This window comes from Urocampus carinirostris, chromosome 14, assembly GCF_059441175.1.
Source record: "Urocampus carinirostris isolate Australia breed hairy pipefish chromosome 14, RoL_Ucar_1.0, whole genome shotgun sequence".
NCBI classification, from domain to species: domain Eukaryota; kingdom Metazoa; phylum Chordata; class Actinopteri; order Syngnathiformes; family Syngnathidae; genus Urocampus; species Urocampus carinirostris.
The window spans coordinates 28,911,043-29,199,400 of NC_142362.1; the positions used below are offsets into that span (position 1 = coordinate 28,911,043).

The 288,358-nt window shown below is 40.2% G+C and overlaps 7 protein-coding genes and 2 pseudogenes across 10 annotated transcripts; 2 read left to right on the forward strand and 7 right to left on the reverse strand.

Moving 5' to 3' along the window:
• Nucleotides 1-5,494: 5,494 nt before the first annotated feature.
• Nucleotides 5,495-39,526, reverse strand: gpr156 (G protein-coupled receptor 156). Of its 2 annotated transcripts, none has more exons than XM_088352802.1 (10): nucleotides 39,377-39,526; nucleotides 24,967-25,119; nucleotides 23,323-23,450; nucleotides 19,922-20,057; nucleotides 17,457-17,567; nucleotides 17,245-17,370; nucleotides 14,602-14,697; nucleotides 13,797-14,033; nucleotides 7,979-8,137; nucleotides 5,495-7,575 (listed from the first exon to the last, which is right to left on the reverse strand). In XM_088352802.1, exons 2-10 carry the CDS (start codon nucleotides 25,081-25,083, stop codon nucleotides 6,409-6,411), a joined length of 2,277 nt encoding a protein of 758 aa, XP_088208928.1. In that variant the 5' UTR covers nucleotides 25,084-25,119; nucleotides 39,377-39,526; the 3' UTR covers nucleotides 5,495-6,408. The 2 variants fall into 2 exon arrangements, with proteins under 2 accessions (XP_088208928.1, XP_088208929.1); XM_088352803.1 differs by lacking the exon at nucleotides 39,377-39,526 and adding an exon at nucleotides 31,405-31,423.
• Nucleotides 39,527-54,617: 15,091 nt separating this feature from the next.
• Nucleotides 54,618-64,753, reverse strand: lrrc58b (leucine rich repeat containing 58b). Its single transcript, XM_088352594.1, has 4 exons — nucleotides 63,573-64,753; nucleotides 57,219-57,347; nucleotides 56,867-57,144; nucleotides 54,618-55,490 (listed from the first exon to the last, which is right to left on the reverse strand). Exons 1-4 carry the CDS (start codon nucleotides 64,028-64,030, stop codon nucleotides 55,294-55,296), a joined length of 1,062 nt encoding a protein of 353 aa, XP_088208720.1. The 5' UTR covers nucleotides 64,031-64,753; the 3' UTR covers nucleotides 54,618-55,293.
• Nucleotides 64,754-66,174: 1,421 nt separating this feature from the next.
• On the reverse strand, nucleotides 66,175-107,582 carry LOC148353126 (follistatin-related protein 1-like). The gene is made up of 11 exons (XM_088352264.1): nucleotides 107,435-107,582; nucleotides 107,260-107,316; nucleotides 88,996-89,097; nucleotides 88,790-88,919; nucleotides 85,698-85,730; nucleotides 85,424-85,554; nucleotides 76,072-76,193; nucleotides 75,738-75,850; nucleotides 69,769-69,879; nucleotides 69,602-69,690; nucleotides 66,175-68,799 (listed from the first exon to the last, which is right to left on the reverse strand). The coding sequence occupies exons 2-11, from the start codon at nucleotides 107,314-107,316 to the stop codon at nucleotides 68,758-68,760; spliced, it is 930 nt and encodes a 309-aa protein (XP_088208390.1). The 5' UTR covers nucleotides 107,435-107,582; the 3' UTR covers nucleotides 66,175-68,757.
• An 8,286-nt stretch (nucleotides 107,583-115,868) lies between these two features.
• LOC148353127 (gap junction alpha-8 protein-like) lies at nucleotides 115,869-120,129 on the reverse strand. Its single transcript, XM_088352324.1, has one exon. The coding sequence runs from the start codon at nucleotides 120,124-120,126 to the stop codon at nucleotides 118,858-118,860; it is 1,269 nt and encodes a 422-aa protein (XP_088208450.1). The 5' UTR covers nucleotides 120,127-120,129; the 3' UTR covers nucleotides 115,869-118,857.
• A 2,942-nt stretch (nucleotides 120,130-123,071) lies between these two features.
• On the reverse strand, nucleotides 123,072-123,228 carry LOC148353128 (U2 spliceosomal RNA; annotated as a pseudogene).
• Nucleotides 123,229-123,484: 256 nt separating this feature from the next.
• LOC148353129 (U2 spliceosomal RNA) lies at nucleotides 123,485-123,616 on the reverse strand (annotated as a pseudogene).
• Nucleotides 123,617-153,910: 30,294 nt separating this feature from the next.
• Nucleotides 153,911-176,347, forward strand: LOC148353130 (gap junction alpha-5 protein-like). 2 transcript variants are annotated; one of them, XM_088352746.1, is made up of 2 exons: nucleotides 153,911-154,013; nucleotides 172,526-176,347. In XM_088352746.1, the coding sequence occupies exon 2, from the start codon at nucleotides 172,553-172,555 to the stop codon at nucleotides 173,633-173,635; it is 1,083 nt and encodes a 360-aa protein (XP_088208872.1). In that variant the 5' UTR covers nucleotides 153,911-154,013; nucleotides 172,526-172,552; the 3' UTR covers nucleotides 173,636-176,347. The 2 variants fall into 2 exon arrangements, with proteins under 2 accessions (XP_088208872.1, XP_088208873.1); XM_088352747.1 differs by lacking the exon at nucleotides 153,911-154,013 and adding an exon at nucleotides 166,122-166,214.
• Nucleotides 176,348-178,552: 2,205 nt separating this feature from the next.
• Nucleotides 178,553-196,201, forward strand: acp6 (acid phosphatase 6, lysophosphatidic). 2 transcript variants are annotated; one of them, XM_088352756.1, is made up of 11 exons: nucleotides 178,553-178,692; nucleotides 186,551-186,746; nucleotides 187,838-187,966; nucleotides 188,055-188,185; nucleotides 189,956-190,035; nucleotides 190,105-190,192; nucleotides 190,263-190,395; nucleotides 191,711-191,811; nucleotides 191,894-191,986; nucleotides 194,528-194,693; nucleotides 195,903-196,201. In XM_088352756.1, exons 2-11 carry the CDS (start codon nucleotides 186,558-186,560, stop codon nucleotides 196,035-196,037), a joined length of 1,245 nt encoding a protein of 414 aa, XP_088208882.1. In that variant the 5' UTR covers nucleotides 178,553-178,692; nucleotides 186,551-186,557; the 3' UTR covers nucleotides 196,038-196,201. The 2 variants fall into 2 exon arrangements, with proteins under 2 accessions (XP_088208882.1, XP_088208881.1); XM_088352755.1 differs by having other exon boundaries at nucleotides 178,557-178,692; nucleotides 186,548-186,746.
• A 1,217-nt stretch (nucleotides 196,202-197,418) lies between these two features.
• Nucleotides 197,419-262,093, reverse strand: bcl9 (BCL9 transcription coactivator). The gene is made up of 10 exons (XM_088352695.1): nucleotides 261,460-262,093; nucleotides 247,191-247,388; nucleotides 218,782-219,239; nucleotides 213,416-213,729; nucleotides 209,672-209,779; nucleotides 209,377-209,563; nucleotides 208,267-208,363; nucleotides 206,022-208,176; nucleotides 202,432-202,704; nucleotides 197,419-201,403 (listed from the first exon to the last, which is right to left on the reverse strand). The coding sequence occupies exons 3-10, from the start codon at nucleotides 219,060-219,062 to the stop codon at nucleotides 200,364-200,366; spliced, it is 4,455 nt and encodes a 1,484-aa protein (XP_088208821.1). The 5' UTR covers nucleotides 219,063-219,239; nucleotides 247,191-247,388; nucleotides 261,460-262,093; the 3' UTR covers nucleotides 197,419-200,363.
• Between the last annotated feature and the right edge of the window lie 26,265 nt (nucleotides 262,094-288,358).

Genomic DNA, 288,358 nt, shown 5'->3' on the forward strand with positions numbered 1-288,358 from the left:
AAAGAGTGACGTTCTCACACAAGCTTTTATTTTACGGGAAATGGGGAGTTAGGCAGCGGTCTGTCGTGGAAAGACAGGAAGCCAGAGACCGACGAGATCGACATCACTTGCCCGAGCAGATATCGGACAGATGGGGTTGATACCGGACAGGACGGGACAGACAGGATTGATATAGAAACAGTATATTGAAAATAAACAGGACAAACTATACGGGAACGAAAACTGGAGAGAATAATAAACAGGACAAAAATAGACGGGAACAAAACTGGAAACCGATATTAAATAGGACAAAATAAACAGGACAGGACAGGAAATACCAACAGGCAACAGGAACGAGTCAGAACCCACGACTTGCGGGGCGGAGGTCCGTTGACGGACTGACAAACGGAGACTAAGAACAATGAACCAAAATAGAAGGAAAGCCAATTTGTCAACGAGCCGCAGCTGGCGCCACACTGGCGGGCCAATTGGGCGCCCTGGCAACCGTGACAGAATTGAAGTTACGAGAATTTCCAGACAGCACTAGAAACCAGGACTTTAAAGTCATTTTAGTATCAACTAATTTATCTTATTATTGTATATTTATGTTTGATTGCAGTTCACATTTTACATGTGAAGCCAGAAGATGACATTTACAGCTATTTAGCTTTAACTTGGATGCTTTTGGGTCGATGTGAAAAAATAAAGTGGTTTTCAGTTATTTTGTCGTTCGAGTTACGAGCGATTCTAAATACGAGCATGGTCCAGGAAGAAATGAATCCCGTCTGTAGAGGTATCACTTTATAACAGTATAAAACTAACATGTAGTTAGTAACCAGGCATCAGTTGCTATAGTTGCGATACCAAACTTGCTCTAAGTTTACAGTACTCTCGATTGTGGCAGGTACAGGAATTGCTTCTTCATAGTGTTTATTTAGAAATCAGGATTTAGAACTATATTACATAATAATTTCTAATCATTGCGTGTAATTTAAAGGAAAAATCTTGTTTTTAAAAAACAGAAATTTATGGGTCTGTGTGAAAATCTTTTTTTATTTAGCAGTGGTTATGTAACGATAATGACAATATCACAATATCAACATTTAAAAATTCCCATATTATATCGACATTACCATGAATTGATGTTTATTTATCAAAAGTTGATGCTGTACTCAATTTGTGCCATTTTAGCACCCTCTAGTGGATCTACGAATACTAACTTTATCCAGGAGTCGTTGACACTGTCCTAGGTTGTGACTCAAATAAATAAAATGTTCGCAACTTAATCCAAACACTACAGTGAACGACACATAGCGTAAAACCTTTCATTGCTCATCCAAAAGTACACATGAGATCATAATACGTCTTTTCAAAAAAGTACTTTATAGTACTCCATAATTTTGAAGGCCCTACATGTTTGGCGCCAGCTAAGGCCCGTTGCCTGATTGGCTTCCCTCTTATTTAAGCTCAGTGCCCTCACTCACCCTTTGTCAGTCCGTTAACGAACCTCTGCACCCGCAAGACGTGTGTTTTGACTCTGTCTGGTATCCTGCTTGTGTATCCTGTCCGGTATCAATCCCTTCTATCTTGTCCTGTTTGATATCTGACTCCTGTCTCCAGTGTCTGGTGTCGATCCCATCTGTCTCGTCCTGTCTGATATCTGACTCCAATCTCCATTATCGGGTATCGATCCCGTCCTATCTCGTCCTGTTTGATATCGGACTCCAGTCTTTAGTGTCTGGTTTCGATCCTGTCTGTCTCGTCCTGTCTGATATCTTGCTACAATCTCCGGTATCCGGTATCGATCCCGCCTGTCTCAACCTGTCTGATATCTTGCACCAGTCTCCAGTATTGGGTATCGATCCCGTCTGTCTTGTCCTGTCTGATATCTGTTTCCTGTATCCGGTATTGATCCCGTTTCTCTCTCCCTGTTTCATATCTGACTTCTTTCTTCAGTATCTGGTATCGATCCCGAATGTCCCGTCCTGTCCGGTATCAATCTTGTCCAACTGGTATCTGGTATTGACCCCGTCGTTCCGGTATTTGCTTGTGTACCTGGGATCGGTCCTGTCCGGTATCGACCCCATCTGTCCGGTATCTGGTATCAATCCTGTCTGTCCCGTCTTGTCCTGTATCGACCCCATCGGTCCGGTATCTGCTCCTGTATCTGGTCTCGACCCCGTCGGTCCGGTATCTGCTTGTTGATCTGGTATTGATCTCGTCGGCATCTGGCTTCCTGATTTTCCACGCCGGACTTCTGTCTTACTTCTTCCAACCAACGATCGCCGAATCACTGGCATTTGTGTTAACGTGCATGACTGCCGGATTCCGGTTAAATAAAGCTTGTATGAAAACGTTACGCATCTGGGTCCTCCTCCAGTTGTGGTTCAGGAAAAGTGCATCTAAGGGCAATTTATTTTTACTACTTCACTGCCATTGTCTGCTATATACAGTAAGTCATATTCCTATTTTCTTTTAACTGGAATGGTTGTGAATGAGCACTTTCCATATTATGTTTTTTTTTTTTTTAAATAAAATATATTTCCCACAGTATTTGTCCTCCTCGTGATAGTAATGAAGTGCATTAAGTTGATTTTTTTCTATTACACTAAGAGACATCAATACAAAAAATGCCACATGGCTAATATTACTGGAACATAAGGAAGTTAGACGGCGATTTTCCAAGAGGAGGCGACCAACAACTTGGAGTAAGCCTGGCCATTAATGAAAAATATGATTGTTAGAGGTTTTTACACTGAAACCAGTGTTCTCCTTTACTAAATATCTCAACATTGGGATGTTCTTATGGGTGGGTTTAATTCCAGATGGCCTCAGAAAGAGGAAGTCTATGATTGATGTAGGGCAGTTAGTTAAAAACCGCCACTAGACGATGCACTTTCACTGTCTATTGTTTTAGGGTTTTTCAGGTGAAGCAGGTGGATTTTGTCTTTGCAGACACCCCTTATCTCGCCTTTGTTTTCCCGTGGCCCCATATTCGTGCCAGTGTTTATTCGAAGCGGTTTGTTAAGGAGAGGATTTTTGCATTTGTTCTCTATGTGAAATATAATTTTAACATGCTTTGTATGGGATTTGTGTTATTATGTAGTGCTGTTAGGCCATGTTCACAAGATTTTTGTGAAGTTTTGCACGTTAGGCGTTATATTTTGTAGACCTGTGAACCTAAAGCTGTATTTGTTTATTTTTTGCGCCATTATTATTCATACTTGTAAAAGGTTTATTTTGGTTTCTTAAGGAATTCAAGGTAAATGTCTCAGCCACATTAGACCCCTGTGCTCACCATCATCGACCTAAAACAAAACAAAGACTTTTAATGCGCAACAGGGCTACATCTATAGTGCTGTGAACTGGATGTGGTGTTTCCGAGACATCCTAACCAAAAGAAAGAAAAGAGTTCTACTTTTGAAATATATCAAAGTATTTGTTTTGTGTGGGCGGCACGGCGGTTAGTGCGCAACCCAACGGTCTAGAGGTTCAGGGTTCAGGTCCGGCTACCGAAGCCTTCCTGTGTGGAGTCTGCATGTTCTCCCCGTGCTTGTGAGGATTTCATACGGGCACTCCGGTTTCCTCCCACATACCAAAGACATGGATGTCATGTTAATTGGCCGGTCCAAATTGTCCCTAGGTGTGAATGACAGTGAGTTGTCTGACTCTGTGTGCCCTGCGACTGGCTGGCAACCAGTTCAGGGTGTCCCTGCCCAATTCCTGAAGATACTTGGGATGAGCTCCGGCAACCCCCGCGACCGTAGTGAGGACAAGATGTGCAGATAAGTGATGGATCGATGTTTGTTTAATGGATTTGTTGGTGACGCTGACTGCAGCTGAAAAGACCGTCTGACCCCGCCTCAGCCTCTTCTCTACTCTCAGAAGGCTGGATTGGAAAGTATTCCTGATTGAGGACGATAGCAAGTACATCCTTGGCAAGCAGTCAGGTGTGGTCATTAACGTGAGTTTTTCTGACACATTTGCAGCCCAAGATACTTGAAGAACAGGGACAAAGTCAATCCTCGAATCAAACACCCCAAACCCATTGCTTCTACCTTTCAACAACTGCACCAGGAACAGGATCATCCACCTAGCCACCAATTGGCTGTATGTCATCCACACCCATTCCGAAGCCCAGGCAATTCTCAAGGGGTCTTTCTTGCAGTGCTCCACCTATGCCGCCATTAGATAATCCAATGGCCTTGCCAGTTTCCCCAAACAGGAGCTGATTCTGTTCTCTTACCTGAGGTCGTTGTTAATGTCCCTACATTGACACACCTGCTGTAAGTAGACATCAGTTTTGGTGATACAGTGGAACCTTGGTTTTCGAACGCCTCTCAGTTCGAACAAATCGGACTCTGACCAAAAATTTAGAGAAATTCTTGCTTCGCTGTTCGGTCCAAAAATCGGAGTTCGAACGCCGGTAATGCGTGAGTGCGTACTTTAGGGTGCGATGCTGAGCGGCCTACGGGTGTAGTTCGCTCTTTTCGTGACCAACTGTTGTCGCGTGCGGACGTGCTTCGTTTTGCTTTCGCTTTTAATATAGGTGTACGAAGTGTTTTAACCCCTAATTATGCCTCCGAAAAAAATCAGTGCAAGCAGCAAAGTTGCTACAGGTAAAAAAAGAAAAGTAGTGCGTAAAACTATTGCCGATCTTGCCTGCGCCTTCTGCTGACCACCACAAAGGTAAGAAATCCTATTCATAATTCTTTTCTTTATCCTTTTTATTTTTATTTTTACACGTTCATGTTAGCGTAAACTTTCGTACGGAAGATTACGATAACGCGAACGTACGATTAGCCTGGGTTAGCTTTAAGTTTACGTTAAACATTCAGTAAATATTCAGGGTGTTGGAACGGAGCCCAACATTGAGGGTGTTGGAACGGAGGCCCCTTTCACTTGTTGTGGAGACCCGGGTGCTAAATGACTTGTAAACGACCTGATTTTTTTATTTTTACACGTTCATGTTAGCGTAATCTTTCGTACGGAAGATTACGATAACGCGGACGTACGATTAGCCTGGGTTAGCCTTATGTTTACGTTAAACATTAAAGGTAAACATTCAGGGTGTTTTCTCTCTCTCATTCTCTTTCTCTTCCCCCTCTTTTCTCTCTCTCTCGCTCTCTTTCTTTTTCTTCTACCCCATTTCTCCTTCTCTTTCTCTATTCCTCTCCCTCTCTCTCTCTTTCTCTTTTTTTCTTTCTCTCTAATCTACTAGTTTGGCCTCTGAGAGAATGTTTGTTCTATCGTGTGGCCCCCAAGTTAAAATGAGTTTGACACCTCTGCACTACACAATACAGTGACACCAAGTGGATTAAAACGATTTACATTATTTTCAATGGGAAAAATTATTTCGGTGATCGAACAAATCGGTTTTCGAACAGGGTTCTGGAACGGATTATGGTCGAGAACCGAGGTTCCACTGTAGTTTAATTTTCCCTTATTGGCAGTACAACACAAGATTGCACAACTTTTTTCATCATTGTGATTGTTTAAACAGGCAACATTCATGAAGATTTGATGTCTAAATTTTAATGTCCTACCCTGAGATGGTTTCTTGCTCTAGGCTACATAAAGTAAACTGGCATTTTTTAAGTTTCATAATCTTGTACATTTCTAAAAAGCAATGTGGACAAAATGACATACATTTTAATATATGCTGAACACTTTTTAAAATTGATTGATTGTATTATGGCGGCACAGCGGCTGGGTGGTTAACGTGCAGCCCCAATGTACGAAGGTCCAAGGTTCAAATCTAGCTGCTGCCCCTCCGTGCGGGGTTTGCATGTTCTCCCTTGTGCCTGCGTGGGTTTTCTCTGGCTGCTCTGGTTTCCTCACACATTCCAAAATGTCAGGTTGATTGGCCAGTCCAAATTGTCCCTAGTTGTGACCAAGCGAGTGAATGGTTGTACAGTGTGTCTCTGTGTGCTCAGCGACTGGTGGGCCACCAGTTCAGAATGTCCCCAACCCACTGCCCAAAGATAGCTGGGATGGGCTCCATCAACCCCTGTGAACCTTAGTGCAGATTGGTTGCACAGAAAATAGATGGATGGATGATTGTGTTATGTTGTTGTTTTTTTAAACGACTTGTAACCATGGGTGTCAATAGCAATGCAGGATAACTTTTAGATTTACTGTACATAGAACTACACACTAGAAAAATGGTATGTGGTAGAACATTTTTTTACTTTTTGAAAGCAAAATAAGTATATATTATTGGCTCTGGGAATTGTCAGTGAATTGTCTAGGCCTCTATTAGAAACACTAAGCTTGAAAAGGTAGTACCAATAAAACATAGCAACGGCTGGTAAACTAGCATATATTTTAAACATTTCTGTCTTTAAAATGACATAAAATCTGATGACCTTGAATGTTATGCTTACAGTATGTTATGCTCAGTAATCTACAGGCAATCATTTTTGGTCCTTACACAAATGTAGGCTTAAGGTCCTCCTTGAAGACTACCGGATGTGCAGGATTGTAGAACTTGTAACCGTCGAACTCACTGTCTGACGAGTCTGAAGAGTCCGAGGACAACAGCGAGCCTCTTTCCAAGCATGAGTCACAATACGGTCTGTGGTAGAAGCAGTAGTCCGTGGAGCTGCTTGAGTCCGAATCCCAGTATCGGTGGGGGTCCCGTTTGTGTTGGGCACCAATCTCTTTGCTGTTGCACACCACCTCAATGTCAGATCTATCGTCGTGGCTGGGAGTATCTCCATCAACTTCCTCATCTTGTAAGTCACTGTTGGAAACTTGGACAGAGGGACCGTCAACTGTGATGACCCCATTTCGGGGAACTTCTTCCAGGTGATTCTTTTGATTATGACAGCTGTCCCTCATGCGCCTCTCGGCGTGACGACAAGGGGGCGTCATAACGCGTCGGCGTGAGCGGAATGGTGGGCGACGTTTCCTCATGGCGTAAGGGGAGATGCTGGGATATCGAAAAACTAAACGAGGCTTTGGAGAGCAGGGTGTTCGAAGAGATATTGGTGAAAATGAGGAGACTTCTGTGTGTCTATGATAAGGGCTTCTTGAAGATTTGAGAACTGTTTCCAAGACTGTGTCCACACTAAGTTCTTGAAGGATCTCTTGCAACTTCTCACTACTTACGAAACCAGATGGTTTGGAATTTGGTCCCAAAGGAGATGCAGGTCCATTATTTAAAGTTTCAACCTCAAAGGGGTTCAATAGTCTGGGAGATTGTATTGAGGTAACAAACTGAGCTGTCTCATCTGCTGTCCGAAGGAATCCAGAAAACTGGAGTGGTTCCTGTACAGTGGACTCGCGTGGGTCTGCATCTAACGTACAGGAAGGTGCAGGTGAGGTAGGCGTAGGGGTTACTGTACAAGCTACTGGGGGATGATCGTAAGATCCTGGACCACCTGGTGATGAGGGTAGGGGCAACAAAGGGGCATGTCTTGACTTGCCGTCACATTGGGGTAGAGAAGCTGGAAGTTCTGTGGTCTGACTGTGGGACGACTGGAGGTTGTCTGCCTCGTGCTCCACTGATGTTTGGCTGGCAGACACCAGACGCAGAAGTTTGTCTTTGGCGTTGCTCACCTGCTCTTGCAGGCTGTCAATCACAGCGTCCTTCTGGGAAATAATTATAACATCCACTTTTACAAGTCATACTTTGCTACAGACTATAAAGGTTTTTGTTCACTGTTTTTCTAAAACTTGCAATCTTAAGGGTTACAGGTTAGCTGGGGCCAAGTCCAGCTGACTTTGGGTGAGAGGTGGTAAATTCCTCACAAATCCAATTAATGCTATCACTTGCAGAGTAATATCATTATGTTTAGGGATAGGCAAGTATGGGTACTAGGTAGCAGTGCCGATACCACCCTTTTTCGAGCTATCAGTACCAGGAGAAAAACGTAAAATATAAACTCCACACAGGAAGATATAAAGAATAGAGTGGATTTCATCAAACCCAGGAAGCAAATCCGTTCCTCACTATTTCACCCCTCGCCATCAGAATCTAGGCATGTTCAATTACCTCGTTGAGAAGCTTCTTCATAGAGTTGTTCTCTCCAAGGAGGAAGTAGACGTCTTCCTGGCTGTAGACCGAGGGTTGGCTCTTTGTGGGGCTGCTGAAGTACTTTGCCATCTGACTTGGGTTGTTGTGATCTTCCTCAAAATGCCTCCATTCGTTCAGCTGGTCATATGGGCCGTGGAAAAGGAAGTAAAGAATTAAAATTGTCTTTATTGTTACTAATAGCAATTTATTGTTATTGATAACATTGTTTGTGTGAAGAATGGATGGCCACAAAATTTCAATGTATTATTTTCAGCCTTTTAATATATATATGTTTTCTTGAAAGATTATTAGAGTGTAGGTTGCAATTTCCACCACAAGAGAGAGTATTTCCCCTTTGAATGGTATGCTGTGTTAGGCTCATATCCTGAGCTGCCATTGCAAAGGTACAACATGACTTCTGTCTCTTTTTTTTTCCTGTAAAAAGAGGGTTAGTAAAGTGTTACACGGCTGCAATTCGGGTATAATAACTGTTAAAATCTCTCTAAGTGTATAGATTAAGTTTTGAACGTTGAAATCGCGAGGTGAACAATGTGAAGTTTTACATAAAATTATTTTTGTTTTCCTTGTAGAAAATTAAAGAGCCAGTCCAGCTATTATTTCGTTATGTTTTTGTATAGCTCCCAGGCATTTTTTTTAATTAATTTATTTATTTCAGACTATAATGTTTGAATAGCTGCAAGAAGTGAATTAAAGTTTAAGTTTAATATGAGGACTGTCTATGTGTTTTGAAATTAAAAAAATAAATGAAAAGGAGTCCTAAAAGAGAATTACAATCATCTTTTCAAGTAACTTTTCTTTTTTCTTCGGCGGATAATCATTCTCATTGAATGTGTTTTTCCTCATTTTACTGTATTTTTCTCCAATTATTGCAACCCGACACTGCAAAATGTCCAGTTACATTCGAAGAAAATAATGTAGTTGTCAGGGAGGACCAGAACAGAGCAGGAGACCCCAGAGCGTTCGTTACAAGTCTTTTAATTGGGGAAGCGTACAGGGTTAGCGGGAGACGCGATGACCGTCGAACGTCAGCAGCAACGCCGTGAAGACAGCTTCGGGACACGTAGCCAATCGTAGCGTGGGACGGAAGCAGGTCGAGTTTACCGGGACTGAAGAGAAGATCGTAGCGTGGAACAGAAGCAGGTCGGATCGGAGGCATGCAGAATCAGGTAAACAAGTAAAAAGACACAGGAAAATCAGGCGAGTCAAACGGGGTAAAAAGTAATCCTCCGACAAAGAGTTCTCCGCGTAACGCGTTTAAAAAGGGAGCATTAACCAATCAGGAAGCACATTCCAGCGCGCCACATGATTACCCCAGGTGGCTCCACTTGGGTAATCATGACAGTAGTAAGTTAAAAACTTCAGAAAAAATGTAGAAACATGAATAATAATAGTTGGAGAAAGGATATATGAATGGACAAATGGATGAGGAAAAATATTATAACTATATCTTCTGCCAATCACTATGGTAGCACACCTTGATTGAGTTATTTAAAGGGACATTGTGTATTATTTAGCGGCTCCTAGTTGTTAAAAAAAGCTTCACTTATTGAAAAAAAAAACTATTTATTTAAATAACAAGCAAACATACATCATGTGTCATCTAAACATGCTTTTTGTAATACACATAGGTCAAAGGTTTGTACTTATTTTACATAACAAATGGCTCACCTAAGGGGGGCTGACATGATTGTCCGCCATCTTGCTGCTAAGGGTAAAAAAAAAACGTGAAAAAGGCTAGAAAGAAAAGAAAAAATTTGCTTTTTGGTCGTTTTGAGTCACTTTAGTTTGTATTCCTCCCTGTACTTTTCCAACTCTTGTTTTTAGTTGCACTACACCAGAGGTGTCAGACAGGCGGCCCGCCGGCCGGATTTGGCCCTCTAAGGCAGGGGTCGGGAACCTATGGCTCGGGAGCCATATATGGCTCTTTTGATGACGGCATCTGGCTCTCTGAAAATTTCTGAACGAAACAAATCAATCAATAATTTTACTAATAATGTTACTTCAGCAAAATAAATAATAATAAAGTCAGAAAAAAACATGTCAAAAAAAAAATAAATAAATACACACATTTTAATTTATATATATTTTCACCTGCAACTTTTCGTTCAGGCACGCAGCTAAGAGCCAATCTGTTCTCCGGTGAGCGGGAGGGTCCGCTACCCGGAAAGTCTAATTTTAATGGATAATTTACAACAATCTGCACAAGTCATTTTGAAGCAAAGAAGTAATATTTCCTCGTTTTTGGTTAGCTTTTTTTATGCAGAGTGAACCCTTCTAATCAAGAAGATGACGAAAAGGAAAAAAGATGAAGATTACCGTACGTTTCAGCAGGAATGGACAGAGCAATTTGCCTTTATTGAGAGAGCAGGTTGTGCAGTGTGTCTTATATGCAATGATAAAATTTATTCGATGAAACGGTCAAATATAAAGAGATACTTCGACACACGCCATGCCACATTTTCAGCGAAATATCCAGTGGGAGACAACAGAAAGAAGGCCTGTCAAGAACTACTTTCCACAGTCCAGGCTAGTCAGCAGCAGCTCCGTGTATGGGCCAAACAAGGTGATTTTAACTCTGCTAGCTTTGCTGGTTCTTTAGCAATTGTGAGGAGCGGGAGGCCGTTTACAGATGGCGATTATGCCAAATCATTCATGCTTTATGTGGCCAACGAGCTTTTTGACGACGTTAAGGATAAAGATAAAATAATCAAACGGTTAAAAGATATGCCGCTTTCAGCAAGAACTGTGCTGTGATGTCGAATCAAGTGGAGATAAAATCAAGTGAATGACATAAATGCAGCGGAGTTTTTTTCCCTCGCTTTGGATGAATCAACAGATGTCAGTCATTTATCCCAGTTCAGTATTATTGCACGCTATGTTGACGGTGACTCGCTGCGTGAGGAAAGTCTTGCCGTTTTGCCACTAAAAGGGACAACGAGAGGAGAGAATTTATTCAAGTCTTTCATGGAGTTTGCAAATGAAAAGAATCTACCAATGGATAAACTTATTTCTGTGTGTACCGATGGTGCTCCGTGCATGGTGGGGAAAAACAGAGGATTTGTAGCGCTGCTTCGTGAGCAGAACAGACCCATCCTCAGCTTCCACTGTATTCTACATCAGGAGGCACTTGCTGTATTGACCATGTTTGGATCTACTTAAACATGCAAACAGTCGTTCTCACACCTAAAACACATCAAAACCAACCTGCGATCACGTTTAAAAGATGGAAGCCTAAACGCCTGCATGAAGCTGAACCTCACCACCTATCAACCGGACTACGAAGCCATCAGCAAAACCATGCAACACCAAAAGTCGCATTAATAGTAAGTCAGAAGTACTTTTCTTATTAATAAATACCTTTAATTTTATTTTGAACAACATGTTATAACAGAGTCTTATTATAATATATATATTGTTGGTCTTCTTCGATTTAGATAAGAAATTGCTGACCTGAGGGCCTCAGACAGCAGTGAACAAGCAGAGCGGGCAAGTAAACATGGACAGATATGAATAAAACCTCAGCCTGCAGACCAGTTGATTGTTATAATTATAAATAATTGTTAGTTTTTGTTATTAACTTACAATGTTGTTCAAAATAAATTCTGTCTTATTATACTATAAACTCGTTGATTTTCCTCTTCCATTTAGCTGTTTTTGGTATTAAAATATACATATGGCTCTCCTAGGATTAGATTTTAAAATTTGTTTTTTTTTCGGCTCTTTCAGCAAAAAAGGTTCCCAACCCCTGCTCTAAGGGATTGAATCCGGCCTGCAAGACAACACTCAGGGAAGCACAAAAGAAAAACAAGCAGCAGGTTGAAATACGTCCATGTGATGTCGCCAAAGCCAGGTGCCTCTCACAAACGCTGTACCTGTATTTCTCTCTTTCTCCCTTTTTCTCTCTATCTCTCTTACTCCTCATTTCTCTTACTCTCTCTCTCTTCCTCCCCATTTTTCTCTCTCTCTCTCTCTCTCTCTCTCTTTCTCCCCCTTTCTCTCTCTCTTTCTTTTTCTCTTTCTTTCTCCTTCTCCCCTTTTCTCCGTCTCTCTCTCTATTCCTTTCCCTCTCTCTCTCTTTCTCTCTCTCTCTATCTCTCTCTCTTTTTTTCTTTCTCTCTAATCTACTAGTTTGGCCCCTGAGAGAATGTTTGTTCTATCTTGTGGCCCCCGAGTTAAAATGAGTTTGACACCTCTGCACTACACAATACAGTGACACCAAGTGGTCAAATTATACACAGTGTTCTGTTAAGATTAATACAAGTATTTCATATACTGGTAGGTCTGTTTGAAAGGTATCGAGGGCCATCTATTGGGACAAGGTAAGGGGAGGAGTAGCAGTTGGATCCTTGATTATTCAGAGCGAAAATCTCATCGCCAAAATATTTCCTTCTCCTTCCGAAACATTCCTTAAGACTAAAGTAAAAGACACCAGATGACACACAGTGGCTCATAAAGCTGTCTTCTGTGTTTGACTCACCCTTCTGTAATAGCCAGTGGTGGGTCTTGCATTTCACACCCAAGCCTTCAGTAGTTCTACATCTGAATCAATCCAACCTTAACTATTTTACAGCTATGAAACATTTACTGCAGTTGCAGCTGCGACACATATAAAAAGCATCAATAATAACCTCTTGAAAACTGCAAAATTATTAAGGAATACAGCCACATTTTACTCATGAAACATTGTTCGTATTTGTGCACAAAATCCAACCTTTTTTCTTTCCTCAAGATTTAAATTTTTCCACCATACAGATCATCTGTGTTTCAGCTCCACCAAGAAGGTATTTTCTACTACCCTCGAAGCTAATGCTGAAAGTCCAGCTTGTCCAGTCGTATTTCTGGTATAGGTTTTTACATGATTTAGGGCTGAAAATGTCTGTTTGACAGAAGCAATGGACACAGGGATATTTGTTTTTCACATTTTTGCCGTGATACTTCTGGTACCACCCTAGAGGCAATAATATTTTCCAAGGCCCGCTTGCAGGTGCAGCCTCGCCAACTCAAAATCTGATTGGCTAAACCAACAGCTTCATTATCACTTATGTTACACATTATTTAAATTAATATTTTAAATGTTATAATGTCTTTATTATCATTTTTTTAGAAAAAGTGCAAACATGTTCAATGCCGCCTTTGGATCAGGCCGTGAAAATATTGTCAGACAATGAACCGGTCCCTGGTAGAAAAATGGTTGCTGACCGTTGGTTTTGTGCAACTGAAAATGAGTGCTAAAAAGCACAAGAAATAATCCAAACTATGGAGTTTCAAGGTGACTGAAAACCATTTTACTTCTCATGTGTTTGCCCAGCTTTTTTTTTGTCGGTATTCGTAGCACCAAGATGGCAGAAAATTATGTCAGCTCCCTTTAGATAAGGGTCATGTTATATAAATTAAATTCTAATTTCTCACCCTACAAGTATTTTTAAAAAATGCAATAGTTTTTGTATTGTGGCTTATTATCTAAATCACTTGTTCTTGACTGGTCTGACTTGGTCAGCAACCCACTTTTGGGTCCGACCCACCAGTTGAGAAACACTGATCTAAATAAATATTGTTGTTCTTGTTTTTGTTTTTTCAAATAATCACATTTCTAACCACTAGAAGGTGCTAGATAATAGACAATATGCCTTTTAATACTAACAAGCTCTGCAAAGCTACATTGGGTTTTGAAGTGCTGCCTTCACAAGTGAAAATGCTTTATAGGCGCTCAATCAATTCCCCATACCCTGGGTTTACTTACAATCCCCAAAAACGAGTTTTTGCTTTAGCTTCTTACCTGGGGCACAAAGATCATGCAGTTGGTAGCCAGCGTGCAGATGAAAATGGCACCGGCCACGGCGCCGTAGACCACGTTGGGCCAAGCCGGCATAAAAACGGACACGGGAACGGCCACGCCGGCGCAGACGGTGACCAAAGTGACGGCACTGAGGATTGTGGGAGATTGGTTGACCGGAGGGTGACTAACATTACTGGTCAGGCCGGCCAAATATGTGCCGTAAAGCAGGAGACACCCCTGAAGGGAACAAGGACAAGCTGTGTTACGGTTTCGATAACACAAGTAAGGTTGAACTACAAGGGGAAAATCTAACTTAATGATAATATTACTATAACAAACAACTCTAATCTTAACACCTTATTAAGGGCAAAAGTAGGATTTTCTTCTTCGTGTCACGATCTGCACTCAGGTTCCCGTTTCTCTGTAGGTTCCCTCTTTATCTCTAGCTCCACGCTCTCATCTCTCTCTCAACCTTACCTTATTTCTATTTCAATTGTAACCGCAGTCCCCCCCCCCTCCCCTCAGAGCTGTTGTCACTTGTCTTGATTACCCCAAAGGTTTTACTCCTATCACATCTCGTCTTCTTACCTTTATTAGTACTCTGTCCTCTTGGTTCTTTGCTAGTTCGCTTATAATGCGATAAACGAAGGGGTTACTGTCAAAATAATGTATTGTGTTTTCCTGCAGCCCTCCCACAAGACTATACAACTACTCTTCAGGATGGAAACCAAACTTAATGTTAAATCCAATAAGCCCCTCACATGATTACTTAGTCATATGTGAACAGAGGTGGGATATGACGAACCTTTTTCAAAAACATGATAATAATCCACAGATCTGAATATATGGAAGAGCAAGACTCCAGCTGAGACAAAGAATAGAAGATGTCCTTCTCCACCATCTGAAATGAAAAAAAAAAAACAACAACAATTCACATAAAAACAAAAAGCACATCGACCATTACTTTTGATTAACACAACATTTTTAAACTTACCGTATTTTCTGGGCCATAAGGCACACCTAAAAATCCTGCTAGAAATTCAAACTGTGCCTTATAATTGAGTGTCCCTAATAAAAAATACGGTGAATTAAATAGGAAATCCATAGTTACAACTAAATTATACGGCATACGGTAACTGTTTTTTCCTTTGGGCAATATATAGAGTGGTCTTCGAGTGCCCTCGGGTGGTTAACCTGTCAATTGTTTATTGCTAAAAGAAAACAAGAGAGAAGCGCAGAACTTCTACGGCCTCTCAGATGCCAACTTTTGAACGGTCATTGCAAACGTTTTTTTTGTTCCTTTCAACAATAATTATGCATAATCTTGTATGAATTGTTGTTCTCCTGTTTTATCGTAGCTTTAAAGAGGCACGTCAAACATAGAGCCAAAGTCAGTTTGACATCCCTGGCTTAGAATGTATCTGGATAGTGAGCAATCTAATGGGACTTCTTTGCACTTTTTAGTTTTAAGGCGACCTTATAAGAGTAGTTGTTTGAGGCCATTGTCTGAATAAACGGCAACTACAGAAAATAAGTCTGGTTATTCGGGACGTCGATCACTAAATGTCTGACTGGCGTAATGAGGACAGCACAGTAACCATTAAAGCAATGTTTTTCAACCTTTTTAACACAAGGCACACTTATTTTCATGAGAACAATTTGAGGCGCACCATCCGTAAAAAATGTTTAAAGATGAATTGCCAGCACCAGTTTCCTGTTGTTGATTTTTTGCTTAAATTATCATGTTGCCAAAATGACAATATAAAGTATAGGTAATACCTGGTATGAGCACTTTGGTACACTAAAAGTACTAACTGTTAACATTAACATTTTTATCATCATTTTTGGTCACCGTGGGTCAGGAGGTAAACCAATTTATTCATACTGGTTAATAATTTTGCTGTGATTTGGGATTGTATTTTATGTTTCATCTGTTTTCAAGTTTAGCTATATTTTATGCAGTTTTCCTCATGTTGAGGGTTTTGAGTTTTTCGTTGCTCTCATGTAGGTTTTAGATCAGGGGATTGTGTAATAATAGTCTGTGATTTGCAATAATCTGTGGTCTGTGCAGCCCTTTGAGACTCTTTGTGATTAAGGGTGTCACAAATAAACATGACTTGACTTGACTTTTTTGGAAAAAAAAGGGGGAAAAAGATTTTCTATTAATACAAAATATCATCATTAGCTGAACCGCTTATCCTCAGTAGGGTCGCAGAGGTGCGGGAGCCCACCTGAAATGCATGTCTTTGGAATGAGGGAGGAAACCGGAGTGCCCGGAGGAAACCCACGCAAGCACGGGGAGAACATACAAACTCTGCACAGGAAGTCCGGTAGCTGAATTTGAACCCACACAGGAGGTTCCCAAGACCTTAGAACTGTGCCGCACATGCACTAACCACTGCGCCGTTAATACAAAATATGATTTTATAAATTCTAACCTTTTTTCAAAATTTTTTGTGGGATTATAAAGATATTTAAATTAAGATTTTTACTTTATTAAATTTATTTAATTATATTCTGTTGGTTAATACAGTGTTTTTCAACCCTTTTTGAACCAAGGTACACTTTTATTTATAAAAAAGTTCTGAGGCACACCTTCCGTCGAAAATGTTTGAAAAGGAAGTTATGTCAAATATTTCACTGTACTACCTCATAAGCAGATAATTAGAATATAAAAGGAAGAAAATAATACTTAAAATCAAAAAGAATGATGTGCTTTATTTATGTTAATTTTTTTACAGTGCAATATTAAACCGCTTTGTTGAACAAATTAAGTTATTAAATATAGTGTGCTACCTCATGAGCAGATAATTAGTATATAAAAAGTATATAAAAATCTACTGCCACCTACTGATATGGATGACTATTACAGTTCCTTGTATGAAGATTGCAAAAATACTGGCCTGATTTTTTGGAAAGATAAAATCGGGCATATTCCAGCGGCACACTAGATAAGGTCTCTCACGGCACACTAGTGTGCCCCGGCACACTGGCTGAAAAACAATGGGTTAGTAGATATTTGTACCGGTTCCGTCTCATGTTCAGAGAATTACTTAAGAAAAGGAGGGAAAGTAAATACTGCCACCTACCGGTACGGATGAATGTTACAGCAGGACGATCAATGGCAGAAAGCTATGTTTTATTTAAATACTAATAAAATACAAATGAATTAATAAAATTGGGCAATTTCCCGTGGCACACTAGACAAGGTCTCGTTGCACACAGCGCATTAATGAATGAATGAATTAATTTTAGTGGTGAAACCAGTTGTCATAATGTTACTCTATGTTCCAAAAAATCAATAATTTAAATGTATCTGTTTATCATGCAACCCTTGCTCTAACTGTAGTTTTAATTATATGCGCCTTATAGTCCAGTGCGCATTATATCACAAAAGACTTTTTGGAGGGGTTGAGCGTCTTATAATCGGGTGCAGAAAATTTGGTACCTTGACAACGGCGGCTATCGTTCGAGAACAGCGTATAGGATCTGAGAGATTCCAGGCAGTCAGGATCAGCATGTCCACCAGAATCAAGACAGTCACCATGGCCATGAGCTGAATGTCTCTAATTATCTGATGTTAAAAAATTGAAAAAGGAAATTAGTTGCGACAATGCAATTTCTCATCTGCTGATGGTTAAAGGGATCAGCTATACCAACCACTCTCTTGTCAGGCACCCTTTGGGTGAAAACTCTGTACAGCCGCCATGTTTTCCCTAAAATTGGTCCAAACACCATGGTGCTGCCAAGACACAAGGTCCAAACTCGAGCCTGTGGGATATCAGTATGGCGTCATCATGGAAAAAAAGAAAATATGGCTGTGTAAGTTGTCACTTTAAGATGCCTTGGAGACTTCCCACTTTACTTAATTAATTTTTACGGACGACGGAACGCACATGATTAAAAGCTGCAAGCGCAAATTTAAGAAATAAACTATCATGTTTACTCATTGTATTGGTTATCTTATTGGTTCCTCCTCCTATTTAAGCTCAGTGTTCTCACTCGCCATTGGTCAGTCCATCAGCGAACTTCTTTTTTCACAAGGCAAGCATTTTTGACTCTGACTCCCGTCAGTCCCGTTTCCTCACCCGTTTTCTACTCGTCTGTTCCTGATTGCCTCGTTTGTCTCTTGCTACGACCCGTTTTTTTACCCCGACCACATTCTGATCTCTCGTCCCGGCTAACGACCTGTTTTTTCCCGTCTAACCACGCTATGATCTCCCGCTCCGGAAGATCCACTTCCGCATTCAGAACATGCTCTGATCCCGTGAGCGGCTTGCTTTCCACGTCCAGCGAGCACCGGATCGCTGGTGCTGATTTTCCTCTATATCTCAATAAACTTGTGAGTAACGTTACGCATCTGGGTCCTCCTTCTGTTCTGGTCTTGACAGAAACTCAACTTTGTTTTTGTACAAGCCGCACCAGATTTTAAGCCGCACGCTTAAACAGCCATAAACATGAACTCATTCACATAAACTTCTTACATTTTGATCAAATCCACAGGGAAATGTCCAGAACAGAAAAGTAACACATTGTGCCACGATTAAGACACTTGTTTGGGGTCTGTAGCCCCCTTTAAAAAACAAGTTGAAAATAAATAAAAGGCATGACAGCGAGTGCCCATAGCCAGTCTTTCGTCATTACTCTCTGCAGGCAGGGCATGCACGCCAGCGTAGACGACAGACAGAACTTGCGATTATCATAGCAATCGTTAGCAAAACATTGCTTGTAATTGGACAACCAAATCTCTCCATTTCTTCCTTTGATTCCACCAGTGACGGTGTGATTCACAAAAGACAAAAAACCCGAGTTTTGTTTCTGTTTCTCTTTGTAGTTTTAGAAAGTTGCCTTGATGCACTAAGAAAACATTTCTCATGGTAACAGATTCAGGAGCTAGAGTTCTTGCTGATGATATGAGTGGAGAGGTGTTGTGAAAGGATAGTGTGAAGTTTAGTTGCGTTCTAGGGGATGAACAGGGCACCTGTAGGATGCGGCAGGGGTAAACCAGTGAAAGCTGTTGGCCACTGCTGTTGAACAGAAGAGTGTGTTGTGTCACCCGAGTGACATAGATAGATAGATAGATACTTTGTTCATCCCCGAAGGGAAATTCACATTTCCAGCAGCATCCCTGAGCTGAGAACAATCGAGAACAATCGAAAATAACACGGGAGCTGCTGGAGTGGCTGCCATTCGTGACGGCGCCGGAAGAAAAGATTCAATTTGAATCATGTACAAACAAACAAACAATTGAATCATGTACAAACAAACAAACAAACAAAATATTCATGTTTCAATAAGTGGAGTGTTAATAATGGCCTGCTTTCTTGTGTCCCATATCATCTGGAGGGACAAAAGCATGACCAACTTGGGTGCCGAGGTGCTTAACTTGTTTGGGTGTTTGGGCTGGCCATGGTCCAAAAAAATTGTGTGTGTTTTTTGTTACTTTTTCCTTTCTTTCTTTTTGTGTATGTGTTCGTCTTGCTGTCGGTCACCCCTCTCGAGGGATATGACCAGCGTAGGTAGGTAGATAGATAGATAGATAGATAGATAGATAGATAGATGACACGAAGCAGCAGATGGCTTGACGTTGTCAAATTTTAGTCTAAAAACAAAGACTGAATATATTTATTTTGTATTCCCTTTATTTCAAAGGCTAAGTTCTTTCTTCTCCCGCAAAATTCCTCGATCCCTTGGAAGTCTCGGTGTTCCGAGTGGCGAGCTACCCCAGACCAAGAATCCAACAAGGATCTGATTCATCATAGAGCTGTACATCAAGGTCGCGGTAGGTATGGGATTATTTCTTTGATCTCATGTGTACTGTGAACTCATGAACTTTGAGAAACCAGCAGTACCCAAGTCCACTGTAAACATCATCACAGTTGGTCAGGAAATGACCAATTACAGCTCCCGTTTTCTAAACAGGGCCGTGATTGGTCCTTTTCAGTGGCTTGAGCAACTGTGATGTCATTTTCAGTGGCGTGCAAGTCACCAAGGGGGCACCCATTAAACAGATAATACAGGTGGATTTTACTGGTCTTTTGAGGATAATAATGATGGTAATAAAAATAGAAGAATAGATATTTTGGACATTTTCTCAGATATGCGATGTACAGTACATTACTTACGTGAAGTAATGCTATAGACACTTCCATCTGTGTGTGGGGTCGTGCGTCTACAGCAAACAGGAAACCGCTGCTGTAGGTGAGGACACTTCCGAAGAGACTCAGGACGTTTAGGTTGGGACTGGACATTTTCACTATCCTTGTGGGAAAGAAGGTTTGGATTGGGAATGACAAAGAGTTATAAAATGTTTTTTTAAAAATTGTATTATTGTGTTTGCTAATAGCTGTTTGAATCACAGCTAAAGGGACAGTACGCATTATTTGTCCACTAGATGCTGCTGTACTGTGTAGTGCAACCAAAAATGTGTGATAAAAAGCACAAGGAAGAATACAAACTACATAGACTGCAAGTGACCAAAACACACCATATAACTTATCTTTTTTCCCCCAGTTTTCTGATGTTGTTGGGTCCCCGTAGCAATAAAATGGTGGACAAATATGTCTATCTTTCGGTTATCTAAGTCTAATCTAAATCTAATATAAATTGATCCATCTAATCTATCTAACTACTTCATAAGTCCTGATTTGTGTGTGTGCATGTGTTTGTGTGTGACTTATAGACTCCAAAACGGCTAAGCAGATTTTTGTGAAAATTTACACAGTTGTACTTTAGGCTTCTGTTTGTGTCTTTAGCTTTTATGTCAAGCCCCCTCTTTATAAATGCCAACAAAATCGATAAATGTCTGCTTTTGAGAGGTCTCTAACGTCCTCTGTCGGCCAAATTGAGTACTGCAGCTCCTGACCACCAACGATCCCAAGCGGCCATATTAAATTTTGCTTTTGTAGAATAAATGCAAATGTCTTGACCTACGATTACTTAAAAACGTACTTGTGCTTACTATTGAACTAAATATTGTTTTAATTTTAATGAACGAAGTATCTTTTACCACGAAGAGGCAGTTAATGATACACAATATCCCAAAATTTTCTTCTCATGTAAACTTGAAAATGTAATATAAAGAAAAATCATCAGCACTCGTTTGAAGAAACACAGCATTCAGCTCCTTATTTAAAAGAAAACAACAAAAATGGCCTCAGCTGTATTGAGGGCCAAAAACTATCAAACCCAACACAAATTAAAGTGAAACTAAACATGTATATAAAAACTTAATTACAAAAAATGAATTTAAAAAAATAGAAAATATTTGAAAATACAAATAAATAAGATATGCATACATACATACTTGAATTAAAGTAAAAAAATAATTAAAATACAAACACAAGGTTCTAAAAGCAATTCCAACTTCAGCTTCAAAGTACTGCCTTGTAAATATTTTTGCCTATTTATCCTGACATTTGTTTTATCTTATTTTTTTCTTTTAAATATTACGTTTTTTTTCCTGGAGTGTCCTATCTAATCTTGTTGTAAACCTGTGGTCAGCAACCATTTCTGTACAAAGGACCGGCTTAATGTCTGTCAATATTGTCTTTGCCAGGCCTACTAATAGAACTGAATAATAATATTAATAAATAAAATATATTTTGAGAAAAAAAAACACTGTGATATCACTAGACCACTAGGTATCTGACATGGAAAAGGCAGTAAATTTGATCTCATTATTACACTGTTTTTACTCACAGTACTACGTTGTCTCGCCTTTTTAATCGTAACGTGATTGGTCTATCGTTGTACAACCTTGTTTCGGCTGAACTCATTCCCCTAATGCTCCATTACGGTGGTGTTGAACAACGTTGTAATGGATCATTATGGGAATGACTGCAGCCAAAACAACGTGGTACGACGATTGACCAAATCATTGGGGCCTTTAAAACTAAAAGGTAGAACAAGGTGGTACTCTGAGTAAAAATAGTGAGATGAGATCAAATCGAATGCCCTTTCTTATGTCATCAACGGCGCTCCTACTGCCACGACTCAAGCTCGATTCCCATTGCATCCCATGACGAGCAAATGTGGTTCGCTGTCTTTGTCGATAAAAACCTCCTAAATTTTGAGTTTTTTAGGTAAAACAAATGCTTGTATGCATATACTTTTCTTTTGTTTTCTTTCAGGAATGCCAACCACGGTTGTAAAGAATATTCACTTGAAGACAATAGAGAAAATTCTAATTCTAATAAAATGTTACGAATAAATACATACATAATTTAATGTAGAGATAACATATAATACAAAACTACAGTTAACTCATTCAATGCCATATTAACTCATTCTCAAATTGGAGGAGCATCCACTTTTTGCCATGTTGCCTACATTTTGAAGGCCTACAATTCTTTGTAGCTATATAGGCGTAGGACATAGAGCTAGCTAGAAAGCTTGAACTTTCACCTTTAATTAAAAAACCGTATGTGTCGAGCTTTTACCATTGTTTAGTAAAAAACAGTTGAACATTCGTAAGTTTCTGAGCACTCGTTTCCAAGAATACTTCTGAGAAAAACGGCTTTTCTGGAAGGATGCATTTCAAGCAGAACTTTTCACTTTGCTTTTGTGATCCCTCTAATATCTAACATAAACACAAGGGCACTTTGCTTGCAAAATAAAATTGCATTGCAAGAACTCTAAACTGATGCATGAATGATGCATGAACCTTTCGGTAAAGTGATCACATGATTTCAGTCACCATGGCGATCGCGTTCCTGCCGATGAGCGCGAAACGTCATCCCTCTCTGACTATACGATGATGATGAAATATTGTCATATTTTTTTTGAAAGAAAGAGTCAACTGACTAAAAACTCACCTTTTCAGACTTGCCTATTCTTGACCATATTTCCTCACACACCGCTCTGTTTTATCTACAATGTGTTTTATTGGCTATTTATTACTTGCTTGTTTTACTCTTGTTTTATTTTTCCTTTGTTGTTGTGTCCTACTCATCTGTACAGCTCGTTGGGTGTCCTGAAAGGAGCTTCAAAATACAATGTTTTATTATTATTATTTTTATGACTCGGTGGCCTTGGGGGTATGGCGCCCGCCCCGAGACTGGGAGGTTGTGGTTCAAGCCTAGGCCGACTCATACCTAAGACTTAAAAATTGGTACCCGTTGCCTCCCTGCTTGGCGTCAGCATTAGGGGTTGGAATTGGGTGGTTTGGTCACCTAATGACTCCCAACACCTCAGTTGGGTTGAGCGAGGGGGCTGGGAATCCCCACCTCTAAATTAATCTCCCAAAAAAAGAGTCAGAAATGACTCTAGCCACCTCCCACTAGGGGGATATGGCTGTGGTATATATATATATATATATATATATATATATATATATATATATATATGATTTGACATACGGAAATTATTCCCAAAGGCTTGATACTTACTGATGAGCAGTGCCAAACCCTTTGTAATCATTTTTAAGGATAAAACAATACAAAAAATTCTTTTTTTTGCTTCTGAAAACATAATTATACGTTATGTCATTGAATGATAATAATTGAAAAGATTCCGTGCTGCACACCTGTTGTTTTTAAAGCGCAGGGTGAAGAGTAAGAAGCCGAAGGCTAGCAGGATTCCACAGGAAAGAAACGTCCACATCACGGCGCTCAACACCGGAGACAAAGAACGTTTCGGAAGCTCCACAGATGTCTAAGAAAATAAAAGGTTTTATTTTGCACCACGTTTTGTTGGTATTGTTCCAAAATGGACCACATTTTATTATTATGGTGTTTTTCAACTGAGATTGTTTCCTCAGAAATAATTGGTCAGACAAAAAAGTAAGCAGAAAAAAGTTGATTTGAACCTTAAAGGCAGGTTTGGGCTAAAAAAAATGGCAGAGGGCTGGGACCAAGAGAAAAAAATGTATTGGATTTTTTTATATATGCCAATACCGAGTCTCTTATCATTTTTTGCATTGCATTGCAATCCTAAACAGCTTCATCAAGCCAATGATATTTACATATATTTGCCTTTACTACCTCATGAGCAGATAAGTGTTACAGTTATCGCTTCCTATCTCGCAGTTTACTTAAAGCAGTTTTGTTACTTCGTGGATTTTTATTGTGCATTGTTTTCTGCATTCTGATTGGCTAAACAAAGGAAGATGCTTTCTTTTTCTTTTTTTTTTTTATTTTTTTTTTTTTTGTATATCACGGTACATTTATTTTTGTCATGATCTTGTAATTAAATACAGTGTGTAAGTGCAAATAGTTGAGAGTCCAGGATCTGGAAAACTACACATTAGAGTAGATGTGTAGATGCTTTCTATTGCCAACAAATTTGGACTTTTTCACACGCTAAACTTGCTCTGGAGCCACATGTGGTTCTTTGGCGATCCATGGTAAACATTTCTGTAATAGATAAGTATATGGTTTCTGTAGGACAGAAACGGAAAAGATGTGCAGTTTACCATAACCTCAATTTGAAGTATCATGTAAAGTAAAATGGATTGAGTCCTTAATCCATACAGTTGTACAATTAAAATACGAAGATTAAAATTAAAATTATAATCTGACAGTAAAGAAGTTATTTGTAAATAAAATTAAAATACAGAAGTGCAGTATTTTAATTGTTAAACAAATACGTGAGTCTGTAAATTGGGTTTGTTTTTAAGTAAAAAATAGATAATCAAAAAAGCAATTAAAACTTTGCAGGTTTTGTCTATCTCTGGACGATTTTGGAACAGAATCCACGTGAAAAACAAGGCATTACTGTATATGAAGAGAAAAAAATTGTAATCTGCTGCCACCTAATGATATGGATGAATGTTACTGTTATTCGATTGGTCACTGTAAGGAAACAAAGATACTCAACAGTGTCATGCCTTTTCACAAAGATCAAAAATGGCAATTTCCTGCGGTACACTAAACATGGTCTCATGTCAAACTAGAGCAACTCTCAAGCTATTAAGATCTTTGAATAGTAATTCTAGTAATTCTAGTAATCATCGCAAAAAGCTTTTCAAAATTTGCCACTGGATGACAATGAAGTACTACCTTTGTCAAAATAAAGATCCTCAAATCAGTCTAACATAGTTTAATGGTATCAAGTTACAACAGAAATGAAATGTTTTAAATAGTTGTGGAAAAAATCTTTCAAACAAGCTTCTGTATGACATGTGCCGAATTCAAAGGGTGAAAATGAATAGACTCCATTGACTCCATACCCTACTGAGGCTGCAGAGTTTGTGCAACAACTCCATGCTGTCCTGCCTTTGGAGCCCCGAGTGGCTGAGGCAGAGTGGGGAGTCACAGCGGGAGCTGCAGTTCCACTCTGGATCCATGGTTGACCTCAGTCAGTCCACATTCATGTGCACATTCTGAGGAGGGAAATAGAGAGGGGGGTAGTCACTTGCTGTATTTATAGTCTTATATCAAGGTTATACAATACAACTTTTTTATATGCTAGAATTTACATATTTCTTTCTTGCTCTGCCAATCCAATGATGAATAATAAGTCAAGTTATGTCATGTTTATTTGTATAACCCTTAATCACAAGAAGTCTCAAAAGGCGGTACAGACTATGTTTACACTATCCCTTGATCTAAAACCTACACGAGGGCAAGGAAAAACTAAAAACTTACATCGATCCTCTTCACTTAATGTGCAGTTGTCTTAATACTGCATATATAGTCATAATTGTTTTACATCTCCAGTCATCCACTCTGCTACAAGCACCCCTAGGGCATCATGTTAATCTGTTAATAAACAATGGGGTAGACTGCTGGAAGTGTGAATTTCCCTAAGGGGATGAATAAAGTATCTATCTATCTATCTATCTATCTATCTATCTATCTATCTATCTATCTATCTATCTATCTATCTATCTATCTATCTATCTATCTATCTATCTATCTATCTATCTATCTATCTATCTATCTATCTATCTATCTATCTATCTATCTATCTATCTATCTATCTATCTATCTATCTATCTCTCTATCTATCTATCTCTCTATCTATCTATCTCTCTATCTATCTATCTATCTATCTATCTATCTATCTATCTATCTATCTATCTATCTATCTATCTATCTATCTATCTATCTATCTATCTATCTATCTATATCCTTTGCATTTATTTCAATCATTTTAAATGCTCGTTGGGCAGAAGGAGCGGGAAACCCTCGCGAACGAATCGTGGTCGTAGATCGGAAGAAAGTCGGGCAGCCGGGATGGGAGACGGAGCGTGGTCGGAGATCGGAAACGTCGGGTAGCCGGGACGGGAGACAGAGCTTGGTTGGAGATCGGAACAAGTCGGGTAGCCGTGACGGGAAACGGAGCGTGGTCGGAGATCGGAACAAGTCAGGTAGCCGGGGATGATCAAGAAGCCAGGGACAGGGAATCGATACAGGAAACAGGGGAAGAAATCAAGCAGGATACAGGACAGGACAGGACAGGACTGACGGGAGCCGGAGTCAAAAAGGGCTTGCCTTGCATGTGCTGAGGTTCGCTGACGGACTGACAAGGAGTGAACAAAAATGAGTTGCTTAAATAGGAGAGGACTAATTTGGGAACAAGTGGCAGCTGGGGCTGAACGAGTGAGCGCAGGTGAGGGCAGTTGACAAATCATGACAAATGCACCTTGTGATTATCCATGTAGTAGATATACTTATTTGTAAATTTATCTCTTCTTTTATTCACTCGTCGCTACAATATATCAATCGTTTCTTGTACATGATTCAATTGTTTGTTTGTTTGTACATGATTCAAATTGAATCGTTTCTCCGGCGCCGTCACGAATGGCAGCCACTCCAGCAGCTCCCGTGTTATTTTCGATTGTTCTCAGTTATTTTCGATTGTTCTCAGCTTAGGGATGCTGCTGGAAAAGTGAATTTCCCTTCGGGGATGAATAAAGTATCTATCTATCTATCTATCTATCTATCTATGTATTTGGCCATTATACAGTCTCTACAATTTTTAAGCGGTGTTCTGATTGGTTGTTGGGACGGAGACCTTGAGTCTTACCAAACAACCTGCAGGACTGGTGTGAAGCTGGTGCCTTGGGAATTTTCCACTTGCTTTTGTGTTTCACCCTTTTGGTATCCTGTATAAATGATTGTCAGCTATTTTGATAGAGAACTCCTGAAACTATAACGGCATTGTTCTATACTTACAAGCCCAGAATGTTTGGTTTAATTTATTTTATCGCGGTAAAAACCTCAAACTGCTCACTCCAGCGCTTGTTTTAACCAGTCTCTTCTCTCAACACGGATGGGCTCTTTCAAACGTCATTAATGTCATTCAATTACTGTCCACACACAATTATCATAGTTTTGGCACTGCGCTTGTATACATAACACAATGTACTTTGCACTCTGTTACTACTGCAACAGTACACCATACTGGACTGCCAAATTTCACTTTTAAAAATAATCCCTTCTATTCTCATCGTAAATTGAGCGCATGCTAACGGCAAAGCTGTAATTTTCTTTTCAGACACACAGAAAACGCAGGAGTTACGCACGGAGTGAGCAACGTCAGCTGGTCTCTGCCTGCCGGCGCTTTCACCCGCCTATCCACTGTGACTCAGGCGGGCCGTTTACCTGAGAAACATGATGCTTCAGGCATCTGCTCATTGTCTGAGTTTACGGTGTCTACGCAATTACGGAACAGTTGAAGATCCCGCAAAGCTGTGCCAAAGCCTGCAAAGTCGTAATTGCATCTGGATTGCATCCGCTATGCGAAGCGATTTTAAGCCTGGGTTGTTGCTTGAGATCACAGATTCCTTGCGATTTTTGGAAATGAAATGTATATTAGGGATGGGCGGAATGATCCAAATATTGATAAATAGACCCCTCGCTACTTCGCGCTTCGGTTATCGCCGGTTTACTGCTTCGCAGATTTTTACCTGAATTGTCTTTATTGTCATTGATATCAATGCATTGTGAATTGTGTTCTGAGCAAACAGCACACAGCAAATGCAATCACAGGGGCAGGTTAGAAAAGGTGTGTTGGGTGGGCAGGCGTGTGCGCGACTGTAATAGCCCGGTGGATGCTGTCAGTCAAAGAGCAGGGCGGGCACATTAGTCAATGGGTCTATCCAAAAAATGGCAAAAGCTAGCTTTTAGCAGATTGTTTCATTGAAAAGGAATTCATTAAATAAATGTGACTCTAAGAAAAGTCAGAAGAGCGCAAAAAAATGGTGATCACCAGCCCGGGTGCTCTGTGGATTATTATCGGGTTCGGGAAGCGACTGAGGTGGCATAAGAAGAGAAGGCAATAGCAAGGCTGCAATCCAGCCTACTGTTACAGTTAGGGTACTAAACAATGCTGACAAGCCACCCCTGTATCTCACCAACACCAGATCCATTACACATGACCTGGAGTTACTACTGGTGGATACTGCTTTATTTATTCGGGACTGTTGAATTTTAATCATCACTGGGACCTAGCTCAACGTGAAAATATCCGATGCAGCGTGCAGCTAGCCAGTTACTCTCTAAATAGCTTTTTTACACTGAGAGAAGAAGCCCTGCACTTTCCTTGTACTTGTGTATAACGACAATAAAAACCATTCATTCAACTGCAATTCTGTGTTTTTATTTGTAGATCTACAGTTATTATTTTGTAAGTCATATACTCTCAGTCGGTAAGGGCGTCGTCTTGAGGTAAGGTTGACCCAGTAACTGCGATAACCAAGGCATTACGGTATATATAAAATGACAATTGTGATTAAAATGTGTCAAGAATAATTGACTGCGTTGATTGTCTTTGAAGCTCATTTTTGAACAAAGCGCGTACGCGCTTTGTATCAAACTTCTATCAGAAACATATACGACTAGATGCGTAGCTCACAGTGACCTACTTCCACAAAATGAACGTTGTTGAGAGAACAATGCAGTAGCATGGCTGGGAAACGTCTGCAGTTCCTGTTCGTGTCTCTTCGTCACTTATCCAAGTTTAGCTAGCACCTCTGACACTTCCTGCAGGAAAGCCCCCCAGCTCGAAAGTAGCATTTCCGCCCCGATTTTCCAAAAGTTCACTTCGTGTCCGTGGATGGGTCAACAAAGGTGGACTGATATTCAACAAGGGGGGTTTTCTGGTCATTGTTTCAACATTCCTTGAAAGCCTTGCATTTTACACGGCTACCTGATTAAAACGTGGACATGGAAGTAGTTGTATAGCTTTATCTTTCACTTAGTCTCACTTCCTTTTTGTATATTTGTTTAAGTTGATTATACCTGGATCCAAACAGCCTAACGATCACAGCAAATTTGATCATCCAATTCTCTGGGATTTAATCAACACAAGGCGCAATTATGTCTCTGAAAGGTGTGTTAGGGCTCGGTCACACAGCCTTTTGCGTCTGTATCGCGGGTAAAATTTTGCAATTTTTTTTGCCCGCGGTAGAAAATGCGCAAAATTGGCCAACCCGCTGTTCATCCGTGGTATGCCCGCAAAACAGATGCCGGCGACTGTTCCGCTTCCTCATCGCGTCAGTTCCACGTCATTTCCGCGTGTGGACCACGGATATAAAATCTGCCTAGCCGGGCTGTAGAAATCATAACCGCTCAAGACACAGTCCCGTGAAGATAAAGATTTCAAGCTATGGCAGTGAAGAAGAAGCCAATATGTTATTATTGTAATAGTTTTTCATTTTTATTTTATTATCTTGTTATGAAATGAAAAGAAATGTCAAGAAATAAAAATGGATTGAGACGAGGTCACTACGGTGACCCATGTTCACCCCTTGACGTCTCGAGCACAACTGACGTGTGCTCGGCAAATCGCGCTGTATATACGCGGAGAAAGGCGTTTGACCGTCACACGCGTTACACACGCTAATTCACGTGATAACACCGCGATACAGGCGCAGAACAAACGTGCCATGACCGTGCTCCACCCGCGATTACCCGCTAAAATTTCGCGTCCTACCCGCGTGTAACCACGCCCTGGCCGCGGCCGTAGCACGTCGTTCCGCGTCTGTACCGCGTCATTACTTCGTGTGTACCACGTGTGCCGCCCGCGGTTACCCGTGGTGTAAAGTTTTGAGCAGCGCAAAACTTTTTCGCGCGGCCAACTGCGTGTGAATTTCGTGCCGCGTGTAAAGCACTGCTGTATCTCGTCTGTATGGCGATCTCAAAGCGTCCAACAGCGTCTGCTTCACGGGCAGAAATTTCTGGCCGTGATTCAGCCTCGATACGCCCGTGAAAGGCTGTGTGACCTTAGGAGTTGAGGTGGGTAGATTGATCCAAATATCGATATTATCGATAATAACTACGTAGTCCTTGGATCAAATTGATACTTTTATACTGGGATGGATACTTTGCTCTTCCACCGGTTTTTTTCAAAGCGTCTCTGCATAGATAGCGCTCTCTACCAGCGTCCTTTGCAACTCTCTACATGTATGCCTGAGTGAGTGACTTGAAGGCACACTATGACTATTTGACTAGCCTGTTTCCGTTTCTGGCCACTGGCTGGCTTACTGCATCCAGCCTACCAGTCAGAAAAGTGGGTGACTCCGAGTTTTGAACAGCCAGATGTATCCGCCAACCGCATTTTCTGTCAGAAGCTAAAAACAGGCAAAGCGGCGTGGACCTTGTTTTTTACGGACAATGCCAGGTGTAATTTGCGTGGTCAAGCAGTCTGCTCCTGTAGCAACACCACAAATGTACATAAACACATGAAAAAAGCTCACCCTTCAGAGAGCAATGAGCTGCCACCAAAATTGTAAACATGTTACTGTTCCATGCATGCAAACCTTTTGACAATAAAAAGTAAATAGTTTTATTGCGCACTCTAATTTTTGCGTGAAAACACAAATCGTCTCCATAAAAATAGAAAAAACATGCATATGTTTAAACCAGGAGTGGCAAACTTTTATCAAAACGGAAATGTAATGTGATCATTACCGCTGTTTATCCACACACAGAGACTTAGTCTCGCTTCTAAATAAAGCAGCCTTAGACCAAAACAACAGTCTCAAGTCAAATTTTTGGGTTGTTTGAATTTGAGAAAGTGGAAGATTTTTCTGAAAATAATTTAAGAAAAATTGGTAGTTGCTTTAGGGGTAGAAAGGTAATAGTCTAACATGTAAAGTAATTGTTTTTATTGATATGCTGTTCCTGAACAAAACTCAGATGAACCAAAAAGGCTTCTCACAGACTTTGTTTTTGCAATGGAAGATTTTTGGTTGTTTTCTTGACATTGTAATACAGTATTCGTATTTTTGTTACATTGCCGCTTTTCTGGGTTTGACTCTCTTTGCTTTTGTTCTGAAACAGGTGTAAAAGTAATGTTTATGTTTTTGTACAGTACTAGTAAAATAGTTATTTGACAATATTTAATTATGTTAGTGCCTAAAAATGTGTTTGCTGTGTATATAGTATTTATAAACTAAGTGAAGGGACCTATTTTTCAATAATCCAAGCAAAAATTATTCTTATCGGATCGGTATCGGATCCGTACCAATGATACCATACCCAACATTACTTGGATCAGGTCGATGGCAAAATTCCCAGTATCGTCCACCCCTTGTTAAGAGTATGTTAGAGTCCTTTGAAATGCTGAACCTCGCTTGAGTATTTACAAACACAAATCTTCATGTTTAAATTCTCGTTTCGGAAAATCAGTTACAGTCGTAATGGGTTGTGTACTCAACTGATAAACACGAACAGCAAAGCATAGGATATCTCGAGCGACAATCGCGAGGCTCTTTCCCCTCGGGTGACAAGACAGAGATAAAATCCTTTGCTATCCTTCCAGTTGACGTCATCGGCACAAAATATGTGGCTCCGGTTGAAGTCATTGGCCGGGCCCAACTCACTGTTGACCACAGAAATAAGAAGTTTCTTTTGAGAATATCAAACAGTGTCTTGCAAAAGTAGTGGCCCCCAAGAAACGTTTTCTAAGAATCAATGTGAGACACAATCGGGAAAAGAAACCAAATGTATTCAACATTTTACATTGTGTTAAACAATAAAAAAGCAATGCAGAAATATTAGCCGCCTTTCAATGCATAGTTTGTACAACTTGCTTTTGCTGCAATCGCAGCCACAAGTCTTTTTGGGTATGTCTCTATGAATTTTGCACTTCTTGAAACCAAAATATATGCCCATTCTTCTTTACAAAACAGTTCAAGTTCCTCAAGGTGATCGTTTGTGCACAGCATTTTTCAGATTTTTCCACAAATGCTCTTTAGGATTGAGGTCTGGACTGTGGTTTGGCCATTCTAACACATTTGTATTGTTAGTTTTAAACAATACCATTGTAGATTTTTTTTCTTTATGTTTATGGTAGTTCAACCTGCGCCCGATTCTCAGGTCTATTGCAGACTACTATTTTCTGCCAGAATCTGTATTTGGCTCCATCCATATTCTTATCAACTCTAACAATCTTCCTAGTCACTGCTGAAGAAAAGCAACCCCAGAGCATGAGGCTGCCACCACCATGTTTGACAGTAGGAACGTCTTTCAGGGTGATGTTGGTGTTACATTTACGCCAAACGTAAAGCTTTGCACTCCGTCCAAAACATTCAATTTTGGTCTCATCTGACCAGAGCACCTTATTCCACATTTTATTTGGTCTCCCATGTGGCTTCACGCCCCTTAATATAGTATTATTTCAGAAAGGGATTTCTTCTTGCCATTTTTCCATAAATGTATTAAGAGTATTAGTTGTGTTATGCACAGACTGTTACACCTCAGCTATGTATGCCTGAAGGTCATCTGATGGGATCATAGGTCTCCTGGTTGCTTCTCTGATTAGTTTTAAACTTTTCCACAACTTTGTCCTGAACCTGCCTTGTGTGTTCTGCAGTTTTCATAATCCTGTCTGTCTGCAGTGTTTACTTTCACAGACCTCTTAAGCCATCACAGAGCAGGTGTATTTAAACTGAGACTTAATGACACACAATTGGTCATTATTAGTCACTCATGTCGACATTATACAACTCAGAAGTCTTCAGGGAACTTCTAGCATCATTCATTGAAGGGCTTGTATTGTCAATATACTTTTCAGTTTTCTGTTGTAAATATTATCTAAAATGTTGAAATGATTTGATTTCACTTCACAATTATGTCTTACATATTGTGGATTCTTAGAAAATTGTTTGAAGCCTGAAATGTGGTAATATGATAAAAAAAGGTTCTTGGTAGGGCAAACATTTTTGCTAGGCACAGTATGTCAAACTGTGGGCCACATATCACCCCTGAGATGGTTTTTAATGGCCTCTAAGATAAACTTGATTTACTATTGTATCATACATCAGGAGTTGTTATGTATGTGTTATACTACATGTTACTTCTCCTTGCATTTTATTTTATTGTAGTTTAGTAAATATGAAATATGAAATGTTCATTAAAAAATCTTATCAAAGAAATTTGTTTTTATGTTTGTTTTAAATCCAATATTATCGACTACCTAATCATATTGGAATATACGCATTGTTTTAACATTTTTGAGATTCGATCAGTCCGACCCTTGGCTTGTGGCTTAGTCTTTTATTCCATGAAACCCTGGTTTCAGGACTCATCCCAGCAATCAATTTACCTTCCTCTGCGGCCAAAATGGTTCATTTTTTAAATAAACAATCGAACAATGTGAGTTTAAGCTCCCTATCAATATTATTTTCAAACGCTGTACTTCGAAGTCGCCATCTCCTTTGCTGGCATTCCCTCACCACCGCTAACGAGAGTGCAACCTAATCGTTTTTCACATAATTAAAAAAACGTACTCTCGTCATCGGCTCAAGTTAGTGTGAAGTTCTGGTTTAACTTTTAAGACAAAAAGTGCTAAAATTGCTCAAGCAGATCAAGAAAGAACAATTACTTGAAATTGCAACCAATTTGGAAGCAAATGCAGTCCAATTCATGGGATGTTCGGGTAAACAAAAAATGAGAATGTATTTAGTACCCTTTATGGTTCGTTTTGAACGTCTCTCAAGTAGAGCGTGGGCAATACTTGGAATTTCAGTATCAATCCGATCCAAGTAAATATGGGGTAGTATTGATCAATATCGATCGGATACTTTTGGCCCAGACATGTCATAGCCAGCTAGTTTATAATTACAATAAACACGGCACAAATATTGTCGGCACTAAATAAATTTCATTTTTTTAAATTAAAAAACTACAATACAAACTTTAACGATATACAAAATTGAATGAAATATTTTTTTAAACTATTTTAGAACAAAATCCAAAAGAGTTTAACCAAAAAGCATCAATGTACGTAAACACAAACGAATTTACAGTTTTTTGTTCCAACAACAGTAAGATTTTTGGTTGCTTACTGTTGCTCTCTGACGGGGAGATTCTTGTATGTGTTTAGGTAAAATTGTGGTGTTGCCACAGCAGCAGAGCACTTTACCACACTATTTACCCTTGGCATTATCTATTTTGTAGTTGAGAAAAAAAGACCACACCGCGCTCAGCTTCCTGTTTCCTCTGTCATTTTTAGCTTCTGACAGGGGTGAGCACACAGATTTGGCCCTCTGTCCTACTTAGCAGACAGAATGTAGTAACAGGCCAGGTAGAAAGAGTTGCTAAAAGTGGGCCTGTCAGTCACACACTCAGACTTAAACTAAAATAGTTGCAGAGGGCTTTGAGTGAGAGAGAGAGAGAGAGAGAGAGAGAGAGAGAAAGAGAGAGAGAGAGAGAGAAAGAGAGAGAGAGAGAGAGAGAGAGAGAGAGAGAGAGAGAGAGAGAGAGAGAGAGAGAGAGAGAGAGAGAGAGAGAGAGAGAGGAGCTGTGCTATCTACATATACAAGCTGCACTTTCAGGGCATTGGTGGAGGAATATTGATACCAGGACAATAGTATCGATCGGATGTAATTAACTGCATAGTATAGATAAGGTGTTTCCACAGTGCAGTAATTAGCACATTTGCCTAACAAGTGAACAGTCCCCGGTTCGAGACCGGTTGGAAATATTTGTTGGCCTGGAGAGAGATGAGCAAAACCAGGTTGATCTTGCCCAAGACACACCACAGGAAATGGTGCCTCTACAACCCGTGCAGTTAAGAGATCCTAACCAGAGTATACATAATATAGATATTCGGATCAATCCGCCCATCCCTACTTTCCAGCGCTATTGTAAACAAGGTTGCAACCCAAACCTCTGCAACCATTTTAAAAAACTAAGTCAAAATCATGCTACCTATGAAAGAGTGACTTTCAACATTTATGATTGTTAGCAACTAAATAAAATATCGCGAGCAGATCAGGAAGGAAACATCACTCCAAACACACTGCACACTGCAACATAATCACTGAGGATTATATTTCAGAGATATCCAGAAGCCAACCATCGCTGTGAGGAAGAGGGGGGCGGGGGGACAATTGCCCCATGATGACATTGAGACTGAGCTCCTCTTCCAAAGCAACAGTATCAAGTCCTGTTTCGATGTTATAATTGCCCCACTTTCAGGATTAAGATGATCTGTGGCCGCTGGTTTTGTGTAAATCCGGCCAATATTGAAGCATTCCACCTTGCCCAAGTTCTGAGTTTAAACTCTAAGCTGAGTCAGAATGCAATTTAGCCAGGATAATCTCCGGGCGCTTGGTGGTGCGTTTTGCGCCCAGTTGGGGGTGAATGGCTAAGTGAAATTCAGTCGAGGAGTCAACTGGGAAACGCCTTGCAAAAGTATTGGTCCCCCAACCCAAGAACTTTTTGACGTAATGCCATGTTTCAGGCTTCAAACTCATAGATAGAAAAACTCAAAATATTTTCTAAGAATCAACAGCATGTGAGACACAAAATTGAAAAGTATTATAATGTACATGATATTGGCTACCTTTTAGTAAATACAGGATCTGTTGTTATTATACAAAATCATGCATGGACTTGCCAGAAAATCCTGTTCTACTAGCGATCCCAAGAGCCAAGAAGAGAACCACAGGTTCGGGCCCCGATGTTGTGGAATGCTCTGCCCCCTGAGATTCAATCTGCAACCTCAGTGGTACTGTTTAAATCTAAGCTTGAAAACAAACTTCTATTCTATAGCTTATGAATGGCCTGTATTTCAACTCGACAATATCTGTGTATTATTTGTTCTTGCAACATCAGTTGCAGCCTGGTCATCCTGGAAAGGGAATTACCTCAAATGTGGTCCCTTCTCAAAGTTTCTTCATTTTCGTTATGTTGAGGTTTTTGAGTTTTTCCTTGCCCTCCTATAGGTTTTAGATCAGGGGATGGTGTAATAATAGGCTGTAGTTTGCAACAATCTGTTGTCTGTGCGGCTCTTTGAGACTCCTTGTGATTAAGGGCTATACAAATAAACGTGACTTGACTTGACTACTATTTTTGCTGTGATCTCAGCCACAGGTCGTTTTGGGTATGTCTATAAGTTTTGCACATCACTAAAATATTTGCCTTTTCTTTCTTACAAAATAGCCAGTTCCTTGAGGTTTGATTGTGATCAGTCGTGCACATAACTTTTCAGATCGTTCCTCAAATAGTCTCGAGGATTGAGGTTTGGACTTTGGTTTGGCCATTCTAACACTTGATATTGTAGATTTTGATTCATGTTTTTAGTAGTTGTCCTGTTGAAAGGTAAACTTTATGATATTATTGCTCGCACAGTAGTATGGGAAATGTGTAACTGTTGAGAAATATTGTATTTCATTCCTGATTTGGATTTTGTCAGTCTTTATAATGTTGTCTGTTCTCCAGTGTCCTATCATAGAGCGGGTGCATTTAAACTAAGATGTAGTGACACACGGTCGGTCATTGTTAGTCATTCAGCAGTCATCAGGGAACTTCTGGAGTCAGTTGGCTGAGTTAAGAGAACAGGGTCCCAATATTTTTCAATACCTACTTTTTAGTTTTAATGTTGTAAATAATTGTGTTCCATTTTGTGATTGTGTCTCATATGTTGTGGAATCTTGGAAAATATTTATAATTTTTTAACTCAAAAGTTTGAAGCCTGAAATGTAGCAATTTGGCAGAAAGTACTTGAGAAGAAATACTTTTGCTTGGCACTGGATGGAATTGACGTATTGAAAATCCTGGCTCATTATTAAATGTTTCAGTCCATTGTCTCTAATTTGCCGTCGCACTGTTCTCAGGGTGACCTTAGTCTCTTCTCGGATATGACTTGATGGCGACAAGGGGTGCTTTGGTTGTTGTTATAGTGTCAAGTGAAGTTTGTTTGCTTGATGATCAAGACCAAATGAGGAATGTCAAAAGAGGCTTCGAACAGAAGATGTTGGATCTCAATCTTGAAGTTACAGTACTTCCTGTTTTTCACAGGTAATGGGTTCTTTTTGAAACCCAAGAAAAATCCCTGACAAAGGAACCTTTTTTTTACATTTATTAAACAAAACCTGGTGAGACTACTAGGCTTTTTATTTTTATTCGAGCAGTAGGTACATTTTTTTATTACTACTGTAAATTTACACCTTATTGTTTGTACAGTAAAAAATCATTTAAGTAATTTCACCTACAACATTATTAAGTATAATCAAAAGCAAGCACTTTGCACAATTGCTTTAATGAGGATTTTGTCACGGTTGCCATGGCGCCCGATTGGCCCTGCCCGTGTGGCGCCAGCTCGTTGACAGATCGGCTTTCCTGCTATTTGAACCCAGTCCTGTCTCTCTACTTTTGTCAGTCTGTCTGCGAATCTCCGTGTATACTAGGCAAGCCTTTTTCGACCCTGACTCCCACCTGTCCCGTTTTTGCTTCCGTCTGTCTCCGGCTACGACCCGTTTTGATCCTGACCACGTCTGCTCTCCCGTCCTGGCTTACGACCTCTTTTTGCCCCCGTCTACATCTACTCTCCCGTTCTGGCTTACGACCCGTGTCCGACCCCGACCATGCCTTGCTTTCCCAGTCCCGGCTACCGGCCCGTTTTTCCGTCCCTGACAACGCCATCGCTCACTACGGACGATCCACTTCCGTGTTCGGATCTCAATCCGAGTACGAGAACGACTTGCTTCCCGCGTCCAACGAACACCGGATCGTGGGCGCAGCCCTTCCTATTTCTTTCAATAAAACTTGTGAGAAACGTAACGCAATTGGGTCCTGTTTCCATTCTGGTCCTGACAGATTTAAGTTTTAAGTTTGTCAGTTTTAATTTGACCTGTGGCCATTATTAATTTATTTTATTGGATATGATGAATTTATTTACAATAAATAACCTTAAATCAAATGCAAAAACGAAAGAAATGCCTTTAATATGTCACAGAAAGACATCAAGTCATGATCACAAAGTATTTTTTTCAACAAATAATGAAAACAATAAATTATGCAGTGCATCATGTGTTACTACAAATTCCGGAGCAAACTCGTTTTTCCCCACCGATTCGGGACCTAGTATCCATATTGTCACAAAAACCCTGAACAGATGATGAAGGTGCTGTAGATGGGTCAGATCACGAGGCTTCTCCTGCTACTTGTAACCATAGAAACCGGTTTCATGAGGACAAGCGAACGTTACATACAAATGGATTTGAAAGGGATGGGCACGTCAGGCTGTACTTGCCCAAGACACACCACCTACGACACTGGCAGTTAAGATATCTGTGAGCCGTGGTAGAGCCCCGGCCGAGTCATTCCTAAGACTTAAAAAGTGGTCGGCGGCGCCCTCTGTTGGCTGCGGCTGCATCGGCTCGCTACAACGGGTCAGGTGCAATCGACATTTCGTTCTGTGTACATTGTTACACAGAATGACAATACAAGGAAATTATTATTATTATTATTATTAGATAGATAATATATTAAAAACTGAAACCAAAGAACGAACCTTTTTTTACAAGCTCAAACACTTGTTTAACAAATAACTACTGGACAGTAATAAGCGGGGAGAATTTTTACCCAACAATGCAATTCCGTAAGGTTGCAAAACCATGAAAAGTAAACCACGTTATAGCGGTGACTGTATTAGTTATTTAGATATCCTCAGGCATTCTTTTATTGTTTCAGTTCAATTGTACACAATAACAATACTCATTGTTTTTGGCCCAGTGCAAAAACAAAACAAAAAAATATTTCCAAACAAGCTTCTCGCTAAACTCTTCCTCAAGTGTGACTGCATTGTGTGTGTTCTGTTGCCCCCTGGTGGCCAAAGATGCACACTAAAAGGGGCAGCACAATGTGCATTACATTGATATAAATTGCTGTAGTTCACAAGACAAACCCATGGCCCGCGGGCCAAAAAGTAGAAATATGTTAAATCATTCAATCAATTATTCAAATAGGTGTATGCATGCTATTTTTGTCACTTTCCAGTCTGCCTGAGTCGTCCTGAGGTAATTGAAGTGTAGTGTAAATGAATTCAGTTGTTGTTTTACTTTTTTGTTTTTATAAATACAGGGTTAATAAACACTGCAACAGATGACATCTTTGTGAAACCCTAAACAAATTTTGAAGAAATAAAATCCTTCAATTATCGTTTTCTAAAGGAATATTACATCCCTAAATCACAATGTAATAGTGGGCCTGCTAAAAGACAGCCTGCCCCGTGATAGCATTTGCTGTGTGTTGTCTGTTGCATAACACAACCAACAAAACATTTTAGTTTCTATGCTGGCAGCTTATAATGGTTACATTCCCAAACTAAATTTTTCATGAGTGTGTGCTTAGAAGACAAAAAAGCCAGTAAAGAAAAACTGCAGGAGTAGAATAACTAACCTTAGGATGATACCGACGTCTGGTCCAGTTTGGGCTTGCGTGGCACATGTTTCTGCCGCGATTAGTCGAAGAAGCGACAGGTAACATGGTTTTATAGATCCTCACACTTGGTCGGAATCCCAATGCTTCCTAGAACCTCCTGTAAGGAAAACTTCTGCACACTGAGAGTCGGTGCAGAGGGAGGCGTGTATTTGTGTGTCACAGGAAGGGTGTGTGCATGCATGTGGGAGTGTGTCTTTGCCTTTGTTATTTTGTGGGATCCAGCACCTGACAACACAGTAACGGTGTGGGGGCTCCAAAAATTGTGGGAAACCAAAACCTGGTCCCCTCAATTTTGATTGTTGTTTTAGTCCAAAAATGACCTAAGAAGTGTCCTTGCTTAGTTTTAGGGGTCGTCCCACATTGGCCTATGACCAACTTGTTTGTGTTTACAGTTTACAGTCAAGGGTTCTTTCTGCACTCTTCACTTTTACTTTATTTTAATTCATTGATTTTATTATGTTTTATCTGTGGTTTTAATGCATTTTAAAAACCACATTTAAAATTTTCAATGTCTTTTTTTTCTCTAATTGTGTGTTTTTAACCTGTCTCTTTGCCATTTCTGTAAAGCACTTTGAATTGCCTTGTGTATGAATTGTGCTATACAAATAAACTTGCCTTGCCTTGCCTTGCTTATTACTTCTATTATTACAATTAATGGGGGGCAGAACCATTTGCAAAACGTAAAAATCCCAAAGTAGAGACCCTCCTGCAAGAAAGCCCTCACTGGAATGAAATAAATACTATATATCTACAAATAAAATCACAGAACTCAGAATTGCAGTTCAATGAATGGTCTTTTTTGTCCTTATACAAAAGTACAACGAAATTGAAGGGCTTCTCATTTCAGCGTGATGAAGCAATTTGGAGGGCCGCTGGACTAGCTGCATGCCAACATCGGGTATCCTCAAACTGAGCCAGGTCTCTGTGACGGTTGAAATACATTTGTCCCAAATGTAGCGATTTCCCACAAGTTTACAAATTTTATGGGTAATAAATCTGGCGTTAGTGGGATACAGGCTTGGCAGGGTAGCTTGTGGGAGTTGTTATGTAGTCTAGCCACAGAAGCCAGACTTTCGGCACCGCCATTGCCTTCTCTCCTGTCGCTTAACGGACCTGATAACAATCCCCAGAGCACCCTCTGAGGTTGATCGTTTTTTTGCGCTCTTAAGCAGGATTTCTACAGTACAGCTGTTAGGTGCTTGTTGTTCCCCCTGCTAACAATAACGTGTTTCCCTGTGTTCCTGTCCGTCCAGACCTTCTGGCAGCCAGGGCATGGAAGGCTTCAGACATTCTGATATAAAGTACCAGTGGGTTAGTGCGTCAAACTCAAATTATCTAAGCTTATTCGCTGTTCAATAGAATTGGTCTTGGTGTGATTTCAAGGTCTCATTAAGCAGATCATTTCATTTCATTTATGTCTTTCCTCAGAGTCCGAATTAATTGATGAATTGCTTTTAAATGTAACAAGTGGCTGAAATACTAGCTGCAGTTGGTTTTGGTGGATGGACCCATTGACTTGTGCGCCCGCCCTGCTGTTTGACTGACAGCATACACCAACCCCTCACAATCGGGCATTGTCACACCTACCCAACACACACACAAGCTGCACTCGTGATAGCGTTTGCAGTGTGCTGTCTGTTGCAGAACACAATGCACAATACATTGATATCAATGACAATAATAACAATTAATTTCAAAATCCAGTAAACCAGCGATAACCGAAGCGCGAAGTACCAAGGTGTCTCTGTAAGTGTGTGTCCTCTCTGCTAGCCGTTTTGGCACTTAAACACACTTGGAGTTTCAAACGCACTCTGTTCCCTACAATGCAAAAAATACAAGAACACATACAGTGGAACCTCGGTTTTTGAACTCCTCTCAGTTCGAACAAATCGGTCCTTGACCAAAAATTTCGAGAAATTCTTGCTTCGCTTTTCGTTCCAAAAATCGGAGTTCGAACGCCGGTACGCTAGGGTGCGATGCTGAGCGGCGTACGGGTGTAGATTGCCCCCACCCCTCGTGAAGAACTGTTATGACGTGCGCGCGCACTTCTTTTTGCTTTCGCTTTAGATATCGGTGAACGGAGTGTTTTAGCCCCTAATTATGCCTCCGAAGAAGGTCGGTGCAAGCAGCAAAGTTGCTACAGGTGAAATAAGAAGGGTAGTGCGTACAACTATTGCATTTAAGAAAGAAATAATAGCAAAATATGAAGAAGGTGTGAGAGTTTCCCTTCTTTCGAGGGAATAGAGCATGGCTTCTGCAGACCTTCACAAAGGTAAGAAATCCTATTCATAATTCTTTTCTTTATTCTTTAACCGCTCACCACTTTTTGTGTGCTAAATGACGTGTAAACGACCTGATTTTTTTAGTTGTACACGTTCATGTTAACGTAATCTTTCGTACGAAAAATTCCTTGGTAAAATGTCAGAACATTCGTACGAAAGATTACGCTAACGCGAACCTACGATTAGCCTGGGTTAGCTTCATGTTTACGTTCATGTTCAATATTCAGGGTGTTGGAACGGATTAAAACGATTTAACATTACTTTTAATGGGAAAAACGATTATCCGTGATCGACCAAATCGGTTTTTGAACAGGGTTCTGGAACGGATTATCGCCGAGAACCGAGGTTCCACTGTACATACATACATACATACGCATAACTGTTGTCAGACATTTGGTTTTATGTTTTTTCTTCATGAGTTTTCCGAAGTTAAAATTTCTCCAACTAACTACAACTAAAATTAAAAGTCATATCTGAACATATTTGCTCAACTTATTGTGATTAAAATGCAGTTTGAGACACCAAGATATTAAATCACTTATCAAAAGAAACTTTAGCTTGAACTTGATATGAGAGCACAGGGAAAATGTTCTGACATTTTACCAAGGAATTTTTGTTGACAGACATATTATGTAACATATTATGGATACATTTCTCCCTGTCTTGGTTGCCATGGCGCCCAATTGGCCCCTCCTGTGTGGCGCCAGCTGCAGCTTGTTGACAAATTGGCTCCCTGTCAAGTAGTTAAATTCTGTCCTGCCAGTCCCCTTTTGTCGGTCCGTCTGTGAATCTCTGTTTTTACACGGCAAGCCCTTTTTTGCCTATCCCGTGTTTTTGCCCCTGCTTGTCTCCAGCTACGATCTGTTTGATCTCGACCACGTCTGCGCTCCCGTCCCGAATTACGACGTGTTTTGATCTCGACTACGTCTGTTCTCCTTTCCCGAATAACGACCAGTTTTTTATCTTGACCACGTCTACTCTCTTCTCCTGGCTTTCGATATGTTTCCGATCCCGATCACGTTTTTGCTCTTCTATCCTACGGGCTACGGACCTGTTTTTTCCGTTCCCGACACCGCCATCGCTCGCCACGGAAGTCCCACTTCCGCGTTCAGAGCGATCTGCTCCCCTCAACCAGCAATCACTGGATCGTGTATGCACTCCTTTCCCTTCTTCCCAATAAAACTAAGAGAAACGTTACACGAGTGGGTCCTGTTACCGTTCTGGTCCTGACACTCCCATCTTTCACATCTCTAATGAAATAAAATACTGACTTTACTACTGTGAAGCAGTAAAGACCGTGCTTGCTGCACTTGACACCCGACCAAACCACCATGAAGAAAGGAGTCTTTCAAGCTTTGGTGTTTATAATTATACTTGCTCTCACATGTAACGACTATACTCACATACAGACACAGTCATACCCATGCATCAACACTACTAAACTCTCATTCACAGGGCTATAACCTCTCACATTTACTACTATATTCTCATAGACACACTACTTTACCCTCTCACACATACTACAATACTCTCATACACACACAACTATATGATTTAACTCACTCCACTATTCACTTAATCACACACTATACGCTCCCCCACACACCATGATATCCTTGTAGACAAAATACTATACTCTCTCACACATATTACTATACTTTCGTACGAACAATACTATACTCTCTCACACATACGACTATATTGGGAGCAACTCCGGTTTAACTTCAAACTCTACACACAGATCATTGTATATCGCCTTGATTACCAAAACTACTCAAAGTACATAAAAACACTGCGATTTGAGGTAATCAATACACTAGATGGGGGGAAAAACCTAATAGCAATTCTAACAGGGTGTGGGAAAGAATAATACTGTGTGAGAGAGAGTATAATAGTGTGTGTGAGAGTCTATAATATGTGTGTTTGGGAGAATAGTAGTGTGTACGTGAGTGTGTAATTGTATGTGTGTGTGAAAACATTGTAAACTGTGTATGAGTGTATCAGAATAGTCAGTGGTTGTGCATGTGTATGACTGTATCTGTATGAGAGTATAGCCGCGCATATGTTAGAGTATGATGTATGTTAGAGAAAGCATAATTTCACTTTTTTAAAAATGTGAAAGCATTGTAAAGTGTGTATGAGAGTATAATAGAATGAGTCAGAGGATAGTAGTGTTTATGAGAGAGTATAGTAGTGGTTGTGCATGTGTATGACTGTATCTGTGTGAGAGTATAGTCGCGAATGTGTGAGAGTGTGATGAAAAAGCCTAATTGTACTTCTTTAACGGGCTCTCATAGTGTATATACATGGCTCTTCCTCTCACATATCCTCCAACATTGGGGTGTAAACCGATGGCCAATTTGGTCCAGAAGGGTTGTGACAGAGTCCTCCGGGAAAGGGTGGCACGTGTGAAATTCCACAATGAAAAAAAATACAGTTTGGGTAATGGAAAGCGTTAAAGGTAGACGCAAACCATGGGAATGCGTTGTCTGATGTGTCGTCAGAATGTTTGGATGCATCAAGGTGTTATTTATTTGTCAGGAAGATTTACGAGGCTGGCACACAAACAAATTGTTCGAGTGAAAGTATTTCTTCTGTACGCTTTGTAATGGCGATGATAACACAATAACGGTGGGATGTCGACGAAAAAAGATGCAAAGGCGCTTGGGTCATCGGGGCACCACTTCCTGGGGTGTGACTTGGGCAAGTACAGTCCGGTACCGCACATCCCGCTCTAGGCCGTTTTTGGGGGGGAGTCGGTGTTTTCTCGCCCACATGAAACACTGGTATCCATGACTGCACCGCAAATATACACTTTATATGAATACTACAATTCCTGATGAGGGTGTGTCAAAAAAAAAAGCAGCTGGGTAAGACACATGTTGAAAACATTAACACATTTCAAAAACCAGACAGACAGACTGACAGGAAAAAAAACAGGCAGGCAGGCAGACAGACACAAAAACAGACATACAGACAAAGAAACAAACAGACAGACACACACACACAGGCACAGACAGAGACAGGCAGAGAGCGATAGATAGATAGATAGATAGATAGATAGATAGATAGATAGATAGATAGATAGATAGATAGATAGATAGATAGATAGATAGATAGATAGATAGATAGATAGATAGATAGATAGATAGATAGATAGATAGATAGATAGATAGATAGATAGATAGATAGATAGACAGGCAGGCAGGCAGACAGTGAGAGATGGTGGGATTGATGGACGGATCGATAGAAGAATGGAGGGATAGATAAAGAGAAAAGAAGAGAAAGACAGACCGACAGACAGACTGACTGACATCTGATCAGATGACACTGTGCTCACTTAGCGTTGAGGAATAAAAGCATCTCTGTTACATATCCCTTGATATCATGTTTAAGGTGAACCTTTGAGGGGTCGCGTTGCTGCTGTTGCTACTTGGGACCTACTATCGGATAACGAACAGCTTAAATATTTCAGTCAGTGCACAGAGCACAAGTCAGTAGCAAGGTTAATTATTGACAGGATACTGTGTTCGTCAACAACAACTTATTTAAATACCCTCGAGTGCTCAGACAGCTTCTTTGGGCATTTTTCACATCTGGGGTAACCTACCTGACTGCCTGTGAAAGATGGTGGTCATATCTAAACTCCTTTCCTATTTTTGGGGTGAAAGGGCACACAAATAAACAAACAGACCAAACAAAAAATTGACATACTGTACATATCCAAAATGAAAACATAATAAGCCCCCTCACTTTGCTTGAGGGTGATAAACACTAGAAAGGATCTAGGTCGGGGCCCTCAAACTCATTTAACCCCACGGCCGCCAGAGTCAGGGTCTTGGTAAGTTGGGGCCAACCGCGTTTTCCACAAGAAAAAACAATGGTCACAAAATAAAATCTAAAAATATAATACAGGAATAATTCATATAAAAATGATACATCATGGGCAGCACGGCCGTGCAGTGGTTAGCGCGTGGGTGGCACAGTTCTGGGGTCATGAGATCGAACCTTCCTGTGTGGAGTTTGTATGTTCTCCCAAAAAACATGCATGTATGGTTAATTGGCCGGTCTGAATTGTCCCTAGGTATCAATGAGCAATTGAGTTGTCTGTCTCCATGTGCCATGCGACTGGTTGGCAACCAGTTCAGGGTGTCCCCTGGCCACTGCCTGAAAATAGCTGGGATGGGCTCCAGCACCCCTGCAACCCTACTGAGAATAAGCGGTGCAGATAATGAATGGATGGATGATACATCATTTATTAATAATTAAATTAATTATCCGGGTGGGCTGTACTTACATTAAACTTTCATATCATGGGGTGGGCTTCAATCTATCATCCCATCTATTCAATCTATCACCCCCAATCTAACTGATTAATATTATCTGTACAGCCAATGTTATAGTTTTCCAGTTGTGTTATCGCTGTAAGGCGGCACCACCATTTCCTGCTGTGGAATAATCAGCAAGAGACAATGTTAGCAGGCAGCATTTCCACATAGTGCAGATGCCCACACCAAAGTATAATACAAAGTCTTTCATGTTGTCCAATGTGGGAAGTGTGTTGACTTAAGTGCATTGTGACATTCTACTTCCACAAGGATAATTTATAAGGAGACCTCCAGAATCATATGATGTCAGACAGGGATCGAACAAAGATAAGACTGTCTGTCTGGTACTCCATACTTCCGAAGCACCCGCCACAAGACTCCCTGATGAACACGGTCCAATACCTTCTTCAAGTCCGCAAAACAAATGTAGAATGGATGGGAAAACTCACCATACTATGCACCCTGAAGAGGGTGTAAGCTGGTCCACTGTTCCACTGCTGGACGAAAACCTTAATGCTACCTTTTTCTGCCTATAATTACGGGTCCCCAAAAAAGTAAGTGATGAAGGTAAGATAAACTGGAAAAAAGTGACACGACAATCCAGTCTAAGAAAAAAAATAATGGCAAAATACGAAAATGGTGTTTGAGGGCCATTGAAACATTGCTGGACGGTACAGTAAATAGGTTTAAAAATTCTGTTTTTAGCTTTTTACCAGTATATTAATCTTTGTTATCTACATAATTTAATAATGATCTTTGTTTAGGTAAACATTATATTAATATTTTGAATTCAGGATGTGGCTGTTTTAGGGGGTCTCTTATATGCAATGTAGGCTTACATGCCAGTATATACAATACTTGAAGTTGTTTTGCTGGTCATTTTGTTTTGGAAGAAAGGTGAACAGATTCTTCTATATCTGCTTTAATTTATTAATATTTGTTGGTAATGCATCAACCATTGCAGGATGGACATCTGGGAAGGGGTCTTACCTCATGTGTGATCCCTTCTCCAGGTTTCTTCATTTTCCTCATGTTAAGGTTTTTAAGTTTTTCCTTGCCCTCATGTAGGTTTTAGATCAGGGGATGGTGTAATAATAGTCTGTAGTTTGCAATAGTCTGTGCCCTTTGAGACTCCTTGTGACTAAGAGCTATACAAATAAACCTGACTTGACAAGACTTTAAAGTGCACAATCCGTTCATTCGATAAATTGGAAAAGTGGGATTTTTTTCTTGATTGAAGTTGCAGCTTGTCATTGGGGTGGGTCCTCAAGTCAGACCAGTTGAGAAGCACTGTTCTATAGGGTCCCTGCATATGTATGTAAGGGGGGCCTGCACACACAATTGAAGGATTATCAAAGTAACTGTAAAGTCTTAAATGTTCTACAGTAAGCCAGACAGGATTTTGGCTGGCCGTCATGTGTAAAGGCTCAGCTGAGCATACGCACTGCACGTTCCAACGCGTGTCATGTGCGAGGCCTTTGTGTCCTTTTCATATAACAGACGTTTTCATCAACTAGATGATCAATTGATACATGTATGGACAGTGTTAGGACTAATGCGTTACAAAGCATTTAGTATTCTGAAATTCAATTTTGTAACTTTGCTGTTGTTGCTACATGTGCGTAACTGCATTATTCCGCTACTCAGTAAATGCAATGTCCTCTAATAAAAACCACCATCATTTACGCGTGGGAACATGCAACCCTTGATACATCAGCAACACTGTGTGGGGTAAGCATGTTTATATTTACTTACTAAGTACAACTGAATACTGAAGATCCTCTTTTCAAATTTTTCACCTCCTTAAACCAATTAAAAACAATCCTGGAAGAGAAACTGCTGGTGTCCTTCTACAGAGGCACAGGTGACAGCCACATCCAGCCCTCAAGGTTTTCCTTGGCCCCTGAGATGATCTTGATTTATTATTGTGTCATTCACCAGGATTTGTTGTGTATTGGTTTCAAATGTATGTTAATTCCCCTTGCACTTTTTTTTGTTTAGTAAATGTTAGAACATTTCAAATATTTTTGTATGCCCACTTTTGCTAAAATATCAGCAATAGGCTACTGAGTGTGCCTGAATAATAGCGGCTTCTTTCATTGAATGTAATGTAATCAGGATTTCTAGATCAATTTGTCATTTGTGACTATTGTTAAAGAAAGTTTACTTAGATTATTGATTTACTTATCTGATCATATTGGAATATATTTGTTGGCTTTTCAGTAGGTTCAATTGGATCAGTGATTCTCAACTGGTGGGGCAGAACCAAAAAGTGGGTCACAGACTATTTTTCAGTGGGCCGCGGGCTTTTGCCTTGGCAAAATAATGCAAAGGAGAAATAAAACAGAGGGTCAATTACATTCCTTAACCGCGGATAGCGATAATGCCCTGCTCAATCTCTTCTTCCCATTCAGTCTATCAACACAGTTTCAATTGTGTTTGAGAGGGACCACATCTTGTTTTATTATGACCATCAACACAGTTTCAATTGTGTTTGAGAGGGACCACATCTTGTTTTATTATGACCTTGTTGGTTCATTTCCTCTTTCTGGGTCCACAAGTCAGACCAGTTGAGAACCACTCCACTAGAATATACACATCAGTAATCGATTAAGCTACAATCAGAGGGCTGGACATTTTTTTTATTTGGCCCTTCCATCCATTTGACTTTAAAACCCTGGCCTCGGCAATGAAAATATTATCAGACATTGAACCGGTCTGTGGCAGCAAGGCGGTTGAGTGGTTAGTGCGTCTGCGGCAGTTATGAGGTCATGAGATTGAATCCAGCTACCAGCCTTCCTGTGCAGAGTTTGCATGTTCTCCCCCATCCTTGCTTGGGTTTCCTCCGGGCACTGCGGTTTCCTCCCACATTCCAAAAACATGCGTGTCAAGTGAATTGGCCGGTACAAATAGTCCATAGTGTGAATGAGCAAGGGAGTGAGTTGTCTGTGTCTGTGCGACTGGCTGGCAACCAGTTCAGGGTGTCCCCTGCCCATTGCCTGAAGATAGCTGGGAGGGGCTCCCCAGCGACCCTACTGAGGATAAGCGGTGCAGATAATGAATGAACCGGTCTGTGATACAGAAATGGTTGTAAACGTGTTTTCACTGGGTGCTTAGCTTTTTACAAACTCGTACTTCAAACAGTGCATGTAGGAAAACACAAAACACATTATATGTTCCAAAGACAGCATATAAACAGTTTGTCAATTAATGAGAAAATGTCATTGACATTAAAGAAATCGTGCCATGGTCTGTTACAGAGTCACAAAAATTGCCTGCCATTGATTCATTTAAATTCATAACATTATGCAGAATTAAAATCCAGTACACTCTTTAGTGAAAAAGCTTTTATTGTTAGCGCATTCATATACAATTTTTAAATACATTAGGATTAAGTGCAAGCTAACTTTCACTATTATTAAATATGTTGTTTTAATTTCATTTTTTTTTTTTAAAAAGAGATTGGTAGAAAAACAGTTATTAGTACACAATTCTGTGATAATACAAAGAAATTGTTGTAATCTTGTCACATTTCAGGGCGCACATTTTACATTCCTAGTTTTAAGCAGACATTATTAAGACGCTATTAATATTGTCACTTAGTTGCCAATGTAACATTCCCACGTCGAATCAGCGAGTGGTGGAATTTTGTTAAAAAAAAAAAGTTACAGAAATACAACACAGATTTCAAGGTAGAAATTATGACTGTGATAGTGTGAAGTTTGTTTGCAGATGTATAAAAACATCCCTGAAGAAAAACAGTTTGAGTTATTGATGCGAGTTCCTCAAGTTTGCCTGGGTTAAATCCAGTATTGAATTTATGAGAGTCAAAAAATAAAAGGCACTTCATATGCAAAGTTAATAAGTGAACAGTGCAATAATGTTAGATTTTTAAATGAAAACAAACAAAAAGATTATGAATTGGTTGTGGGCAGTGCATGAGTGCACATCAAGTGTAAAACTATGTGACACTATTATGTAACAAAGGGGCGAATGTAAATAACGTATACACCAATAAAATCAACTGTACTCTGTGAAGATTCAGAGACACTTTTGAGTGACAGTGTGGTTGATTTACTGGATTTATTTGTGTACAATGCACACTTTTTGACCTAAAAGAATAACTCAAAGTTTGGGTTGTGCGTTATACGCGTTTACCAGTATAATAGTATAGCATACTAACGCATTAAGTAATGATTGATCAGTCGAAAAATATCGCAGACCACAATCGCTATACATTGGATGCAACGGGAATCGAACCCGGGTTGCAGCAATAAGAGCGCTGACTCCTAACCACGAGCCCAACAGTGACATAGAAGACACACTGAAAATGAATTACATTTTAACTCATCATTAAACTATTTTTATCCACAGTACCAGAGCTGAATGTTTGAAAATGAAAAACAAAATCATCGTGAGAAATAAAAACGCTAAAGGGCCCGACAGGGAAAATAACTCTTTAGTGTATCTGTTAATGAAATCGAACTTTGGAAGACATTTAATGAATACCTTAATAAATGAATAAATTTCGTGTTGTATTGTGTTCATAGTTTACGTTGTCAATAAATGACTTTAATCATGACTGCGCGTATTTAACGTGTCATTTTCCATGCTTAGCTTGAGCTGAGAAAAAGTGAAACTAAATATTATTCCGATTTTTAATCAAAAATCAAGGGTGCGCGTTGTACACCAATAAATACAGATGGCAGTGGTGACTTCAAGCAAGTGCCTTTCATGTGAAGTCTGGAAACAGATGTGAACTCCAGCAAACTGCAAATTCCTAAAGTTTTCTCAGAAGCAAATAAAGGATCTATACAATTTTATCTCCACTGAAGCTAGTTTAACAAACCGTTTACAATCAATGTCCATCCATCCATCCATTGTCTTCCGCTTATCCGAGGTCGGGTCGCGGGGGCAGCAGCGTTAAAAGGGAAGCCCAGACGTCCCTATCCCCAGCCACTTCCTCCAGCTCATCCAACGGGACCCCGAGGCGTTCCCAAGCCAGCCGAGAGACATAGTCTCTCCAACGTGTCCTGGGCCGCCCCCGGGGCCTCCTGCCGGTGGGACATGCCCGGAACACCTCCCGAGGGAGGCGTCCAGGAGGCATCCTTATTAGATGCCCGAGCCACCTCAACTGGCTCCTCTCAACGCGGAGGAGCAGTGGCTCTACTCCGAGTCCCTCCCGGATGACTGAGCTTCTCACCCTATCTCTAAGGGAGAACCCAGCCACCCTGCGGAGGAAACTCATTTCGGCCGCTTGTATCCGGGATCGAGTTCTTTCGGTCATGACCCAAAGTTCATGACCATAGGTGAGGGTAGGAACGTAGATCGACCGGTAGATCGAGAGCTTTGCCTTTCGGCTCAGCTCCCTCTTCACCACGACAGACCGGTACAGGGTCCGAATGACGGCAGACGCTGCACCGACCCGTCTGTCGATCTCCCGTTCCATCCTACCCTCACTCGTGAACAAGACCCCAAGATACTTGAACTCCTCCACTTGGGGCAAGACCTCCTCCCCGACACGGAGGGAGCATACCACCCTTTTCCGACTGAGAACCATGGCCTCGGACTTGGAGGTGCTGATCCCCATCCCGGCCGCTTCACACTCGGTTGCGAATCGCTCCAGCGAGAGCTGAAGATCACGGGCTGAGGAAGCCAACAGCACCACGTCATCTGCAAATAGCAGTGACGCAATGCTGAGGCCCCCAAACCGGACTCCATCCCCGCCAAGGCTGCGCCTAGAAATTCTGTCCATAAAAGTTATGAACAGAATCGGTGACAAAGGGCAGCCCTGGCGGAGCCCAACCCTCACCGGGAACGAATCCGACTTATTGCCGGCAATGCGGACCAGACTCTGGCACCGGGCATACAGGGACCGCACAGCCCGGATAAGACTGTGCGGTACCCCATACTCCCGAAGCACCCCCCACAGGGCCTCCCGAGGAACACGGTCGAATGCCTTCTCCAAGTCCACAAAACACATGTAGACCGGACAGGCAAACTCCCATGCACCCTCAAAGACCCTGAAGAGTGTATAGAGCTGGTCCAGTGTTCCACAGCCAGGACGAAAACCACACTGTTCCTCCTGAATCCGAGATTCGACTTCCTGGCGGACCCTCCTCTCCAGTACCCCTGAATAGACCTTACCAGGGAGGCTGAGAAGTGTGATTCCCCTGTAGTTGGAACACACTCTCCGGTCCCCCTTCTTAAAGACGGGAACCACCACCCCAGTCTGCCAGTCCAGAGGCACTGTCCCCGATGTCCACGCGATGTTGCAGAGGCGCGTCAACCATGACACGCCCACAACATCCAGAGCCTTAATGAAGTCTGGGCGGATCTCATCGACCCCCGGGGCCCTGCCACCGAGGAGTTTTTTGACAACCTCGGTGACTTCAACCCCAGTGATACGAGAGCCCAACCCAGAGTCCTCAGGCTCTGCTTCCCCAGAGGAACACGTGCCGGTGGAATTGAGGAGGTCTTCGAAGTACTCCGCCCACCGATTCACAACGTCCCGGGTCGAGGTCAGCAGCGCCCCATCGGCACTATACACAGTGTCGATGGCACACCGCTTCCTCCCCCTAAGACGTCGGATGGTGGACCAGAATTTCCTCGAAGCCGTTCGGAAGTCGGCTTCCATGGCCTCGCCAAACTCCTCCCATGCCCGAGTTTTTGCCTCGGCAACCGCCAAAGCCGCATTCCGCTTGGCCAGCCGATACCTGCCAGCTGCTTCCAGAGTCCCACAGGCCAGGAAGGCCCGATAAGACTCCTTCTTCAGCTTGACGGCATCCCTCACCGCCGGTGACCACCAACGGGTCTGAGGGTTGCCACCGCGGCAGGCACCGACTACCTTGCGACCACAGCTCCGATCAGCCGCCTCGACAATGGAGGCGCGGAACATGGTCCACTCGGACTCAATGTCCCCCGCCTCCCTCGGGACATGGGCGAAGTTCTGCCGGAGGTGTGAATTGAAACTTCTTCTGACAGGAGATTCTGCCAGCCGTTCCCAACAGACCCTCACAACACGCTTGGGTCTGCCGGGTCGGGCCGGCATCTTCCCCCACCATCGAAGCCAACTCACCACCTGGTGGTGATCAGTTGACAGCTCCGCCCCTCTCTTCACCCGAGTGTCCAGAACATGCGGCCGCAGGTCCGACGAAACGATGACAAAGTCGATCATCGAACTACGGCCTAGGGTGTCCTGGTGCCAAGTGCACATATGGACACCCTTATGTCTGAAAATGGTGTTCATTATGGACAGACCATGACGAGCACAGAAGTCCAATAACGAAACACCACTCGGGTTCAGGTCAGGGGGGCCGTTCTTCCCAATCACGCCCCTCCAGGTCTCACTGTCATTGCCCACGTGAGCGTTGAAGTCTCCCAGCAGTACGAGGGAGTCCCCAGGGGGAGCGCTCTCAAGCACACCCTCTAAGGACCCCAAGAAGGGTGGGTACTCCGAACTGCTATTTGGTGCATAAGCACAAATAACAGTCAGGACCCGTCCCCCCACCCGAAAGCGGAGGGAGGCTACCCTCTCGTCTACCGGTACCCCAACGTACAGGCGCCGAGCCGTGGAGCAATTAATATGCCCACACCGGCTCTGCGCCTCTCACCACGGGCAACTCCAGAGTGGAAGAGAGTCCAACCCCTCTCGAGAGGACTGGTACCAGAGCCCAAGCCGTGCGTAAAGGTGAGTCCGACTATATCTAGTCGGAATTTCTCAACCTCACGCACCAACTCGGGCTCCTTCCCTGCCAGAGAGGTAACGTTCCATGTCCCAAAAGCCAGTTTCTGTAGCCGGGGATCGTCGCGCCAAGGACTGGTACCAGAGCCCAAGCCGTGCGTAGAGGTGAGTCCGACTATATCTAGTCGGAATTTCTCAACCTCACGCACCAACTCGGGCTCCTTCCCTGCCAGAGAGGTAACGTTCCATGTCCCAAAAGCCAGTTTCTGTAGCCGGGGATCGTCGCGCCAAGGACCCCTCCCTTGGCTGCTACCCAGCTCTCTGCGCACCCGACCCCTTTGGCCCCTCCTACAGGTGGTGAGCCCATGGGAAGAGGGTCCCACGTCGTCCCTTCGGGCTGTGCCCGGCCGGCCCCCGTGGGTAAGGGTCCGGCCACCAGGCGCTCGCCAGCGGACCCCACCTCCAGGCCTGGCTCCAGAAGGGGGCCCCGGTAACCCGCGTCCGGGCGAGGGAAATCGAGGACCAAAGTTTTCTCTCATCATTAGGGGTCTTCTGATCTGCGTTTTGTCTGGCCACTCACCTAGGACCTGTTTGCCATGGGTGACCCTATCAGGGGCTTAAAGCCCCCGACAACATAGCTCCTAGGATCATTGGGACACACAAACTCCTCCACCACGATAAGGTAGCAGATCAAGGAGGAGTACCTACAATCAATGTGTTATTTGTATATCCAAATGATGTGTCCCATAGTACCGTATTTTCCGGATTGTAAGGCGGACCTGAAAACCCCAGATTGGGACGAAATTTGAAAGTGCGCCCCTAATCATTGCAGAAAATGGTGGATACAATTGGAATGTTTGTGCTACTCCACGAGGTATACGGTATTCTGCTGTATTTGAGCAATAGTTAGGCGATAATCATTGCTTTCCCAAACTATAATAAATGTATAAAACGGGATTCCAACTAGTGTCGTGGCCCTGAAAGCGCTAACACTTGACACTATACCACCAGTGGTGCATATAAATACGAAAAGGCATTAGTCCTCATCTCACGATCACACCATTCTTACTTATGGTTGCAGACAAACACAGATATACATTCTGCATTCTGATTCCGATTCTCATTCCCGTTGCAAACAATCTTTTGCTATTTTAATCAGCGACTTTTATGGACTGATCAATCGTTGCATTATTATATGCCTTATACAAGAATAAACACGGTAGCTTTTATGTTGTCTCAATCTCATGTTTAAAAAAATGACACAAACGACCATTTTGGGGGGGTGCGCCTTATAATCTAATCTATAGTGTGGAAAATACGGTGTAGGTTTTAGTTCAGGAGATAGTGTAATAGTAGTATGTACAGGCCTTTGAGACTTCTTGTGATGGGGCTATACAAATAAACATGACGATATGGTAACGGATGAGATGCACATACTGCAATATTTTGTCCGCTAACCATCAGAGAACTGTTCCCATTTTCGAAGACAACTCATGAAATACCTCTTAAAAACCTGAAACGGAGATAACGATTGTGCGTATTGGCGTACAAGTGGAGCTGCGTCGGAATGATGCTAATGTCTTAACCCAGCAGGACTCTCTGGAGGCGGTCGGCAGCCACGCCGTGCTCGTCCTCAGACTCTGCGTCGCTTTGCGGGTTGGAGCTGCAGGGTGAAGTGGTACACTCGGGCGAGCAAAGGTAGTGCATGAGCGGCAGTCGGTACTTGCCGCAAAAGTCCACAAACTTGATGTGACGCACGCACGAGTCAAAGTAGACGCCTGTGGAAAGAGAAACTCATGATCATATCTCCTTTTCGCCCCACCATGCAAAAATAAAGAGAACACAAAAAGTCTATACAACAACGTTCAAATGCTTGTGAAGTAGGGAAAAAAAAAAATCAAAATCTTTTCACCATAAGAGTAATCCTTTGCTTTCGATAAGCGGATTTTCACCGCGCATTGTGTTCTGCAGCAGACAACACACAGCAAATGCTATCACAGGGGCAGGTGGTGTGTGTATGCTTGGTGGAAGGGCTCATACACCTATTTCATGGCCAAATCCAAGCACTTTTTAAGGACTTTCAAGGCCAATTGTTCAATTTCTCCAGTGCTGTGAAAGGAAATACGGTGTGAATCATGTATATTGCAGATACACAAATATATCTGTGATTTGCAGATGAGATTTTTAATATTGCGTGTGTATTGATCAAGACGTATGACTTTTTTTAGAGCTTGAGTAAATCGTACGTATATTTGTGGGTCTGAACAATACGTGTGTAAATACTTTTGAGACCAAATGCTGGCAGTAATATGTAGCTTACATTTTCAGTTGCAGGAAGGTCTTCAAATTACAATTTATTGCTGGGAAACGCTACCTTTATTTTTTTGCATGACCCATAATAAATGTCAATAATTAATACGAAGTCCTTGCACTAATACACATTTCACAGCGCCCTGTTTAGGTGCAGCATGCACTTGTCCTGTCGGGCACGACCTGTAGGCGGCAATGGCACTACATAGGACAATACGAACTAATAGCAGCTGCCGTTAATCACGAGGGGAAAAAAACTTCATGGCAAAGAGAAGCCAGGAGAAAGCAGTGTCGATGTCATTTTTATGCACACTTGTTGAGAAATTAGTCAAGAATTTCAAACATTTACAAGTACTTCAAACCAAAATTGAAGCACTTTTCAGGCCTTGAAAACACATTAGAATTCAAGCATTTTGAATGATTTCAAACACCTGTTAGCTAGTTAGCTTGGCGAATTTTCTAGTACCTAACGTTTCAAAATAAATTGCATCTCATGCAAATGTAGGGCAAATGATGAATTATCCATCATACCGATAGAAACAAAGAAACACAGAGACGATCATGATGTCACTGAACCTCCTCCTCCCTGCGTCCCCCATTTCTTCTACTTATTGTGTTATGCCCCAAACAGCTTTGCTAGGAGTGAGATCAAAATGACGCCGTGGCAAAAAAACATGGCTCTTTGAACTCAAGTTGGGCATTGTTAACTCAAACTTAATAGATAAACTATTTAACTTTCAATTTTTAAAGGACGCCTCAAACGATGCACCCCAGGTTTAAATTATGATTTCATGAATGAATTCAATTCTAAGGAAAAAATGAGAGAAAACAAATCTAAACTGACCGGCACATTTTGGGTTGGGGCACTTGCTGGCCAGGTCCAGGTACTTGAAAAGGTGGGAGGGCAAGTCTGGCGCCGAATAGGGGATGTTCCTGCTCTTGATGGTGCGACCGGCCAGTTCCAGCAAAGAGGGTGGATCATACATCAGCTCCTTGACAAAACGTACCACCAGCGGGTTCCCGCGGAGGCTGAGCTCCTGCAGATTCACCAGGTTCAAAATCTCCCGGGGCAGGTAGGTCAAGAGATTGTTGTGGAGACTCAGCGATCGCAACGAATGAAGCCTGCAGACGCACAAAAAAGTGGCGATGGGGGGTCGGTTCCTGGATGAGATGGCGGTGACAACGTCTTTACCTACCGTGTGAGCTGCGGCGGGACGCTTTGGATGCGATTGTCACACAGCACCAAGTAGCTCAGGTACGGCAGGTTGGCAACCTCTGCAGGAATAGCTGTGATGAAGTTTCCGCCTAGATACAGCAACTCCAGACTGCAAAGGTGGAGTAGAAGAAAACGAGACATTATGAGATAACATTATGAATCATTCATTTATACAGAACATTTATCCTGTTTTTGGAACAACTGTATTTTATCAAAGTTAGGCTGCAACAATGAGTCAACGTTGTTGACAAAAATGGATTACAGAAATAGTCGTTTATAGTTGCCAGACACTTCTTTCCAACAGACTGATGCATCTCCACATGAATATAATCCCTACAGAGAGCCATTCATGCGCAATGGCATATTTGTCTTGAGTAGTAAAAAGAACGTACAGAAATGGCGGTGTCAACATCAAGTAAAGGTACCAAAACTTCTAAAGTTTGGGATCAGTTTAGCCTGGATACGGCAAGCAAACAAACTACTTGCAAAATTTGTAAAAGCAGACCTTGCAAATCAGTATATTGGTGATGCGTAAACATTTAAAGAGAAAACTCAGACAGATGAACGAAACGGAGTCTGAATGACTTACGTAAGTTTCAAGTAACATTCAAGCCAATACCCTTTTGATGACAAGCATTGTATATTTTATACCCGTAGATTTCGCTATAAGATAAAGCTTGATGTTGCATGACACAGGTATTTGAAATTGAAAGCATGCAGTTTGCAGAACAAATGCCAGTTGTTAAAATTGTTTGATTTCAAAGTGTTGAGAATTGTTAAGGTATTTTGTTACAGACTGCTATTTACCACTGAATGCACTTCACAAACACTTATTCGTTTTATTTACTGTTCTCCTGCTTCTAATAAGACTATTTTTGGTTTACAGGGATAAAACATGTTTACTTTTTACTTTTATTTGACTGTCCCCCAAAAAATGGAAAGATGTTAACTTATGGATTTAGGTCTCTACTGGCCGAGCACTGTGGCTAATTGGATGGTGGTTATCTTTTGCCACATAATTTAATCAACTTCATCTAAATTGAAGAAGAAAAAAAATAATAATTATCACAATATTGGAACAATTGTTTTACTAGTCGACTAGTAAAATAGTGGTTAGTTCAGCCCTACTTTCAAGTGACCTTGTTAACCAGATGGGCCTGACTTCAAAACTCAAAAACACCAGGGGGAGCGAAAAGTGAAAATGTTGAGGCTTGTGTCGAAGAAATGAAAAAAAAAGAGTTATCCATATTGTGCAACAGCCTTTTCTTAGGGCAAAGAAAGAGCACTTTTCCCTTTGCTAACGCTAATTATGAAGTAATGTTAAGGGTGGTTACGAGTGATCAAATGATAAGACCTCGGTCATATCTTTTACTGTGAACTAGGTCATGGAAGTGGATCATTAAGGACTCCTAGATTATAAAAAAAGCCTCTCACAAAACTAAGTGTTCAAGTCATGCGGTGAATTGAAAAATAAAACGGAATGGCATCACAGAGGAGTGAACAACATTGTATATGTTTAAACTTTTAAAAAACACTTCTCCATCACATGAAAAAATATATGAGCCTTTGCAGTATAAAAAGCTCTTTTCATCTGCCCATGACTTCATTTTAAGATAAATTGAGAGGCAAACATGAGAGGACCCACAGAAGTGATAAAACAATGCATTAACAAAAATGAGGTAACTTTTAAAAGGATTGCTAATAATCCAGTACAGTAGACATTAAGGAGAGAATAACGAGGAAAAACAAGCGTTGTAAGTGAAACTCAGTTCGCAAATAGGTCATGAGTAAGACCACATACTTCTATTTCTTCTTTCTCTCACATTCCAGCAGTTGAATACAACAATACTGCCTTTTGCAAATCACTACCAGTACTACAAAAAATGTTACTATAAGTGCGTACGTGTTCTGTGCTAAGTGTATCACACAAAGAGCCGTAAGAATGCAGGTTTAGATATGGACATACGTGGAAATTATCACACTGTCAGCATTAGTTAGGAAATTCGGAAAAGGAAGTGTGTCAATGAGCTAGGCCTTTTGTTTTGTAACATCAGTTTTGCCGTTACATAAAAATGACATGTAATACGTTGGCATCAGCAGGAGTAGAGTCAGATGATTACCAAATCTTACTGGAAAAAAAAAAAAAAAAAAAAGAGCCACCAGGCAAGGTCTTAAAGAAAAAAAAAATGGGAAGAAGTGTGATGTTCAGATTGGGTTTATAGTGAACATGAAAATGTTGATAAGAACTTGCAAAAGCTAGCTTCTAAACTATTTCCCAACTGTTTATTTTAGCGCCGTAGATTTACCACATGGGTGGATGGACTTCTTTCATACTTGCTCGATGAGAGCATTTTATGCAAGGCGCATGTGCAAGAAACACTGAATAGTTTTCGGCGGTATTAATGTTGATGATTTCATAAACTTCAATTCTAGAACCAACATTCAATATCCAATATTAGATCCAGTAATCAAAAACTTTTTAAGAAAATTAAGCAACACGTTTGTACATATTACAATAAAAAACGTATTGAACAGAATATTGCCAAAGCGTAAGAAAATAAACTGGCATTGTTAATGTATTTATTGAACAGCAATACTGCATAATATGAGTAAATTTAAACAGACATTCTTATTTCATGTATTAATATTTGTGTTTCTGTTTAATTATCCAAAATAGGTTTATGCAGAGTATTTTAGAATGCTGGATATTGAACAACCATTTTCAACCGTCTTCATTGTTTATATTTGTTTGGAAAGCTCTAAAGTTGGATCGCGGACAATCAATCCATCCATTATCTGCACCGCTTATCCTCATTAGGGTCGCAGGGTTCCTGGAGCCCATCCCAGCCAACCTCGGGTAGTGGGCAGGGGACCCATTGAACTGGTTACCAACCAGTCGCAGGGCACACAGGGACAGACAATTCACTCGCTCAGTCATTCCTCTAGACAATTTGAACCAGCCAATTAACCTGACATAAATGTTTTTCGAATGTGGGAGGAAACTAGAGTGCCCGGAGGAAACCCACGCAAGCACGGGGAGAACATGCAAACTCCACACAGGAGGTTCGATAGAATGACCTCAGAACTGTGCCGCACACGCGCTAACCACTGCGCCGCTGTGCTGCTCGCGGACAATCCAAGTGCGGTAAATCATTTTTCCCACCCTCGTAAAATTGAGTCTTGGAGACACTAAGCAAAATATAATAACTAATGCTGCCAAAAAAAAAAAATCAAAAAGAAATAGCTTTTCCCCTCCAAAAGTCATTGACGATCCAATGCAAAATGGCTATCTACCACTTTAAGATAAACTTTTTGATCAATCCTTCCTACCTACTGGAGAATATATTTTACATTAGTTATTGTTTACACAGTAGAGCTAAATTTTTTGTATGACGTCAGTTTAATGCTCTGGGGCCATTCTATGTCAAATCACCGATATTTACCAACAATTACAAAATAATTTTAAACTGTTTATAACCAGTGGGAATGATGCATATTGATTAATAGCAATGGGAAAACAAGTGCCTGGAAGAAAGACGGCTGTCTATTGTTTTAAATAATGGAGCCTGTTGTAAGCGGTTGCCAGATGGGCTAGTTGGTTATGTATAACGAGTGTCAGTGCTGTGCAAAAAAATATTGGGGTAAAAATAGTTGTGTCCCCCCTTTTTTTGATTGATGTTTTTGATTTGTTGTTGTTTTTTTGGGCCCAATGTCTTAACATTTTGTGTTGCCAACCTCTGAAAAGACTCGTTTTACATGCTTTTCCCCCCCCGGTTTTTGCAGGTGATTTGGTACGGGAATTACCATGGAATGCATTTGTGTCAAACTCACGGCCAGCATACATTTATATTCGGCCTGTAAAATAATATTACATACGTCTGGTATAATGGCCTTACTGATAACGCTCAAAACTACATATCCCATAATCCAGCGCTTCAGCTCTCTTTCCCCTGCAAGATTTCACGTAAACGCTCCAGCTCCAATTTAGTTAGCTAGAACCTGACGAGGGCAGCCACTTTTAAAACTATCTACTGACAAACGTGTCGGCGAGTTGAGAAACAAGACTGGAAGGTGCAATGACAGTGAGTCTTTAGTGTCAAGAAGCGGAGATGTGATGCCAAGGGACGATCTTATATATATTACGATGTAACAATAGGGCTAAATTGAGAAAAGCAGGGTGACTATATGTTGCATTGGATTACGCAATGGTTAACCACTGACAATGGCGAAGAAAAAAATGATTCTGAAAACAGAACCTTTCAAAACCGATGGGAGGCTGAACATATGTCTACTGACACTGCCGGTAAACCTGTGTGTCTTCTTGTGGAGCTCATGTGGCAGTCATTAATGACTAATGTAAAACAGCACTACGAGACAAACATCAGGATAAGATGAAAAACATGAATGCCGAGCAGAAGATACAGAAAGTTGAAGAGTTAAAGAATATGAACATCTAGTAGATTTTTTTTTTACCAAAACTGTCTGTTTTGAATTCATCCATCCAGCCATTATCTGCACTGCTTATCCTCAGTAGGGTCGCTGGGGTTCTGGAGCCCATCCCAGCTATCTTCGGGCAGTGGGCAGGGGACACCCTGAGCTGGTTGCCAGCCAGTCGCAGGGCACACAGGGACAGACAATTCGGTCACTCATTCACACCTAGGGACAATTTGGACCGGCCAATTAACCCACACATGCATGTTGTTGGAATGTGGGAGGAAACCCACACGAGCACGGGGAGAACATGCAAACTCCACACAGGAAGGATCCATCTCATGACCTCAGAACTGTGCCGCACACTTGCTAACCACTGCTTGCCCCGTTTTGAATTCATATATTTGTTAAAAGCACAAATGTTATTTTCATATTTTGAATTTGTATGTTTCACTCAAGGCTAACACATCAACCTTCCTTTTAGTCATCTTCCTTCCCATCTCCTCTTTCTTCCACTCAGTTGCTTTACTTCCACTGCAGGAAAGAGGTCTAAATGGAAGCTAGAGCTCTTAGTGGTGATAGGAAGGAGTGGAGAGGTGTTGTGAAAGCATAGTGGGATTGTGGACGCGTTCTTAATGATGGGCTGGGCACCCGTATGATGCGGCAGGGGTAAACCAGTGAAAGCTGTCGGGCCCTTCGGTTGAACAAAAGAGTGTGTTGTGTCACCCTGACCCGAGTGTCATGGCTGCTTTCTGGTGTCCCATTTCATCTGGAGGGACGAAAGCATGACCAACTTAGGTGCCGAGGTGCCTAACTTGTTTGGGTGTTAGGGCAATTGGGTTGACCATGGTCCAAAAAATTTTGTGTGTGTGTTTTTGTTTATTTTCCACTTTTATTTTTTTTGTTATTGTATGCGTTTGTCTTGCTGTCGGTCACCCCTCTTGAGGGATATGACCAAGGTAGATAGATGGATAGAACTTGTATCGTTTTGACAGGAGATGTTTCAATGGAGAGCAAAGTATTTTAAGTTATTATTTAATGTTTTTGTTGAATGAGATTCCTGTTTGTAAATCATATTCATGTTATAAATACATCAAATTTTAGCGTATTTTATAAATGTTAATCCTATTCCGCCCACAAGCAAAGTCATACATGTTCCCTTACAAATATTGTTCTACGGCGCACACAATTTGAAATGATCGAAAAATGTTTAATATACGCGGAAAACGTTTAAGTTGACAGGTATGTTTTTTATCTGACCTATGCATTTGGATGTTGATGTCTGTGTATTTTTGCATTTGCAACACCCATTGCTGCCTGGTCATCCAGGAAGGGAGATAACTTCATGAGCAGTCCCTTCTCCAAGTTTCGTCATGCCTAGTTTTCCTAGCCCTCATATAGGTTTTAGATCAGGGGTGGGTGTAATAAGTAAATAAGGCCCTCTGTGCAATTGAGATGGACATCCGTGATGCAATGCAATGCTTAAATTACCGTAACACTGCCTTGATAGTGTCCATTTTTTGGCCATTGCCCCACAAAAACAAACATAAAAACATGTTTTTTTGCAGAAACGCCGAAGCCCCCACTGAACCCGATATAACAAAAGAACATGCACCCACACACGTTGCAGTTGAACTACTAACCAATTGTCCTGACACGGAAACAAACGAATGGCGGGTTCAAAGGGCGATGCTTTCAATGCAGACGACCTCCGTAACCCCATCCAGCCATTGCGATCGTTTGATAGCAAAAATCTGACGTAACCTCGCGTGACCCGAGAACGTAGCTTCACTAGCGCAGGCCTCGATCATCCAAAAAGACAAAAAAAAAATCACATCGACAAATACATGCCCGACATGTGTGACGCAACGTTGCGATCATGACAACATCCGTATCGCCCTACCTGGTTAAATTCTCAATCTCAGCGGGAATACTTTTCAGGTTATTTCCTCCGAGTGACAGTGACTGCAGACGCCGGAGTTTAGTGCACTGCAGCGGGATCTCCTTGAAGCAGTTCCCGCTTAAGTTCAGAACCTCCAGCTGCATAGAAGCGAACCCTTTCGGCAAGGAGAACTCGTCCAGGCGGTTGTTCTTAGCTATGAGTGTCCTGAGCTTAGTTAGCAGCGTAACGTCCTCGCTGATGGCCGCCAGTCTGTTGTTGCTTATGTCCAGCAATTGGAGTTCGGAGAAGTGGCACACCGACGAGGGCAGCGCGGAAAAACGGTTGTTGTTTAAATAGAGTCGTTTTGTGTCTTTTTTCTTTTCGTCGCTGACGCCGTCCGCGTTGAAGGAATTCAAATTAGAACGGGAGAAGTCCAGCACGCCATCGCTACCCACGGCCGTCTCGCCGTCCACCTCCATTTTCGGGGTGAATCCTCTTTGCTCTTCTCCAGACGCAGCGAGGTCGATGTGGAAGTTTTCGTGAAGATGGCAACGTCACAAATGGCAGGCCCGCTCGGGTTTCACACTAAAAACAAATTTCTTGTCTTTCTGGCAACATTAAATCACACGTTAGTGTTATAAAACCTCACATTTGACGTTTAATAGCGTGCTCAGCACAACCACATTTGTAGTTGCCCTTTAAGCGCCGTGTTCTGTCCGAATTGTGATTGGTCGAGCTTTCGGCTAGCCCCGCCCAGTAGATAGATAGATACTTTATTCATCCCCGAAAGGAAATTCACAGTATTAGCTAACAAACGGTTCTTCACATTTTCTAAAAAAATATTATAAATCATAATAAAACATTAGGGACCGATTAATTAATTTTATAATATCCTTTAATTGTTTTCATATACCGTGATCTTTTACCTCATTTGTACTTCTAAATCGTGTATACTGTACTGTACTGCGCAAACCACATAACGATGACACCACACTCAATGACCGGTCACGAGCGCCTTCGAAATATGGAAAGAAAAATCGAGAGAAAGAGAGAGAGAAAAAAAGTAGGAAAAAGAGTGATAGAAACAAAAGAGTGAAAAATGGAGATGGGGAGAGGCAGAGAGAGAGAGAAGGCAAAACCAAGGAGAAAGACGAATCTGGATTGAGTGAGTCGAGAGAAAGAGACAAAGAAAGATAGGGAGAGGAAGAGAGGGATAAAATGAAAGATAAAGAAAAAAGTAAGAAAGTGGGGGAAAGGGAACGGGAGAGTGAAAAAGAGACAATTAGAGTGCAAGATGGAGAGAGAGAAGAAAGGGGAGGAGAGGAATCTTGAGGGAAAGAGAAAAAGTGCTAAACAAGATGAAGAGAGAGGAAAAAAAGGAGGGAGTGGGATCTTGAAGGTGAAAGAAGGAGAGAAAGAGAGAAAATCAGCAAAACTGAGAAAGGTAGAGAAGGAGAAAGGGCGAGTGAAATATAGCATGAGATAAAAAGATAGTGAGAGAGGAAGAGTGCGAATGGAAAAGAGAAAGAAAAAGAGAATGGGATAGAGGAAAACATAGAATGATGGAAAGGGGGGGAAAGAAGAGAAGAATCGTGAGAGAGAGAGTGAGAGAGAGAGAGAACTGGAGAAAGAGAGAGAGTTTTGAAGGAACCAGCTCCTTATTGATGGGTAGCTGGCCGACGTCGTTCACTTCAAAGAGCTTGCCCGTAGAGCCGTTTCGTTTGCGAGCGACCCATAACCATTCATTCGTGGTTGCTGATTCCGTCACGTAACGTGAGAAAGTGTAATTATAATGTAATTTTGGTTTTAAAAAATGTAAAACAAATGTAATTTTAAAAAACAGTGTGGCATCACGAGCACGTACAGGATGGTGTTTGCTTGTCACGCAAACTCATTCATATTCATTCACATTACGCAACACAGACATCTGCTTACGAGCTTATGTAAGCTTTTAGTTAAAGGGATAATGTGTAATACTTGACCACTAGAAGTGACTCTATTACAAAGAGAAAGGAGTCTCAAACTTAATTCACCTGGGGGCCTCTGAGCTAAGTTCTGGGTGGGGCTGGGAGAAATTGGGTTTTCCACTAAAACGTTTGGAAAAACAGTACACTGTTTTCAAGTATCATTTTTTTTTAATTCCAGACACAAAAATAAAAAACATTGTGAATGAATAAATCAAATCAACCAACCAATCAATCAGTCATAAATGTATTCATGATTAGCTAGGGCTGCACGTAAACAGACGGAGTGCATTATTTTGCATTTCCAAGAGCTGAAAAAAAAACTTCATTTGAAAAAAAAAAAGAATATTGATTTAAATAATTAGTAAAATGCCAGAACTATCCTATGGATGTGCCTTCCTTTTAAAACCTCATAGGTCGAGAACTTTCTATCATTCGTTTTCAGTTGCATGACAAAATACTACAAAATCTAATGGTCAAAAATTACACACTGTCCTTGGCATGGCAAGGGAATGAAGTTCTTTTTATTGCTTTCTGCTGTGAAAGTTAGCCGCCTGCACACTTTTTTTCCCATTCCCAAAGACGCCAGAATGTTTACAGCTGACCCGCCTGGGAGTTTGTCGCATGTCAGGTTAAAAAACTTCGAAAAAGACAGCTCATGTGGTGTACAAAGTTTTATTATCTTCCGTACATATTCCTTCCAAATCTTTACTTTTAGTAACTTGTGAAAATCTCCAAATTCATTTCTCAGCATGAGTCACTAACCACTAACCAAACCAAACATTACCGAATACACGCCCATTGTGTGCTTTAAAACATTGTGCAGGCAAATACTGTTTTGCAAGTCTAAGGCACATTTTTTTGGTCATATTTTAGACTCCGGGTTTGCAAAAATCCTTTTTAGTATGAAAAGAAAAAGCACATTTAGAACAAGTACATTCACAAATACACAAATCTTGGTGATGAAGTACACTACTTGCAAGGCTATAAGTATTTCATTTTTCCAAGGTATGTTGTTGGTGGTATAGCACGGCGGCGCAGTGGTTAGCGCGTGTGCGGCACTGTCCTGAGGTCATGAGATCGAACCTTCCTGTATGGAGTCTGCATGTCCTCCCTGTGCTTGTGTGGGTTTCCTATGGGCACTCCGGTTTCCTCCCACATTCCAAAAAACAGGCATGTCAGGGTAATTGGTCGGACCAAATTGTCCCTAGGTGAGTTGTCTGTCTCTGTCTGCCCTGCAACTGTCTGGCAACCAGTCCAGAGTGTCCCCTGCCCAGTGCCCGAAGATAGCTGGGATGGGCTCCAGCACCCCCGCTACCCTACTGAGGATAAGCGGTGAAGATAATGAATGAATGAATGTTGTTGGTGGGTTTGAGTATTGCGTTATTTGGCGATCTGTTTACATATTTTAAATAATACTCAGCACATTTTTGGTGTCTGACCACTCCTTTCCTATGTTCAGATGCTATCTCATCAGTGTACAGATACACAATTTTACACAATCACTGTTTTGTGTTAAGTACAAACTATAGATTTGATATATTTCACCGGGGAAGATTTTGCTGTCCTTAATGTTTCACACATATACCAGATAGAACTGTATATTACATGTTAGATATTACATGTGTGACAGTTTAAATACGATGTGTGAAGTGATACTTGGATAGGCATCCAACATAACAGAACAGGAGATGCGAGTATGATAATACTTGACTTCTTTACATCTGAGGTGCCAAACATTTTAGATGAAATATCCATATGTGAAAGAAGCAGACACAAATGAAGGGGGCCTGATGAGAGATGTACATTGTAGCAACAAATGTAAGAAGTTAATGAAATGATCGAAACCTAACTCTAATACTTAAGCTTATACAGTGTCTGAATGGAAACACAATGAAGAACACAACAAATGGCACTAACAAAATGTGCATAGGAATGTCTTACAAGGTGTGAAAACAAAACAACGACCTCGGGCCCATTTTCTTGGTGATGAACAAAGCAGTACAAAGGAAAGAAAACAATTGGATTGCATGACTACTGTATATGTGAATCCCTAGCAAGCAAATCCTCCCACCATCTCGCTCTATTCATTATCTAATGGGGACAGCAGCTTCAGCAGGGAAGCACAGACCTCACTATCCCCAGCCACTTCTTCGAGCTTGTCCGACGGGATCTCAAGTTGTTCCCAGGCTAGCCCAGAGACGTAGTCTCTCTCTAGCATGGCTTGTCCCCTAAGCCCCGTGTCGGTGAGACATGCCCGGAACACCTTCCGAGGGAGGCATCCTTATTAGATGTCCAGGCCTTTTCAACTGGCTTCTCAATGCACTAAATTCCTCCCGGATGACTGAGCTTCTCACCCTATCTCTAAGGGAAAAGCCCAGCCACTTCGCAGAGGAAACTTATTTCAGCTGCTTGTATCCAAGATCTTGTTCTTTCGGTTGCGTCCCACAAATCTTGACTAGAGATGAGGGTAGGAACTTAGATCATAGACTGCGACTGAGAACTATGATTTCTGTCTTGGAGGTGCTGATCTTCATCCCAGCTACTTCACATTCAGCCACAGATTTCTCCAGTGAGAGCTGAAGATAAACGGTTTGAAGAAGCCAACAGCGCCACATCATCTGAAAAAAGCAGAGATGTAATGCTGAGGCTCCCAAACGCACATGCTATGGCTGTGCCTAGAAATTCTGTACATAAAAGTTATGAACAAAATTGGTGTCAAAGGGCAGCCTTAGCGGACTCCAACTCCCACTGGACACAAATCCGACTTTCTGCCGGCAACGCGGACTAAACTCTGGCACCGGTCATACATGGATTGAGCAGCCCTGATAAGACTGTCCGGTAACCTATACTCCCAAAGCACCCTGCTTAGGGCTTACAGAGGAACTTAGTCCAATACCTTCTCCAAGTCCACAAAAAACATGTAAGCCATTTTGCTTTTAACCATAAATCCAACAATGTTGCTCAATTTTCCTACACAGTGACATCCTGCTTGTTTGCCCTCAAGAACTGCAAAAGTACATGGCAAGAAATGTATAAGAGTAGTTAATACAATCAAACATGACAGTACTAAATAAAAGGGAACCACAATATTGTCCCTTGAATCAAATAACATCAACAGTTAACAATGTAAAAAAGGATATAACAACATTTAAAATAGCACAGAAAACACGTAGAAGTCAAAGCAACACCCAGGCTGCAAGTCAAGTATAGAGGAACGATGGTAGGGGTGCATCCTCTCTTTAGACCTCCTTTGTACTAGCCTTCATTTTCTCCACAGTTTCCTGTAATAAAACAATATACAGAGACCAGGGTCAATCCTGCAGCTGTAAAACCTTTTTTTCCCCCCAACAAACCCATATATATATATATATATATATATATATATATATATATATATATATATATATATATACACACACACACACACACACTGTATATATATATATTATAAATAATACAAGGATTTGTATTCTATACATCATGTACCAAGCTCATTTGTTTTTTATAAACATACATGCAAAATAACCCAGGGCGATAGAAGATTGGATTTGTTAGCTTGGAGTGGTCGTCATACCCAATTTAGGCACCACAGGGCTTTAAGGAACCCAGGAAACAGACCACGCAAAATCAGTTGTTTATCAATTTTGTTCATATTTACTAAGGGTCCTTGACACAAAACCTAGTTGAAGTCATTCGCGGAAAGCATTTAGTGCAACTGTGTAGATTTTCACGAAAATCGGTTCAACCGTTTCGGAGCGATTAAGTCACATACAAACAAACATAAATCTATATTTTTAAAGTAATTTAGACGGATAGATTTTTCTAGTGCTCAACAAATTCCAACAACTTGGGAGACACGCTTCCTCTTCCAACTATGCTGATATCTTGGTTTTCCGCCGTCAGTTTCCCTTACAGAAAATCTTGCTTCGACAAATTTGAACAGAGGATGTGGTTTTACGAGATCTGCAGTTTTTATACAAATCTACTTCGTCAAGCATATAAACAAATACTTCCCTTATTTGATGAAACCCTCTATTAAATGGTTTGCCTGTTGGTTAATTCAACATCAAATAATAATATTACCTGATGCTTGTTTAGCTCTGCCACACGCAGGTCCCATTCCTCCTCCGTCATCTCTACATCACCAGCTGTTGAATCACCAGCTGTTTTGTCTAAACACAAAGTAAATAAAGTATGTTTAGCTTCAAATACACCAAATAAAACAACAAAGTGAACATGACCTGGCTTACCTGTGCAGGTCATAGCAGTGCAGACCCAGTTGCCGCATGCACACACGCAACGGTTACACTCCACCTGTGTCTCAGCACCATCCTCGTATTTCTCATCCTCCAAGGCACATTCTGAAGGATAATAACACAATGAGTTCATAAATGTATCTGTTATTACATTATGTTAGAGCACTGTAAAAATAACAATTTTTCCCCAGGAGGACTTTCTCTTCAATAGGACAAAAAATGAAGTTTAGGAAGAAATGTTTGTTCTAGTTTTGTCACAATCACCCGGATCGGGAACACCTGTGTTCAGGATTTGGCACCAACAGCCAGGTCAGCTGATTGGTGCACCCTGTACATTTAAATCCCCAGCTTCCGGTAACACTTTGTCCGATTGTACTATGCGATCTGTTGCCATCTGCTCAGAAAGCCCGTACCTCCGACTCTTTGCCCGCCTCCTGTTTTTCTACCTGATCTCCGTTGCCGACCCGTTTCCGAATTTGCCTACGACCTGCCCTGCCCGCCTGACTCCTGATCTCTCTTCCGAACACAACGACGCCCTTCTTCTCCAGCCCCAACCAACAACACGACGACTACGCCTGTCCACGACCATTCCCGCCAAGCCTTCACCCGCCTGTCAAGTCTCGATAATTCGCCAAACAACGGATCGAAGATTCACGTCTTGTCATTCCTTCCTTCCAATACAAACCAAGAAACGAGTGCAAGTGATCTCAGTTTTCCTTCCGTCCCGCCTGACAAGTTTGTGGTGAACATACTTTAAAATCCTGATCTCAACCCCACTGAACACCATAGGATGATAAAAATTCAGTTTGTGCTACCTGAAATTGTAGTAGCTAGATGCCTAACCCAGCTTGGCGGCGCAGTGGTTAGCCCGTGTGCGGCACAGTTCTGAGGTCATGAGATCGAACCTTCCTGTGTGGAGTTTGCATGTTCTCCCCGTGCTTGTGTGGGTTTTCCCCGGGCACTCCGGTTTCCTCCCACATTCCAAAAACATGCATGTCAGGTTAATTAGCCGGTCCAAATTGTCCCTCGGTGTGAATGAGCGAGTGAGTTGTCTGTTTCTGTGTGCCCTGCGACTGGCTGGCAAGCAGTTCAGGGTGTCCCCTGACCACTGCCCGAAGCTGGGACGGGCTCCAATACCCTCGCGACCATACCTAACCATTTCTGTCCATGTAATATCGACACCTAAACAAGATGTAACTGTAACTAGAAACCTGGGCAGTTAAATAAAAAGCCAGGAAAAACATACAGAGAATAATCAACACCGTCCAGACGATTGTTGGCTGTTCCCTTTCCAGTCTGGAAGTCATTGCCCTGTTGCAGTACCGCATCAGAACAAACAACATTTTAAAGGACCCTTCTCACCGCAGCCACCACCTCTCTGACCTGTTGCCCTCTGATAGGCGCTACAGGTCCGGTAAAGCAAGAACAAAAAGGCTCAGAGACATAATCTTTCCCAAGGCCATCAACACCCTAAAGAAGCATGCAAAATTGTGAAAATACATATATTGCAACTATTCTTTAAAAAATAAATCATTGCACTATTGTTATAACCTGGTTTCTTACAGCTTAAAGCAAGTTAAATTCAAGACTTTTTAGGACTTCTTTAATGTCTTTTGAAAAAACTTTAGGCCAAGTGGACAAAAACAACACAATCGAAACAACCCCCCCCCCCCAAAAAAAAAGATTGCCACATGAATTAAAGGTAATTTAAAACAAATGTTTGTTATTATTATTTTTTTAAATTACATTTTGTCAACATTTTTGGGCAACTTCTGGCATCATCTGCATCATAATTTCCCGGACAAGGGTTGGAACCATGGCCTTCACGGTTTCACGGACAGTGGAGACCAAATCAGCAGCGTTCAGGGTACCGGACAGTCCAGACGACCTGGAAAAGGGTAATGGAGTGCTATCCACGTAGGTGAGCACCGTTCCAGAGCTACTCAGAGAGGCGTAAGAATCCTTATCATCAGCAGATAAACTGGGGACGCAGGACTTGCAGATGTAAGTAGCATGTTTATCTTGAATCGCGAGGCTTAGGTCCTGAACTAACAACCCAGAGCACTCGTAGTGAATGTAGTGCTTGCAGTGGCTACATTGAATCATCGCTCCATGGTCCACGGCACCGCAAAAACATGGCTTAGAGACTGCCTTTCGAGGTGCCATACCGCAGTATCCACGTGCTGTCCGTCCGATAACTGTGTAAATGCGTCTTTAACTGCATCTCTAACTCTCTCTCTCTTTCTGTCTCTTTTTTTCTCTTTCTTTCTTTTTGGTCCAGTAAAAAAAAAACTTCCATCTCGAAAAAATAGCACTCTCAAGTTTTAGACATGGACAACAATAAATAAAAAGGACGTTGACGGTACTTTATGTATCCCCAGTCAAAACTGGAAAATAACTACTAATTCCAAAGAACTCTTCTGCTACATTCATGAAGAATACTTATCATGACGCATGAAAAATGACTATTTGATCCAATATAATCCCTTTTTGAAAAACAACACTGCTCTATATTCATGACCAATTTTGAGCGTAGCATCTTAAAAACATACAGTATGCTTGGAAAAGAAAAGTTCTTTGTACTCCCTGGATGTGGACGATTGATAAATATTACTAAATCTCATCTCATCTCATTAGCTACACCGCTTATCCTCAGTAGGGTCGCGGGGGTGCTGGAGCCCATCCCAGCAATCATCGGGCAGTGGGCAAGGGACACCCTGAACTGGGTGCCAGCCAATTGCAGGGCACACAGGGACAGACAATTTGCTCGCTCATTCACACCTAGGGACAATTTGGACCGGCCAATCCACCTGAAATGCATGTCTTTGGAATGTGGGAGGAAACCGGAGTGCCCGGAGGAAACCCAAACAAACTCCGCACAGGAAGTCCGGTAGCTGGATTTGAACCCACACAGGAAGTTCCCAAGACCTTAAAACTGTGCCGCACACGCGCTAACCACCGCGCCGCCGTGCTGCTAAACATTACTAAATACTTATGTTTAATTTTTAAGGTTTTCGAAAAGTGCATTTAGTGCCAACTATGTCAGGACCAGCACAAATGGTAGACCCAATCGGGTAACGTTAACCACAAGTTTATTGAGATAAAGAGGAAAGGCAGCGCCCGTGATCCGGTGCTCGCTGGACGCGGGGAGCAAGCCGCTTACAGAATCAGAACGTGTTCCGAATACGGAAGTGGATCTTCCAGAGCGGGAGATCGTGGTGTTGAAGACGGGAAAAACAGGTCATTACAGAGAGAGCAAAATGTGGTCAGGGTCAAAAAACAGGTCATAGCCGTAGACAAACGGGAGCAAAAAGCGGGACCAACAGAAGTCAAAGTCAAAGTGCTTGCCTTGTAGAAACAGAGCTTCACTGAGAGACTGACAACAGGCGAATGAAAGGACAGAGCTTAAGTAGGACGGGGAACCAATCAGGTAGCCAGCAGCAGCTGGCGCCAAACGAGCGGGCACACGTAAAAGTCATGGATAATCATGACAATCTAAGGTCTTATTTTCAGAATAACGAATTAAATGCCATTTAAGACTTTTTAAGGATCTGCGGGAACTCTGATAACTTAGGCCAGTCTTAAACACTACTTTGTAAATATTTTGCCAATATATCCTGACAGTCTTTGGTCTTATTTTTTCTCTTTAAAGCCTTTATTACATGTTTTCCCCTGGAGTGCCATCTCTAATCTTCTTGCATGCAACATTTTATAATGTTGATATCAAAGACAATTCAGTTCAACCAAAAAACAGCAACAACTACGAAATTTCATGACAAGTTTCACCTACAGAATTATCCAATAGCATTTAGAGACCTCTTATCACCTCTTTTTGATCTCTTCTTTGTTTGCAGCATTTTCATGTTTTCATGTTTCTATTCGTTTTCAACTGCCCTTGTTGCTTTGAATTCAGATTCTGTTATTTAAATGTAATATACCTGTATGTTTGTTCAAGAAAAGGCGTCTTACGGCCCTACCAACTAAAACCTCCCTGGCCATTCTTTTAGTTGTGTAATCAAAACTCGCTGGCACAGTATAAGGGGAAAACTGTACTTATGCAACATTGGGAAAAGAAAACATTTGTGTTTGACTTGGGAATAAACCTGCCCACACACGACTTTTTCAAGTCTGCTGAAGACCCTGGGTTCAGTGCTCTGAACTTTAGCCCACATATTTAGCCTTTGAGCACAGTACGCTGATGCAACAGGCAGCATACTAAATTACAGCAGCGTGGTCTCACCACATACGTTAACTCTACAGATGCCATATCTGCTCTGCACGTTTTATGTTTGTGGTAAAGACTCTGCAGTTAGCAATTTCTTTTTATCATTAGGTGAAAGAGCTGAGGAGTCAACTACTGTTGTGATATGTATTTGCTGATGCTTATAGTTCCTCTGGCAAATTTATTTTTTTGATAGAATGAAAAGTTTCTGGTGCGGCACGAGCAGCTGAGTGGTTAGCACGTCCGTGGCAGAGTTCCGAGGTCATGAGTTCAAATCCAGCTACCAGCCTTACTGTGCAGAGTTTGCATGTTCTCCCCGTGCCTGCGTGAGTTTCCTCCGGGCACTTCGGTTTCCTTCCACATTACAAAAACATAGATGTCAGGTTAAGTGGGCGGTCTAAATTGTCCCTAGGTATGAGTGAGTGTATGAATGGTTGTCTGTCCCTGTGTGCCCTGCCTCTGGCTGGCAACTAGTTGAGGGTGTCCCCTGCCCACTGCCCGAAGATAGCTGGGATGGGCTTCAGCACCCCCGCAACCCTACTGAGGATAAGCAGTGCAGATAAAGGATGGATGGATGAAAAGATTCTTGATTGGAGTCTTGTGTTATAGGAGTTGCTAGCGGTAAAACTGCAGGTCTGAAATGTCCCTTTTTTCAAATTTCTCTTTTGTGAGGTAGGGTTCAGTTTTATTATCTTTATAAAAAAACTGGAATGGGCGTAGGCAATGGTGGTGATAATGTTTTTGTTTGGGATCTAAGTATGCATATATACCTGCTTGTTTGTTTATTGTGTTTGTCTGTTTGTTGGTTTATCTGTCTACCCTATAAAAGGAGGAAGGAGTTTAGATATGACCACCATCTTTCACAGGCAGGTTACCCAAGATGTGAAAAAAGCAGACTCTGCACTTTTGGTTTGATTGACTATTTTTTTAAGGAAAAAAGAGTAAGAGGAACACTGCATCGTGAGGTTAATATTTTCCAAACAACATATTGTGTTTTCACGAACATAAGGCACACATAAGGTCTCAGATTTTCTTCAAATCGTGCAACGCGCCCTAGCGTGCATTGCGCCTTTTGTCTTATGTAAAGCGGCGGGCGTAAGTTTGGGCGGCCACCCCGAGACTGGGAGGTCACAGGTTCGAGCCTTGGCCGAGTCATACCTAAAATCTACAACATTTTTTGGTGAAATCTGATTTTTCTTTGTAAGATCCTTCATATTTTGGTTCATCCTTTGGATGTGTTAAATACAGAAATAGAACCAGCTACGGAGACTGTGCCTTTTAACACATCACGCCCGATGGTCGTGAAAATACGGTATACGTCGACATTTACATATTTGGGCTGTCTGTATCTCAGTTTCAGGATTTTAGGATTTCGACTCAGTCTTACTTATAGGGTTTCCCATTCTTATGTGGCAATGACCCTGCCAAAAAGGGAAACGCCACCCAAAAATGGTTTTGTGTCTTCACGCATTCGATGCACTAATGGCATAAAGCCATTCTAGTTAGGAATTATTATATATTTGTATTGTGCAGCTGTTCTTGTGCAAATATTTTTGTTTCCTTTTGGTAATTAGTGGTGGCTGTTGTTTTTCTCTGCTGTGCCCAAATAAAGGTTATGAACACACAAAAATATACATGGTAGCTTACTTCTTAATGTTGTTTTCTCTACAAGTGTGAAAGTGAGTGTTCATGCGTGTTCAACGGTCAATCAGGCTTTACAAAATGGATTGCTTAAGCTCACTTTTCTCAGGTGGGTTAAATCCAGGCTTGAGGCAATTGAGGAACTCGTCAAAGCTCAACTTCCAGTCCGCATTCTCATCAGACAGCTCAATGAGAGCATCCACGCAGAGACTCCTAGATAGCACAAAAACTTTATTAGTAGATGGCTTTCAAAATGAGAGCCTCACCAGCATTCACTGGAATGTATAAAGTTCAGTGACATACTTAAAAATAGCTCCAAAGTACAAACAAGGTAGAGATTTGCAATCATTACCAAAGTTAGCAGAGAAGTCAAACACTGGCATGTTTAAAAAAAGAATGTTAATATCTTTCATCATGCAGGCAGACACACTCACCGAAGCAGCTTGTTGCTTTCTTGGTCAGCATATGACTGCATCTCAGTTGCTGAGGACTCATTGTGTTGGATGAACTTAAGAAGTTCAGATGAATCCAGCATTGAATCGCCACTGTCATATGACTGAGAAAAACAAAATGATATACAGAATTATGACTCACATGTTTAATACAATGATAATGAACATTATTCTGAGGAGCACAATTACTAAATTCCAGACAAATTACGGTAACAGTGGGGTCCTTAACATTCGAAAGTCAGTGTTCAGTAATCCCCCTGTTTTTCGCAGGGCATGTGTTACAACAAAGGCCAAAGTCAAAACCTGCTAAGTAATTTATTTTACCCATTTATTTGTTTTCTTTTTTTAAATTAAATACTCTTATACATTACATGCAAAGAACAAACTCAATTTACTGGCTCAATAATTCGTTTAACAAATAAAAGTACTGGATTTTATGAAAGTTTTTTTTTTTTTTTAACAAATAACTTCTGGACATGCAGCACGGCGGCGCAGTGGTTAGCGCTTGTGCGGCACAGTTCATGTCATGGGAACCTGTCGTGGGTTCAAATCCAGCTCCAGACTTCCTGTGCGGAGTTTGTATGTTCTCCCCGTGCTTGCGTGGGTTTCCTCCGGGCACTCCGGTTTCCTCCCACGTTCCAAAAACATGCATTTCAGGTGAATTGGCCGGTCCAAATTGTCCCTAGGTGTGAATGAGCGAATGAGTTGTCTGTCCCTGTGTGCCCTGCGATTGGCTGGCAACCAGTTCAGGGTGTCCCCTGCCCACTGCCCGGAGATGGCTGGGATGGGCTCCAGCCCCCACGCGACCCTAATGAGGATAAGCGGTACGGCTGATGAGATGAGATGAGAACTTCTGGACTATCAAATTACAATTTTTAAAATAATCTAGCTGCTTTATGGCACTGCTCTTTTGATTAACTGAAATATTGTGAAATGACGAGGTACGATTGTGTAATCGCAAGATACTGCGTTTTTTGTGTTTGGCCCTTTATTATTTGAGTAATAGCGCGTTTGGAAAACCAGAAATGTCACAGTTCAGGTTTTAACAGCGCCGGCCAATCCGAGGCAAGTTTTAACGGCACTATCTAATAAAGGCGAGGCAAAGTTTGCTAGCAGCACGCTATGCCACACACCCACGTGTGAGCTTCGTCTAAGCCACAGGTGTCAAACAGGCGGCCTGCGGGCCAAATCAGGCCCGCTAAGAGATTGAATCCGTCCCGCGAGACAACACACAGAGAAGCGCAAGAGAAAAACAAGCTGCAGGTTGAAATATGTCAACTGATGTTGCCAAAGCCAGGTGCCTCTCACAAAGACACTGTACTTGTATTTATTTCTCTCTCTCTCTCTCTCTCTCTCTCTCTCTCTCTCTCTCTCTCTCTCTCTCTCTCTCTCTCTCTCTCTCTCTCTCTCTCTCTCTCTCTCTCTCTCTCTCTCTCTCTCTCTCTCTCTCTCTCTCTCTCTCTCTCTCTCTCTCTCTCTCTCTCTCTCTCTCTCTCTCTCTCTCTCTCTCTCTCTCTCTCTCTCTCTCTCTCTCTCTCTCTCTCTCTCTCTCTCTCTCTCCCCTTCTTTTCCACCCCTCTTCTCCCACTCCGTCTCTGTCTCTTTCACTCTCTGTGTCTTTTAACCTCTTTTGCTCTAGCTTCCTTTTTTCCTTCTCTCTTTTTTCTTTCTCTCTTCATACGCTTTGCGCTTTCTTTTCTTTTTTTCTCTCTTTCTGTCTTTCTTTTTTTTTTAACTTTTTATTTCTCACACCCATTTTTGACAGAGGTTTGATTCCCCCATCTTACATCAACACAAAATATATACACTTGACACACTCATAAATAACAGAAGGAACAACAAAGAACAAAAAATGTTATTAATAGAAAATAAGAATAAATGCTCATACAATAAATCCATACAAAAAGAAATATATATATATATATATATATATATATATATATATATATATATATATATAAATTAATACATCAAAATATACACCCAAAAAAAACAAAAAAAACAAAAACAAAAAAAAAACAACAAAAAAAAAAAACAAAAAAAAAAAAACACATAATAATTAGGGGGAGGTGTTTAGACATCAAGTAAAATTTGTGTGATAGGCTTCCATCTTTTCTCAAATTGGTCAAGTTTCAGTTGAAGTCTTGCAGTGATTTTTTCCATAATGTACATTTGCTTTAATTTGTCTCTCCATTGTTTTATGTCAGGCGGTTGTGGTTTCAGCCAGGACACTGTGATCATTTTCTTTGCTACCAGAAGCATTACCCTTAGTATATATTTCTGTTGACCAGATAGTAATTCTTCTGGCAAAATTCCTATTATGTAAGCCTTTGGGTCCAACCGCAACTCCCAGCCAGTGATTAATTTTATTTCTCTCTGGATACTTCTCCAAAAATTTGATATTACAGGGCAATTCCAGAAAATATGCGTAAAGTCTCCGACCCCCCCACAGTTACGCCAACATAGATTCGAGGTATTTTTATACTTTGAAGTGATAGAGGGTGTATAGAAGAATCGCATTTTTACTTTCCATTCAAACTCCCTCCATGTCGGGCTGTTGGTTATTTTGTGTCCCTCTTTCAATGTTTTTTCCCATTCGTTGTCTTTTATCGCTACATTAGTTTCTTGTTCCCATTTTTCCTTAACTGCCATGTCCTCATTACTGAGGTCCATTCTCAGGGCTTTATATAGTTTTGATATAACCCCCTTTATTGATTGTCCTTTTGTATACGATATTAATAATTGCTCTACCTTAGTCGGCTCCTTACATATTTTCCCCCATTCCTCGTGTTTCTGGAGGTAATGTCTTAGTTGCAAATATTTGTAGAAATCATTTCTGGGTAGGTCAAATTCTTGTTGGAGTTGTTCAAATGATTTCATTGCCTGTGCTTCCAATACTTGGGTAATCAACATCAGTCCTTTTTGGGCCCATTTTTGAAACCCTACCTCCATAACCCCAGGTTTAAAGTCTGGATTTTTCGCTATTTTGGTAGCCCTATTCACAGATCTTGATATTTTTAATTTTTTTTGTATTGTTGACCAAGTTTTAATAGTTCCCTTAATCCATTCATTCTGGATTTTTAATTTATTCCACCTCGTGACTGATATGTATGGTAACGATTCCACAGGCATATTTGGACAAGATCGCTGCTCCATGTCCACCCATATCGTATCTTTGTCTGTAGTAATCCACAAGATGAGTGCTTTAATTTGAGCTGCCCAATAGTAATATTTAATATTGGGTAGGTCTAGGCCCCCCTTTTCTTTAGGAGCTAACAGGGTTTTGTATTTTATTCTAGGTTTCTTGTTTTGCCAAAGGAATTTTGCTATCAACTTATTTAACATTTTAAATGTGGATGCCGGGATCAGAATTGGAAGGGATTGAAACAGAAATAATAGTCTTGGTAATATGTTCATTCTGATTGTTTCTATCCTGCCGATAAGACTTAAGGGCAAAATTTCCCATTTTTCCAAATCTTTCCTTATTTCTTTTATCAACATTCCATAATTTGCATCAAACAGCTGTGTGGTATGTGGTGTAATGGTCACCCCCAAATATTTAAACCCTTTATTTGTCCATTTAAAATCAAATCTTTCACTCACATCTGTTGGACATTTTCCTGATATCATCATTGCTATTGATTTGCTCTCATTATTTGAATACCCAGCTACTTCTCCATATATTTTAAGGCTCTCCAACAGTGGTGGTATTGATAACGAAGGTTCCTCCAGCATTACCAACAGGTCGTCTGCAAACAATGATATTTTATGTTCTGTTCCTCCTTCATCCAATATCCCCCTTATTTGCTCATTTTGTCTAATTGATTCTGCGAGTGGTTCTATGCTTATTGCAAACAAGAGTGGGCTTAAACAATCCCCTTGCCGGACTCCTCTTTTGATTTCAAAGAAATCTGAACAGTGACCATTTACTCTAAGGCGAGATTTAGGATTTTTATAGATTATTTTCACCCATTCAACAAATATTGGAGGGAAGCCAAAGGCTATAAGTGATTGATGTAAGAAGCTCCATTTCACCCCATCGAAAGCTTTTTGTGCATCCAAGCTCAGTAACATCGAGGGTTGGGTCTTAGATTTTGTGCTCGTAATTATGTTTAGTATCCTCCTAATATTGTTTGCACCCTGCCTTCCCGGAATAAACCCTGTTTGATCATTTCTAATTAATTTCGCTATAAATTTCTGCATTCTTTTTGCAAGTATGCTTGTAAGAATTTTTAGATCATTACAAAGTAAACTAACTGGTCTATAGCTTTCACACAATATTGGGTCTTTTCCTTCTTTGTGCAGGACTGTTATGATGGCTTCCGACCATGCTTTGGGGGGATCTCCTTTTGTTAGAGAATAGTTAAATACTTTCTGCAGTACTGGTATTAATTCTTCCTTAAAGCTTTTGTAGAACACCCCCGGGAATCCGTCCGTTCCTGGTGATTTATTTATTTTTAAGTTATTTATTGTGTCTTGTATTTCCTGTTTTGTAATGGGGCGAATAATTTCTAATGTATCCCCTCCTGTTAGTGTCGGTAAATGTAGTTTTCCTAAAAAGTTTTGTGCCGTGTAGCTATCTAAGTCATTTTCTGAGTCCTTGTATAATTCTTTATAATAATCTGCAAATGCTTCTGCTATACCTTTGGGTTTTACTAAACATTGTTTAGAGATAGGATGTTTTATTTGTGATATAATTCTATCTGTTTGGGCCTTTTTAAGTTGGAAGGCGAGCAGTCGACTGGCTCTATTGCCCATTTCATAGTATCTCTGGTTCACAAAGCGCAGAGCCCCTTCTGCTTTATTTGTCAAAAGTTCATCTAATTTGCTTCTGGTTATTTTTAATACCTGTAATCTGGATTCACTTGGTGTTTTTTTATGTTCTTCTTCTAGTTCCTTAATCTTATCCTCCAATTCCTTCTGATCCTTTAAGCGTATTCGTTTCAGCCGGGACGATATTTCAATTAATTTCCCCCTTATTACAGCTTTCCCTCCTTCCCATAATATTGATGGAGAAACCTCATTGTTGTCATTGATTTGGAAATATTCTTTTATACACCGTTTTATTTCCTGTACTACGTTTTTATCTGAGAGGAGAGATACATTCATCCTCCAATACCTAAAATGGGGTTCATTGTCTAAACTTAGTTTCAAAGTAATTGGAGAATGGTCACTTATAGTAATATTCTCTATACCACACTCTACTACTGTATGCATATGTTGTCTTGAAATGTAAAAGTAATCAATTCTCGAATAGCTGCCATGCGGGTTTGAATAGAAAGTATAGTCTTTAGTTTGGGGATTCTTCTCTCTCCATGGATCTATCAATCCCAATTCTTTAGTTATGTTATTCAACATCCTCGACCTCTTTGTGTTTGTTCCATGTACTGAAGGATACTTGTCCACTTTGCAATTCTGTACAGTGTTAAAGTCACCTCCTATAAGTAACATTCCCTTCGCACAGTTGGTTATTACTTTAGCTAATACTTGAAAAAATGTCCCCTTTTCCTCAACTGGTGCATAAACATTCATTATTGATATTTCCCAACCGGCCATTGACCCTATAATCATTATATATCGCCCCAGATTGTCCTTCACTTCTTTTTCGACTTTAAACGCCACCCCTTTTCCAAGTAAAATTGCTACTCCCCTCCTTTTACCATAGGATGCGTAGAACACCTGGTTCACCCATTCTCTTTTTAGCTTCTTATGTTCAATCTCGGTCAAATGTGTCTCTTGTAATAAGGCTATTGAGCTCTGCAATGTCTTGAGTTGATTCAATATCTTCTTTCTCTTGATGGGGTGGTTTAGCCCATGTACATTATATGAAACAATATTTAGATTGCTCATGCTTTGTATTGAGTCTCACTGATTTTTGAAGCATACAGAAACACTACATTAATTACTAACACCTCCATTGACAAAACAAACCAAATTACTAACAAACATATTGACAAGCACACATAATTTCTCACCAAAAAGAAAAAAAACACACCCAAAAAACAAAAACCCATGTCTTCCAAGAGTCCAATTGGAGAGTTGTGGCTACCCTCCTGGAAATATGCACTCAGTGCGTGAACAACTTTTGTACCGTCGTCCATAGTTATAACTAACTAAATATTTTAAAGTAGCTCTATGCCAATATAAATACATACATTGTTTTGATTTAAAGATAATAATTTTACTTGGTATTTTACTTACTTCTAACTTATTGAATTTATAATAGAAAGGGCAGATATGGTCCTTACTCTTTCTCCCCAAATCCGAATATGGCTTCGTTTTGCTCCATAGGAGCTTGTAAGTCACCTTCTATGATGGGGCTGTTCCCTTGTCTTTCTCTCGATTCCGGTCACTGTGGTCCAAATGTTCTTTGACAACATCTTTTGCAGTGTCTCCGTGTTGTCCTCTTCCACTTCGATCCCCATTTCTTTTAGCAATGTTGCTGCCTCCATCAGTGTAGAGAATGTTCTTATTCCTGTGTCCAAAAACATCTTCAGCTGGGCGGGATATGGTGATTGTGCCTTTACGTTCTTTTCCTTTAACTTTTTGATAACGTCCCTTACTTGTTTCCTCTTTTTTTGGATTTCTGTGGTGTAATCTTGGTTGAAGTAAACGGTCTTGCCTTCGTACGTTGTCTTCTGCTTCCATGCTTCTTTCATTACGGATTCTTTCACTATGTAGTCGGTGAAACGTACGATAATTGCCCGTGGCAGTGCTTTACCTTGAAACTTGTTCCCCAGTGAGCGGTGTGCCCTCTCAATGCGCACATCCATATGTTCGGTTGTCGGAATGTTCGATTTAATAAAGTTTGTTATGAAGCCGATTGTGTCGTTTCTTTCGGCACCCTCAGGAATCCCATGTATCCTTATGTTGTTCCGCCGTGATCTCGACTCCAAGTCCTCACACTTTGTTGCTAGTTTGGCAGTTTGTTGGAGCAAGGAGAATGTTAATTGTTCTAGTTTTGACGTTCGCTCTTCCGTGTTAGCATGTAGCTCCTCCATGCTTTCCACCCTCCGCTCCAGCAACCCAGTGCGCTCCAGAAGTTCTTCGATGCTTTTTTCCAGTCTTGTCATCGAAATCTTGTTCTCCCGGGCTGCTTCCGTGTGTTCTTGCCGTAATTTACAGATTTCATGGAGGATGGCCGAGTCACGTCCTTCGTCAACCGATGACATTCCTTCTGCTCCCTCGATCTTTTTCTCCTTAGCGCCCTTTTCCTCAACAAGTTTCCCCTTCTTGACCATGTTTTGTTGAAGAATTTCTCATAAATATGGGTCACAATTTGTACCCTTTCTGTCTTTTCTCCAAGTAAGTATTACATTACTCTTTAGTGATTTTTGTCAGAGCTACTTTCCTTGCTGCCGTCTACCTCATTGCGCCACCGGAAGTCCGTCTCTTTCTGTCTTTCTATTTCTCTTTGGGTTTCTTTCTTCCTCTCGCTTTCTTTCCCCCCCTCTCTCGCAACTTTTTATCTTTTGTTTCTTACGCTCTCTCCCTCTCTCTCTTTTTCTTTCTTTGTCCCACCCTCTCTCATTTTCCCTCCCTCTTTCTCTTATTTCCTTATCTCTTTTTCTTTCTCTTTAATCTACGAGTCCGGCCCTCGACAGAATGTTTGTTCTATCGTGTGAACCCCCGAGTTAAAATGAGTTTGACACCCCTGGTCTAAGCAAACAGTAACCTTAACAAAGCTCCCCAGGAAAGGTGCTGTTTTCTTAAGGTTAAAGCATGTCACTATGATTAACTACTCGCAAAAATAAAACTGGCACAGAAAATACACTCGCCTTTTAAAATAAAAAATCGCATTGAAATTGCAACATCTTTTGGAAAATTGCAAGAAGATTTATTCTATTTATATTAAATATGATTGGTTGGTTTTATCTGCACTTGGGAATCTTATTTAGGCAGATATCGTAGTTTGTCCCAAAAAGGTGAACTATGCACTTTTTGCCAGTTTTGTTTGGCGGGCTGTATTGAAATACATTTCGCATGTTTCAAAATTATCCACTGTGGAAATCTGGAGGCCTGCCTCACTGAGATAAAAAGATGGATGTCACTCAACTTCTTGCACCTCGACTCTGAAAAGACCGAAATGTTAATTATTGGTCCATCTAAATACCATGATCTGCTCTCAAAAACTGATCTGAATATTGACAAATGTAATATCACCAAGAGTGACTTTGTCCAAAATTTAGGTGTCACATTTGACCCCAATCTGTCCTTCCAAACACACCTTAGGAATATAACTAAAACAGCTTTTTTCCATCTTCCCAACAATACTAAAATTCGCCTTATGCTGTCCCAGTCTGATGTGGGGATTATATTCATGCATTTGTTACCTCCCGAAGTCCAAAGTCAAGAACCTGCAGCTGTTACAAAATGCTGCAGAAAGACCTTTAACTAAGGCAAGAAAGTTTGATCACATTACCCCGATATTAGCTAACCTGCTCTGGCTCCCTGTTAACTTAAGATGTGATTTTAAGGGTCTGTTGGTATTATACAAATTAATGCATGGACTTGCTCCCTCATATCTCTCAGATTTAATTTCCCCCTATGTTCCGGTCCGGAGCCTTTGCTCTGAAAATGCTGGTCTAACTAGTGATTCCAAAAACTAAGAGAACTGCAGGTTCCAGAGCGTTCTCCATTCGGCCCCCGGTGTTGTGGAATGCTCTTCCCCCTGAGATTCGATCTGCAATCTGACCTATATTTCATGTTGACAATATCTGTGTATTATTTGTTATTGCAACATCCATTGCAGCCTGGTCATCCTGGAAGGGGGATTACCTCATGTGCGGTCCCTTCTCAAGGTTTCTTAATTTTCCTCACGTTGAGGTTTTTGAGTTTTTCCTTGCCCTCATGTAGGTTTTAGATCAGGGGATGGTGTAATAATAGTCTGTAGTTTGCAATAGTCTGTGGTCTGTGCAGCCCTTTGAGACTCCTTGTGATTAAGGGCTATACAATTAAACACGACTTGACCTGACTATACATGATCGTTTCTCGCTATCATGTGGACGTAACTGCTTTTACCTTCCTTAAGCATGTTGGCGATATAAAAGCATTTTCCTCTGCCGTTCGGCCACAGTCGGTCTGAAGATTTTGTTGACATGATGGCATTTAGATAAACTTTAAATTTTAAAAAAGGTTTTCGCATATGTAATGAACAGTTTTGACCGCAACATTAATGTTGCAAAGGCAGACACAAGCAGAAAAGGGGCGGGGCGACTGTTTTGCCAATTAGAATTTTGAACACAATGCACGAAAAAAAATCGCAGTCTCGAAACCGCGAAAACTAATCTGCGATACATTAAGGGATTACTGTATTCCCCTTTGGATGGCCCACCTTGAAGTACTTGAGCAGGATGTCGGAGAAGTTGGAGCCCTTTACAAACCATCCATCTGGGATGACCTCGGTCTGCAGCCACTGGATCACACGGCTCCTCAGCTCATTGCGGTCTGCAGCATAACACACCACTGCAGAACCAGAAACATTGTATTAGTTCACATTTATGAATAAATCATTATGCATAGTCAATAATCCTTGTCTAGAACCTTTGGGTAATAAACCTAAGAACAGCCACACCAAGCATGTAAATCTGAAGTGGCCTATCACATACCTGGGCTGGCAGCTGCCTGACTGTTCTTTTTCTCTAAAAGATAAGAAAAAAAAACACAAAGAACCATGTTAAGTTAAAATCAGAGCACTGTCTTTAATTTCAGTATTGCGTTGTTTTGCAAAAGGACTTTAATGAGGACAGGGTGACATAACTGGCCTTCACAAGGAAATTCTGTGCCACAGCTCAGATCGACATCCAAGCTATCAGTAGAGTAAATAGAACTTTTTAGAGGGCAAGCAGATAAAGTTCACTTCTGAGCTGGTAAGATATAAGTGCATCTAAATAACAGTCCAATGAAAATTAAGTGTTATAACATTAAGCAGCAACAGAATTACAAAATAAGTTGATAAATAAGATATAAATATCAATTTCTCTAGACATATATCAGGACCAGAACGGAAACAGGACCCACTCGTGTAATGTTTCTCACAAGTTTTATTAGAAGAAAGGGAGGGGGTTGCACCCACGATCCAGGGATTGCTGGACGCGGGAAGCAGGTCGCTCTGAACGCGGAAGTGGGACTTCCGTGGCGAGCGATGGCGGTGTCGGGAATGGAAAAAAAAAAACGGGTTAATAGCCGGGATAGAAGAGCAAAAAACGTGGTCGGGATCGGAAACAAGCCGAAAGCCAGGAGAAGAGAGTAGACGTGGTCGAGATAAAAAAACGGATCATTATTCGGGACGGGAGAACATACGTGGTCGTGATCAAAACAGGTTGTAATCCGGGACAGGAGAGCAGACGTAGTCGAGATCAAAACAGATCGTAGCGGGAGACAAACAGGAGCAAAAAACAGGACAAAAAAAAAGGGCTTGCCGTGTAAAAACAGAGATTCCCAGACGAACCGACAAGAGGGGACTGACAGGACAGAGTTTAAATACTGACAGGGAACCAATCTGTCAACAAGCTGCAGCTGGCGCCACACAGGCGGGGCCAACTGGGCGCCATGGCAACCGTGACAACATATGCAAGATAAAAAGGGTTTTCAAAGAGTTGATATCCTTTGAGAAGTAAATATTACATAAAGAACATGATCAAGGCAAAAAGTATTAACGTTAAAAAATCATAACATTTATTCTTAAAAATCTGTAAGGCGCTAACCTGCTTATTAGGGGTATTGGGGTTTCAGTGTCTTATCCAAGGACACTTCGGCATGTAACACGGACAAGCCGGGATTCGAACTGGGATCCCTTAATCCTAAAACGATCGCTCTACCTCCTGAGCTACTGCCGCCTCAATGATGAATTATTGATATTCAAATGATATAACATTTTTTGATACACCTTTTGTATTTTTCAGACTCTTGTGTGCTTGTTTCGGGTGATGATTTCCCTGGAGTCTTTAACTCCTTGTTTTAAGGGACCTGTAGTACTTAATAGGGGGCAGCAGGTCATAGAGGTAGCGACCGGGTGGAGAGGAGTCCTTTGTAATGTTGTTGGCTCTGCAGGCACTAACAACTAGGTCAGTCTCCAAGTACTATCTTGTAAATATTGTTGCCTATTTATGCCTATCATTTTCTTTGCTACGTGCTTTTCCTAGAGTGCCATGTCTAATCTCGTTGTAGTCACATTGTTATCAATGACAATAAAGACAATTCTAATTCTAAATTTAAAAGGGAAAGACAGCAAGTGAGCTTTGCTGAGTTACAGCGGCATCTGCTGGTGGTTTTTGTGAGGTACTAACATTTGGACTCATGAGATAAACTAACTTTAACTAACATTTTATTTTTTTCATGTTCTGATGCTCTCTTATGATTTAAAAAAAATTATATTGTACTTTTAAATCAAATCAAAGCGGCGCTGCCACGAGCGGCTGCCTTTTCCAGCAGCTGCCCTGTTGTTTTATTGTTTGCTCCTATCTTCGGTGTTTTTTCTTCCCGTTTTGACAACTACACTATGGATTACTTCTATCCTATGGACATGGGTTTTAACGCACAAGAAATGCGTGCCCTTAAGAATTCTCGTGCCGGCGTGATGAAGGGGCCCATCGTGGAGGGAAAGCCGGAGCTAGCGAAGCGGCTAGCGGCGTTATAAGGCTTCGTTACCATTCGTAATCATGGTAAATGCGAACTCACGACCAAATAAGATCATCGAGTGCTTTTGGAAAACATCGAAGCACACAGGGAGCGCAGTTGCTGTGTTTTGCGGAAACGTGGCTCACGTTTAGCATTCCGGACGCTAACGTGTAGCCACCCGGAGCTACCCGGAGCAATCCGGCTTCAACGCCGCTAAACAGAGACACGAAAGCCGGGGGGAATCGGAGAGAAGGCGGACGGACTTGCTAACACGAGGTGGTGTATCCCTGGATTTTCGCAAAGAAAAGTTCTCCACCTGCCGCAGGGATGTCGAATTTTTGGACTGGCGCGACGTCATCCACTTCGCTACAAGCACCCCTCGGGCATCATGTTCATCTGTTAATAAACAACAGGGTAGACTGCTGGAAGTGTGAATTTCCCTACGGGGATGAATAAAGTATCTATCTATCTATCTATCTATCTATCTATCTATCTATCTTTTGCGACGCTTGTAAGACTTAACAAAGCTGTACCTGCAGTCACGACACGTCTTTGTTGCAACGTGCGCTCGCTCTTACTGCCAGAACGACCGAATTACTTCCCACACTACCCTTATCAGAATCTCGTGCACTTCGTAATGACTTTGCAAATCTTGCAAATGACTCCTGTATTCTGTCCATCCAAGTTGACAATAATAAAATCAACAATTAGGTACCATGAATAAAAATAGTGTGATGATAAGATAACACCCAAAACCTTTTCATTTGTCGTTTGTATCCCTACTGGTCTATAATCTGGGACACGCCAAGTTCTTTGTTGCATTCCTTTTGCATCCAATATTAAACAATTGTATGCAATAGTAATCGATGATATATTTCGGCAGCTCACTCAATGGGCAAATGAGGCACATTTTTAATATTTGTGCATCTCTAGCCCTTGCAGTGGTTTAAAATCTGTGTGTCTTGTACTCCGGGGAGCCTTATATTGGACGTACAGTGGCACCTCTACGTACGCCTGATAATTTGGTATGCCTTATAGTGCAAAAAAATACTGTAGTTTAATTGGAAACATCAAAACATACCCAGGCAGTGTCCGTCATAGGCCACCTGGATCTTCATTCCACTCAGACATGCATCCCTATGCAGCTCACAGTGGTTTCTGTATGTTTTACCGTTGCTTCCACATACTGACCGCTTGTGGGTCTTACAGCTCTGGAAGGACAATAAAAACAAGGGACTTGCATTGGAAAACATGATGCAGAAACCTTTTTCCCACCTCATTACTTACCTCTATGCACAGACAGCTGGGCTCCCCCTTCTCACTTACGGAACATTCACGGCCTGCCCCGCAGAAAACATTTGCACACACTTTGCTCTTGCTCTGCAACTCCTAAAATAAAAGAGGATATCATTTAGGGTACACATTTGCATTTCCAATCATGTGAAATGTTTCAAAGACATAATTCAGATTCAGATTCAGATTCAGATTTACTTTATTGTCATTCGTGTACACGTGTACACTGTAACCCCTAAATTAGACAGGGATATTTGCACAAAAAGGATTATGGAATACAAGGGTGTCATACTCATTTTAGCTCAAGAGCCACAGTTAGAAAAACATTTTCTTGAGGACCACTGGTAAATTAATAGCAATTGGTCCTTAGTTGGAGGGCTGGGGTTCTTTTCAGAGGCTCAAAACTAAAGTATGATCTGGCTATAAAACGATTATTCATGTTCTTTTTTCCTTTATGTTTTACCTTCACTAAGATTTAATTTCTTGTAGTGTTTGTCAAATGTGAATTAGTAAAAAAAAAAGAAGAAGCAAAACAACAATAGAATGAATGAATGAATTATTTTTTTTCTATTTTGTGAAAATGTATGCAGACTGGAAAGTGACACATATAGCACACTAATTCAAATGATTGTTGATGATTGAAAAGTACTTTGCCTTTTTATTTTTTTAATGAAAATATTTACCTGAATATAGGAACTTTGCTGTCAGATTTAATGTATGTGATAGAAAGGAGTTAAAGCTTATTTAAACTTCTACAAAGACACCCAGGTGCTTTTTGTTAAAAGTATTCTCCCCATTGCCTAAAACAGTGCATCAATGACTTATTTTGAATTAAAAAAGACACCTGGATGGGTTTGCTCAATGTTCTCTGGTTGATAAATGATAGTCAGCAAATACAGCTACAGTAGATGCTTTGGGAGTGGCACCTGGCTTTACTGACATCCATTGGACATATTTAAAACTGCAAGTCATTGTTTGATGCTCATTTTTATCTTGTGCTTCTCTCAGCATTGCTGCATTTTGCCCGTGGGCCATGATTTTGCCACATGTGATGTAAAAGGTAAAGCTCTATCTCTGGGGATAATTTTTTCAATCGGGAACCATAACCACCTCAATTGTACTACTCCAACATTACAGCTTGAATCTTGTTATGCATTGACCATAAATCTGTGCAGAGAAAAATCACAAAATCTGTGCAACAGAAAGGCAAATATGCATGGTCAGAGTCCCTCCTCTAGGTGGCAATACATCTCATGGCTTGACAGCAACTGCTTGAACTCTGGGTTATTATTCAGACCCAGCTTTAACAAATTAGTCGGAAAATCTGATGGAATTGAGTGTTGACGCACAAACAGGATAGGAACCGCAGCATTTCAAGTTTGTTTATTTCACCATGACGTATTTTATTTCTTTTGTCTTTGGCTGTTGGCTTGTTTAGTGTGTCACCCCATGACCCCTCCTCTATGAAATACACCCAATTTCAAGCAGCAAACACAGACGGTTTTACAACCTTTAATACCTTCTCCATTTTTGCGTGCCTTTGTCTCGGCCTCAGTGTATTGTTGTCGGTGTGAATACGTGTACAGGGTGTCGCCACATCTGGAGTGACGTGTGTGTTTTTCTTTGGGCCTGTTCCCATACAATTTAGCCCCCTACCCTCCTCCCCCTCTAAGGCGCCATTTCCTGTAATGAGAGTGAGGCAGAAAGAAGTTGGCCTTTCCTCTGCTCGAGCACACGTGAGCTGGCGGTCCACATTCACGGGCTGTTATGCGGAGTCAAACAAGGGCTGGATTCTTGGAGTCTCACATAAGCTCAACAGTAATTGAATGTAACAAGATGGATAATGGGTTGGGTGCAGCTTGAAGTCACATGCAATAGTGGAGCAGATTTGAACCTAAAAGTTGTGAAAGGAGCTTGAGGGAAACGGTGGTTCAATTCTATGCATGATTTAAAGCTCACACACATAATAATCCGATGTTAGGGGGGAAATCTTCAAAGTGATTTCTTTGGCCTCAAGCTTGCAATTGGTTACTTGGACTGAAACTACCACATTGAATTTTGTATGAGCTCTGCAAACGACTGCTCTATACTGTCCATCCAAGTGCAACCAGAAGACAACCCTGACATTTTAACTAATGAATGCAGAACAACATAGACAGGCAATATTTCCTCCTTTACAGGCCGAGCCAATTGGGTTGTTGCTATGGTGAGAGTGGAATCGAGAGGAGACCACAAGTGGCAATCGAAAAAGAGCCTCATAATGAGATCACGGCAGAATGCGTTTGTTTCGATCTTATCATCGTAACCTTCCTGTCACAGTACATTATTCCAACATGTTCAGGTGGTGTGTCTGAATATATTTGGAGTGTGTTACAGTACACCAGTCAATTAGGTCCAGAATAGGTTAATAAAGGGACCATTAAAAACATCTTTGGTAACACATCCTCTTACAATTGGTGAATACATTAACCCTATTTTCACGACTATATAAGGACAAATAAAAGTATTAGATTTTCTTAAAAATATGCGGCGGGCCCGAAAGTGCTGTGCACCCTGTGTGTGTGTTGTTGTTGTTGTAAGGCGTACATAGTATCAGATTAGAACTTTAAAGGGGAAAGTGTGGGCGTTGATTGTATAGGAACAAGAATTAGGGTTTGTACACTGATGTGAATAATGTATTTTGCAAACATACAAATATATCTGTGATTTACATATGCAGTTTTTCTATCTATCTATCTACCTTGGTCATATCCCTCAAAAGGGGTGACCGACAACAAGACAAACACATACAATAACAATGAAAATAAAAAGGAAAAAAATAGCAAAAAAACACCCCAAAATTTTTGGGACCATGGCCAACCCAATTGCCCAAACACCCAAATAAGTTAGGCACCTCGGCACCTAAGTTGGTCATGCTTTCGTCCCTCCAGATGAAACGGGACACCAGAAAGCAGCCATGTCACTCGGGTCAGGGTGACACAACACACTCTTTTGTTCAACAGCAGGGCCGGACAGCTTTCACTGGTTTACCCCTGCCGCATCATTCGGGTGCCCAGCCCATCCTTAAGACACGTCCACAATCCCACTATCCTTTCACAACACCTCTCCACTCCTTCCAATCACCAACAAGAGCTCTAGCTTCCATTATATTTAGACCTCTTTCCTGCACTCATAACACCATCCATCCACGTCAATCGCGGCCATCCTCTTGGTCTCCTAAAATTAATCAAGACATGATTTTTAGGACCTTGATTAAACTCCGAATATAATTATTTTTGAGACAAATCTCTCCCTTTATAGGTGTTGGGTAAAACTGAGTAAAAAGTAGCTTACATTTTCAGTTAGAAGGAGTTCCTTCAATAAGAATTTACCACTGGGAAACACTGGCCTAATTTTCTTGCGTGGCCCAAAATAATAATCCATAATTGATACGTAACCCTTGCACTAGTACACAATTCATAATGCCTTGTTCAGGTGTAGCATGTTCCTGTCGTCTTGGACGTAAATTTTAGAGGGCGATGACGCTGATGATAAACTTGAGAAAAACATGATTAAAAGTTGTAAAAAGACTCTAGAATCAATATAACACAAAACAGCCATGACACACATCTTTCCCATTTTTCTGTGTTCATCAGACAATTCATATTTCTGTGCCTGAATGTCCATCTTATTCATCTTACATGACAAAGTTAAAAATGGCTCTAAAATTATATACGTACCGGTATATAAAAATTTGTTTTTTAGTTTAAAACTGTACTACTGATATGTAAAATAAGAAATAAATCAATATTCATCACACAAAGAAGACCTCCAAGACTAAACAAAATGCTGCATAATTTGAACTGTAGAATTTACTCTTGTGCAGTTAAACAGAAAAGGAGCCATAATACCCAAGATAATATATAGTGCCCAAAACCTTTATGGCTGCTTTATTTTCCTCACCATCCTAATAATATAAAAAGTAAAGACAATTTCTGCACTACTCATATGTAAAATTCAATAATCATTTATTAAAGGTGAGTGCACAAAATACAACCTTATCTGTGCTCGAAAGTATTGGTAGGACTTTGAATAATTGAGTTAACCTAGAGTAGAAACAGCATAGATCACGTAGTATATCTACAATAAAGACTTGCATACTGTAATACTGTGTACAAAATACTGACATATGTTTTTTTCAAGTCCGATATTGTTTGTTAGTATTCAAAAAAGCAATAATGAATATTTGGAGGCAGGAGCAGATTTTATTCCCACAAAATGGGGTAATACTCATATCAAAATAAAATTCATTTATACAAACGCAAGGCTACATAATAAGGCAATTTCAACTAGTCAGTGAGGAGGATTACAACTTTTAATCCATTTGTAACAATAAACCACTAAAGACACATTTATTTTAAGAAAGGCTCATCAATTTTAAAAGAGATTCTCTGCAAAATGTTTTATTAAAAATCTGGTATTAAAAGGTTTAATGCAACTTTAGCATACTCAGACCGAGCAAAAAACAAGCTGCTGATAACTTGTGACTAAATTGCTTATATGCCACTATTATATAGTGAGTACAATGTTTTGAATCATCAGCAATTGCTTTGGGTAATTCAAATTCAACACATAAATTCCTAACATTGATTTAATTATTTAGCAACACTTAAAAATTCTCTATTTTTAAAATGCCAAGATATTTCATTCAACTACTTTTCTTCCATCTTAGCATTGTTCCCACATATAAGACTTTGTTGTCCCCAGTTCAATGACTTTTTAAAATGTCTTTAACACAATAAAACAAATACAAGTTTAGTAGGATATTCATTCACCTAAATGTTGTTTCTAAGAAGCTAACTTACATGGCCTCTCTATGTTTTATTCCCATCTTCCTATGTTTTGGGACCGAGTGCCAGTGGACCGAAACCAGATTATTCTTTTTAATGGAAGGAAAATAAAGGGAAAGTGGGAGTGGTGATAAAAGATGACGAGGTTAGAGGGAGATGGAGAAGACAATGCTGGTAGAATTGAAAATTTTCTCTGCCACGATTGACATCAAATGCATTTTTAAATCCTCTTTCTTGTGTTTACTGATAGAAAAAAAATACCATATCAGCAGGGCACTCGATAATGACATTTCACATTGACATTGTGTGCTTGTATGTGTACATTTAGGCTGTTGCTCAAAAGCGTGTGCATATCTTTGCTATGCTTTGGTGAGTTACTGTAGAAGGTCAATCGATAGCACTCAAGGACCGATGTCACTCACACGCCAATTAGGATCAATTCCCATAAATGCCCTTTTCTCGTTAGAAAGGGGAAAATCCATTGATTTATTCGGGATCAACATTTGTACACCCATTTAAAGCACCCTTTAAGGACATTCCAAAGCCGAATTTTCAATTTCTCTAGTGCTATTGAAAGAAGAAATCCGGTGTGAATCATGTATTTTGCAGCACCACAAATATATCTGCAATTTACACGTGCAATTTTTAATGTCGTGAGTGCATTTATCAAGACATATGATTTTTAGATTTTGAGTAAATAGTGAATATAGTAGTTATATGCAGCTTACATTTTCAGTTGCAGAAAGTTCTTGACTTTCCACAGCAATTTACCACTGGGAAACTCTAGCTTAATCTTTTTGAACGGCCCATAACAAATGTCCATTGCTGCATGGCTCTAAAATGTCAATAATTGATACATAATCCTTGGACCAATACACATTTCATAGCCCCTTGTTTAGGTGTAGTATGCACCTGTCCTCTTGGGCACGACCCGTATGGGGAGATGACGCTTTATGGGACAATGCCAGGCAAACTAATGCCAGTTGCTGTTAATCACAAGGGAAACGGTAATGCAATGACAAAGCGAAGCCACCATAGAGCAGTGTCAGCATCATTTTTAAGCAGCTTTGTTCAGAAATATGGAGTCAATTTCAGTTATTGACAAGCACCTAATCTAAACACAACATTAAAATTTAAGCATTTTAAGGATCACAAGCACCTGTACAGCCGTTTGTATGTAAATGGGGTTTGGGGGTTTTTAAGGGTTATTGATCTATCTTCGTTATTCATTATCCATTATCCGTTATCGGTCAGTTCATAATACGCTACAAAGCCTAGGAGCCGGGACACTTACTCTCAGCCAAAAGGCCAAGCTAAGGCCAGATTAAGGTCCTAGCAATGAAGCGAATGATCTCATCCAAAATGCCTGAACCAAAAACGACATTCAATATTGTAGTTGTATTCAACAACGTATTAATCCAGTCTGGAACCCGTTTGACACAAAGAGCCATAAAAGCAAAAATATTTTGATTTATTTTCTGCTATTCGCTACCGCCAGTTTCCCAAATGTAAATGAATTTGCTATCGCTTCAAATCTACCTGGCAGCCAGTGTACATTCAAGCTCCCAGCATGCTCTTCATGTCACCGTCACAGTTCAGAGTTCACAGATGAGGAGGAGGAGAGTTTCCAGCAAGACACAGCCATCATTCAATCAGCCCAGATTAAACACATTTTAGCAACATTCCTTGAAGTCTCGGAATTTGTGGAAAGGAATCACCCGGAAAAAGTGTTGACAAGTCGGGCTATTGCTACGTCTGCCTCGCGTATTTCCGACAGAATGTCAAAAGCAGACTTCAGTGGATCAGTTTTTAAATCAATGTGAGGCAAAAAGGTACATTAATATTTTTATTATTTCTTTCATTCTTCTTTTTTAACATTATCTGATTGTTGTTTTATGTTCATTGTGCGATAATCTAATTTCAACTTGTATTTGTTTCGTTTTCTGATGTTTTTTATGATTTATCAAAAAAACTATCGTACTGTAGTTCTGCGAGGCTTGGAACGGATCAGCGCATTAACGTAGAAAAATGTGTCTCTACTTAAAAATGTCATTTGTTCTGGGAGTCGCTTTGTCACCTAAACACTTTGTATATGGCTTGCAAGTCATAGGTTCCCAACCCCTGGTTTAAAGCTACATAAGTATGAACTAAATTGAGCAGTTGAAGATTAAAAGGTGAGCATTAATGGGAGAATTTGGGAGTAGAATACATTCCTGAGCAATGTTGTGCCTCAGTTGGGGCCTGACCTGGTTCGTCTGGAGCCAAAATCTCATCTGTATCTAGGTCAGAGTTTCGCCCCTGATCGCCCCTTCTCCAGCATTTCCTGCCATTCCTTTGTCTCTCCAACATTTGAACATTAGTTTAGGAGGGAGTGGTTCTATTTTACTCAAAATAAATAACACTCTTGCTCAGTATGAACTAGTTGCCTACTGAAAATGATGTACAAACTTGTGACTAGTTCCAGATGTGGAGGGAGAAGCGTCACAAGCGAACAATTTTTAATCAGTTACTGACTGCAGTCATTAAAACTGGGGCATTTACCCTCGATAATTAAAAAAAAGCTTTGGATGTTGCCTTCTTCATGAGTCTAAAGCAGTCTATCCATCTCAGATTAGACGTCAGTTATAGCTCTCTTGGCTGACTTTATAAGGACAAAAAAAAATGACACAATGTAACTCTTGGTTTGATGTCCTTAACTTAAAATAATGAGGACGAAGACAAACAGCCAAGTTAAACAGCTAGAGTGGTCTTTCTGATTATCTTACAGAGGGAAAGAGCTGAGATAAACACAGCAGCAGTACCTAAAGTATCTAGAGGATTCCTCAGTTTTTACACACATCTTGCTTATTTGTCTTCAGCCAGCTTATTCAGTGTGAAAGGAATGCATCAATGATGTCACCCCAGTCTGCACTCTCTTATATTCCACCCACCAGCCCACATTTTCAAGACATTGTAAAGTTAATTTGAAGGCAGAGAAAGAGGGCAATAAATTAAAGTTCAGACAAAATCAAAGATAAAGAAGGTCAACACCTGGGCTAAGTCCTATATGCTTGCAATTTAATTAAAACCCCAAAAATGAATTGCAGGGGAAAAAGGGAGTCCCCCTGTCACGTGACCTAAATCCATCATATGAACAACTCATCTCACTTTAGCACTGATAAGTATCTATCTAATGTGTTTTTCAGTATTTTAGATATCCATTATCTAACGTTCTTAGCATTTTTTTCTTCATGAAGAATGGTTATAGGGAGGCTCTGCTCTTAAACTCAATCCAAAACAATCACCAACTTCCCTCTACTCCTCTCCGCTTCCTTGAAATTAGGTCCTTATCAGGGTTTAAAGTTGAAAACAGTACATAACATGCATTTAACCTGAACCTTAGTCATACAAACTTTTAAGATTACGCTTCTTGGGACATCTCTAAGCCTTTAGTGATCACTCCAATACTGCCATAGTTGATCATGCAGTCAAATCTCCACTGTCTGGTCTTCACATTAATTGGGCAACAGAGGACATAATCTATCAAGAAGAATTTTGCACTTCATAGGTTTTTCCTTTAACAATAAAACAAAACTAAAAATGGAGCTTGCTAGTACACTGTGTTTTACAAATTTAACTTTCACCAGGAAGATGGGGGAACAGCAGTCTTTAAACATTAATTAGTACACATTTTCTTCTTAACCTCTCAAAGGATAGCGTTTAGTTGAACCATTCAATACAATTTGGCTGCCTTCCAAGTTTAATTACACACATTGTTTGTATTGGTTATGATTCAAATTTAGACACATGAAACGATTGTTGTTGAAGTTTTAAGATTAAAATGTTTAAAGTACCACTTTCAGGGACAGATTCGGAGTCACTTTCAAAGGATATGAATGCTGTAAAACAGTGGTTCTTAACCCTGTTAGAGACCCTACCAATTCCATATGCGCTTTCACCAAACCCTACATGATTGTATTAAATGTTGGGGTTTTTTTCAAATCCGAGATCTGCAACTACTTGACCCAAGATGTCTTTATTCCTTTATTCTCTCAATGATAGTCTCTTTTGAAAGAATTTGTGACTATTTACCTACACTGTTCCAAGTATCAGATTTGCTGTCTCCCTTTGCAAGTGTTACACAAATGACGTGTGGCGTGCCCTGCTATCATGTGTACACCTTTATATAACGCTGTTACGATCGGTTTATTATGGGTACAGATCCAAAAGCAAGCAGAGTGGCCTTATTATTGATCTGGCTCTCTTCACCTTGGATTAGCAATATTTATGTTCTTATATTCCTCATCTCAATGCAGCTTCTCAGAGTGTTCCTTTAGTTTTTCTGGTGCGAGGCTCGAGTTGCTCACAACCTGGCATTGCAAATAATGCAGATAGGACTCCTATCCGCTACGTGATACATGATAATCAAAATTGTACATATCGTTCGATAACTTTCTTTTTTTGCTCGACAAAGTATGGATTAAAACGGAAGAAAGTAATTATGATGACCTTCACACATTGAATCACAAAGTGTGTTTAATTACACGCAGCACTGTTTGGCCAAACAATGTCCCGTGATCATTTGCACCCAATGATGGCCAAGCAGAGCACGTCCTTGCATATAGACATTACGAGAAGGTGCATCTTGACTGACTCGCCCTAGGGTTCGATTGAACCCAGGTTTAGAACCACTGATATGAAATGACAATTAAACATTACAAATTGAGAAAATGGAATATAAGAGAAATGGGTAACTCAATTGGTTGAGCGGCTCTGCTAAGTAGTGAGGCTATTAAACTTGTCTTCAACACAATTGACCTTAGTTTATTTTCTGAGCCATGCATGTCCTTTACTCACTCTCCTACCAGATATTCAGCTGTGCTGTAAGTAATAATCTACAGTAAATAGCCTAAAATAAACTTGCTTTGTAAAATAAAGAACAATGTTCCCTAGCCACTTCACGATACAGCTAATGCAGATTTTTACACACACAAAAATGAAACAGTCAATAAATTCCATCACAGTCAGCAAACCTGACAGCTATTTTTGTCTTTTGTAAACCATAATGATAAGCCCCCAGCCCTGTTCCTAAAATAAAGCAAATTCACTTTCTATGCAAAGTCAATACTGAGGAGACTATACTTGAAGGACGTGTAACACAAACCCTCCTCGAGACACACTTTTCCAGAAACAGCCAAATCTTACCTCACCCTTCCATAATTGCAAGAGCATGACTCTGTCCTTATTCTGTTTAGTCCCCACCCAAGCTGCATGACTACATGTCAAACTGCAGTAATTAGAATGGGATGATAAAGACAGAGGACAAAGCGCCCATTTATCCCCTCCACCACATTCTTATGCGTTTTCCACCTGGGCAGATATTTTTAGCCCACCTTGGATGCAAAAGAACAGCCTATAGAGCGCCAACAAGGGAATCAAAATCTACTTGTGCATGTCCTCATTCTTCTCTTGCCTGCCAATGCCTGAGAGGATAGGGCTCGTGTGCTCCTTTGCTTTGACAACTGCAATTTTCATGATCCATTGCTGGCTTTTCTAGGTAAATAAACCATTCCATTCTGTCACCTGAAAAAACCTGGGATGATAAATGTGAATGTAGAAATACACGGAAGGTCCTGGTCCGCGTTGCATATTAACCTCCTATGATATGTGCCTTAGTATTTGACTGCATGCAACAAAAGAGTGTTATGTCTATTGTTAAAACACACATCTTGAGCAGTCTAGACATTTACATAAGTGGCACAACCTGAGAGCAGGTGTTAAATCAGGGGTCGGGAACATTTTTGACACAGAGAGCCATAAACGCAAAATATTTAGATTTTTTGGGGGGCTGGGAAATAGCCATACCGTATTTTTTTTGACAAAATTCCACAAAACCACGGAACCTGCTCTCCACACCATAGTTTATTCTTCAGCACATTTTATTTCCCTGTGTGACATTTGACGATTTCATAAAATCTATGAATGAATAATGATGCCAGAGCATGTGTCCCATATAAATACACTGCTTAAAATTTGTCTCCCTCACGCCGTTACTTAGGATTGTTAAGGCTCATTTGACTGTCATTTTTGTCATAAGTAATGGTTTAAAAGGTGCGAGCAAAGTTCTTTTGTAAAAATGTCACAAAATTCTGCAAACAATCATACTGACGTATTTCCCTTCCGCGCAGACGGCGCAGGGCAAGAGACAGGAGAGAGTGCTTGCGCTGTTTGCATAGCTCCATCCATCCCTATTGCTCAACCAATCAAATTGCTCTAGGTCTTTGTGAGAGCCTCTGGGTAGTTATGTGGCTTTTCATCATAAAGTGTCTCAATAATGAACATGTGTTGTTTAATTAGATTCCATATAAGAGATTCCTTGGCCATGTACTGCTAAAACAATGTTTTGGGTGTGCCACTTTGGCTGTAAACTGTAAACTGTAGTTTAAAATATGCCCTATATACTGTATACTGGACAGTACTGTCGACAAGCTCAGCCTTGATTCGGCTTTGTGTGCACTAAAAAGAGCTTCACCCACTCCAATTTTGGACGACAGGGAGAAAATCTGCATGCAATCAAATTTGTCTCTAAACCATACGTATTAATGAAAAGACCCACATATGGCTCGTGAACCATGGGTTTCTGGCCCCTGTGTTGGATTATACTTTGTGGACGATGTATGCAACAACACTTTTAGATCAATCACTGCAACACTTAAAATTCTACAATATGAAACAACAATTCTTGTATTTATCTACTCAGAACATGAAGGAAAATGCGTGAGTCTCATTTCCCTATTTTCCTTAATCTTCTGGGAAAATGACCCAAAGAAAAATAGTTTGCTTGGAAAAAACCCTCAAAGCATCTTAACAGTAAAACATGCTAATTGTCCCAGGCCCCATTATACTACTTTTTTTTTAATATAATTTGAGGTTGTATTCAGGTTTTGTATCATATTATTACCTTGTCTATAAATGGGAATTGATAAACTACTACTACTTACTAGCATGAACTACATGGCTTAAACCAGGGGTCGGCAACCAATGACATGCGTACCAGCAATGGCACGCGAGGGTACGGCAAAATAATACAAATAATAATGTTTTTTAAAAGCGCTTTTTAACCTGAAATTTAGACATTTTCAGTTGAGCGCAGTGTTTTCGGTCACGCCCCCCTTCTTCTGTTTTGTGTGTGAGTGCGTGTCTGCGCTGTACCTCGCAGAGGAGAGCTCCGTGTTTTAACGCAGCCAACGAAACACGCACGCGATAAATGAACGAATCATGACGTCTCCTTGAGCAAAAACATCTCCTTCTCTCCAGCCAGTGTGGACAGACGAATGAGGCTTTGTGCCAAAAATGACCGTGCTGTTTTCTGCATTATGCCTCGAGAGCGTTGTACCACGCACGGCAAGTGTTAAACGTCATTACGAGACGAAACATGAACATGAATTCAAGGCGGAGACATTAAAATGCGCAGCAAACAAACACAGACCCTGAAAACCTTTTGTCACTGCTAAAAACACAAGCTATCACATTTTTCACTCCATAGCAAAGCACAGAAGACCATTTACTGATGGCTAATATTTTTAAGAAGCGTGTGTGTGCATGTATGCGTGTGTGTGGACGGGTGCGCGCACGTGCCTTCTGCTTTGCTGCTGTTATTTCAAATTTTGATATCATTGATGAATGGGATGGTAGCTGTCCATAATACTTGTTTTTTGATTGTAGTTCATTGTTGATGAAGAATGGTTGATTCTGGTTAATTCTTGTGGCAAAAAGTTGAAGTCATGGATGGCTACAGGCCTTTCCACATTCCTTTTTTAGTTGATTGATGAACAAAAATAGTGGAAGATAAATTGGTCAGTTTTACCAGTGTTTTTCAACCAGTGTGCTGGGGCACACTAGTGTGCCGTGAGACCTTGTCTAGTGTGCCGCTGGAATTTGCCCAATTTTATCTTTCCCAAAAAATCAGGCCATTATTCAGTATTTTTGCAATCTTCAGACGAGGAACTGTAATAGTCATCCATATCAGTAGGTGGCAGTAGATTTTTATATACTTTTTATGTACTAATTAACTGCTCTTGAGGTAGCACAGTACATTTAATAACTTCATTTGTTAAACAAAGCGGTTTGAGATTGCACTGTAAAAAATAAAAACATAAAGCACATAATTCTTTTTTATTTTAAGTATTATTTTCTTCCTTTCATAAACTAATTATCTGCTTATGAGGTAGTATAGTGAAATATTTGACATAACTTCATTTTCAAACATTTTCGACCGACGGTGTGCTTCGGAACTTTTTTATAAATAAAAGTGTACCTTGGTTCTAAAAGGGTTGAAAAACACTGAGTTATACGATTAAAATGTATATCCATGTTGTATATTTGGACTGGTGTAAAATTACAGCTCTGTTGGATATTAAAAAAATGTTGTGCGAGTCATTGATCTTGGTATGGCACACTGATTTACAAGGACATTTGAAAGTGGCACTCCACACTAAAAAGGTTGCTGACCCCTGGCCTAAACTCAAAGTACGGGCATTCTTAAGAGTAAAACAAATACAAGCATGATGGAAATGTTAATAAATCTTTTGGTCCTCTATTCTGTGCTGGTAACTTTCTCAAAGAGAACCAAACAGTGTAAAAAGTTAGCGTACATCGTCAATGGCAGCAGAAGTCACAAAGTCCACTAAGAATGCAAAATGATGAGTTCACAAAAATGTGCGTATTGCATGTTCGGAGTGTAACTAAACACAGTACTGTACACCAAACGTAGCTCCAGTCCTCTGGCAAAATTAAGGTAGTCATTCTTCTTTTGTCCTTTTTAACCCTTGTTCAGACGGTATGCTAGCTCAAACCCTTTCCATTGCCAGACAACCAGCCATATATTGTCAGTGTAATTACCATTGGAGAACAGATGCCACCCCCGTTAAGTAGCTAACGGCTTCATTGGACAAACGTCGGCTGGAGAAAGCCATTCTTTGTAGATCACCAGCAGAAATCGAATAACGCATGCATGCGTACAATGGTTCATTCTTCAGGATAGGCAGAAAAAAAGTTCAGTAAGCAAAAAAAGGTCAACGGGGGAGGGAATACAAGCGTTTACCCCCCAAGAAGTTGTGGTTATAAATAATTTGCTTAGTGGTACCTTTATAACATCTGCCAAGGAGGTAATATTTTTGGTTGAATAACAAGGGCATCAGGAAATGGTGGTACACATTACAATTTTTTTTCATTTAGGGAACTTTGATTCCATAGCTGACGATGGATATCTTGTTTGCCTTCAATTGACAGCTGGCAGCCAATTTGTGATGTGCATTTCTGTCACCCACGCCTTTAACGTTCTTAATCCAGTTACATAAACAACTCCTCAATGTCATTGTGTGAGGTTGCAGTGAGGATCTCGTCCTCAAGCTTCCAATTCAAAATGCTCACGATCCGACCAGTAGTGCTGTGCTTACGTCAAGTTCTTATATTTCTTGTTTTCAGATAGCTGGATTTATATACAATACTACATCAAATACTTCTTTAGTCAATTTAAGATATGCATTTTTTTTTATCCGTGATGGAAATCACAAATCAGAAATATGCAGGAGTTTCAATGTAGATGACATTGTTGAAAACATAAACTTATGTTTTTTAAACAGTCTGCACATTATTCCATGGGTACTACAATCAATGCCCAACATATTCTTTTTTCCTTATTTGTCCGCTTTTTATTTGAACAGCTCTGCAATCCTATCCTTGCCATTGAAATAAGAGTATGATCTTCAGTTATTGTTTGACCTCTGTAGAGGTCTTGTTATTATTGCATGAACTCATGATCCATAGACAAATCCCGTATTCTTACACTGCTGTTGAAAAGCTCGTTGCACAACAAACAGAAACTCAAATTTCTGTCACTCCAGCTAATATTTGTACGTGAAGCACTTTTCAACAACTACTAAAAAGTGCAAATTGAATCTGATCATGGATACAGAAGTCGAATGACAAAATAATTTTCAACATTATGAGGGAATTTGGTAATTTGGTACCATTGCATTCAAATCTTAAGTGCAAGATCTGCTTTTTTTGTTAGTGAAGGCCCAGCTTCCTGACATTTAAGTCTTTTTGTATCTTTATTGTAATTACCTAACACAACTTCATCGAAACCAAAAGGAGTTTGCTTATCTTCAGTGACAGAGACTCTTGGTAAACAGGGAATAAACATAAAGCCAGCTGTTCAACGACTAGGCCCATGAAATGCCATCTGTGGGTCTGCTGACCAATTTCCTAAGCAACACACCACAGATGTCATTATTGTTCTACTACTTTGTTGAGTGTCATTGCATTACAACAAGACTTTTTTTTTTAATTAGCAGTGGGATACCTATATATTTCTCCTGAGCTAACTCAGACCACAAACAAATAAACAAACGCCATGACTAGTGACCACCCAAAACTCTCTTTGGACTATTATAGCAGCTGTCAGACAGCCCAGCATTCCTGGACTCAATGCATCCCTAACAGAAGTGCAAAGCGGAGGTGTTGGAGCAGTGCTGATTAAATGTACACAATGACCTCCCTTTTTTTCTTTTCACATTTGCTTGTCAATCATGTGATTCACTCTTTCCAGACCTGAGAGACTTTAGATAAGAATCTATCATACTTTTCTATCACGGATTTGAACAGAAATTGATTATTAGTTTCAAACTCAGTGAGCATTTTAGTGGTATTTTGGAAAGCCATGTCACTGTAATGATGATTACTAATATTGCAGCATTAAAAAGCTTAATGGATTCGATAGCTTTTAATGTTTAGGAATTGGTTTTCAGCCAGGTTGCGTGTTTATAAAAAACAATCTGGGACAGTGGGTGGACAGCATACTGGCATGCAGCATCACAATGTGGTATGCTAACTGCACGGCAGCAGACAGGAAGACCTTACAGAGAGTCATCAACACAGCCCAGAAAATCATCGGCTGCTTTCTGCCAGGTCTGGGAGACATCTTGCAACTACAGCAGAGCCAAGAACATTATTAAGGACTCTCCTCACTCTAGCCACAACTTCTTTGACCTGGCAGATGCCACCAGTCCCCTACAGGACAGTGTGCATTATCAAGCACCACCAGGTGTTAAAAAAAACGTAATTACTTGGAAAAGACGATTTAATTTACACGTGGAGCTGCTTTGGGACGTGCGAAGTCGGGGCAATACTGTGGCGTTAAGTAGTTTGGTCCAGTATATGGAGGACAGAGTTTTAACTACAGCTTATAGTCAAGGTGTCACACCAGAAGAACCAGTTTTGGCTATTTGTAGCAAAATAATCATTTATATGGAATCTCATTAAACAATGTATGTTCACTGTTGAGATACTTTATGATGAAAACCCATTGTACAAACTTTAAACAAACCAAAACGAAAGCAAGGAGCCCTGAGCAATTTGATTGGGTGAGCGGTAGGGATGGGCGGAGCTATGCATGCAGTGCATGCTCTGCCCTCTCTTGAACGCGCCCGTTGCACTGAAGGGGAAAAACATCTGTCAACTTTTGGTTTGCAGTATTTTGTGTCATTTTTACAAAATAACTCTGCTTGAACATTGTTTAGAAACCATTTCTTTATGAAAAAAAATGGTGGTCAAATTTAGCCTCAACAAACTCAAGTAACTGCGGAAGTGGTCAAGTTTAAAGTGGTACAGTATATTTGTAGTCTGGCATTATTAATTCAAAAGTTCATCAAAAGTCATATGCGCTGGAGAATCAGTTTTTGTCTTGAGAGCTGGTTTGGCGGTTTTTATTGAATTTTGTCTTGAAATATATGGTGTGGCTCTCTAAATGTTTTGCTTTTATGGGTCTTTGGTTGTAAAAGGTTCCCAAACCCTGATTTAAATGGAGAGTGAACATTATTGGACAACTAGATGTTGCTGTATCATGTCATGCAACCAAAAATGTATTTTAATAAGCACAAGGAAGAATACAAACTACAGAAAATCAAAATGAACAAACTGCATTATTCTCCTTCTGTTTTGCCTAGCCTTTTGCAAGGTTGTTGTTTTTTCAGGTAACCGTAGCAACAAGATGGCCGAAAATCCTTGCACTAATACACATTTCATAGTGCTCTGTTTAGTTATGAAATACACCTTTCCCCATGAGCACGACCTGTAGGGAGCGATGACGCTTCGTGGGTATATACAATACTAATGTCACCTGCCGTTAATCACGAGAGAGAAAGAAATACAAAAACAAAGCGAGGCCACCAAAGAGCCGTGTCGGCGTAACTTTTAACCTTTGCAGCCCTTTAAGACTATTTGTGATTAAGGGCTATACAAATAAATATGACTTTGACTTGACTTTAGCAAACAATGGTAAAAGCTACAAACATACAGTGGAACCTCTGTTTTCGAACGCCTCTCAGTTCGAACAAATCGGTTCTCGACCAAAAATTTAGAGAAATTCTTGCTTCGCTTTTCGTTCAGAAAATCGGAGTTCGAACGCCGGTACGCTAGGGTGCGATGCTGAGCGGCGTACGGGTGTAGATCCTGTAGATTGCCCCCTCCCCACGTGAAGAACTGTTAAGACGTGCGCGCGCACTTCTTTTCACTTTTGCTTTTAATATCGGTGAACGGAGTGTTTTAGCCCCTAATTATGCCTCCGAAGAAGGTCGGTGCAAGCAGCAAAGTTGCTACAGGTGAAAAAAGAAGGGTAGTGCGTACAACTATTGCATTTAAGAAAGAAATAACAGCAAAATATGAAGAAGGTGTGAAAGTTTCCGATCTTGCTATACATACAGCATGGCTTCTGCTGAGCACCACAAAGGTAATAAATCCTATTCATAATTATTTTCTTTATCCTTTAACCGCTCACCACTTTTTGTGGAGACCCGGGTGCTTAATGACGTATAAACGACCTGATTTTTTAATTTTTACACGTTCATGTTAGCGTGATCTTACGTACGGAAGATTACGCTAACGCGAACGTACGATTAGCCTGGGTTAGCTTCATGTTTACGTTCATGGTAAACATTCAGGGTGTTGGAACAGATTAAAACGATTTTACATTACTTTTAATGGGAAAAACGATTTTTGGTGATCGAACAAATCTGTTTTCGAACAGGGTTCTGGAAAGGATTATGGTCGAGAACCGAGGTTCCACTGTACTTATTTCTAATGAAAGGTTTTCTAAAAACCTTCAAAAAATAGTCAAAATGGTAAAACTTGGCTGAGAATAACAACTGGCATTAAATGAGATTTTTTTTAAATCTATACTGTAAATCTTTTAACAAATTGTTTTTTTTTTACCGATAGGAGTGGCTAATTATTTCCCACTGTCCTTTTAAGTCTTTTATTAAATGTTTATCCTGGTGTGGCACATCTTGTGTAGATGTCACTAATATACACTACGATGTGATCAATGACAATAAACACATTATTTCTATTCAATCGAAAAATCTCGATGTTTTTAACAATCCAAACTTACCTCTGCACGAGAGAAAGCCAGAGCGAGCAGAAGGAACACAGCAACACCGCGTAACATCTGGTCATGGGGCAGAAAAAAAGTGAGATGTGAACGGGCTTCCATTTTTCTTGTTAGCCTGATTTTAAAAAAGTAATATAAAACCGAGTTTGGACACGTGTATTCTTTATGTCCTTACCGCTTTACCCAAAACTTGCTAGGGTCCGGCAAAGGAGAGAGAAATGGAGCGAGGAGATGTTCGTCGGTCGTCAAACAAGCAATACGGCAGCTCGGGCGAAATTTGAGCGTCTTGGAGGAATTCGACCACGTCGTCCGGTCTTTCTCCTCCTCTCCCGGCTAAAGAGCCAATGGAAATGTCGGGGTATTTCCCCCTAACGGAGGAGGTGGAGGAGGAATACGAGGAGTACCACGAAGAGGAGGAGGTATTCCTCACAAACTGGTGTTCTGCCATATTTTCTTACTGGGTAAAATATTAATAAATAAGGTGTGTGCAAGCCAAGGAAAGTCAATGATTCTAAAGTTTAACTTATGTATGAACTAAGCTACTGTATATGTGAACTGGCCGTGTAAGATCTATTTTTATCCATTTGACATGTTCTTATTAAAAAGTTAGTAAAATAAGTATTTTACTCATTACCGATATGAACTGGCGTTGTATAGGAGGCAAAAAAGAGCCATTTTAGTGGCTTGTAAAATTTATTTCTTTGGAAAGATGCCGCCAGTGTTCTACCCTTCCTTGCGACTAGGTGAGATTGTTAAATATATGTTATTGAAGATACATTACCGTAAATTCCGGACTATATAGCGCACCTGATTATAAGCCGCACCCACCACATTTTAAGAGGAAAACCGATTTTGTACTTACACAAGCCGCACCTGTATGCAAGCCGCATATGCCCACATTAAAAAAATGTAACACAAACACAAAATTAACCCAAATCCGACTTTAAGTCCCGCGATTGAAACTGAATGTCCTTCATAAAATTACACAATCCAAAAATCACAGCAGGCAAAATGAACGGAAAATGATACCGGTACTTAAGGTTTGATGCAGAGCTGCAGAGTCCAGGTCCCGTTGAAAGTAATCCAAGGAAAAAAGTGTATATTTCCAAAGGTAAGGGTGGGAAAAATATATATCCACTATTGTCGCTGCGTCCACAAACACTCACCTTTACCGGTCCCCACTTCCCGTCACCCCGCGTTTGTTTCGCACCCTTCTTTTTTATTCGCCCTTGCAAAACATATCAGAATAAGTGTCTGAAAGGAATACATTACAAAAATATACAGTTGCAAATACATATTATACATGGTTACACATATTTACAAAGAAAGATGGTACACCGAGAGAGCTTTCTAAGCTTTAATAATAATAATATAACTTTCCTCCCAAACGGTGCCTGTGACAGGGCAGTTAATGGTAGCAACATGCTCGCAACACAGTAAACAGGTCTGTTAAAAAAACATACCGTACTTGTAAAAATCACGGTAAACCGTCCTCATCTTCCTCCTTAGAACTGAAGCCATCAAAGTTGTCTTCCTCAGTGTCGGAAAGAAACTTTGTCATATACCTGTAGACGTCGTCCCACGCTCCCTTATTCCAAAACACGCTAGCAACACGCTCGCTCCTTCTTTATCGGACTGCTCGATTGGTTTTAGCTTGAAAGCTGCGTCATGTGCCTTTCTTTTTGCATTTTGCATGATGAGGGTATGTTTACGCTAATTTAATTTATGCACAAGCCAAGAAGTTGCAGTCTTCCTCGGCGCATATATTCCACCGGTCTAAATCTTACCTTTTGTACTCAAGCGCTGCTGGCGGCTTTTAGAAAAATTACATAAATTGGCTGCATCACTGAATAAGCCGCAGGGTTGAACGTTTGGGGAAAAAGTAGCGGCTTATAGTCCGGAATTTACGGTATATGAAATACACGCGAATAATGAAAATATTATATGGCCCTTTTTGTACTAAGGCACACTTTGATTTATAAAAGAGTTCCGACGCACACCGTCTGTCGAAAATGTTTGAAAATGAAGTTATCAAATATTTCACTGTACCACCTCATACCTTGTTGGTGATAGGAATGAGTGGAGAGGTGTTGTAAAAGGATAGTGGGATGTTTGGGCACGTTCTAAGGGATGGGCAGGGTACCTGTATGACGCGGCAGGGGTAAACCAGTGAAAGCTGTCGGGCCCTGCTGTTGAACAAAAGAGTCTGTTGTGCCACCCTGACCCGAGTGACATTACCGCTTTCTTGTGTCCAGGTTTATCTGGAGGGACGAAAGCATGACCAATTTAGGTGTCAAGGTGCCTAACTTGTTTGGGTGTTTGGGCATTTGGGTTGGCCATGGTCCCGAAAAATTTGTGTGTTTTTTGCTATTTTTTTCCCTTTTATTTTCTTTGTTATTGTATGTGTTTGTCTTGCTGTCGGTCACCCCTCTTGAGGGATATGACCAAGGTAGATAGATAGATAGACAGATAGACTGCCTCATAAGCAGATAATTAGTATATAAAAAGAATAAATAATGCTTAAACCAAAAAGGAATGATGTTCTTTATTTATGTTGTTATTTTTCACAGTGCAATCTTAAACCGCTTTGTTAAACGAATTAAGTTATTAAATGTAGTTTGCTACCTCATGAGCAGATAATTAGTATATAAAAAGTATATAAAAATCTACTGCCACCTAGTGATATGGATGACTATTACAGTTCCTCGTCTGAAGAAAGCAAAAATATATTGAATAATGGCCTGATTTTTTGAAAAGATAAAATTGAGCAGATTCCAGCGGCACACGAGACAAGGTCTCACGGCACACTAGTGTGCCCCGGCACACTGGTTGAAACACACTGGTCTAATCAGCCTCCGGTAGGAAAATTCACCCAAGGAGGAAAAATGGCAGAACACCAGTCCCGCATCCATTTTTTTTGGCCATCTTGTTTAAAATCCACATACCCATTGAAAATAATGTATTGTTTCATTGCCCAACACTATCTGACTTTTGTCTCTTTCAGTGTACAAACCAATCCAATCTGAGACATTTTTCCTGTATTTTGAGCTATCTTAGCTATCAGTGGTTCTCAACTTGTCTGACTTGAGGGCCCACCGTCCCATCCTAATTGCAAGCCGCCACCAAAATTAAGTAAAACATTGACCATTTCTCAAATTTATTGAAAGAAAAGGATTGTGCAAATTAAACCAGATACAGTGGAATATATTTGCGTTTTACCTCATTTTTTTTGCCATTTTGACCCATTTTTAAAGGCCTACAGTCAAGTCCTGAGTCAAGTCAAGTCATGTTTTTTTGTATAGCCCTTAATTACCAAGAGTCTCAAAGGGCTTCACAGACCACAGATTATTGCAAACCACAGACTATTCTGACACCATCCCCTGATCTAAACCCTAAATGAGGGCAAATACACAGTTATTGTCAACATAACATACAGGTTATTCACATGCTATAGAATAGAAGTGTGTTTTAACTTTAGATCTAAACATTTCCACGAAGGTTGCAGATCAAATCTCGGGGGGAAGAGCATTCCACAGCACCGGGGCCCGAATGGAGAAGGCTCTCAAACCTACAGTTCTCTTCTTGGCTCTTGGGATCACTCGTGGACCAGCATTTTCAGAGCGAAGACTCTGGACCGGAACATAGGGGGAAATTAAATCTGAAAGATATGTGGGAGCAAGTCCATCCATGATTTTGTATACTACCAAGAGAACTTTACAATCACATCTTAACCTAACAGTGAGCCAATGCAGGTTAGCTAAAATCGGGGTAATGTGATCAAACTTTCTTGTGCTCTAAAGGCATAGGACCTATCAAAAAAAAGCTTGAAACATCCTCATTCATTAGGAAAAAAAACATTGGTTTTTAGTGTTCACAAGTTTTACAACAGTTGAACACAGCTAAGTTTCTTGAAAATACTTGTTTCCGAAGAAAACCTGAGAAAAAAAAGCTTTTTGTGAAAGGATGCATTTCAAGCTTCACTTTCACTCAGGGGCTTTTTTTGCATTTGGTATACCTCAAATATCTAAACAACGTTTTCAACTATGCAGTGAACGGGCATAAGATTAAATCAAACTACTTAACTGTGTTTACTGAAGCTGAGGAAATACTTTACAATATTGTTTTTAACATGGAACCTGACTGGATGTCACCTCGTTTGTACCTTTGGTAACATCTAGCAGTGGGAAGAAGTATTTAGTTTGTATTTATTAAAATAATCATATTTTTTCATAGTAATAAGCTACAGACTTTTTTTTCCGACATACTCAGAAATTCACGGCAAGTCGGATGCAGTCCATGGGCTGCTTTGCTTGACATGGCTAGAGTATTCAATAAATGAACAAATTTGCTACTTTTACTTACTGATTAGTATATTTCTACATGCTGGTGCAAGTAGTGACAATGATATACAGTAGGAATCAATTTTGCAGCAGTAATAGTAGTTTTTTTTAACAGAATTAATATTTTTCAGGGAGACACGGTAGCTGAGTGGTTAGTGGGTCCGCGGCACAGTTCTGAGTTTGCATGTTCTCCCCGTGCTTGTGTGAGTTTCCTCCGGGCACTCCGATTTCCTTCCACATTCCAAAAACATGCATGTCAGGTTAATTGACCGGACCAAATTGTCCCTTGGTGTGAATGAGCGAGTGAATTGTCTGTCTCTGTGTGCCCTGCGACTGGCTGGCAACCAGTTCAGAGTGTCCACTGCCCACTGCCCAAAGACAATTTAGATGGACTCCAGGACCTCCACAACCCTACTAAGGATAAGCGTTGCAGATAATGGATAATATTTTTCAGTGAGTTTTCAAACGTACTTAAAGGGACTGTGTTTATTATTAGGCGCTCCTCTATTATTCTCTATTATAAAGAAAAGGAAATAATTATTTTAATAGCAAAAAATACATGATCTATCGTATGAACGTGCCCTATTCAAAATTACTCACAGATTGAGAAATGTGCATTAATTTTACATATCATGAGCCCCAAAAAGAGGGAGCTGACATCATTGTCCCCCATCTTGCTGTTACGAGTACCCAAAAACCAAGCTTTGAAAAGGCTGGGCAAAAAAAACTCACTTTCAGTCTACATAGTTTTTATTCTTCCGTGTTCTTTTTAACATTCTTTCTTGGTTGCACTACACAATACAGCAACATCCAATGTTCAAACAATTCACACTATCCCTTTAAAAGCATTCAGAGTGACTCATATTGGCTATGGAATGAGCGGACCCACTGCCACAAACATCTGCTTCAATAGCAATGTAAAGTTGGCGAGCTAGCTTTGTCAGCTTACCTGTGAAAATATGCAGTGAAAAAGGCCAGAGTTAAAGAAGGGTAAAAAGGGAAAGCAAAAAACTCTTACATGCCATTTCAAAGCGTTCATTGTCACCCATTAGTTTACCTATGCTATGATCCGACAGTAAGCTGGAAATTCAAGCCTAAATTCAACTATTGTTCCGTTGCCTCTAAGAAATACATTTGTCACCAAATAAAGTGTTTGACTGCTAATTAGATGATTGAGTATTAAATTTTCAAAAAGAAAAGGGCTGTGGTTACAATTTAGAACACAATCGTACATAGAGCAGCTTTAAGAAAAAAATCCAATATCTAGAATAGGCGTGTCGACCATACGGCCCATGTGTGAGTATGTCAAAAAAGAAGCGGCTCTCTAAGCAATGTTTTATCAAAAGTTATGATTTTTTTAATAAATGCAAATAAGGAATAAGGAAAAAAGCAGGATTAAAATAAGAAATAGAGGAAAAATGCTTGAAAAAAGAGAAAAGCTTGCACAAAACAAACAAAAAAAGGAAAAAGCAAAAACTGAAAAAGAAGAAAAAGCAGATCCTCTCACATTAGAAACTCACAAATGCTTACCATGTCATTAGGCTGGCATATAAAGTTCCTGCTGATCCTTTCCTGTACTCAGGTTGCATGTGAACGGAGCGTCTCTGCTTTAAAATCTGTGAAAACTAGGCTAAGAAGCTTACTGATACAGGAACTTATGGAGGCCTTCATGATGATGTTCACTGAAAAGGAAATACTCATGTCTAAAGACACTGACATTGTCATCAACAAAGTTGCAGAGACCAGTGTTTTGCGTAGGGAGGATTTTGACGTTTTAAGTAGCCTACTTAAAATGGGTATAAAACTTCCTGGCTGAAAAAGGGGCCCACTCCGGCCCTGTATAGATTAATATTTGACCTTATATTATAATAACCCAAATGTATTATTTCTGCTGTGCAAGCTGTAGCCAGAAGACAAGCACCATATGTGTTGCCTTGACTGCCCTGCTGAACATCCATCCATCCATTATCTGCACCACTTATCCTCAGTAGGGTCACGGGAGCCCATCCCAGCTAGCTTCGGGCTGAGGGCAGGGGACACCCTGAACTGGTTGCCAGCCAGTCGCAGGGCACACAGAGACAGACAATTCACTCGCTCATTCACACCTAGGAACAATTTGGTCCGGCCAATTAACCTGACATGCATGTTTTTGGAATGTGGGAGGAAACCAGAGTGCCCGGAGAAAACCCATGCAAGCACGGGGAGAATATGCAAACTCCACACAGGAGGTTCGATCTCATTACCTCAGAATTGCATTTTTGCTTTTATTATATAAGTGATAAACAGATGTCATGTCTCTTTGCAACTGCCTTAAGGGCCACTTTTATTTGTTTTTATTATCCCGTTTTTTCCCCCCTTCTACGCACATTTGATGTTCATAAATATCCTTGGAAGGCTAAAAATGTCATTGTGTAGCGAACATCGTACTGAGTCATGCAAAACAAATGGACTTTTTCAAGCAAGCTCGAGGAAAACATGCAAACAATACCCCAAAAGGCTGCAAGGGAGATTCTGTAAGATATATTCAGACATTCTGCCAGGCTGCCTAGTATGTGCATTGTTTAGGTTCTCATGGGTAAATTGTGGGAAGCATAATTCAGAGTTGGTACAGGTGCTTGAAATCCTTGAATATGCTTGAATTTTAAAGTTGTGTTTCCAAGGATTGAAATGTTCTTTAACTTTGGCTGAGTTGCTTGCAAATGCTTTAAATTGTTGCCATGTTTCTCAACAAGTCTGCTTAAGAATGACGCCAACACTGCTCTCTGGTGGCTTCACTTTGCAATTGCATTTTTTTTTCCATCGTGATTAACTGCAGCTGGCATTAATTTGTTTGGCATTGTCGTATAGAGCATCATCACCTCCTACGCATCGGGCCCAAGAAGCTTAAGGAAGCGTTTCCTAGTGGTAAATTGTAATGGGAAGAACTGTAACTGAAAATGTAAGGTACATATTGTCGTCATTTTTAACCCAACACCTTTATTGGGAGAGATATGTCCCAAAACATTTAGACACGTATTGTTTAGATCCACAAATATATTTGCGATTTACTCAAAATTTGAAAAACGTATATCTTAATGAATGAACATGCAAGATAAAAAAAATCTCATAATTATGTAAATTGCAAATATATATCAAAGGCTCTGCAAAATACATGATACAAACCGGATTTCTTCTTTTAGTGGTAATGGAGAAATTGGAATATTGGCTTTGAAAGTTATCAAAAAGTTCTTAAATTTGGCCATGAAAAAGGTGTACAAACCCTGCTGAATATATCCAATGTTGTCAAGCTACCTGGGCGAACTCTAGAGATTGACAATTCACCATTGGGTCCCACAAATGTTATACATGGCCATCTCTTTAATCTTCATGATTATTATCTTCACAAAATAAGTATATTCTTGTTGTCTATGATACTGCTTTTGCAAATATTCAGTAAAATGTCTAATAAGATCCATCTTTGCCTGTCCTCATTAGGTTTATGGGCGAGATGAAAATTGACCAAGTTGAATTTGGACGCAATACAAAGTGCATCATATTTGCTGCCCATCAACCACACAATTCTAATGATAAGGTCAGTGCAAAAAAAATTGTCACTTTAAAAGGGGTATGAGCAGACTAACGCAATGCTCTTGTTACTTTACAGTTACTTTATTTAACTACTGTGTGATACAAAACTGCCTCACAGACAGTAAAAAAGCAACATCTAATTAAAATTATTTTATTGACTAGGGGTCATAAAAAGCTGCTTTTATTGCTTCCACACTTTTCTCTGCGTTAAGCATGTTAAAGTTTCAATATACTGGAGGACACAGGCAATTTGAGCATGTGTATTGTACATCCAATGTTCATCCAAATATTCAAATATTGACTCGCAGAGACCTCTGCTGGTAGCAGTAGCAACTTACACAATGAGGCAGCGGAAATGAGTATTGTAGAATATAGTCCACGTTTAATTGTGTCTACCGGTCTAAGTGATAACTTAATATTGTTAAAATTAAGTTGAATTACTAATAGAACTGTAGGATGTACATCAAAGTCTTATGGTGTTTGTTGACTCTTAAGTACAAAGCAACACTTAATGTTCACATGACTTTATTTTGTTTAAAAAGATACTGCCACTACACAACCATAATAAGTGAAGACTACAAGTTAGTAAAAATGATTTATATATAAATAAATATATATATTAATCATGTCTTCTTAAAAACATCACAATTAAGATAACAGACTAAATAAAAATACACAGTTTTACAACAGCAATCACAGCACTTTATGGGTGTAAACAAGGACATCTTGACAATTTTTAAAAAATATTTTTTGGTTTGTTTTTTCGACAGCTCACAAAAAGGGTCAAAGCTGCCAGTTATACCCTGCTAGATGTGTGTGTGTGTGTGCGTGTGTGCGTGCGTGTGAGCAACCATACATTGTTTTTATCTACAATCCATTTCGATTTTGCATGCAAAAATCTAAATTAGAAATTTCTTTGGGTTCCATCATGTTGCTGTATCAAAAAGAAAAAATATATTAATTTAAGTTCACATACTTCCGAAAAATACACAAGGGATAAAAAGAATTTTACAAGTACAATTTCAAGGCTTGATTTGCTGTTTGCATCGTAATACTAGCTGGCGAATGACATATTTTTGCTTCTCAAATAGCCTTTTTGCAGGAGCATCGCTATTTTGTGACATTGTTTCATCAAATGTGTAGGTAGTCTAGACAATGATGTATCTAAAACAGCACAGTATTTACAATATGAGACGTGACGTTAAAATTATATATTTACACCTTTCTTTGAAACTTGTGTCAAAAATGTCTATTGTTGTTTTCTCCTTTGGCAATACAAAATTAACTATTAATCTTGTCCTCACAAATGAGTTGAAGGATGCTTGTTTTCATTGATGGAACCAGCTTCTTTTATTGTCCCATCTCCCAACAATACTTTGTGCTGATGGGGCAAGATCTTTATCACCCGTGTGCCTGTTTGTACAGCGCAAAAAGAGATAGGATTTGGCCTGAGGTGGCTCTATAGTTCATTTACTAATGGTGCAAAATGAGCCTGACTCTTCCAAATTCGCATCATGGCCTACGCAAAAATTATCGCATGAATCTAGACATGACATGAACAAGACATTCAAACATGTGGTCTTTCAAATGTTTCCCCTTATAACTTGCTATATGAACACAAGATGCTTGCACTTGAGAGGATTCTTGTGGAAAGTGGTACGCCGTTGAAGTGTAAGAAAGAAAAGACTTGCAAAGTGTAGGAACATCTGGATGTGCAAAATAGTGCTCTCCTCTCGACCCCGAAAATGTGACTTGCCGGCGACAAAGAGCTGCGCACATTGTATAAAAATGTAAAAGTAGGCACTTGTCTGTGTGGCATGACCTCACAATATGGCACTTGTAGATGGGATATTGAATACAGCAAAGTTACTGATTGGCAGACACACAAGTATACTAAACACTCTTAAATGATGTGAAAACTTCAGTTAAAAACAGATGTTTCTAAAAAAAGAAACGTAACATAAGGATTCATTTGTCAAGTAAAAACATGCCTGCCTTGAAATTTTGCAATATCAAGAACAGACAATTGGCTTCACATTTGGCATGGACAATTTTGTTGCTATCGTCTCAATTTGTAGGTTTAAAATGTTTCATATATCAGTGCATTCAATGGCTGCTTCTTTTAGTTTGTACAAGGTTAGAGGCTAGGGTTTGCATCAAATAGTAAAACATTTCTTAAAATGCCGATATGGGATTTCTTTGTTTCTTCGTTATTATCATCATCAGCATTGAAATTTCCCATGATTAAATGTAACACATCAAAAATCTGGCTGACAAATGGGTTTAATTCAAGGACTTTGACTAGCCTCCCCAGAAGTGTGTAAATGTGCATGTTTATGCTACCAAAAGAGGTTTTTGGGGGCAGTAGTCAGTATTGGAAGTATCGCGTCACAAATGAACACATTCCTGGAACACAATTACTTGATAACATTTTGTAACTCCACTGTCTTTACAACATGGTGCGTTACTTCGCTACTAATTAGTAAAAAAACAAGTCTTACAATGTCTATTGTGCTTCAGCGTGTTCTCCTTTGCTCAGGATTCAACATATAACCTTCTTTCTGCTAGCTACTCCACACTGAATGCAACAATTAAACAAGGCCGTGATGATTATACTGTATCTACCTACAAAATACAACTGAAAATAGTTAAGGTGGCGCCGTCCCAAGCATGAAAACACGTAATTTATCCCGACTAATATTCTTTATACCGTATATACTCGCATCCAAGCCGAATTTACAACTTTAAAATGAAATACTGAAGTTAGGAGGTCAGTTTATATGCGCATATTTGATTGTGTATTACCAGTACAGAATGGTAGCCACCGCATAGGGAAGGGGCGTGTCTTATAGAGGGATAACAAAATCAATAGGGCAAACCTGAGCACAGAATTTCCAGTGAAAGAGTGCTGAATTATGGTCTTTCTATTTGTAAAATTATTTTTGCATTAAACCAGGCCTGGAGAAAAAAAAAACGTCCTGGACATTACCCAGAAATGGAGAAAGAAATATGCGAGTGGTTTGAAGACAAACGACAAAATGGATATGGAGTGTCTCGGCTAATTGTTTGTTTCCAAGCTCTCGAGATTGGACAAGTAAAGTAAACCTCCACAGGTTTGTGTACACCAGGGGTCTCCAACATGGTGCCTCTGGGCATTAGGGTTCGACCTAACGACAGCTGAGGTGCCCGCGGACTGGTTCTGAAAATAGCACACTAGTGCTGGGTTTTTGTGTTTTTTTTAGATATTTTTTAAAGATGTTTACTCTGGTTTAATTAACTCTACTTCCTATAACAAACCTAATAACATATAGCATAATAACAACATGGTAATAACATGATAAGTTCTTATTTTAGAAATGCATATCAAACTGGGTGCTCTTTGCGCTAATTAGTAACAAAGAAGTATCTCTCAGCTTGAAAAATGTTGGAAACATTTGGCATACATGTTTTCTTCTATTTCCTATATTGTGAGGCATTTTTAAGCAGTTTTAGGAGTTTGGCATCAACGTGAGTATATACGGTAACTGGTATTTTCAGAGTAACTCCCTAGCTTTGGGTGTCAGTAATCTGGGGGGTAACGCTCTTACTTTTTAAATGAAGTAACTTGTAACTGTAACTAATGACTTTTTTTTTCAATAACACGCCATTCAATAACTGGCAGTGGTACATGCATGTTCTCGCCTTCACATGTTCATACGGTGAGGTCATCCGACCTGGCCTTACTACTTGCTTGGCTCAGCCGGCTGAGAGGTCTACTGTCCTCTATCGTATCCAACAGCTTCTTTCCTGCCTGGGCCAGCGCTCTTTCTTCCTCCCTGGTGGCTGATTCTCCCTCCTCCTCTACCTCGTTAGCAGCCCTCAGATCTCCACCCTCAACCCCCACTGGTGGCACTTCTCTGTTAATATCCACCTGCTGCAGTGCCACCTCTCCAGTCTCTGTGGTCTGGGCATAGGAAGGCAGACTCTCGTCATATACTTTGGGGATGTCCCGCATTGGCAGCTCCTCCTCAGGCTTCTCCTCCAGCCCGTGGAAGGGTGGGGCACCTCTGCCAGCCTCCATGCCCACGTCAGCCAGTGGGTAGAGGTGTGTTATAGGGGGAACTTTCTCCTCATCCAGTCGCCTGTAACCTTTGGCCCTCTGCAACGAGGAAACCGGCAAAGGGGGCAAGCTTTTTCCTTGTGGCAAATTGCCCGAGCCTTCGCCCTGCATTGGGGCAGGGGATGGCTTGCGAAAAACAAAGCGGATCTTTTTGAGGCCCAGGTGGCTGATCTCCACAAAGTTGAGAAAGAGCGAGACGCAAGCCACGGCCAACATGAAGATAATGAAGACCGTTTTCTCTGTGGGCCGAGACACAAAACAGTCTACAGTATTAGGGCAGGGCCAGCGACTGCATTTGTACAGCGGCAGAATGCGGAAGCCGTACAAGAAGTACTGTCCCACTACGAAGCCCACTTCAAAAAGTGTCTTGAAAATAATATGGCAGATGTAGGTCCTTAATAAGGTGCCCTCTAGTCGGAACTTCTTGCTTCCTTTTGTGCTGGTTTCCTTGGTGGTTCGAACACTCCCCTGGTCAGGCGCCAGCGGAAGTCTTTCCTCGCTCAGCTCCTGTTGACGGCTAAGTTCCGCTTCCTCACGTTCTTTTCGCTTCTCTTCCATGTGCACGTGGTGCACGGCATGCCCCACGTACACCAGGGACGGTGTGGACACAAAAATAATCTGTAGGACCCACAGACGGATGTGGGAAATGGGGAAGGCCTCGTCATAGCACACATTCTCACAGCCAGGTTGCTGCGTGTTGCACACATAGTCGGACTGCTCGTCGCCCCACACAAACTCTGCTGCCGTGCCCAGAATGAGGATGCGGAAGATGAAGAGAACCGTGAGCCACACCCTGCCGATGACCGTAGAATGCTCGTTGACTTCCTCTAAAATATTTCCCAGAAAGCTCCAGTCACCCATGATCGGTAGCACTGCAGATTGAAGGTTGGGGTAGGCAGACACACGAAAGGTGCAGAAAGGCAAGGAAGGTGGGGTAGCCAGAAAAGTGGGCAGGGGTAAGGGGGTGAAAGTGCAGGGGGCACACATGAAATGTCAAATGTAAGAAAACATATAAAGGTTGGACTGGGAACAACAATTGAAATATCCATAAATCGAAAGATGGTAGAGCGGATTTCAAGTGTACTGCACTGAGCTTTTATCTACCAGTATCACTTTGGTACTGAAATTTAATCCAAAATCTGAGTCAAATAAATCTTTCACCGGCATTGTAGATTTGTAAATTATTTTTACAGCACAAAATCTGATTACAAACATCAATGCGCTATAGATGTAAATCACCCCAAAAAATCTATAAAACAAGATTTAATCTTGAAATTTGAATTAGCGTACTTTATTTACGTACAATGGTGCCTCATATACAATATATATACATTTTAAATGTCATAAAACGGGCAACTTGCCACAGCTGCGGCTCCCTCGAAGTTGAGTCCTGTCCCGTTCTCTTGGAGCCCAGTGGGGAAATGTGAACTTTTTTCTGCCCTCTTTCCCACCTAAAGCCCTGTCCTTGTCGCCCCAATGAGCAGATGTGAATGAATCGGCTCTGATGGTTGGTTTTGAGTTTGCTGCGATGTTTAAGCTTGGAGCCAGACGGCCTTTATTTGCCTGGGCGACGTGTGGTGACGCAGAGAGACAATAGGATCAACACAGCCCAAGCTGGGATGTATGGGGAGTAGGCCTCAGGCTGCCATGGCAGCATAGACGCCGGACCAGTGGGCCACCGGGTCCATCGCAGGAGAGAGGTCCCAACCAATATGCCAAAATATCCTGTGTGTAATTGCTGATCCATTGGCAGTTTGGCCATGCCGAAAGTTAGGGGAGTCATGTAGGGACAAAAGGAGGTTGGGTTTCTTGAGGAACTAGCAGAAAGGAGCATCACTACCATTTTTATTCCGGTATCACTCGCATTTTTTAACCTAAAAAAATAACTCACAAGTTTGGGTACACATCATACCCGAGGTTTTATAGTAGTACACTACCATATCTGTGCGATGATTGATCAGTCAAAAAACAACAATTTCCTCGCACATTCCAAAAACATGCATGTCAGGTTAATTGGCCTGTTCAAATTGTCCCTAAATGTGAATGAGCGAGCGAATTGTCTGTCCCTGTGTGCCCCGAGACTGACAGGCAACCAGGTCAGGGTGTCCCCTGCCCACTGCCCGGAGATAGCTGGGATGGGCTCCAGCACCCCCGCGACCCTACTGGGGATAAGCGGTGCGGATAATGGATGGATGGATGGATAGTATGGAGTGTATTATTAAAAGAACACCAAGACTCCGTATGAATATTATCACATAAAGACTAAATTGAGACCACTTAAAGTAAAAAACTTGGACTACATTATGGGGATGAAAACCAAATACAATAAATTGATTAAAGACTAACACTCTGTGGAAAAATGGGGAGCCCAAGACCATGTCAGGATTATAAGGAATGCCAACAATGAACATGTCTTGAAGTGAACCAAACTATGAGAAAGACCATGTTAATATACCAACTTTCGGGTTCACTCTGTTGAGTTTGAAACTTCTCCCTGTGCCTGTTTGTGTTTTCTCTGGGATCTCCTTTGTCATTTCAAATACAGGCATGCGAGTTGATTGGTAAGTTGAACTTTTTCTTATGGTTTTAATAAAAGTGATTATGGATTGTCTTCGTCTCTTTGTCCTTTGTCTAGCAACTGGTTCAGGGTGTCCCCCTGCCCACCACCCCATGTCAGCTGGCATGGGCTCAAAGATCCCTAACCAAGACCCCTCATGAGAATGAGCCGGTGGAAAACGATGAATGAATGAATCAATATAAGGCTCTGAGGAGAGGGGATTTACCCTGACCAAAACAACACAAGACCAGACTGAGACTGAACACTTGACAGTCTGTCCAGAACAAGACTAAAAGATGAAAATATTGAACAGTAAGACCAAGAGCAATTTTCATATTTAGTTAAAAAGCTTTTGGCAGTTAAGTTTATTTTATTTTACTTTTACAGCCGACCAGAATAAATGTGCTCAGAGGCTTTATCCAGCTCACACATGTTTCCCCTCTTTTCTTTACACAGTGAAGGTAGATTAACATAATTGACTATATATGAATGAATTTCTTCTCAAGACTGGGAGGGGATTTGAACATTTTCCGTCATGGAAAGTCACTGTGACCCATTATAAAAGACAAATGATGCTACATTCCAGTGTTCATCCGGCAGAAGTGCATCCAGTAGAACCCTACTCGAGAATAAAAGCAGTGAAATAGATTTGCGCCATGGAGTCTGCAGGCCCTCTCGTTTGTGTTCGTGTGCATGTGTATCATCATATCTGCTGGAATGTCAGGAATGTCCACCATTGCTGAAACGTTCCTGTTTGGTCGCTGGGTCAGGTGGTTACAGTTTGTTTATTTTGCTTGAATGCACGTGTACTATACAAGTTGTCGTTGCTTACAATTTACATTCAATTTCCATCCAACAGCATTTTTAAAAAAAATCAAGGGTAATTTATTTTAATTCAATTGCGTTGGAGGTTAAAAACGGCGTTAGCAAAACTCTTAAAGGTTGTTGTGATAGTGGAGTTCAGTGGCACGGAAACCTCCCACCTTAAGGAGAAATTCACCATGATGTCAAAAAGGTGAACCGAAGTGGAGTAAATGTTTTTTTGGTGGATATTGTGAGATACCGAAAGTGAATCGGGCGTTTGAAGTGGTGGGGGTTTTTAAGGGTTATTGATCTATCTTCGTTATTCATTATCCATTATCCGTAATCGGTCAGTTCATAATACGCTACAAAGCCAAGGAGCCGGGACTCTTACTCTCAGCCAAAAGGCTAAGCTAAGGTCCTAGCCCTAAAGCCTTGCTGCGATCATTGCGAATGCACCGTTCCCGGAGGTACTGCAATACCGGGCCGATGCGTGGAGTGGACAGAGCAAGCTCTTATTCCATCTCCAGAATGCAAAAATGAGCTCTCAAGCAAGAGGCCAAGCTAAGGACCTAGCATCAAGGCCAAAAGGCTAAGCTAGGGACCTAAGGTCCTAGCATTAAACCCTAGCTAAAAGGCCAAGCTAAGGACCTAGCATCAAAGCCTTGCTAAATGTCCTTCATTAAAGTCCACTAAAGGGGGGTGGGGTTTTTAAGGGTTATTGATCTATTTTCGTTATTCATTATCCATTATCCGTTATCGGTCAGTTCATAATACGCTACAAAGCCTAGGAGCCGGGACACTTACTCTCAGCCAAAAGGCCAAGCTAAGGTCCTAGCCCTAAAGCCTTGCTGCAATCATTGCGAATGCACCGTTCCCGGAGGTACTGCTATACCGGGCCGATGCGTGGAGTGGACAGAGCGAGCTCATATTCCATCTCCGAAATGCAAAAATCAAAGATAGTGACTTCACATGCTCCGGGTTTGAATTAAAATCAGTGTAGGCAGGAGTACTGTATTTTGTCGTGTGTAGCACGCATTCGATTTTACCTCATTATCACACTGTTTTCATTCACGGTGTCGTGATTACCTAAGTGGAGCCACCTGGGGTAATCATCTGGCGCGCTTGAGTGCGCTTCCTGATTGGTTTATGTTCCCTTTTTAAGCACGCTACGCCGAGACCTCTTTGTCTGAGGATTACTTTTGTACCCCGTTTGACTCTCCTGATTTACCTGTGCCTTCTTGACCTGTTTACCTGATTCTGCCTGCCTCCGATCCGACCTGCTTCCGTCCCACGCTACGATCTTCTCTCCAGTCCCGGTAAACTCGACCTGCTTCCGTCCCACGCTACGATCTTCTCTCCAGTCCCGGTAAACTCAACCTGCTTCTGTCCCACGCTACGATTGGCTACGTGTCCCGAAGTAGTCTTCACGGCTTTGCTGCTGACGTCCGATGGTCATCGCGTCTCCCGCTAACCCTTTACGCTTCCCCAAATAAAGAATTGTACGAACGCTCTGGGGTCTCCTGCTCTGTTCTGGTCCTCCTGACACACGGTACCAGAGATTAATGATAGAGAATGGAGAAAACAGAAAGTCGTCATGAAAGATATCAACAAATTCAAAGAAGCACATCAAGGGAAGCAACTCTTTTCTGTATCTGATGATGACATAAAATAGATACATTGTAAATTTTGTGTTATTACTGTGTTCATAGTTGTCAATAAACAATTTGAATAATGGCCACACGTATTCAACAACTCCCTTTCAATACTAGTTTGAGCTGAGAAAAAGTCAAACATTATTTGATACTAATTTTTCATTTCTAAAAATTAGGGGTGCGCATCTTGCACAAACAAATACAGTATTTCCTTCACAGCCTTCTCACCTTTTAAAGTCCTGACTGATTTTCATGCCTATAGTGTCAAGTGAACAGTAGATGAATAGAGTTCCATGGTTAATAGGCAAGATTTTAGTAAAGTGGCGAGGAGTTCAAGCTGTGGTTGTTCAGCTTGGATTTATGATTTCATTTCAGATTTCTAAATAATTATTTATGGATCTAATAGTTAATGCTAGTTTATCAAGATGAGTAACCGAATGCATGAAGATTGACAAATTTGTTCATCTCTCATCTATCTTGGGTGGCATATGGTGCATGAATCTTTTGAGAGCGCAATCTGACCATCTCTGCCCTCTTACCTCTCAACCAATAGTGAAGCCTTTCTTTTGTGACAACTGCAAGTCAATGAGCTGCTGAGCCCGCCCCCTGTTGACTGCGCTTCCATGTGTTTCCCAAGTTGGATTTCACTGTTCTATATGCCCAAATGGAGAACGTTCTCGAACCTGCGGTTCTCTTCTTGGCTCTTGGGATCACTATTGACCAGCATTTTCAGAGCGAAGGCTCCGGATCGAAACATGGGGGGAAATTATATCTCAAAGATATGAGGGAGCAAGTCCTTGAATGATTTTGTACAATGCCATCAGAACGTTGCAATCACATCTTAAGCTAACAGGGAGCCAATGCAGGTTAGCTAAAATCGGGGTAATGTGATCAAACTTTCTTGTCTCAAGTGAAAGCCTCGCTGCAGCATTTCAACTTTGAGATTGGCCAGAAAAAGAGAACTTTTGTGTGAAACTCAACAGTCTATTTGTGTTCTAAGAAATCAAGGCCATTCCATGCTAGAAATTGCTAAGAATCTGAAGATCACATAATCCCTTTAGAGAACAGCACCAACAGACCCTAACCAGAGTAGAAAGACAAGTCGACGCACAACTAAACAAGAGGACGAATACAAAATACTCTCTAGTTTGAGAAATAGACAACTTACAGATCCTTAACTTGCAGCTTGGGTGAATAATACTCGCAAAGTACCAGTGTCAACATCTACAGTGAAAAAGCGACTTTGTGATGCTGGCCTTCTGGGACTGGCCAACAAAAGAAAGTGATCAAAATTGGCTAAAGAACACAGCGATTGGACAGCTCATTTGATAGAGAAGTGTGTTTTTTATTCATAAAAAACACAAAATTGTCTGGGTGAGCCAAAACTTTTGAACAGAGTGTATTTCTAAAAGAAGACAAAAAAAAGTTAAAATGTTTACATAGTACTTTTATTTTTTCAAATGCATTCTTGAGTTTGTAATAAGGGTTCATTCCTTGGTATCAGTGTATAATAAAGTATAACAATTGTAAAATACAAAATAAAGGTCTCTACTTCGCATATCGTCTATCAAGAGGTCATTTTGGAACCTAATCCCCCACGATAATTGTTAGATCACTGCACTGTATATTCCTAGCATGATGATTTAACACACGATCAAAAATAAAGTCCCATGCTTTTACAACATCTTTAATCTACCAATGTGATTTACAATTCTAACCACAAAAATGGACCTATAAGCATTAATTTTTGATATTTTGATTCATATTACAGATATTGCCTCGCTCCATAATTCAAATAGAGGAGGCCTCTTTTTCAAATGTTTTTATGTTATTTTATGTTTAACAAACAAGGAAATCGGTTGCAAATTATATTAGGTATCCAAAAAGTCTACATTCTCTACTTCTTCCGGCCCACAGTCAGGCCTGTATCGTGTCAGAGGATGGTGGCCATGTTTGGAGCTACGGTGTCTCCATTGGGTTTCCCTTTAAAGAGTGTTTGTATAGAGGACGTTTGGATGCTAAGCCCTACACTGGGTGCATGAATGGAACTAGGATTTTACACAAAGACATGATGTCATGATGCAGGGCGTGGACTCTATTGAGTGCGTGCAGTGAGGCGCGAGGCCAGATTATACCTCCGAGGCAGAGCACTTACTGGCCGCGGACCAGAATGCTAACACGCTAACAAAGATATCGTGGGGTGATCTGCCAGCAGACCCGTGCTGCTGATCACTTCCTGCTGGCAGTGGACATTGTAAGACAGGAAGTTATGGACATCTTATCTTACGGTGACAGGGTGATAAGGAATCTCATAGCTTTGATTGGTTCCAGTTTGAGGTGTTATACATAAATCATGAAACATGAGATTGAACGGTGTGACCATCACTAATAACTAATGTTATTTTTGGCCGGTCTGAGGTACAGAAAAACCGGTCCGAGGTACAGATAAGGTTGCGAACCAATGGTATAGATGACATATAACAAGGCGTCTCATTATCATACTATTTCTAGTCATGGTACCAGGGACAAATGTTATAGAATGAAAAATGTCGTCCTGAAAGATTCAGATGAATGCAAAAAAGCACAACGAGGGAAACAACGCTTTGGTGTATCTGATGATTAATAAGACCTCAAAGTATATTAAAACAAGACATTTTAAATTTCATGTTTGTATTGTGTTCATAGTTTATGTTGCCAATAAATGAGTTTAACCATTTAACGTTTGGATGGCCACAGACTCTTAATAAACAACACGTGTCTGTACGATGTAACTAGCAACTGGATTACATCATGCACCTATCATTTGAAAGTTTAAACTTGTGTCATTGAAGATGTGATGAGCATTTCAAAATATACTTCCATCCATCAATCTATACATCCATCTATCCATCCATCCATCCATCCATTATCTGCACTGCTTATCCTCAGTAGGGTCGCGGGGTTGCTGGAGCCCATCCCTGCCATCTCCAGGCAGTGGGCAGAGGACACCCTGACCTGGTTGCCAGCTAGTCGCAGGGTGCACAGAGACAGACAACTCACTCGCTCATTCGCACCTAGGGACAATTTGGACTGGCCAATTAACTTGACATGTATGTTTTTGGAATGTGGGAGAAAAATCATCAGTCTCAAACGGGATACCTGAAAACTCTAAAGCCAGCATAACTTACCGATAAGTAATGTAAGCAAAAATGGCTTTGTTGCATCCAGGACAATCCAGAGAAACCAAACGTGTAAAATAGTTACTCCGAAACACACAATAATGCCAACATATGAAGTACCGGTAAATGCGCCTAGTGGCTCAGGAGGTAGAGCGCTCATCTTGGGATCAAGAGATGGCAGTTCGAATCCCGGCTCCTCCGTGTTACATGTCCAAGTGTCCTTGGGTAAGACACTGAACCCCTAATACCCTCAATAAGCAGGTTAGCGCCTTACATGGCTGCACGGCCGCTATTGGGAAATGTGAAGCACACTGTAAAGCGCTTTGGGAAGTCTTGACTTGAAAAGCGCTATATAAATGCAGATCATTTCATTTTCATTTCATTTTCATTTCATTATCATTTCATTTTCATTTCATTTTCATTTCATTTTCATTTCATTTTCATTTCATTTTCATTTTATTTTCATTTTATTTTCATTTCATTTAATGTCTGCTTCGTTTGACGTTCCTTCTTGTAATTCTTTCGTTTTGCTCCAAAATTTTCCTTTAAAAATAAACAGACTTGTAAAATTATTCCCAATATGGTAGTTAGCCTTTGACCTTTTGATTGACACCTTTCTTGGCCAAGAGCAGGATTTCTTTTCACACAATATAATATAATAGAATAGAATAGAATAGAACAGAATAGAATAGAATAGAATAGAATAGAATAGAACAGAATAGAATAGAACAGTCTATTTTTATCAAATTTGACAAGGTACCAGGTAAGAATTCAGGCTGTCTCACCTGTTCTCCATCTAAGGTGCCCATGCTACACTCATCTGCAGGCATTTAATTGCAAAAAAAAAAGAAAATCAGGCGAGAAAAAAAACCTTTTATTTCTGTGTTTTCTAGATTACTCAATGTTAGTAGCACCTGCAGATATTATTTCAGAGTCTTATACGACTTATTTATTTTAAAAGGTATACCTTTTAAAATAAATATCTTTGATTGGGATTTTAGGCAAATTTCATGACTGTTAAGGGGTTAAACATGGCCGCGCACATTCATCAACGTTTATTGCTTAGTTTAAGATGAGAAAAAGTGAAAACGAATGTTATACCAATTTTTAATCAAAGATTAGGGGTACATATTATATTTGTGTGAGCATTACACAGGAATAAACAGTTAGCTTCTGATTGTTTGCTCAGAAAGCAAGTAACTGAATTAACAGGTGCTTGAGCTTAAGCACCTGCTTAAATAACCATCGTCATTTCTTAGAAATTCTATGAGTAATTTTAGATTATAATTTACTGCATTGCATACATTCAATTACTTTCACGGGCACCAGTTTCTCAAATACAGGAAATATAATAAGCTAAAAACAGAGTTGCCCTTTGACAACATCAATTCTAACACAATTGTGTGGCTACTTGTTCTTCGACAGAGTTGATTTGTAACCTAGCATGTTTTAACCAATTGTGCTTTGCTCACTATGTTGTAAGAGTTACCAAAATAAACAACCATCTGTTCTCAACTGGTCTGACTTCATGACCCACCATTGCAACCTAATGACAACTTATCGTCCCGCGAGCCGTAATTGGCCCACAGGCTGTGCGTTTGAAACCCCTGATGTATCCCTTCTTGAAAAAACTTTTGATATTTGGAAAACAACATCTACATTATATTAAATAAATAGCAATAAAACTTCAATTATTTCTTTACTTATTTATCCGAAGCACTAATTCTCAACTGGACTCAGTTCAGGACCCACCATTCCACCCTAATTACAATCTGGTACCCAAATCAAGAAAAATATTTCCTTCTTAAATTAATCGAATGAAAGGATTGTGCAGCTTAGAGCAGAGATATCAAAATATATTCACCAGCAAAACCAAAACGACCTCAAGTACCATAAATACTCACATGTCAGCCCACATTACATAGTTCTGCGCCACATAACCAAAGGAATTTGGAACCAAAAATAACAAAAAATTGTCTACTTAAACAAGGATAATTACTTAATTGTGTAGATAAAAAGAAAACAATAGGCTGGTAAAAGACACTGGAAATGTTTTCAAACTATTTATTTTACCTTCAAGCAGTGCTTTAATGGCAGGCACTCAAACAATAATTTCCTATTATGCAATCATTTTTTTCTTTCACTTGATTGTTGGTGCCACTGTTCCCCATTTTTCCTTTCCCTCATCGCTCACTTTTTGGACCCATTATTATGGTTGGAAAAGGGAGATATAACTAACAAAATCACAATATATTGAGATGTGGTCCATTTTGTCAAACACAATAACTGAACAGAAAGAGCAGGGCATTATCGCCATCTACTGTGCGATTGAATCTCCGTTTTTTTTTCTTATTCGTCGCATTATTTTGGCAGGGCAAAGGCCTGTGACCCACTAAAAACGGGTCCGCGACCCACTTTTGGGTTCAGACCCACCAGTTAAAAAGCACCGGTTTAGAATGTCGCAAGGGTCCCAAAAATAAAATAAACTAAGCAAAGAACTAAATGTGATATTGAGCTTTTACATGAAACACTTATAAAAGGAATTACTAAAAGTGAGTTTGTTTTTATTATTTTCCCATGGTTTTGTTTATTCTAAAATATTTCTGTAGCTACGCGTTGTTACATTTCGCTTTTAAACAGAAGCTTTCTGACAATAATGACATGTAGCCAAATGCAAACAAAGGTATCAAATGCAAGGCCCACCACTGACTAATCCCCATTCATTATAATAACACATTTGTGTTATGTAGGTGTTTTGGAGTGTTTTATTAACAAAACAGGGTGACATGCATGTATAACTCGTTTATTGGTGCCTGCGCTACAGATTTAGGGCAGAAAAATTTGACAAGATCATCATTTATGGAATCTATTTAAACTACTTAGTGACGTGACCTTCACTGTGTTCACCACACAAGCACAGAAAGGAGTCATTCACAGTGAGATTTAGGAGATACTATCAGTCGTGACCTGGGGGCAGCGTTGAGTACCCCGTGACACAGCGCAACACTAAGACCTCGGTGCTCAGGTTTGTGCTTAAAGATTAACAAGTATGGGTTTGTTGGTATAGTTTGAAAAGAGAATTGTGAGAATGTGTGCGTCTTTCTATTGGTTGTGGACAAAAGCTGCCTTCTTTCCCCTTGTTGTGCGGTTTTGGTTTTATTTTTGCACCACTCATCTGTTTAGAGCCACATGTTTTGTGCGCTCAGGCAGTGATGCGACGAAATGGCCATGTGTTCGCTGTCCCATGGACTTTCTTACCTGTGATATCGGCAGTTTTACTGAAAAAAGTTGGGCCTGGGGTATTAAAGTCAGACCCAGCCCATCCAAATAACTTGTTTTGAGGGACCAAATCAAAAGCAAACCTAAATTTTCATGTTTTATTTGTGATGACTCGGGAGGAAGAAGGCTAATTTTAGCATAATTTCGGACCTGGTTCCTGTCGGGCTCTGGCTTACCTCGGACTCACATTGGAGCCGCTCCCGTAAAAGGGATTAAAAATAGCCACCTAATAAAAAAATAGAAGAAAACGTGTACACTAACCTGTGGTAAAGGTGAAGCCTTCATATTTTTTGACTTGTGAAATCTTAAGAGCTTGCAAACTAAAAGTTAAGACTCTATATCCATTTTTTCATCTTTTGACCACTCAGATATTTCTCTCTTGGTTTCTGGATAATGTCTTAAAACGTTTGAAAAAATTTCCAGGCACGGTGTATTGCAAAAATAAATTTACAAATAAAAAGATCAAAACTATGCACTTTTTCACTGTTAAAACCTAGCCGAGGCAATCCATATCCATTTTGTGCATGGACATCGTACCACTTGAAGATTTTCTCCTCTATTGCTGCGTACTGTCCAAGTTATTTTCTTTTTTCCCAGGCAGAGTAGTTTCAAATAGTTTCAAAGATAAAAAGACCAAAATTACAAACATTTGCTGTAAATTCTGTGCTCACGTTGGCCTATTGATATTATTGTTCCTGTATAAGCCACCCCCACAGGCCCCCAATGTGCTGCCTTCTGTTCGCAATTGGTGACACACAACCAAATAAGTATGCGCATATAACTGACCCCCTGATTTCAGAATTTTATTTTATAGTAAATACAGCTTAGATTACGGTAGGAAGAATAGCAGACTACCAGTAGGGATAAATCACACAAATTACCTCGTGTTCTGTGCTTGAGAAAGCGCCACCGTAACTTCCGTTGTATTTTGTCAGTAGATACAAACATCCCAGCCTTGTTTAATTGTTGTTTTTAGCGTTGAGTTGATGGCGGAAAGAAGGCTATATGTTGATTCATTAGCAAATGAGAAAACACTGAAGCACAGTAGACACTGTAAGCCATGGTGTGTTTTTAAAAGGTAGCCCTTACTTCCTGCATATAGTGGCCTGTTCTTTTCTGCCATAGTGTGGAACCCTTGGGAAGAAAATAAAATCATATTTTTTATTATCGTTAAGTACATCCCGGCTACTCCATAAAACGTTGCAAAGGTTTAGCACTTTATAAAATGAATGGATGCAATGTACAATGGTGAGTAAATTAACGTAGCAGGAAGAAGCTGTTATTTGTGGGCAATGTGTTTAGCAATCTCTGTTGTGAGGTGATATACAAATTATTCACACAAAGGGGAGCGCTGTTTCTTGTTACCTTCCACTCACCTGTAATGCTTCAACACAACAATCTCAAGATACACAGGCAAAATAATATAAGCACACATCTGTGATTGAATTTAGTTTTCTGAGTTTATTTGGACCAGTGGTTCTCAACTGGTCTGATTTGAGGACCCACTATCCCACCCTCCAGTGACTAAACATTTCCTTTTTTTTTAAATTGATCAAATGGAATAAGTGTGCCATCTAAACCAGAAACACTAGAATGTATTCAAGTTTAAAAAAAAAACCTGCAAAACCAATACAACTTCAAATAATATATTCCCTTTAATGCTCAATGAAATCCAAAGCACTTTACTTCAAGGGCTTTGTCTGTACAATAATAAAATACACATATCAAATATTATTTGCTTTATCTCTGTTTGGCCAAGTTTAACCAAACTACCATTTGTTTCTCTGGTGCAAAATGGCTCCTGTTAACGCACATTTGAAGGGCATCAATGCCATCAGATGTTAAGCATAATTGACCCTTAGTCATTTTTGTACAATGACAATAAAGACCATTCATTCAACTGCAATTCAGTGTTTTAATTTGTAGATACAAATAGTTCTTATTTGTTATAGTCGTATACTTTTAATCTTGAGGTAGATTTGACCATTGAGGCTTCTAGTCCCCATTAACAGCCATAACCCAGGGATTATTGTTTACTGTTAAAATATACCAAGAAAGTATTTTGAGGTCATTCTCTATTGTGGAGTTCATGTCTTGTTCGGGATTCTAGAAGCCTATACTATTTAGATTGTTTTACTGAATAGTCGGATTCTTTCTTAAAGGATGAAAAGCTACCAGTGTTAGCTTAATTCTCTTATAATGTATGGTACACTCAGGATGAATGACGCAGCAGAATTGCAGACGTGAAATAATCGGTTCAGTATAGTTCAGTTGAAACAATCAGTTAGTTGTCTACCATCTTTCAAAATGCCTCCTCAGCTTGAAAACTGTAAAATGCTTAATACTGTATTTTTAGGGAAGGTTGGTGCATATGCATCAAAAATATTTATGTAGATTCTTTTAATCCATCCATTGATCCATTATCTGCACCGCTTATCCTCAATAGGGTCGCGGGGTGCTGGAGCCCATCCGTTTTCGGGCAGTGGGCAGGGGACACCCTGAACTGCTTGCCAGCCAGTCGCAGGGCACACACAGAGACAGACAAATGACTCGCTCAATCACGCCTAAGCACAATTTGGACCGGATAATTAACCTGACATGCATGTTTTTGGAATGTGGCAGGAAACTGGGGTGCCCAGAGAAAACCCAAGCAAGCACAGGGAGAACATGCAAACTCAGCACAGGAAGACTAGTAGCCGGATTTGAATCCATGACTTCAGAACTGTGTCGCGGATGTGCTAACCACGCAGGTGCCGTGCCGCTACATTTTTAATCATTCAGGGAAAATATGATATTAATGATTTTTATACAAACCAACAAACCTAACCCAAAGCTGTTAATTAAAGGATGTTTATGACATAAAGAGTTCTTTTGCGAAACGTTCAGACAATAATATTTATTTAAATCCTTATGCCTTTATTTTATGGGGTTTGATGTCATTGTAAACTACACTGTATATACCAAAGCCATATCTCCCTTGTGGGGGGGTCTCTAGAGTTTGTGTGGGGCAGGGGTGTCTAGAGTCAAGAACACACTCATATTTACCAAACAATCATTCCCTTTCGCTCTTCCCAACCTGACACTGAAGATTACGCCCACAGCAAAGCAAGGGGTGAGTTGCTGTGCCATGCAACCCTTCATCAACAAAAACGCCCGACAGCATACACTGGTTTACCCCCTCTGCATTATATGCGTTGATATCAGTCATTCTAAACTATCCTTCGCCATTCACATTTATCCCTAGCACACACTCTTGCATCCATTATTTTAACCGACCTTACATCCAGAGCACGGTTCACCCCTTTTATCCAACTATATTTGCGCCTCCCTCTCGTTCTATTCCCACCAATTAGGGGGGAGGCTGATCGGGGCATACGGTGTGAGTAATATGCTTACAAATGCCTACATCCCTGTGCTGCTGCAGAAGACACTGTATATCCTGCATGACGTAAGATGCATCTTAAAGGGGCAGAGCAAGGGAGCTGGTAATCCCCTCCTTTATATCAATCTCCCAGAAGGAGTTAAGATTGGGTATAAGAGGGGTGCCCTCAACTGCCCTAAGGCTTCGGGTGATGAATGTGCGTGGTTGTAGTCATTGAAAATACACTAAAAAGAAATACAGTAGAAGGTATAATTATTCTCTGAAGTGATAAAATGAGTTAGCGTTTAAAACGGCACCAAATTATTAGTCTAATCCAGTCGTTTAAAAAAAACTGGGGCTTTAAATGTGCTACTTGCGGTTAATTAATTCATTTGATTTATACTATTATTATTTTATTGTTTATTAAAGTACTTGAATTTACCTTGATTGTTTTAATTTATCTTGAAATTACCGGTAAAAGTAATTTATTGTTGATTGAATGGACTTTGATGATTTGATGATTTGATTGAATGGTTTAAAAAAAAAAAATCAATAATTAATATGCTGCTACAGTTACTCAGTACTTTTTCACCTAATTACTTATACTCAAGTAATTATTTGGATGACTACTTTTACTTATACCTGAGTAATATTATTCTGAAGTAACAGTACTTTTACTTGAGTAAACATCTTTGCTCTACCCACCTCTGGTCCCGACCCACGACTTTGGAAACACTGATCTAAACTAATTGCTTTCGGAAGCAAAAAAATGTTTTTTTAAATACATATCTTGTATTCATTGATACAACTTATAATTAATAATTAAGACAATTTCAGACTATTTTGCAATGCATTCCCCGTGATCAAGTCATCAATTTCCACTTGTTCTATGAGAGTATACAACATATAGTATACACTAAGCACTGGTTAATATGGAACACAAACCTGTTTTATTTACAATCAAACAAATACAATACAATATTCTTTTTTACAAACACTGCATATCTCTCTGAGCAGTAACATTACCTAGACACACTAGTTATAATATATTTCTTGCTAATTAGCATCAAAACATTTTAAACAAATTGTGAATTTCCCCTTATTTTTTGGTTTAAGGCAAAGTTTAATGGATTATGATAACAGACACGCTATGAAACCACATCCCTCAAAGGAGAAAAAAAAACAGGATGTTAAAATCCAAGTATACTTTATGTTAGACAAGAAACAACTTTTTTTGTTGGAAACTGATGATTAAAATTAAAAGTTTAGCTTCTCAGTAAATATTTTTCACCGGCTATTGTGAGATTTCTATCCAGATTGATGTTTGGTAAGATAACAAATGTAAACTATGTGTTCAATGGTGAGAATTTTGCACTGTTTGGACCAACTACCTGCATTTGTGCTTAAGGTTTCCCCTTCCATGTCCTGTTACTGCAGTAGCCTGAACCATTGGCCTGCCTTGAGAGTCCACTTGCTCTCACTCGAGGGTCGGAAACCCGCGGCTCAGGGGCCGCATGTGGCTCTTTGGCGCTGCCGAGTGTCTCCCTGGCTTTTTAAAAAAAAATACCAAATTAAAGAGATAATGGGTAGAGGAATATTTTTGGTTTAATATGGTTTCTGTAGGAGGAGAATAAATATTACATTTCAACTATGTAACCATGAGACAAGAGAGAAGATCAGATAGTATGAGTTCACGGGTGGAAAGTGGCCAGATTGACGGCTGCTCTCTCATTGGTATCAAGTTCTATAAACATGGGATATAGGTTGTTGCCTCGAACGCAGCAAAGTCATATTTCGTGACATGAAGTTGTTGGCCTGAGGCTTGAATTACTGCCTTGGAAACTTATCTTCAATGCAAAACTCTGGTGCATCTTTCCTCCACGTGTTTTCCACTTTCTCCACTTTTCCCTGTGCAACAAAAGCTCTGCCTTTTAAAGGGCCGGTGTCACAAGCCAGGAAGGTGGCTGTTTTCAGCCATAGACCCTAAAGGTAAAAAGAGGCAAATTACTGCACAGAGATCCAACTGAATTCATGTGATAATTTTACTTTACCTTTTCTAAAGGTTTGCTATTTTATTCTTCTAAATGCATGCTGCATTTATTTATAATTTTTTTGTTGACCAGGTAAGGGACATGTTATGCACGTTCCATTTTGTTGTTGTATTTTAGTATCTTTAAAGTAAAAATTACATCAAAAATTTGATTTCGTTATTGCATTCCTTTTATTTTTAATGCAATGAAGCATACAGTAATCCATTATCATCGTAATGAAGTTAAACTTGTGGCAGTATCCTACAACAGAGTAGTTAGTTATATGGTGCATCGTTCACCACAGGATGCGCTGCATCCAAGTTAGTCATTTTGATAGCAGGCTAAGATGGCTACGATAGGTACATTTTGATAATAGGCTAATATCGTTACATAAAACATGTGTTGCATTCATTATAAGGCTTATATAAGGCTTTTATACTTTTTGAGGCTCCAGACAAATTTGTTTTTTGTTTTTTGGTCCAATATGGGTCTTTCAATATTTTGTCTTGTCGACTCCTGGTCCAACTAATTTGTTCAATGTTTGGACTTTGATTGTTTCCTATAATAAGATACAAAACAAAAGTGATGATTGGTATTATAAAATGGGCTAACATTTTTGCATAAAATGGAAATTGTTACTCACAATAAAGGTACAGTGGAACCTCGGTTTTCGAACGCCTCTCAGTTCGAACAAATCGGTTCTCGACCAAAAATTTCGAGAAATTCTTGTTTCGCTTTTCGTTCAAAAAATCGGAGTTCGAACGCCGGTACGCTAGGCTGAGCGGCGTACGAGTGTAGATTGCCCCCACCCCTCGTGAAGAACTGTTGTCACGGCAACACGCACTCCTTTTCTGTTTTTGTTTTTCCAAAGCGGTGAAGGGAGTGTTTTAACCCCTAATTATGCCTCGGAAGAAGGTTGGTGCAAGCAGCAAAGTTGCTACAGGTGAAAAAAGAGGAGTAGTGCGTACAACTATTGCATTTAAGAAAGAAATAATAGCAAAATATGAAGAAAGTGTGCGAGTTTCCCTTCTTTCAGCAATACAGCATGGCTTCTGCCGACCGGTAAGAAATCCTATTCATAAATCTTTTCTTTATCCTTTAACCGCTCACCACTTGTTGTGGGGACCCGGGTGCTAAATGACGTGTAAACGACGTGATTTTTTTATTTTTACACGTTCATGTTAGCGTAATCTTTCGTACGGAAGATTACGCTAACGCGAACGTACGATTAGCCTGGGTTAGCTTTACGTTAAATATTCAAGATAAACATTCAGGGTGTTGGAACGGATTAAAACAATTTTACATTACTTTTAATGGGAAAAAACGGCTTTGGTGATCGCACAAATCGGTTTTCGTACAAAGAAATGGAACGGATTATGGTCGAGAACCGAGGTTCCACTGTACATCAGTATTATCTTCCCATTTATATTCTCCAAATTATATTTAAATAGCTATTTTGGTAAAAGTTTTGAAACATTTGCTTTGATTATTTTCTGAAAAGGATAACTCAGCAATGAATAAATATTGTTTAAAGAAAAAATACCTACATGATCATTATAGAACACATCAAAGAAGTGCCATAAATTGAAATACTGGCAACAGTGCACACATGACAAAAATCTAACAACCCATCTTTTTTTATTCAACAAATCAAAGAAGAAAGATAATAGTGGGTATGACTGTTGCGTGCAAAATCCTAACACAGAGCTGTAGGGCACACATAATTGTGCCCCACTAACCAAGTAAGAGTGAAAGTTAAGTTTCGGAAAACAACTTTACTGTCGACGGTTTTTACGTTCATTGGCTCAAATGGTATGAGTTATAAAGTTGAATAAAATTTCCACAGCGTGTTATGGTACCAGAGGCCACAGCCAGACCCTAATTAACCAGATCAAATGCAACTTTCTCAGAGGGTCAGGTTTTGATGATTTTATAGCCTTTTTGCAAAATCCATTTATTTTCAGACACTGAAATCTTCCCCCGGCCACACCCATAAGTATCTCTAAACTGAGCAAAGAGAAAGGCCATCTTTTTAGATTCAACATTATACAACTTTTTAAAATTCCATCCACAACCTACCCCGGAAACATCCATAAAACATTATTATTTAAATATTTGATTTTATCGTGCTATAATGTTCTTTTCCAACAGCTACCAATTAAATACCTAAATAAACAGGTCAACATTTTCAGTTTTCAAGCTAGGACTCTAACGTCACAAACCCTAAATGGGGCTTTTACATGTACACCATGCACCACAACAGTAGCCAGAAGTACAGCCATAGTGGAAATGCAAGATATGTTTTGCTTTAAATCATTTCATATCGAATTGCATGTGGGGGGCAGTTTTTTGGGTCCTGCCACAATGTTGTGTTGTAAGTTACAGAAAAGCTCTTCTTTATAACCCAAAGTCTCATGAGCTGTGCTGTTACATGGAATATGTAACGTCCTGCATGATAAAAGTTGGACCATTTGCATTTCTCCACTATTTTTAGTTGTGGTTAAACTGACGCTGCTTTCACAAAACAAATAAACAAACGAATCTCATATTGTGCCAATCAGCCATAAAAGCACACTCATTTACATAAGCACATACATTTTGAATTTAAAAGCTAAGAGGTAACCTATCAACTGCCTAATTTACTTGCCACTTAAATTGCTGTGTTAAAACATTCAATGTACAATAAAATAATAAAAAAAACCTCCAACAACCTGAAACACCTAATACACAGACGCGCATAATGGTTTAAATACAATAAAATAAATCGTGAAAAAGTGAATAAAACACAATTTTGACAAGATGAGGAAAGGAACCTGACGTAGGCTTCTCCACACTGACATGTATGGCAGCAGATGACCTCAGGAAAGGATTTTTAGCCATTGAACCACACCCTTTCAGTCTGCCCTCCGGTAAACCATTCCAAAGTGGCTAAATGTTGCTTTACCGTAGATTTTGGTCTTCACCCCGGGAAGTTAACAAACCGCTGCCAGATTAACTAAGGAACCGCAAGGGCTTATGTAATAAAAGCAAATCAGACAGATAAGATGCCCCAAGACCGTTAAGACATTTAAAAACTATTAAAAGCACCTTAAAATTGATCCTGAAACGCACAGGGAGCCTACACATCGATTTTTAAACTAATGTGGCGTTATCCCTCCCCCCCGGGCCTCGTAAGAACATGCTGCTGAACTTTGTAGTAGCTGACATTTGGCAATATTCGTTTTGGGAAGCCTGCAGAGCAGGGCATTACAATAATCTAAATGTGAGGATAGAGAAGCACCTACCTCAGTGTTTCCCCTGAGAGAGAAATGGGCAGACTCTGGCTATCTTCACTAGATGAGTTATTTTCAACCACTGTACCGCGACAAACTAGTGTGCCGTGAGAGATCGTCAGGTGTGCCGTGGGAAATTATCCAATGTCACTTTTTAAGATTTCAAATTTTATAAAACATTTATGAATCATTTTCTACAAAATATGTCATTGTCAGGTGTCTGTGCTGTAAAAACTGTGGATATTATAAATTATATTGTAATTAAACATACTGTTCAGTGTCATTGTATAACATTTTTATTTAGAGGTGTGCCGCAAAATTTTTCCAATGTAAAAAACATGCCCTGGCTAAAAAAGGTTGAAAAACACTGCACTAGATGATGTCCCAGTTGATGTACAAAACAAATCAAAATAAGTACTTTGTGTTATCATTTGGCCCGGAGAGTTGTGTGGGACTTTTCCAGTTCAAAAGCTGAATGGCAAAACGCCACACGGCTTGCACTGTGACAGCGTGGCTTTGACAGAACACGCATGAATTGTTCTCCTCAAAGGCACATGTGGGAAGTGGAAGAACAGCTTCCTGTCCGAGTGGGTCTGCGCTGGTTGGCACAATGGTCACCCTGGTCAAGGGATGGGCGGAGGTCAGAGCAGGGAGAAAGGATGTAGGTGTTACGTGTGATTGGATGTTTTAAGAAGCTGAATGAGAGTGGAACACTCTTCCTCCTCTAAGGTTGTTGGCTGTACCAACAACAAAAACCAAAAACCTAAACTTTATGGGAGGGGAACAACTTCATGTTGGCTTTTTACTTGTAATCTGCTGTCCGCATGCTAGCTGGTAAAACAAGCATGCTCCATTTTTTTAATCATGTCACCTATTCTTGATACAATTGACATTCACTAGGGAAGGGGTCGGAATGTATGCCTTGCGAGCTAGTTATAGGTCTTTTAATGAGTACATCCGGCTCTGAAATGAAATGTGGAGGGCCATGCAAATCTTCTGTTTATCGATCCAGCTTTAGTATATATTTGTTAAATCATCTATAAAGAAGCTCATTAATAATGTATGTTCACTGTTGAGACACTTCAAGATGAAAAAACAACAGAACAACTGTAAATGCCCCAAAACGCCAACCAAGTACCTAGAGCAATTTAGGTCCTATCTGAGAGGTAGGATCTGAACCATAAGAGGACGGTTTCTGAGAGACCAATCCATTTTTCCAACCGGTCTAGTAAGATATTACTGTATGGTCCACAGTGTCAAAGCAGCACTAAGGTCCAGCAGCAGCAAGAGTGATGAAGCACCGGAGTCCATTGCCAGTAGAAGATCATTGGTTACCTTAATCAGGGCTGTCTCAGTAGATTGGTTAGCCCAGAATCCTGATTGCATTGATTCAAAAAGATTGTTCTCGGATATAAAATCATTCAGCTGCTGTTTGATCACATTACCCCGATTTTAGCTAACCTGCATTGGCTCCCTATTAGCTCAAGATGTGATTTTAAGGATCTGTTTGTATTATACAAAATCATGCATGGACTTGCTCCCTCATATCTTTCAGATTTAATTTCCCCATATGGTCCGGTCCGGAGCCTTCGCTCTGAAAACGCTGGTCTACTAGTGATCCCAAGAGCCAAGAAGGTTCGAGAGCGTTCTCCATCCGGGCCCTGGTGCTGTGGAATGCTCTTCGGTCTGCAACTTCAGTGCAGATGTTTAAATCTAAGCTTAAAACACACTTATACTCTATAGCATATGAATAACCTATATTTTATGTTGATAATATGTGTATTATTTGCCCTCATGTAGGTTTTAGATAAGGGGATGGTGTCATAATAGTCTGTAGTTTGAAATAGTATTTGATCTGTGCAGCCCTTTGAGACTCTTTGTGATTAAGGGCTATACAAACAAACATGACTTGACCTAACATGACATTCTTATCATCTGGTGAACATGTCTAAACCTTGTTGTCATTGGGCAGACATTTTGTGTGAACTGCTATAGGTTGAGACGAAAGGACATCACAGTCCCTCAACTCTCAGGAAATGACCCATCATAGTTCGCCCTGTTGGAATCAAATGGACGAAACAAAGAAACATAATAATTTGGTGAGCCCTTCAATGGGATTTTCAGTTGATAAAAGTGATCAAATGCACCTAAAAAACTGTGGGGTCAGCTATTACTCAATTTACTGTAGGTCAAGAGTCGACCAATCGAATACTTGGGTTGATAAATCCAAGATTCCTGGGTTGTTTTGTTTGTCTACCCCAACATTGGGTTTTCACATTTGTTTCATACAATCCGCCCAAAATGTTTTGTTTTTTGGGGGGGTTTAACAACCCCACCAATGATATTGCTGATGAAGAATAAACAACACCACCAAAACTTGCGTGATTTATTTTAAACATACCCAGGATTCAAGCATTTGTATGACCAAATATTTGAATCGTTTTAGAAATTGTGTTGAAAACAACCCAAAATAATTGAGTCAAGATGTATAATCCTCAAAGAAAACATGTGCAGCCTCAATGATAAGGCCCCTTTTCTAAAAACATAACCAAAACAGAAAAATAAGCAAAATTAGACCTTTTGTTATCTAATTGGGGTTATTTTTGACACAAGTGCTTTAGAAGTATGAGATTAAAAAAAAACAAGTAGAATTTGACAGTCAATTGATGCGCACAAATCTGAAGTTGACACTTCTCTTTAATCCAGGCATGTCAAACTTACTTACTATTGGTTGGCCGCTACTTGAACTTACAGTCTGTCATAAATTTCTGAGTATGTGAAAAGAAAGCAACTTTCTAGGTCATTTCTATCACAAGTTATGATTTATTTTTTTTAACTAAATGCAAACTAATACTCCCTCCAACTGCTATAGGGTAGTGTTGAGTTTGTATAGCCCGGCGTGTTGGTTCAGGTGGAAATCTGCATTAATTCCACTGTTAAAATAACCAGTTAATATATTCAATGCCAAACATGAAAATCATATTTCCTCATTAATTGCAAATAAATGCATACATGTTATTAAAAAGACCGCAACACAATCTGTCTCCAGAATACTTTAAAAAAACATGTGGCATGTGCGTGTTTAAAACTGGAAGTGGCAATCTTGTACCACAACTGAAATCGAATGGAATTATTGGTCCGGTTTATTGACGCGCAAAGTCTTTGTCTCGCTTCAAAATAAAGCAGTCGTAGACTAAAATACTAGTCTCGAGTCAAGATTTTTGTTGTTGTTTAAACTTGAAAAAACAGTTGATTTTTTCAAAGCAGTTACACTAGGCCAGGGGTCTGGAACCTTTTTGAAGCAAAGAGCCTTGATAGCTAAATATTTTGATTTTCATGTAGAGAGAGCCATGCCATATATTTTAAGACAAAAATCATCCAAACCACCAAACCCGCTATTCAGACAAAAGCTAATTCTTCAGGACATTTTATTTCACTGTGTGATGTTTGATGACTTGATAAAATCTATGAAATAATAATACCAGAGCCTGTGCCCCATATCCATATAAATGAACCACTTATGATTTGTCTCTCTCAGTATTTAAAAGTGTTGAGGCTCATTTTTGTTCGAAATGTTGGTTTCAAAACAAGGTACGAGTAAAGTTATTTTGTAAAAATGTCACAAAATACTGCAAAAGAGGATACCTACGTATTTAACTTTAGTGAAAAGAGGGCTGGGCGATTAGAAGGAATTTACGCGTTCCGTCCTGCATATACCATTCCTACTGCTCACTCAATAGGTGCTTTGCTAGAGCTTCCGGGTACAAGGTTTGTTTGGGGTTAAAGTGTATTCTGTGGCTTTTCATCATAAAGTGTCTCAATAATGAACATACATTGTTTAATGAGCTTCCATATAAAGGATTATTTAGCAATTTTGATGTGGCAACCCTGATTGTAAACTGCAGGAAAAAAGTATCCTATATATACTGACGGAACCTTGATAAGAGACATTATTGTAACGGCTTTGTATGTGCAACAATTGGCTCAGAATGTAACAATTAAATTATTAATCATGCATCTTCATTTCACCTCTGAGCCAAATGTACTCATGAGGAAAGAGTGTCATTGTTTCCCGAGCCCTGCACCAGGTGATTTTAAGGGCTGTAAGACTGGTAAATGTGTTGTGTTTAGAAAGATCCCTTCTCATGTAGGCTGAAAGATAAAGCATAATGCTGAAAATTTGAAGTTGACCTTTATTTACTAATCTGGCCTGCCTGAGAACAGAAAGTCAAGATCTGGTCCTGTAGCCAGACCAAGTTTGACATCACTGCCTTAAACACATATTTCACACTCACCTTATTTTACACTTTAAATGGCTTATAGATTATTTATTGTAATTTTTGAAATACCATGTGTCATGGAAAACACAAAACATTTTGAACCGGGTTGGGTAGGGTTACTTTAACTTGATTACTTTCAATTACTTTTGGATTACTCCAATACCAAATATGCTAATAAAAGACAAAATAAACTAAATATGAATAAAATTACAAAATTTTGTGCAGGCTTGGGGAATAACGGAATACATGGAACGGCAAAAATAATGTTGGCAAGCTGTTTGGATTTATTTTAATTTTGTTTCTGTCGCATTTTATGTTAGATTTGCCGGAGATCAAAGAGATCAAAGCCAGGAGAGAAAGCTTAGCACGTGTTGTGAGTCATAATTTTATTCATATTTAGTTTCTTTTGTCTTTTATTAGCATATTTGGTATTGGAGTAATCCAAAAGTAATTGAAAGTAATCAAGTTAAAGTAACCCTACCCAACCCTGGTAATGAATACAAGGAAAAAATGTAGTTGATAAATGCAATGAAGTTCAGTCAGTACGTGTGTGTCAGCTGAAGCAGGAAGTGCAGTTGGTAGGTCTTGAGAAAGATTAGAGAAAAAGTTAACACCCTGTATGTGTTGGGTCCGTTTTTACAGGATTTCATTCCGTTAGCCATAGTCGGTCTGCTGGCCATCTGAGACAATGTTATCAAGACATGGCGCAGTTGGTGCACATGTTAGCGACCGCTACCATTGTTACTACTACCACCACACTCACCTGATACTCAAAGAGAGCAGCAAGTGTGTTAAAATGAATGCTGTTTCCTCCAATGAACAATCGTTTGGCTGTACAGGAAGTCATAAAACATTTACATAGCTAATATTTTTTTACTCTCAAAGTGGACTCCTAGAAAACATATTCACGATGTTTATCCAACATATTTTAAATTTGACATACTGTTCTGTAAAATGTGTTTTTTTTTGCTTGGATTATATTTAGTTTTACTTTAAACTGTTTAATCTTTACTGAATAAATTGATGAATGATCGTCAAGGTCTTTATACGACTGTACAACAAAACTGAAGAGCTTCTCCTTTCAGTGCAAGAAGTGATATAGAGAGCAGCCAGCGAGCTGCACACTAGCCTTAGGGATCTTTATGGTGTCCCAGGTCTCTGTGATGATTAAAACCCAACAGTCACGAATGTAGCGGTTTCCCACGAGTTGTAGCTCCAGGTCATCTATTTCATGGGTAATGGACCTGGCGTTGTTGAGATACAGGCATGGCAGTAGTAACTTGTGAGAGACAAAACCTAGCCGCGGTGGGCTGGACTTGCAACCCCAATATTGCTTTTTCTTCCAACGACTCCTAAGTCCCTTACCAAACCCGAAAAGAATCCTTGGAGCATCAGATGGCCTCGCCAATTAGTCTGGGATGTTGTATCGATGTCCTGTAGCCGATGTCCACAAGATTCTGTTAGGTATATGTAGATATAGTCCAAAGACAAACATATAGTAGGTACACAAAAAAGCAATGAATGGGAGAGCCAAGAACCACTACATCCGTGCGTGCTGCCATATTGGATATTGATTGCCTTATTGATCGTTACATTGTTATGCACCATGCCTTCGTTAGGCTACTGCTTTTAGCCCTTTAAAAATGCCTACTGCTTTAAAATATTGCTTTTTCAAATTGAAACAATGAAAAATTGTAGTATGTTAGTCTGCTTTTACTTTATTTTGAAGTGAGAGTGAGTCTTTCTGTGTGAATAAACCACTCCAACGATTGCATTAGTTTTTCGTTTTGGTAAAAGTTAGCCACTTCCAGTTTTAAGCAAGCAAATTTTGTGTTTATTTTTTATTAATATTCTGGAGATGGATTGTGTTTCACGGTGGTAAAATTGAATGCACGATAAAATCCACTGTTTTTTTTATATCAAACGTTTGGCATGTAGGAAATAGTGTTATGAAGAAGAGGCTTTTAATGACTTTTACACATATTCAAACCTATGGAATACAGATTAAATCAAAGCCACCAGATATGCAGAGCTGCAGTAATGTTGGATACACGGATTACCGTAAACAGTTTTTACACTGCACATAGCAGCATTCATTAATTTAGCTTGCATACCATTCAAAACCATTTGGTATCATCCAGTAATATGTTTTTTTCTTGGACTCCGCTTAGCTTTACTTTTCTGGTTTCTATTCGACAGCCATTTTACGATCATTCATAATTGTGATGCAAACCTGCTTTTTGGCACATGGCTTAGTGCAAGGTGTACTCAAACACAGTTTTTTTAAAAATACTTTTTCACTAAGTTACAGTTACCGTGCCATGCTAGTATTGATTTTTGAAAATTAGAACTGATCTATGTAGTGATCCCTTGGCCCTATTGGTTGGCCGCTACTTGAGACTGGTTGCCCTGTGAGTTAAGGACAATGGGGACCTTTCAATTGCTGTTTGTTTTGAGGGAAGTATTGTGCACACAAGAAAACAGGGCCAAACACGTAGAACAGTGTAAAGACAAAGTCAATCCGTTCACACACTCACACACAAACACAAACATGTTACTTGTCTGGGTGAGGGATTCTTGTAGATATCCTTCTTCCTGTGTTTGTCAGGCTGTTCTTTTGCCTCAGTTGCTTTCAGGGATTCTGGAAGTACACATGGGTGACAAGATGGGTGGCGAGGGGCCTAGAAAAAGGCAAAGGTGGAAGTCGCATTAAGAGAGCATACTTCCTCCGGACTTAATTCACATCTTGATAACTCTGTTCCCTTCTGAGGGTGGGAGAGCAACCAACAATTGGGTTTCAAGGTTGTGTTGGCTTCTATGCGGTTAATCTGATAAAAGACAGAAAAACCAGGACAAACCTCTTCTTTCATTGCTGAGATCAGCTATTTGTGGAACCAGTTGACATGCCCACAACTGGACTGTAGCTACTTGGACCTTAAGGTAGGCCATACATATTTTGACGTGAGTCATCAGTCCAGTGACTGAAAGAAAATCAGTATGGCCAATAAGAGCAATACATATTACAAACCATATCTTATTCCTTTACACATCTATACCCTCACTCACCTCTTAAGTTCAAGGCATTCCAGTCATCCAACGAGTTCAGAGTTCATCTGGTAAGAATAGCGCTGATCCACACAAAAATTCCAGAGCAGGAATGAGGAGTCGAAAATACACATCCATCCATCGACCGTGGTTGATGTCGTCAACTTGCAGTCCTTCACCTGTTCACATGTAGCTTAGTCACTCTATTATGAGCAAAGTTGCTACACTGCTCATTTACTGCCATTGACAAGCACTGTTATTTCACTATGCCTGGTCTGTCAGCACAGGCGTAATAATAACCCACTGTCGGTAATGTTGATGCTCAAGAAAACAATGCTGGGATACCAGGCCGGTCATACGCAAGGCTACCAATTATGCATCAGAGGAAATAGTACCCAGCTTATTGGGACGCATGGAAGTATTGTTGCATACAGGGTGGAGAGTGTTTCATTGTTACTTTTGGGCCTATTTGAAAGGCCGAATAATATGATAAACTGCACTATTAGGGGCTTTTTGTAGGTCTGTTGTTATTTCGTTTATTGAATAGAATAGAATAGAATAGAATAGAATAGAATAGAATAGAATAGAATAGAATAGAATATACCTTTATTGTCATTGTTGGCCTCAGATGCTGCCTGAGCCTGCATTGTGGCAACATGGACACCACGCAGAAGTGGTAGACCCTCATGGAGTTAACAAATTGAAAACGTTACCAAAAAAGAAAAAAGAAAAAGGCACAACATGAGTTCTAGTATTGGCTTTTGTATGTATCCTGAATGTTAAATTACATTTTCAAGAGAAAAGGAAAACATTTTTTAAGTATCTCTGACTAAGTGTTTTGGACACACACTGTCTTATCACATACTACTGTAACTAGCAGCATGTTAATTATTGTGCATCCCTAATTTAAATCATGTTCAATACATGTATCTGATTCAGAATAACCAATACAGCTGGAAAATGTGTTCTGAGCATTCTCTACTGCAATTTGGATGCCAAATTGTGATTGACAGCTCAAATGGCCCCACCAACATGCCAGTGGTGTTGTACAATGGCGTCCTCGTTGGTGTGCATTGGCGAGCATACACAAACTCGAATTCTGCACCCATGAAAGAACCTTGAGCTCTGCAACTCAGTTTGTTTTTCCATTTGGGACCTCTGTGGGCCTTTCTCTTAGGCGGCATGTTTAGGAACACATGTCCGTCAAACCGAGGCTTGGTTCGGATGCGTGTCAGGCGGACCGGCGGGCTCGGGGGTGGGTTGGAAGTTGATGGCGTCCATACTAATGTGTGCTGGCATTTGGGACTAGTTTGCACCAAATAATGGCTGTTGTTCACATTATGGGATGATGACAATTTTGAATAATTTGTTTCTGAGTCCAAATATCAGAAGAAAATTATAACGTCTACTGCTGTACATCTGAACTTTGTGTTTATGTTTTAACATCAACTGTTCAGGGTGCCTGGATTCTATCTCAGTTGATTTTGGCCAAAAGGTTCAGGGTACACCTCCAATAGTTCATTTCCTATGCTATCATTTCTCATCCTTTTTAAGTGATGTTCGGTTCACGGATCCCTTAACCGCCAGAATTGTCGGGGCACCACTTCCTGTGGTCTGTCTTGGCGGTGCTAATCCCTCTCCTAACAGTTTTTTTTTTGTTGGAGTTTGCTCGCCCACATGAAACAGCTAGTACTGGTTTTCATGGTTACCAGTAGCAGGAGAAACCTCCTTATGTGACTTAGTTACAGCACATTCATTATCTGGTCGCTGTTGTTTTTTGGGTGTAAAACGTCATCATGCTCTTCAGAGATGAGCCACACCTCTGCATTGACATGCAGCCGCGTGTGACAATACTGACACAAGATCCTAACTGTACCCTCTTTGAAATATTTTTTTTCAGGCAAATACCTCTAATCAGCATTTTTGGTTAGCTATGAAATGGGACAGAAACATAAATTACGAAATTGTCAACTACACTCTAAAAATACAATTAAAAATAAACCCAATTAAGATCCAAAATATAGTAGTTCATTATTTAGATTAGTCTCATCTGGGTTGTTTCATACAAAATATTTTTTGTTTTTTAAAAGAAAGTACCCCTTTTCTAAAGTTGTCAATGACACAAACAACACTAAGAAAAAAAAACAAGGTTTTGAGGCGAATCATTTGAACAATATGACATCAATTCTTAGGGCGGTTTTAAGAAAACACATTGAAAACGTAGGTATGAAAAAGAATGATCTATGTTGTGTGGTTGTTTAAACTAACCCAGTACCCTAAGTTTGACTAGATGACAAATTTTAGGATTGCGTAAATTGCGATCCCAGACGCTCCCCTACTTACGACCATTCGACTAACGTAAAACGGTGGATGCGCTAAAACATTGACGTTTTTATTGTTTTATTATTCAATATGGTTGGTGCGAGCCGTTTCTTTTGAAATGAATGTGGAACAAGTATGCTTAAAGCGGTTGAGAAAATGGTCGGAACGCTTTTTTTTCAGCCACTTTTTACCACGGAGGAGGACCTCTTGAAGCGCATCTTCCAAAAGTAAGTTAAACTCAACTTTATTTATCTTTATAGAGCATATTATTTCATGAAATGTTGATTTTTTTTTAGTACAAAACAATACAGGTTACTTATACAAGCCTTAAGCATTCTTATATAAACCGTATGTTGGGTATTATTGTATTCTATATCTCTTATTTTATTTTTTAACATGAGGATACTGCTAGAAATGGGAATTTCCCTACGGGGATGAATAAAGTATCTATCTATCTATCTATCTATCTATCTATCTATCTATCTATCTATCTATCTATCTATCTATCTATCTATCTATCTATCTATCTATCTATCTATCATCTATCTATCTATCTATCTATCTATCTATCTATCTATCTATCTATCTATCTATCTCTCTCTCTCTATATATATATATATATATATATATATATATATATATATATATATATATATATATATATATATATATATATATATATATACAAAAGTCAATTCCATTGAAGTTGGGAAAAAGTTTAAAATGTCAGTAAAATTAGAATAGAATGACTTGCAAACCTTTTCTAACCCATATTTAAATGAATACACCACAAAGACAAGATTATCCATGTTCAAACTCATAAACTTTATTTCCATAAGCAAATAATGATAAACTTAGAATTTTATAATTGCAACAAGTGCCAAAGTAGTTGGGAAAGGGGCTTCTTCACCATTGTGTTACATCACCTTTCCTTTTAATAACACTCAATAAACGTTTAGGAAGTGAGGAGACTAGTTGTTGAATCGTTGATAGTGGAATCCTTTCCCATTCTTGCTTTATGTACAGCTTCAGCTGTTCAACAGTCCGGGGTCTCCTTTGTCTTATTCTGCGCTTTATAATGCGCCACACATTTTCAATGGGAGACAGGTCAGGACTGCAGGCAGGCCAGTCAAGCACCCGCACCCTCTTACTACGAAGCCACGCTGTCGTGAGACGAGCAGTGTGTGGCTTGGCATTATCCTGCTGGAAGAAGCAAGGGCGCCCATGGTAAAGATTCTGTTTGGATGGCAACATACTTTGTTCCAAAACCTGAATGTACTTTTCTGCATTAATGGTGCCTTCACAGATGTGCAGGTTACCCATTCCTTGGCCACTCATGCACCCCCATACCATCACAGATGCTGGCTTTTGCACTTTGCGTGCATAACAGTCTGGGTGGTTCTGTTCTTCTTTGGACCGGAGGACACGACGTCCACAATTTCCAAACACAATTTGGAAAACTGACTCATCAGACCACAGAACACTTTTCCACTTTGTATCAGTCCATTTTAGATGGGCTCGGGCCCAGAGAACCCTGCGGCGTTTCTGGATGTTGTTGATGAATGGCTTACGCTTTGCAACATAAAGTTTTAACCCACACTTACGGATATAGCGTCGAACTGTATTGACTGACAGTGGTTTTCCAAAGTGTTCCTGAGCCCATGTGGTGATGTCCTTTACACATTGATGTCGGTTCTTAATGCAGTACCGCTTGAGGGCTCGGAGGTCACGGGCATTCAATAATGGTTTACGGCCATGCCGTTTACGCACAGTGATTTCTCCAGATTCCCTGAACCTTTTCACAATATTATGGACTGTAGATGATGATATCCCTAAATTCCTTGCAATTGTACTTTGAGGAATGTTGTTTTTAAACTGTTCAACAATTTGCTCACGCAGTTGTTCACAAAGAGGTGAACCTCGCCCCATCCTTGCAGGTGAATGACTTAGCTTGTTCGGGTCTCCCTTTTTTATACCCAGTAACAACTCTCACCTGTTGCTAATTCATCTGTTCACCTGCAAATAGTTGGTTGATTTCCATTCATCCACTTTCTGAGTAGTTATTGACACCTGTCCCAACTATTTTGGCACGTGTTGCTGTCATCAAATTACAGAGTTGATGATTTTCTCCCAAAACAATAAAGTTTATGAGTGAAGACAATAAATATGTTGTCTTTGCTGTACATTCATTTAAATATGGGTTGAAAAGAATTTGCAATTTACTTGGATCAATTTTTATTTGTAATTAACACACTTTCCCAACTTCATTGGAATTGAGTTTTGTATATATATATATATATATATATATATATATATATATATATATATATATATCTATATATCCATCTATCTAAACATACAAAATATAGCACTGAAGCAACTTACGAACAAATTCAACTTACGAACGATCGTCCAGTAGGGCAGCGTCTGTATGTATGAAACAATCCAATTGGGGTACAAATTAAAGCAGTATGGATTTAGATTTGATTAAAAATATGTATTTTGATCTAATTGTTTTTTGAGTGTAGCATTTTAACTATTTGATCAAATTTATGTTGTATTTTCAAGTAAAAATGACTTTAAAATGATCTAAAAATTAAAACATTACCTCCCCATGGCTTCATTTGAAAACCACTCATCTGTATACCACAGTTTGATACTAATCATCTTAGTTGGATTAGATATTGGCTTTCTTCTCAACTACACCAACTGAAGCCTATTTAATGGAGTCTCTAACACAAAAGTAGCTTAAAGTGTTATTTTCTCAAATATTTTTTATTATGCAAAGTCGAAATCATTTTCTGTGTCAAGGAGGCTTCCCTTAATCGCCAGGGGTTATGATCAAATCTGATTTCTATTGACTTTCTTTCATGATTACAAATGAAAAGAATCATGGTATCCCTTCCAACGTCAAAGTTACATAAGTGACTTTTAGCCACAGATCATGCTGAGCAAAAACTCATCATGGGTACTTTCCCAGAAGACAAAACTTTAAAGCAATGAAAAGAGATGCGTAATCACCCTCAGCAATGGAGAACAAATTTCGGAAAATATTCGACCTTCGAACCACTCCTATGTTTTTCAAATTTTTATTATTCCTTTGTGGGAAAATCATTACCAATTCCAACAACTATCCTGGAATGCCCGTTTTTTTTTTTTTTTTATCCCTGGACCAGTTGAGACATAAAGTCTCCAATTTCACTCCAATGTCCTCCAGCAAAAGTTTCCTCTCAAACGATACATTGTTACCCAACTTGGTGCCCGCAAGGCTTTAGTGTACTTTATGTTCTATTTTGATTTTTCTAACTTTCTATTTGAAAAAAAAAAAGAATTTGTGAGTCCTTTACTATGTAAATAAGCTGGGCCTTGGGACATGCCTTGAAAATATATGGTCGGTTTTGAATGAAATACCATATTTTCCAGACTATAACGTGCACCTAAAAACCTCAAATTGGCATTGTTTCTCAATCTGTAAAAAAGTTGCGTAATAATGAGGTGAAATTTATTGGATTTTCATATTTATTGGTAATAATAGTGGTCTAGTGGTTAGCTTTTGGTATTCTTTTTATTTATTTATTATTATTCAGCCAGTATTAACCATCAACATGATATCTACCAGAAATCATTTTGTCACGCGAAGCTATCGATGTGACTCGTCGCCTTCGATCGGTGCCGGGTTTTTAGACCCAACTGCTGTGTTGGGAGTCATTAGGTGACCAAACCCCACAATTCCAACCCTTAATGCCGAGCGCCAAGCAGGGAGGCAATGGGTACCAATGTTGTAAGTCTTAGGTATGACTCGGCCGAGGCTTGAACCAGCGTCCTCCCAGTCTCGGAGCAGGCGCCATACCATCTAGGCTACCGAGCTGTGGCGCGGGTCCGATTCCCGTTGCCTACAATATTTTGCAATTTTGGTCAGCGACATTTAACGACTAATCAATCATTGCACTAATATAGACCGTAAATGTATAAAATGTGCAACAATTATATACAAATACATACAGACGGTGGCTCTTGTAGTTTTACCTTCATGCGCCTTATAGTCCAGTGCGCCCTATTTAATCTATGTATCTAAATTTAATCTAAACTACTTTAAAAATCTCAATTCCCGTGTGTGTGTGTGTGTGTGTGTGTGTGTGTGTGTGTGTGCCTGTGTGTGCGTGCGCGCATGTTTGTATGTGATTCATAAGCTCCAAAATGGCTGAACTATTTTTGGGGAAATGTACACAGTTGTACTTTGGGCTTCTGGTAGTGTTTTTATCTAGGTTTCAAGTCAAGGCACCCTAAGTAAATACCAACAAAAGCAATCAACATCTGCTTTCATGTTGTCTGCTTCCGTGCGGACTCCTACGACCTTTAGTGGCCAAATCGAGTGCTTCAGCTCCCGACCACTGACCACTCCAAGCAGCCAAATGCAATCTACCATCGGCCCATCAACACCAGGCTATTTTTCTTGTGTATGAAAATATATGACAAGAATTTAGGTAGGTGCGCCTTTTAATCCGGTGCGACCTATAGTGCAAGAAATACGGTAATTTTAAGAATGTTTGTGCCCTCACAAATCACAAGAAAGCACGTCCACTATGGAAGGCCACCGTGGTAGCGGAACTGCCGTCAATTCCAGCAAACAATGTCACTTCCCTTCCCGTTGCCGGCGGAAAATAGAGCACCAGGGATGTAGGGAAAAAGGGTGCCGAGGAAAACGGGAGGGAGGAGGAGTGTGGATTTGTTGCGGGCAAGCGGGTGATTGGAGGTGTTGGGGTTGGAGGAAAAGGAGGAGAGAGCCAAAGGAGGAGTGAGGGTGGGCCTTCTGGTGATCACTGGCTAAGTGGGTGTGATGCCGCCTCCCGTCTTTTTCTTCTTATACCCCCTGTGAGGAAGAGGACTTTGTTGCCGGGACGGCCAAAGCTAAAGAAGAAGAAGGAAGGGGCCACTAAGAACGATAACCCAGAAGCCTCATCAGGAATAAGTTTTCAAGACGAAAACAGGTAAATTATACTGACAGGTTACAAGGGTGCATTTAGTTGTATATTAATGTTTCAGTACTTATTATTATTATTATTTTTTTTTAACTCAAGAAATGAAATACGATGTCAAGTGAATAACTATACATAACTATTTACAGGCTTCATACCGGTGCTTGGAATTCTTAAAAATGCTTGCTTTTTAATGTTGTGTTTTCAAGGTCTAAAAATGCTTACATTTTGGGTGTTGTGCTTGTAAATTCTTGCGACCACACATTAAATAAAAAGATAAAATTAAAATAGTCTGCTTAAAAGTGACTATGACCCTGCTCTCTGGTGGCTTAATTTTCCTGTAAAATTGGCCCATTATCCCAACCCAATGGGTACCCAAAGTAAATTGAATGTTTTTCTTGAACCATTTGAAGAATATAGACAATTTTGGTCTCTCTTGAAAGCTAACACTCTTAAATTTTGTCCCAAACTGATGTAATGACTGCACGTGCTACTAACATTGAGTAATCTGAGTTGGAACACACAGAAATATAAGGTTTTTATCCTCGCGTTATTTTTGCTATTAAATGCCTGCAGATGAGTGTAGCTTGGGCTTCTAAGCTAGAAAACAGGTGAGATGATACCTTGAAGCCTTATCTTGTCAAATTTGATCACAATCTGAAAAACAAAAGGTTAGGTCGAGGCGTTTCTAAAAGTGACCTTCAAGAGACGACCAGTTTACACCAATAAAACCTCTGCAACTGTGTATTTTACACCGGCCATTTTTTTTAGACATTTTGAAAGAGTTGTGAATGTTTGATTTCTCTTCCCTACTATTGTGCACTTGCGTGTATTAATGTTTTGTAAAAATGAACCAGGAGTGGTTTTAGGCACGTTTATTTTGAGATCTAATATAAATACACTTTTTACATCTCTCGTATTGTTCTTTTCAGCATTTTATTGGCTAACCAATGTGTCAATAATTATTTGATTTGGTTACTACAGGCTAAAGATATTTGAAGCTAAAGGTGGCGATCTCCGTTTTATCAATACAGGCCCTTCAAGACTAATGCTGGCTGTGGACTGTGGAAAAAGCCTGTAATTGGCTGAAAATGTGTTAATCAAAAGTTCAGAGGCTAATGGCCGTATTGGAAAACATTTTACAAGTCTTTTTTTTGGGTAAACGGGAATTATGTGTCGAAACAGACAGATTGCAAAAAGAAACGTACACTTTTAGGCAGAATTTTTTTGTCGGTCGGCATTATCGTGTGTTTTGGAGTAAATATTTTACACGGTTGGATACACCGGATGGTCCTGGATGTAAAAAGTCCATATTTGCGGGGAATGCTATAATCAGCTGATTTCTATGACACGTGATTGGTGAGCTATGTCGGCTTTATTATTATTATTATTATTATTATTATTATTATGATTATTATTATTATTATTATTATTATTAATTATTATTTATAGTTTTCAGTTATCCTGTTACAGACCGATTGTGATGTTTCTGTGATGAATACATTTTGAAATGGTCATCGTATCTGCATTCCAAGAGTTTAGGCTTTCCGTTGATATGTGGCATGACACATTTTAATGACTGGTGACATCATGATGGTCGCATCAGGTCTTTGTTCATCAACAGTCTGATGGCCGGCCGGCAAGCCTTCGGAACGTTAAAGGGTTAGCAGAAGCTGGCATTAGTTTGTATGGCGTTGTCATGTGAAGCCTCATAACCCCCTACTTGCCCTACCCCCTTACAAGTGTGACATAGCCAAGCTGAAAAAGCATTGTTGAAGCAGACCTCATGTGAGTTTATATGCAGCTCTTGTTGTCTACCTAACGGCATCACACACTTAAACAACCAGAAAGTATGTGAAAGCAGCAAGATAGCGACATTATTTTAGTGATCAAAGTCAACTAAAAAGAAAACACGCTATTTTTATAGGGTCTACACAATTGTCCATATTGAGTAATTAACAAATAAAATGCCTTTTTATGTTAGTAAGTTAAATTAATAAAAATAGTTGCTCTGATATCAAGTTCGTATTTACAGTAGAAGTTCACACAAAAGTTAAACCTTAGAAGAATTAACTTTCCTTTCTCTACAGTTTGACGTCATCGAGTGCTGTCGGTAAGAAAAAGAACAACATTGACCAAACAGAGACATCTGTAAACACTAATGGAATGGGGCACAGAAACTCAATATAATTCACGTTTGCTAAGGTCCATTCAGTGAATGATAGCTTCTGGTTTAGTATTTGGTTGAACACATTTTATGGTTCTTTTTCTAACAGGCAGCACTCTGTGATCTCAAACAGCAGGTCTACAGTTCCTTTTACACCGGATTTCTCCTTTTAATGGAACTGAAGAAATTGGAAAATTGTCTTTGAAAGTGCTTGAATTTGGCCATGAAAAATGTGTACAAACCCTGTATTTAGCAGTGTTAGTGGTAGGGTTACTTTAACCGGATTACTTTCAATTACTTTTTGATTACTCCAATACCAAATATGCTAATAAAAGACAAAAGAAACTAAGTATGAATAAAATTATGACTCACAGCATGTGGTAAGCTTTCTCTCCTGGCTTTGATCTCTTTGATCTCCGGCAAAACTACTAACTAAAATTTTTTTCAGTAAAGCTCCCAAGACTGTTTAGTTGTCAATCAGTGTTTGAGTACTGAGAACATAGTTTTCTAACTTGCGGGATTATGAACTATGTCCAGTGAACAACTTTATACAGTACCATTTAGTACTTCTTCATTATGTTAGCATTTACAATGTCGCGCTTGTTTTATTATCTCATAGCAACACACCCTGGGATTTGTGCACAAACTTATCAAGGCCCTATTTATTCTATGTTTTTTTTCCTTTTAATTTAGCAACTGTCTCTTCTTTTTCTGGTTTCGAAAAGATGGATTTAACAGGAAGTTTAAGCATGAATGAATGCATTTCAATCTTGTATTTCTTGTTGTTTTTTTTAATGCTCAGGGTTTACAAATTAGGCTCAGTTAAATATACAAAAATTAGAGTAACTTAAGAAATTTTTGATGCAAACAAATACTATACCTGTCACGTACAAGTGAATACATTGAGTTAAATAAGGCATGTCTGTCACGGTCGCCTTGGTGACCAGTCTGCCCCGCCCCCTGGGCAACAGCTGAAAGCAGTTCCACTAATGGTGGATCTGTATTTAAGACTGCATGGTGGGCTCTGCGGTTGCGGGTTCATTACTACTCATTCTTCACAGTCCCGGTCTGTTATGCCTTGTCCTGTTTAGTCTGTTATGCCTTGTCCTGTTTTAGTCTGTTATGCCATGTCCCGTTGAGTTCGTGCCGGAGGAACTCTGTATTGTTCTGTTTTGCCTCGGAGTATTGGGCGACTTTTATTTTATTAAATAAAACCTATGGATCGTCAACGCATTTGAGTTCTCCCTTCATGCCTCCTGCCTCCGTTCTGGTCCGGTCCCCTTCCACGCCACCCCGCTCTCGTGACAGAATGAACCCGCCAACAATTGAACTCAGCGAACGATCCCAGCGCGACTTGGGGAGAGCTGGAGTGCGCAGTTTGGCAGGCGCCTACTGAGTTGGCCTTCCCTGCCCATTCGAACCACGGCCCCGCCCGTCGTGGCCCTTGCTGTGCCTCGAATGGGGTCCCAGGAAGAATTGACGCCTGCCTGCCCGACTCCCGTGCCGATTGCCTGCTATTCCCTCTCCCCTGCGTGCAAGTCCGACTCCGACTCCCAAGCCTGCCTGTTCGACTCCCAAGCCTGCCTGTTCGACTCCCAAGCCTGCCTGTTCGACTCCCAAGCCTGCCTGTTCGACTCCCAAGCCTGCCTGTTCGACTCCCAAGCCTGCCTGTTCGACTCCCAAGCCTGCCTGTTCGACTCCCAAGCCTGCCTGTTCGACTCCCATGCCTGCCTGTTCGACTCCCATGCCTGCCTGTTCGACTCCCAAGCCTGCCTGTTCGACTCCCAAGCCTGCCTGTTCGACTCCCAAGCCTGCCTGTTCGACTCCCATGCCTGCCTGTTCGACTCCCATGCCTGCCTTGAGTCTCCCTGTACTGATTTTGTTCAGTCTTTCCTGTCCTGTCTTGTCTGTTCTGAATCTGTTCCCCCCTGAGTCTGACTCTTCTGAATCTGTTCCCCCCTGAGTCTGACTCTTCTGAATCTGTTCCCCCCTGAGTCTGACTCTTCTGAATCTGTTCCCCCCTGAGTCTGACTCTTCTGAATCTGTTCCCCCCTGAGTCTGACTCTTCTGAATCTGTTCCCCCCTGAGTCTGACTCTTCTGAATCTGTTCCCCCCTGAGTCTGACTCTTCTGAATCTGTTCCCCCCTGAGTCTGACTCTTCTGCATCGGCCTGACCTGAGTGCGACTCTTCTGCATCGGCCTGACCTGAGTGCGACTCTTCTGCATCGGCCTGACCTGAGTGCGACTCTTCTGCATCGGCCTGACCTGAGTGCGACTCTTCTGCATCGGCCTGACCTGAGTGCGACTCTTCTGTAGAGGCCTGACCTGAGTGCGACTCTTCTGCATCGGCCTGACCTGAGTGCGACTCTTCTGCATCGGCCTGACCTGAGTGCGACTCTTCTGCATCGGCCTGACCTGAGTGCGACTCTTCTGTAGAGGCCTGACCTGAGTGCGACTCTTCTGTAGAGGCCTGTCCTGTTTACCTGTTCTGATTCTGCCCTGATTTTGCCTGTCTGTTATCCCCTGTCCAGCTTGCCCGCCGGACCCCCCCTGCCGAGCGCCGATTCCGATCCGCCCGACGCAGATGGCGCCTGCCTCTCCCCGTTCCTGCGTGTTCGGAGGAGGGAGCGGGGTTGCCCCAATCGTGAGCGTCGAACCATTCCGGGGCGTGAGGTTGTAATTTTTTTCTTTTTTGGGACCTCGGGAGCTGTCCCTTAAGAGGGGGGCTCTGTCACGGTCGCCTTGGTGACCAGTCTGCCCCGCCCCCTGGGCAACAGCTGAAAGCAGTTCCACTAATGGTGGATCTGTATTTAAGACTGCATGGTGGGCTCTGCGGTTGCGGGTTCATTACTACTCATTCTTCACAGTCCCGGTCTGTTATGCCTTGTCCTGTTTAGTCTGTTATGCCTTGTCCTGTTTTAGTCTGTTATGCCATGTCCCGTTGAGTTCGTGCCGGAGGAACTCTGTATTGTTCTGTTTTGCCTCGGAGTATTGGGCGACTTTTATTTTATTAAATAAAACCTATGGATCGTCAACGCATTTGAGTTCTCCCTTCATGCCTCCTGCCTCCGTTCTGGTCCGGTCCCCTTCCACGCCACCCCGCTCTCGTGACAATGTCAAACTCAGTTTGGCTCAGTTTGGCCCCACACTTTATATTCTCAGGTGGGTCGGATCGGTAAAAATATGTGATAGCTTTGTGTTTCAGAATTATGCTTTATCATTCAGCCTACATTTGTAACCTACCCTACAAATTATTAATGCAGATGATAAGGGATCTTTCCCACGCAGAGCACATTTATTCACAAACAATGGGAATACATTATTTTAGTGTTCGGCATTAAATGTGTTAACAATTTCTTTTATTCAACAGTTGAATAAATGCATCTTTATATCCTAACCAACTCACCACAAACATAAACAAACACAAGTGGGAGCTATGAATGGAAATATACTTGCCTCACTTGTCAAATTACTTTGAAATAAATCAAAAAGAAATACAAAATAAGAGCAGGAAGCAGGAAACAACTTCAGATCAAACTTCTAAGCTTGGCCTACTGAAGCTTAGTAAATTTTCTGCGCTGCTTATCCTCACTTTGGTAGTTGGAGCCCATCCCAGCCCACTTCAGGCAGTGGGCAGGAGACAACCTGAACTGATGCCAGCCTGCCGCAGGGCACATAGAGACGGACAACTTAGTCACTTAGTCACACTTAGGGACAATTTGGACCAGCCAATTAACCTGACACGCATGTTTTTGCAATGTGGGAGGAAACCGGAGTGCCCATAGGAAACCCATACAGGCACAGGGAGAACATGTAAGCTCTGTACAGGGAGACAGTGCTAGCTGGATTCTAACCCTGGACCTCCGCACTGTGGGGCTGTGAGCTAAGCAGCTGCCGTGCCGCCCAAGCTTAGTAAATACTGCAAAATGTTGTTTTTAACATGAAACCAAACTGGATTTCAGCTCTTTTAAACCTTCACTTACCTCTAGAGGCAGAAATTAGCATTTGATTTGAATTTTTAAACACAAATTATAACCTTTGATAGAAACGTGCTACAGACTTGCTTTTTATGATCAGGGTTGGGTAAGGTTACTTTAACTTGATTACTTTCAATTACTTTTGGATTACTCCAATACCAAATATGTTAATAAAAGACAAAATAAACTAAATATGAATAAATTTACTAAATTTTGTGCAGGCTTCGGGAGTAACGGAATACAAGGAACGGCAAAAATGATGTTGGCAAGCTGTTTGGATTTATTTCCATTTTGTTTCTGTCGCATTTTATGTTAGTTTTGCCGGAGATCAAAGCCAGGAGAGAAAGTGGTAACCACGTGTTGTGAGTCATAATTTTATTCATATTTAGTTTCTTTTGTCTTTTATTAGCATATTTGGTATTGGAGTAATCCAAAAGTAATTGAAAGTAATCAAGTTAAAGTAACCCTACCCAACCCTGTTTATGACATACTCAGAAATGCACAGATTGTTGAATTAAGTGATCCAAGAGGCCGGATTGGGCTCTATGTCTCACATGGCAGAATTAAATAAAATGACATAACTTTTCAAAGGGTCTACTTTTTGCTTCGATTGACCTAAATTTGAATTTTGTAACATCACTCTAAACAAGATAAATTTGGTATCAACAAGAACTTAGGCATTAATGAATGCATTTCATTTATTTCTTTATTCTTTTTTTTTATCTTGAGAGCTTGTTAAACTTAAGTATCAGAAAAAAATATGCACTGGTGAACCATCCCTATTCACATTGTACACAAAAAATCCTGTTTTTGTCTCATACAACTTAGTTAAATACGATAAAAAAACTGTATTTGCTTCAATTGACTTAAATCTGAATTGTCACATCCCTCTTTAACAGGCACTCTTAAAATTGATTAAAACTCATTCATGGCCAGCCCATCTACAGTAGAATGGTACTTTAACGCCATCACTGGCATTGAATGTGCTAAAATGTACCTGGTTAGCATTTTTTAAAAAAGTCTGCATGTTACTGCCCAACCAACTGTATTTGAAAAAGAACCAATCTCATTCGTAAAAATAGCGCAGTATACTGAAATAGAACAGTACACGCTAACACTTTTATCATACATGTGCTAACAAATGCAGCATGTAAACTAGCATATTTTTGGCATTTACATCCAATGGAAAATAGAGAGAAATATGCTAAATGGCCCGATAATCTTTGTTTATTTTAAGTATATTTTCTTATTTTACTTAATAAATATATTTCAGATGAAGAATAAAGATTTTAAGACCCTCCTGCTGTCCTTATTTTAAAGGACATCTTCGGACCTTTTTATACAGTTTACACAGAATTAAAAACAGTTTAAAAAAGAGTTAAAAATGTAGTACGGGGGTTTTTTTTTCTATTCAAGGTACCACTCATTAATCTTGACTGATTGCCAAGCAGATTAATTTGGACTATTCTTTTAAGTCCCCAAATAAGGCTTCCCCACATAGGTCCAAACCGAGCACCTCTGAACCGCTGTATCAGCTAAACAATATCGCCATCAGTAGATTGTTGTGATGCATGCACGGTTTATGACAATCCAGGCGGCCATGTAAGGAAGCGAGCGTCCTAAACCTACAACTCACTGAACTACGCTTAAGTGACGGAGCCACCGGGCTGCTAAATAAAACACACTCATTGTGGATGGCCGTCCTGGCACCGGGCTTGAAATATTCCCTGCCACCCCTGCAGCCGAGCTGTTAAACAGCTGCAGAGTTTACAACGATGGGACTCCCGGCACGCTTCAAAGGTTAATAATAGGCAGCGCGCAGATAAACAATAGGACGAACACCAAGCATAGAACTCAGTGAACAAATCAACAAAAAATGTGTTCCCATTTGAATTTGTCGAAATCAGGGGTTTCAAACTCAATTTTACTTGGGGGCCGCCAGAGGTAGGGTCTAGGTTGGGTTAGGCAAAATCGCGGATGAAAACATTCCACTTTTCTCTCAGAGCTTTTGTAAAAATTAGATACAAAAAATAAGATCTAAAAATAAAATACATTAAAGGTGGGCTACGTCGTTTAAGGTGGAATGCTTTGCCCCCTGAGATTCGATCTGCAACCTCAGTGGACCTGTTTAAATCTAGGCTTAAAACACACTTCTATTCTATAGCTTATGAATGATTTTTATTTCCTGTTGATGATATCCATGTATTGTTATTATGTGTAATATAGTGTAATAATCTGTGAAGCCCTTTGAGACTCTTCGAGATTTAGGGCTATACAAATAAAAATGACTTGACCTGACTTGACTTGATAACATCCATTGCAGCCTGGTCATCCTGGAGGGGGGATAACCTTATGTGCAGTCCCTTCTCAAGTTTTCTTCATTTTCCTCATGTTGAAGTTTTTGTGTTTTTCCTTGCCCTTATATGGGTTTTAGATCAGGGGATGGTGTAATAATAGTCTGTAGTCTGTAACAGTCTTTTGGTTTGTGCAGCCCTATGAGACTCTTGAAAGTAGAATATATTCTCTACTACAGTATATGTTAACAATGCCCAACTGAGTTCAAAGAACCTTAATAATTTTTCCCCCACCTGGCTTTTATCTTACTATTAGTGCTGCTGTGTCTGGACTCGCATCACATTCTGAAGCAGAAAAGGGAAGGGGGAGGGCTGATTCTACTCTCATCCCCGGGGTTCTTTGTTAGTGTAGCTTGAAAATAGTAAAAGTAAAGATAAAAGGACTGTTTCAAGTTACAGTACAAACGCCGACTCTAACCACCAAATAAGATGAGAAAAAGAGGAGTTTCTTAGTTCTTGAGGAATGAGCTGACTGAGTATGCGGTGATTTGTATGATATTTGTATGACATTGTCATGTGAAGTGTCATTCCCCCGTACAGGTGCATCGTACCAAGATACCAGGTACTGGAGAAATTGAAAAATCGGTTTTGAAAAGTGTTTAAAGGGTGCTTGAATTTGGCCATGAACAAGTTGTACGAACCACGGCAATACAATTTTTTGGATATAATTTCTTTTATAATTGTTTACCTTTGCATTGTAGTTATTTAATAAAAATTAGACCCATTTTGTTTTTATTTTATCCTAATTATAAAGTAACTCGAGGGGCGGAGGGGTTCAATTATTCATAGATAGATTTCCATGCAAAAAGCATCAGCATCAGCTCGGTATTGATCAATACTACCCTGTATTTACTGTACTTAGATCGGATCGACACCAAATATCCCGGAATCGCCCCATCCTGCTGGCCAAGCACATCCCAAAGTATCAACAGAAAGGAGCTGTGTCGTTTTTGTCACAACTTCACAGATCAAACTTATTTTTATAAGCCCCGGTTAACAAAAGACGATTTAAATTCTATCAAGGCAGTGACAACAAGCAGCTGCTAGCTTCCTATTTTACAACCGGATTGACACTCATTTGAGAAGTTATCTCATTTAACACAAAACTATGGAAAGTTCCTAAAATAAACAAGATGAGCCCCAACACTCCTGGAGGTTGCACTTGTTTAAAGCATGGCTTTCATGTTGAGCAGCACATGACGCCTTCAATAAATGTGAAATACTGCGCGTTGTATAGCCGGCATGAGATTTTTGCCATCTAAGGTGGTGGCTACTGCATGAGTGCAGTCGCTTGTACTTTGCACTCGTGGCTCCCTCTAGAGAATGTCAAATAACGCCAGAAATAAATCAGCCTTTCTCGCTCATCAGGCAGTCAAAACACTATTGTCTTCCAGGTAGAAATACTCACCAATTTTCCTTTAAACATTTTCTACTTGAGTATCCTAAAATGTACCCACAATATCTCTGTTCGATGTTTACAAGCACAATCGTGGCCAGTTTTTTCACTTGACTCCCACTTAAATGGAGTTGTGTAATTTTGTAATTTGTCTTCCTCATTATTGTGATTTTCATTTCACTTTATAGATAAAGATAATTATTAATTAAAGTACAGTAATTCCGCATTTTTCACGGGGGTTGCGTTTGAAAAAGAACTCACAATATTCAAAACCGACAAGTAAAAACCTTTATGTATTTTGTTTTCATATTTTCTACAATACAGGGATTTCAATCTAATTTTAGATCTGGAGCGACATGGTAGAAAAATCATTCTTACAGGGCCAGACTAATAAAGAAAAAGAGGGATGGACAAAGGACAGAAAAAGAGAAAAAGGGAGACAGAGCAAGAGAGAGAGAGAGAGAGAGAGAGAGAGAGAGAGAGAAAGGTTGGGAGAGAAGGCAGAAGAGAAAGAAAGAGACAGAGCAAAAAAGAGAGAGACAGAAAGCGAGAATGAGAGCGAGAAAGAAAGGGAGACAGAGTGGAAAAAAGAGAGAAAGAGTGAGAAGGCAAGAAAGAAAGAATGACAGTGTGAATAATAGGGGGGAGATAGAAAGACAGTTGTTCAAAGGGTTTAGGTGAGGGAGAAAGAGCAAAAGAAAGTGTGAGAGAAAAACAGACAAAAGAAAAAAACAAAGACAAAAAGGGAGACACCGCAAAAAAGAAGAAAGAGAGCGAGAGAGATAGAAAAGGAGAAAGACGACGAAAGAAAAAGGAGAAAGAAAGAGATAGAAAGTGAGAGAGAGAGAGAGAGAGAGAGAGAGAGCGGGAGACGGGGAGAGAAAGGCAAGAGCAAAAGAAAGAGACAGAGCAAAAAAGAGAGAGAAACAGAATGCAAGAATGAGAGAGAAAAAAGAGAGACGGAGTGAAAAAGGGAGAGAAATAAAGAGAGAAGTCAAGAAAGAGAGACAGAGCAAAAAAGAGAGAGAGAAAAAGAAAAAGAAAGAGTGATGAGTTCAAAAGAGAAGGCAGGAGAGAGAGAGCAAAAGAAAGCTTGAGTGAAAAAGAGAGAAGAGAAAAAGAAATGCAAAAAAAGGAGACACCGCAAGAGAAAAGAAAGAGTAAAGATAGAAAAGAAAGAGGTAGAAAGAAAAATAGCAAGAAAGAAAAGGAGAAAGATAGCAAAAGAAAAAGGACAAAGAGAGAGAGAGAGAAAAATAGAGACACAGGCAGAAAAAAGGCCTGGGGACTGTTTAGCCAATTGAAATACAGAAAAAATAATTGCTGAAAAAGAAAATAGGCAAAATGGCGAAAAGTAAACAGTGACACAGCGATGGATTACTGTAATAAAGACAATTCCATTCAATTCAAAATCCACACGCAGTGAATTAGCCTTAACCTAAGCGCGTAAGTGCGAGGTGTCTGTACTCTATATCTAGATTCTCATAAATCAAGGCCGCACCACACGAAAAGAAAATTTCCATGGGCCACCGAGTGGAAAAAGCTTGTGGTCCTGTCGGGTCTTTGTTTGTGCCACTTGTACGTGGCACCACTCGCACTTTAGGTGTATCGTGCCCATCGTCCATTACGCCTCCATTAGCCTGCCAACGCACTTTGTAAATAGACGTGACAGCGGTGATACTTCGCAGGTCCGTCGTGCACTGGATGGTTGCTTTGTGACTGTGCCACAAAAAAAGGGTTAGCTATAGGATGCGGGAAGAAATAGGAGAAAATGTTTCTTTTGGCTCTGCCCCCAGGCAATCAGGTTCGATCTAGGGTTAATAATCAAATTAGATGTTTTAAACTTTTAGTTCATCGAACATTATTTTGTCCTTAAATGTTGTTTTATTAAAGGGTTACTGTGTAATATTTGAACACCAAAGACAAGTGCTACCAAGCAAAAGGAACAATATAAACTACAGAGACGCAAAGTGGTCAAAAAGCTCAATTTCTCTTTTTTTTTTTCTTTGCCCTTCCTTTCACAAGGTATTTGGTTTTTAGGTGTGCCTTTAGTGGCAAGATGGCGGACAATCATGTCTGCTCCCTATATGTTATCCACATGTTAAAAATGATACAAATTTCTTCACCTACGAGAAGTTAAAAAAGGCATGTTTATATGAAAGTGTATATTTGCTTATTACTTTGTCCCTTTAATTTATCTAATCATTTTACACGATGTTTTATTTAAGGGTGTTTAGAAAATGGTCTACTTGCTGACGCCATCTTCTGGCTAAAATCATCATTGCAGCCTCTGTCAAGCTACTTGTGTGGCGCGTGCAAGTACGTGACGTTCTTAGCTGTGCTTGAATAAACTCTTCTTTTTTTTAACCTTTTTGGGGGGTTTAGGTTGGCATTTGGACTGTATTTGTCACGGACCAGGAACCGAGACAGAACCCAATTGCGTTCGTTTTACTCAGCTTTATTTAGAAGAAGAAAAGGGCTTGCACCCACGATCTGGTGATCGTTGGTCACAGGTAGCAAATCGCCGGGAACGGGGAAGTGGCACTTCCGTGTCAATCGAAGGCAATGTCAAGAGCGAGAAAAAAACAGGTCGATGGCCGGGACGGAGGAGCAAAAACATAAACGGGTTCAAAAGAGGTCGGCAACGGGAATCAGACGGAAAACAGGGCAGGCTAGAGTCAGGAGTCAAAAGAGTTTGCCTTGCGTGTAGCTAAGGTTTGCAGACGATCTGACGAATGTTGACAGGAAGGTGGGGTTTAAAAAGAGGTCACCAGCCAGTCAGGGTCCACGGCTGTTGGCGCCAACGGAGCAGACTCAGGTGCCCCGCATCAGTAATCATGACAGTATTTGAAACAATCCTTTTCTTAATTTGACCATGTTCATTCTAGAATAGAAGAAAACAACGAGCACGAGCGTGAAATCGCTTTTCAATCCCCAGATAACCATAACCCTTCCTTTCCTCCAGCCTAATGGGTTGGTGGCCGGAACCCCGCTGATAAGAGTAAGCTAAAAGCAGGAAGGCACAATGAGAAAAATAATATATAAAGGCTCTATGAACACAATTGTTAACACATACTTATGTCATGATTACTGATGCGAGGCACCTGAGTCTGCTCCTTTGGCGCCCATAGTCCCGGACGCTGATTGGCTCCCTGCCACTTTTTAAACCCCCGGCTTTCTGTTACCGGTTGTCAGACTCTCTGCGAACCTCAGCCCACGCAAGGCAAGCCTTTCGACCCTGACTCTCTCCTGTCCTGATTCCTGGTTGATTCCCGGCTCCGACCCCTTTTCTGAACTTGACTTGAGTTTTTGCTCCCCCGTCCCGGCCATCGATCTGTTTTTTCCCCGCTCTCCACACTGCCTTCGCTCGCCACGGAAATACCACTTCCGCGTCTGAGTAACCTGCTACCCACGATCAACGATCTACGGATCGTTTATACTACCCTTTCCCTTCTTCCAAACAAAACTAAGAGAAACACACACAAGTGGGTCCTGTCAGGACCAGAACGAAGGTTCTGGTCCTGACAAGTTAATAGAGAAAATATTTCAAATTCAACTTTTTAAGGACACCTCAAACTACGCACATCACTTTTAAATATTTTTTTGTAATGACAAATTTATATTTTTATAAAAATATTACATTTTGTAGAACTATATGACGTCTCCTCAAATTATTGTTTTTCTGTAAATAATAATACTCCTATAAATATTAATGTAATAATACTCAATTTAGTTAATTGTTTAGAAAATTGTTGTAAATTTTTTTCTTTGGGACTTCTGGTTACCTGCAGATTAATTATTTACAAAAATACATGTTCAAGTATTGTAAATAGCCTATATTTTATAAAAATTATAGTACTTGTAAAAGTACCTGCTTGTACCCATTAGGCCATCTTCAGGTTCAAGATGGCCATGTTTTCTATTTGCATTATTTACAATGCACATGGATTTTGGCGTACTTGGTATAGTATTACAGTATGATAGAATTGATTTTTTTGTATGAATTAAAAGATAGTTCTAAGACAAAACTTGCACATTTTCATGTGGTATAGCAGCTGTCTTGTCAGTGGCAATCTTCGTGGACCTGAAGTGAAAACGTGTTTTTTTCCACCGAGTTGTAATAAATAGGGCTAGCTTCATCACTGAGTCTGTTTAGTGACGTGTATTGTCGGAAAGTAAAAGTGAACAAAGCCCGGCGGTTGTTTGATAAGAACAAGTCCCTTTCCAGGCTCCAACTCCTGCTATTGTCCTATGCACTCGCTTGCAACCTTCCTCAAAGTCTTTTGTTATTCCATTCAATTAAAACTAAGTTTTGGAAACAATAGACAAAGAAACCGTACAGGTTGACAGGTATGGAATTGTTTCAGGACACGATACACTTCAGATGATATTTTGTTGCCATCATGTATCTGCATCCCATGTTTTTAAAACCTGATTCCAGTAAGAGAGCCACAGTCAAACCCGTCATTTCCTACCCGTGAACTCAAACCAACGAATCTCCCCACCCGTCTTGTAGTTACAGTTTCCCCCCTTAGTTTACATGTAGTAGTTATTCTACACATTTTTACAGCAAAAGGTTAAAAATGTGTCATGTTGGTCCTCCCACAGTACAGAAACCATATTAAATATATATATATATATATATATATATATATATATATATATATATATATATATATATATATATATATATATATATATATATATATATATATTTATATATATATATATATATACTTCCCACCCCCATTATTTTCAAATTGTATTAAGTTTAAACCTTAGTAGACAATCAAAATAAAGGATTTTGAACTTGAACGGAGGGCCAGGAGAGGAGCTCCCTTCCTAAGGTCCTCTTCCGATCCCCCTCCTTTTGTAAAATCTTCAAGGTTACAATGAAATGAAATGAAATGATCTGCATTTATATAGCGCTTTTCAAGTCAATGACTTCCCAAAGTGCTTTACAGTGTGCTTTACACTTCCCAATAGCGGCCTTGTATTGCAGCCAAGTAAGACGCTAACCTGCTTATTGGGGGTATTAGGGGTTCAGTGTCTTACCCAAGGACACTTCGACATGTAACACGGACGAGACGGGATACGAACTGGGATCCCTTGATCCCAAGACGAGCGCTCTACCTCCTGATCTACTGCCGCCTCAAAGACAACAGATCAGCACCAAAGGGTGTGTATAATCAAGGAGATCTACATGATTTGCTGATGTCCAAAATAATGCATAACAACGAACAACAGTGAGTCAAAATAAGGAAATGGCATCCCATGAAAATTATTTTGAAATTGTCCAATTGTGAAAACGTACCAATTTGTAAAAGTTTTTCGAAATATTCCAGGGAGCCACTTGGCAGTGCTAAAGAACCGCATGCGGCGTCCGAGGGGCGGGTTGTCAACCCCTGGTTTAGCCAGTCACAATGCAGATCACAGTGCACGTTGAAAATCCGCAAAGTAGCGAAACCGTGAAAAGTAAACCTTGATACAGCGAGGGATTACTGTATATGCCTGATAGAGAGCGAGTGAGGAAGGCATGTGAGGGCAGACACATGGCCAAAGTCATTTAGATCCCTTACCCTCGCACAGCAGCTTCGAGGTCCTCAGCTAGCTTCATCAAAGGGCGGAACACACGGCAGACTGTCGGAAATGGAAAGTAGGGGTGGAACGGTAAGCCGCGGCGTTTCTTCCGTTATGGTGTTTTCTGGAACTTCTCCAAGTCGGGCCACAGTATGGACGAGAACATCTTTAATGTGTGGTCTTCGATATATGGGATTGCCGGCGGTTGGCAGAGGTTATTTGTTAATGTGGGCTTGGTGGGGTCATTGATGCAGTGGCCGGTGTTGGGTGCGTTTCTGAAAAATAGTAATTAGTTACAGTTGTCAGTAACTTCACCCCTGAGGATACTGACACTGGCGGCAGCGCGATACTTTGAAAGTAACTTTCTCGTTACAAATTACCTTACATACTCCTACGCAAGCCGGCCCCCTTAAAACTGCTTCAAAATAGACATGATAAAGGAAGAAAACATGTTCACTAACCTGTGGAAGAAGTGAAGCGATCATATTTTTGGGCTTGTGCATGCGTGAGAGCTTGGAAACAAACACTTAGCTGAGACATTCCATATCCATGTTGTCTCTGGGCTTTGAACCATTCGAATATCCCCTTCCCCATTTCCGAGTACTGGTCAAGATGTTTTGTTTTCGTTTCCAGGCGTGGTGTATTGTCAAAGCAATTTTACAAATAAAAAGATGAAAATTCCATACATGTAGCATTCATCTTGTGCATTAGGTCTTATTTCGTTGTCACACTATTTTTCAAGGCGCCAGATATGTTAGAGTAGAGGGAATGTTGTTTCACTTTTTCTTAGCCCAAACTAAGCTTTTTGATTGACAATTTTTGTTTTTATTACATTCGACCATGCGTTTATTTGTACATTTCAGGACGACCGTCATCCATTTCAGAATCTCATGCAATTCATCAATACTTTGCAAATAGCCTGTTCCACGGACCGATATCCTCTGACCATATTCTCGCGGCCCAACCCAATAATAACATCAACATTTTGGTACGGTGTCTAAAAATAGTGTGAAGATGAAATTAGACCTAATGCCTTTTCATGTGTAGTCTTCATCCCTAGTGATCTAGTGGATATACTGTAATCCAGGGCAGTCCACGCTACTTTCTAGGTTTGATTCCTCTTGCATCCAATTGTATGCGATTGTATGCTGTGATCAAGGATATGGTCCAACTGATGAATCAATGCACAAACTTGGCTCTTTTTATTTTTTGTGCAACCTTAACCCTTACAGTCTTTTTAATTCCATCCGCATTAAATATGAAAACTATAACACAAAAGACTATTTTAGGTCGTATGCCTTATAGTTCGGTGCGCCTTATAGTGTAGAAAACATGGTAATTGCGTTCCAGGAACGCATTAGTTGACAGCGGCCTTATAGGGGCATTGCCAGAAGAACTTTCCATAGTGTAGAAAAGCATGGCTAGGCGCTGAGAAGAATTTGGGGACGGAGGAAGGGATGGAAGCTGAGGACACTCGCTACAGGCCCCATTCGCCACCACGTGCCGTTCAAAGGGCAAACTTTTCCACAGTCGACCTGCCTGCTGGCCACTTTTTACCCTCTTATGTCGGTCACTCATGTACATGCTGGCATAAGGCAGGAAGCAAATATAAACAAATGGCGTACATTTTTTTTTCATGGAATGCGCCGTTTGTATACTTAAGCGTGATTTGAGAACTCTTTCTCCCATTGAAGTAGTGATGGGAAAAATGGTTTTCATGCCATAGAGTCCAGAAGATCTATTTTTGACATACAATACTGGAAGCATCTAAATTTCTTCCTGATAAAACCTTAATAGGCCCTTCATGGTCTTGAAAATGTCAGACTTAGTTTTAACAGATTTTCATCTCTGCAAAATGGATGAAGGAGAAACTGATAATGGAAATTGTTAGAAGATGCAAAGCCTGGAAAGGTCATAGGAATGATGTACTGCTATCATACGCAAGGTCTATTTTCCAAATTTTGCGAGTAGTATTTTTATTTGCTGTATCCAGGCTAATATGCTCCCAAACTTTAGAAGGGTTGGCATGCGTACATTATGTTGACGCCGTAATTTTCTTGAGACTGACACTATTGCGCATCAGCAATTCTCAGAGGAGATTACAATCATGTAAGATGCCTCGCTCTGTTGAAGAAATGTGCTTAAGGACAATAGTGGACAATAAATCCCATTGTCGCCTATTTCTATTATGGATATTTGTCTATTATGTTGACTAATTGTTGCAGCCCTAATATCAATACAGTAATCCAGGGGTTGGGGACCTATGGCTGGCGCGCCATACAAGGCTCTTTTAATGAGTACATATGGCTCAGAGATTAAAATTCAAATCACGCACATATTTCCTGTGTCACTCCTGTTTTTAGTCGAGTGATGCTGATTTTGGTACATACAAAGATGGAGCATCACTGAAACCATAGGGCACAGTCTAAACTACAATTTGCCGTCAGGGTTTTACACCAAAATACCGTGAGTTGTCTGTATGTTGCTAAGGAACCCATTAAATGAAAGCTCACTAAACAAGGTGTTCAATGTTCAATGTTGAGACACTTCATGATGAAAACCAACAGAGAAAACTGTACACACCCAAAAACGTGAGCCAAGAACCCTGAGCAATTTGATTGGGTGAGCGGTAACGGTGGGCAAATCTTTGCTCATACAACACACTCCCTTCTCTCGCATGTGCCAACTGCGCTGAAGGGAAATACATCATGAAACTTTTTGTTTGCACCCAATCCACTTCGCTTTACATGGTACTTTGCCGCCACTATGTGGACGTTATGGAAAGCTGCATTTACCTTCCGGTTCTGTCCTACAGAAACCATATATAATTTCATTACCAAACATTTTTGAGAAAGGGCCAGATAGCCAATAGGGAGCTGCAGAGAGAGTTTAGCAAGTGGAGAATTCCAACTTGGTTGCCGATAGAAAGCATCTTGCTCTGAATGCAGAACACAACGCACCATGAAAATCCGCGAAGTAGCACAACCATGATAAGTAGACCGCGATAAGGCAAAGGATGACTGTAACCTAACAAGTTTCTTCCCTCCCAGGTGTCACGTGGCCGCCCGTGAGCTGCCATGGGGGACTGGAGCCTCTTGGGGAACGTCCTGGAGGAGGTCCAGGAGCACTCCACTTCGGTGGGCAAGGTGTGGCTCACCGTGCTCTTCATCTTCCGCATCCTTGTGCTGGGCACGGCGGCCGAGTCGTCGTGGGGTGACGAGCAGAGCGACTTCCTGTGCGACACTCAGCAGCCCGGTTGCACCAACGTGTGCTACGATCGCGCCTTCCCCATAGCACACATCCGTTACTGGGTGCTGCAGATCGTCTTCGTGTCCACGCCGTCCCTCATTTACATGGGTCATGCCGTGCACGCCGTGCGCCTCGAGGAGAAGCGCCGGCGGCGGGAACAGGAAGAGAGGGAGGACGGATTGGAAGGCGGCGAAACCGATATGAGGGCAGATAAGGAATACCTGCAGAGGAGGGAGAGCAGCAGGGAGCATGGGAGTTTACGCCTTAGGGGGCCACTCCTTCACACCTACGTCCTAAGCATCCTTATCCGTACTGTCATGGAGGTCATCTTCATCTCCGTGCAGTACTTGATCTACGGCGTGTTCCTCAAGGCACTGTACCTGTGCACAGCGTCACCCTGCCCCAACCCGGTTAACTGCTACATGTCTCGTCCTACTGAGAAGAACATCTTCATCGTCTTCATGCTGGCGGTAGCCGCCGTGTCCCTTGCACTGTCCGTGCTGGAACTCTATTATCTAGGCTGGAAGAGTTTAAGAGCTTGTGTCAGAAGGAAGGCGGCGGAACGGAACCCAGCGCCGCTACCAGGGCCTGACAGCTCTGTTGCACCCCGCACTCCACCCCCTGACTTCAACCACTGCGTCAACCCCTTGACCTCCATGGCCTCGGTTCCCTTCAGCAACAGGGTGGCGCTGCAGCAAAACTCGGCCAACTTGGCGGCCGAACGCAGTCACGGTAGGGACGGCGCTGAGGACGATATTGACTTTTTGAGGAGGTACCAGGGGCCGGCACCGACCCCGGAGCAACCCAGCCGCTGCCACCTCGCCCATATGCCCCACACCGAAGATAAACGACGGCTGAGCAAGACGAGCGGGAGCAGCGGGCGAGGGAGACAAGATGACCTGTCCGTTTGAACATGGCGGCCTCAGGAAATACTTTTGGATATTTGCTGTATATTTTTTTAATGGTGGAGAGTGGCTTGCTAACAGGCACATTTTTTAAAATATAAACTTGACATACCGTAAATTCCTACAGGGAGCTACTTTTTTTCTACATTTAGAACACTGCAGCTTACAATACGATGCGGCTTTGCGGTGAAGGTGCCGGCAACGACGAGACGCACGCCGGGTCCCTTCCGCCGCCTTCCCAAGCTATGGTGCGGATGTCTTCATTCCTTTATTCGGGGACCTGCGTTGACGCAGGCGCCACACCGCCCTGTCTGGCGCTGCAGCGCTTACATTCTTTCAAAAAAATTTGCGGGGAAATGTCTACTACAGAAAAGTACCATATTATGCCGCATTTAAAACACTCGTTTTTGTGGACTGAGTCCGAAGCGATCAATCTTAATTCTAAAAACAAAACTCAATATATTGTGCCGACTAAAATTCAGAAGCTCGTACAACAAGGATGTCGAATACATGGAGGGCCAAATCAAAAATTTAACTACAAGCCGAGGGCCGGGCTAATGGAATGTTAACTTATTCAAATGCTGCCTAAAATCTTGTAAAAACAATTGAAGCTCTTGAAAACCTAAAAAGATTATTGCAATAGAATCAGATAAATAGGGCAATATTTCTTATTTTCAACAGGCACAAAAAGACAAGTTTCCTTGAAATGAAAATCCCATAACATCTACAATAAATGAAAGAAGCTGCTAACGCTAGTTGCTAAAATTGTGCTAGTAGTAGCCAACGACGCCTAAAGCTAGTGAGAGTGTCTGGAATGTCAGCTGCTAAAGCAATGCTAGTTGCTAATTTTGTGTTATTCAACCCATAAAGCAATGCTAGACGATACAAATTCTAAATAAATTGCTAAAAGCTAAAACTCAATATGTGCTCACTACTGATAGGAAAGATGGGATTATTCTAGACGTGTTTAACGTGCATTCATTTTAAATTCAGCTAGCATTTATTATTCAGGCACCATCAGTAGCTAATGATTCCTATTTCATCCAAAGTGGGCTAAACTGACTTACAGGGAAAAATTAAGAGCAATGTTCCTCTATTCTCTCAATTGAAGTAAAATACAATTAGATTCTAATACAATAAAGTGCAATCATTCATTAACCATCACAACACATTTTAATAGTGGAAAAAAAGTGTTGAATAGAATGCATCATTGTCTAATAAGTTCCAAGTTTCTTCTTCTGTATGTGTGAGTGTGTACTCTATAAGAAATATTTAAAATAAACTGGTAAAAACCGTAAATGGCATGTTAACAGTGTTTAATAGTGCTAACCACAAAATGTAATGTGATGTTCACAAACGGGAAGTGACACTCCGGAACAGTGTTGAATGATCCTAAATCACTTTTAGTGAAATGGAAAAAAAATGTAACCAGCCAGAAAGTCAGAGTGCTCAGCACCCTCCATAGCTCTGAACTTAAAATCGCCCCTGATCTCCTTTCTATCAACTTGTCATGTGTGCAAGGGATGGGAGAGCTTTTGATCAGCTGCATCGCTCTGCATGACTGAAGGCTTCTGAATTTAAGTCAGCACAGTACATTGAGGTTATATTTGATAATGTTTTTATTACACTTCTGCCACCAATGAGTATCTTAATTGCACATAATGTGTTACTTTTCTGTACCGGACATTTCCCCGCCTTTTTTTTAATGTAGGAAATGGAGGTGAGTGGGTTCATTGTTATGGCTGTTTAAACCGGCAGCGTAAAGTCTAGTGCGGGTTGTACAAAAACAAAGTCGAGTTACTTTCCTAAATTTGCACGTGAGGTTTTTAACCATGTGGGCTCTGTTGTCCGGAATTTACAGTAGTTGTTTTATTTTGCACTTCGGAAAGCACTTCAAAGACTTAACTGTAGAATATCAATACAGTTTCAAAGGAAAACTGTATGTAATGTGTTCCCTCCAAATAAAGTCAAATGCTGAAAATGCTTGAAGTCCAAAGAATGAGAAAGGCATGGTTAATTGTTGAGAGTTTTCTTGATTTTGGCCTAAATTTATGTGTGAAATTTGATTTATTGTTAAGATGGCCATAGTTTATTGTTCAGCCTGCGGGCACAGAAGTATGTGATGTATTTAATCATTCAAACTTGGCTATGTGTTTAGCGTAATTCTCTGTAGTTTGTCGAATGTATCTTTATTTTCATTGCTACTGACAGCAGAGATGGAGAAACCAATTGTGAAAAAGAGAAGCTTATATTCTAGATGTCCACCTATCTTTACAGGGACTTTGATCTTTTTATAGTCAAATCATGTTTATCTGTATAGCCCTTAATCACAAAGAGTCTCAAAGGGCTGCACAGAGTGTTTAATAGCTGTGAAGTTACCTTAGAGATAATACGCCTTATTAAAATTCTTGATGTACTGCTTTTGTTAGGAAAATCGTATTTTGTGAAAATGTTTACGTAAACAAGTTTTTCGAAAGACCCAAGTAGACACTTATCATGACTTTACATATGGCCACTAGGTGGCGAGATTGCACTTCCAATGTTTTTCTCATTGACTTGTGTTGAAATGGTTCGTCTATCCACAAGGTTTAATTTTCTTTCGGAAAATATATTTTGATTTTGCATTTTTACATATGATGTATTAAACTTGGACTAAGTGATATCCAACCTGGGCAAAGACACATTTACTAACTTACTTAGGTTTTACTTTTCTACAGTATCAATTAATTACCTTCCCTACTGTATTCATATTTGCTTTCAAATATTGTATACGCATTTACTGTAGTTTTTCCTCATTAAATGATTTTCTTGAGTAGTGCGTGTCTTGTTTTTTATACCAGCAGATGGCAGCAGGAACGCAACCCAGCTGCAAAACCTTACACTGGAAGAAAATGTTCACGGGCATTATAATTGAAACTAGCGTTAAACTTAGTTGCTGAACGTGACCTATACCAAGTACAGTAGGCCTACATACAGACTGCAATGCCAAAGATAGATTTCATAACAACGATATTCAATATTTTATGTCAACACTGTTGAACTGTAAATTTGCAGGAAGCTGTCGTAAATATTTTAACAAAACATGCAAAACAAGTAAAGAAAAGTGCATAAGGTTTGTGGTGTCAAAGACAAATCTTCCAGAAGCAAAATATTCAAATTCCTCGTGCAAACATTGTAAAACATCCTCCTCTTGGACCAAACTGATCCAAGGTTGTTTGATGAGGTCCGCTGTCTGACTGTACCACCACACCGGGGTTATTGGCTTTCGAGTGATACATCAGGAAATAAGTGCTTCGAATGTAATTACATTTTAGCTTTGCAAAGCATACATATCACTTTCGCCTTGTTTACTTTGCTCCGCCACTTAGCCTCAGGAAACAGAAGAGACTCTTTTTCAGTTGTTGGAGGAGCGCAGAAAACACCCGGGAGCGGGCCCCGGGCGGAATTTTAATCGTGACCTTAATATATTTTTTGTTTTTTTTTTGTTTGAACAAATTTATTGACACTAAAAACAGAAAACATTTATGACAATCTCAACAGCAATTAAGCACATTCACAATATTATATTCCAATATTACGTTTTTAACAGCAAACACAAAGTGAGGTTTGAACAAACCTTCTCGAAAATCAAACATATGTAACCGCGTTGTACGTGTCCCACCAAAGATCCACATTCACGCTGGACTGGATGATGAGGTTTTTATTATTACAGTTCTGCAAATGGATGAGTCACAACATTAGCTTTTTCTGCTGGGTCTGATCTCTTTGATCTCTTTGTAGTACTCTGGTTAAACTGACAACAAAGCATATCAAAGAGCTGTCTTTTCACTTTACACAAAATACATTTTAGAATATCACACTACATTTATAAATCTTTGCATTTTAACAAGAGATCGTATAGTGGATTTTTAACGTTTACAATGAATTCAACATGTTTTTCTTTACTCTGAATTTTAACCAACATCATCCTTTTTTTTAATGTATTTGAAAAATAGGAATAAAAACAATAATGAGTATAAAAATGGGTACAATTTACCTGCAAATGGATGAGTCACAACATTAGCTTTTTCTGCTGGGTCTGATCTCTTTGATCTCTACAAGGGGAATTAAGATTTAGTAAAACAGAAACAAAACGAAAATAAACCTAAACAGCTTGACAATATCAATCACATTACTATGCATGGTGAGAGATTTGTCAGCTGGGGTTATAAAGTTTAAAATTAACTTATTTTGTGGAGCACCAAAAGATATGTCTTACCTTTGTAGTACTCTGGTTAAACTGACAAAACCCCGCCTCCTGGTCACATGTTAGAAGCCAAAACCAAACCCCACCCCATACCAGCAGATGGCACTGTTGGACTCAGCATTGCAGGACATTTACCAAAAACTATACACATATTTTAGCAGGAATTTCAATAAAATAAAAGTTATTATTACACCCGTTACACATATTCACAATTTCATTATATAACATCTTTGTTAGTTTCAATAGATCCGTCCAGGCCAAAGTCGATTGTCCTCGGTCTGAACAAATCCACCGACACCAACAGCAGCAAAACACAGCCATCAAGCATATTCACAATTTTTTTATATCTGACAATATGGCGTGACGATATGACGTTTTAACATTTTTTCCGGACATTTTCAACATCAATTAAACAATTTCAGAGTTATTTTCTTTTAACAGTAGTTTACCAGCGTGTAAAAGGCAATACTATTGTGCAACGGCATAGCTCTGCCATTCCACCCTCCCAAGCAGCATTCTTCCAGTCCTCTGTGTGGGTCCTCTCCCTTCTGCGTGGGTCCTCTCCCTTCTGGTATGATCACGCGTTAAATCAAAAATTATTATGCAAATCGTTAACGCGACATTTTCCCCCCGCCCCTATTATTCACGTCGATGAACCCCAACACTTCCCGGTGGTTAAACAACATGACAACTGATGAACCAAAGACGTGCATGATGGGAAATGTAGTTTGCTATACATCACAAGTCCATTACTAGCGTGTTCATCTCGGGGAATGTCTTAAACTCTGCCGGCTGCTGAAACGACTGCCCGGGGAAGGTTTGAACCTTAAGTCTTTCTTAAAATGTTGAATTTTCGAGTAATAATGAGCTTTGGCGTGTTGAACGATTCAATTTTTCGCTGGTCACTGTTAGCTCTGCTTCTTATTTTACTTTTTAAGTCGCAAAACGTTGAGGTTAGCATCATATGCTAGCAACAGACCAGTTATGTCACAAATAAGTGAGGATTTTACGACCAGGTTTGACAAACTAATGCTGATTTGAATTTGTCTTTTTTTGTTGATTATAAAGCAAACGTCAAGAGAATTTTACACCATCCTTTGACCATTAAATGTCGTATGAAGCAATAAAGAGATAGATAGTAGTCAAGTCAAGCCAAGTCATGTATATTTGCATAGCCCTTAATCACAAAGAGTCTCAAAGGGCTGCACAGGCCACAGATGATTGCAAACCACAGACTATTATGACACCATCCCCTGATCTAAAACCTACATGAGGAAACATAATACATAGATATTGTCAACATAAAATCTAGGTTATTCATATGCTATAGAATAGTAGTGCGTTTTAAGCTTAGATTTAAACATTTCCACTGAGGTTGTGAATCGAATCTCAGGGGGAAGAGCATTCCACTTATATATGGATATAATAAGATGATAGCTGATTATATCTAGTTAAATTGGGGCCAATTGTTGTGTAAAAAAAAAAAATCAAAACAGAAAACCCATTATCTTATCTTGGATTTTTTTAATGAAATTAATAATTGAAAATAAAATGATTGACTGTAAACCTTTTTCAGGTAAAATGGAATTGAATTGTCTTTATTCTCATTGATATCAAAGTTGTGAAAAATATTGTATGCAACAACTTAGACTCGGCACCACAGGGTAAACATGTAATACACATTTTAAGACTAAGGATAATTAGGCAAAGATATTTACAACATAGTGCTTAGAGACTGGACTGAAAGTTACAATAATAGTGCAATGTTTATGAATGAAAACTTATAGTGCATCGTAACAATAGTGCAAAGAAAAGAAGTGAAATTAGCAGGGACAAAAAAAAACCCGAATAAATTGTAGCTTCACAGTTTCATACAATAAATTGAGCAGCAACAAAAAAGAATACACCCATAAAAAGTTGCACGGAGCGCTGTTGGGGGCTTCAGAGTGTTATCACGCGCATGGTCTTGGTTTTCTTTTATTCCAAGATGAAAATAGGAAAAAGAGTGTTTCAAATACAGCCCAAATGTCAAACCAAATCCCAAAATAGATTAAAAAGAGGAGTTTATTCAAGCATCGAAGAATTTTACGTACTTGCACGTGCAACACAAAGAGCTGCAATGATGATTTCAGCAAGAGGACAGCATGTAAAATACTTTTGAAATTACATACACCATCTTTTAAGGATAGTAAATGTGCTGGTTTCACAATACTCAGGGTTCGTACGGGTGTCTGAAATCCTTAAAAATGTTTGCATTTTAATGTTGTGTTTTCAAGGTTTGAAAGGTGCTTCAGTTTTGGGTAAAGTACTTGTAAATGCTTTAAATTCTTGCCGTGTTTCTCAGCAGTAACTTGATCGACCTTGCATTTAATGAAAAATAAAAAACATGTCTGCTTGAAGATGAAAAAAAAGTTTTGGGAAGAACGTGTAAGAAATGTACATGATTAATGAGCTGCACTGATGAGACAAGCCAGGAGATAGCGGCAGAGAGTTACAAAGTTTAAAATTCCGTACTGCTCTGTTACACTTTAGAACAACTGACTTTCCTTGCCTTGCCCTGCACCCATTTTAAATACATCTTAAATATTGGGGGGATTAATGATGATCAGAAAAAAATAATTATTATTATTATTATTATTAACTCATTTAGTGCCAGATATTTCTCTTAAATAGGAACAGCCAGTGCCAGCCAATTTTTGCCATTTCAAAAAGTATGCTTGAAGTTTTTACCATTATGTAGTAACAGTTGGAAATTGCTAAAAAAAATACTTGTTTTCAAGAAAACTTCTGAGAAAATGGCTTATTTTTTTTATTTTTTTTTTCATTCTTGATACCTCGAATATCTACACAATGCTTTTCACAAACACAAGGGCACCTTGCTTGCAAAATAACATTTTATTGCAAGAACACTTATGCATAAACTTTGCACCAACTTTTCAGCCACCAATGTTTCCAGCAACATGATCACACAATTCGGGTGTTCATGGCGGTCGTGGACATACACAAAACTTCTTTGCTCTCTGCCCTAACGATGACGAAGGGACTCGGTCATTTTTTTAAAAGAATAAAGCGTTGCAGCTTTCGCTTTTATCGCGACAATGCACGTGCACGGCATATGGACCGCCGACACACTGTCATACGGTCATATCATGGATATGGGAAACGGAACAGTGTACGTGAAAAATAAGATTCATACGTTATGTTAACAATGTAATAAAGTATAAGTTCTTCTTGGGATGGTACTGAAGAAATTGGAAAAATGGCTTTTAAAGTCCTCAAAAAGTGCTTGAATTTGGCCATGAAAAAAAAGTACGAACCCTAAATATTCATGCATTTTTTTCTTCAAATGTTTTAAAATGATTAACAGCAACATATCAATTTTACATTATTCGTTGCATCAAAAAACTTGTTAGTGCAACTCTTCAGACATTTCCTAAAGAAACTACAGTTGAAAAGATCTAAAAGTGAACATTTTGAAACTAAAAAATAAATGTATGTGAAGGTGAACAATAGAAATGATGTTCTGCGAATAATGTTCCTCCCAAATTTTTTATGTTATATTTATATTTTTATTTAGAATGTATTAATTTTTTCAAAATTGTAGACCACCAAATGCATTTTTAGCTTCAAGTTCTATTTTTTTTTAAGTGTAACTCCATGCTACACATCCTTAGTTATTTATTACATGACAAACATTCGATTATGACTTTAATGTGCCGACTACGTAACTCAAATCTTCACTTATGGTCCATTCATGTTACTTTCTCTTTCATCTACCAACTTAGTGTGGTTTATCCTTTTCCCAGTTTTCAATTATTTGCCGAGGGCAAATAATAATAATAATAATAATAATTTCCTTTGTATTGTCATTCTTTGTAACAATGTACACAGAACGAAATGTCGATACACCTGATCCGTTGTAGCGAGCCGATGCAGCCAACAGAGGGCGCCGCCATTTTACCAATTAGGTATGACTCGGCCGAGGCGCGAACCAGCGACCTCCCAGTCTCAAAGCGGGCACACTACCATCTAGGCTACTGAGCTGGTAATGGTAGCCGACTTTAGTTTTGTGTCAAACTTAAAAATCAAATAGAAATGGCACCAGACAAGTACTGAGCTTTTTTCCTCATCCTCCCCTGGAATTTATTTTTCCTTGATTCACCGCATCTTTTATTGGAATTTACGTTCAACAACACAACATGAAAACACAATTAGTTTGTTCTCTCCCACGGCTATTATGCCGAGGGGTGCGGTGCCCGATGGGATCGCTAGGGAGAAACTCAGGTGCTCCCAACGTGACTAGGTGAAAAAGGGCTTGTGTCCTTCACTCTTTCTTCACTTACCTTGTGCTTTAATTTCTTTGTTACATCGTAGACCTGCTTTGCTAATTGGGGGGCTTCAATAGCATCTGCAAACACTCCATTGACGCAGGAACACAAATTGTCCTTAAGGAGTAAAAGTGAGGGAAAGGGGGAGTAATGGGAATTAATCTAGTATAGAGTATAGTGGTTTCCATTGTGGAGGTACGCCGCACCAAAAGACAACAGTATTAACAAACTATGTTGAGGACAAAAATTAGCTATTGCTGCATTATTTGTTTGTAGAATCAGGTAAGATCACAAAAATATAATTGTAATTATTTCATATTGCAAATGGTATTTAAAAAAGTAAGGGTTATGAGTACCTGTGTTGTTGAGCTGTGAGAATAGAGGGGAATGTCAAGAAGATGTTACGCCAGACTTTGACCATGTTAGGCAATGTATAATACAATAATGGTATTTTATGTTGTATTGATAAAGTAAGCTAACACATCCTTTGATATTACACGTTGCACATCCAATTACAATATTATCCGCACTATAAGGCGCACCTAAAAGTCTTAATTTTTTTCAAAAGCTGACCATGCGCCTTATAACACAGTGCGCCTTATATATGGCTCAATATTAAATTCGCAAGGTCTCGCCACTTACTCAACGGCCGCCGACTCGATTTTACCCCGAACGTGGAGTAGTCCGCGGTGTATGCTGGGATTTATATACCGGCATTTCATTGGCTAACCATTGTGTCAATCATCATTTGAATCGATCACTATTGGTTGAAGTTATTCGGAGCCTCGGATTGGCTAGATGGCCAAAACAAACCCTGCAATCGGCCAAGTTTAGCAATGGCGTAGCAAGTCCGCTGTGTATGCTGGGATTTATATACCGGCGTTTCATTGGCTAACCAATGTGTCAATCATCATTTGAATCGATCACTATTGGCGGAAGTTATTCGGAGCCTCGGATTGGCTAGATGGCCAAAACAAACCCTGCAATCGGCCGAGTTTAGCAATGGCGTAGCAAGTCCGCGGTGTATGCTGGGATTTATATACCGGCATTTCATTGGCTAACCAATGTGTCAATCATCATTTGAATCGATCACTTTTGGCTGAAGTTATTCGGAGCCTCGGATTGGCTAGATGCCCAAAACAAACCCTTCAATCGGCCGAGTTTAGCAATGGCGCAGCAAGCTTGCTACAGTACGCCATAAAGAAACATGTTTCATTAGTCTGTATTTGTAAATATTCTACTCTCCTGGATTTACTTCACTCACGGTTGTAAGAAGACCATGATTGCGTATCATTATTGAACGTGAGAACTTAGTTGAGTTATGCGGCTTTATATTTTCCCGGTATCTTGTTTTAGAACGATCTTGATGTTGCTGTGATGAGTTGAGTGAATTAAACTCAATTCCAAGTGTTTATTGTCATATGCACAGTAAAGTTGGGAGCGAAAAAGAAAATAGAAATGTTTGGCATTTCTTGAATCCCAAGACTTCAACCTTCCGAATGATATTTGAAATGACGCATTTAAGTGACATCGTACGGACACCGCATCCGCACGTGTTTACGACACGTATTTACGACACGTATTTGCTTCTCTGCAAGCTTTGGGAATGTTAAGGGGGTAATCAGTTTGACTGAATCATCTGACTGTTTTGTCGACGTTCCCATTGTAGTGCCTTATTATCCGGTGCGCCTTATCTATGGAAGATATAGGACCAAAAACTATTTTTTGGGGGTGCGCCCTATAACCCGGTGCGCCCTATAGTGCGGAAAATACGGTATAATGGCGTTCCGTCACTACGGTGACAACAAAACTCAAGTTTTAACCTGTGGCCCAGTCATGTTAGGCTTTTTTCACCTACCCACACATACCTATTTATCTTTCTCCTCCCCCTTCCACTTTTGCTGAAGGCAAGGTAACTGTAGTATTTATTCTTTAACTTGCAAACAAAATAAGCATGCCTTAAGGTGATTACTGTGCTTCCCACTTGTTTAATCTACCTCATCTTCCCCTCAACCGCCTCTTCTCCCTCTTTTTTTATTGTCTCACAGCTCCCTCTGTTAAAATTCACGTTAACACAACACAACATGAACATGTAATTGGTTTATTCCATCCCATGATTGCATCCAGATGGTTGGTAAGGAAAAATCTAGGGGCTCCCAATCCGACTTGGTGAAAGGGGACTTGTGTCCCTTACTTTTTCATTAAACTTATTATTTTTCAGAGGGCTTGGACAATCATACCCTGACTGTGAACACTTGGATATTCAGTTGAGTTGTAATTAGGGCTTCAACTAATGACTAGTTTAATAGTCGACGAGTCGCTGACTATATAAATAATGAATCGAATAATGGGACAATTAATTTTTTACTTAATTAATTCTTTTTTTTCTCCTAAATTTAGCATGAAGTTGATTTAATCGTGTAATAATGAACACACAAAAAAGGTGCATCTATCATTGAACATACTCCAGATTTGTACAAAGATTAAATAAAAATGTCATACATCGTATTGCCCTCTAGGCACTGTGATCGGTCAGTAGAAACAAATCAATAAATAAATCTCTGTCCATTTTTAGGGACAATATCTCAATCTATATAAAATCAGGTAAATATTCTTTATCCCTGTTAACCAAGAAAAGGCATATTATCAGCTATACAACAGAAAATAAAACAAATATGTCTATTTTGTTAATAAGATTCAGTGGTCAACCGCAAAGTCTGCAAAAATAGTACTTAACAATTCTCAACGGTTTGAAATCAAAACGGTTTTAACAACTGACGTTTGTTCTTCAGACTGAAGGCATTTAATTTCAAATAGGTTGATCAGTCTGGCATATCGCTGAAGCTCTCTTATATAGTAAAATTATGCATATAAAACGTGCATGGCTGGTCATCAAAACTATTGGCTTTAATGTTATTTAGATTTTACTAAACCGAGTCAGTCTCCATTTTGTTCAAAAGTACCTTTACCCTTTAACGTTCTGCCGGCCCGCTAGTGGCCCGCCTGACTTTTTATAAACAAATACATGTACGATGTCACCAGTCACGTAGATATGCCACCTATCATAGGAAAGCTTAAACTCTTGGGATTCAATATATCCCTGAACCTCTGGAGTCGTAGGGGTACCATTTCCTGTTGTGTGTCTTGGGCAAGTAGAGCCTGGTGGCGCCCATCCCTCTCCTGGCCAACATATGATTCCACCCGGTCTCAAACCGGGGGACCTTTCGCGTGTAAGGCGAATGTGCTAACCACTGTATTACGGAAACAAAAATATGATGACATTTCAAAATGTACTACTCAGGAGAATCATCACGAACAGTCTGAAACTAGATACGTGAAAACTATAAAGCCGGCATAACTCACCTTGGACGTCTTCAACTTTCTTGAATGTCCACAAAATGGCTTCATTACACCAGCTCAGTAGCCTAGATGGTAGTGTGCCCACTTTAAGACTGGGAGGTCGCTGGTTCGCGCCTCGGCCGAGACATACCTAATTGGTATAATGGCGGCGCCCTCTGTTGGCTGCGGCTGCATCGACTCGCTACAACGGGTCAGGTGTATCGACATTTCGTTCTGTGTACATTCTTACAAAGAATGACAATACAAAGGAAATTATTATTATTATTATTATTGAGGACAATCCATAGAATCCAAACATGTAAAATATTTACTCCAAAACACATGATAATGCCAACAGATGAATAGGAATCCGCTTAAAACCTTTCTGCTTTGTCGCACGTTGCAACTTGTAATCTGTTTGTTTCGCCACATTATTTCCGTTTACAAACAGACTGAAAGCTAGGAGGAAAAGTTGCGTCATATAGTCCGAATTTTATGGTAGTCTTTATTGGCCGTATCCAGGCTAAAATGCTCTCCAACTTTCGAAGTTTTAGTACCCTATAGTTGATGTAGACGCCGCCATTTCTGTATGTTTACGTTACATTGTGCATGTCCCAGAAGAAATTGTATTCACGGAGATAGGTGCCTCTCTCTGTTGAAAATATGTGTCTGGCAACATGTCGACAATGAAAATCACTGTCAACTATTTCTGATATTGATTTTGGTCGACAATGTTGCGTAATCGTTGCTGCCCTATTTATAAAGAATCCTCAATGGGGTTTTTTTATTGCTGAAAATATGGAACTTTATCACAATAATCAAATTGTCTGATACAGTCCTCAATGTATACAGGAAAAAGAGGTCTGAAACCTTTTGTGGTTTCTACAAAGGCCATTCATCATGTGCCAAATAAAATTTGTGATAAATAAAATGAAGTAACACCTTTAGCTAGTTTTGATATTGGAGAGTTTAACCTACAGTTGCTTACTTTGTTTTCTTCTTCAGAAGTTAAGCCATGAGAAAACTTTGGAGCAGAGTGGGCTTGATGGGCTCTGTGTCCATAGTCGTCGGTTCAGTGCTGTGGTGGAAGCAGAGCAATGAGGACGGTGGCTGGAAGGCGTCACAGTATGAGCTCAAACTCGTTCAAGTCTTGTTTCGGCACGGCGCTCGTACTCCGCTTAAATCCATACCTGATGTGTTGGAGGTACAATGCGTATAATCAATTGTGATGTGTTGAACAGTTTTTGTAATTGGTTTGTTTGCGTTTGAGAACGGTTACTGAAAAAAGCTCACTCGGTTTTAGTCCTGTTTTAGAGCCACCTTGGAAAAAGGAAAAAAAATCTGCAGCTGCTTTACATTTTATTATGAAAATGTGTTGATTGTTTCCTGAATGTTAAACCAGGGGTGTCATATTCATTTTCATTCAAGGGCCACATGGTAAAAAGAAACACTCTCACAGGGACTGTGAATTAATGTCATAAAAAGTATGCCTTATCTGTAGGGCTGGGGAGTTTTTGGAGGCTCGCAATTAAATTATGATTCAATGGTACCAGATTAAATTATTAAACAATTGCGGAAGTTTTTTTTCCCTGCACAATAATCTTATTGTGCATATCAACTGTGCATTTGTTCATAAAAGCAAAACCACTACAGTTTATCTAACTCAGGCAAATTCTTGCAAAGTTGACAAAAACTGAACACAAACACAAATTGATGTGCAAATAATTTTAATTATTTAATAATTTAGCTCTTTTTCTGCTTTTTGTGTTTGTCTGAATTTGGAGCTTTAAAGTTCTGCAAAGACACCCAGGTTCTTTTATTGTTTTGTTTACAATCCAGGTGGTAACCAATAATTTCCTATGACTGGGAATAAAAAGTGTAGTTTAGCAGAAATTATTGTGGTTAAGAGGGACATCTACACACCACATGTGAGTGCAATCGTATTACCTTAAACAGCGCCTCCGTGTCTTCTAAGTAAGATAACATCAGGATCGTTTGTTTCTTCATATATTCTCTGGTTGATCAATGGTAGTCAGCAAATACAGCGGGTGGTTTTCTTTAGGAATGGTGCCTAGCTTTGGTGACATCCAGTGGACATATTTAAAACTGCAGATCATTGTTTCCCGTGATGTGGCTCATGTTTCTCTTGAATTTTCCCAGCATCGTCTAGCAGCGCAGATATAGTCCGTTGGCCCGTGGGCTGTATGTTTGACACCCAAGCCTTAACCTGAAATTAGGTTGAAAGAGGGATTCATAGGTCCAAATCAATGTAATAATTTATATTTTATTTGAAAGGCAAAATGGGTGTCAGCTCTGTTGGAGCCCCCAGCGCACACGCACATCAACTATGAGGTGAAGAACCTCGACGGGGGGGCCAAACCTTCATCTCCGTTGGAGGACAAGTACAAGAAGAATAAGCTTAGCGTGAGTAGGTTTCCTGTCACCCCTGAAGATCACAGCAGCAGTTTTTTTTAACACGACATTCCCCGATTTACTGTTTTGACCATCTAAGGGTGGTGTATCCACGGGTCAGTTGACCACTTTGGGCATGCAACAGCTATATGAGCTGGGAGAGAAGTTGAGGAAACGCTACGTGGAGAAGGTTCCCTTCCTCAGTGAAACATTAAGCACCGATGAAGTCTAGTAAGTGTTTTTTGGAGCAAGATTACACATGGTAGGTCAATACTGTAAACCCTGGACTAGAGCGTGCACCCGATTAAAAGCCACACGGGCAAATTTAAGGAAAAACCTCAACTTTTGTTTTCGTACAAGCCGCACCAGATTTTAAGTTGCAGGCTTAAACAGCCATAAAAATGAACTCCCTAACGTCCATTTCTTACATTTTAAAAATAGTATACGGTTAACCTGAAATATAGTGTACGTTGTATCGGAGCACATAACCTCGCCTATCGTTTGCCGTTGGACGCGGGGACCATGCCGAAGCGCTTGGAACCAGAACCGCCCTCCAGCTTTACCCCGTAAGTGAAAAACAGAAGTGGTATTTCACCGGCGTACGTGCATGCATGACGTACTACATATTCTGAACCCCTCATGTCCCTTCACAGTTTCAGACTAGATTCAAGCTCAACAAGGACACATAGGACTGTATTTACATTCCTAACCTCTGTTTTTTGTGTGCCCATTTAATAGTAATCCCCGAGGATGGTTTATGAAAACGGTTACTAATCAAGGAAAGGAACAGAATAATTATCGAGCTGACAGTTAACGGACTGATAACGTCACACCAAAATATTCGATCGGCCAATACTAATTGTTAGAAAAATTCCAAGCATTTAGCTTGAATGATTTTTTTAATGTAGTTGTAGCAATACTACTCTCAGTCACTTTGTAATGTGCGCAAGGGATGGGAGAGCTTAAGATCAGTCTAATGGCTCAACATGTGTACAGGCTGTTGTGATTATAGGGACTTCTGAAGTTTATTCGGTACAGAGTACATCGGGTTGTGTTTTGAAAATGTTTTGTTGCACTCCTGCATATGTTAATGCCTATTTAAATGAAATTGACTGCTGCCTTAATTGATCCAGATTGACAGCTGTGGACATAGTCCACAAACAAGTGTATTAATCACTATACAATGTGTTGCCTTTCTGTACTCTCGTTTATCCAATCATGCACTTCACTTATTAGCAGGGTTGGGTAGGGTAACTTGATTACTTTCAATTACTTTTGGATTACTCCAATACCAAATATGCTATTAAAAGACAAAATAAACTAGATATGAATAAAATTATGACTCACAACACGTGGTAAGCTTTCTCTCCTGGCCTTGATCTCTTTGATCTCTGGCAAAACTAACATAAAATGTGACAGAAACAAAATGAAAATAAATCCAAACAGCTTGCCAACATCATTTTGGCCGTTCCATGTATTTCGTTACTCCCCAAGCCTGCACAAAATTTAGTAATTTTATTCATATTTAGTTTCTTTTGTCTTTTACTAGCATATTTGGTATTTGAGTAATCCAAAAGTAATTGAAAGTTATCAAGTTAAAGTAACCCTACACAACCCTGCTTATTAGATAATGAGGCATTTGGCTACCAAAGTTACCATAGTTACGACTGCCAAACTACTTACCTGAATTCTTTTCACTTTGACATTCAGAGCACTAGGCAGGAATCGCATTGTATTATGTGCCTCCAGCCCTCGCAATGCTTTTTTTAAAATACTAAAACTTTGAGTCTTCTGGTTCGCCACAATTCTAAGCCACAATGCCGATGCGGGGCCGCGGAAAGGGTTGGCGCACCGCCGACATCCTCGTGACCATCTGCCTCACAAAAAAAACAAATACATCGTATTTTAATACTGTTTTAGAAAAAAAAAAAAAGTAGCGGCTTGTTGTCCAGGATTTACAGTGCACTCAGTCGTTTCTAATTCGTTTCTTTCCATGTGAAGCGTTCGCTCTACAAACATTGCGAGGACCATTGAATCTGCCAGGTGCTTGTTGGCAGGGCTGTTCCAACAAAAGCAAAAAGGTGCATTCAATTACATCACCACAATCATTTGTTCTCCTCCTCAACTGACATTCCTCTCTATTTCCATAGAAACCATTCCTATATTTACCACAGATGCTAAGTCAGAGATCCTGTACCCCAACTACATTGGATGCCAGCTGCTCAGAACAATCAGCAGGTATGCCATGAGAATTGTAGTTGTTTTTGAAAAGAGGGAGGTTCAAATTACAAACACGTTTGTGTAATAGCCGGCGTTTGAAAGATTCGGCCCTCTTGCCGGACATAATGGCCGACCTAAAGAGCATCCTGAAGGACCTGGGCATCAGCGGCAAATCAGATGTGGACTTTGTCCTCCTCCGGGACGACATGGTCGCCAGAGAGGTGAGGGTTAAGAACTGATAAAGCTAAAAAAGTTTGATTTTTAATGCATTCAGTTCGATTGACTCTTAGAAACGATGTATACATTATTCAGGACTACAAGCAGCTACTTTTTTGCTACATGTTAATCACCGTACAATGTCTTTTAAAGTTCAATCCATCAACAGACACACCAAACAGTTGTTTTCCTTACTGTGCTTTTTTGGTGTCAAACGTAGTTTTGCTCGGGGTTGCCACATCCAGACTATCTGTTCTCAGGTGGGCTGCGTCAGTATAAAACGTCAACGGGCAATATTTAGCTTTGCATTTCAGTATTAGGCGTTAACCGACATTTGATTACCTACCCTACAAATGATAATCACGGAGGATAAGGGATCCTTTCAAAGTGCAACATATTTATTCATAAGCCATTGAAAAAAAATAGATGTTCATATTTGGCATTGTGTACGTTAACTAGTTCTTGGTTTTAACAATTAAGGAAATGCAGCTTTACATCTGAACCAACTCACCACACTAAAACTCAAGTGGGAGCTTTAAATAAAAATATGTTTGCCCCATTCATCACTGCTTTGAAAGAAAAAAAGAAAAAAAAATATGAAGTGAATGGGGAGTAATATTGGATCAAACCACTAGCCTGGGCCTACTGAAGTTGTTGAACTGGACAATATTGTCTTTAACATATAACCAGACGGAATGTCAGTTCCTTTACCCCTTTACTGCCCTCTAGCAGTGAGAAAGAGCATTTGATTTATATTTATTTAAGGAAAGAAAAAAAATCGTATTTTTTGCTACAATTGAGCTGAAGCCTTCCTTTTTTTTAAGAAATTCACGGCAACCCAGATAAAGTCATCTAATGGCCCTCAGTCAGTGCCGCAGATTGTATGTTTCACATGCTTTTTTTATTTATATCTTTTAAGACGACTTTTTATGCTCTCCTTTTTCAAACATTCGTCCCTGGTTGGGTAACTAAAACGAGTGAGATTGAGACAAAATCAAATTTCTTTTCGTTTGTCATCTATATCAATGGTGGTCTAGTGGTTATGAGTCTTTGCTCTCACTGAATCAATCCGGGTTCGATTCTCGTTGCATCCAGTGTTTTGCCATTGTGGGCAGCGGTATTTTCGACTGATCAATCACGGCACAAATACAATCATCTCCTACCGTAAATCCTCATTTATAACGGGCGCCCAAACGGAAGAATTTTTAATCGAAATGTGCGTTCAACATGAATAAATAGGATACTTTTAAGTTCCATTTTACTGCAACAGGACGGTGTGCGAATGTTTTAAGTCAGGATATTGTTCGACTGTATTGTCAGGCTCACGGGCTGCCGTGCCCTCCTGCTCTATCTGCGCGGAGAAGCCAAGTGGAGCAAAGAGCCGTAGACGTCATGTTCTACTGCTACCAACCTAGCAAGAGGTCAAGCATTATAACAATGAATTCCTTTATCGCTCTTACTAAAAGCCAACAAGAAGTGTGTGACACAATCTTTTTGGAACAGGGAGAATTTGCAATTGTGCGTGGGACCGCTGCTGCACATGATGTTGGGTAACATCGACGAGAAGCTAAAGGGAACCTCGCCGGAGCCCAACAGGTTACGTATGCGCACACATTCCCTGTCGGCCAAAGTAGCAATCTTTCCACTTAATAAGAAACATTTTAGGCTTCAGGCAAGAAGCTTAAATGTGTAAAATATTTTCTAAGGAGAAAAAACATGCGAGACACAATCATGAGGTGGAACCATATAATTTCAACATTTTATATACAACAACAAAAACTGAAAGGCAGGTGTGGTAAAATGTTGGTCCCCTGTTCTCTCTGCTCAGCTAACTGACTCCAGAAGTTCCCCGATGACTTCTGACTGTCGACCTAAACGGAGTGTACCTGTGTGTTAATTCTCAGTTGACATGCACCTGAACAAAAAGCATTATGAAACATTATGACAGCATTATAAAGACCAAAGAATACACCAGGCAGTTACAAAATAAAGTGGTGGAAAGGTTCAAAGGAAAAGAATTGGGATAAGAGGATTTCGCAACATTTACACATCTCCCGTAGCACCGTGCGAGCAACAATATCAAAACGGAGAGAGCATAAAACCACTGCAAATCTACCAAGACCTGGCTGTCTCTAAACTTTTGCCCAAAACAAGAAGAAACTATTCAGAGAAGCAACCAACAGGCCCATGACCACGTTGGATTACATGCAGGCGTAAATAAGAACTACATACCGGTCAACCTTCACGGCTCCATGCCCTTACAAACTGTCGTATTTTGCCTCAAGGAATACAAAATAATCTTACACCATTTCAACCCCCCCCAAACGTTTGTTGTGAGATACTGAGTTTCTCGACATGAATGAGGTTTATTATTAAAGAAAAAAAAAATGAAGTAGCTTGGACGTTCACTGTAGACATGCAAATATAATTAAGTAGAATAATACATTTTCCTATTGAAATTATTAATTCATTTTCTGTTAATAATATACTGATTAAAGGGATAACCACAAGCCTGTCTTTTTTCATTTTCTCCTTTTATACTTTTTTTCTTAACTTCTTTATACTACATAATAATTCGTAAATATAATGCATCAAAGCAAGTGAGCCGTTTGAGAGACGGCTCTCTTTAACAAGTTAAGCCGAAAAAGCCGGTTCTCTAAAAAGAGACTGACTTCCTTTCACTACTCTACTACCACATGGAATCCGATGTTTTTTAAGACCACATGTATTTCAAATTTACTTAATTAACCCCTGACCAGAATGATGCATGATGGGAAAGCCCCAGGCGGCAGACACATGCGCACAGTAGCATCAAACCGCTCGCTTCATTTGCAACGAAAAAAAAAACCGATACCGAGATAGAGGCTACCGCGCAGAACTCGTTTGACTTGATTGATTTGCCGTTTCGTGATAGTCTGTGTCTACCGGATGGTACCCATATTTGACAAATTTGTGTTTTTCCGTACAGATCTTCTTGTACGTCGTACACGTCTTAAAATACATAATAAACGTACTTTGTACGGCAAAAACGTACAGGTTGACAGGTATGCAACTATTAGTCACACTGTGCATAAATCTGCCCTTTTTGGAAAAGTAGAAAAAAAAAAACCTTTCTGAAAGAATACCATAAAAAGGCCTTTTTGGCGTTTACACGAATCCACATTTGGAACAATGTACACTGATCAGATGAGACCAAAATGTAACTTTTTGAGCTGAATGCAAAGCCTTGCGTTTTGCATAAGAGTAACCATGCACATCACCTTGAAAACACCATCCTCACTGTAAAACATGGAGGTTGCAGCATCTTGTTTGGGGGTTGCTATTCTTCAGCAAAGACTAGGAATACTGATAAGAGTTGATGGGAAGATGAATGGAGCCAAATACAGGACCATTCTGGCAGAAAGTCCGTTGGAGTCTGCAAGAGATATGAGAAAGGGGCACTTTTTGACCTTCCAACAGGTCAACGGCCCTAAACATAAAGCAAAATCTACAATGTGATGGTTGACCAATAAAATATAGAGGCGTTAGAATGATCAATCCAAAGTCCAGAATTCAATCCTCTAGAGCAGGGGTGTCAAACTCATTTTAACTCTGGGAGCAACGCGATAGAACATTCTCTCGGGGGCCGGACCAGTAGATTAGAAAGAAAAAGAGAGAGAAGGAAATAAGAGAGAGGGGGAGAAAGGGAGAGAAAAGAGAAAAAGGAGACAGAGACAGCGATAGTGAAATAATAGGGAGTGAGAGAAAACGGGAGGAAGAGAGAAATGGACTGAGGGAGAGGAAAAGAGAAATACGAGTACAGTGTTTGTGAGAGGCACCTGGCTTTGGCAACATCAAGCGGACACATTTTAAACCGCAGCTCCTTTTTCTGTTGCGCTTCCCTCAGTGTTGTCTCACGGCCCGGATCCAATCCCTTAGTCGCGGGCCGCCTGATTGACACCACTGCTCTAGAGTTTATGATTCTCAGAAAATATTTTCAGTGTTTTAGCTTGAAGTTTGAATTTTGCAATGTGGCAATATGTCAAAACGTTCTTGGGTGGGCCTCTTTTATCTATATCTATATACTCTTTTATCCGGATGATAGTCCAGAAGATAGGGTCCTGTTTTTAACGGCAGTTTTTTTTCCCCCCTTGACAGGAAGTTGTTCTTGTACTCTGCCCACGACACCACGTTGATCCCATACATGATGGCGCTCGGCATTTACGACATGAAGTGGCCGCCCTTCGCTGCGGAGATCACGCTGGAGCTCCACCAGCACCGACTCACCAAGAAACCTTTCGTTAAGGTCTCCTACATGGGACAGGTAGGGATTTTGTAGAATCCAGGGCATGAAGAGCTCTCACCTAAAATGGCAGATGCCTTTTTCCCCTTCAATGTACATTTTTTGAGGGTCGACTTGAAATTTGATGAGCATCAATCAAAAAGGTTTCAATTGTTTGTATTAGATTTTTTTGTTTCGTGAAATTATAATCATTTTAATTATATGTCCTGTTCATTAGTGTAAATGTGTTTATCTATACAGACGGTCCGCTACTTACGACCATTCGACTTACGTAAAACGGTAGATACGAACTGTTTTTTCGGGATGTCAAAGAATATCCGGATATTACATAGATTTTGTCTTGTGTACAGGACATTACTGTAGTGCTTCTTTCCGCCGCGTGGCGCTGTCAGATGTCACCCAGCATCCACACCAAAGAAATACAGCTTCTACTTTCTAGTTTGTGTGGAAACATACTATTCTGTATCTCCAGCGCGCTAAGAATTTTGACATTTTTCTTGTTTAATATCCCGTGCATCCATTCAATCTGGTTGATTTAAAGTGTAAAGAAGAGGCGAGCCGTTTCTTTTGAAATGAAAGTGGAATAAGAAAGCTTGATGCGGTTGAGATCCCTTTTTTTTTCGGCCACTCTCTTAACACGAAGGAGGACCTCTTGAAGCTTATCTTCCAGAAGTATTTTTCAGTTTCAAAACAATACAGGATACTGATACAAGCCCTAAACATACTTATATAGTCCTTACTTACAAAAGATAGCACTGGAGCAATTTACGAACAAATTTAACTTACAAACGATCATTCGTAAGTAGGGCAGCGTCTGTAAATGTAAAGTTTATTCTATATTTTTCCCACTTTTAAGTCATGCCATGCATAATGACACACCTGAATTGGTAAAGTAGAGATTAAAGCAACGAAAACAACCTGAAGAGCCGGCTCTTTTAGTGAGCCAAGCCAAAAAATGCAGTTCTCTAAAAATAGTCAGAATTCCCATCTGTTCAGGAAAATGCAACGTTTTGTATTTGCTCAGAAAATTCCAAATTCTTTAACATACAACTTTCTTTTCTAAAGTAACAGTAATAGTTACTTTTCCTGGTAACTACTTACTTTTACAATAGAGTAACTCAGTTACTAACTCTGTTATTTATTACTTCTTCCAAAAGGTAACTACAACTAATTACTTGTATAAAGTAGCGTGCCCAACACAGCCGATAACCGGGTGTTTTTTTTCCCCAGGATCAACTCATCCCTGGCTGTAGTGGAGTTTACTGCCCCCTGCAGGAATTCCAAAAAGTGCTCTCAGCCTACTCCCTCAACATGGAACACTACCTATCGTTTTGCGACAGCTCGGACGACGCATCCAAACTCTGAACAAGGCGCTCTTTAGTGTTTTCATTTGATTTGGTCAACAGAACTGAATGTCACTTCATTCCTCAGGCGAAGACTTCGAGACTATTTATACACAAACGAGTGAAATATGATGATTGCAGTGTTTCTATTTAATAAAGAGGCAGGAAAATATCTGTAGGAATGTTCTTTTGTTTTAGTTCTTGTCTCCACATTTATTGGACCAGGCATGTCGTGTAGAATCCCATGAGTTGTAGCAGAATCTGTAGGCAAAATTAAAGGGACACTGAAATATTTCACCACTAAATGTCACTGTATTGTCTCAAGAAAACAAAAACTAGTCCTACAAGGCACAAAAGACTTTATAGCTCAGGAGGTAGAGCGCTTGTCTTGGGATCAAGAGGTCACAGGTTTTATTCCTCCGTGTTATATGCTGAAGTGTCCTTGGGCAAGACACTGAATCCCTAATGCCCCCAATAACCAGGTGGGTGCCTTGCATGGCTGTGAGTATGTGTGTGTGAATGGGTAAGTGAGAAGTACATTGAAAAGCGCTATATAAATGTAGACCATAAATCGCGGGGACCCAAAGTGACCGAAAACATTTTTTTTGTCCAGCCATATCGAAGTTTATAGCAGCAAGATAGCAAACAATGTCAGCTCCCTTTAGGTGAAATGAAATGATCTGCATTTATATAGCGCTTTACAGTGTGCTTCACATTTCCCAATAGCGGCCATGCAGCCATGTAAGGCTGCTAACCTGTTTATTGGGGGTGTTAGGGGTTCAGTGTCTTACCCAAGGACACTTCGACATGTAACACGGAGGAGCAGGGAATCGAACCTGCGATCTCTTGATCCCAAGACGAGCTCTCTACCTCCTGAGCCACTGCTGCCCCATAATAGGCAAAATACATTTCTTATCATACAAGTACTTTAGTATTTCGAACATTGTTAATATCATAGCTTGTGTTTTTGCTTTTCATTGATATCAATATACTAGGGGGGAGTGTTTCAGACTATACAACGCACCTAAAAAGCCCAAATTGGCCAGAAATTTGAACGTATGCCTTATAATCTGGTGCACCTTAGGGATACATTGGAAATGCATAGTTACAATTAAATTATACTGCAAAGGAAACTGTTCTCCTTTTGGGAAACAGTGTGCCTATAATCAGGTGAGCCTTATAGTCCAGAACATATGGTACGATTTTTTTCGCAACTTGAAGGCGCTAAATACATACACACTGTCCCTTACAAAAACATGAAACTGATGCTGATTTTATTTTTTTTAACTGTTCAACTTACCTTGAGATTTGCATAACAAAAGCCTTATTTTTTTTTTTTAAAAAAAAAGGTCCTTAAAGAACAATCAAAAACTCGAGGCACACATAAGACGCAGGGGACAACATTTATATACCAAAACAATATCTTTTATTTGTAGTCCATCACCACAGCCCTGGTCGACTATTTGCACCAAAGCTGACGGAGAAACACATGACAAGCTTATACAACAGAGAAAAAGAGAGAGGAAGTCAACTGGATGGTAAAAAAATCTATGAGAGGCCGTTGGAATGTAAATTATACTTACGCTCACATACAATATCATTCACTCCCACATGCACCACTCTAAATACAGACAGTCATACCCATGCAAAAACAACTATCTCTCACACACATACAACCATACTCTTACACACACAACTATTCTGTCAACACTACCTTACTCGCTCACACCACTATACTCTCACACATGAGTATATTCTCTACACACACTACTATGCTCTCAGACATACTACAATACTAGTACTAATACTAATACTGGTTATCGAAAGATCAACACGAAGGTGAGGTGATCATGTCACTAGGTGTTATAACCCCCGATTGTAATAGCAATATTTAATTTGTGTGAGGAAAAAAAACTATTTTGAGAGTATAATGGTGGGTGGGTGGCAGTCTGTTGTAGTGTGTGTGGGGTAAGGATAATGTGTGGGAGTATAGTGGTATGTGTGTGATGCATAGTATTGTAAATGAGAGTATGTGTGAGAGTATAATAGTATGTGAGAGTGTGTGCGCAGGGGATAATATAGCAGTGTGAGAGTCAATAGCAGCGTGTATGGCAGTATCATAATGTGTGAGAGACTATAGTAGTATTTATGTGAAAGGATAGTAGTGTTTGAGAATATAGTAGTATGTGTGAGAGTATAATGGCATGTGAGAGTAGAGTGTGTGTGCAGGGGATAATATAGCAGTGTGAGAGAGTATAGCAGCATGTATAGCCGTATCGTAATGTGAGTGAGACTATAGTAGTATTTATGTGAAAGGATAGTAATGTTTGAGAATATAGTAATATGTGTAAGTATAGTGGTATGTGCGAGAGGTTACACGTCTAAGAAGGTGAGAGGGGATAGTAGTCTCTGTGCATGGGTAGGACCGTGTCTGCACGATATTATAGTCGCACATGTGTGAGAGCGCGACATTGTATGCGAGAAACAAGCACGATTCACTATCCTAACGGCCTCTCATAATATGCAGTGCGCCTTTACATTGCCGTCTCGCTTGTAATGTCATTAACACCCCATCTAGCTAACTAGTTCTATGTCACCTGGCAAAAAACTTGGGTTTGGCATCGAACCGGGGACCGTTCGGAGGAAGGGGAGGGATTATTGCTGTGGGAATGACTTACCCAGAGTCAACGAGAGTCGAAAAACACAAAAAAAAAAAGATATTCAAAAAGCAAGGAACAAGAACACACTGAGCACGTCTGGATATTAGCGATAGAATAGACGCTGGCTAAAAAAGGACGTTTTGGAGCACGACATCTGTGCTGCAAAAAAACCCCTCAGAATCTCCCCTCCCCCTCTCTCATACACACACTTCTTGCGGTTAAAAATGAAAAATAAAACGACACTTCCGGCAGACGGTCCATATTTGTGCTTTTTTTCTTTTTTTTTTCCTTTTTTAATAATACTATTATCTTAATGAGGTCATAGTTTGGTTCGTTATACACTGGAGTTACAAAGGAAATTAAAATAGACTAATATTCGAATAGCCCACCAATGGTAAACAGTACAGTATTTTTTTTTTTTTTCAGGGGAGGGGGTATTCATCCCCCCCGACAGGGAAAGTCAGGTAAGAGGTCACTGATAGAATGCCTATACACGCAAACACACACTCACGCAAACAATCATACGACACGCGCTCACGTGTACCGTATTTTCCGCACGAGAAGGCGCAGCGAAAAACACCAATAGGCCAGAAATTGGAGTGCGCCGTGTAACCTGCCTTACTAAACGAGGTTTTATGGTATACCACCGAATTTGTGCAATCGTTACATTTCCATACGATGGGGATTGAACCCGGGTGGCGATGGCAAGAGCGCTGACGTCTGACCACCAGTGATGAGATTTTATTCCATTGTCACACTGCTTTACTCACAGTGCCAGAAACAAATGTTAAAGAATGAACAAAACAGATAAATAAACAAAGATCGATTCATCGTCAAGAGCTTTTTTTGCATGTATTTATATCTTTCGGGAAGACTTCCTGTTTTCTCTCTCCTCTAACGTTTGTTTCTAGCACTGTGAGTAAAAATAGTGTGATCATGAGATCAAATACTTTTTTAAACATAATAGTCTTATCGTTACATTTTGGCGTTCTCAATTCCGCGACCCGGGTTTGACTCCCACTCCATATGTTATGCGATCGTGATCTCGACTGATCAATCGTTGCATTATTGTGTACTGCAAGTGTATCAAATTCGCAACGTTTGTACCAAAATACGGTAGCTCTCATGGTTGTTTTAATACCATGCGACCTATAGAAGTAATACACATGATAAAAGACTATTTTCGCAGGGTTTTGCGCCTTATAGTGCGGAAAATATAGTATATACTGTACAGAAACGGTCAAAAACAATGAAAACGAGATGGAGTTCCAAGCAAGTCTTCACAAAGTACAAATTTTTCCCGATTCTGTTTCATGACACGTCCGTGATTTTGTTCTTAAGTCGCAAAAATAAAAACAAGGACATAAAGTGTGTAGCGTCTCCATACTGACTTTGAGCAAAGTTGATTCCTCCTCGTTGTCCATAATTATTTGTCCCCAAAAACACAAAAACTTTTTTTTTCGTTTTTTGTTTTTTGGAAAAAATGACGCACAATAATTCCATACATTCTGAAGTTCATAAGTCAAAATTGTTCTTGTGGCAAAAAGTCCTCCCACCATTGTGAAGGAAAAGTCCCGCGATCCGGCATCTTCACTTTTGCTTCCTAGGTACATCCATCGGTTTCTCGGATAACACTTCCTCGTTTGACTCGAGAGCTCCCGGAACATTCTACGCGCAAAGTTCGGGCGTTAGAACATTCCGGGGCCCGGGCTGAAGCCCATGTCCATATCGCGAGGCCTCATCTGCCCGCCCATCATCATTGTCTGCTGCGGGGGGGCGCCCATGCCCTGCAGTGACATCATCATGTTGGGGGAGCCGCCCGGGCCGGGGTGGGCCATTTGTCGTCCTTGCATCATTCCCCCCGGACCGCCCGGGGACATCATCCGAGGTTGGTGGCCCATCATACCTTGCCCCATGAACCCCGGCGGCCGCATGGAGTTGTGGCCGGGGTTACCTAACGGCATGTCTTGGGGACCCATGCCCCCGCCCGGCCCACCCGGCATCCCCCCCATTCCCTGCATGGGCATTCCCATTCTCGGGGGGCCGTCCCCCATCATGGCCTGCATGGGGAAACCTCCGGGGTGCGAAGGTTTTCCTCCGGGGTTTTCCCCTCCGCCGCGAGGAAAATAGGACAGAGTCTGGCTGGGCTTTTCAGACGGGATAATCCTGGACAGGTCGAACTCCGGTATGCCGGACGCCCCCGGCCGCATCACCTCGTGGAGGTCCGCCTCGCTGAAGCCGCCCTGCATGTTGTTGAACTCGGGGCCTCCCGGGGTGTTGGGCTTGCACATGACCCCGTCCGGCCCGCCCCCGTGAGGCATGTTCCCCATCCGCCCTACCATCGGTCCTCCTTCCCCCTGGAAGCCCATAGGGTGGCCGGGAAAACCTTGGTGCCCGGGACCGTTGTGCGGAGAGAAGGGGCCCTGTTGGGACGGCGACTGGGTCAGCGGGTAGCCCTGGTTTCGGTGGGGGTAACCCAGACGTCCCTGGGGCATCATTTGGGGGTTGGGCATCCCGGAGTCTTGCGGATTGGTGGGGATCATCATGCCGTGCGGTATCATTCCGGGTCCCATGTTGGGGGCATTCGGAGACGGCATTTGAGAAGGCATTCCGTGCGAAAGCGGCTGGGATCCCATCGGGTTCATACCGAGGGGGCTGAGGGCCGGCATGGCTCCGGAGTTACCGGGTCCCATCATGCGGGGGTTGCCTTGGTGGTTCATCGGCATGCCTTGTTGAGGGACACAAAATAAATGATACTTATTACAAACCTATCTCTACAGCAACAATAAACTTGCATGCTGTGATAATCACAGGATTCCTACAATTTAAGGAAAGTTCAATTCAAAACTTTTTTAACGTCTTTTGAAATAAAATTTAAGACCAAGTCCACAAAAAATGAAACAAAACCTGGTACACATGCTTTAACTCAGGGGTGTCAAACCCATTTTAACTCAGGGGCCACACGATAGAACTAAGTCTCTCGAGGGGCCGTACTAGTGGATTAGAGAGAAAGAAAGAAAGAAGAGGGGGAGAGAAAAAGAGGGTGGTAGAACGAAAGGGAGAGAGAGAGAAAAAAAAGAGGGAGAGCGAGAATGTGAGAAACAAAAGAAATAGTGAGAGAGGGTTAAAAAGAGAAAGAAAGAAATCCTAAGAGAAATAGAAAGAGAGAAAAGGGAGAGAAAATAGAGGGAGAGAGAAGGGGAGAAGGAAAGTAAGGGAAAAAAATGAAGAGAGCAAAAGAAGGTATAAAGACACAGAGGAACAAAGAAAGAGAGTGGGAGGAAGACAGAGAGAGTGTAAGAGAGAGAGAGAGAGAAATACAAGTACAACGTTTGTGAGAGGCACCTTGCTTTGGCAACATCAAGTGATCATATTTCAACATGCAGCTTGTTTTTCTCTTGCGCTTCCCTCAGCATCGTCTCGCGGGCCGGATTCAATCCCTTAGTGGGCCTGATCTGCCCTGCGGGCCGCCTGTTTGACACCCCTGCTTTGACTAAATGAGTTGACACAATTACTGGAAATTCCGGACTACCTAATTAAAAACTACATGCTCATATGAACAAAACTATTTTGAGATAGACAGTTTTTAAGCTGCAGGCTTAAACCCGGCGCACAAAAAATGTAGCGGCTTGTAGTCCGAAATCTATGGTATCCTATGGAGGCGCCCGTTATCATTCATACAATGAACAGGTCTTGTTAGGAAGCGGTCACCAAACACACGCACACAAAAAGCAACACGTGGTACGACTACATTACCGTTGTTGTTGACCGAAGGCAGGTTGGGGGAGCGCGCCGGGGGCGAGTCGTCGTCAGAACTGGCGACGGTTTTGATGGCGTCGTGGTAGAGCGGCGTGGAACTGGGCATGGCAAACTTGGACATGCGCGACATCATGATGGAGAGGGGGTTCTGCGAGAGAGTGGGCTCGGGCGGGATGGTGTAAGGGCTGCCTGACGGCACGTTGCCCGGTAGGGACATCGGGCCGGATGGCGCGCCGGACGGAGGAGGGGCAGAAGCGGGCCCGTTGCCACCTGCGGCAGAAGATAAGGAATCAAACAACTGCAAGTCGCTATATTTTAGAGCCATAACGTATAAATCGTTTTTCAGAAGCATTGTCTCAGAGTGCCAAAGCGTAGAAATACATGATTATTTTTATTCAATGTTTGGTGCAGCTCATCAGGAAGTATCAAGCCTCTGGGAAGGATTTCAGTATGATAGATCTCTATTAGATGGCAGGAGTGGCTTTGATCACATTTTTGTCCACACATCAAAGAAGCCAAACTTCCTGGTGCTGCTTTCTGTATTCAGCAATTGAAGTGTGTAAGCAGCCCCCGTATGGCAAGTATAGTGAAGCAGTATGGTTAGAGTGGCGAGTATTTGGATAAGAAAAGTTTAACGCTTTGAGCTTTTTATTTCCCAAAGATGAGGAAGTCTTTTTATCATCGTAAAATAAAATTACTACATTTTGTGCAGGCTTGGGGAGTAACGGAATACATGGAACAGCAAAAATGATGTTGGCAAGCTGTTTGGATTTATTTTCATTTTGTTTCTGTCGCATTTTATGTTAATTTTGCCGGAGATCAGCATTTTCAAAGTGTGTGTTCAAGACAGTGCCGAAAATGAAGGCACATAATGCAACTTGGGATCCATTTTTATGCAGGTTCATCGCGCACAAGTGTGACTGCTGGGAAGTTTCAGGGAGCTGTTAAATTTTATGTACCTTTATAAGAGTAGCTGCTAAGACTAATTTTATTTACGCACTGATAGTTTTTTGGTTTTAAGTTAGTTTTTAGCATTGCATTATCTGCACCGCTTATTCTCGGTAGGGTCGCGGGGGTGCTGGGGCCCATCCCAGCTATCTTCGAGCAGTGGGCAGGAGACACCCTGAACTGGTTGCCAGCCAATCTCAGGGCACACAGGGACAGACAACTCGCTCACTCATTCACACCTAGGGACAATTTGGACCGGCCATTTCACCTGAAATGCATGTTTTTGGAATGTGGGAGGAAACCCACGCAAGCTCGGGGAGAATATACAAACTCAGCACAGGAAGTCCTGTAGCTGGCTTTGACCCATGACTGCTGCCCCTAGTTTTTAGCATTATTATTTTTTTAATTACACCAATTTTTAAGCTTTTACAGTAAATGAATATTGGCTCCACCTTTGTATTTTGCATGGCCCATAATTGATACATTATCCTTGCACTAATACACATTTTGTAGTGCCCTGTTTAAGTGTAGCATACATTTGTCCAATTGGCCACGACCTGTAGGGGGCGATGACACTTCATATGATAATGTCATGCAAACTGATGCCAGCTGCCATTATTTTTTGGGGGGAGGAAGAAATGCAATAGCAAAGCAAAGCCACCAAAGATCAGTGTCGGTGTCATTTTAAAGCAGACTTGTGAAACATGGCAACAATTTCAAGCATTTATACAGGCACTTCACCCAAAATTCAAGCACTTGCAAGCTTTGAAAACACAACATTGAAATTTGAGCATTTTCGAGGATTTTAAGCACCCGTACGAATTCTGGGCCCCCCTTCTGTTGCTCAGTTCTGGGTACCTTCCCTGTTAGTGGTTGTCTGTGGGTTTTTTTTATCCAGTTAGCCCATTTTTGGCCCTTTGTTGTACCATTACTGCATCCACATGTGAAACAACACCTAGGCAAAAATACCAAAACTTCACTTAAAACACTCATAACCTACTCGACTAACACCGAAAATAATATGGCGACCTGCTTGCTCGGGTGGCGGTGTTCCTCCGATGATGGGACAGCTCAGGTAGGGGTGAGACAAATCTATTGTATCACGATACCAAGATGCCCATTCGATTTATGCCATGATTCTCAAATATTGTGATTCTACAAGTATTGCAATCTGATATAATTGAGAATTACGATTTAGATTTTTCGGTTAGAAAAACCATACACTTTTGGGACAATAAATAATGAATGGTGTTCAAACAATTCACATCGGTCTGTATCAGTAAGTCCGGAAGCAAATTTATGGGGGCCAGTCTTAGTTCTCGTTGCTTTCTCTTCATTCTCAATTTTACACAACTGTTTGCTTTCCCGCATTTTTACGTACCTGATATGACGTCACAAAAATAGCCCAAGATAAAACCACAATACATAGATGAATCGCTTTATTTCTCCCACCCCTATGACAAAGACAAGGCAAGCTGTCTTTCAAATGCATCACCTCGTAAACTAATTTAAAATGTATCGATGACATATAAAGAGATTTTACGCAAAAACTGTGTAGTAGGTCTTCTGATTTTGAATGTTCCGAGAATTTGACCATGTGTGTGCAATATGCGCTACTACCAGAAGATGGAAGCAGTCGACTGTGCAGCCATAATGCGTGACACTTAGTAAATATAGCAATCAGACAATGTATTCTATAAAATGATAAGGCTAATATATTTATAAATAAATGATGTCATATTCCCAGCAGTGACTGCCAAACCATTATTGAGTATAAAGTTACATCTCAGTCTGGCCTTCATGAGTAAACATTGCATGTATTGTCCTCCCAAAATCAAGATACTTTGCGTGTTAGTACTTAAAAAGCCCAAAACATACAAATGTATTTTACACTGTGGTCAACATTACTGGCAAGGCCACATATTTTTAATTTCATGACAGCGGCTGCGTGCATGTAAAAATTGATCACAGGCGGTTACTGGCCCACAGGCCGGACTTTGGACGTACCTGCTTTAAGTTCTGTTGCCTTATGTTTTTGACAGACCTTTATGTTGCATTACTTGGGGTGACCAGAAGGTGGTGAAAACGCATTGATTGTCATTCAAGAATTAAAGTGAAAGACAGAAACAAGAAAAAGAATTTCGAGTTTGGAGAAGCTAAAATAGTGGCAATATTCTACCAATGTAACATTGGCATCATTGGTGCACTGTCTACCTCCATCTTCTGAAAAAGCACCGCACCACATATTGTCTCAATAATCGATAATTTGAAAGGAGCAAAAACTAGGCTATGCTAGTTAAGCATGCATTATCAAAACACCACAAAAAGGATTTTCAACAAAAGAAGGCATGATCACTAGCGAAGATTCCACTTGTGGCCACTTTCCTTTCCTTCCATGCAGAAATTTTAACCTCCTTAGGTGTGGCAAAACATTATGCGCTGTCAAACCGAGACTCCCAAATTTTCTTCTTTTATCGCCCAATTAGTCATTTCCTCAATGAAGGTCCATCCTGCGGCTGGCACACCCTTATACTGGAAAACTTTTTTTTTTTCGCAATTCATGCACAATTAAATGACCAAATTACCACTTGTGTTAAACTATCAACATACGCTTGCTATATTGCATAAGTGTACTCTACCTTGCTCCATGTTCCCCATCATGTTTGGTGAGGTGAGACTGAGAGGGGGCTTGCCGCTTTGTTGTGGCACTCCAGGACTTTGCATGGGCGGCTTTGGCGAGGAAGCCCATCCCGGCGAGGGATTGGGAAGAGAAGGAGACCTCATGTGAACAGGGGAGGCTCCTGCCGAACCCATCATGGAGTGTGGTGACTTCATCGGCGCAGACGATGGGGGTGCCGGTGGGCCCTGTGGGCCCGTGGGCCCGGTTAACATGCCGGCCAGCTGAGACGGTGTCTGAGGTGATTTGAGGTTTCCGGAGGGTGAACCCATCATGGGAGACTGCACCTGTCTCAAAGGGGGGGACTTGAGAGAGTTGATGCTGGGAGAGTTGCCACCTCCTGCTTGGACATTCAGATCCACCGGTTTGCGCCCTCTTTGACCCTGTGGAGGACCAGCATTGGGGGGCAGGTGATTCATGCGGCCATTGCCTCCCGTCGGTGTGGCTCTGTGGTCCGGGCCAAACGTTGGATCTCCGTGAGGTCCCCTCATTGCTCCGGGACCCCCTGGGAAAGGTCGGCCAGGCCCCAAAGGAAAGTCTCCAGGTTGTGGCTGCTCAGGGAAAGGCGGTCCTTGCATTGACCTGCCTTGCCCAGCAATGTTCTCCATCTGAGGGCCTGCTCTCATCCTCATCATCTCATCTGGACTCATGTTCATTGGAGTATCGCGCAGCTTGGAAGGGTGCATGTGAGGTCCAGGCCCTGGACCAGGACCCATCCCGAACTCAGGACCCATGTCTCGACCTCCCATTCCCTGGAGCCTCGACGATGGGCTCATCGGACCATCACCGGGCATTCTCGGAAACATACCCATACCATTTCCCGGTTCCATTCCACCTCTTTGGTGGCCCATCATCCTCTGCATGTCCATCATCATGCCAGGAGGAAGGACTTTTTCTCCTCCCATACCTTGATGAAAAATTGCTTCTTGGACTGACTGAGGGTTTGGGAAGCGCTCCCCTCGACCACCAGGACCTGAAAACATGGCTCCTGGACCACCAGGAAACCCTCGTGCATCTCCCATACGAGGAGGCATGTCGTCAGGCCATCCCATTCCGGGCCGCGGGGGTCCTTCCATCTCAGGATTGATCATTCCAGAAAAGCCTGGCATCCTCTGCATGTGAGAGGGCATGCCTCTTGGGCCGGGGCCCATTCCCATGCGTTCAGGGTAAGGGTCTTGCGGCCCACCTGGTCCTCCCCACATTTCTCCTGGGCCCATCTGATAGGGCGGAGGAGGTCCTCGTATCATGCCCCGTGGACCATGTGGGTGCATCATCATGTCTGGAGGAAGTGGCCGATGTTGCATTTCTTGTTTTTTTCTCTTCTCCTCATAAAACTCCTGCTGCAACTTCAACCAGGCAACCTGTTCCGGGGTCATTTGATCACCATCTCCGCAGCCACCCGGGCCCCCCATGTGGGGGCCTATGTCATCCTGCGGAAAAGGAGGCATGTCCCTGGGGCCGTGGGGTGGTCCGAATGGTGGACCTTGTGGGCGAGGTCCACCTGGCCCTCCTGGTGGTCCTAGGCTTTGAGATTGAGCCATCATGGCCTGGAGTGGGCCTGGCTCAGACCTCCGTGGAGGACCATCAGCGCCGCCATCGTGTGGTCCGCCGTGGGGCTGGGGAGGCCCAGGGGGTGGTGCGTCGCGATCATCTGGAAAAAGCATGCGTTGGATATCTCGCAATGTCTGCAGCGAACGCTGTCGATGCTCCAACTGCTCTTGAGAGAGACCTTCTGTGTTAGCCTCCATATTTAAAAGCTCCTGTGCCAACTGTTGCTGCTGCTGCTGGGGCGTCAAACCGTGGCCTACGCCCTGTCCTACTTCACCTGCTGTAGGAGCATTGAGACCTGCTTCAGGTTGACTCATGGCTGTCTGCTCAACCGAGCCTGCGTTGTTGCTGGGGCTACCGCCGGCAAGATTCTTTGATTCAAGGCCTGTGGCTGACGAGCCATCCTGCGGAAGAACACCCGACTGGCTTCCCTGGTTTGAGGATTGGGATGTGGGTGGGTCTGTCATAACCGTTAAGGAAGTCTTAGATCCTGGCTGGTGGCTCTGTTCTTGGCCATGGGAGGGTGTTTGCTGGGAAGGCTTGGAGTCATTTCGGAGGGCGGTATTGTTCTTTGGTAAGATGGTAAAATATAATACATGGTTAGAGAGGTGAAGGCATTTCTTTAAAAGAAATGTTAGCAGATTTTTAAATTTCTTTACCAAAAGGACATGGCCTTTGTCTTTGCTGTTGGAGATGTTTTTCATGTGGAAAGTGATTATGTTTTCTGTATGGCCAGTCAGAACTGCATCAGCTGCCCTGAAGACAAGAAAGGAAAAACTTAGATAACAGCAAATGGACACAATTTTATTATTTGTATTCTAGTGGCAGTTAAATGGAACAAGGATGATGGAAAGATTGTAAAACATCACATGATCTAAGAGGATGTGGCAATATATGTCATCTTTACTGGCAACAGGATTTCATTTCCATTTGTTTCTCTAATCAATAAACTTTTTAACACTCTAGTTAAGCACTTCCTTATTTTCTGCTGCTTTTTTTTTATCCTTTGCATCAAGTAGGTAAGTCATCACAGCAATTTCTCACTTTAGCTACCAATGTTACAAAGATACAGAAATGGCAGCGGCAACATCAAGTAAGATTACCAAAACTTTTCGAGCCTTATAGCCTGCATATGGCCAATAAAATACTACTTGCAAAGTTTGCAAAGCAGAATTTGTGTATCATGGCAGTAGATTGGTGACGCACAAACATTTAACAATCACTTAGGACTTTTGAACGAAACTGAGACAGACTTGCCTTGGTAAGATTCAAGTAACTTTCAAGCCAATACGGTTTTGATGACATGCATTATACATTTTATACGCGTATATTTCACTACAAAAGAAAGCTTGAGTTATGCCAGACTGTGCCTGACAAAGATATTTGAAATTAAACGCATGCAGTCGGAAAAATAAATGTCAATCGTTAAAACTGTTTGATTTCAAACTGTTAAGAATTATTGAGTATTTTTGTTACAGACTTTGCAGTTGACCAATTAATGTACTCCACAAAATGGAAATAATATTTGTTTTATTTACCGTTCTACTGCTGTTCATGTGCCTGACTTGGTTTAAAGGGAGAAAAATGTTTACTTGATATTAATGTATATTGTTTACATGCCTGTCCCTAAAATATGGACGGAGGTTTATACATGGATTTATGTCCGTACTGACCCAGGAGAGAGCTTGATTGTCTTTGGATAAAAAGGTCGTTAGTTGCAGCCCTACAGCACACACGAGATTGAATAGTGTTACATCAAGCGTCCTTACTTGTTAGCCATTTCTGTTGTGAAGACATAGACGAGTTTGGAGGCTGGTTTCTGGCCACCAGCAGGTTCCGTAATTGAGCCCTGGCCCCCCAGTAAGTTGTGGGAGGGCGTCGACGAGCGGCTGAGTCCAGAGTTGGATGTAGAGTGGGTGACAGATTCTGGTGGCTTCACGTCACTGGAGTTGCAGTCTGCGGAAAGACGACAGGACGCCACGGCTTTAATACAAGTTACGGAGCAGTCTTGCGTAGAACTTATCAACAGATGAACCGCCAATACATGCTTGAAAGCACACTTACTGAAGAATCCTTTGTCATCTTCGTCACTTTCTCCCCCGGAGCACCAGTCAGCTCCACTGTAAGGCTGCCTCCTTTCTGCCACACACATCCTTTTCACCCTGCTATTGTCTGCACAAACAGAAAAAAACAACAGTGGGTACATGAGTTACAATGGGAGGAAGCCATATACTGTACGTTTCATGTGACGTGTGGTATTTTAAGATGTGCAGCGAAGTGATTTTTAGACAGCAAACTTGTATTAGGTCAACCACTAAGTTAAGTAGAGCAGTGGTCCCCAACCTTTTCTGTACCACGGACCGATAAATGTCTGACAATATTCTCGCAGTCTGACTTAACAATAATATTAATAACAGTAAAAGTCATAATAAGCCTAAATCCACTGTGTAAAGACTAAACAACTGGGGATGTAGATGACATTGGAAAAGGCATTAGATATAAGGTACTATAGAACAAGGAAAACAATGAGTTTCCCTGAAAGTATACGGTAAATAAATGGAAAAAAGCCAGATGAGGGGAATAACTTTTTGGTGTGTCTGATGATGAATCGGACTTTGAAGAACATTTAAAGAAAAAAATTGCAAATGTTATGTTGCTGTTGTGTTTACAGTTTATGGGGTCAATGAATAAATTTAATCATGGCTCAACACAGGCAGCACGGCAGCGCAGTGGTTAGCGCGTGTGCGGCACAGTTCTGAGGTCATGAGATGCATGTTCTCCCCATGCTTGCGTGGGTTTTCTCCGGGCACTGAGGTTTCCTCCCACATTCCAAAAACATGTATGTCAGGTTATTTCTGAATTGTCCCTAGGTGGAAATGAGCAAGTGAGTTGTCTGTCTCTGTGTGCCCTGCGACTGGCTGGCAACCAGTTCAGGGTGACCCCTGCCCACTGCCCGAAGATAGCTGGGATGGGCTCCAGCACCCCCGCGACCCTATTGAGGATAAGCGGTGCAGATAATGGATGGATGGATACTCATCACCTTGGTAATGCAAGTAAAAATAGTGTAATGATGAGATCAAATTCATCTACTGTACATCCCTCGTGGTCCAGTGGCTAAGCTATGGCGCTCTCAGCGCTGCGATCTTGGTTTGATCCCTGTTGCAACCAATGTTGTGCAAATGTAGTCAGCAATTATTTTCGAGTGATCGATCATTGCTCAAATACAGTCATATAAGACTGTAAAACTTCCGTGTATAACATGCATCCAAATTTGTGGCTAACAAAAAATGTGCGTTACATACGGTAATGGCAGAAAAGAAAACCTTTATTTCTCTCCTGTGGGGCACAGTACCAAACGACACGCAGCCCAATGGTTGCTGATCACTGAAGTACAACACTCCGTTTTGTCTGAATTGTTTGAAAAATGTGATACATCAACATTTCACCTCAAGATCAATTGCCCTATTATGTCCATCTCAAATAAGGGTTAATGTCTAACCTACAACTACTGGATACAAGACAAGTATGATGAGAAGAGTATTTCTAGATTTTTTTTCTTTTTTTTTCTTTCAGTGATGAGCTAGGATTAGAAAGACAGCAAAATTATCACCCACAAACAAATTTATAAAATTATATATATCAGGGCTTCAACCCACAATTATTTTCATAATCGATGAATAGGTCCATTATTTTTTCAATGATTCTGATTTATTTTTCATTTTTAGTTTCCTCCTCTATATTTAAATAATTATGTTTAGGAAAGATAGAAAAATAATGTACAACATAATAATCTATAATCCTACAAAAACATCCAAATAATAGTCAAATAACCATGACAATAACAAAAATACATACAAATATATGCTATACATCTGCAAATAAGTAAAATACCCTTTTCTTACTACCTTATCCAAAGATATTATATTTCAACTTATCATAGAAATCAAAAAACAAAGAGCAATACTTTTCATTTTATGAGTAGAAAATCTTTTTATCCCCCCAAAATATATCAAAACTGTAAAACTGCTTTTTGAAAATTGCACAACAAATTAGTTTTGTTTTTTGTTTTTTTGGGGGGGGGCTTAATCTTTGAATATGATAAACATTACCAATATGAAAATGCCATATAATACGCTTAAGAATCTGCCCCTTGTGTACAGTTAAACTTGTCATTATTATTATCATCTTTTAATTTACTCATCTTATTTAGTTATCTGATTATTTTTTCTTTGTACTTTGGCAGCACTTTCTGTTCCCTTGAACACTGTTAACTTTGTTTCAAGATTATACAGTCAAACACTACAAAGTTGAAACATAAATGCCATTTTTTGGTAATGATGTTCAATGAAAAAAAATATTTAAAAAAACACTAACTTTTAGTAAAATGGACTTGGGGCCCTGTCCCGGGCAAAAGTGGTACGACAACTCTCAGTGTCACAACATAATTGTGTGCAGTTTTATTTGCATTAATTTAACATACTAAGGGGCCCAGTGCTTTTGGTCTTGGGGCTATTGAAACCCATCCCAGTCATCTCCAGGCAGTGGACACCCTGATTCGGTTGCCAGCCTGTTGCAGGGCACACAGATCGATCTACCTGGCCATTCACACGTAGGGACAATTTGGACCTGCCATGCATGTCTTTGGGATGTGGGAGGAAACCGGAGTGGTCGGAGGAAAGCCACGCAAGCTCGGGCAAATTGGAGGTTTGCTTTCAGACAATGACAAAATCCTGCTTTCTCCTCACAAATAAAATGTGAAAATTCAGGTTTACTTCAGGCTCGGTCCTTTAAATCAAGTTAATTGGTTGGGCTCAGGGTGGTTCAGACTTTTCTTCCCTGCGGGTCGGGTTGGGCTGGATTTTTAAGCCGCATCTTACCTCCAATATGTAGGCAATTACACATTTGAGCTGTTCGTATCCCCATTTAAGGATTTTAGTCTCCATCTGGACTCGGTCTTACCCAGAGTTCTCCGTTCTCATGTGCCAATGATCCCGCCAAAAAGGGAAATGACATCCCAAAAATAGTGGTGGTGCTCTGATGGCGCACTGTAGAGGTAAGATCTTAAACCGAAACCCTTAACACTCAGGCCGAAGTGTCAATGGTTAGTTTTTGGCTTCTTGTTTTTCTTTTTAAATCCACTGCTGCTCTCTTGTTGCTTTTTAGAAATCCATGCAAAAGAATAAACTCCAGTCCACACCCCAAACTTCCCAAGTTAGTACTATCTATGCTGTACATTAGCGCAGCAGGACGTACGATAGATCAGCGGAGAATGTTACTTAAACCTTGCTCTGTAGGCGCCATCTTGTTCCGGTATGACAACCTCAACAACATAAATTATATGCTGCTTTTGAAATGGACATTATATTTATTGTCTGGGGCTTTAATCATTCCCTTTATTTCACCGGTCTAATGACCAGAAAACAAGGCTGCAATTTGCAAACCATTGGCAAGGCCGGGCGGCAGCGTCAAAGCTTTTATTCTATTTATGTCATGCACAACTTGTACCTTTATTGGTTTATGTTTGAAATTTATTGTATTACACTGACCATTTGCTTTTGATTTAAACACAATAGTGTTTTTTCTGGTTTGAGTCCTAAGTAATTATTAGTAGGCTTATTTTGACACAGGTTTCAATACTTACGGGCCGGATCGGCTCGGGCTGAATTTTTTTAAGCCCGATCTTCTAGCGCACTGTCATACTACTTTTGCCTCTAAAAATCATAGGTGGTGATAGCAAAACTTTGAAAGAACTCTGCGTAATGCTGGCCTCAGTAACCAGCTCTACATAGATCATTTATGCCTTCTTACCCTTTTCTTCGCTGGTGGGCGTTCCACTTTCCGTCTGTTCGAAGGACTCCACCGATGTGCTTCGCTCTCTTTTCACTTTTACTTTGGAGTTGGGGCCAGATGTCAAGCTCTGGCCATTCTTTAGCCCGATGCCCCCTGCCACACTTTGTGTTCCTTTGGCACCCAGGGTCTTGGGATCACAGGGCGAAGGTTGTGATTGGCTGCCAGCGCTCCCTGGCTTACCCTGATTGGGCATTTTAGAGTCCATTTGGGAGGCGGTGGAGGGGGACATGACGGGAGGTGAGCGTACCATGGCCTCCGTCTTGGGTTTAGGGCTGATTTAAAAAAAAAAACAAAAAAGATATTTAATTTTAACTGTAAAATACAGAAAAACATACTGAATCTGTTATTGGATGCATACAAGAGAAGACAATCACAAAGGTCAATTAGTTTGGGGGTCAACACAACTTTAAGGCAACATATTATGAGGGAGAGGGATTAATTGTTTTTATATAGTACATTTCATGTAACCAATTGATTAAAAGTAAATAAATAAACTGCCGAAAGCTAAAGGCGCCATCCACTTTTAAAAATGCATATTGAACTGTCTCTTACTTATTGTAATATGAAAAGTATTTAAATCATACCCTCTCAAACTCAGTAGTACCATATCAAACCAAATAGCAGACTGCTCACTTTTGAAATAAAGCTATCTTGAATTGTATCACATACAATGTGCCAACTCAACACATAAATTTATACAGCACTTAAAAACAAACATCATTGCGTAAGGCACGGTACAAAAACAGGTCTTACCAAATACCAAAACTGAAACTAGTTACTCATATAAGCATGTACATGATTAAAATAATACAAGTAGACGAAATAAAACTCATGACATCTTCAGGAACAGCAACCACTTTAAAACAAGTTTCAAGGTCAGTCCAAGACCAAATAATAGATTATCTTAATTATGGCTATGAAGATTAGATGTAGAGGGACACTACATTATATTTAGGAGCAGAATGGCTGCACAGACATGCTACCCATCCATCAATTTCCTGTACCATTTATTACTCATTTGGACTGCGGGTTAACAGCTGAGTTTTTCAGATACATTTTCGCAATCTACAAACAAATAAAAGCACACCTCCGAAATATTTTGAGCCATTAACCAATGTGACTTAGGTTTTGCGGAATGTGGGAGGAAACTGAGCATCAGGAGAATAGACAAACCTCACCAGGGATGACTTAGACCTGTGACTTCGCAAAGTGATGAGCAGACATAGTAATTACTACTCAATCATATGTTGATGGGTCATTAGGCCCTATTGTATGTATAATTTTAAAAATCTCATTCTAATAATCAATTCTGATAACAGATTAACCAGCGAGTTATCTAATAAAACGTAATAATGATAAAACTTTAAGCATTCATGGACAAAAAACTAAAGTAATATGGACTAAATATGATATGCTAACAGGTCAGACTTGTCATGCTTCTACTACAAACAGTAGAGGACACTTGGTAAGGTTTATGGAGTGAATGAAGCTTTTACCCTAGAAAGCGGATATTCAATTTCATCAGAATGTCCCCATGGAAAGAATACAACATTGCAGACATCTGCTCAGCAAAGGTAACTTATTGGCTCACTAACTCACTATGAAAGCAGCTCAGTCTCGTCAAGCAGGACAAATCCAACTTTGAGAGAACTTTCTTGCCACACCCTAATCCCTCCCCCCCTTCAGAAACTCCCTCCCTTCCTAACCCCCCCTATTGCCCCCATACACACTTGTACAAGCAGTGTGAAACGAATGCCAGCAAGTCCAAAATGCACAACCGCAGCTTTGCTCAGCTCACTATATGTACAAACACACGGAACGGCTGCTAGTAGAAAAGTAAGGGAGCGACAGGGAGGGTTTTGGCAGTCCAGACAACTGTTTCCAGAAAATCAAGCACGAGTTTGCAGGAAAAAGTTACAAAGACAATGCACTCCCTGAACCCAGGGACATCTTGGGATCACACATAAGGATGCAAGAGGCCCCAAAGACATGCTGAAATTGGATCTAAATTCAAGTTTGATTACCATGAGATAAAAGGCCATGAGAAGAAAATAGTATGGAGCCTTGCTAGCACATTAGTTATATTTCCAACCTTAAAAGCTTGACGTTGCGTCCCTCCAATTCGTCCAATACTACCAAACTTGCCAAGATAAAATGTATTTTTTAAAGAACCAATGGCAGTCTCCTCACTCATTTTTGAAACAAAAAAATTAAAGGTATGCAATTTGGTAATCATCTGTCAAAAAATATTGGTTTGCCCCATTTTAACCATAACAATGGTAGCTTGCAGCTGCAAGATTTTGTAGTGCGAAGATATGGACAATAGTAGAAAAAAAAAAAAAACACCCGTGGTGACAAAGCTTGCTCAGACATTTGGCCATTTTTAAACATTTCGAATTGCTCTCAAAGGCACCAATATAAAAACACTCGTGTCAATTCAAGGCAAAAAACAGTAACAGCCAACATTTGAACAATAGGGATGTGTGATAAGAAAAATAATGATTGTCTGATTTTCTATTGGAATATATGAATAATGTTGATTATTTATTTCAAAACTTACATTGATAACGACTAATACTTTGACTGCACAGATAGTTTACTGTGATGTGTAATGACAGCACCAGCTTGATAAGATGTCACAAATAGACAGCCATCGCCTATTTTCCTCATCTTGCTGCTTTTCTCGCCTTTCTTCTCACTACTTGTTGCAACATTTGGTCTTGGCCCAGTCACAAATGCATACTAGTGAATATCTGGAGAACGGCCAATCAAAAGCTGGCCTTGCGAATTGCATTTGCTGATAGGTTATTGAAGACCATCATGTGTTATGGTGTAACCAATATAAGGAGTCCAGAGTCACTTATTCTGGTAAACTTCAAAAAGCCTGTTATACAGGTGCAACCTCTTTTTTTATATTCAGGCAAACAATTGAAATGTTGGGTTCTTGCCCAGGCATCTAAATTCTCTAGGTCAACCTAACAGCAAGACTTGCAATTTAAAGGTGTTTCCAAACTGATTTTTGTTCTCATTTAGGCACAGAACGTGTGGTGTTCTTACACAAAACGATGGGAATATGTTGAGAAATATTCCATGCGCCAGGTAACTCGAGAATTTGTGTCTCTAAATCAGGGGTGTCAAACTCATTTTAACTCGGGGGCCACACGATAGAACGAACATTCTGTCGGGGGCCGGACTAGTAGATTAAAGAGAAAGAAAAAGAGAGATAAAGAAATAAGAGAAAGAGGGAGGGAAAGGGAGAGAGGGCAGGACAGAGAAAGAAAAAGAGAGAGAGTGAGAGAGCATGAGTAACAAAAGATAAAAAGTCTTGAGAGAGGGGGAAAAGAAAAGGAGAGGAAGAAAGAAATCCAAAGAGAAATAGAAAGACAGAAGGAGAGAAAAGAAAGCGCGAGGGGTACGAAGAGAGAAAGAGAAAAGAGAGAAAAGAGAGAAAAGGAAATAAAGGAAGTTAGAGCAAAAGAGTTTAAAAGACACAGACGGAGAAAGAGACAAAGAGCAACAAAGGAAGAGAAAAAGAGAGACACAGAGAGTGAAAGAGACAAAGACAGAGTGGGAGAAAAGGGCTGGAAAAGAAAGAGAGAGACAGATACAAGTACAGTGTCTTTGTGAGAGGCACCTGGCTTTGGCAACATCAAGTTGACATATTTCAACCTGCAGCTTGTTTTTCTCTTGCACTTCTCTGAGTGCTGTCTCGCGGGCCGGATTCAATCCCTTAGCGGGCCTGATCTGGCCCGCGGGCCGCCTGTTTGACACCTGTGCTCTAAATTGACTCATCTGGGTTGTTTGCAGTAGAGCTCATTAAAGGACCACAACACTTCCAGAATGGTGAATCCCATGAACACAAGATGTAGTGATTGTAGTTAATAGCGATTGCAGGTAGGTGAGTAACGGCTTTTTGTTTGTTATTCGCAGTTTTTAACATATTATCCGCCCAGCTCCTCGTTAGCGTCAGGCTGCCGAGGACCTTCCTGCTTTGTAAGCTGCCGGTTGGCGCTCCTTGGCTGCCCACCGTGTGTTTTCTAGCTGGCTAGCCTAGCATTAGCGGCGGTTTTGCCGTATCCATTGGTTTATTCCAGCCGTCTCCGCATTCATTACAAAAGCCGTTGAAGCTTTTTGTTGTTGGTTAGCCGGGCTGCTCACTCCACGTTTATGCTCGGCCTGCCTCACATTTTTTCCGCCGAGGCTGCGCTTCCCCCCCTTTAGTTGATTGGCAGCTCACTGCGTGTTTATTTTGGCCATTTATCCCCTTTTAGGCTCCTCGCCCTTAGCTGTACAATTATTGCATCCACCTGCGACAGAACGCCTAGGCATTCTCCACAAAAATTTCCAAAACTATTTGACTAATTCACTTGTAAAACAAAATGGCGACAAGCTTACTAGGATAATGGTGTTTCGCTGATGACGTCTCAGCTCAGGACGACAAAGACATGAGATTCTGTCTTCAAAATACATTATCTCGGAAAATAATTGAAATATAGAGATGAATTATAAAGTGTTTTAAAAAGGTTGATATCTTTTGAGTTGTACATATCACAGGAAAAGACAATTGTGGTGTGAAACTCGACAGTCTATTCCTGTTGCAAGAAATGGAGGGTATTCCATGCGAAAAATTTGCTAAGAAACTGAAGATCTAGAATAGTGTGTACTACTTCCTTCAAAATCAGCACAAACATGCTCTAACTCTAACCAGAGTAGAAAGAGAGGTGGCAAGATGTCAAGTACATTAGAGTCTCTAGTTTGAGAAACACAGGTCCTCAACTAGAAGCTTAGTTAAATAGTACCAGAAAAGGGGAAATGTCAAAATCTACAGTGAAGAGGCGACTCAAAGATGCTGGCCTTCAAGGCAGAGTGGCAAAAAAAAAACAATATCCGAGACTGGCCAACAAAAGGAAGGGATTAATTTGGGAAACTAACACAGACATTGGACACATCTTTGATATAGAGAAGTGTGATTTTGTTATAAAAATCACAAAACTGTCTGGGTGACCCCAAACTTTTGAACGGTAGTGAAAATTTATTATAATAAATAGTTATTAATATTCAGAAGATATAATTTTTTTAAACACCATGTCAACAGATTGTATGCAAAAAACATGCACTATTGCCTCACATTTTGCACGTTTAAGAATTTGGGCTTACCTTTGAAGTTCAAATAGTCAAACAAGTTTTATGAATGTTGCAGAAAAGCAGAAGACCCAAAGAAAACACAACTAAATATAAAAAGTAGAACAATGAACACCCACTTGGGAAGGCATTGTTGTACCTACCACCCCCCCGAAAAATGTCTGGACTCTGACATTACTCACCTTTGTGTGTTGGTGGATGGGGAGTTCTTTAGCCTATTGGAGTGCATTGATGGGGTTACTAGTACAACAGAACACGGCGAAGTGAGGTGCTGATGGGGACTGCCCCCGTGCGAGAGTGGTGCCTTGGCACGGACGTTCCTGGAGCCGGTATTCCCGAGGTTGCTGAGGTTCCCCCGTCCGTCCTTGGCCTCCTCTCGTTCTTTCTTGCCACGCTCTTTCTTGCTAAAATGTGTCGTTCCTGTTCCTGCCGCCGCTGGCCTTTCCTCTTGGACCTCCAACATTCTCCCTCAAGTCCTTGTCTAAGTGAATGTCTGTGCCCCCCCTATACGTATGCGTGCAATGAGTTTGTGCAATAGTGGAAAAGTGTACAAACAATAACAATGGTCCAGGAGTCGTTTTCACGTTTTCCGTGTATTTATGGAACTCCTCAAGGGGGCTTTTAATGGCCCACGGGCATGCTGCAGAGACAGAGAAGAGTAAAAAAAAGGAGACTGTTAACAAAAATGGAACAGGAGTGTGAGCAAAAATAACCACATATGGTAGTAGAGCCTTGTAGTACTGAGTAAAATTTAACATTTGTATAGCATGTCAAAGTACAATTTTAGCTTGCGCCAAACAAACTTTGGGAGGGTGTTTGTGGCCAAGAAATAAAACCTTTATTACCACATTTTGCGCACCTCATTATAAGGTGAACAACCAAAAATCAGTCTTTTGTGATATTTTTTCCATTATATATATATATATATATATATATATATACACGGCGCACTGGACTATAAGGCACATAGAATTATAACTACAGTAAGGGCCAGGGTTGCTTTAAAAATAACTAAGCACCATATTTGTGCATTGATTGATCAGTGGACCTAGATTGCCGATTACAATTGAAAAAGTTGGATGCAGCAGGAACTGAACTCAGAAACCACCAGGGAAGGCGCTGGATTCTATCCACCTGACTAGTAGGGATAAAGATGGCACACTAGATTTATGTCATCATCACGTTTAGTTTTACTAATAGTACCACATTGTTAATGTTATCAAGCCAGGTTGCGAGAATATTGTCAGACATATAACCAGTCCATGCTATAGAGACTGTTGGGGGCCACTGAAAAACACTAATGTATCACAGACTTGCAAAGTCTTTATGAAGCATAAGAAAATCTGAACTGACTGCCCAAAGATAGCTGGGATGGGCTCCAGCACCCCTGCGACCCTACTGATGATAAGCGGTGCAGATAATGGATGGATAAATGGATGGGTGAAATAAAGTGAAAGGCATGGTTGAAATTGATTCGGTCTTTCTGAAAAATACAGGAAAAACACATAGCCGCACATATTCAACATTCACTTAAATGCTTGTTTTGAGCTAAGAAATTGTGAATTGTATGCAGATTTTTAAATGACTTTGTTTCTTCATTTCTCTTACATTTGTGGCTGATACTGAGACTTAAAAAGTGTGATAATGAGATAAGACCTATTGCTTTTTTTCAATGTCAACTATGTTCCTAGTGACCTGATGGTTGTATTAAAGGCTTTTCCGGTCACTAACGGTGGTCGATTCCCACCACCATTGTAATGCAATTGTGGCTAGCGCTAAACATTGACTGCACAAATATGACAATACACTGGTTTGCATTATGCATGTCCAATTATCCACGAACATTAGGCACCCTGGGTTATAAGGCGCATGTTCAAATATCTAGATTATTTGGGGTTTTTGGGTGGACCTTGAGGTCTGGAAAATACGGTATTTTGGACAAAAACTGATTGATTTTGCAAAATACAAAAATGTTGTTTTGTTATAAACCAATTTAATTGAACATTTTATTGCATCATATTCAATTTAAAGCAAGCCCTCAATTTCATGATTGAAAACACTAGTTTGTCATTTAAAAAAAAATGGAAAAACTAATTCATTCAACTGACTACCCAGTCCGACTTGAACTTTATGCCCACTCATTGTACAATAACTGTAACACCAATTTCTGGTTCCTGATTATGAAAATGCACCTAAAAATGGTATTGGTCAACATCGCAAGTATCAAGGGCATTAAATAGCTGGTAATGTGAAGACTCGACAATTTCGATACAAAATCATTGCTAGGACAATACATTTAGTAAAGAGTCAAATAGATAACTGCAGTCGTGTTTGTGTAGTAGCAACAGGACCCCAGCTAATGTAGTTTAAGTCAGTTTAAATGTCTATTTTGCTAAAGACTTTATTTTTAATTCATGCACAATAATCTGACTTATCAAAACTATCAATTAATACACCTATCCACAGTCCAGGGTTTGTACACCTTTTTCATGGCCATATTCAAGTACTTTTTATCAACTTCAAAATCCAATTATCCAGTACCATTAAATGGAGCAATCCGGTATGAATAATGTATTTTACAGACCCACAAATATATTTGTAATTTATATATGAGATTTAAAATCTTGCATGTGCATTTATTAAGCCATATGATTTTCTTGGTGAAATCACAAATATATTTGTGAATCTAATCAATATGTGTTTAAATATTTTAGAGACAAATCTCCTCCATATAGGTGTTGGGTAAAAATGACTAATGTGTAGCTTACATTTTCAGTTGCAAGAATTTATTTCTATTACAATGATCACTGGGACACGCTACCTTAATTTTTCGCATGCTCCATAATACATGTCCATAACAGATACGTAATCCTTGCAACAAGACACATTCCACAGTGCCCAGTTTAAGTGTAGCATGCACATATCCTTTTAAGCGCAACGCATAACGGGCGATTAGGCTTCATAGGACAATGCCATGCCAACTTATTCCAGCTAGTTAGTCACGAGGGAAGAAAAAGTGCAATGGCATTACAAATTCACCAGAGAGCAACCTTAGTGTAATTTTCAAGCAGACTTGTTGAAAAACAATAATTACAAGAATTTACAAGCATTACAAGCACTTCACCCAAATTTCAAACACTTTTCAATCCTTGAAAATACAAAATTAAAATTCAAACCTATTTAAGGATTTCAAGCATCCGTACGAAGCCCTGTCAGTCATGGCTTTAGGGGTCAAACCCAATGGGCTTATTAAACAGTTGTAGTGCCTTTCTGAACCCTTTACTCCACAATCCAAAAGTTAATAAAATGTTAAGAAAATGCATACATAGTTTCGCCTGCAAAACTGCTTGCAGTGTTCACAACCAAGGAATTACTTGCACAAAAGAGGGAACATATTTGAATCATATGAGTGATAAAAGAGTAGCACAACTGTCTTTCAAAAATGCTTAATTTCTGAGACCAGTTTCATCTTTCACCCGTAAAAGGTTTAGAGTTACAGTGTGTGTGCAGTACCAAATAGCAGGCAGCACGGTACAGTACAGATGAGGGCTGGTGGGGGTACTGGTAAAGTGAGCAAAAGGATTGCATGAGAACACAAGCCAGTCAGTAAAATTACATTGTCATCCCCAAAATATTTCGGAGGCCGTCCAAGCCTTCAATATTGTAACCAACTCCAGAGTATTCCTGGGGAGGAGGTAAGCCATTTGAGGCAGGGTTTCTCAGGGTTTCGGAGAGTGCCGTCACTGGGAATGAAGAGAAAGAAAAACAAGACTTCTGCTACAGCAGCAGTGGCGGCGGCGGCAGTAGCAACAGCACTAATCTCTCAACAGTCTACTACCAGCAAAGTGATTTACGTCTACGGTGGTTGGATGTATTGCAAAGGCAAGGACCATAAGGAGGCTGCTTGAGCTCAAGAACAGAGAACCCTTATGTGTCCAATTTAAAGTGTTTAGATGAAACCTTAGCAAGGTTGGAAACGCTATGAGGTGTGGCAATGAATGTAAGTTCTTTAGTGTGTTTGATACAGAAATCAATAGGATAAAGTTGCACACAAATGTACAAAAGAGTAAAAAAAATCAAACGCGCACACAAAATGGAAACCCTTCCACACCTAGCTGCCAAAAATATTTTGCGCATTCGCTTAAACCAGAACAAATGTGGGGTAGAGGCAATCTAGTTGTTTAATGAGGTAATAATTAAGTTGCAAAGCATGATAAAGAACACTTTTAAGAAAAATGAGAGCCAATATCAATATGACACAATACTGTGTGTCACTGGTGGCTAGCGATTAGAATATTTAAATAGGAGGCAAGGGTAATGATCCAGACCAGAAAGTCAAAACCTCCATTGCTCCGAAATTAATAGTTGTCAGACAATGACTACAAGGATTCAAAATGCTTGGTTCAAATTTCAAGTGAGACAATGTGGATGTTGTGTCAGTGCTCTTCATGTAGCAAGTGATGATATTGTTATTTCTGGAAAATACGGTATAGCATAGCTTATTCAGTGATCAAGATATAAGACAATCTCAGTAGAATAATAGTTGCAACATTTTACTTTATGGTGATTTGTATGATCCATGTTTGTTTTCTAACAACTGCAAATCCAACCATTTAAACAAACAAAAATGTAGAGCAGTAGGGTTAAAGGACTAAAGCAAACCTCTAACATAACCTTACCAAATAAAATTAGCTGGAGTTTGCTGACTCTTGTTAAGAAATAAGTCTGGTGTCCAACAGCTGAAACCACATACATTTAAAAATTGAATGGCATGCTATTAACCAAGGTAACATTACGCTATTTTAAAAAATGCCATCATCTTTTCTTTCATCTCTGTTCTTAATATATGCTTATGGCCGTACCAGTAAATTTCAGTCAAGGGTAGGAAACCCTCATCCTCAAGACCAGCTCCTCAGAAAGGTCCATTAAAATCTAATTAGCAATTATTTTAATGAAATTTGGAAAATATAAGAATTCCCCCATCTATTTTTAATGTGAGTGTCATTTAACCCAGCTCCACAAAAATGCAGCTTGAATTCCCATTGCCATGTGTGTCTTGGTGCCCTTGGAAAGCAAATTAGTCAAGAACTTAGCGGTATAATAGCCCAGGACTGGCAACATAACTTTGCGGGAAGACAAGAGTAAACCATCATTTCACAAAACAACACATTTGTTTGTTGATCAACTATGACAAGTAATAATGATTGGTAAAGTTAAATTAAATTTTGTTACCAATCATAACCCATGGTGTTTTTAAGTCAACCTGCTCAATCAATCCTTTTTGGGAATATTATCATATTCGTAACAGCCAAACCGGTCAGAAAAATCTGAATGTGTGACATCCATGGATTTTTGTCCTTTCCCAAACAACACCCTAAAAATTCCTAAAGCTGACCCGTATGTGCAGGACAGAACAAAGCAGCATGAAACAGTTCATCTGCTTCCTTCATCTACAAGAAAAGACATATGAGCATTCTTGCATGAAAGTAAACAGAAAATGGAATTTCTAGGCACTGCAAATTTCAGCCACTGAACAAATTGACACACAAAATTCTCATTCCATTTAGAAAGGGTCTCTTTACGAGATGATGGCATTTCAGTACAAGCTTGTGTCAATCCTGAGCTTGGCAAGTGGCCCGTCTGAGCTACGTCACCAAACTTGCTCCAGGAGGCAGATGGCAGGATTTATACCTGTATTAAAGGTTAATAGTGTGGGATCAACAAGGGGGGGATGGTCGTTGGCCTTGAATTAAACCCTCTGTCCACCAACTAATTCATCTCACTGCATGGTATTTTTGACACCTCTTTCGGTAAGGCAGAAGCAAAAGAAAACAAAAATGTCTTTTCAGTGTCAACGTTGGTTTCAGCCTTATTTATGCAAATCCCACTTTGCAATTCAATCGCATAGAAGTATTGCTCCTCTCCCCACCCTGAATAAGCTTTGGAGCCATCTTGACAATTTCTTGTTTAGGGTCCTTTATTTGTTAGGTGAAAATCGGCTATATTAGGCTTTTTTAGGGTATACACGATATAGATCGCAGCATTAAGGAATGCTAATATCAAAATATTTTTTAAAAAACCTGCTTTCCCTTAAACCAGGGGTGTCAAACTCATTTTCACCAAGGGCAGCATCAGCGTAATAGCTGTCCTTAAAGGGCCTGATGAACCATATAAATATATTAAAAAAAATTGGGAATACATGTAACTACTTGTTAATGTAAACTAACTACGAATTAATCAAGTCACAAACAATACAATTGCATTAAAAATGAATGTCACTACAAAGGTAAAATATATTATACTTTATATACAGTGATGCCTCTACATATGAGCTACTCAAGCAACAAAAGATTCTAGATACAAGATGGCTCTTTCGAGCAAAGATTGTGTCTGACATTCAAGAGAAGATCCAAGTTACAAGAATTTCCAGACATTACCATTAGAGACTGAAGCTTTAAAGTTGTTTTATTGTCATCCTATGTATCTTATTATTGTATTTTTTGTTCAATTACTATTTGAGTGTTTTATTGATCTGGAAGATGTGTTTTGATAGCCATTTGTGTTTAACTAGGATGCCTTTAGGAGGCCAGGAACGAATCAAATGGCTTTCAAGTTATTTCACAACAGGAACATTTGCTTCAGATACGAGCAATACTAGATACGAGCACGTTCCGGAAACAAATTAATCTTCTAATTAGAGGTATCACTATATTACAGGATAAAATGCTTAGGACACTTTTGGAACATTTTTTTTTCTCAATTACACTCATTGGTATTGATACTGGAAATACTGGCGTCTAGTAGTGCTGAGCAATCACTTTGTGCACATTGTAATCAGGGATTGTTGGTCAAAGCACTCAAGACTTTTTTAAGCTTTCGCAGGCGACATAAAATGAGGTGGTCGGCCACATTCGGCCCACAGGCCATGAGTTTGACACTGCCCTAAACCAAGTGCTAAAACCTTTCATATTAAATATTGTGACTTCTGCATGGAAAATGTTAAAGAAAGATTGGCGACACGACTGCTAACTTTTAAAATATACATATGTTAAAAAGAGCTACACTGCAAATATGTGGTTGGCGTGCAGCCCCACAGTGCAGGCAGCCTCCCTGTGTAGAGTTTGCATGTTCTCCCCTCGCCTGCGAGGCTTTCCCCCGGGCTCTCCATTGTCCTCACAAATTCCAAAAACATGCAGGGCAGGTGACTTGGCCAGTCCGAATTGTCCCTAGGTGTGAATAAGCAAGTCAGTTGTCTGTGTGCCCTGCCACTGGCTGGCATCTGGTTCATGGTGTCCCCAGCCCACAGCCCGAAGGAGAATGGGATGGGCTCTAGCACCCCCAAGCCTCTTGTGAGGATGAGCGGCGCAGAAAATTGATGGATGGGTGGGTGGATGGATATTTTAACAAGCCTTTGGGCATTTTGGATAACCAAATCCTATTTTGAATCACCAAAAGCTTCATGTCAGACACACAGCAAGTAGTTATTTGTTTTTGAAAGATCCCAGACAGTCTTTGAAGCAGACTAGATACTTCAAAACATATTTTTTCATAGTCTTCCTTTGAATGTACATTTTTTGGTAGCGTATACTGTCACAATATTACCAAACTGGACGCCAGCAAGCTTACCCACGGAGTTCATGCCCCGCCCTGCACACACCATAATGACTCAAACGTGACACACACAGAATGTCAAGAATGCCAGGCCGCACAAGCGCTGATAGACAACGACAGCAACACAGCAAGACATTTGCAGGAAATCGTATGTGACAAACTTGATATGAGTAAGAGGAAATGCTACCCCCTTCATAGAACCAAATTTTAAAAAAGAAAAAATGAATCTTTCACGCCACCGACAAATCAAACTGACAGTACTTAATTTGGCATTTTATCACAATCTCACCGAAGTTACAGACTGAAAATGTAATTTGCTGCAATACTACAGTAAAATAAATAGTTAACAACCCCCAAGCCCCCAACCACATTTAACACATTCCAGTTCAGTTTTTTAAATTTTTCGGCTCTGTGCAATAAATATTGGGTCCTGGTGATGCACATTTTGCTGGTATTGTTTGATTTGTACACCGCAGAAGTCTCTTGATGCCACAGGTCTACACTAATTAAGCTGGATGTTCAAATCAAAGAAGAATGTGTAATGTGCCACTTTACTGTTTAATTCTAAGTACTGTTACCAGGTAAGTGGAGGCCAGAGCGAAAACGATATTTGCAATGCACCTTTTGGAGATAGTGGGTGCGCGCCATAAATCTTAGGCGAATATATTGCGCCATTTTCAAGCTGGAGAAAGCCCGGAGTGTTCCCGAGAGCCTGACCGAATACCATGAACCCTTATCCACTGAGTGGAGGGCAGGGATGGGTTCCAAAATAATGCAATGCGACCTCAAGGCACGCCGATACGCCTTGCTGATGATAGTGAATCGTTCAGCAGCTGAGACGAGTCTCAGAGATTGCCTCATTTGAACCCTAGCCCCTACACAACAAGTATTTTCTAGCGCTTTATGGGTCTTGTTTGTACATCAGTGAACATTTGTTGTCAAACTATCGATAGGCCTAGCATGAATAGTATTGAGATGATCTGTGTTACCCAAATGAACTGCGATCGGCACAGAAAAGTAAAAGAAAAAAATGGCAAGTGCAAGGTCACACATACATTGCGTTTGCTAACAACCACAGCACTTCTGTCAGGCACCCCCCTTTAACCTCATGGACGTGTCCATCACTGGTGGCTTTTCAATGCTCTTTCATCCCTGGGGAGGCGACATCTGTGTAGTGTCACGTTTTGTCATCTCATGGTGATAGATTCTGCAATGTGTCCATCAACGTGACGAAAGTGGACTTGGAAAGGAGAGGCTGGCAAGGAGGTGTGACACAGACGTCCCTGTAGGAGGAGTGTGGTTATTACTCCATTTGCTCTCTTTGCCGAGAGCCCAGGTGGGCGTCTGCTTTTCAGATGTGGCGATACAAACGGGGCAGTAGGGTGGTCCTTAATTTACAATTTTTGATTTTACATCAGCGAAGTCCTGATTATGAAAAAAACACTTTCTGTGAAGTTTCACATTGATCTGACATATTGAAAAGGTGCCCCAAAGCCATTTTTGTTCAGTAAACTAATAGGGTAGTCCTTATAATATATATATATATATATATATATATATATATAGGTAGAATTTCTACAATATTTAGATAAGCGAAGGTCAGAATATGTTGAAAACTATGGGAAAAACGAATCTTTCTCTGGTGAAGTTTCAAATGAATCGGAAATATTGAAGAGGTACTCCCAGGCCGATTTAGCCTTGTAATATAACAAATCAGAGCGTTTTTTTGAAAAAGCATTTAAATTTGGGTTAAAAACACTCACATAGATTGTTAAAGCAGCAGTCCGTTTGACACAAAGAGCCATGAAACATGGTTCGTACACCTTTTTCATGGCCAAATTCAAGCACTTTAAGAGTCAATTCTCAAATTTTTCGAACCATAAAAGGAAAAAATTCAGTGTTAACTAAGGCTGCAGGATCAACCAAAATCTAATCAATATCGCAATGTGATGTTGTGCAATAGTGTAACCGCAAAACACTGCATTTTTTTTAAGGATTTATAGATCTAGCTGTTTGTTTGGTCAACAAGAATTCTCACATTTTGGTGTTTAGCAGCGCCGGCCAATCAGAAGCAGGTTTTGATTGGCCTCTGAGGAAAGTCAGAAAAGCGCAATAAAAAGCTGATCACTAGCCGGTGCTCTGTGGATATTTATTGCGTCCGGGAAATGACTGAAACGGGGTCAGAAGGGAAAGCTAACTGCTAGGCTAACAACTCTTAAGCCGAACGAGGCTAGTCACCAACGCATCATCCATTACCCTTGAAACGGACTACTAGGAGCTACCACTGACGGAAAACCGCTACATTTGTGACGCTGGTGTTTTAATCATCACAAAGACCTCACAGAAGTCGCAGTTAACCATCACTAGCATGTAGCTAGCCATCCGCTTTCTAGATCGCTTTCTTACACTGAAAGGAGTAGCCCTCCAATTTTGTTGTACTTTTGTACAATGACAATAAAGACCATTTAATGAACTCCAATTCTGTTTTTATTGGAAGCTCTATAGTTGTTATTTTGTTGTATACTCTTAGTCTCCAAGTATGTCATCTCAAGCTAAGTTTGCATGTCACTATGTTTAAGTTCTCCCCAAAAAACAAAATGAGAAAAGGAATTCACTTTACTATTAAAATTGAAAATCACATCCAAGTTGCAATACAGGTCTGAAAAATCGCAATTAGGTTTTTGTTTTCAAAAAATCGTGCTGTCCTAGTGTGAACCATGTTTTTGGAGAACCACTCCTAAATCTGTGATTTACTAGGCTGGAGAAAGAAAGAGAGAAAGAGAGAAAGAAAGAGAGAAAGAGAAAGAGAGAGGGGCTTGTTGTCAGTGCAAAGATACACTTACTCCTATCGATTACCCATTTAAATTGGCCTGGGTGCTTGGCTGGCTTTTTCGGGTGTTTAAAGTTTGTTATGGGGTTTTCATCATAGTTTGTCTCAACAGTGAACACTGTGTTTAAAGAGCAACCATTAGCAGTATTCCATCGAGACGTACAGTCAAAATGGGGTCTGTTGGTGTAACACTGAGACTGTAAACTGTCATCGAAACTGCCGTTTACATACTACACTGAACCTTTTCTCTTCCAGTGCCGCTTAGCTTCGAATATATCATAATTGGAACGACACAAAGTTACAAAAAGGGACAAATGTTATCGCCGAGCTAGATGTACATAACATCTACAAATATTTTGCCCACAAGCGATAGGTTCCTGACACCTAAAGCATCGGGCAAAAAAAAATGTGTCACATTTGTGTGGTAAACTGTATTTTAGTATCATATTTTATCTATCGTTAATTTGTGTTCATTTACTAGTATGGCGTATATTTTTAGGTATTTATTCATACATGTGGCCGGACAGGCCCTTCATAATTACTGATAAGATACACTTGATAAGTGCTGAAAAGAACATTTCACACCACATTGATCCCGTTAAAAGTCCAATTTTTGGGGGGATACATGTGTTAAAAATGTCTGACGCAATTGCTTCCTGTGACACATTTGATCCATCAGGAGGCTCTGAGAATATCTAATGAAAGCAAAATATATTCAGAATTCACTTAGTTATCTCACTTCAAAGCAGAGGTCAATCTGTGCCTCAAATAAAACCAAGCTTATTAAAAAAATCATTCAGGGGTTAAGAAAAGGTTGCTGCAACACAAGATCACATGGTGACCATTACGGTACAATATATGAATACTAAATTAGCTGTATCTTTTCAGATGATCAAAAAATCTGTCTTAAAGGGACAGTGTGTATTATTTAGCACTTCTAAGTAGTAAATGATGCAAGGTGTATTGTGCAATGTGACATTCAAAATTTCAGAACAAAATCGTTTTTCCCCCAGTAATTTAGGATCTACTATTGGTAGTCACACAGACAAAAAAAACAAAAAAAACAATTGCGACTAGATGATAAAGGTGCTGTATCGCCGCCAGATGAGGAAGCTTCTTTTGCGACTGGTAGCCATGGAAAGAAGTACCTGTCTGTTTCATGTGGGGGAGCAAAACCCTACCAAATAAAAAGACCTAGTGAGGGATGGGTGTCGCCCGGCTGTACTTGCTCAAGACACACTACAGTAGGTGGTGCCCCTACGACACTGGCAGTAAAGGGATCCGTGAGCCGTGAATTTGTTCCAACTCAGTTTCATAGGTTATTGGGCCGAACCAAGTATTGGATTGAAAAGTATAGCAACTGCGAATGCAACGAAGAGTGTCAGTGATCTGGCTCATCAGCCTTCGTGGAAATTTTGGCCATCTCCCAAAACAAGAACACCCCTTCCAACACTAGGCTCGCAGCCTCCTTAACCATCACCTTCTCTTGATTGTGGAAGTGAAAGAACTGACTCAGCACTTTCCTAAAGTAGAGTAGCTGCTTTCACATCATCAACTAGGGGTGGCTGATGAGCCCAACCCGAGTCGTTTTCCTCGCTGCATTCGCAGTCACCATACTTTTCACTCAAATACTTGGCTCGGCCCAAAGAACATCTATAACGGAGTTGAAACAAAATTAGCGATAAATAAAATATAAAACTAAAATAGTTTACCACACAAATGTGACAGCATACGAGAATTTTATTACTGGGTCAAATTGGCCTTGACACACCACTTAACTCATTCAATGCCAGACAAATAGTAAGAGTCTGTGTCAGCCTTTTTGGAGAAAATATTTTTCAAGGCCTACATATAATTTCGTTCTGTAGTTCTATAGGACATGCACAAAATGTCACCCCTCTCTGCCCCTATTTTTAGGAATAAAAAAGCTCGAAGTGTAAGCCGTCTATCCATATCTTAGCTACTCACCACACTGCTTCACTACGCTGATACTATGGGGCTGCCTACACACATCAATTGTTGGATACAGGAAGAAAGACCAGGAAGTTGGGGCTTCGTTGGTGTGTGGACAAAGATCTGATCTATGCCACTCCTCGTATCGTTGTGAAATCATTCCCAGAGACTTGATAGCCTACTGAAGATCTTCAAAATAGTTTTTTTTAAAATGAAACCAAAAAACATTTTTACATTTTGGCACTCAAGGACAATGCTTCTGAAAACGTGTTCATACGTTATGGGACTGAATGAGTTAAATATGTCCAATCCATCTGAAACCTCACAAATGTATATTCCCCTGGTTTCACATTATATTCAGGTCTTCACTCATCAAAATATTCATTTTGGAACCTCTCCTTATATATAAGGCCCACCCTAGCACACAGCTGACTCGCAATGACACATCTGCTGGCGGACTCCGGGCAGAGCGCCATGACCGGCGAGCCTCTTACAGCCGCCAGCCGGCTTGGCAATGGACTCTCTGAGCAGAGTCTCACAAAAGCACACTTAAACATACACATCGCTGCCCATCTGCATATCCCTTCTCTGCATCTGTGGTCAAGTGATGGCCTCTTCTTGGGACCTAGCACAGCTACTTCACTCAAAACAAAGAATCACTTACATGCCGAGTGGCAAATCAGACAAAAACAATCATGTTTAATATGGGCAACCTAGAAGTGCCAGTGAGGACTCACTCGGGAATTACTGAACGTATAACACACCGCTCCTCTTTTTTTATTAAATATGATTTTGATTTCTGATTTTGTTTCAAGTTTTCTCGGCTCAAACTAAGCATTGTAAGTGTCAAACATTTACTACGTGCGGCCCCAATCAAACTCATTTGTTGACAACGTAAACTAGAAACGCAATACCAAAATAAAATTTCAAAAATTGTCGAAGTTTGAATAGTCATCCGATAGACCCAAGGGTTGTTTCCCTCATCTTACCTTATTGGTTTTATTAATATCTTTCAAGATGGCTATCTGTTTTCTCCATTCTCTAACATTCCTCACTGGTCCAGTGAATTTTCAGCTAGCTGCTTGATTTTTGTGAATTTGAACATGATCTGCAACTTTTAGCTCAATATAGGTGTCATACGGAGAACGTTTTCTCTTCACAGCCCAAGTTGCCATCTAACAGGTACCAATATATCATTACAAATTTTGAAGAAAAGTGAATTGAAACTTTCTAACTCTAGATATTGGAAATTGCGCAAAACACCAATGGTTAATCTAAAATTTGTGTGTGGGCAAGGCAAGAAATGAAGAGGAGCCTCACATCTGTGCTTGAGCCAACAAGAATGACCCATATTTTAGGCCTAGAAAAATGACAAAAAAAATTTATCACGATAAAACATTTATTATGATATCGGGAATAATCACGATAATTCTTACATCATTCGTTTCTTTCACATTTTAAGACAAATTTTTGCCTGAGTAAAAGTTGACAAAACCAGTTGCTGCTTTTACCAATCTTTAGTATCACAACAAAGACTCATGGTGATCAACTACTACACAGCATTTCACAAATATGAGGAACATTAAACGACATTTTAAGTTACCAAACTGTGGTTTTCAAAACGCAAAACATTGTACATAATCTGAAGCAGACCAGTAATCAAAAAAAAAAAAAAAAATCAAGCCACCATAAATATGGAAACTCATTTTAATTTACACTTAGCAACATGTTAAAGCCCTTTGCGCATGGTCTTAGTGTGTCTAACAATGTTAATAAAGTAATTTGAAAAAATGTTCAGCTTCAAAAACAGTTATTGCTTTAAAGTTTATGGGCCAAAAAAATACGTTTGTCCCCAGTATCATGCTTTAACGCTGCTCTGTGTCAAAACATGATGTTAAAACCCGTACTGAATACCCTCTCGGAGATAGATAGGTAGCATATTGCTAGCTAGCAGTTTTTGCGTATTCTAGCAGGTGATACAGTTTTAAATGGTGGAATAAGTTTTTTTTGTTCCCCGACTTGATTGGCACATATTGGCATAGTTTGCAGTGCACGTTGCCGCACTTTTCTTTTTTTATCAGACTCTTAAGTAACCAAATACCGTAGTCTTTCTTTGTTTCATTTTCTTATTTTTGTTTGTGTTCTATCCAAATTTCTTCTTTAGTCAATTAGTAAAAGAAAACTTCATAAATCCGAAGGAGTGTGTGTGTGTGTCTTAACTTAAGTATATTGAACTATCAATAATGGAAAAAAGAATTCAGTTAAAGATGCGTGAAGCCAACCCTTTAGAATAACTAACGGCTTTTCATAAGTTTTCCTGATATACTGATCTAAACGTATGTGCTGCAAAAAGGCTAGACGACTTTAGAAAAAGGATTAACTCGCCTCTTCAATTTAGTTGGTCGATTGATTATCAGTTAAAATAGTTTATTGACCACCCTAATTTCGCTAAATGCCAAAAATATAGGGTCAATTATTGGATCAAACCTCATAGGGTGTTAATTCAGCAGAAAAATGATTCATACAAAATCCATACCAAACAATTTGTGGATACATATCAATTTTTTAAAAAATACAGGTGTTTTGGGATCTTCAACTCTCAAAGGAAACTATACATTAGACCAATTTGTCATAACTAAATTAATACTACAAGGAATTAGTAAAAATAGATAGTACAAAAGTAACTTCCCCTTAAGTATAAGGCTATGCAAGTCAAGAAAGATAAAATTACATTTTAAATTCTGCTCTAAACTTAAAAATGCCTTTATGGACCAAAGCAACCGTTACATGGTGCAACTGGCAAACTAGTTTTATTTAAAGCTACAGGAAAATAAAGTATGAAACAAACATTGATTTGATATCAAGAGAAAATGAAGTTGCTGTGTTTTACACATTTACGGATTTGTGTCACATTTGCACAAAAATCTAACTTCAACTGTAATAATCTGAGTTTATTTATCTTTTCAAAAGGCTGCCATTTTACTTAAATGCATGCTGCGTTTTACTGCACTCTTTTTGTTGTCCAAAACAGGGGCACTTTCCATATTGTTTATAGTTTTGTTAAAGAAATGCAATAAATAAATCAATTAAGTATATCAAAGCAATGAAACATGCTGTATTTCATTATAGTATAATGAAGTTAAACTTGGGGTGCTATCCTACAGAGTAGTCATGTGGTGCATCATTCTCCACAAGATGTGCTGCATCCAATTTAGTTATCTTGAGGATGTAAGCAGGGCGCTGAGTGTCGCGATGGTTGGTGCGAGATTGTCAGTCTGGTGAGTGGAAGTTCAGTGTGTTGAATAAACGGGTGCTGACGTTGTCGCACTCCAAAAAAGAAGCAGTACTTGTTTAATTTGTATATTTCTCTTACGAGGAGTGATTCAAAACCCCTCTTTAAAACAAAACGCTACATTGGTGGCAGCGGTTGTTTTTGTTTTGGATAGTTTTTCCTCTGTGGGAAATTCACCGAGCACACTAGTTGGCTAAGCTAGCCTAGAAGCTGTACGGTAGACCAGCATGTTTGGGCACGTTAAACACGGTTCTATGGACTTTATGAGCTCGGAAATTGACAAAGAATTTTATGGGACAGCTGCCTCTTGGACTGAAGGTACGCGTGGTGTACAAGTCGACCTCCCCACGCCATTTCGCAAGGACTGCAAAAAACCTTTTGCCACATGAGTGAACAAGTTCGAGGCCACCGTCCATTGGCAGGTGAGGAACGGGAGTAACCAGGTGGCTTTGGCAAGTCTTTTTCCAACGATACTGGATGCAGCCTTTTTTTTCTGTTGTAGCAGTTTGTCGGCGTGCGTACAAGAAGACTATGGCCGAGCAAGTCTCAAATTAAAGGAGGCTTTTGGACAAAAACAGTACCTTCTTTACTTTCGGAAATGTATTCATGTGCGGCCACGCCAGCCAGGGGAGAGTTCGGAAGTTTATGCTGCTGATCTTTCCTTACTTGTGGTTGAAGCATTCTTGGAAAAGGACACGGAACAATGAGACTTTCCGGCGTTTTCTTTCGGGCTTTGACCCCGCTCTCCAGGCTAAATGCCACGGAGAAGGATCCACAAATGTGGAAGACGCGCTGATGATCGCCGGGCGCTTTGAAAGGGGCAGGCAGGCTATGAGGGTAGGCACATTAGCAGCTACCTACCCCCCGTTGTAAAAGAACCAACCTCCAATTCATCCTCTTGCAGTGTGGTAGACTGTAATGTCAACTCATCAGAGAAGCTAGTCTACACCTTGGATAAGGTCATCTCAAAGATGGATGACTTATAAAAGTCAGAGACTTACAGTCTTGCACCTGAGAAGACTATTGGGGCTGTCGGACCTCTCAAACAGGGAATCTTCAGCTGAGTCCAGGACAGCGAGGAGAACGCCGACGTATCTGCTACTGCGAATGTGGTAGATTTGGCTGCAGTTTCACCTACAGCAACTCCTGGGTAAACAACCGCTCTGCCAGACACTCTCCCAAGTGTGGATGTCCCGATAAAGCAGTCAACAAAAATTGGTCTTCAGAACATCAAGAAGCCCGGTGAACACTTCTAAAAAGATCGTCGGCGCGCCAACAGGATGATCGGCAGACAAAACGTAGAGTGAGATTTTTGTCTCTCTCTCATCGTACCTTCTCACGAAGAGGACAAGACTCAGGGAAACCTGCTTTAGCTTGCAATAAGACCCAGATGCGAGCATTGACCTCACCAGCTCACACCAACAACACCATGGCCGTCGCACCGGTGGTGATGTTTTTTACGGGGGTCTCTGTCTAGAGAACAGCAGACAGTAATGTGCACAAGGGCACTCAGACTGTAATGGCCTGTGGCCCTGGTTTGGTGTATGCGGTTGAGTCACCTACAGCAGCTGCTACAGCAGGTTCCTATTCAACAGATCAGACTTTCATCCACACATTGTCCTACAATGGAGCTAATATGATGCAACTCCAATGACTGGACCCTAACATTAATAAAGTCTTGGCCTGGTTGGAGGGGGGGAACTTACCCCTAAGATGGAAGATGAAGAAGGCCAAACAAGACGTGACAACATTTGGGCGTTAGTCCCATCGGCTTTGTTTCACGGATGACTTGTGCAGGACTGTGTGGATGACTAATACGGGGAAGACCACTCAGGTGGCTGTCCCCACTGTTGGTGTCTGACCTCCTGGCACAATTGCAGGGCACTGCATGCACAACCCATCTTGCATATGAGCGAGCGGTAGAACATGCAAGAGGTGTGTGTTATCGGTCCACCATGGACTATGACATCAAAACCTGGTATGGTCAGTGTCATGTGTGTCAAAGAATAAAATCTCTCCTTCTTTGACACCGTGCACCCATGCGGACTACTCATGTGGAGAGGCCTTACCAACGTGTCGCAGCCGACATACTCGAGTTGCCTCTGACATCTAAGGGCAACCGGTATCTGTTGGTTGTGGAGGACTCTGGTGGGGAAAACTTCTGCTGTCAGCCCATCCGCAAAAGAACCGGGCCTAATTTTGTCACCTGCTGGGGAGTCAGCCGACCATCACGACTTCTTGCCTGTTTTGTTTGTGGGTGAAATTTAACATGTCACTTATGTTTAACCCAATTTTGTTTGATAATAAAAAAATATGTATACTTTTTGTCTTTTAGCAACTAAAAAAAAGTACTTTTGTTGTTCAGTTTACTTTTTGTGTAAATGTTGAAATGTATTTTAGTTAAGGGGCATCATTGTTCTTTTACCAATTAGACAAGGTAGTTACTGTTAACCTCGTTTTGAGAAAATAATTTTCCTGTCCCGATCCGCTCCCTCCTTCCTTACTCACAGTTGCTCCCACACTCTGACCACATTCCTTCCCTCACTCATGCTGGAAGGATGACTCCCAATGGCTAAAAGCATTGTGGGAAATCCCAACAGCCAGTCCCATCAGGGACGCTACAAACCTCTTGGAGGAATGAGTCAACATTTTAATTCATCCCACCACTACTTAATTCATTTACGTTGAGGTTTTCCTTTCTGTGCATAGACAATCACACAAAACATCAAATATGAGCAGCAGTCAGGATAAGCAACGCTGCACAAGAGGGCCAGGGAATTCCCTTGTATCATCGCTTATTTATGTGCATTAAAATGCAATGCAAACAGTTGACCTTCCATGAGATCGCGTTGCAGAATGCAGTATCACTTAAAGAAGACTGCGTAAAACCTTTGTTAAACAAAATATGCTATTGCCACAGGGAAACGTTCTAAGGGGAAGTACGTATTTTTAAAAAAGCACCAATTTTAGTATTTGTTCAGTGAAATCATTTTTTTTTTCTGAAAAGACTACAGTAATCCCTCGGTTAATAGGGACCAAAACCACCCGCGAAAAGTGAAAATCTGCAAAGTAGCGACGCCCCCTCAAAAATACTTAAAAAAAAAGAATTTAAAAAAATATTTTTTTAATTTTTTTTATTATTATTATTTTTTAGACCCGCGAAGCTCTGAACCCGCAAACGTGGAACCGCGAAGTCCCACTGTATATGTTAAAAAGAGCTGTACATGATTTGAAACATTGTTACTTTCTGCTGCAATCTCCTGGCTTTTTCTGAAGGCTTGCCTTACTGAGATTCAAAGATGGATGTCAAATAATTTTTTACGCCTTAACCCAGAAAAAACTGAAATGTTGATTATTGGTCCAGCTCACTGTCGTCAGTTGTTTTCAAACACTACCCTGAACCTAGACAAATGTAATATCACCCATAGTGACTCGGTCAAAAATCTAGGTGTTATATCTGATCCTAATCTGTCGTTTCAGTTAAACGTGAAAAATATTACTAGAATAGCTTTCTACCACCTCCGTAATATTGCGAAGATTCGTCCCAATCAGATGCAGAGATTTTAATTCATGCGTTTATTACTTCTCGGCTTGATTACTGTAATGTATTGCTTTCTGGTCTCCCGATGTCTAGCATTAAAAGTTTGCAGCTGGTTCAGAATGCGGCAGCTAGACTTTTGACTAAGACCAAAAAGTTTGAGCATATTACTCCTGTATTGGCCAACTTGCACTGGCTCACAGTCCACTTAAGATGTGACTTTAAGGTTCTCTTATTAACATATAAATGTTTGCACGGGCTTGCACCCTCTTATCTCTCCGATTTGATTTCCCCCTATGTTCCTGCACGGAGTCTGCGCTCGGAAAATGCCGGTCTACTTGTGACTCCGAGAGCCAAGAAGTCTGCGGGCTCGAGAGCGTTCTCCATCCGGGCCCCTGTGTTATGGAACGCCCTGCCTCTGGAGATAAGATCTGCAACCTCAACGGAAGTTTTTAAATCGAGGCTTAAGACACACTTCTATTCCAAAGCATATGATTGATGCCCACCTCATATTCTGTTTTCTCCTGTCTTTTTCCGACGCCTGCCTGGCTGATACGAAGGAGAAGGATGATTTGGGATGGGTCAGCGGACCAGCGTCTGACCTGCAGCATGTCAACCCCTGCATTTACCAGCTGGCAGAGACGGGAGGCAGCGTCGTGGCCGTCATAGACTTTCTGGACTGGTTTGCAGGCTGGGGGCGTCATTGATGTCATGGACTTTCTGGACATTTTCAACATCTTACCTAATGTTTACTATTATGTGTACCGTAATGCTAATTGTAATTCACCCTGGTCAATCCTGGAAGGGGGATTACCACATGTAAGGTCCTTTCTCAAGGTTTCTCTTTTCTCCTAACACTGAGGTTTTTGAGTTGTTCCTTGCCCGCATGCTGGTTTAAGATCAGGTAATTGTGTAATTTTTTGATTGTAATCCTGTGCAGTCCTTTGAGACATTTTTGTGATTAAGGGCTATATAAATAAATGTGACTTGACTTGACTTGGCTTAAAGATATGCTTGCAGCCTTAGTCAGCGCATTCATGATACCCGTGGAAGTGGGTGCATTTCTTAGATGCGCTAGAATAAACTCTTATCTTACTTGGGGTTTGGGTTAGCGTTTGGATTTTACTAGAAGCAGGCCTTTTTTACTTTCATCCTTTTCATGCTACACTGAAACATTTTTTTTTAACTGCGGGGACGAGCATGACGTCACTGTCAGACACTTTCCCCAAGCGCTTTGATGAAGGTAAAAGATAAAAGCAAATAGGCGCAATTAAAAGTATAGCGGGCAGCACGGCTGTGCAGTGGTTAGCGAGTGCGCAGGCACAGGTCTTGGGAACCTCCTGTGTTGGTTCAAATCCAGCTACCGGAACGCCTGTGTGGAGTTTGTATGTTCTCCCCGTGCTTGCGTGGGTTTCCTCCGGGGACTCCGGTTTCCTCCCACATTCCAAAGACATGCATTTCAGGTGGATTGGCTGGTCCAAATTGTCCCTAGGTGTGAATGAGCGAGCGAGTTGTCTGTCCTTGTGTGCCCTGCGATTGGCTGGCAACCAGTTTAGGGTGTCCCCTGCCCACTGATGATCACCCGCGACCCTACGGAGGATAAGCGGTGCCGCTGATGAGATGAGATGAAAAGTATAGCATAAGGGCTCAGTTGGGTATTGGTACCACATACTTAATATAGAAAATATTTACTTTTCAACTTTTTAAGGACACCTAAAAGCGCAACCCACCTGCTGAAAAACACGCTAGGTAGTAAAAAAAACTCTTCACAATTTCTTTTTTCTGAGAACTTTTGGCTTGTGTCTGAAATAATGCATAGTGACTTTCTTTTATATATGGAATTAGTCTACCCTCCCCAATGATACAAGAACTTGAGCACAAACATTTGCCTGAATTTGTAAGTGTGTCAACGACAAAAAATGATGGGCACAAAAATATGAACTTTCAAACTATATTACTAAAAATTAAGCCAAAATGCTGGCGGCTTCGGATTTGGAAGAACAGTTTCTTACAGAAACAAGTATGTACTGTGTGTTTTGGTGGTTACGATGATCTAGTTCAGGGGTCGGCAACTTATTGACCACCATAATTTTGCTAAATGCCAAAAATATAGGGTAAATTATTAGGTCAAACCATCAACCGGAGAGCCACTTTTTGGGGCCACAGTTTGAAATGCATGTCTAGCAACTTATGTTACTGTTATGTTGTTACAATATTATGTTAATGCCAGGTTGTAATCATAAGAAATTGGGTTAACATTGGCAAAGTTAACCACTTAAACGTTGTATAATGACAATGACAATGATTTTTCATGCCAGTTAGAACACAAATGTCCTCAAAAATCACTGTGGCCCATCACTCGTGAGCTATTTTCAGAACCAGCCACCACTTTGGAGACCCCTGGTCTAGTGACTCCCCCACTGTTAGTCAGTGAATGTGCTTATTAGGCAATTTGAAGTTCAAATATTGCAGTAGTTGTGCATACATTAGAGCACTATTTAAAAACACTCTTTGCATGATTAATACATCATCAATGATTGAATCAGTTTGACCCAGGAGAAAGTAAAGGAGCACCTAGTAGATTACTGTCCCTCATCATGATGTCCCCTGGTGTTTTTTATTATTTATCAAGTAACTGCCATGAGAGTAAGGAACCCAGCTAATGTAGTAATGCAGGCCATGTGCAACCTCTTTACCATCATAAAACGCACTACACTGAAGAGCCAGACTGTGTCCCTAAATTACCTCAGTTTGCATGAGTGTGTCATTCCAGAAGAATTTTTAAACACACTGGCTAAGACCTGCCCAATTAAATATACAGGCACAGATGAATACATGCGTGCTTCCACACATACCATGACACCCACGAGCCGGTACTTACAGTATCTGGCCTAATACCTTCTGAAAATGCACTGCGGGTTAATGGCTTTGAAGGTTGCAAAACAGTTTGCCAACTCATGTTCCTTTCTTTTCAGAGAGATAGTTTGACAACATAGTATCTCCGCTCTGCCAATAGCGAACTACAACGTTTGCGAAAAACACATAATAGCAACACTGTTGTATATTAATTCAAACATATGACAACTGCCGCCTAACCATAGGACGGCAACAGTAATTAGAGTGGTTGGAAATTCATTAAGTGCATTTAATATTACGTCAATCAATCATTTCAACACATGGGTGTGAAAATAACAGAGTTTATAGTTTTACTTGTCATAACTTTTGAAATTGGATCTGAGATTTCCGTCAACGAATGTTTGATTTTATGCCAAAACATAAATGCTCTGTTTATAAACTGCTATTTTATGAGTTAGGATCTGCACTCAGACTGTAAAAAGCAAACAGGATCAAACATGCTGATTTTACAGATTTTCTGGGTGATCCCCAAAAATGTTTAGGAAGTGACAACATGCAAAAGAATTATTCAAAAAAGTTGATTTTTCAGACATGTTACATTGTTGCCAAAGTATTTCTAAACCACCATACCGGTAATTGAGACGGACACAAGAAGGCATTGCTGTTGACTCATGTCATTACATGAAAAATGAATGCAGTACTTCATTCAGCACACATGTGAAATCAGCACTTAAGGATCAATAAGATTTTATTCGACGGGAGCACATTTAATTCAGTGGAGTGATGAGTTTTGAAACCATAAATTAAATTAAAACTGAGAAGGCGGTGGGCTCCCTATGCGTATCGATTGACAGTCGCTTCATGTTTAAGTCACGTGATTAAGACGCTAATTCTCCAGAGCTAAGTGGGTGATGGTGGATGGGAAAACCATACTAGAATGCAAATAAATCAAAAATCGTAAACACCTTTGACGGCAAGCTCATTCAAAGTTCAACATAAACACAAGGGAAAAAATGCACAAGCAACAGAATTCTTGGTGAATAATCGATGAATATACCCACTGGTTCCCACATAAACCAGTCAGGCGATTAGTTGCAATGATCCCCAAAACTCTAGGCTTTCAACATGACAACAGCCCAGCATGAGATCAACACTCCTGTCGGGGGCAGGTGGTCAAGTCTGCCCGTCACGTCACTGTCAATCACACTGCAAAAACATGAAAGCAGAATGATGGATGTCTGTGCATTCTGAATGATCCGTCACTTCCCCTGCAGATCCTGAACCAACTGCTCCTGACTAAAAGAGCAATTTTACCACAAAGCAATACAGCTCTTTCAGTACAGTAGTCAGAATACGATTCGGTTTGTGAAACCAGTCTTAGAGGTGGAATAAAGATAAACACCATCCTTCTCAGTCTGCCCTTTCCCCTCCCCCGCTTGACCTGGCACTGAAAAGTAAGCATGCATTGTAGAGGGGAACAGAGGCCGTTGTATGTTACAGGTTAGCAGTGAGGTGGTGGCATCCTTTAAGTGTCTAATGAGACTCCTCTGGGAGTAATCTGTACAACTGAACAAACAACAACAAGAATTACTGGTACTTTCACTCTATACTTAACTATAAAACAGCCTTTGTTAGAAATAAATAGCTTTTGCTGTGACAATGAAAAATAAGTCAGTAGAGGAGCCTATTCAAATGCAAACCAGAAATTCGCATTTATCTCAGAATTGCTACTCATATTTACGGAAAATCATGTGGAGAGAAATACCAACAGGTAAGACAACTACATGAACGAAACAACTTCTTCTGAGTCTGTTAAAAAAAAGAATAACTTGAAAAAAATGTTTTTGTTTTTTTCTGTTCTCTTTGTCTACATCCTGCACATGCAGCCCAAAACTCAGAACAGTCAGCATTTGTTTAACATTGATCTTATACGTTTATGTATCGTTTCATTTTCTTAATTTCTTAGTGCCATTTTCAGTTTTATGTGTGAACATGTTACTAAAATTCATGTACAGTCATACCTCTACTTACGAATTTAATTTGTTCCAGGAGTAGATTTGTAACCTGAAAAAATTGTAAGTAGAGGCACTTTTTTCAATATAAATTCGCTAATCCGTTCCAGGAAATGCACAAATATAATTTTTTGAATAAATCATAAAAAAGCATCAGAACATGAAACAAGTTACAAAATAAATTACAATATCACACAAAAAAACTAAAACGAAAGGCACACAATGTATAAAATCAAAGAATAAAGAAAATAACAAAAAATAGTCTCTTGCTTTTTAACTGGCACCGAAAAGCAGCACGCACGCTACCGGTCTGTTTATTCGTATCCTGAAAAATAATTTGTACCGTGAGATATTTCTTTATGCTCAGTTTGCTCGTAACCTGAAAAATTCCTATGTAGAGATGTTCATAAGTAGAGGTATGACTGAATTTGTTTTTTAGATGACCTATTTATGTTATGTAATATGTTATGCAATACATATAGTATTGCATAACATAGTATATGCAATACTATACTTAAAAATGTGTTTTGGTTTATCCTTGTGGTAGTGAAATTGGTATTATTTTTACGGATATGAATAACAAGTTGGAAATTTTAATAATGTGACAACACAAGGACAGCTATATAAACGTTGAACTAAACTTATCATTTAATAAAACAAAATAAATCAATGAGGTAAAATAGTTTGCTGGCATTGACTCACAATAGATTACATGAGATCCCAAATAAACCCAAAATGCATTGTATTGTATTTACCAGTGAAAAGTAGGCATATGAAATCGGTAAAAAATCTTTACATAAACATTTTTGTTTATTTGCTCTAACAAGTTTTGGTAGCATGGTGAGCTGTTAAGAGAAAAATGAAATAATCCTGGTCCTTCGAGTTGTGAAACGTTTGTTTGGTGCAGAGGAATACCACTATCCCTTAATGTTGTAGTTTAGAGTTATTGTGTTGTGTATCAAACTGGTGATATTTCCAATGTGCTCAAAGATCTGAATTAAACACAATCCTCACCGAGTTATTTACATCAGTCAATTAGAATACTTTCATACAAGCAAAAGTGCAAAAACGTGTGTTAGACAAAGTCTATATTGTTAGTTATTTACACCGCCTCTGAAGCAGAGCATATGTTAATTGGACAGAATAGGTAGACCATTTTCGGGGTGCCGTTTTCCATACTAAAAGTATGACACACACATTAAAAAGGAATGCCCTGCCGGGTCTTTAAAAACACTATGTTAGTATTTTAGTTGAATCTGTTGGATCACGGTCACTAACTGTGGTTTGACAGTTACGTTTTCTGAACTGGCATATGGCGTGCAAAAGAAATTGGGTTTTTTTTCTGCGAAGGATGTTATTATTTTCTCCAGATTATTAGTCACCACAACTATGCTAAACTTCGGTGTCACCAAAAACAGTAGGGGTAATATAAGAGGAGCTAAGGCCAAGAAATAACTCTTCGCGTTATGAATATGCAAAAAACTTAAAGCACGTTTAATCGCTGCAATCAATCGTCAACAAGGTTGTACAGATTGCTTATACAGATATGACTGATTTGGTATCAATGCAAATGTTGGTGTACCAACATTTGGTTTTATGAAATAATTTAATCAAGGGTTGGAACAACTGGGGTTCCATAGAGACGAGGGTGCACAAACGAGAAATTTGTAGAATTATCGCAAATTCGTAAAAATACGTAACCTCACCAAAAGTGAACAGGGCTAGATTTTATTTCCTTGCGAAAAAACATTAGAAAATTGATTCAGAGTACTTTATTAACAAAGTGTAATGCTACACTGTACTGTTTTCGATTAATGTCAACAGAGGCCTTATCAGGACTAAATTGATCTCAACCATAATACACTCAAGTTTATCATATGGTGTTGCATTTATGTTATTAACATAGATCAAAGAAAACAACCAAAAGCCAACAGAGAGCGTGAAAATCAATACACTGGGCGACCAGACACTTTCACACATATCATCTGTATGGCTGTGAAAGGAGCCCAGCCACAAAGCATTCTGTAGGGAAGTGAGACTGCCTCTTACATAGCACACATCTTTTGAGATCTAATCAGAAATCACACAAAATAAATGCGAAAAAAAAGAACACAAAAAAACATTAAGTAACCAACGAAGAGAACAAAAAATAAATCCTCTGCTGCCTTCTATCAATATCCATTTCCCGGGAGTCCTTCACCTACCCATGAAATTTAGTAAACATGCATTGGGATTAAATACTAGATAAATAAACTACTAGGACAGAGATTTGTGGAAGAGCAACATGACCATGTTTTGCCCCGTGATTGTGTCCAAATAGGAGCGTAAAACCAAACAAATATGCAAGACTAAGCAAAGTGGCGCTATCTATGACGTTCTTATTCCTCCAGATTAATTAGTAATGCTCCAACTCAAGGGCTTTCTCTCCTCATGACCAAGCTATCGATGCCTTTGCAGATAAATGTCAGATGCGAGAGAACATGCAGTCGGACAGACAAGAGCACTGCTTTATCACCAAAGTGTAAAAAAGGTAATGACAACAACGCATTGAAAATAACATACAGAGACTTCAGAAAAATATGCAACAAAAATTAAAAGAAAGAAAAAAATCAAACTTGAGAACACAAATTAACACAGTGCAGAGTAAGCCAGATTTTACAGGACTCGGTTGTTGTTCTGAACGTCTGTTTTTATAAGCAGAGCTTAGTTTAAACTTCGATTCAATGTCCGACAAAGTTTATAGTTGAACAATCACAAAGCAGGTGAGATTCCATTATACAGGCCAGGCTCAAATCAAAATCAGGGGGCAGTTTTATATCAAATATGACCCGGACTGAAACCCTAACCCAGAATCACCTGGGTTAGGGTTTCAGTCTGAAGCTCCAAACTCACAAGACTGATTGACTGTGTGATGTCACCCAAGAGACACAAGACCCAACATGCCAAACCACAGAGCCATGTCAGTATTATGTCAGTTCCATCTACACAGCTGGTTACTCCCATGAAGGTAGCCAAGCATTTAGACGGCACTTTTGGCCTTTTACCTCTCGCATTCACAAACGGAAATACAGTGGCAGCTTACCTTAAAACACAAAGGGGTCCATTCTAGGGCTGCGATACAGGTCTGAAAAATCGCAATTAGGTTTTTTTCCCCCAAAATCGTGCTGCCCTGGTCAATACTGTATTCCAGCCTGAACTGAAACTGAGCTATAAATCAGTTTAAAACTTCCAGAGCTAAGTAGCAAAATGACAATCCTTGGTAGATTAGGTTAATTAGTAATAATAATAACATTTCTGAAAACAATAGTCCCACCTATCGTCTAATACTACATCAATCTTAGTAAGGTGGAAATAAAGAACCCATATGAGCACTACTGGTCCATATCAGCTTCCATATGTGCCAAGGGATGTTGCGGTTGTTGCGTTTGCATCACTTCACAGATGCCTTCTGTTGGCAAAAGTCACATTTGGCCATGAGCTTATTTTCCTTCACCAAGCTCAGTGTAACATCCTTTTTTTTTCAGTAACTACATTCAATCGAATTAAAACCTTTTGGGGGGCCAAAATAATAGGCCAAATTTTTCAGTATGTCCCTTACAAATGATTCTGGAAGAAGCTTCTAAGTCAAAACAGACCGAAAAGCAAACACCCTATTTTGTGACATGACACAAGACTTCATCATATTTTGCTTTATTTTATTAGGTAAGTATCTTTAAAAGAGCTCGCTCCTTTAAACATTTTACCTCACGAACCAGCACAGGCTTACCTTATATTCGCCCAAAAGCTTACACCGCCTTGATTTTAATCCATGGCTACACTCCAGCATACCTTTGACACTACTAACCACATCTTCAGCCTCACTGATAATTTTGTGCCTGGAGTTTTAAGCGTGGATTGGGTTTATCCCCAGCCGGCTTTGCGTTTATTGCCGTAGCAGTTGAAGCTTTTTGTTTTTTTGTTTCTCGGTTAACCTGGCTGATCTGTGTTTTTTGGTCAGCCAGCATCGCGTTTTTTCCGCCGAGGCCGCCGCCACCTTCATTTATTGGTCTGAGGAAGCCTCCTTTTGACGGCTAGTCCTTTGTTGTACAATTACTGCATTTCCCTGTAACACAATGCCTAGACATTCTCCACAAAAACTTCCAAAACTTCACTTTGAAGATAGGTAACCTCTTCAACTAATTAACAAGTTAAACATTATGGCAACTGGCTTGCTAGGGTGCTGGTGTTCCTCAATTGACGTCACAGCTCAGGATGACAAAGACAAGACATTTTGATTTCAAAATGCATCATCTCAGAAAAAATTGGAATATACCAAAGATATACATATCGATTTTACTGAAAAATAATTACTACCTTACATTTTGCATGTTCAAAGATGTGGGATTACCTTTAAGAATGACCTGTAAATATTTTTGGAAAATAGGCCACTGCAAAATGTTTGGTAGTCCCCCGCCCCCAGAAAACCATTGTTGTATGTCTAAAGAAAATGGCAGACTTACCTTAGAAGCCCCCTCAGCTCCTCGAACTGGGCCTCATATGGAAGACCAGGCCTCAGGTCTCCTGGGCACTGATGTGTGCTCTCCACCAGAGCCCTCACAGTCAGCCCCCTCCCCCCTGGAGGCCGTAAGCGTGTGCTCGTATGCAGTCACAGGAAGCTGGCCCACTCACAGGACCCGACAGCCACAAGTCATTCACACCTGCAAAACACAGGGAGAAAGAACTTTGCTTTATCGCCTGACAAGCAAACAAGCGCAAAAGCAGGGAAAAGCACTCAATGAGTCTTGTTGACATGACAACAGGGGGCAAACATACAAGCGGTGCAAAGTTTTAGGTCACCGACTGTAAACGTTCCTTTTCCAACCAAACACTTATTTACACTCCAAGTGATGAGGGACCACATGAAAGCCTGTGTCAGGCTTGTGCATCAATTTGTATTCTGAGATTTTTAGATCAGGCATAGTGTGAACCGTGAATATTAAAAAGACAATATATTTGATTTCTGTGTCACACTAATCGGAGATTGCTCGGAGTCATGTAGACATGGAAATGGGTAAAAGTACCGTACTTTCTGGACTTTCAGGACGAATTTTGGGCTTAATATATCAATCATTAAGTCGAGCCGGGACGTTTTTTTTCTTCTTTGTGGTGGATATGCACAGCATGCGCTTACTTTTACTCAAGTAATTATTTAGATGACTTCTTTTTACTTCAAAATGAGTAATATTTTTCTGAAGTAACAGTACTTTTACCTGAGTAACACAGCCATAGTTATACTATTCAGATATCTTTATCATAAAGATCATGCTTACCAAACTATCAGTTTAACTCTAAATCACGAAATCCAAATACATTTTCATCCTCTGTGTCACAATAGAAGATTTGATGCTTCATCTTTCCACCTCTACACCCATTACATCAGATATCATTTCCGCTTCTCGCTAATAGCTTACAAGATTTACAAACATTCTTTCTGCTTTTCAGCTTTCAATATTTGCATCTTGTAATCTACAGAATATGCTTTTCTTTTTGGTACCATTTAGTTCAGTTCCATTTGCTGCAAAATGCGCCGTTTGGCGCTGGAGTGTTCGTTTCGGCGCCGCACACTTGACTTGAGGGACGAAGGCCGAAGAAAACCCGAGCTGGGTCGAGCTGGATTTACCTTCTTACCTACAATTAACATCCATCCATTTGTGATGCTGGCCATATAAGATGGACACCAAGATTCTAAAAAAAATCGGCAGCATTCAAATGTCCACACTTTTGTGCACTAAAGAATGGTTGTACCAAAGGTGTGTTTTCCCAACTGTCCAGAGGGAAAATATAGTGCGCTCAAAACAACAAACAACACTAAATGTAAAATAGTAAACATCAGTGGTCATTCTACTGATCATATGGACCAGGCAACAATCCATTATGAAAAAGGAATCAAGGTTATGCAAGTGATATGAAAGCGAGAGCAAGGTTTTCCCGAGCTGTCAAAATCTCTCAAACACAATGATTGAACTACAGAATATAGGCTACTATCAAGTTCACTAGTTGTCAAAATCTCCAAAATATAATTAATGAAATGCAGTAAATAAGCTACTGTTTAGTTCAGGACTATATAGTAAATAAATAAGTGCTTAGCGTAAAAGGAAATATACATTAGGACGCAGCCATACACTGGCTAACTTGTTTTGGAAGGGCACCGTAGTGTGGATGTTATTTTTTAGAACTTTAGAACAATCATCACTGCATCAGTAAAATCAACACATTGTATTGTACAAATCCAGACTTTTTCTATACACGAATAAAACTCGTTTTTTCCTGCATGAAACGTTTTCATTTTAGAACGTTCTTTCACAAAAGAAAAAAAATTAGGATTTTTTTATTTTACATCTGTAACATCATTTGTTCCAGAACCAAATACTTAGCGGGGAAGTGTAGCTGGGCGGTGAATTGACTAGACTCAATTAATATGTCATGTTAAGAAAAGACAACTTGGTTACTGCTTAATTGTGAAATACAGCAAGGGATTGCAAAATCTTACATTTTATTCACTAAAATGACGATTAACATTGCTGTAAAAGCTGCAAAATTATGTTGCACCAGCAGCAGAATTCTGGATTCGCCGTTTAAAATACATCCTCCTCGAAAAACATTTTATGTGAACCAGAAATTCTAGTGATTTTTGCAGGGATATTCGAACGAAAAATGTGAATTCAAACACACCCACTATTGCCAGATCGGCTGGCATCATTTCGTAAGAGAAAGTCAGTCCCTAAACACAAGTTGAAAATGTATCTTGATTTATTGTGTTAAATAGTCTTTCATTAACAATAATTATAGTTACGAAAAAAAGTTACGGATAGTTACGCGGAAGAAAAAGAAGGAAACTGAACAACAATCGAGTTAAAAAAGGAAATTATTGCAAATTACGAGAATGGTTTACTGCAATCAAACCACTTCTAAAAAGGTACAGTAATTGGTTAAAATTGTGTTATATAGTCATCTTTGTTATGTTTTATTTAACATTTAAACAACCATTGTTGCTTGAGTACACATTTCATTAATATTTGGGGCATTTTGGAATACGTAGGGATATATTAGAATTAATACAGCTACCTTGTATGAGAAAAAATATTTCGGTACACGAACAATTCTGTGGTCGAACAGTGATCCCTGATGGATTATTGTCGATTACACAGGTATCACTGTAGTTAGGCTCGACAACTTAATTTTGGCATTGAAGCAAGTAACAACCTTTTGCATAACCTGTGTCTAGCTATTTTTGCCCAAGCAATAAGTGTTAAAATTGAAATAAATCTAATTGTAATCGGTAATGGTTGTCTGAACATCTTTTCACAGATATATTTTTTTGAATCAAACTTTCTTGCATCCAGTACAGGGTTGAATATGAACCATTCGTAAACTCAAAACCTGTCGCAGACAATTGCAGACTAGGGACCACTAAAATTAGAAATAAAGTACACCTCAACTGAAAATTTTGTCTTGAAAGTATAGCAAATCAAACGCCAAACAGCCGCATAGGTCACGTAACTACTTTTTGCTGACAAACATTTGACAGGTCGCTATAATGAAAAGACGGCAGTGTCCAATTGGAAAAAGAGATAAATAAGAAGCTGTGTGCATCACATAAATAAATGATGCAGCAGACAGCGGTGTTGCTTAGCAATTGAGGGGGCCCTCGGTCGTCAAATACGAAAGTGTGCCTTGTGTGCATAGAAACCAAGATTGGACGGCACATACACATTGTCTATTTTAATAAAGTAAATGTACCTTTTTTGTAAGTAAATGTCACAGGTGAAAGTTTTTTATCCAGGTCAACAGAAAATATATTCAACACAATAAAAATTAAGTGGTGAAATGCTATTACCGCAACATCTCAAAATGTGATCATTTCTGTGGTTGAAAAATGTGTTAAATTACCATTAACACACCAAGATAATCGTCACATCAGGAAGCACCAAAGTATGAACCCAGAACTTGGGCAACTCTTTTCATAAAAGGGGGGAGTACCAGTCCAATTGAGGATAAGGCTGTAAGACGAATATACACAGAGGCATTAGCTAAATAGTGAGCCACAAGCTGTGGCCTAACTCTGAATGTCCATCTTACCACAGTAAATAGCCCCAAATCATATAGTTGTCCAAATTACATGTAGCCCCAGGGTTTCCCAACTGGGCTTTTGTTGTCCCTCCCCTCAAGCCATCAATAACAGTAACATATCTTCTGCACAAAAAGGCACAGCCCCCTAAAATAGTCTTTTGTGAGATTCTTTCCATATATAAGGCATACCGGCGTACAACGTAGGGGTAGGGTTACACAAAAATTAAAAAGTACCGTATGTGTTCATTGATTGATCAGTAAGAATATATTGCGTCATTATAAAAATTGCATAACATTGGATGCAACGGGAATCCACCCCGGATCACAGCGGGGAGTGGACCGGATCTTATCCACTAAACATCTGAGGATAAAGACGACACATGAAAAGGCATTAAGTTTTATCGCATCATCACACTGTTTTTAGTCAGGTTACCAAATTGTTGATGTTATAATTGGGCCAGGTGACTAGAATGTTGTCAGACATTACGGGTTAGGGGCACGAAAATACAGTATTGTATCACTGACTGGCAAAGTCGCAGAAGATTCTGAGGTAAAGTAAGAGAAAGTCATTATGGGAAGTAATTTGGTTGCCCTGGAAAAATATAAACACACATATTCAAAATGCTTCTCACTTACAATACTTGGTTTGAGCTGAGAAAAAGTGAAAGGTATTTTTATACCGTTTTTTAATCACTTTCTGTTTTCTCCTTTCTTTAAAATATCTTGCTCACGGCTCGCGGATCTCTTAACCACCAGGGTCGTGGGGCCAGCACTTCCTGGTGTGTCGTGACTAAAAATAGTGTAAAGATGAGCTAAGACCTAATGCCTTTTCACGTGTTTCTGTATTCCTAGTGTTATTGTGATGGAATTTGGCACTCTACCTGCCACGATTCGGGTTTGATTCCCATTGCATCAAATGTGAACAACAATTCATGTGATTAGAATCCGGTGCTCTTACCATTGCGATCCGATTTGATCACCATTACCTACATTGTTATGTAATCGTGGTCAGTGATAACATTAATCTACTGATAAATAGTTACACAACTATGGTAACGAATTTCCATTTTCGTCTGCATAGAAGATGCACGTTCATATTTCTGTCAAGTTTGGATTTTTAGGTGTGCCTCATAGTCCGGAAAGTAGATGTTTCAAACAAGCGTCAACTCTCTCCTCTCATCGACAACCCCACTCCTTTTTCACCCCAAAACATTAAGTCATTAACCATACTATGAATTACAAATTCAGCATGAGAAAATGATAGTCTGACGGCACCCAGATTACATTAAAAGTAAATCCGATTTGAACCAATAAGTTTAGGTTTTGTGGAGGAAACCCTGCATTCCCATAATGTTTGGCGATCCAGTCAAGAAGCTCAATACTCGCTTCTTGTCCAAAACTACGTCACCCCCCCATATGTTGCTCGATTAGTATTTTTATGGTGCATAACAGCATGCAATGCTAGACAGCATTTTGTTTTTGGTGGTATACATTTTCAACGTAAAGAAATAAATCATTTCTAAGGTCATGTATCACGTTAGCAATACCCCTTAGTATTAGCCAATAAAGGAAGTACTGGAGTAGTGTGCACATTCAGACACAGCTACACAGTAGTTGTATTTACTATAAAACTTTGTATCAAAATGTAGTACAAAATTATGTACATCCAAACCTCAAAAAGTGCCGGACGCTATCAATAATAAAAGATACACATCAACAACAATAACCAAGGGGTTCGGTTTCACTAACTCTTAGCAAATTGAATACAATTTTTGTAGCCGCTTGTGAAAATGATGATTAAAGATGTGAAAAGAGGATTACAGTAAAACCACTATCTGTTACAGAATAAAAAATGATTTGTTTGCAATACATCACTTATGCTAGTAAATGGAACATTACCATCACATTCCAACAGAAATAGCCTTCATTTTGTGTTTTTCCTTGGAATAACAAACATTTAAATACAATTGCCAGAGCAGTCTCACTAAAAATGAACACATTCTTCTATATATTTGTAAAGCAAGCAATTATATACCTATTTTGATTTTCCTCTTTTCATCCAAATAGGTGCAGACTGTGCACAATCCAGATTACATGGCACAACAATTATCCTTACAGGAGTCTTTCAAGCTGATCTATGGCAATAGGCAGGTGTATCATTCATATTTATAACTTACTTTCATTTCAAGTAGCATCAGAGTGGTTTTTATGTTGTTAGTTTGAATGTTCCATGCCTCACTTTATCAGCCGTTAAAGTTGAAAGTAGAATATTTTCTTTAAGTATGCACTAACAAGCCCAAATGAGTTCAAAGAGTCTTTATTCTTTTCCACTGCGCCTATCTGCTTTTATCTTACTTTTACCAACGCTCCAGAACTCGCAACACAACGGGGATGAGTACAGGGGGTTGGGGAGGAAATGTGACTTAATGCTCGTCTTTGCAGTTTTCTGTTTTTAGTGTAGCAATAAAAATGTGGAGTAACAAAAAGCCTGTTTCAAAAAAAGTCCAAACGCCAACCCAAACCCACAAAAAGATTTAAAAAGAGAAGAGTTTATTGGAGTGTGGCTAAGATATGCACGTACGAATGAATGATCTGACTGAGGCCGTGATAGTTACTTTTTTTAAGCCAGGAGATGGTGGCAAAGAATAAGTAATTTTCAAATTCTGGTGAGGCCCTTCAACAAAAGAAAATTATTTTGCATCATCAAGTTTTACTTTTGTGGTAGCGTATATAATTTGCTTTTGCGTAATAGCCATTCAAGTATTTTAATATACTAGACTCTAGTGTTACTGTGCATAGATCTAGGGGTGAGAATTATGTATGGCTCTATTCATGAGTACATATGGCTCAGAGACCAAATTTAACATTGCAAATGTATCTGTGGCGTTCAAAAGTTGGGCAATTTCATCCCAATTTTGGTACATGTGAAGCTGAAGCAATACTGATAAGATCATTGATTCAGTCCAGTAGCACATTCTCAACTACAGTTTACAGGGTGTCACACCAACATACCCCGTTTTGGCAGTAAGTCGCTAAGAAACCCTATTTTTGAAGCTTATTATACTATGTATGTTCAATGGTAATCTACTTTTTGGTGAAAACCCACTGGTCAAACTGTAAATAAATAAAAACGCCAGAAAACCACTCAGAGCAGTTTGATTGGGTGAGTGGTAGAGGTGGACGGATCTCTGCACACAGTGCAAGGTACTCCCTTCTCGCTCTCGCTTAGTGCAGTCTACGCCGGAGGTAATTAACACAATATCCTTACCGTTTGAAGAATATTATGATAATTTTACAAAATAACTTTGCTTGCATGTTGTTTTGTTACCATTATTTAGGACAAAAATGGCGGTGAAAATTTGCTTCAACACTCTAAAGTAACTTAGTGCGGGAGACAAATTTTAACTGATACATTTATAGTGATATGGGACACAGGTTCTGGCATTATTATTTCATAAATTTGATCAAATCAAATGACACACAGTGAAAAAAATTTGCCAAAAAATTTGCTATTGTCTGATGAGCGGGTTTGGCGGTTTTGTTGAATTTTGTCTTGAAACATATGGTGTGGCTTTCTCAATTTTTTTTTTTTAATATTTTTGCTTTTATTGCCTTTTGGGTCAAAAAAGGTTCCTGATCCCTGGTATAAATTAACACTACCATTATTAATCCTGAATACATTTTTAATTTGTGTTCAGCACTGGTTACAATTAAACATTTGTTTCAAATTGAACTTGCAGAAATAGCATAGTAAGAATTATCAGTTATAAGTTGGGTCATAGCAAGGAAGAAATGCTATGCTGCACACGTGGTGGCCTCTAGTTGGAGGCAGGCTACAAAGTACGTGTTGCATATGAGTAGCAAAGAAAGACCTTGATGGATCAAGAATTTTAGCATAGAAATCAGACAATATCCATGTATGGTCAATTAAACAGAACCACCAATAACTGATAAATATACAGTATATTATAAAAACACATCCACACGCCCACACACAGAGCCTTTCCACAAAATAACATTCGCTGTATGCTTTGGTAAGGCAAAACAATTACATTAGGACACATGATAATGTGGTTACAAACACATTCACAAGCCTATTTAGTTGTTTAAATACCAATTATCAGTTTTTAAAATTAATAATATAAGTTCAAAATGTACCCTTCACCATAACACTTCAAATCTATACGAATAACACTGACTTGCATTATTTTTATTGCTATGGGAAAGCAAAAAAAGTTCTGAGTTACAAAAAAAAAGGCTAATTGTTTGTATCTAAATTGTAAACTATCTTTTGTATGCATAGCTGTGGGGACAGAGAATCCATTAAGGGACAATTTTGACTGTACTAATCGTTCAAGATCCTGTTGTTTATGTGGAAAAAATAGCTGTAAACATCTAGCTCTGGGTAACCAATTTGACATTTCCATTTCTGCTAGCAAGATTTGAAAGTAACCTTATTTTACTCAAAAATTTGATAGTGCAGTATCAAAACATATACAACAAGAATGATTTATAGATTTTTGCATTGCTATTCTTGTTTACTCTTGAAGGATTTCTCTTTATATTTTTATGCTAACTGAAGGTAAGTAATCTAAGGCTAGGTTCTGGCACGAGGCTGTTGTTGATTGGCAACACTACTTCGGCTTTTATTTTATTATAAGATGTCCTTGCCAAATTGCAGCAGGTTTCATTTTAGTATGATAATAATAATAATAGTAATATTTTTGCCCCAAGATCAATTTGGAGTTAATCTACTGGCAGGTTAGGGAGCTCCCTAGAAACATGACCAAACACAAAAAAAGGAATTCATGCTTCTTTTTTGAATGCAAACTACTCTTTCAGGTCAGGATGGTTGTAAAGACAACATTTGACAAGATAACAATTATAAGTGCGCCAAAACATCTTAGTCTGTGGATAGTGTCAAATTGAAGGGTTTGATTTATCAATTATCTCTGGGGGACATGGGTTGCAGATATTCTATTTAGACTCCAGAAAGAACAAATGAAAAGCTGTGATTTCGAATTGGCTACCAAAAAACCGAGGGGAAAAACTTATCAGTCAAAAATGTCACATTTAAACCTTCATCCTTCCATCCATTATCTGCACCACTTATCCTCAGTAGGGTCGCGGGGGTGCTGAAGCCTATCCCAGCTATCCTCGGGCAGTGGGCAGGGGACACCCTGAACTGGTTGCCAGCCAGTCGCAGGGCACACAGATACATACTCTCACTCGTTAATTCACACCTAGGGACAATTTGGACCGGACAAATTAATCTGACATGTACGTCTTTAGAATGTGGGACAAAACTGAAGTGCCCGGAGTAAACCCACGCAAGCACGGGGAGAACACGCAAACTCCACACAGGAAAGTTCAATCTCATGACCTCAGAACTGTGCCGCAGACACGCTAACCACTGATCCGCCGTGCTGCCTACATTTAAACCTATACAACTGTATTTCAAAGCCATTGTTACGTACACGATTTTGTGATGACACGTATTGAATCCGTTTCAACAAACAATACTAGTAGAAAATATAACATTTTGATCTTATCAGTGCATAATATTATTAGTAGAAGTAAATGAAGGTGACATGTTTAAAACAGTGCCATGACGAATTTTTGCCCATAGTGTCTTATTCAATACTATATTTAATGTGTCGGTTCTTTGGATGAAAAAAGGTTGAGATGTGCATATTAATAAGGCAAAACTCAAAACGTCATGTAAAACACCTATTACAACAACTATGATTTTGTATTAATTGAAGGGCAACAAACAACAAAGTTTAACTAAAGTAAAACTGTGGCTAAATACAAAGCCTTAATTGCCCAAAATAAACTGATTTGTCTGTTAACACATCACGCAACGGGTTTTGCAGAGTAAAACCTTCAAAATTTGAAATCCAGTTTGCAGTTGTTTATTTCTATAATGTAAAGAATGACAAGAGGACAGGTTTAGGTTTGATTAAAAAAAATGTTTTAAATAATATCCAGAACCTAAAATACATGTCTCAGCAACACGTTTGAAATCTGAATTATTTTACTTAACTGTAATAATAACTGATGGGTTAATGCACAACAACAACAAACATTTAAGAATATCCAATTATTAATCGAGAAGTTTTAACCCACGGGACACAAACATTTTTTAAAGCAGGGAGCTACTTTTAGTCTGTCGATTAGCACTATGGACTACAACTTTGATGTGCATTTCTAAAACAAGTTATCATGGTATTATAATACTAAATGCACGTAAACGTTCATACCATTATAGGGGATTTTTTAGTTTACTAAAAAGGGAGAGAACCTTGTGAATAGTGTTCAACTTATCTTTTAATGCTCATGGATATAGATTTGCCATATTGTATATTCATCACAAATATTAGCTAGATAAATCATAGCTTCACATCACTGATTTAAATTTCAAACTTTGGTGGGTGTTTTTTTAAGCGAAACATGACGACTGGACTTTTTATAGGTTTGCTGAAACTTAAATCTAGGGAACGGTGTTTTGGGACGCGAACTAGCTTTAGCATGTTTAGTTCTGGATGACATATTACAAAGTGATGTGGGCATCACACAAAGGGATACATGTGTGTGAAAAGAAGGGTTAAATAGGCTTAAATAGGTTAAAATGTAAATTTCCAAGAAATTATTAAACAATGTTGGCGATTTTCAGACCCATTTCACAGGCTACGTGGGTATCCTTGGGGGCTACTTGGTGCCCATGGGAACGATATCTGTGACCCCTGCTTTAACATAAAGATAATTTCCATTGCTCCAACATTTTTAAACCCTCTAAAGGACCTGTTTTCAATAGTGCCAAAGAGGTAGATAAGCTTGTGTGGATGGTGCCCAACTTAGCTTCGAATGCTTTAGGTTTGCATTACTGGATGGTCACCAAAAAGATTACTGAAGGAAATGTCAACTTTACATCATTAATGTGAATTTCAACTTTTTTTTGTTGGAAATAACAACACAAAACAAATGGACTTAATAGACGGCTGCTGAAACTTGAATTTAGGAACTGTTTTTCCGCAAGGTAACTAGATTTAGCATTTTTAGTTCTGGAAGAAACATGGCATCCAAACTGATCTCGCCGAGGCATACATTTGTGATGAAATGAAATAAGTGTAATTTTAAAAAACGAAGACAAAATAAGGTCACCGTTTACAGTCGTTTACCTTTGTGAAGCACAGAGCTGTTTTGTTTTACCGATTAGATTAGATTAACATGACAAATTATAATGGTATTACTATCTTGTTACTACAATGTTATTACCAAGAGGTAATCTTTCGAAAAATTGTTACACTAGAATTAAATAGGTTAAAACAAAAATTTCCAAGAAATGATCCATCACTGATAAGCCATTTTCAGACTTGTTTCTTGGGCTACTAAAGGTGTGCTTAGGGGATAGCTGGTGCCCTTGGGCACTATGCTTGTGAACCATGCGCTTTAACCTTAATATAGTTTCCAATGCTTGCATATTTCAATACTGTTAAAGGCCGCTCTTGATTATATACTAGGTTGTCTACCTTTTTAATATAGAGTCCAACTTGGTTTTTGATGTCCTTGGTTATCGATTTGCCATGCTGTAAATCAACCATAAATATTAGGTAAATAATTCACAGCTTTACATTAATCATGTGAAATTCGATTTTTGGTGTGTTTGAAAAGCAACACACGGCAACTGGACATAGTAAACCTGTTCTGACACTTGAGTTAAGGAATTGTGTTTTGGGATGCTAACTAGCTTAAGCATGTTTAGTTCTAGATGACACATAGCATCCAAAGTGATAGAGCAAGTGTGGAAAAATTGAAATTATATCTGTAAATACTAAAAACCAAGACAAAATTGGTGACAATTAACCTCAACCTTCAATCTAATAATAACAGAGAGCTACTTTTGGACTCACAGTGTGAAATGCTTTTCTAAACCAACAAATGATCCTGGTATTGCTATGTTGTTACAACAATGTTATTACCAGGTTGTAATGGTTTTAAGTAGGGTTAAAATTGCCTTAAATAATAGGTTAAAACATACATTTCTAAAAGATGATCCATCACTAGTGAGCTACTATCAGACTTATTTCTCTGGTTTCTTAGGTGTTTTTTGAGGGCTACCTGGTGCCCATGGACACTGTGTTTGTGACACTTGCTTTAACCTAAATATGATTTCCAAACCCTGTCTATTTTCATACAGTTAGGGGGACAGATTTGAATTGTACCTAAAAGGTAGACATCCTTGTGGATAGTGTCTAACTTAGCTTTTAATGCTCTTGGTTATGGATTTGCAAAACTGTATAGTCACCTCAAATATTAGCTAAAGTAGTCACATCACTAATCTGAATTTCAACTCTTTTGTGTGTTTGAATAGCAAAAATGGCCAACTGGGCATTGTAAAATTGTGCTGAAACTTGAATTTGGGAACTGTGTTTTGGGATACTAACCAGCTTAAGCATGTTTGGATGCTATGTGTCATCTAGAACCACAGTGATAAGAGCATCAAGCAGAGAAATACACGTGTGGAAAAAAATGAAATTATATCTGTAAATACTAAAAACCAAGACAAAATCTGTGACTATTAACCTAAACCTTTAATCTAATACTAGCTGAGAGCTACTTTTGGACTCACAGTTTGATATGCATTTCTAAAGCAACAAATGATCCTGGTATCTTGCTATGTTGTTACAATAATGTTATTACCAAATTGTAATCGTTTTAAGTAGGGTTAGAATTGGCTTAAATAGGTTAAAATATACATTTCTAAAAAATGATCCATCACTGGTGAGCTACTTTTGGACCTATTTCTCTGGTGTCCTTGGAGGCTACCTTGTGCCCATGGACACTACGTTTGTGACACTTGCTTTAACCTAAATATGATTTCCAAACCCTGTAAATTTTCATACAGTTAAGGGGACTGATTTGAATTGTACCTATAAGGTAGACATGCTTGAGGATAGTGTCTAACTTAGCTTTTAATGCTCTTTGTTATAGATTTGCAAAACTATATCGTCACCTAAAATATTAGCTAAAGTAGTCACATCACTAATGTGAATTTCAACTCATCTGTGTGTTAAAATAGCAAAAATGGCCAACTGGGCATTGTAAAATTGTGCTGCTGAAATGTGAATTCAAGAACTGTGTTTTGGGATGTTAACCAGCTTAAGCATGTTTGGTTCTAGATGACACATAGCATCCAAAGTGATTGGAGCCTTAAGCAGGGAAATACACAAGTGGGGAAAAAAAATGAAATTATATCTGTAAATACTAAAAACCAAGACAAAATCGGTGACCATTAACCTCAACCTTTAATCTAAAAACAGAGAGCTACTTTAGGACTCACAGTTTGATATGAATTTCTAAAAACAAATGATCCTGGTATTGCTATGTTGTTACAACAATGTTATTACCAGGTTGTAAGAGTTTTAAGTAGGGTTAAAATAGGCTTAGATAGGTTAAAATATACATTTCTAAAAAATGATCTATCACTGGTGAGCTACCTTCAGACCAATTTCTCTGTATTTTTAGGTGTCCTTGGGGGCTACCTGGCGCCCATGGACACTATGTTTGTGACACTTACTTTAACCTAAACATCCTCATGGATAGTGTCTAACATAGCTTTTAATGCTCTTGATTGAGGATTTGCAAAACTATATGGTCACCTCAAACATTAGCTAAAGTAGTCACATCACTAATCTGAATTTCAACTCATTTGTGTGTTTAAATTGCAAAAATGGCCAACTGGGCATTGCAAAATTGTGCTGAAACTTGAATTTAAGAACTGTGTTTGGAGAAGCTAACAAGCTTTAGCATGTTTAATACATAGCATCCAAACTGATAAGGGGACATCCTACAGAGATTTATGTGTGAAAGACAACGAAGTGGGATCTTTCGTTTTTAAAAGAGAAAACGAAATTGGTAACCATTTCACTACCGTCGTTTGTGGAGAACAGAGGAGGAAAGTATGCTAGCACAACAAAAAAAACCTGTGGCTCTGCGCACACTTCGGCGTGTTTCGAGTTACGAGTGTCACAACACAAAAGTTGCAAAAAAAGTTCTCGAAAAGCTGCTTCCAAAAACACACGGTTACAAACCCTAAACTATAAATACACTTAATAGCACACGTCGGCTACGCATCAGTCGCGAGCCGAGACTCCCCCACACCTCCCCGTTGAATCTCAGCGCCCCACTTGGACAACTCCTGGCGGACACAAAAAGAAAAGTCATACCAATGGCGCTTGCAAAACTTTGTTATCCTCCCGTTTCCACGCTTCAAATAAGAACTTGTTCCCGTTTCGCCATAAAGCTGCTGCCGTGGTGGGGGTTGGGGTTGGAAGGAGGACTCCAGCATTCATGGAGCAAACAAAGTCTTCCCCCCCGAAGAGGGAGGCCAGCGGACGGAGGGAACAACGACGCCGAAAACGCAACACGAGAGGTGCCTTCACGGTGTCGCCCTGGCTCCATAAAGGAAAATCCTCCGAAATGTAACAAGAAGGCTCGCTAGCCTTGTTCAAGTTATGCTAGCTCCGTTAACAATGTAACAATTAACCCGAAAAAAAGAGGCTCAAGGCCTTTATAATCTCTCACCGCCGCGTACGATTGACACCGAAAGCGCATTTTTTTTCTGAATGAGAACAAAAAAAAAGGAAAATACAATACCCCACGTCCGCGGAGCTCCCGTGGAATGCACAACGCGCGCGGCGGGCATTGTATCCTTTTTTTTCCATTTTCACCAACAAGCTCGGGTGGTCCTCTGCCGTCGGCAGCTTAGAAAAACAGCGTTTCTCCGCGGCTTTTGCGCCATGCCGAAACCATCGTGAATAATCCCGTTTTTTTTTGTCGCGTTGGTTTGCCTGGTGGGAATGGGAGGAGGAGGAGGGAGATGAGGGCAAAGGGGGTGGAGGGGGTGTGGAAGAAAATGGGGCTTCCGTAACGTGGAGAAGGAGCGCCTCGGTTGTCCGTGGACGCGACGCGGGGGGATTTTGCTAGCCAGCAGCCGACGAAGCTTCTTCGGTGTGGGCTGGTGGGAAGGGCGCGGGGGTGGGGGGGTTATGTCGAGACGGACGGATACCGGAGTGAGATGTCCCAGCGTGTGCCCCGTTGCCAGGAGGCGAACTGTTCCTTTACGCTTTCGACACTTTTTCCCTCCTTTACATCCACCAGGATTCGTCGGGGGCCAACGACGACATGACACTCCACTGGGACTTTTAATTCCGAAGCATGGCAAAATGAAAACATGCTACGAAATATAAAATACAAACACGTCTCCCCCCCTCCTTCGCCAGAGTTTTTCCAGTGGTCCTACTCCATTGCGTCTAGGGATGTGGCGTTCGTGAACGAGGCGGCTCTAAGAGCCGGCTCTTTGAAGTGACCGACGGGAGCCGGCTCACCATCAAGAGGGAGTTGGCTCTCTTTCCCTTTATCGCTTTCACTGTGTCTATCACTTGCTCTCTCTTTTTTCCTCTCTTTCTCTTCTTCTTTATCACTCCCTCTGCGTGTCTTCCTCTTCTTTTCTTTAGCTCTCTTCCTCTTTCTCCCTTTCTCAATACCTCTTTCTCTTACTCCACATCTCTGTGTTTTTCTCATTGTTTATATCTCTCGTGACTACTTTATTTCTCTCTTTCTGTCTCTTTCTCTCATTTCCATTCTCTTGCTCGTTCCCACTTTCTTTTCATCTTTTTCTCTCTCTTACTCCTTAACTTATCTCTTTCTGTCTCTCTATCTCTCTCTCTCTCTTTCGAAGACACTCGTAACAAGTCCATTTTCCTCACTTTCCCTCACTCTTTATTTGCTATTTTTTTTCTCTCTTTCTCCCTCTCTCTTTCGCTGTGTCTCTTTTCTTTAACTCTGTTTATATTTTTTCCCTCTCTCTCTCTCACACACTTTTCTTTCTGTCAATTTTTCTTACTTTTTATCCATCTTCATCTTTCTCTCTGTATATCTCCCTCGAGGATGCTTGTGACTAGTCAATTAATCTCTTCCTCTCTCTCTCTCTCTCTCTCTCTCTCTTTCACTCTGTCTCTTGATTTTTTTTCCCTGTCTTTCTTTCATTTATTTCTCTTGTTGACTCTCTTTTCTCTCTAACTTGCTTTATCTTTATCTCTTTTCTATTTTCTGTCTTTTTACCTGTCTCTCTTGAACTCTTCTCTCTCTTTTTTTCTCTCTGTTTCTTGGAGACGCTTGTGTCTTTCATTCCCTTTCTCTCCTATTTTTTTCTCTTGCTGGCTCTCACTTTCTCTTCAACTTGGCTTATCTTTCTCCTTTTCTTCTTTTCCTTTCTATCTCTCTCTGTTTATTTTTTTCTCTTAACTCCTTACATTGCTCTCATTCTCTATTTTTCTATCTCTCTCTATCCCTCTCTCTTTTGCTTTCTCTACACTACCTCCTCTCTCTCTCTTGCACGCTGGCTCTTTCTTTCTCTCTTTTGACCTTTACCTCTCTTTATATTTCTCTCGCTTTCTTTCTCTCTTTCTATATCTTTTTTTAAAGAATATCGTGACTGCTCAGTTTGTCTTTTTCTATCTTTTTCTCCATCTCTTTCTTTCTCTCTCAATGTCTCTTTTTCTCTCACTTTCTCTCTCTGTCTCCCTCTCTCTATCTCAGTCCCTGTTTTCCCCTTTAACTATCTTTTAATATTCTCTCACTGTTTCTTCCTTCCTCTCTTTTTCTCGCTTCTTTATCTCTCTCTCCCTCTCTCGCTCCCTCTCATATTCTTTAACTCATTCTTTCCCTCACTCTATCTCTCTTGATGGCCCTTGTGACTGCTCAATGTCATCACTTAGTATAAACAACTTAAAAGTTTCAATTAGGTAAAAGTTCACTGTCTATTGTGACAATACATTTTTGAAATAAATTAATTTGGTTCATAGTGTTTCATCATATCTGGAAGAGCCGTTTGGGAGCCGACTCTTTTCAGTGAGTCGAGCCGAAAAAGCCTACCCTCTAAAAAATAGTCGGAATTCCTATCACTAATTATGTCCCAGTCAAGATTTCCTGACGTCGGTCTACTCGCACTCCCGCCTACACGAGCACCCCTCCCCGTTGCGCTGGAATGGTTTGCTCCGAATTCTAAGTAGCAATTCTAGGTCAGGTCTGTGTGCCAGTGAGGTTGCCGTCGGACACTAGTCCACACTCGTGTGTGAATTTACAACCAAAATATTAAACAATCTTTAAAAAACATTCACATTCCCACCAATAAAAACTAAAATGCCAAGTTTGTCAGTTTGGGCTCACTTGAAGTTCCTAGGCGGGAAACGTCATGCCCGATGGATGACGTCACTGCAGGTTTTGACCCAACCTGTGCCTTGCAAAAGTATTGCCCCTCATTCATTTTTTTTTGTCTTATTGCTATATTTCAGGCTTTAGACTTAAAGATAAATGAAGTCAAAATGTTTTCTAAGAATCAATCATGAAAAGAAACCAAATTTATTGAAAAAAATACATTGTGCTAACAAATGAAAATGGCCATTCTAACACTTTATATTGTTAGTCTTAAACCATTCCATTGTAGATTTTGCTTTGTGTTAAGGACCGTTGCCCTGTTGGACAGTTAACCTGAGCCCCAATCTCAGGTCTCTCACAGACCCAATAAGGTTTCCTGCTTGAATCATCCTGTTTTTGACTCCATCCATCTTCCCATCAACTCTAACTATTTTCCCAGTCGTTGATTATGAAACACAACACCAGAACATGATGCGGCCACCACCATATTTGGCAGTGGGGTGGTGTTTTCAGGATGAAGTGCAATAATACTCTTACGCCAAAAGTAATACTTTGCATTCAGTCCAAAAAGTTTACTTTTGGTCTCATTTGACCTGAGCACCATGTTCCACATGTTATTTGTGTTTCCCATGCGGCTTATTATGGAATTCTTTCAGAAAGGGTTTTCTTCTTGCCACTCTTCAACAAAGGGCAGATTTATGCAGAGTCCAATTTATAGTTGTCTTATGAACGTATTGTCCCACCTCAGCTATTTGTGCCTTGCAGGTCATCCATTGTGATCATGGGTCTCTTGGTTGCTTCTTTGATTAGTTTTTTCCTAAATAATGGTTTCAAAACAAGGTGCAAAAAATTTATATTGTAAAAATGTCACAAAATACTGCAAACGATCAGTATATTGTTGTATTTACCTTTGGCGAAGACTGCGTGTCGCGAGAGAGAGAAAGGACTGTGCAGAGATCCGCCCACCTCTACTGCTCACCCAATTAAATTCCTTGAGTGGTTTGTCTTCGTTACCAGGGGTTTTTCCCGTTTATTCTGTGAGTATTCATTATAAAGTATTTTAACAGTGAACATACATAGTTTAATGAGCTTCCATTTGAAGGGTTTCTTTGCGACCTACTTCTGAAACAGGGTCTGTTGTTGTGACCCTTTCACTGTAAACTGTAATTGAAAATGTCCGCCATATATGGTTAGTTGGATCCCTTAACCACTAGGGTCGTATGGGCACCATTTCCTGTGCTGTGTCTTGGGCAAGTACAGCCTGGTGGTGCCTATCCCTCTCAAGGCCAACATGAACTGGAAATCTTTAGCGTGTCTGGCGAATGTGCTATCAACTACACTATGTAATATTGGACTCAAGTTAGAGTCTGTAACGCGTTTTTTTTTTTTGGCACTGCACTTTGGTAAAAAAAAAAAAATCTCGTAGGACCACAAATGATACGAAAAACGTTACACTCTCAATTTAGACAATATGATCATTTAAAGGAACAGTTTGTATTATTTAGCACCTCCTAGTGGTGAAAAAAACGGAATCCATTAAAAATTAAGAACAAGAGATTTATATAATAAGAAAAAAATACATAAACTATTATATAAACATGAATTAAAAAAATACTCATAGGTCAAGAAATTTGCATTTATTTCACATTCTTCATTGTACTTTTAGCATTTGCTTTTGGTTGCATTTCACCAGGGGTCTTATACTCAATTTATTGGGGGGCCGCCGGAGTAAGGGTCCGGGTGAGGTTGGGCCCCATCATATTTTCCCAAAACTCAGATAAAAGCATTCCCATGTCTCCAAATATCCTTTTTGTAACAATATTAAGAATTGATAAATAAAATAAAAAAATTGGTATAATAACAGACAAAATTATTAAATGTTTGGTGTGACATGCAAAGCGCATCCACTGTCCTTAGAGCTTCAGTTTAACAGCGGCCCCTTGTACTGTTTTATTGAATGTATATCAAATAGTTGATTCATCAGAGCATCTACTGTAATTTGTTGAAACCTCTTGCCGTGAGTAAAACCAGGATTTACTAGCCAATCATATTTTACGGCAGACGTATGTTGGTCTCAAACATTAGCGTGTGAACGGATACTTTATTTTGAGCCCTACCTGATTAATTTGCTTGGGTTGCATTAACATTAAGCTTTTATATGATGGCGGGGGCCGCAAACTATCATTTTGCCAAATGTTTGAGAACCCTTCACTACACCATACAGCATCCATTTGAAACTTAGTTCGGCTCGGGTGCCGGATAGAGACATTGTGTTCTCAAGTGGGCCGGATAAGTAAAAATATCAACACCAACTATTTTGCTCAGTTATTCATTACTATGCTTTATCATTCAGCCTGGATTTGCAGTCACCCTAAAAATGATAATCATGGATGATAATGGATCTTTTCTAAGCACAACAGATACATTCACAAACAATGTCATGTCAAGTCAAGTCATGTTCATTGTATAGCCCTTAATCACAAAGAGTCTCAAAGGGCTGCGCAGACCACAGATTATTGCAAACCACAGACTATTATGACACCATCCCCTGATCTAAAACCTACACAAGGGCAAGGAAAAACTCAAGAACCTCATCTCATCTCATCTCCGTACCGCTTATCCTCATTAGGGTCGCGGGGGGGCTGGAGCCCATCCCAGCCATCTCCGGGCAGTGGGCAGGGGACACCCTGAACTGGTTGCCAGCCAATCGCAGAGCACACAAGGACAGACAACTCACTCGCTCATTCACACTTAGGGACAATTTGGACCGGCCAATTCACCTGAAATGCATGTTTTTGGAATGTGGGAGGAAACCGGAGTGCCCGGAGGAAACCCACGCAAGCACGGGGAGAACATACAAACTCCGCACAGGAAGTCTGGAGCTGGATTTGAACCCACGCAGGAGGTTCCCATGACATGAACTGTGCCGCACAAGCGCTAACCACTGCGCCGCCGTGCTGCCTCAAGAACCTCAACTTGAGGAAAATTAAGAAACCTGGAGAAGGGACCGCACATGAGGTAATCCCCCTTCCAGGACGACCAGGCTGCAATGGACGTTGCAATAACAAATAATAACCAGATATTGTCAACATAAAAAAATAGGTTATTCATTTGCTATAGAATAGAAGTGTGTTTTAAGCTTGGATTGAAAATTTCCACTGAGGCTCCAGATTGAATCTCAGGGGAAAGAGCATTCAACAGCACCTGTGCCCGAATGGAGAACGCTCTCGAACTTGCGGATCTCTTCTTGGCTCTTGGGATCACTAGTAGAACAGCATTTTCAGAGCGAAGGCTCCGGGCCGGAACATAGGAGGTAATTAAATCTGAAAGATATGAGGGAGCATGAATTTGTATACTACCAACAGAACCTTAAAATAACATCTTAAGCTAAGAGGGAGCCAATGCAGGTCCGCTAAAATCGGGGTAATGTGATCAAACTTTCTTGTCTTAGTTAAAAGACAATGGGGAAATAATGGTTTTCATGTTTGGCACGGAAGGTGTTAACAATTTGTTTATTCTAACAATGAAATAAATGCAGCTTTACATCTGAACCAACTCACTACAAACAGCACCAAAATAACCAAACTCAAGTGGGAATATATGCCTACCTTAATATTCATACTGCTTTGAAAGAGATAAAAATGTAATTCAAAACAAGAGTTGTAGTAATGAACAGACAGTAACATCAGATCAGACTACTAGGCTTTACTGTCCTCTAGCGGCGGGAGGAGCAATTGGTTTGTATTTATTTCAAAAATCATAACTTTTGATAGAAATGAGCTCGAAGCTTGAAATTAAGGCTGGTCCGGATATAGAGACATCTACTGATAATACACTCTGTCCCTTTAACCTCTAAAAAACATGAAGCTGTTGCCGGGAATAAATTGTATATATTGTCGATTGACCCGGTGCCCTAATCACAAAAAGTGTGCAATAGCCTAAAAGGGTTAGGATACACTAGAAAAATGATACGTATCAAAATAAGTATAGTGACAATATTATAATTATACAAGAGTGAGCGAAAACATCAGTCTCCACTCCAAACTTTAGTTGATCTCATTCCACAAAATTCAAGCCCTTCATACCGTTGTTATGCACTTCAGTGTTCCTGCTGAGCATAGTCACTTAATGACATTTTGGGATGTTAAAAATAGAGCACAGCCACTTGACAAATCATATCACTAAGTTGTGGCACACAAACACACACACTGGCGACAATCTCAAGCCTCCGAGGAAGAGTGAAACATTAAAGACACGTAACGTGAGAGTGGTCCTCCTCAATTATTCATTGAGATACATTTCAAATGTAACCCAAATGTGTAATAAGGACGACCGGGGATTGAATTCATTGATTAATTGCTATTTAATAAAACCCTTTTCCAGCCTACGTCATCACTAGATCGCCACAGGATGTGTGCGCACTTTTTTATACGTAATTCACCATTTTTATTACCTTTTCAACAGTTTCTATACAATAAAGGTCCTACCCCAAACAAAACCCAAAGAACGACAGGCAAAAGAGCAGTTCATCATGGTGAAAAAGAAAAACACTGAACAAGGACTGTGGTGCTTTGCACTACGACAGGGGTCTCCAACATGGTGCCCCCTAAGGGCAGTGGAGGTGCCCACGGACCTGTTCTAAAAATAGCTCACCAGTGCTGGGTCATTGTGATTTTCTAATAGAATTAGTTTTTATTGGTTGACTGAGTCTATTTTACTCTATTTTCAATAACTAACCTGGGAATAACATAGTCATCACATAGTAATAACATGATAAATTGTTATTTCAGAAATTCAAATACAGTGGAACCTCGGTTTTCGAACGCCTCTCAGTTCGAACAAATCGGTTCTCGACCAAAAATTTTGAGAAATTCTTGCTTCGCTTTTCGTTCAAAAATCGGAGTTCAAACGCCGGTACGCTAGGTTCCGATGCTGAGCGGCGTACGGGTGTAGATCGTGTAGATTGCCCCCACCCCTCGTGAAGAACTGTTATCAGGTGCGCGCACACTTCTTTTCGCTTTCGCTTTTAATATCGGTGAATGGAGTGTTTTAGCCCCTAATTATGCCACCGAAGAAGGTCGGTGCAAGCAGCAAAGTTGCTACAGGTGAAAAAAGAAGAGTAGTGCGTACAACTATTGCATTTAAGAAAGAAATAATAGCAAAATATGAAGAAGGTATGCGAGTTTCCCTTCTTTCGAGGGAATAGAGCATGGCTTCTGCAGACCACCACAAAGGTAAGAAATCCTATTCATAATTCTTTTCTTTATCCTTTAACCGCTCACTACTTTTTGTGGAGACCCGGGTGCTAAATGACGTGTAAACGATCTGATTTTTTTATTTTTACACGTTTATGTTAGCGTAATCTTTCGTACAGAAGATTACGCTAACGCGAACGTACAATTAGCCTGGGTTAGATTCATGTTTACGTTCATGGTAAACATTCAGGGTGTTGGAACGGATTAAAACGATTTTACATTACTTTTAATGGGAAAAACGATTTCGGTGATCAAACATATCGGTTTTCGAACAGGGTTCTGGAACGGATTATGGTCGAGAACCGAGGTTCCACTGTAAATAAATTCCAGTTCATGGGCTTCATTGACGTAACAATCAATTCAAGTATTAGTAATTATTTTTGAGCAATTGATTAAAAATATAGAATGTGACTCAGCTCAGGAGGTAGAGCCCTCGTCTTGGGATTAAGAGGTCACAGGTTCGATTCCCGGCTCCTCCGTGTTATATGTCAAAGTGTCCTTGGGTAAGACACTGAACCACTAATGCCCCCGATAGCAGGTAGCTGCCCTGCATGGCTGACGCTGCTATCGGTTAGTTAGTGTGTAAAAGGGAAAAGTGTGAAGCACATTGTAAAGCGCTTTGGGATATCTTCATTGACTTGAAAAGCGTTATATAAATATAGACCATTTACATCCATTTATATGTATTAAAAACAAACATTTATTCATCTTTTTATTGATTTTTTACAGGAAAAACAACAAAGTTATTTCCGATTTTTGGCCTTAATAAAGCGAATGAGCAAAAGAAATGTGCAGTTTTTTTAGCTAGCTATGTGGCTACCTTTAGGTTTGTAGCCAGCTGTCATTTTACATTTTTAGCTATTTAGCAAGCTATCTAGCTAGCTTTTTACTTTTCTGCATGCCATCAAGCTAAGATTCCCCTTTTTCTTTGTTATCAAGCTAAATTATGGCCTCTTTTCTAGCTAGCTAGCTTTGTTTTACCTTTCTATCCGGCTATTTAGATAAGTTTTTACTCTTTTACCGAGCTATAAAGGTCTAGTTCCCTTTTTTAATCTGTATACCTTTCTGGCCAATTATCAAGCTACCCTTTTTAAACAATTTAGCAAGGTATCTAGCTACCATTTTATCTTTTCTTGCTAGTTATCAAGCTAAATTTTGGCCTCTTTTCTAGAAAGCTATTTAGCTTTCTATCCAGCTATTTAGTTTGCTTTTTACTCTTTTAGCATACTGTCTAGCTCCCTTTTATTTTGTTACCTCTTTATTTTTCTAGCTAACTATCAAGCCAATTTTTAGCTATTTACCAAGCCTCCTAGCAAAGTTCCTATTGGAGAAAAATGTATGTCCAACTGGGTGCCCTCTGCGCTAATTAGTAACAAAAAGTAGCTCGACGTTTGAAAAAGGTTGGAGACCCCAGTAGTACGATGTGTAACTGATTGTAGTTGTGAATAAAAAGTTTCTGAAGTCATCCCATCGCTCATTAGTCTCGTTCATCCATTCGCTCTCCCCAGCACTCACTTTTTTACAATAAATAGCATCATTAGCATTTTCCAAATATTTACAGCGGGGCTAGCCGCGAGCTTCCATTGTCTCAAAATTATCAGAGCGCAGCTCATGAATCCAGTCTTTAGTATTTTAAAAGAAGATGAGTCCAAGAGGGTCACTACAGTTCTGTCCGCAAGAAGACACAGTCTTGGTGATTTTGGAAGTACTATTTTTCTATACATTCGATAACATTTTCCCATGAGGGTACTATTTTGGAACATTCCCACTAATCATGAATCAGTGTACCTTTATCATTGCTGCACTTTCAACATAAATTATCTTTTATCAGTTAATTGCTATTTACTAGACTCCTTTCCACCCTACGTTATCACAGAATCACCACAGGATGCGTACACATTGATAACCTATAACAGAGGGAGTATCAGTCCGAGTTTGATCGGAGCATGTTGAATTTTGTTTTTAGAGTCACTATTTACAAAATCAACATGCCCATCTGTACGGGTGCACAAATCCCAATTTTGAGAAACACAATTTTTTGCAATTCCAAGAGGAACCGAACCTTTTCAAAAACCACCTTCGGCTGCAAGCGATTAAAAGAACTGACTGGACCGAGTACATCCTTAGAAATGTCCGTGTTTGTGGTGTCCAGTTCATATCTGGTAAGTCATTGTGTCGATCTGGTTTGGATTTACTTGAATGCCAAATGCCTTAGGAGATGTAAGTAGGATAAGTGCCAAGGAAATGCTAAGTGTCTGCTACCAATGCCTACTATGGAATGGAAGTTTGCTACTACTGATGCTTGCTAGTAGATCTGTTACAATAATTCACAGTTCAGGCATCCCTCTACCACCTGGTTCGTCGGGGGACCACTGAGAACGCAACTCTCGACAGCTTTCTGTACTGCTGACGGTTTCTGGCCTGTTTATGGGTCGTGGCAAATTTGGCACCAGTCCATTCCTTAATATTGTCGACTCATTTCTTTTTTGGTCTTCCTAGCTCCTGCTCCCTTGGACTGCGCCCAGGAGAATAATCTTGGCCCGTCCCGATGTTTCTGTGATGTGACCATACCACTACAGGTTTTTTGACAGGAGTCCTTCGTGGGGCTAATGTGCCCTGTGATGGTAATGCACTCTGTTTCGTTAAAATGTGACCTTCAACAGTGGTCACCTCTGCGAAGTTTTCCATCTGGTCTCACATAGAACTGAGGGATCCTAAGAGTATCTTTCCATCTCGTAGATGAGTTCTTTTAACTTTCCTTGTTAGTGCAAGGTGCTGATGTTCCACGTGCCAGCGGTAAAGGTGTTCCTACCACGCAATCTAGGTGTCTTCCTGCCAGGCACACACTTATCACCTCCTACCTGGTAGTTAACGGAAGGCCACCAAGCCAGTTTAAGGAGTGAGCTGTTGTTCACTCAAGTAGCGTGTCTTGAGCAAGTACAGCCTAGCGGGGCCCATCCTTTACTAGACCATTTTTTTGGGAGGGTGGCGGATTGCTCCCTTACATAAAACTGATAGCACCGGTTTTCATGGTTACGAGAAGCAGGAGAAGCCTGATCTGACTTAGCATGCATCGAACGTTCAAAAATGACACAAAGTAACACCACACTAACATTTTCCATCCTGACATATCCTTGAAGTACTTTAAACATAAAACTAACACAAACTAAGACCACATAAACATTTTCAATACTTACCAGAATTATTGTCCTCCAAGAAAGCCTCAGCAGTAACTTAACATTAGCCCGGCTAATAGCGTCAGGTCATCGTTTGCCTAAGGTTAGCTTAGTATTAGTTGTGGACCTTTGAGAGGAGTAAACATATTAAACTAACACAGACTAACTCCACGTTATTGGAACAATACTAACATAAATTGTTGTTATCACACCAACGCTAATGGTTTATTTAAGGGGACTGCAAGCCAAGGAAAGTCAATTCTTCTAAATTTTAACATATGTGTGAACCTAGCCACTGTAGGGGCGGCATTAGCTCAGGAGGTAGAGTGCTCGTCCTGGGATCAAGAAGTTCCCGGCTCATCCGTGTTTTATATCGAAATGTCCTTGGGCAAGACACTGAATCCCTAATGCCCCCAATAGCAGGTAGTTGCCTTGCATGGCTGACGCTGCTTTCGGTTAGTTAGTGTGTAAAAGGGAAAAGTGTGAAGCACATTGTAAAGTGCTTTGGGAGGTCTTCATTGATTTGAAAAGCGCTACATAAATGCAGGCAATTTACATTTATGTTGTATATATGAACTGGTCCTCTAAACCACTTTTTTTTTCAAGTCAAGTCATATTTCTTTGTCTAGCCCTTTATCACAAGGAGTCTCAAAGGGCTGAACAGACCACAGACTATTGCGAACTACAGAGTATTATAACATCCCCTGATCTAAAACCAACATGAGAGCAATGAAAAACTCACAACCTCAACATGAAGTAAATGAAGAAACCTTAAGAAGGGAAAAGGTCACACCACACACAAATGGTCCACACAATCTACGTGTATGGCCGATTACAAGCACAGGTTTTTGTTGTTGAATTTGATCACTAAAATATAGATGCCATCTTGCTGCTTTCACACACTTTGTGCTTATCAGATATGTTATTACCTCCAATCCTCAATCCATTTCTGTCAATGGGCTGGTATAAACTGACGTGAACTCCACCGTTCTGCCTCGACCATGCGCTCAGCTAGGCTAAATCAAATTAGTTTCCAATAGCGGAAAGGGTTCTATAGTCTTGCATACACACGCGTGCCTTATTGCTACCGTGCCTGATACGCGAGCATGTTTGTGTGTGTTGTGGTAAATCCCGATGGACTTTGCAAAGTAAAGAAAGATGTTTTTGCAAACGGCAGGACATTCATGGTGGAGTGTGCCGATTGAAGCCTGCAGCTTTTGCTTTTATGAAATGAAAAGTGAAATGTGAATGGAATGCAAGGGACAATTGTTTTTACTGATGGATGTATGAGACAAGGATGCAGTGTTGGGATGGACGTAGGGGACGTGTCCTCACCGTTATCGAGCAATCATTGTTTGTCCCCACCAATATCATGAATCCGCTTTAGAAAAATGCGTCCTCACCAATGCCAAGACCAAACTTTCACCCTTCGTAATGAAAGACCATTCAACAAACTCAAGGTTTTTGGGGCTAAATACTAAATAAAATCCTTGTAGTACGCACAGTGCCTGTGAAAATATTTTCCCCCCAAGAACGTTTTGCCATGTTGCCACGTTTCAGGCCTCAAACTTATAAATGAATGAAAGAAACTTGATTGGGAACATGAGAAAAACAAAAACGAAAGAACAAGTTAAAACAATCTTACATGTCGGAAAAGAAATAGCGAGTAGTATATGCTTATTTCATCTTACCCCTTCGACTTCCTTCATACTTGTGTTTCACTGCTAACTCTCCTGTGTATTTTTTATAAAACAAACATCTCATTAATATAAATATTTGCACAGGTTCATATTGCAAGAAAATGGGGAAATAATAGTAATAATAATAACAATAATAAACCATATATCTTCTTCTTTTATATTCTACGCTAATGGAAAATTTAGAACTAAAAAAACTGCATACAAGAAAGTAACAAAAGATAGACTACCTATTTGGTTCCACCCCCTATTCAGTCAACTTACACTTAAAGCAAAATAACTGAAAATATTTTCTAAGAGTCAACAACAGGTGAGATACGATTGTGAAAATAAACCAAATAACTTCAACATTTTATTATATAGCTACAACAAGAAGAAAAGTAGGTTTTACAAAAATTCTGCGTATGTTCTCTCAGCTAAGCCGACTGACTCCTAAAGTTTCCTGATGACCTTATAAATGACAACAACAATGACAAGTGCAAGCGTGTGCCATTAAATATCAATTCAAATGCACCTGCTCTCTGATGGGCTTACAATTCTGTGAAAGGAGACACTAGAAAACAGACAGCATTATGAAATCAAAAGAAAACATCAGGCCGGTCCGGGATAAAGTTGTGGTAAAGTTTAAAAGAGGAACGGAATATATTTACACATCTTGTGGAGCATTGTGCAAGCAATAATATCCAATCGGAGAGAACATACGACTGATGCAAAGCTACCATGTCTTTCTAAACTTTTGGCCCAAACAAGAAGATTTTTTTTACAGAAGCAACCAGGAGGCCAATGATTACAATGAATAACCTGTAAGCATACAAAGCTGAGGTGTGAAAACCTGTGCATGAGAACTATTAGTCGTACTCTGCATAAACATGCCCTTTATGGAAGAGTGGCAAGGAGAAAGCCCTTTTTTGCAAGGATACTATTGAAAAAAGCCCTTTTGGCGTAACGTTGTTTTTCTTAGAAAATATTTGGAGTTTTTTGTCGTTCAGTTGAAGCCTTAAATATGGCAATACGTATAAAACCTATAGGGGGCGAGACTTTTGCAAGGCACAGTATTATCTTTCCTTGACTGTAGCTAACCTAAGTGGTCTGTGACCCAGCGATGGTTTTCATGTGAACCTGCACCGTCTACACGGCGATAGTGTTATCTAACGGGCCTTTCTTTGCAGAGCCTTTCATTTATCACAGCGAGTATTTTGGGGCCCGGCAAATCTTTGGATTCGAGCTGCATATTTGCCACAGAAGACCGCAAACACATCGGACATGTTTGTGCACGCTAGTCAAAATCAACGACACACCACAAAACTTTGCCTTACTTATATACACTTACGTATTTGTATGGAGGACAAATCCTGCCGTATGTAAAAATGAATGTATAAACGAATACACACCTACAAATGTATGCTATTCAAATAAATGAGGACATCAATTGATCACATAATACCTATATATATATACCAGTATATATATGCCATGTAGTTGTTGTGTATTTTGTTGTTTATTTCTGCTCCATCCATCCATTATCTGCACCGCTTATCCTCAGTAGGGTCGCGGGGTTGCTGGAGCGCATCCCAGCCATCTTCGAGCAGTGGGCAGGGGACACCCTGAACAGGTTGCCAGCCAGTCGCAGGGCACACAGAGACAGACAACTCGCTCATTCACACCCAGGGACAATTTGGACCAGCCATCTAACCTGACATGCATGTTTTTGGAATGTGGGAGGAAACCGGTGTGCCCGGAGGAAACCCACACAAGCACGGGAAGAACATGCAAACTCCGCACAGAAAGGTTGGTAGCTGGGTTTGAACCCATGACCTCAGAACTGTGCCGCACACGCGCTAACCATCGCGCCGCCGTCTTGCCCATTTCTGCTCCAAACATAGACAAATGTAATATCGCCCAGAGTGACTCCGTCAAAAATGTTGGTGTCATATTTGACCCCAATCTGTCCTTCCAAACACACGTTAAGAATATTACTAAAACAGCTTTTTTCTATCTTCGCAACTAAAATTCGCCCTATGCTGTCTCAGTCGGATGCGGAGATTATAATTCATGTGTTTGTTGTCTCCCGTCTCGATTACTGTAATGAACTACTCTCCGGTCTCCCAAAGTCCAAAATCGAGAGCCTGCACATGTTACCAAATACTGCAGCCAGGCTTTTATTTAAGACAAGAAAGTTTGATCACATTACCCCGACTTTAGCTAACCTGCATTGGCTCCCTGTTAGCTTAAGATGTGATTTTAAGGTTCTGTTGGTAGGATACAAAATCATGCATGGACTCTTTCTCTCATATCTTTCAGATTTAGTTTCCCCCTATGTTCCAGCCTGGAGCCTTCGCTCTGAAAATGCTAGTCTACTAGTGATCCCAAGGGCCAAGAAGAGATCCGCAGGTTCGAGAGCGTTCTCCATCCGGGCCCCGGTGCTGTGGAATACTCTTCCCCCTGAGATTCGATCTGCAACCTCAGTGGAACTGTTTGAATATAGGCTTAAAACACACTTCAAAGAATGACCTATATTTCATGCTGACAATATATGTGTACTATTTGTTATTGCAACAGCTATTGCAGCCTGGACATCCTGGAAGGGGGATTACCTCATGAGCGGTCCTTTCTAAAGGTTTCTTCTTTTTCCTCATGTTGAGGTTTTTGAGTTTTTCCTTGCCCTCACGTAGGTTTTAGATCAGGGGATGGTGTCATAATAGTCTGTGGTTTGCAATGATCTGTGGTCTGTGCAGCCCTTTGAGAGTCTTTGTGATTAAAGGCTATACAAATAAACATGACTTGACTTGACATGTACAGTGTTCTCTTTTGCCCGCGTCCCTGCATCCTAGACGCATTATTTTTGCTGGGGACGCATCGTTTCAAATCAACATGCGTCCCGGGACGCAACTTTTTTGACACGAAATTGTCATTATCATTTTTTTACACAGATTTACCGCACTCCAAACTTTTCGTCAGGCAGATCCGCCATTGTTGTTTTGGTCTCGCGGTTCGAGTTTTTATCTGCACGCCGATCTCGAGTTCGAGTTGTGTAGTCCGTCTCTTTTTAGAGAACCGGCTTTTTCGGCTCAACTCATTAAAGAGCCAGCTCGCAAACGGCTCACTTGCTTTGATGCATTATATTATGAATGATTATGTTGTATAAAGAAGTTAAGAAAAAAAGGAAGTATAAAAGGAGAAAATAAAAAAAGACAGGTTTGTGGTGATCCCTTTTAATCAGTATATTACCAACAATAATTAAATGCAGCAAATGAATTAATAATTTGAATAAGAAAATGTATTATTCTACTTAATTATATTTGCATGTATTTTTTCCTTCTACAGTGAACGTCCAAGCGACTTCATTTTTGAACTTTTTTTTTTATAAAAAACCTCATTCATGTCGAGCAACAAAATGTTCATTAACAATATTTATGATATAAGGAAACACATGTACAATATAACATGTTAAACTACATAAATAAACATGTTTGAAAAAAAAAGATTGTTTTGTATTTTGTAAGGGAAAATACGACAGTTTGTAAGGGCTGGAGCACACTAAATTTTGGGGACCCATAGATCTCTGTTGGGACCCATAGATTTTTGAGCATGCGAGTCCCCGGGACCCATCACTTTTCAGAGGTAAAATGAACACTGCATGTATTTTGTTGTTGTTTTTTTTGCATTTATTTTGTCATGTATTTTGTCATGTATTGTGTTGTGTATTTTAAGGTGTATTTTATGATGTATTTTGTCATGTTTTTTTGTCTTTTATTTTGTTGAGTATTTTGCCGGGTGTCTTGTCAATCAATTTGTCATGTATTTTTTCATATATTTTTCCATATTTTTTCCATGTACTTTATCCTGATTGTTGTAATTGTTTGTTTTGTGTTTTACCATGTATTTTTTTTGTGTATTTTGTTTTGTTTTTTTCACGTATTTTATCCAGATTTGCGTAAATTATTTTGTCGTGCATTTTATCATGTATTTGGTCTTGCGTTCTGTCATGTACTGCGCATTTATTTTGTCGTTTATTTTGTCACCAATTCCTTTTGTTTTTGGCGTGTAGTTTGTTGTGTTTTTTCATGTATAGTATCCTGATTTTTGTCATGTACTTTGTCATGTATTTTGTCGTGTATTCTGTCGTGTATTTTGTCACCTCTTCTGTGGCGTATTACTGGCAGAATTCCCAGACCGGATTGCATTAGACATGCAAGACAAGCAAAGCCGCGCGCTACTTTACGGCACGTCTGAAAAAGCAGCAATCGGAATCCATGTCACGTGTTGACGGCGAATAACACGTATGGCACTGGATGTGACTGATGCTTCGCTTGTGCGTGCGAGGCTTCTCTCGGCCCATCTGTTCACGATCCCTCTTTAAAGCAAGACGCTAACATTGACTGCTCACTTATCATATTACCATCTGCATTATTTAACGCTTCCATAAACACTCTTACGCTGCATGGTGGTAGACAGAGGATGGATATCTCGCCGCTTCACTGATAAAGATGCTACTTTTGGCAAATGAGCATGGAGCATACTAATGCATTTCCGTGCAAGTAAACAGACTGCTGAATTGGTAGCCAGGAAGAAAACCTTGATGTCCTGAAAAGCCAAGGACAGGCTTGCGAAGGAATCCTGCAAATGATTAAAATGGATCGTTTAGAATAATTGTTAGTATTTGTAAAATGCATGGCAATAAATGATAAAATCCTTTTTTTTGTGAAACTACAGTGCCTTGCCAAAGTAACGATAGCCCCCCCCTCCCCACAACAACCTTTTGACGTAAAGCTATATTTCAGGCACCAAACTTTAAAGATGAAAAAACCTCAACATAGTTTCTACGAATCAACAACATGTGAGGCACACTCGTGAAAGAAACCCAAATGTATTCAACATTTTATATCATGCTAAAAAATAAATAATAATAAAATTAGAAGTTGCAAAAATTTGTATAACCTCCCTTCGTGGCAATCACACCCACAATTCTTTTTGAGTAGGTCTCCATACATTTTTCACACCTTGAAACATGTTCTCTAATTTAGGGTATCCAAATCCATGGGTATGTGCTATAAGCACACATTGATTCTTCAAGACCAAAGGAATAATCCAATTCCACCCGGAACCTTGATGTGAAGCTCTATGATGAATAAGATATGTTCACCGAGCTTTCCTTTAGTCCAATGAATCGAGGTATTTTCCAAAATTCCTCAAGTTTGTTTTCTTGATCTTTTACACTGTCATCTGTGGAGGCAAAAAAAGAGCATGAGAGATTTGGTTTTCCAAATTTAAGCAATGTCTGGTTAAAAATTGCTTTAATGTGTGTCATCCACTCTACCCACAGCAAGCAATGATGAGAGCCTGGCTATCGACACTTGCTATTCATCTTCCTATCTATCTATCTATCTATCTATCTATCTATCTATCTATCTATCTATCTATCTATCTATCTATCTATCTATCTATCTATCTATCTATCTATCTATCTATCTATCTATCTGTCTGTCTGTCTGTCTGTCTGTCTGTCTGTCTGTCTGTCTGTCTGTCTGTCTGTCTATCTATCTCTCTCTCTCTCTCTCTCTCTCTCTCTCTCTCTCTCTCTCTCTCTCTCTCTATCTATCTATCTATCTATCTATCTTTCTCTCTCTCTCTCTCTCTCTCTCTCTCTATCTATCTATCTATCTATCTATCTATCTATCTATCTATCAAGAACACACTCACATTCAACAAACATTCATTACACTTTGCTCTTCCCAACCTGACACTGAACATTAGGCCCACAGCAAAACAAGGGGTGAGGGGCTGTCCCATGCAACCCTTCATCAGCAGAGAGGCCCTGCAGCATACACTGGTTTACCCCCTCCGCATTATATGGTTCGATCCATAACACAAGTGGAATGAAGTAAAAGTCAACACAAATCCATCAAAATAGTTACTTTCGAAAGTTACCAAACAAAAAGAAGAAAACAACAACCACTACGCTCGTAGCCAGCATGGAATAATCTGGGGAAATCAATGTGTACCAATCATTTCGGACTCCTGCTGTGCTTCTACGAGTTAACGGGGATGTTGTGTTGGTCAGAATAGAAAAATAAGCGTGTTCGCCACGGCAGCGGTTGTTGCTTAAATGAGTTAGGTAGTGTGCAGCGGTGAGGTCAGCGAACCAATCGTCATTCACTGGCTTCTTGGTGCTTGCTGTTGCCATGAGTAACGAGGCAACGCGCATCCTCACACATTCTTATTGACGCCTCGTGCATCAGGATGCACCCACTTGAGGCGTGTGCGGAACGTAAGCAGAGGAAGGATGCCATGTGTTCCTTTGCTTTGTTCTGTGTGCGCATTTTGTCACTCTAGAGTAGAAATTTCAAAAGCACACTGCCTGAAACATTTATTTTCCATGTTTGACAACAAAATCCTATTTTTTTCTATTTTACCATGATTAGAATTGTCTTTATTGTATATCAACATTGTGAAACATCGTATGCAATGCGACTAGATATAGCACTCCGGGGGAAAACATGTAATATAGAGACTTTGAAGAGATAAAAGACTATCAGGATGAATAGGCCCAACAAAAAAAAACACAGTTTTCCTTGACCTACGGCAGGGGTTGGCAACCCAAAATGATAAAAGAGCCATATTGGACAAAATAAAACCCCCAAAACATATGTCTAGTGCTGCAAGAAAAACCTAAATCTTCATATATGCCTTAGCAGGATGGCAACACATATTGTATAAATATACTGCAAATATCTATATTCATTAGAAAACGTTAAGAATGTTGGTGTCATGTTTGTACTCCTACAGAAACATTTTCCATTATCAAACATTTTTATAAAAGCCCTGCCCTAGTCGTCTTATGCACAGATTGTCCCACCTCAGCTGTGTAGGGTACCTCTTGGTTGCTTCTCTGATTAGTTTTCTCCTTGTTTTGGGCCGAAGATTTAGATTGACAGCCAAGTCTTGGCAGGTTTGCAGTGGTTTTATGTACTCTCCATTTTGATATTATTGCTCGCACAGTGTTTCGGAGAATGAGTAAATGTTGCAAAATCTTCCTGCTTTTAACTTTTCCACAACTGTCCCGGACCTGCCCGGTGTGTTCTTTGGTCTTCATGATGATGATCACAGAGTAGGTGCATTACTACTGGGACATAAAGAAACAAGGGTGCACCGTGTTTGTCCTTGTTTGTCACTTAGGTCGACATGGGATCAACCAGAAGTCACCATGGAACTTCTGGAGTTTGTTGGCTGAGCTGAGAGAACAAGCGGGCAATATTTTTGCAACACCCAGTTTTCAGTTTTTTTCACTGCACACAAAATATCAAACGTTTGTTCCCAATTCACCATTGAGTCTCACATGTTGTGGATTCTTAGAAAATATTGTCAGTTTTTTAGATTTAAGTTCAAAGCCTGAAAAGCTCTTGGTGGGACAATACATTCATTAGACACTGAAATTATTATTCGACTAATCGTTTCAATCGTCGGTGACTAGTCGACGATTAATTCTACTGGTTAGTCGCGTACAACACAAAAATGAGGCGTCTGTGGCGTAATTACTTGGCAAATGCAGATCACAGCGCTCTTGTTTACCGCCGCCTGCAGTCGTGTTGTGCAACTCTGGACGCAAACGCTGATTGTTAGCGGCCAGGACTAAAACAATGTTTATTGAGCGGCCATTATCATCCCCGCCCCTCCCTCCGGTGAGAGCCCACCCACCCGGGCCTCCCCATTCCCCTAAAGTGGACTGCTGAGGACTAATCAGAAGCGAGGACAATTAAGACGGCTTCCTAATGAGAATAAGGATTTACGGGGAAATGAAGGGCGGGGCCACACGGGGGTTGTTGATGATGATGATGATGATACAATTCAGCGGGGAGGTGGGCTGATACGGGGGACGGCAATACCTGTATTTACAAATAGATGAGGAAATGGATGAATACCTACAAATATAAGATGTGTATGTAAATGAGCACGTAAATAAATCATGAAATACAGAAATATATGACATAAATGCAATTTATTCTGTTCTTTATGCTATTGGCCATTTATTTATTTTAGTATTTATTTTGTTCTGTATTTTATTGTGTACTTGTCATGTATTTTTGGATGCATTTTTTCGTGAATTTTGTTTTGTATTTTATAGCGTATTTTTTCATGTATTTTGTCATGTGTTTGGTTATGTATTTTGTTGTGTATTTTGTCATGTATCTTGACATTTGTTTTGTAATGATTTTTTTCAAGTATTTTGTAATATATTTATTTTGTTATTTATTTAGTCATATAGTTTGTCATGTATTTTGACATGTATTTTATCGTGGATTTTTTCAGGAATTGCGTCGTGTATTTTGTCAAAAAATTTGTCATTTTTTTAGTTTGTCATGTATTTTATTGTGTATTTGTTATGAACCAGAACAGGATCAGGACCCAAACGCGTGACGTTCTCACACAAGCCTTTTATTTTACGGTCAATGGGGAGTCATGCACATTAGGCAGCAGTCTGGCGTGGAATGATAGGGATCCAGAGGCCGACGAGATCAATACCAATTGCCCGAGTAGATATTGGACAGATGGGGTTGATACCAGACAGGACGGACAGACCGGATTGATAATGAAACAGGATATCGAAAGTAAACAGGACAAACTAGACGGGAACAAAAACTGGAGAGAATAAGGAACAGGACAAAAATAGACGGAAACGAAACTGGAAACCGATGTTAAACAGGGCAGAAATAAACGGGAACAATATAAGACAGGATATACTAACAGAAAACAGGACCAAGTCAAAACCCACGTCTTGCAGGGCAGGAGTTTGTTGACGGACTGACTCCGGAAGAATGAGAGCACTGAGCTTAAATAGACGAAGAGCCAATCCGTCAATGAGCCGCAGCTGGCGCCACATGGGCGGGGGCAATTGGGCGCCATGGCAACCGTGACAGTATTTTGTCGAGTATTTTGTTGTGTATGTTGAAATTTGTTTTGTAATGATTTGTTTATGTGTTTTGTAATATATTTATTTTCTTATTTATTTAGTATATAGTTTGTCATGTATTTTGTCATTTGTTTTTCATGTATTTTGTCATAAAATTTGTCATTTATTTATTATGTAATTTATTTTATCATGTATTTCGTCATGAATTACGTCATGTATCTTGTCATGAAATTTGGCATGATTTTTTTTTTTATTTTGTCCTCTATTTTATCTTTTTTTTTTGTGTATTCTGTTGTGTATTTTGACGTGTATTTTGTTGTGTATTTTATCTATTTTGGGCAAGACACTGAATCCCTAATGCATCCAATAGCAGGTAGTTGCCTTGCATTGCTGACACTGCTTTTGGTTAGTTAGTGTGTAAAAGGGAAAAGTGTGAAGCACATTGTAAAGTGCTTTATGTATGCAAAAAAGCACTATATAAATGCAGACCATTTACATGATTTTGTTGTGTTTTCTCCCGGTTTTTGTTGTGTATTTATTGTCTTTTATTTTTGTCTTGCAGTTTTAAATTGGTTTGGTCGTGTATTTTGTCATTTATTCATTTTGTGTATTTTGTTGTGTTTTCTCCTAGTTTTTGTCACGTATTCATTATCGCTAATTTTGTCTTTTATTTTGTATTGTAGCTTTAAATTTGTTTTGTCGTGTATTTTGTCATGTATTTTGTCTTTTATTCATTCATGTTTTTTGTGGTGTATTTTGTGATTTACTTTTTATGTATTTTGGTGTGTATTTTCTCATGTATTTTATTGTGTATTTTGTCATTCATTGTTTTTTGTTTGGGCAACTATTTTGTTATGGATTTTGTCATGTATTTATTCATAGTTTTCGTCATGTACTTTCTCATGGAGGCTGTCCTGTCGTATTTTTTCTCAAACAGTATATTTAGTCCTTTTGTTAATTGATATTTATTCTGTTGTTTATTTAGTCTTGTATTTTGTTATAAATTTTGTCATAATGCATTTCGTCACAACAAAACGCTATTCAATTTAGGAGGCGGCCCAGTTGCCTGAGATTTTCCCCTAGGTGAAAAGCTGAGCCAGTTTGATTCGCCCCCTCTATTAAGTAACATTTGATTGTGACCGAATACACAACAAAATATAAGGCAATACATTAATAAATAACCTGCAAAATAAATGACGGGACGCATAAAAATATGAATACATTGCATTTACGTCATACGCTGTTGACCACCGTGCTGCTGTTCCTGCGTACGATCGCTCACAGATAGGAAACAATACATGCACATATTCCTCAGCCCATATTCCCCCCTGCTTGTTGCCATGGGAACGGAAGCAGACGGAGCAGGTCTGTATCCCTCAGGTCTCCTCAGACCGCAAACACATCCCTGCAAACACACAAGCGTGTTTTTTTTTTGCTTGTGTGCTGCTCCTGTGTGGGCCACTGATACACACTGATTAAAGCAAGTTATAATTTGATTTTCTCAGCAGGCGCCGTTTAATAGAGCAGTTTAACTAAAGCTGTGCCTTCCCCCGGGGCTTAGGGGGAAGCAGACGAGAGGGAGCGAGAAATAGAAAGAAAGAAAGAAAGAAAGAAAAGGCGAAAATGATACTAGTGGTGTGTCGTTCGCAAACCAAACGGCTTTACGAGCCGACTCTCTAAAGTAAACGATGGGGAGAACACGCAAACTCCGCACAGGAAGGTTGGATCTCAAGACCTCAGAACTGTGCCACACACGCGCTAACCACTGCGCCGCCGTGCTGCCAGCTCTGAAAGGCAATATCTTTAATTGACATTTTGGTAAGTGTGGAGCACATTGTAAAGCACTTTGGGATGTGTTCAGTGACTCGAAAAGTGCTTTATAAATGCAGACCAAGTATATGTGTTTTTCAGAGATTGCTCGCTTTGTATACAAAGTTTAATGAGTTAAGAGTTGGCTGTAGAGGGAAAAGATAAATGCTATTATAATTGAGTAAAATAATTGATTTAAAAATAAATTATTTTGTGCATGATGTTACATTTGTATTGGTAATTTATCGGTTTAACAACCCCCCCTATTTTCCATTTTTTCCATTGCTTTTTAAAAAAAAATTTACATGTTTTTTTTTGTCCTCCTTTTGTCTCTTTTTTCTTTTTTTTTGTTTTTCTGAGCAATCTATTTGTTTCTTCTCTTTTTTCATTTCAGGTTTTTTTTTGTTCTTACTTTTTTCCCAAGTTTTCACTTCTTGCTTTTTCTTTTTTTTCTCTTTCTTTTTTCTCTCTTTTTTCATTTCTTTATTTTTCTCGCAGTTAAACTTTCTCGTCTATTTTTTTTTCCTTTTTTCCTTTTTATTTGTTTTGCTTCTTTTTTCCTAGATTTTTACTACTTTCTCTTGCTGTTTTTCTATTTGATTTTCTCGTTTTGTCTTTTTGCATTATTTCCCTTAGCTTTTTAAATTAATTTCATGCATAATGTTAAATAATCATTGGTAATATTGGATTAAAGCAACAAAAACAATCCAAAGAACCGTTGGGAGACAAAAAGCAGTCTCTTTTTTTTTTTTTGTGAGCAGAGCCAAAAGAGCCGCTTCTTGGAAAAGAGCCTGATTTCCTTTCACTAAAAGATACAGACAGTGAGAGTGGGGGGGGGAAGAGGGAGTTAATCCCAAACATTGCTTCCTCCTCTTTATTAATACGTGCATCCCTTCTTCTTCTTCCCTGGTATCACTATTGGTCCATTGTGGCTGTGGCGTTTAATTACAGCCGGGAAAAAAACAAAATCAGCTTTCCAGCCGTTTGCTCCTCATCTCTCTCCCTGCTTCTGCCTCCCCTCTTCTGCTATTTCAGACCCATTTAGCGGGATAAGCATCTTGAGATAGACAGGTCCCCCCCACCCCCGCTACCAACCCGCTCGCCACCCCCTTTCTCGCATCTTTTTCAGAGGAGGATATTGAGACTGGCATCCCGGTGCCCGCCTCGGCATACCAAGCAGGGACTCGGCCATGTTAATATGCATAGTGTGTATTGGGGGGAAGGGTGGGGGCAGCAGAAAAGATCAAAGAGAATCCGCAGACAGAAGGACAGATACACAGACAGAAGGATGGGGCTGGGGGTGGGTGTTAAAAAAAGGGGGAGTGAGACCTCCTTCCCTTTCGCATCATCATTCTCACGTCATTCCTTGCCCTCATCCTCCTCCATTCCAAAGAAGCCTTTCTTACAAAGCATCTTCTGGCCGTCCGACAATGTTTTTCATCAAAGCGGCCAGAAAATATTTTTTCTTTCTTCACAAATTCTTAAACATGCAAAACGTGAGGAAATAGTACATGGTTCTAGCATAAAATCTTTAATTGTCATAATTATGTTTTGTGTTTGTCATCCCGGGATGTGACATCATCGGAGGAACACCAGCACCCTAGCGAGCTAGTCACCATACTGTTTTACGTGTTAATCATTCGAAGAGGTAACGAGGGTTTTATTCAAAAATACCTTTTTTCAATTAGGCACAAAACATGTAGTGCTCCTCCCTACAATTTTGCAGACATTCAAGACATTTAGTATCAAAGTAGACTGATTTGGCTCATATCCTGATCCCATTAACACAACATGTCAGGCAGCTCCAAAACAGCTATTGCATGCAATTTATTTCTTCTTGGAATTGGAACTTTACTTAACCTGTCCCAGGGGGGGCTTGTGACTGTTTAGTCGGAGTTGCGTGCTTCGACCTCCAAAAGCTGTGTTGGGTAAATTAACCTGCCACCGTTAAAGCGCGTGTTTCCTTTTTTGCCTTTGACTCCTTAGAGGTAGGCCATTGCGGCCTTTTGTTTGTTGGATAGATATAATGCAAAAACATGTATTGATTTCTTTCATTACGCATGTTTTAGAATTTGGGTATTCCTTTAACAAAGGCGATTTTAGTGGGGAAGCGCTGTGCTGGGAATCAAGGCAGTGGATTACTTTTAATGCAGCATTCTTCACATTTTTGTTTTGTTTTACTTTTGTAATTTTTTTTATGTTGTGTTTTGGATCATATTTAAGTTCTTGTCCTTTATTAAGGAAAAGAGAGTTTTAAAAATGCTCTCATTCTTTTTTTGGGGGGGGCATGGGTTGGATTTCGGGGGGATTGAGCACCCCCCAAAATGGGCTGGTAATGGCCATGCCTTTAAGTGGAATTTTGGGAGTTATTGTGCAGCATGCCTAGGCAATGTGTCGCAGGTGGATACAGTGATTTTACAACAAAAGGAGAGGAGTCAAAAAGGGGGAAATCCAGGACTAACATCAGGCTAGATTGCCAAACAACACACGGTGGGTAGTCACAAGCGTCAACCGGGAGCAAGCAAAACAAGAGAGCGTTCAGCAGCCCCGACACTAATGGGGAGCTAGCCAGAAGGTAATCTACCAACAGCGACACGCAAGGCTAAAAACACAAAAAAAAGCCAAAATCGCCTAGCTTCAAAGCATAAATGAGTGATATGCAAACACTGTCCGTTTCAGAGTTGGCCTCTCCTGTTGTGTTAATGGGTTCCGCTATTTTGAAAGTGTTGTGTTCCTTCAATGATGTCACACCTGTACAGCAAACAAGCCAGAGGGGTCAACTTTTAGACCAAATCTCCCAAATTCCACAGTGCCTGAAACATTCGGCAACATATTTGCAAAATTGTGGGAAGAACATCACATGTGCCTAATTGAAAACGAAAACATCTGTTTGGGAATTCCTTTAATCAACGCATTAAGAATGTATTTCGTCTTTCCTCTTTCTCAATAAAGTCAGTCGAGCGCCCGGCTGCCCCAAAGAGACATCCGCAGGCCAATTTTCAGCGCCAGTGAAATGTGAATCATTAGAATACTGCAAGGTTATGGCGCTGCTGTTAGTGAAGGTAAAGGAGGAGGGTGTAGATAAGGAAAAATAAAAGGTGAGGGAAAATGAGGGCATGCAATGAAAAATTAACTTCTCCGGAGGAGTTCTGGACTTCCAAAAGCTTTGATTCTAAAGTAGGGGTTGCAACAATTGTTCGGTATTGTCGTCAATAACCATTAGTAGAAATAACAATAGAATTAATTGTTGGCTGATGTCACCAGACACGTTTTTCAAAAGAGTGAGGCATCTTACATCATTATGATCTCTGCTGAAAGTCACCCATGCGCAGTCTTTCTTGGGCAGTAACATCAATCAAAATCATCAAGCATTTACGAAAAATAAAATGTCTACGAGCAAATTTTGCAACTTTGAAAGAGAACAGTTGTACGAAAATGGAGTCTGACTTGCCTCAGCAAGATTCAAGTAACATTCAAGCAAACATGAGTTTA

Excerpts from the sequence above, each read along its gene's own strand:
- bcl9 (XM_088352695.1), bottom strand. The coding sequence starts at position 219,062 with ATGTTGGAGGTCCAAGAGGAAAGGCCAGCGGCGGCAGGAACAGGAACG. Across the intron at positions 209,564-209,671 it reads AGATGACAAAGGATTCTTCA|ACTGCAACTCCAGTGACGTG; the intron begins GTAAGTGTGCTT and ends GTCTTTCCGCAG. Across the intron at positions 202,705-206,021 it reads GATGGGGAACATGGAGCAAG|GTGGCAACGGGCCCGCTTCT; the intron begins GTAGAGTACACT and ends CTTCTGCCGCAG.
- LOC148353130 (XM_088352746.1), top strand. The coding sequence starts at position 172,553 with ATGGGGGACTGGAGCCTCTTGGGGAACGTCCTGGAGGAGGTCCAGGAG.
- lrrc58b (XM_088352594.1), bottom strand. The coding sequence starts at position 64,030 with ATGGAGGTGGACGGCGAGACGGCCGTGGGTAGCGATGGCGTGCTGGAC. Across the intron at positions 57,348-63,572 it reads GAGATTGAGAATTTAACCAG|TCTGGAGTTGCTGTATCTAG; the intron begins GTAGGGCGATAC and ends CCACCTTTGCAG. Across the intron at positions 57,145-57,218 it reads GTCCCGCCGCAGCTCACACG|GCTTCATTCGTTGCGATCGC; the intron begins GTAGGTAAAGAC and ends GTGCGTCTGCAG.
- LOC148353126 (XM_088352264.1), bottom strand. The coding sequence starts at position 107,316 with ATGTTACGCGGTGTTGCTGTGTTCCTTCTGCTCGCTCTGGCTTTCTCT. Across the intron at positions 69,691-69,768 it reads CACTGCTATGACCTGCACAG|ACAAAACAGCTGGTGATTCA; the intron begins GTAAGCCAGGTC and ends CTTTGTGTTTAG. Across the intron at positions 68,800-69,601 it reads CAGAGCTAAACAAGCATCAG|GAAACTGTGGAGAAAATGAA; the intron begins GTAATATTATTA and ends GTTTTATTACAG.
- acp6 (XM_088352756.1), top strand. The coding sequence starts at position 186,558 with ATGAGAAAACTTTGGAGCAGAGTGGGCTTGATGGGCTCTGTGTCCATA. Across the intron at positions 187,967-188,054 it reads ACAAGAAGAATAAGCTTAGC|GGTGGTGTATCCACGGGTCA; the intron begins GTGAGTAGGTTT and ends TGACCATCTAAG. Across the intron at positions 190,193-190,262 it reads CTGCTCAGAACAATCAGCAG|CCGGCGTTTGAAAGATTCGG; the intron begins GTATGCCATGAG and ends TTTGTGTAATAG.
- gpr156 (XM_088352802.1), bottom strand. The coding sequence starts at position 25,083 with ATGGATCCAGAGTGGAACTGCAGCTCCCGCTGTGACTCCCCACTCTGC. Across the intron at positions 20,058-23,322 it reads CTGCGCTTTAAAAACAACAG|GATAGTGAAAATGTCCAGTC; the intron begins GTGTGCAGCACG and ends CTTTCCCACAAG. Across the intron at positions 14,034-14,601 it reads TTATCATGTTTTTGAAAAAG|GGGTGTCTCCTGCTTTACGG; the intron begins GTTCGTCATATC and ends TGTTCCCTTCAG.
- LOC148353127 (XM_088352324.1), bottom strand. The coding sequence starts at position 120,126 with ATGGGTGACTGGAGCTTTCTGGGAAATATTTTAGAGGAAGTCAACGAG.